The sequence below is a fragment of the Musa acuminata genome, chromosome BXJ3-4 (assembly GCF_036884655.1).
Source record: "Musa acuminata AAA Group cultivar baxijiao chromosome BXJ3-4, Cavendish_Baxijiao_AAA, whole genome shotgun sequence".
Classification (NCBI taxonomy): Eukaryota; Viridiplantae; Streptophyta; class Magnoliopsida; order Zingiberales; family Musaceae; genus Musa; species Musa acuminata.
This window is the reverse complement of record NC_088352.1, coordinates 35880765-36110009: the sequence shown is the minus strand read 5'-3', so window position 1 is coordinate 36110009 and position 229245 is coordinate 35880765. Positions and strand designations below refer to the sequence as shown.

The following is a 229245-nucleotide window of genomic DNA, read 5'->3' as shown; positions in this document are numbered from 1 at the left end:
AATGTCTTGTGAGTTGATTAATTATGAATTAATGTATACAATAATTATTATATGAAAGTTATTTTGTTCGATCTTGCATTCTTATAAGAAAATTAATATGATTATAATATTATATTATCCATGGCTTTTCGTTAGGTCAGGAGCGATACCCCATATTCATTTTATTTTTATTTGGACGAAGAACATATGTTATTAAAAAAGATTCTTAGTTTAGATAACAAATTATCATAATTTTTAAAAAATAATATAAAAATTAGTTTTATGATTATAAGATAATTATTATATTTTTTTAATATATTTTTGATAATTTTTTGATAATTAATTATCTAAATTAATTTTTTTGAATAACATATATAATCAAATCATTTCAGTAAAAATTGGAGGGTACTCTCATCCAAATTAAAAAAAACCCCGAAAACCAATATAGAGGATACCATTCGATAAAAACTCAATAATAATTTTTTATTAAAATATCAAAAAAGAAAATGTTGAGTACAGCATGTGGAAATCTTCTGCTCCCCAAAAAAAAAAATAGTGCAATGATTGCATACATATTTCTTTCTCTACAAAGGAACATAAAATTCATTACTTTCACATCTATGGACAATTCTCAAATATCTTTAGTAAATTAAAGAAGGCGAAACAATTCTAGCAACTAAGGATGAGTGAAACAATATGTTCAGAAGACATATTCCAGCCATCACCGATCAACAATCGATCGGACACTCAGCACTTCATTCACATTAAAAACAATAAGATAGGCCAATGGGATAGGGAAGCATTATCAATCGAAAGATCATTCCAAACATGAGCAGCTTTATCATTCTCTATAAATTTTCTAAGCCCCAGTTTAACGCTATCCATCATGCTGTTAATATGTCTACAAGTTTTAGAAGGATTGTTGAATCTAAAGTTATACCATGGTTAAAATCACCACCATATTTAGTGATTAATATTTGAACTCAAGGTATCTTATCTTCTCCTCCTTGAACAATGGAAGGGTTATCTCTTTTAGCATTAATAGAGGAGTTGGTGATATATAAGTCTCTAATTTTAAGACCCCCCACTTCCTTGGGACTAGAAACCTTATCTCAACTTATCAGATAAGATTTGCTCTTATGATGTCAAAATAATTCTCCTTTATTATGGCCTTTAAGGATTTTACAAGGCTTTTTGTGACACTAAGATTACACTCTACACTTTCCATAGGGATAGTCTTCTACCATCTAGTTGGGGAAAGCCATCCTTCTTTTGATTATATAAAAAAAAATAAATTCCGGTGGGTTAGAAGAATATATGGGCCACTACATTCTATAACATAATTTATAAACTATTATCTAAGATGATTGCTAATCTCCTTCCTAATATCATTAGTATAGACTTTAATGGAGTTTGTCTAATCTCCTTTTTAGTTATTTGATTAATGAATCCACTTTTAATTAGTTTGGGTCTTGTAGATATTAGACAAGACGGTCCAACAAATATTTCAACTTGCTTAAAGATTTAAAAGATTATAATAAAATTCATCATTTTAACTTATGTGTAAAAACTATTATATTTTTTGATTAGGGCCAATGAAAAGTTGTGTATTAGTGTGGTTAAAATTCTTGACCTCTTCTCCCATATCACTACTCTTAACATCAACAACACTAAATCTAATATTTTCTTTCCTTCTAATTATGACCTTACTATTTAGAGTGATCGATCAAATATCTAGCTACTTATTTAGTTCATAATACATTTCTTATGAGATTCCCTCGATAAGTTCACAAGTTAGTTCAAAAGCCTCTATCGTAAATAAAAAATATAGATCATTATTATTATTAATGTTATTCCTATACATGCCCTTCTGAATTTTATTATATTGAAACAAAGTTATCAAACAAATTAGTAGTGTTGCCAGATAATTTTTTAGGAAATTGTACATATTAAAATTAAATTTAGAATAATAAAAAATGCTAAAGAGAGAATCTAGTTAATGTCATTGACTGCCTCTAAATGTATATATATCAAACAATGTTTTATGTGAACATTTAAAACAATGTTATACATATATATATGCGAGGAAGCTGTCAAACTCACTTTCTTTGAGCTTTTTGACTGAAGGATTTATAGGACAACATCCCAAAGTAGTCCACCCAAAGAGGAGCCTGCTCCGAGTGCCTTAGCATTGTTCAACTCCAAGTAGTCTACTTAAATCTTTTGACTCTCCACCAATACACTCAAGAGCATCATTCCTCTCTTCAACCAAAAGCTTCAATCCCGTTGACCAAACCATTCAGAGTCTTCCTTCACTCAACACCCATCCACCATGGTAACTTTCACACCATCGATTCCTTCACCCATAAACCGTAGTCCTCAGCCAAGAAGTTGACGCCTGCCCACTTGGTCTTCATCTGAACCCCATTCTTGTCACCCCGTCGCCACCAAACTTGGGTGGGAAGTGACACACTTTCAAGAGGAGAGAGAGAGAGAGAGAGAGAAGGAAGCAATTGGTGCTGTGGCTTTTAGAAAGAGGGAGAGGTATATACAACTCTACTGCCTTCAAATGATTGACAAATGAAGGGTCAACATGGATTAGATAAACCCCTCCTAAGATTGCCGGTAATTAAGTAAACAAGCTTCCCGTTTTGTGCTTTAGCTTTTGATCCAACTTGGAGACTCTCGCGTGCTTATTGCTCAAATCATCCTTTGTCTCATCCGCCTCCTCCAAAAGAAGCGGCCCCATCTTGCCCACCATCTCAGCACCTCACTGACCTCTCAACCTTTGACTAAACGACAAAAGGCCACCACTAAGTGAGATAATGGCTTCACTAATCTTTTTGGTTATTTCAGTGTTCACGAAAGAGGTCGAGTTTTCTGTAATTGTCGCAGCCATGGCATTGCTATCACTAACTTCATTATTGTGCCCTTACGTGCATGTAGGCCCATCTCATCTCCCTCATCATAGTGACATGGCGTCGTTCAAAAGTTATGCATCAATAATACCGATTAATATGATCTGTAGATATATGAGCACCTGACAATGACATCAAGTTGAGTTGGGAATAATGGCGTCCGAGTCTCAGTATTCTTTTCTTCCTTGTGCAATGCCTTTTGTGTTACCTAATTAAAGTTATGCCGATCTTATTCTAAACTAATATGATTATGAGAGATATCCCTGCATGCATGCCTTTTACTTTTGAGAATTTTTATAGCACACTTACGTATTTTGTTCATCCTGCGTGTAGGTATCATAGAGAAAAGAACCTCGCGAGTGCAATCCGAAAGGGAATTCTGGTGGAAATAGATGTCATATGGATTGAGGGTTAGGGTGGGGAACCACCATGAACACAATTGCACCACCTTAGGCAATCATACAAGATTAAAATTAGCACATAGATAAGCTAGAAAAATGCGGCCTTGCTAAACAAATGTGATTTCCTGTTTTTCCCATTACGGCCATGCATGGGGCATTATTGTGACATAATGTCATGTTGAACATATGTTAGCTCCTTCTTTAGAAGACCGACTAGGCTCGACGATTTGATCGCCATGTTCGTGAGAGGTTTAAGAAGAAAGATGGATGAAGCATGCGTGTTTCTCTCCAAGTTGACATAAATCAGCTAATGTGACGCTTATGTGCCCCCCATTCATGGCGATATTAGTAAGCAAAGCATGGAGTACTGCACTAATCTTCCACTAAACCTTCATCTCATAGCTTTAGGGTACTTGAATGACTACATGCTAGAACAAGAACTATACGTAGCTCTTGTTTCTCTTGATGCTATGCTTTCTTGCTAAGGAGATTGGGACTGAAATGCTTCACTATAGTTAAGGATGGTCATATCGGCTGCTACGTAGAGCTACTGAGAAATATGTATCGGTCCTTTTTCTCTTCGAGTTCTCTCAGCTCTCTCTCTCTCTCTTTCTTTTAAGGAAACCATTTGCATCATCACGACCCAAAGAATCAAGTCCTGGAGACCGATCTCTGGTCCAAAAATGACCAATTAGCTACATTGTTCCTCTCCCTTCCTAAACACATGAGACAATTAATCTTAATCCGCCCAACGTCGAATGAAGAATTTCTATCCTCAAGAACACTAATTCTGCACTCTTTTCTTTCAATTTATTTTGTACACCAAAGGATCCCTTTTTTTTTAATCTTTACCACTTCATCTCTATTCTATTCACACTCATCTCTCTTTGCGTACATATCCTGCAAGAATTATTGGAAAAAAGCAACAAGGAGACCATCAATTGCATCCTTTGAATTCTAAAACTCCACCAACGCCACCAGCACCGAGCTTGTCCTTGCTGCTTTTGCCTTTATTTTGTACGCTTTAATGTTCATATGCCTCCTCAGTATCAGCAGCTGGTAACTCGAACACTCGGAGCTTAGGCAACTGAAACATTCATGTACATGTCTGATGCCATCATGCATATATGTACATACGCATATACGGTCGAGAGTCATTGTGGATCAGATACAGAACATCAAGAAAGAGGGAGTCAGAATTGTTTGACGAGAGAATATTCTCTCTTTTTGCCCAAGCATCATCTTTCACTTGCGTAGGCTATAAGAACTTGTCTAGGAGGACCACGAGAATGTGGTTATCAGAACTAGAGCTGAGGAAATCGATCTTTCGCTGTCAACAGTGAAAAGGTTACAAGTACTTGGGAAGATTGTAGCCATAATTGTAATACGACCAACAGGTGATTAGTCCAAATAGGAATTCCTCGAGTCCATAGCATTTCCAAATTCTTCTCTCGGGTCAGACAACCATAAGCACCGGCTTTTGTTTCTTCTCCACCGTCTCCATTGGACTCCAATCATGGCTATAAAGAAAGGATAAATAGCTGCAATTTAGGCTGCGTGAAGAAATGCTTTCTCTTTCTCTTTGCCTGCAAGCAGAGAAGCCCTTACACCGCCCTCCTTCATTGGCCCCTTCTCCGCCATAATAATTGCACGCAACCTCAGTGGAAAGAACACAAGGATAGGCATACTTGTTTGCCCCCCAATAGATCTTCCCTTTTCACTCGCCATTCGAATGCATACGTCAGTGTCCACGGGCTGATGTCACGCCAACGGCTGGCTATGTTCTCCTTTATATCCCCTCCTCTTCCCGGCCACTTGAGCCAAACAAGCCTCCACATGCACGCGTGCCATGGCGGAAGAAGCCTTCGAGACCTCGGTTGCTAGCTCCTCCTCTGTGTCAGCCAACAGCTGGTGGGAGATCCCCGCCAACTCCGTCGCCACTCGGAGCAGCGTCAGCCAATGGCCAAGGCCGAGCCTCCGCTCCGCTTCGTCGTGTGACGAGGATAACATCTCCGTCTGCAACACCACTTCCTTCACCGACGTGTCCCCCCACTCGGGCCTCAGCATGAATTCCTCCTCCGTCGGCCTCTCAGGCGAGCCAGTGGAGAACCACCATTTGTGGAACCAGGTTCTATTGTAAGTGTTTATGGCTAGTAGCCGTCTCCATGATTGAGCTTAGTGGGCTAGAATCTGCCTACTAATAGAAAGAAAATATAGTAGGGGAAGATATAGATATTAGTTGGTGCGTGTGGTGCAGAAAGATTAAGATTCTTGTCTCAAGAGCGGATCCTATTCTTTAAGACGCACTTTAAATTGATCCCCTATTCCTTTTTCATCATTTAAATCAACGTTTCCTTCCACCTTCCTTTAACGCACATCAAATCAGTGCCTTAGTTTATTCGCAGATCTAAACAGTTCGATCATTCATGCACTCTATGGATCCCTCGTTGTTGTTCTTTGATAGGTAACAGAAGCAATTGTGTTTCAGGATGAGTAACTGAGAGCTAAACTTGGAAATTGGATGTTTCAGAAATGTCGGGAGCGGCGGAGACATGCGCGGCAACCACGACGACGACGACGGCGAGAACCTGCTTGAAGTGATGACCTCCAAAGGCTTCACGCCGGACGAGATGTTTGAACCTGCTTGTGACTACCTCAAGAAATTGGACGGCAGCTGGGAATTCGAGAACCCACTGTCGCTGAACAGCCTCAAGAAGCAATTGGGCAACTACACCGGAAGCACAATGGTCCAGGTTGCAGGAGTGACCAAGGACATATCGGAAATGGTTAGCAACCGGTCTATTGCGCCTCCGAACCCGCAGCTCGATCGCCATGTTGCGCCATCAGCCTGCGGTTTCCCTATCACCCCACCGATGGCTCAGTATTCCACATCAAATGTCGCTCATGCCAACCATGAGATTCTTCATTCCCCATCGTATCCCGACGGTGATATGGCAAGGGGAAGAAGTACAGGTCATATGTCATATTACGATCGCATTATCAAAGCAGAGAGCCACCACCAAGACATGGGAGCTGCTGCAACTTCTTTCCTACGCAATGGCGTTGGCTACCACCAGGTTTCGGCCGTGGGACTCGACAACAAGTTCTGTGCAGCAGGGACGAGTGAGCTTCCTTGGACAAGCACGAGAAGTTTGTCGGACCTCATCTCCTTTAGTGGCTGTCTAAACAAGCTACCGGTGGATGTACTACGACCCTCAAGGCCTTATTTGAAGGGCTCGGATTCATCTGATACCAGGAAGCATGGACATGATAGTTCCTCTGTAAGCTACACTAAAACTTCTTTTCCTGACTGACATATAGAAATGAGCCCAAACATTATTCCTTTTATTGTCTTGTAGACTAGAGGGAATGGGATGGTCTCTGGAGCAAGTGAAGGTAAGAAGAAACGATCCGAGGAGAGTTCAGAGACTGTGTCGAAGAAGTCCAAGCATGAGAACTCAGCCGCTTCATCTCTCAAGGTAAAGCGATGGAACGAAAACTTGGTGCATCTTAAAGTTTGTTTGATGGAGTGATTAGGGCAGCAAATCAGCTGAAAGCAAGTAATGCATGGAATATTCTAAATCCAAAGAACAGATCTAACGCAGAATATATTGTTCTTGGGAACCAGTTGCAGGCACCGAAGGTCAGGTTGGCAGATAAAATCACTGCACTGCAACAACTTGTGTCACCTTTCGGGAAGGTAAAACTCACATGTATAAACACATTTACGCAGACACTCACACCATACCACATGAATTCATCCTCTGCCCATTCTTCCATGGCAGACTGACACAGCATCAGTGCTACTCGAGACGATTAACTGCATCAGAGTTCTTCAAGAGCAAGTACAGGTAAGCTTCTACGAAGTACATAATCACTGCAAATGATGATTGTGTTCTGTAATGACCAGAATTTAATGTTCTTAAACGACTGTTGCCCAACTCTTAGAATCATCAGCACCATTGTGGGTTAATTCAGCATGTTTTACGCATAAATCTTATGGGGTCTCTTGATGTGTTCATGCAGTTGCTGAGTGACCCATTTATGAAGTCAAGTGCTAGCAAGGTATTCGCATCACTTAAATCTTACGGCAGAATTAAGAAAAAATTAACAGTGGCATGATTCTTATTGATTCATCTCAGGATCACAGTTCTTGGGGAGAGATGGAGAGGAAGGAGAAAGCAGAGGCGAAGCTTGACTTGAGGAGCAAAGGACTCTGCTTGGTTCCTATTTCTTGCATTCCTCAAGTCCACCGAGAAAATTGCGGACCGGACTACTGGATGCCAACGTTTCGAGCCTGTCTCTACAGATGACCACTAAATCTTCTCTGCTTCTGATGCATCATCATTTCTTGCACCGCCTAAGCCCTGCTTTCAGACAGCTATATATAGAAGAAAATATTTGCCTGTAGAGCACTAACTGTGTTGATAAGATATTGTCAAGTTCAAAGTGATGCACATTAGATTGTCTGCCATCTGCAGTCTGGATTGTAAATTTGGGCTTTTTCCTGATGCAAATATAGCTCACACTTATGTGACTCAAAATATATCAAAAGGAAGATTTTCTCGGCTCATATATGTTTACATTTCTACAACTTATTTGAAAACCACACAAAGAAACCTAACCACAGAGAGAGATCACAGTGAGTGGACAATTCCACCTGTTTTTGTCAGGAAGTACTTATACAATTTGAAAAAGGCCATGCGACTGATCAGCGAGAATTGATTGATAACATTGTGTTTTGTTATTATTTTACGCAGTGTAGAACACATCATTCAGTTCCTCACAAAGCAGAAACTGCGGCATTACTCCCTTCAAAATCTGCTGCGAGTACTCCCATCACCTGGAAACTGATGCTGAAGGCCCCTTCGTAGTGCATGAAGCTTTTCCTGCAAACGAGGGGAAGTGCCAAGCACACCGGTTTCTGAAATAGAACTTCCGGGCCAATTCCCTCTAATAATTGTGGCCCTTCTGCTCCTCTGAACTTGAGGAAGGGAACACAGTTCGTGAAGGTGATTCCTGGAAGAGAAAACATTCTTAAATTTGCTATTACATGTCGTTCTTAATTATCTCCTTGCCTTCTTCCATGAGCTCATCTTCTTATTTCTTTTCATGAAAATTGAAGTCAGCATATCAACTTTCCTGTATTCTCTTCGTAATAACGAAAGGTACGTATCGTAACATTGTTAGATCTAATTTTATTTGATTTCAATTCTAGAATAATTTTTTTTTTCACAGTACAGATAACATGATTATAGATTTTATGCTAATAGTTGCTTCAAGTCAACACAGAGAACATGAGAACCAGCATTTGAGTGAAGTATTTGTATGAAACCACACAACGCCAACACTCAGACTTAGGTATTTCATCAAGTCCTACGCAAATTGGAGGATCAAGATCTTATTCCTACGCAAATTTAAAGTCGAAACTTATATTGATTTTGGACGTTGTGTCAAGGATATATCGATGATAATCGGATTCTTGCAACAAGCCGAGCCATGGCTTCCCGTCGGCGCATGGTTGTATCCGTGCATCCATTTGGTCGGCGGCGTGTGGTGGTGGCATGAAGCCAAGGTCACGGTCAAGTAACCTTGCTTGGGGAAAATAGAGAGAAGGATGTTGAAAGAAATAAACAAAAAAAAAGGAAGAAGAAGAGGAACCCGTGAGAGGAAGAGACGAAGAAACGTAAGAAGAAAAAGTATGTGAACAGTAAAAGCAGAGTAGAGATAAAGAAGAGGAGGAAAGAAAAAAAGAAGGGAGGCCTGAGAAGAAAGAAAAAGGAAAGAAGACAGAAAGAGGAAATTAATAGGGATCGGTAGAGAAAGAGAAAGAGAGAAGGAAGTTAGAGAAAACAAAGGGTCTATGGTGATGGAAGTGAACAGTAAGGAGAAAGGGAAGAGAAAGAATATATTTATATACAAAAAGATTGATCATCGTAGCAAGCCAAGCCAAGACTTGCGTTGGTGGTCAAGAGGAGACGAGATTATGATGTTGCAACCTTGCAGCGTAGGTGGCGTGCGGGAAAGTGCCAACCATGGCATGAGGAAGATGGGGTCAGCAGATTGAGCCAAAAACACAAAAACAAGGTTGCTGTCACTCAGCCACAGATTGAGGGCGACGAAGGGAAGGAGAAAAAAAAGAAAAAAAAGAAAAGTTGAAGCAACGGAAAGAAAAGTGAAAGAGGAAGAAGAACAAGAAAGAGTGATTATAAATAAATAAATAAAGACCAGAGTCGAAATATAATGGAAAAAATAAATTAAAATATGCATCCATGATATATTAGATTTTAAGATTTTATATGTGATTTTAATATATATTTCTTATATGCTTTAGAAAAAGATAAAGAATTTTTTGTATCATGATGTCAGTCTTAATAGTGCAAGATTAAGTATTCCAATGATTCTGTCTCACTTATTTTCGAAATAATGATACATGTGTTAGCCACTTTTTGTGGTTTTGATTGATTTATGAAATATTTTATTATTCAAAAAGCATTGAATGATGATGATGATGATGACCGATGCCATAATCTATCTTTAAAAAAAAATACATCTATCAGTTTGGAACCCATTTCTCGTCGCTCCTTATGGCCGTTCAAATAATAATCGCTTTCAACACTTCACGCTTTGATTATGGAGGAGAGTTACTCTGTCATTCGCAGGAACCCTTCCACGTATGATTAGTTTGCCAGCTGACGTGGTGGCAGTTGAAAGTTTTGGGTTCTATGCACAATATATAACCCGCAACAGCGGAGAGCGACAGCATACCACTCTGCGGATCCGCTGCATCCCTTGATGTATAACACTCCCTGTGGCAGCACGATGATTGCGGAACATTATTGGTTCCCTTCTTTTTATGCCCACATGGCGTGTCGACGGGGTCCACCCTGTCTGCGATGGAGAGCGTCTTCTAGTTGAAAAGAAGATGAATCCTGTCGGATAGAGACAGTCGAGTGACGATCTGCTTACCTGGCTGGACTTAATACATCGCTCGCGAAGCAGGCGACAGGTAATTAGTCAAATGCCGAAGCAACCGACCCCCTCCTTCTCTGTCCTCTCGCAGGTTCGTCTTCCATTCTCCATCCAAGTCTATCAGAGTCGGCAGAGACTTTCCTCGACTCAATCGGAATCTTCGTTATCCTGGAACGGAAACCATGGCGACGATCGGTAGCAATAGCATCAACGCCAAGCTCGTGAGTCGACTCTCCTATTTCCCCTTAATCTATATCCTTTTCTCCGATCGAAAACCCGGATCTTTTTCCAACCCTAGGTCTTGTTGGGCGACATGGGCGCCGGGAAGTCCAGCCTCGTTCTTCGTTTCGTCAAGGGCCAGTTCCTCGAATTCCAGGTCCTCGTTGCTCCGAATTTGCCCTTTTTGCTTTTATTGTTTCCTCTTCTTCGAAGTTGATTTGGTTTTTTGAACGATTCGGGGTTGAAAGTTAGGCCGTTGTTATTGGACCGATTGCAGGAGTCCACGATCGGAGCGGCCTTTTTCTCGCAGACACTGGCGGTGAGCGACGCCACAGTGAAGCTTGAGATTTGGGACACGGCCGGGCAGGAGAGGTACCACAGCCTGGCGCCGATGTATTACAGAGGAGCAGCTGCTGCGATTATTGTGTATGATATCTCCAGAATGGTGTGTTCCGTCTTAATCCCAGTTTCATCCAGTGGCAAACTTTTATCTCATTGTGTCAGGGGACTTGGATGGTTAAAAATCTTATTTCATCCTTTACTTTCTGTTTCCTTCCTGGTTTTCTTGACTTCAATTTCTCTCTTTTGAGTTTAGGAATCATTTGAGAAGGCTAAGAAATGGGTGCAAGAGCTACAAAAACAAGGTCATTTAGAGCTGGAACAGGTTGATCTTTGCTAGTTGATTGACTGATGATGTTCATGCTAATGTGGATACTGTACTGTAGGTTCTCCCAATCTGGTGACTGCTCTTGCGGGAAATAAATGTGACTTGGATGATAAAAGAGAGGTCCCAACTGAGGCAAGTTTGTTGCCGAGCTTAACAATTTCTTATTAAGTTGCATATGTGGACCTCATTGCGAGGATCCCTCCCTTCTTTGAATGTTGCTTGGCGGCTATCGACAGACCATTTATGATTTATATGTTGCATTGTTTGCTGAAACTATAATTTTATGTTTAAAGTAGTTGTGATTAAACAGTGTGCTTACTTCATTGCCTGATAAATAGACCTTTTGCACTTAGGTTTTTAAAGAAATCTGTGGCACCAAAGTTATAGCAGTTCTTTTTTTTACTCTCAAGCTTCACTTAGTTTACTTGTCAATTTTCTTTAACTTCTGTATCATTCTTATGGTGATTTTCAGATTGTTAAGATTAACAGGGTTGCTTGTTTTCGGTGAATAGAAAGAGATTGAATTCAAAGCTGTCATTTTATTTTAATTTTAACTGGGATCAAAATAGTGTACTTATTGGACTTGTATGTTATAACCAGAACAAGCTGTGATATATATACCAACTATTTGAGATTAGCTAGATTGACAGGTTTCCCTCATTTGTTGACCAATAGCAACTACCCCTAATTGTTTAAAAATGCAAACATTTATTGTTTGTTGTTTCCTAGAAAAGATGTTTCATGTTAGCACTTTAGCCAGAACTGCAAGACGTGTCACATGTCCAAAGGTGCATTGCCCCAACCCGACCATCCCTGACCCTATGGTTATGGACCATGCCATTCAATTGTGACTAAAAGCTGCAGAATAGAGCAGATCTTCCATAAAAATTCTAGACATCCATCTCAGCATTGTTTACCTGTAGTGGTGCTACTAATACTTCAATTTTTTCTATTAACTGTACAATGATTAAAAGAGCCCTATTTTAATCAAGAAGCCAGTGTGATTTGTTGATTATGGGATGCACAGTAGCACATGTGGAAAAAAAAAAAACCTGAATCAATTCGTTGGCAACATTAGAGAGGCTGCATCTTAATTTACATATAGTTTAGATTATGTGTAGCAGACGCAGGAGCTAAGATTTCAGATTCATTGCGTCTCCTAATAGTTTTCTTCCTGACTTTGATTCACTTGCACCAAAAGTCCTCTATGTGAAGTAGAAAGTGATAATATTAAGGGATTTTGCGAGTGTTCTGACCTTTGAGGTGGATGCTACCACCTGCTGTTCCAACTAAAGGCCTTTTCCAGAAAACTTCACTCAATGTAACATTGCAAATTTTTTGAGATTATAACATGCAGACACTTAACTTATTTCATCAGTATAATATATGGAATAAGCAAACCATTGTGACATGCCACCCGCCTTTTCCCGTTAAATGGACAGTATTATTATTAGCATGCTCTTCAGTAGCTGAAGTTTCCTACTATTCATATCTGTTGATTAGATTCTGGTATTCAACCATTTGCAGAGATAAACATCCTCTTAATTGATGCTTTCTTATCTTACGTAAACTTTAATTTGTACGTGGCTGTCCATTCTTTAGTTTTTTCATGGGCTTGTAGTTTGGTGATGAATGTTTTTCTTTTAAAATATATTTTTTTGCAAAAGAAATGCAAAACAGTCTTTTAGTCTTTTCATCGCAGGAAGCACGGACATATGCCGAAGAGAATGGACTTTTATTCATGGAAACCTCTGCTAAAACTGCCATAAATGTGAATGACATATTCTATGAAATAGGTATGATCCTTTATATTTGTTCATGTTAACTCATAGAAAGACAAGCTTATTAGCTCTAATTTATGGAGTAGTTGCCATGTTCTGAGGTGGGAATACAAATCTGATGCTTATACATGATATGTTCTCATATTCAAATTTCATTTACATAATAAATATCCTTGTATTTAGATCATTGCTTAATCTGATTAGATATTGATTCCTATTCTGGAACTGCATTTTCTTAACTATATAACCTACAGTTGTTCTGAAGTGTGTAACAGTTGCACACATCAGATCAATGCAGGATCGCCTGCTTCTATAAATTTTCTATATGATGATTAATATCAATGATTGTTTCATATTTCATTCAATATAATGATTTGATCTTTTTCACCTTTCCTGACTTATTTGTTGGTAAAGTTTCTGATAAAGCAAGATCATTGAATTTTCAACAAAAAGGTTATAGTCTCCGGTGCTTGAAGTCTTATAAGCAAAATCAGTTTGATGTCAGGGCTAGTACCTATAAATCCTTTGCTAAAATATCTTGAAATAATGTTCCTGATGAACATGACATAAAGAACTGCCCACTGAATTCTGGTCAGATGAAAGATCTGCCATCAGATTGAGTTTTTACTTTTTTTCCCGGTTGATAATATCTTTATGAACTATTTTATGTTGTGTTTTCACCGATGAAGGTAGCACCTTTCTTTTGTAGCATTTTCTTGAAACTCACATGTTGTTTGGCAGCGAGACCGTCTTAGCAAATTACTATGGTCATGTACCTTCTTTTATATGGTCATTATCGATTAGATAGGTTGGTGATACAGTTGTCTGGTTTGTATTCAGTTTAAGAATGCTTTTGAAGTTTCCAACTCCCTGTAGTAAAAATAAAATGGTGACTTTTTTATGCAACAGCAAAAAGATTACCACGGGCTCAACCTGCTCAGCAGCCAGCAGGGATGGTTCTTGCAGATAGGCCAACTCAAAGATCACAGACATCAGCCTGCTGCTCTTAGGTGAGCGGACAAGTTTATATGATTTTGTTATTGTGATTTAAGCCGTGGTCTCCCTTATAAAGGCGAGGAAAAGCTGACAGTTTTGTATATGTCTGCTACATTATTCAGTGATCTTTCAAAAACAATACTCTAGAGTAACTACAACCCGAAAAAATAAAATGCATTTTGCTATATGTTTCATAGTCCAAATGCCCAAATATAACACCAGTGGCATTTTATCAGGTTCAACTGCTGTCTGTGATTAGAATATGAAAAGGTGCTAGTTTCAACCACATGAATTCACGGTCAATTGATTGTAATCACAATTGCAGGATCAAGTCCAACAGAGGAAACTAATCGAAGAGAATTCGGTCTCTGAAGGTGCAACGAGAGATGGTAGTTGTGAACCAGTGGAGATAGATAAAAGGTACAAGTGCTCTGTTTCATCTTCCCCCCTCCTATTCGACCTCCTGTTTCTGGACCCTGTAAATTTGCCTTGTGTTCTTTCCATCAGACTCATGTTAAACATGATACTTGGTGTAATTAGAATTGTATGAAGAATATTAATAAATCTGTACTGGAACCTATTGCCTTCTCGTATCCACATGCGGATCAACAACCCACCACTCATTACATGAGTATTAGGATTTTTGGATTTTTAAGTCATATTTGGATTCTTACAAAGTTGGGAATTCAACAAAATCCATTGAGCCGATCCAATGTCACATCCCCGCACCACAAGATCCTTTGATGAGTTGCTTGGAACCCTCAACGATCAATTTTGCCACCGAACTACTCTAATCCTCCATGTTAGGCACGAGGCTTGTCTAGTTTGCAGTAGACGACTCCTCCATCTTCTTTCTTTGACCCTATTCCCTTGGCCCAAGTCACCTCCCTCGCCACCAACTCATCTAGCACCTCAGTATGATCCTTCCCTTTCACTTCGACGTTTTGCACCAAGAAGCTTCTACAAGCCTAGAGAAGCCTATGCAATTCCCTGAGGAGATCCTCTTGCCCCTTGGAGGCGAACGATAAGGCCACATTTTAGATTGAGGAGATTGTTATTGTTGTCATCGTGGTTGTCATTTGTTCAAAGAGGTGGTGGAGATGCGGAGAGAGAGAGAGAGAGAGAGAGAGGAAATAGTACGAATGGTCAAGTTTGATGACGACCTCGTCACGGGTGAGGGGCTACTAGACGAGGATATCATCATGAGAATGACCAAGTTTGTCGCCCTAACGAAGATATATGAGGGAGAAGTCTTCAACGCTAAGCTCAAGGCTACTGTGATAATTGATGAGGTGAAGGATAGTTTTGGGGAGGGTCTCCTTAATAAGAGATGATATGTTGAAATTTTAACTTCCGTATCATCCTCATATAGAGTTTTAATTTGGGTAAAACTCAATGAGGACAAAGATCTTCCTGTATTAATCATTTTGTCCTTAACTATGACATCAATTTGGCACATGATGTGTAAAGTTAAAGAAATAAATGGTGTGATTAAAAATAAAATAAATTATAATAATTTTAAAACAGTGAAGATCCAAATGTAAGTTTTAAAAATCTAAAAATGGATACTATAAGAGACGGAAAATTATATAATTAACTTGGGAAATCAGGACCATTAAAGAAATATCTTATGTATCTCTTATCTCGGAGGTAAGTAGATACTCAAGCAATTGGAAGACAACAAGGATGTGTCGTCAATTATTTCCACCCTTGTGAGATCCGTTGAAACGACACTTATTCACGTGGATTTCTCGTGTTCACGACGCACTTAAGCGAATTGGGCAGCTCAGTGTTTTGGTGCGTAAAAGAATGGCCACTCACGCTTTGTCGGTAACCTGAAAGGGCAGCCCTGATAACAACGGGGTCGTTGTCACTGACAAAAGAAAGAAAGAAGACGAAGCATCTTTAAATGCCTTGATGACAAGGCAAGCACCGATTTCAAGGTGCTGTCTTTATTAGGCACAATCGTATTGTTCATTAGATTTCCGATTCTGAAGCATATTCCCTTGCACCTAGAAAAGATTCCAAATATACTAGAATCTTGTCATCAGTGTACTCCAACTTAGTTCTTCTTTGCTTTTGTTGCTATATGATGTTCTCTAGGAACTGAGATGTCTGTTTTCTTCCCGACAACTTTTCTCATGGGTTGTTTTACACTGGAGAAGTTTCCTTGGGATTACAGTACGAACAGATGAGTTGTGAGTTCATCCTTTACCATCTTCTTTCTTACGACAGATTCTGATGTTTACCAGACCAGCCTCTTGGTCGAGGTTGTGGAAGATGGTGGTTTTGTATCAGCAACAGACGACATCTATTTCAGCTCCTTCGACAAGCTTTGTGCAATGCAACGTCAAGAGCCACTTCGAGGGGAAAAGGTGGCGAGTGTGGTTCGAACGACCTGAAAGAAACGTATGGGACGGAGAAAAGACAGCATAAGGTGGCGATATCTATGCCTTCTGTCCGTTGCTTCATGACGCAGCTCTTTCGAGTGCCTTTTAAAAGGCGTCTTGTCAGCAGCAGCAGAAGCATCATCATCATCATCATCATCCATGGACGAGTTCCAAGAACTGGTAGTCCAGTCCGGTGAGCGTGAACCCGAAGCCCGTTCGGCTCCGAGGTTGGAGCTCACCGTGGAGGAGGCCATCGAAGAGCACGTGGGGTCCCTGGGCTTCGCTCAACTGGTGCACGTCTTCCTCGTCTCCCTCGCATGGATGTTCGACGCACAGAACACACTGATCACCATATTCAGCGACGCCCAACCTGCTTGGAGATGCACATCTTCTTCTTCTTCTTCTTCTTCTTCTTCTTCGTGCTCTTCGTCGAGCTCCTCGGACGGTATGTGCGGCCTCGATCGTTGTGCCTGGGAGTGGGTCGGAGGGAACAAAACCTCCATCATAGCAGAATGGGGCCTCGTGTGCGATCGAAGGTTCAGAGCTGGGATTCCTGCATCCTTCTTCTTCCTCGGTTCACTCTTTGGTATGCCTTGTTATCAGATTACTATGGCCAAGCAATGCATAAACGCTAGATCAAGCAGGGGATCAGCTTCCTATGAACGGAGCACATAAGACTCGTTAAGCTTCATCCCTTGTGTTCAATCTATTATTGCTGCAAGAACCATTTTTGAGAGAGAATAACACTGTAGGACTAGTCCTCTATGTTATTTACAGATAAAAGTAACAATGTTATAGCCTTTTATTGTCTATTATAATGGCTTTTGTGTAAAGGGAACAACCTCCTTTATTGATTTTTGTCACTGTTCATCAAGATCGAGCAATACATCTCTACATCTTTTAGTGACAGCCACTCGTATGAAGATTCAGAATCAGTATAACAATAATGCATGTTAATCCTTGATGTGTATTTGAGGCTTGGAACCATGAAACATGTCCTTCTTGACATGGACTCTTGCTTGTGGCTTTGTAGGATCAGCAGTTCATGGCCGACTCGCTGACTCCTACCTCGGCCGCAAGAAGACGGTCTTCCTTTCGTGCCTCTTGACCTCCATCACTGCCTTCCTAACCTCCCTCGCCCCAAACATCTGGGTGTACGCGCTCCTGCGCTTCTCTAATGGCTTTGCTCGCTCCGGGATCGGTATCTGTTGCCTCGTCCTCGCCACCGAGACCGTGGGAAGGAAGTGGAGGGGTCAAGTCGGCCAGTACGGCTTCTTCTTCTTCACCATCGGCTTCCTATCGCTTCCGCTCGTCGCGTACCCGGCGAGGACCTCATGGAGGACCATTTACAAGGTCATCTCCCTTCTACCCCTCGTTTACTCCATCTTAATTATCCCCTTCGTCTCAGAGTCTCCAAGATGGCTCGCGGTCAAAGGAAGAACCGGAGAAGCGCTCGATGTCTTGACCAAGTTTGCCAAACTCAATGGGAATAAGCTACCTGGGAACTTAGCGATCTCCAATCCCATTGACACTAACGCCGGTAGCGCCACCAAACCTGAGAGTTTATGGTCATCAAGATGGGCGACACGAAGGATAGCCACGATCATGGTCACCGGCTTCGCCGTCGGGTTCGTCTACTACGGTTTTCAGCTCAACGTCGAAAATCTCAACTTCAATCTCTACTTCACCGTCGGCGTGAACGCGTTGATGGAGATCCCGGCGGTCTTTATAGGTAGCGTGTTCCTGAGCTTCGCGAACCGCCGCACCCTCTTCTCGTCCTCGGCGTTCGTGGCCGGCGTGTCGTGCATCCTCTGCATTCTGTTCACCAAGAAGCCGACGACGAGAGGAGGCAACTTCGCGCAGCTGAGCGCGGAGTCTGTTGGATTCATGGCCGCCTCGACGGTCTTCGACGTTTTGTACGTCTACTGCGTCGAGCTGTTCCCTGCCAACGTGAGAAACTTGGCCGTCTCCAAGCTTCGGCAGTCGCTGATGTTGGGTGCAGCGATAGCACCTCATCTGGTGTCTTTGGGGCGATTGAGCCCATGGATTTCCTTCCTCATATTCGGTGGACTCTCCATTTTCGGTGGGCTAACGACGATTTGGCTTCCGGAGACGAAGAATGCTCCAGTATGCGAGACCTTGGAGCAGCAGGAGAAACAGGAGAAGCTGAGCTCTGCACCTATCACAGAGATGGAGTTGTTGGATAGTAGCAACTGAGGGTGTCCGGAGCGATGTTTACGGTCCTGTTGTGATGATGGGGAGAAGGGGAAAACAGAGCTATGAACAAGCAGTCGTCCGCTGGCTGCATGGATACTCCGTATGAAGATAGATTGATTTTAATAGGACAATCAGTAACATAGTTAATCTTCGACAAACCTTCGCGATTCCAATCCACGAAAGGTAAACCCGGAAACTGCACCGATACCGGGGAAGATCGAACTGTTTCCTGCAAAGGTTGGAAATCAGGATGCCAAGGAATTATATGGATAGCTTCACCACCAATAGTCCAAGGGGCCTCTGTAAGAAATAATAAAGCATCGTCCTCAGATGGAAAAATGATTCATCTCCATATCTATAACAAGAGGAGGAGAAGAGGTTTTCCAAAACTTCACCGTGAAAGCTTTATCCAACTCAATAGGTGGCGATCGGCATAAGAACCGACCAACAAAGGTAAATTGGCATGGTTTACGCCATTCAATAGGTCTCACCTTATCAAAACACACGAAATCTTCCAAAATCGAGAATCCAAAAGAAAAGAACTAGGAACATGTTGGTCCAGCCGGCTTGGACTAATTGATTTGCGCATTGTGTTCAAATCTAACCACGGCGACACTGAGAAAAGGAACAACAGGGAGAAAAAGTTACAATTTTTAGGTTTTTGTTAGGTGATGTTAAATTTTTATCAGTTTTGATCCAAATATTACGTGAAAAATTCTTGTAATAAGTTATACAATCTTAACGGTATTGATATGCAGTTTATCTTCTCTAAGGTATTTTCCTGTTATACTCACTTGTAAGATTTAAATTTTTTCCTTGATGAAATCCATTTACGGTGATGATGATATATTATTATTGAGTCAAGAAATATATTCTTGATGTTATTATGATCATCTGATTATTCCTAGAAGATTTATTGTAAATATGTTATTATTATCAGAAGTTTGAAATTGACTATGGTCCCATGATTTTTTCTGCATTGGGTTTTTCATGTAAAAAATTTGGTGTCTCACTTTATGATTAATTCATTGTTCTATTATTTATGCTTCTCTGATTAATATTTACACTTGATAACAAGTTGGTATTTTGATAAAAAACTTATTTTGATAAGAAACTCATTTTGATATATAAAGAAGAAAAAAAATTATTTTACTATAATAGTTTTTCCCCTACAAAACAGAAGTCGAACAAGCAGAAGTTATATGACGAGAAAGAACCTTATGGAGCGAGGAATAATAACAACAAAAGCGTGATCACCAAGAATGATCGAAATCCTTATGGAGATAGGAATCTAGACCTTTGCATTAACGCTATATGTTGAAGTAGACACAAAGACAATCCTAATATATTCAGATAGAATTGATTCATAGGTAGTTTCTAGATAGTTCACATGTTCTAAATATGTTCTAAATAGTTATAGACATGTTTTATCTAAGTGACCTATACTTTATTTCTGGATATCGGAGGATGTTGAGTAAGCATTGATGTCTACTATGGAGTCCAGCCTGCACTATATAGCAGAGCACTTACCTATTAGGTTGGATAAAAAATAATCACTTGTGTCTCACTAGTAGAATGTTCAACAAGTAGTTATGCTTCAGTGACAAAACATTTAGCCTATGTTATTACTTAAGATACTTGTCTTTTTCCTATATTATTTTTTATTTTGATCAGGCTAGTGGCAAAGATTGCAAGTAATTACGATATTCTATAATTTTAGGTTAGGACCTTTTAATGGCTCAAGAGGACTTCTCCTAAATTTTTGCTATCATTCATATTTTTTTTAGAAATATCAAGAGGCTCAAGTGGTTTATGATTGTTAACTGGTCATATCTTGCAATCGAAAGGATTAAGGAAATGATTAAATACATCTAAGAAAGTGTCTCTCTAATAATATTTATCTATTTCCATCTCCACGTTCTTTCATAAATAATTTAAACAAGATATTGCAAAGAATACCAATTAAGTCTCATTCCTTACCATTGCTAGTATGATAAGTAATATTAATTGTTCTTTTATATTTCCTCGTCCTAGTAACTTCAAACTTATCATCTCCCTTGCATATTCAATTGCAAGCAGGTATTCAATTGATGAAATGTCTTATTCTCCTCAAGAATGTTGTTGATGTTGGGATAAAATAACTTATTAAGTCTGATCAATGAATCTCATTATATATGGATTATCTCGATTATCTTGATTCGAATCATCTCAAGTATCGTGATGATTAGCTTATGGCAAGTTTTCCAATATGACTGAATTGAAGCTTTCAAATATTATAAATCAAAAATAAAATGTACATTCCATTTTAACATGATAATCAAAATGGTACCTCTAAAGTAACATGTGGTGATCTACATGTATCGTGAATATGCACAAGAAAGAAAAAAGCGGATCGTTATGAGCAATAGATTAAGGACAAAGAGGAGATAAAAGAAGATTTATAATTTCTCAATAAGTTACATATCTACGTATTCGTGTTAAGTCCGTGAGATGTCATATCTTTTTATAGATGAGAGCATAGGGTTTAGGATAAATAATTAGAAGAGTCCCTCCCATTAATGTCATATCCTAAGGAATCTTATTATAATTAGAGTTCTTTTTTATTGATCGATAATCATAATCAAAATCTAATCATATATATAATACATCTTACATAATTAAATAGGACCATATAATCTAACACTTATTTCAATCACTCGTATCCCTTTCACCACATTAGTCCAATTAAGTCCTTGAGATGTTCTTGAGATGTCATATCTTTTTATAGATGAGAGCATAGGGTTTAGGATAAATAATTAGAAGAGTCCCTTCCATTAATGTCATATCCTAAGGAATCTTACTATAATTAGAGTTATTTTTTATTGATCGATAATCATAATCAAAATCCAATCATATATATAATACATCTTACCTAATTAAATAGGACCATATAATCTAATACTTATTCCAATCACTCGACAATATTTTAGAAGAGAGTCTATAATGAGGATGGGCGATAAAGATCTCATTATAGATACAACCTGAATCAATAGCCTTGTAAAGTTTAATATAATATATTTTTAAGAGTTTTATTTAGTTAATATTGAGTTTTGGATAGTTTGATTAGGATAGGATATAGAGTTTTAATAAATCAAACAAATATGAATATGATAAGATAAGATAATCTTATCTTACTTATATTAGGCATGTGATATCTAGCTTTTGTAGAGGTTTATAATACTAAATAACCCAAGACGATGATAAATAAGTCTAGTGTTTGAGTTCAAGATCTTTTTGAGAAGATCAGTATAGTTTTTTTTTAAAAAATAAAAATTCATCTTATTTTTAAAATTTTAGATCTTAGACTAATAGTATTCTATTATTATCATGCTAAAAAAGATTGTCCATCCTCCCTTAATCCACTTGGTATCAGTCATAATGGTCTGATATGTATTTTTAAGATCTCTTTGATAAAGTCGAGTTGGTATAAACTATTTTCAGTTGATCAAATTAATATTGGATGCAAATCAGTGCAGAGACTTGGATCATTCTTGAGATATTATTTAACTAATCATATATATATATATATATATATATATATATATATATATATATATATATATATATATACCTTTTCAAAATATATGAAAAAACATTGTATATGCACTATCATGATAACCAACCAAGCCATCATACTTTCATATAAAACAAGAAATTTTCAAATATACCCTCCAGTAATTTCAAATTGAAGGGAAACTCATGAAGTTTCATCAACTTTTAGAAGAGCATCAGTGATGTTTTGACTTTTGAAGGGGAACATTTGACCCCCAATGAAATTTTACCCCCCATCTTGAATAGTCAAAGGTATAAACTAAATAAACATTGAGCAATCTGTCAGTCAGCCTAATGCAATCCGAGTTCACAAAAGAATCCAGTTTCCTATTAACCTCATACAGGTCAATTTTTCAAAAAATGCACCATAAGCTTCCAATTTCCCATCTTGGGCTTCTCTAATTGAGTGCCCATATGGAAATAAGTAAAGGCTTCCTCTGTCGGCAGCACCATAACAGTCTTCCGTAGACATGTATGACGCAACAGCCAACCTTGTTTTCAGACCAATAGGTCTCCAACCATCTTGGCAAAGTCATCTTCATCCACCTCGTATTCATTATCTTTGCCTTCAGCTGCCTCCTCATAATTAACCACTTCATCTTCACCATCAAGTAATTCCTTAGCGATCCTACCCACTTCTTCCTCTTCATCAACCGTCGTACCCTTGGATGCTTCAGGGACATTCCCACCATCCTCGGCAGGATCCCAAACATGATCATCTGCACCTCCTTGATTATCTCCTTCCCCATTGCTTGAGATCGCACTCTTATCAGGTGCAGCCTCTCTTTTCCTCTGGAGAATGACACTCAATGGCAGTGGGCCTTCGAAAGAGAGGGAGGATCCATATTCCTGATGATCTGCAGTTTCGCTGGAACTTAATCTTTTCTCGTCGTAGGAGGTCTGAGAAGCTTTTGCACCTCTAAGCTCAGCAAGACTCTTTGGGCCTGGAAAATCTGAAGGGTAAGCAACATCTTTTCCCGCTGTCCGTCCACCAGATGTCCTCTTTGCACCGGAGCTTGAATCCGCATCCAACCTTGCGCAGCTTTCCTGATCGTTCATCAGCATGGCTGGCGATAATCTTCTTCTTTTCCTTTCTCTGTCTGTGTCTATCGCAGACGGCCAGCCAGTAGGTCGATCTGGTGAAGATTTGGTAGGCAGAGATATTATACTTTTGGATCTTCCCCTTCCGAGAGACTGGCGATCCCACTGTGAATGCTGAGCATGAGAACTATCATCATGAACATATCGATGACTGCCACGATCATCAGGATCGCTAACCCGTCCGGAATCTTTTGGTCTTCTTACTCTCGGTAACTGATGGCGGAGATCACAGGGATCCAACTCATCATTGCTCTCCTCCCTCGGCTTGCTTTTCGTCCGCATTGATGGTCCCTCCAAAAGCTTCTCATCCCGTCCGTGCAAGCCCCTGTGCTGATCTGTCTCCGATCTTGGAACTGGTTCATCAGCTAACTCATCATAGCTCTCCTCCCTCAATTTTCCTTTCTCGAGCATTGATCTGTCCAAAGTCCACTCGAAGGAGGTCTTTTGCTGTTCCCGCCCGTGTAAGCTCCCGTACATTTCAGACTCCCTGTTCTCAGTGTGCTGATCTTTCTCCCGTTGATGATCTGACTGGGGGTCATTACATTGATCTGGAAAATCCAAAGTCCTTCCACGTTGAAGCCATGCCGCAGCACACTCGTCTACATCTCGGAAGAAATCAGAATCCTCTATACGATCATGAGAAGACTCACCCTTGAGCTCTTTATCCTTCTTAAAATACTCAAGGGCCTCCTCCATGGACTGAAACCGACACTGGCCAGCTTTGACAGCACTTACACTAGGAGTGCTTTGCTGGTCCTTGTGAAGGTCTAATGGAGTACCAACTCCATGTCTGAAAGGACATTCATCACCTTTTAAGCATTTCCCCTTCATGAAAAAATAGCAGGGAGTAGTATTCCTGTTAATATTATTAGGAGGTGGACGATCTGCAACTTGAACTGCTGTTGACGATGAAGGTTCAGCAAGCACTGCCATGGCCCTGGGATTTCCAAACAGCGATTCAAGTGGCTACAAAAACAATAAAAAATAATAATATTAGGTCTCCAACTAAACATCCGTCAATAAACCAGAATTATATCAGATCACAACAAGCTGCGAGCCAAAGGTTATGATTATGTTAGTTCAAATGCTTGAATGAAAACATTGGCATACCATCCAGCGAGACATTCACAAGATTATTGCCACCATAAGATAATATAAGGAAAAAGTAATTTCCATCATCCGCCTATAGAAAGAACGACTGAAGTGCTCAAAATTTCTAATGCGATCAAACAAGAAGCTGTGATGACGCATGCAATTACGTGGACTGCTAAACGTGCATTCAGTAATTAACAAGCGACTCACTCGATGACGGAAAGTACACCTTGGATTCAAGCAGTTTCCCTTTAGCCAGTGCAAGCAATCCTTGGGGTTAAACCTGGCACCCTCGCTGTGACGATACTCACATTTACTTCCCTGTATAAGAAACAGCTTTAATAGATTGTTTAAAGATAATAAAAAATATTTGCGTAAAACAAAATTTGCAGACACCATAGATGTGCAAGTATAGCATGGCAATATATATATATATATATATATATATATATATATATGCAAAGTTGAAACAAATAATCGATGTAAGATTTAGATTGGCTTTATAAGCTAACCTTAGCTTAAGTATTTCGAGATAATGGTTTAGGCTAAAAGAAAAAAATAGTTATCCTATCAGGTCATCTATATTTAAAATAATATTTCAATAAAACCAAACTAGCAATGTTTTTTTAGACTCTTTTTGACACTAAAAAAACATCAAATTCTAAGGAAACTCATTCAACAATAATAGCATTTTACTAAGCTATTTTTTTCAACAAAAAAAAATTTATCCAAATATTTTCTAGGATTTTAAAGCAAGCAAGCAGTATTTAGTTAAAACCGAGTTACCACACTGAACTGTTTCTATTTGATTAATTTGGTTCATCTAGTTAAAACCGAGTTACCATACTGAACTGTTTCTATTTTATTAATTTGGTTCATCTCTTCGAGGGATTGGTTTGGTTTGATCAGTCTTTCTTTTTTCAAACTTCCTTGGTTTTGATGTGGTTCTGTGAAATGCAAGCCAGAAAACCAAACCAGAATTTTTCTTCTGAGCCAATATCATTAGTGGTTGAATGAGAATAATAATGTCTAGAATAAACTCAATTTGCATTCGGTGTTATCAATAAAATATATAATTCTAGGCCCCTTACAAGAACAGGCCTAGTGTTTGAATGAAAAAGGAAGCCCTAATCACTTGCCTCTTTTAGGAAGTTATTACTACTGGTGTGCAAACCGAACCAACCAAATTGCAAATTCAATTCAAGTTATCCAGTTTTTAACACGAATTGGTTTGGTTTGGTTCAGAAGATCAATACATTACAAATGAAAACTGAACTGAAATAAGTAAGAACAAGTTAAACAAATCTAATGCTCGGACTACTAAACAGTGGAAGGAGCATACCGATCAATTATCTTGTGAAACATGCAAAACATATAATTCAATATAACTGATCAAATAGAAGCTAGGAATTTTTGTTTTGGCAAGTTCAAGGAATAGAACAAGAAATGACAACAAAAGCAGAAATAATGAACAACTAGGCTTTCTTTTACCAAGAGGTGTATGTTGATGCATCTCATCATCATTAATTACAACTTCACACCCATTTGCAACTATTTACATCAAACATTTTTATAAGCATGGCATATGCATACATATAGTAATAGTTCATAATTGAGAATATAAAGCACATTTCAGTTCTATTCTTCAATCTAAAAGACAAAATGTAACAGACCAGAGGAACATAGCATGGCCGAAATCGCTTTACAGAAAGTTCATTTGCCTCTTGTGTCAATTGTGTTCTGATTCTTTTTACCAACCATTTGTGATTCAAGAAAAAAAAAGGTAAAAGTGAATTGATTTTTGAAATCCGGTTTAATTCTATCCACACTTGAACCCCTTTTATTTTCACATATCAGAAACCCTACAAATTGCATATTCATTAAGAAAAAATCAAAAGAGATTTTAGCGGAAGCCAAACAAATTCCGATAGAAGAAACATCTGAGAAGAAGATGCAAACCCTGAAGCACCAATCCCCAAACCCCCCCCCCCCCCCGCCCCCACCCCACACGCACATTAAAGAAAGAAACAAGAAAACAGGAAAAGGGGAAAAGCACCTTCGTGCACGTAGTCGGGGATGCGATGAAGTAGAAGCAATCAACGTTCCGTTTGAGGGCCTCCGCATTCGCCGCCAGCGGGCGGCTCGGTATCCGGCCACCGCGGGACGACATTGCCCCGCGGCCTTGCCTGGACCTACTCATCGGCCTCCGACCCATGAGGAACTAGGCGAGGAGAGATGGATCTTCTCTTCACGTGACAGTCTACTCCGCGATTTGATGATGGAGCTCAAGAGATGAAGCCGAAGGAGGACAGTGATCGATTCAAGAACAGGGTTACCACGAGCAAGTGAGAGGAAGAGATGGAAGAAGAAGAAGAAGAAGAAGCCGAAGCTGAGGGGGTTTTATATTGTTACGCAAACCGCGCGCCATTTATAGACGTCAACCCATGAAATCATTTTCAAGTAATTCATTTTGGTTTGTGCTTTTTGTTTTCAAAAATATGTTTGGTGTTATTAAGAAAAAAAATTAAAAGAAGATAGTAAGAAATTTATAATTTTCCCTTAATTTTCAGAATTATAATTTATATAAGAAAAGAAAAGAAAAACGGAATACCATTGGTGACTCCAATTTTAGTTAATTGTAAGATTACCATATATATATATATATATATATATAGATATATATATATATATATATATATATATATATATATATATATATATATATATATATATATATATATAAAGGTGAAAGCTTTTTTCTTTTAAATTAATTTAATAAAATTTATATTTAAAACTTTTTTCAAGAATAGTGGAAGTACTTCTGGAATATACAAATTAAAATAAAAATGTACCCATATATTTTCTTTCTTGATTAAGTTTATTTGTTCCTAAACACAATTTGAATATATATATATATATATATATATATTGCTATTGTCTTCCCGAACTTACTATTATGAATAACTGAAGCATCTAAAAAATCATTATAATGAACAGTAAAGCAATTATAATCATGGAAAGAACTGAGAATCTTTAATTTTAGTTGATATTGTGTATGAAATATATAAACAAAGAAAGATTACAAGATAGGATAATTAGATGATTTTTGTCAATAAAAATAAATATAAAATATATGTTCCAATCATGTCATGAGGGAGGAATTTGTGATTGGGAAAATCATAATTATATATTTTTTAACATAATTCATATAATTATGAGAATCATGACAAGATTATTTTTCTTTCTTCTTAACATTTACTTTCTTAATATTATCATTCCTAATGTAACCTAATAAGATAGTGCTTTCATCAAATACATTTACTAACTAGACAAAGATTTCATAAAAATATTTATAAGTTGGTCAAAAAGGAGACATAAGAGACTCATGATTTTAAAAAAGTCCATGGATGTTGTTGTTCTTGCAACCAGATTTCTATCTCCATTGATGGCTGAATGCATAGTTCTTTGGGAAAGGCTGAGAAGAGCTTAGTAGGAAGGGTTAAGTTTTGGTGGATCCGTACTTCAAAGGTCAGCAACTTTGACCTTTGATCTCTCAAACCTATCATTTCATACATATCTGACCATTTTGTTCCTTCCCAACTCGCAATGTTGTGGTTCATAGTGTGGCTAACTTTGGAAGAGTTCATAGTTCTAATTGCTACAGTGCCGTTGAGACTTCTTCTCTCCCTTCCTTCCTTGCTAAAGACAAATGATCAAAACATGGCTTCAGTGTATTAGTCTCTTAAGACAGAAATGGGATTGAAATCTGTTGAACACACCATCTGCCATCTGTTGACAGAACCATGTTCTATATTCTCCTAAACCTGTAGAGCTATCCAGAAAACCATTAAAACCTTTCCAAGCCTGATTCAAACTTTAGAGTAGTCCAAATACAATTAATGTGAATGCCAATCTGCACCAATTACAGAACAGAATAGAGTAGTACCATGAACAAGTGTACATTTTGGATTGAACTTTGGAATCTCTCTTGTTTGGAGGTGTCTCCAGTGATTTGGTGCCAATATGTGCACACAAACACCTATGTCAACTGATGCCACTTCAGATGTGTCTTGCTGGTTATGGATATTCCTTTTGCCCATCTAAACAAGTACTTAATATCTGGCTGGCAAGACACCAGTGACAAGATTCTTACTAAACGGAAACAAATACAGTAGACAGAAAAGGAAAGCAAATAATCATATATTATCGGGGCTAATGTAGAATTATTCTTATTCCTAATGATAAGAAATTCAAGTATGAAAAGAGTTCTTACGATATAATCTCATGTATCATATCTCTCTTGACAAAGGAGAACATAAAAAATAAATTTAAAAAATATTATTATAAATCAACCAAGGATGTTCGAAGTTATTATACGTCTATTCAAGGATATACGATCGATCATCATGGACATCGATAATTCATCATTTGTTTTCCTCAATGCAAGCATACGTGAAAAGAATTATCTATTTTGGATAAATCATGTATGATTTTATTCATTCAAATATATTTATTTTAAAAAATAAAAAATAAAGTTAATACGACAAGACGTAAAAAAGGATTCTTGTTTGAAAAAAATCTCAATCGGCCAGTGGACCCGTCATGAACTATGGGACATAATTGTGACAGGTGAACCGATGCCATAAAATGGTCACTTGAAGTCATAATAATCTAACTTCATAAGTAACAGTGAGAAGAATCCTTGGAATTTAACCAAAGGACACATTTTTATTTGACTGGTAATAGAATGTTATTATGTTACTTTGTATCAACACATCAGAATCCTTCTTCCTGAATTAATCATCTTATTAATTTTCAATTATCTTTAAGTGTCTCAAAGCTGCAGATTGGATGACAGAGGTATATATATCTTGGAATGAGAATGGCTTGAACGACAAAATAAGCTCTTCGTTGTGACGACACTGCACCTCCACTGTATGACAGACCAGAGAGGACAGGAAGATGTGACCTGCTTCCCCCGTGTCAGTAGAACTTTCAACAGTTCGATAACACCACCCAGAAGAGATTGCTGTGATGATATCCATGAAGAAGACATTCCAATCTTGGTTTCTTTAATGGGGTCGTTGCCTACTCATTCTCCATTCACATCATATTCTATAAAGATACGGGCAAATCTGTGAAGAGATATGGAACATGTATCAAGGGACACCAGACTGAGCATGAAGAAATAGACAATATGAGTCTCAACCAATGCTGCAAAGGCTTGCATGGTAGATCATATACTGGACATGACTTTGAGAAAACTGTGTAAGTTCTTTCCCACTAAATAAAAGCATGATAAGAAAGGCCATAAAGAATGATGATTTGATTTCAGTTAAAAGCGGCCACGATTTAATTGAACAGATGGCATGTTAATTATATCACTTTACAATGAAGGCAAAAAAAAAAAGGGGGAATTACCTGAGACTACAGCATCGTCGAGCCAAGAAAACTTCTTCTTGTCACACTAAACTTGGATTGTTCCTTCAAACTGAGGTGCACTAGGAGCACCAACTCCAGCAGGAAAATGAAGAAGGAATTCGACCTGTTCTTCTGATATACTCTGCTTGCTGAGCAGTTTTGGAAGCTTGCTGATTCCTTGTGACTTCGGCCGCAGCACGTTTATCTTCAGCCTTGTGTCTTACAGCTGCTAGCTGGTTCATTAACTTCTCATGTGCACAGGCCCTCATTCTTTCCACCTCTACCTGCAAATGATGGGCATCATCGTATCAGAAAACTTCAGTTGTGGGAAAAGAAAACCAGCAACAGCATGAAAGCAAATTCGGTAAACATGCGTATTCCAAATTGAGCGAAGCCGGATTGTTGTTCTTTAGAATTATGCTTAATTTATCTTAACATAAATTCTAAGAGATGGAGGCAAAGTTGAAATTATGTGAGTACCAGGACACATCTGAAGTCGTAACAAATAGCAGTTGCACCACGAGAACCTCAATTAAGATTTACAGAAATATAAAAACATATCATCTGTAGAAACTATAGAATGTACCTCAATCTTCCTCATTTCAGCTTCAATCGTAGCTTTTTGATGATTTTCCCATGCTTGGATCTTGATCTCTTCTCGTTTAAACCTGGGAATTAATTTTCTTTTAGATAAAAATAGCAAGAGAGTAAACATAGAAATAAATACAAATGCTTAACGAGCTTTCTCGAGCAATTAAAGGAGGACAACTCTGAAGAGCAACACGAGTCTATTTGAACACAGACCAATTCTTAACCAGATTCCTTAAGCGATTAAAGAAGAACAACTCTAAGGAGTAACATGAGTTTATTTGCACAATACTACCTAGCAAGATACTTGGTCTTTTCTGCTTCTTCCCAGGCTGCTGCACGCACTTCGACGACACTTTTGTATGGCTGATCCTTCAACACAGTCACAGTTGAAATTGATGCATCAGTATCTTCTTCTTCCTTGCTGGCCCATGCAGCTATGTTTGTCTTGCCCAATTTTTGGCCTAGCACCATTATTTCCCTCCTAGTTTTCCTTTGTAGCTCCTTTTCGGACATCTCCTTATCGTTCAAATCGTCATGGCAGTCAACTGAGTCAGTCTGGGTTGAAACTGGAGCTCTTCTTTGTGGAGTTGCTGGCCGGGAAGAAGTTGGGCTGTAAAGTGGTGAAGTTGCTCCCGCGGGAGTTCCTGTACAAGAAGGCTCCTGACTTGCAATAGGAGTCATTTCTGTGCCCATATCTCTCATGGATACAGACCTAACAGTTGGTGCGGGTGTCACAAATGCAGTTGCACTCTGAATAGATGTGGATGAATCATGCCAACTAAGATTCACTGCAGAAAGTCACATATAACGATGACTCCATTGTCACATGTAGGCTGAATCATTGAATAAAATGACAACATAACATGGATGGAAAATCCAATAATTGCAAGACATGCATTTACAATCGCCTAAATTATACAAGACTATGCAAGTTTTCCTATCAAGGTAAAGATCTCTTTTGAATAAAAAAATGAAAACAATTTCATTTTTGAAAATTGCAACTTTAACTTGACCCGCTATCAAGAATGTGCCACTTGGGTTTATCACTCAGTATCTTGGATTCATTTTTTCTGTGTCACTATACGGGAAACATAGGATTTTGGATCCTGAAACAATTAGTTTGCACCACAACTACAAACAAGTTACATACGGAACTTGACTATGACAAGCAAAACACAAAAGAATAAGAAAATTAAAGCAGGTACTTTTTCAGAAGCTTTCTATTCTTTTACTGCATACATGAGTAGTGGTCAAACGTGCTAAGTTGCTGAGTATTCGTCAAGATGCAAGTTGACAATGATGCAGTACTCGATAATCCATTTGGTTTGAAAGACAGTTGACAGAAGATGCCCTCAGTCTACAATGATCACCTATTGATTCCATCTATCTAGTCCTCGAGATTCATCAAGGACGTCTTGTAAGAATGAAGATAGCATATGTTATTGAGTTTGCCAATTGCCAGCATTTGTTTTTCTATGTTTGCACTCTGTTAATCAGATAAACTGCAGTTTGATATGTATGATAGCAAAGAACCTGACCTACCAGCAGTTATCATGGCTACTGTGATTGTATGAAATCTTCTAAGCCAGGGCACGCTATAGGATGATTTGCAAGGTAACTCATTGATTATTCAACTAGAGATGGATAACCTTTATGGAAGCAAGAGTTCATGTGACGAAACATGGAAATTAGGGTCGAAAGCTGGCTCAAAAATAAGTTAACATGATTCATACTGTAACATTGTATAAATCTTGGATGGAATGCCATATCTGAAACTTCTATGACTTCATATGCTGCTAGGCACTAATTTCAATGCTGATGCTTACACATCTTATGATCTACATCAGAACAACACATAATAAGATATACCAGTTTCAGCTTTATTCTATTTTTTTTCCCTTGATTCCTTTTAGTGTTAAAACTTGAATCTTGGCATGTTTCTAACAGCTTAGAAGAATTATAAATATTAACTGAAGAAAAGAAAAAACAATCAATTAAATATAACAAAGAACATTTCATTTACTTTACCAATAACCAACAATCAAGATAGTATAAAGGTTCAAGACTTGAACTGGATCTGACATGAATACAGAAAAGAAAGGAAGAAATTGAAGAAATGACTCAATTTCCATTGGATATAAAAATTCACAAAAAAAAGTTAAATAGGATGATGGATTTCTGTAAATAAGGGTCACTTATATATCAGAATGTTGGGAAGATTAAAGTAAGAAGCTCAAAAAGGGAGTGCAGCTGAATCTGGATGCTGAAATGGATCAGTGGCATTTAGAAATAATCAAAAAGAAGCTTGCACCTACATTAAGTTACTGAAAACAATTAACAGCTCAGTTTACCTCTCCTTATGGAACTGTGCTACAATCTTTCTGTCAGACACATTCAAACGGTACTCATGAAGTGTTGACAAAGGCACTTTAGTGCAGAAATGCCAAGTTTGAGAACCATATTTTTTAAATAGCTCATGGATGGCACTGGAAGGGTGATCCTAAAGGTGGAAATGTTAGGACAACACCAAAGCCAAAATAAAAAACCAAAGCAGCAAAATTGTACATATCTTCACAAAGAACGGTGGTAAGGCTACAACATATTTCCATGATGTGGTAAAGTGTGATTTACAAGCGGTAAAAAGATATGAAACTATCCAGTATAAGTTACCGCTAATGTTTATCATGGGGCTAGCGAAGCAAAATTCTGAAATTTAATGAGCTTTGGAAGTAAGGAACAAGACAAGGTGGCAAGGTACAATGGTGGGTATAGGATTATTGGGTCAACAGTGATAAATATTTGTCCTAATGAACTCTGTTTAGATGTTCTATACTACAGCAATTAACTGTTTAATTCTGCCCTTAGAATGTTTGTTTGAAGTAGAGGATTACAAAAAGTAATGACTCAGCATTTCATGACATAATTTCCATATAATAGTTTCCAAGTGTGTGTATCATTATCTGATATTTCCATAGAATAGTTTACTAATGTACGTATCATTATCCGATAGCTATCACTACGGCACAAAAAAGTACTTTGGTTGATATGACTAAACCGATAATCACAAAGCAAGCAAACAAGGTACAAATAAGGTGTATGATCATTGGGCCAGCAATGATAGATAAATGTGCTAACAAACACTGTTCAGATGCTCAATTCTACAGTAATTCACTATTTAATCCTGTCCTTAAAATGCCTGTTCGAACTACATGATTACAAAAAGAAATGACTTAGCATTAGACTAATAATTTCCATAGTTCACAAATGTGTGTATCATTATCGGATAGCCATCACTGGGGAATAAAAGAGGTACTGTCGTTGGCGTTACTGAACCGAGAGTTACAAGGCGAGTAAACTATTTACTGAAACACCAAAAACTTGTTGTTCTTTGTTTCAATCTATGGCTGATCCTCCTAAGTTTTTCTCATTCTCCAAGCACACAATACCTGATTTGTTCATTGATAATTTGCAATTAAAAGCGATAGTGCATGCGTACCAGTAGGATAATGACTTGGCAACCAAATAGGAATGCAAATGTTTCGGATGATGGTATAGAATACGATGCAACAACATAACAATATGAGACTGAATCATAAAAGGATGGAGTAGACATGATAAAGAACCAGTCAGCAGCAGAGGTAAAAGCTAACCAATCATTTTTATGAAACAGAAGCTGTAGAATGGCAAGGAAGACGAGCAAAGACGACGAGAACAGATCGAAATTACCAGCAGAATCAACCACAGGATTCTCCACCACAACCGTAGGCTTCACCCCTAAATCCAAACGAAGATGAGGCTCTCCAACCCAATTCACGCTCTTAATCCCACTGATTTCCTTCTTCGCTTGGCTCCCGTCCACCCTCTTAGTGTCTGCTTCCTCTACGACATTCAAAACAACCTTCGCCGCAGCCTGTCGGCTGACGTATCCCGCCAAACCTCCCCTCCTCGCCTGCCCTCCACCGGCCTTACTCCCACCTCGGTTCGAGGTGGGGCTCGCAATCCACTTCTGTGCATCGTCCCATTTCGACGGTGCCGGCTTCGAGAACGGCGGCACGAACGCTGCTGCAGCCGTCAACCGGTGCGGCGGCGTTCGCTCCGCCTTCTGGAACTCGAAGCCAGACGACACATTCTCCGCTTCGAAAGAGTGCTCTTCTTGTGACTTAACCCTCGGAAACCCCATCGCGTGATCTCTCGATCTGTGGCCGCTCGCCATCTCCGACGAGGTGGAGCACTCTACATCCTTGCAGCTATCCGCCGCACTGGCCCCTGCAAGATTTCACCAAAGCATTCTATTAATCGAAGCGTAAAAATCTCGTCTTTGTTCAACCAATACAAGAAAGGAGAGATCTTTACTCCCGTCATCGAACTCAGAGGGTTCGGATCTCAAAGAAGTCTTCGATTCGAGCTCCTCCTCTTCCTTCCTCCTCTTCTCCACTCCAAGCAGCATCGCCCGCAACTTCTTAGGGGAGAATCCACCGCTCTGAACCGCAAAACACCAAATTTAAACCACAAATCCAACTAAAACCATAAGAAATCCCCATCCAAGCCCCCAAGAAGTGATCTTTACGGTAGACTCCATCTCTGGTCATTTCAAGCTCGAATGATTACAAGAAAAGGCAACGAATCGGAGCGGAAGCAACACGACGGGACGAAAAGTTCCGCAGCAAAATCGATGCGGCGGGGGACCCATGTAGCAGGTTTGGTTTGCGAGTCTCAGATAGCAGTCCTTGAGCTCAGGTTTGGGAGTCTCAGAGAGCAGTCCTTGAGCTCAGAGAGGAAAAGAGAGAAAGATAAGGCGAGTGATTAGAGATTACCCGAGGAGACAAAGGCTTGTGGATGCGTTCGTAGTCCATGGAATCAGAAATGTGGAGAGGCAGAAAAGGAAGGAAGTGTGTGTGCCACCACTGCGCGTTATAGATGTGATTCAGAACCAACTCACTATAAATAACTGGATGGGAATTGCCTTTGGGAGGGGACCAATACTCGGTCGTTGGAAGTTACTGCAACGGGTGTTGCTAAGGTTTGGGATCGAGAAGCTTTAGTACTGTCTCTTCTTTCTTGACCTCCAATGAATTCCCTCAAAATCATGTCTTGAGTATGGATTCCCATAAAAAAGAAGATTTTGGTACAAATGTAAGATAAATAGCTTGGGAAGAAATGATTCACTGCAGTAATTCTGCAGAGTTTATGCTGTCGTGTTCATCCCCTGAAGTCTCACAACACTACACGCAAAGAGAGCTCCCCTTCCTCGTGTGACGTCTGCAGAGAGACTGGTTTGCATGTACACGGCAACTACATCGGTGTTTGAAGTCTTGTCCTCCTTTTCCCAGCGTGACGCCTGGCGGACGTTGACTGGCACCGGGTCGAAGGAGAATAACTTCGCTCCTTCATGACGGCTTCCATACGCCAATTGAAGGCATCAAAAGCAGCGAGAGCGCAGGGGATTACGGAGGGACGATTCAGATGACAAGACCACACGCCAAACTCCCACCTTTTGGATCCAGAGATCTCGAAAACATTCTGGCCTGGGCATGGTCATCGCGTGGGACCTCACTTGTTCTTTGTTCAACCTTGCATCCCATGTCAGGGAAGAAAAAGGAGACTTGAATAGCTTTCGAGGCAATGCATCTTCTTCTTGTTCAGCATCTTGGACCGGGATGCGATTAATGAGAGAGGATGAACATTGGCTCTTCTCGGGGATGCATTGCATGCTCTGCGACCAAATTTCTAGTGTATTTAGCTGATTAACCTTCATGATCATTGAACTTTCAGGTGCAGCTGTGACTAAAGATCGTGAAGTATATTTTTTATTGGTTTTACTGAGAGATTGAGAACGGCAAAAGAAATTGAGAAAGACATGAGAAAAATAGCACTTTTGTCGTGCTTAATAAATGCTGAAGAAGAGTCCGAACAATCAAAAGAACAAAAACATGTCGGTATTGTCAAATTGCTGCTATTGCTACTTGCATTAGAAACTCGCAAATATATGTTTGATGGATCAGAGAGAACCTGAAAATTAGAAAAGAAAGGCAATAAATGATAGAAAACAAAGAAACAAAATTTCTCATTTCAATATATTCTAGGAATTCGGAAATCAGGTGAATTTTTAATCATAGTTATCATAATTCCTATCAAGTCTGAGGTTATTGGTGGAATTAGTAGGTCAATTGATTAGGATGGTATGTTTAATTAAAATATTTTAAAATGTAAAATAATTTAAAATCTAAAATCTAAAAAATAAAAAAAGGATGATTTCTCTATAAAAGACTCATATTTTGGGTATTTCTCAATTGATAATCCTATTTTATTTTATGAATAATAAGAATGAGGCTCTAAATAGAAAGATCCTTTTTTTTCTAACCCTAAACAGTACCCTTAATTGAAAAATGTCCAAACTATCTTTCAAAATTTTTTTTCATGTATTATAGTATTTTTAACATATTAAAATATTGTGACCACCGTAACAAAAACACTATAAAGTCTATTTAAAAATGCTGTAAATGAGTGGAATCAAAATACACTAGAAATAATTTGATATATCATAATAGGATTCAAATAAATATCTATAATAATTTAGAAATATAATCACCAAAATAGATATTAAAAATTAGATTGTTATAGTATTTTAAAAGGAGATTATAAAGCCTATTAGAAAATACTATAAATATCCAAATGAGTAACCTCAACCAAACCCTTATGTTTTTTTAATAGTGTTTATGGTATTTTTAGTATCTTAATAAAAATATGATAAATAATATTGAAAAACATTATAAACAACTAGTCAAAAGGAAACACTGTAACTGTTAAAACTAATAAAGAAATAGATAGAAAATTTTGGTGGAAATTTTTTTCAATGATATTTTATGTTTTTTTTATATTGATTGAGAAATATCTAAAATATATATTTTTAAAATCCAATAAAAAAAAATTGGATGATTATAAATATAAAGGAAAAAAGAATAACTAGAAAGAGTGGTTGGTGGTCATGTTCCTTAGAAGATAAAAAGTACTTCACATGACAACAAGACATTGTTGAAACATGAAGCAGCCACCACTGAGCGATCTTGATTCCATCTCCTCGGTGAGGAAGACACAGCCACTGGAAGAGGACAAAGAGCCGACGCACGTGGTTGGTCAAATCGGGAGGGCTCCGCCTCCGCCGTCCGGCCGCTTGCTTTCATGTGCTCCGGACACTGTTCACGGGGACTCCGACGGCCATGTCTGCCTTCTCTCCCTGCAGCTGCTGTGTGCAGGACGCATGCATACGCCACTCGCTCAGTCCTGTGACCTCTGCTTCCGAGAAGGTAGATGTTGCAGTGCAAACACATTTTTGAGAACTAAACGTGTGGAAGTACTGAACGGAGGGTGGAGGTAGAGAGTTGGCGATGCCTCACCAACTTGTCCTCCAACCTACCAAGAACATGCCAAGAATTATTGATCGAGTATCCAGGCTTGAACATGGTGGATTCGCATGCACCCTACCGAACTGGTAGTGTGGATTGTGACCGAGAGCTCGTCGTGGTGCCACTTGATCACCACTTTGTTTGACTCCAGAAGGACTCGATGCTCTTCCAGCTTCCTGCAAGGTATTATTACGAGCTGCTTTCTTGGATGTTTGACCATTAGCTTCTCCACAATAGGCTGAAGAGGGATCCCGACGTGAAGAATCTCCCCATATCCGCATGTGCTCCATAGTAATCACTCTGAGGCTGAACATAGTCTATATTTGTCCGTGAACTGACAGGAAGAAGAAGAAATTTATTTGATCTAATAATAGAGGGAATTGTAAGGAAGAAGGAAATGGAACTGAGCCAGCGTAGATGATGGCAGCTCTGAATCTGCTATGAGATTTATCATTGAAGATTTCTCCTTCTTTTTAATGCAGTGGTTTTGGCAGGAGATAATGATAGTAAATCATCTGAAAATTATAAATCATAAATTATTGATTATATAACTTTGTTAAGTCAAAGCTATTGTTTTCTAGATTTCATTAAATCCTTATAAATTTATTTAATCTTGATATGAGACCAAATCGAGGTGTCGTCACATATAGTTTTCATTCATAAAGCAGCTATATGCTAAAAGCAGCCATGTTCTCCTTCAACACATGTGCCTTTGCTAGCTTCTGTTCATAAGTTTTGACAAACACAACATACAAACCAGAGTTCTTAACTTGCCTATGTACACAAGATTGAGCTCCGTAATATCCTTATTTGTAATATCCTTTCTCATCGTAATTATAGTAAATAATAATTTTTTTTTTGATCTTGACTTGCTTCTACTTACGTGTGAACCGCTTTCGACTTTGACCTTTCTTTATTCTTTAAGACAAGTACTTATAAATCAATATGAGATATTGTTGAATTTTTTTCTCTTCAACTTCTTATTCAACAAGTTAATTATTTGAATTATGATAAAATTATTGAGGAAAACCATTAATGTCTCTCAACTTTTTGGTAATGAACTAAAAAATAATAATACTTGCAACTCATACATTTTCATAGAGGATAATTAGTTCGTGATACTCTGTATTTTATTTAAATGGTTAGCAATAAAAGTATCATCTTTATATTTCAAGATCATAAGTTTTCTAATCAAGAAAGACTTGTTACTGATCATTTTTCTCTCGTAGAGATCTTTCAACTTTTTTCAAAGAGAATGCTAAATTTTTAATAGAAACATAATGAAAGATATTGTTATTGAACCACTATCGAATAAACCAAACTATTTGTTTGTCTAACTTCTTCCACTCATCATCTATCATAGGATATCTCATGTATACTTCAAGAGCACATTTTAGTGCTCAACAACAAACAATCCGACATAAGACTATATGAGGCTGAAAGCACCAAGTTGATATGTTTTCACAACCATTTCTAAGTTATCACTAGACAAGTTAATGCTAAATGATGATATAAGGTTAAAACTAAGTGGATCAATGAGAAAAACCATGAACCTTATTACTTAGTATCATAAGCAAAACTACATCCACCACTTTAAGGTGAGTAGCGTTATCATAAAACTATTACTAAGTTCGATCATAATCTTTAGTTGGATGATAACTCTTGCACCCTACTCTTGTATGGCATTCTTATAGTGGGATTCAGAGTCATAAGGCTTTTAATCGGATCAAATATTTATCTTATGAGAAAATTTAAATTTTCAATATTTCTCTTGGTAAGAGAGTTCAAGGCTGAATAAATTCATCGTTTAGTTTTATAAATATTATTGAAATATCGTGAAAGATTCTCTAATATAGTCTCTTAGTTTCATAATTCTATAGTCCTTCACTAAGATCAGATAAATACTCTCTTTATTTTCATTCTTAAGATCGGGCATATCTCCATTTGTAATATTAATTATCGTATTCTTATCAAAATCCTTACCCATATGATCAAACATTTCTTAAATAAGCTAATCTCCTTTGAGCAGTTGACTTTTGTTAAGGATCATACTATCTACGATAATATTTTAGTTGCTTAAAAATTAACCCATTCCCATAACATTCTAGGTACTAAAAAAATTAGCCCATTCCCTCTTTGGTTCTAATGGAATTTTTTTTTTTCTTATATCGATTAAAATCGACTTTGAAAAGGTCTAACCATCTATCATGAAAAGCAACCTTGGTGGCCTTCAACTTTCCTCCTAAATTTATTGCTTTTATTATGGAATGTGTCTTATCCTCCTCTTTTGCTTGATGCATCAATCATCTTATCTTATTTTAAAGGTCAAAATGAGTATTAGACAAAAGAATCCCCTCTCTCTTAACCTATATATTTTGGTTGTTTAACTTCTTTCTCACTTGCTAAATCATGCTATTGATTCTGATAACCTTATCTCTTTTCATTTAAAATACAAATTCAAGTTAACTCACTTAATGTAAGTTGATGATATCTCTTATGTTTTAGGGCTAACTATTGTTAGGGTTTTCTAACATTACGAGGTCTTAACCAATAAAAAAAATTCACTTTTATAAATCTAAAATTTATTTTTTCAAACTTACCATTAAAGAAAGCAAAGTTGAGATTTATGTCTTTTTTAATTTTAGAGAAGTAAGGTATCCTTTCAAATATTTGGGGACTATGATTTCCCTCCAGAGAATGCCTCAAGAGCCTTTTGATTATTTCAATGGCCAAATCTCTAACAAATTAAATATATGGAATAGAGCTCATCTTTCCTTCCCATGTAGGTGTAGGCAGAATCACTAGCTAAATATTTTTATTTTGTGAATGCCTAAGTCTATCATGAAGAGTATTGAAAGTGCTATTAGGAATTTTCTTTGGCATAAATATGATTCTACAAATGGAATTCACTTAGATTTCTTAGAAAACTATTGCTAAATCTAAATCTGATGGGGATCTAGGCATTTATAACCTCAACATTACTAAGATTACTGATGATGAAACCACTTGATATGTGTTTATATTTTAATTTGTGTTTTAAGTAATGCAGGATGCTTCGATCATGATGAGACAATTAAAACAGGAAAAATCATGTTGTGCTGGAGAAACATGTCAGAAGATTGTACGTCGGGTCGGTGGACCGATCGACGTATCGACAGAAGGTTTCGGGCCGTGGACTCGAGCATTGGGCCAAGAAGAGCGGGTATTGTGCCAAGGATATCGGAGTTGCGGAGTCAACTGGCCGATTGGGCAATAGGCCGCAGGAGAGGACGATGCGCCGAAGAATCGGACGAAGCGTCGATGGACCAATGACATGCCGAACAACTTAGTTAATTGCTTAGGATTAATTGTCTCGATCGAAGTTTTATTTTAACTGTGCAGGATTAACTACGATGAAAGTAAGACATGCAACAGGAGTTGCGCCGGAGTCAGGACTATGATCACGTTGGGAGTTCGAGAGCTTGACGGAAGTCCGGATGGTCGTTGGAGGTTCTGCGGGAACAAATCCGAGAAGTCCAGGAGCTTGCCAAAAGAAGCTCGTCAGAACTCGCCAAGTGGATCATCGCAAGTCCAGGAGTTTGCCAGAAGTCCGTAGGAGCATCGTCGGAGGACCGTTGGATGTTCGCCGGAAGCTCGTCGGAAGAAGCAATTGACGCACCGGAGCAAGCTGTAGTAAAAGTCTTAAGAATTGTCGTAGTTAGCACGATGATTAAGTTAGAATTGGGAGGTGATCCCATTGACTTAATCTAGGGGCAATTGGGCCCTTGAAAGAACCAAATTGGGCCGAATGGATCAACCTATTCGGACCCAGATCTCTCGCCCAGAGGTGGCACCGCCTGGGTCGGCGGTGGCACCGCCCAGGGCTCAGTCTCCGAGTTCTGGCTGGGCGGTGCAACCGCCTCTGACAGCGGTGCAACCGCCCATGACAAGCGGTGGCATCGCCCAGAGGCTCAGCCTTCGAGCTCTGCCAGGCGGTGCAACCGCCCCTGACAAGCGGTGGCACCGCCCAGAGGCTCAATCTCCGAGCTCTGCCATGCGGTGCAACCGCCAGACCCCGGAATTATAGGAGATGATAGATTTGAGCTCCAAATTCAAACTGGTTTGGAGCCTATAAATATCCCTCCAATCCCTGGGTAAAAGATACAAGCATAGAGAGATTAAAAGAGAGAAAACACTACTGCAATCTCTAGAATTTCCCTCCTCTAGCTTAAGTGTTAAAATTCTGTTTAAGAGAGGAGAGTGAGTGCTTGTAAGGGTTGTCTCCTAAACCCAGTAAAAGGAGAAGAGGGGTGTAAGAAGGAAGATCGGTAGTGGTTGCCGGTGGCCTCGACAGAAGAGGAATCAGAGGAGTGGATGTAGGTCACGATTGACCGAACCACTGTAAACTCCTGTCTTCTTTGGTTTGCATTTACTTTGAGCTGATTATCCTTACTGCAAACCTCCTTCATAGCTTACTGCCTTCTGCGCTTTTACGATTGCGTTTCCAAGCTCAGTATTTTCTGAATCGGTGTTTAGACGTAAATCGCTTTTCTCGTACGAACATCGTATTTCAGTTTGCGCTTACATTTCGATTTCCATCATAACTGCAAACTGACTTTATAGATTTGTTTTAACTGCTTCTTACCTGATCTCAAGTTAAAGTAATTTACGAATCGACTTTTCTACCAAAATTGCTATTGTCATACGAACGCAGTTTTAAACGTTGAAAGTTTTCCACCGCACTAATTCTAACATTTACTAGTGAAGCCCATGAGTTCTTTATGTTGCTAGTCTGACTAATATTATTATCTTGTTATTTTTGGGATGTAGTTGGTCTTGTAAACTTTTTATTAACTCCATAAATATCATGGGTTCTGGTTTCTCTCCTATAATTAAAAATAATAATGATTAATGGATTTATAATCTATCTATTTATAGGGAGAGGTGTACCATTCCGGATACTAAGATAGAATGAAGGCCGGATAAGAATTGATGCTTCGATCCTAAGCTACGGTTCAGCTCGCTGGACAACAGTGGTTTCCTGTTCATGAACCTCTCTCTTCATTGGGCCTATTTATGTGCATTGGAAGTTCATAGCTTGTTCTTCTATCCCTTCTTTAATAGCCAAACATTAAACTGACTTGCATCTATGTTAGTGTAAACAACCTTGAGCCATGGCCTCGGGGCCGACGCGGCTCGGCTCGGTTCGGGTCCGGGTGATGTGGGATCTTCACGGGATGGCTTTGGGTCCGCCGAGGTGGTGGAGTGCAGTGTCGTTGTCTCCTCTGAGCATGAACTCGTCTTCGCGTTTGACGGGGATCGCCAGCCTTCTACCTGCATAAAGGTCAGGTTGGTATTCTTGGCTCGACCCCTCCGACGATCAAGTTAGTTGAGGCGAAGGAGGATTTCGGACGAAGAATTCCTTTTTCTTGTCCCCCTTCTCCGTTCGGAATGCGGGGGTATTTATAAGGCAACTTACTGTGTCCTGACGTGACTGTTTGCAGGGGGCAGGCTGGTAGCGTCTGACATTGGTGTTGGCGTGGCGTGAAGAACCGAGCCTGAGCAAGGCATTATTGCTCCTCGGTCGACGCTCCGGTCTGCGTTGACCTGGTGCTGTGAGGCGTCATTTGAGACGACTGACGTCATATGTGTCTTATCGCAGTTATTACCCTCATCATATTCCCCCCCCCCCGGAAAGAAGCTATGCGTCGATTTTTGTCTTGGGAGTCCGATGCATGGCTCCAGCACTGAGAGACTGTCCGAAATGTTGGCGTTTAATCGGTCTGTTATCAGGGGTGCGGATATCGTGGAGGTTCGTAGCAAAAAAAAGGCGGTTGCATGTTTGGTGACATGTCTCGGGAGCAAGAAGCCGAGGAGCATGACGCAGGCGGGCTGGCCGCGCAGGTGTGGTCTCGGGCATCGTGCGGCCGAGTAGCACGACGCAGGCGGGCAAACCGCGCAGGTGTGTCTCGGGAGCAGGAAGTCGAGGAGTATGACGCAGGCGGGCTGGCCGCGCAGGTGTGTCTCGGGAGCAGGAAGCCGAGGAGTACAACGCAAGCGGGCTGGCCGCGCAGGTGTGTCTCGGGCATCGTGCGGCCGAGTAGCACGACGCAGGCGGGCAAACCGCATAGGTGTGTCTCGGGCACCGTGACGGGGGGCCGCTCCACGAGGGACCATAAGAGTTTTGAGGGGCGCAAGCCTATCATAAACACCTGCATCAACAGGGAGGGGTGAGCGTCCGGTAATTCCCGGATTCTTGTCACAAAACGATTCGTATAAAGGGAGAGAGGTTCGTCCTCCCTCTGGTTGAGCCCGAGGAGTAGCACCACGGAAGGCCTCAGCCGTGCATAGGCCACGAAATGGAGCTCAAAGTCTTCGATGAGCTGATCGAATGAAGCGATTGTTCCGGTCTTCAAGCCGCCATACCACGCGTGGACGGGTCCTCTCAGGGTGGTAGGGAACACTCTGCACATCAGGGCATCCGAGGTTCCGTAAAGCGCCATCTGGGTGCGAAAGGCAGCAACATGGTCGGCCGGGTCGGTGGAACCGTCGTAAGCGTCCAGGGTGGGGAGTCAAAAGTTTGGGGGAACCACATGGTCCAGTATCTCAGGCGTGAACGGGGGTCCCTGACGCATGTCCTCCCCAAACTCCCCTCTTGCCCTGCGGACCTCCTTCTGCACATCGTCGAGCCGTTGATTGACGAAGCGCAGCTGGGCTCACAGGGAATTTGTGGAATCCGAAGATAATGCTTCAGGTTCGAGGTGGCCCCTTGGGTCAACCGTTGCCCGGCCCCCAGGTGTGGGTAACAGGACCCGAGGTGAAGCAGGGAGCTCCGTAGACGGTGTGGGAGCCTGAATGGGTGGCTCCTATCGACGCAACGGTTGGACAACCGAGGGGCGTGGTGGACGGGAAACAAGGAGAATAATGGACTGCACCATGTTGGTTAGAATTCGGACTTGATGGGTGAGGTCATGGAAGGCCTCGGATGACATGGGCGATGGGGCAGTAGGGGCGCCGTCAGGAGGCGACAGGCCCGGATCATTGAATATCTGCCAATAGCGTTCTTAGATCATGGCGGGGCCTTCGTCATGGGGTTCTCCACGTGGGGGGAGTTCCCCCAAATCTCCGATCGGTTGTGATCCCCCAACCACGGGCTCGTCAAAGCCTCCCTGGTGATCCCTTGACATTCCGGGCCCTCATTCTAGCGCCAAAATGTTAGTGTAAACAACCTTGAGTCGTGGCCTCGGGGCCGACGTGGCTCGGTTCGGGTCTGGGTGACGTGGGATCTTCACGGGATGGCTTTGGGTCTGCCGAGGTGGTGGAGTGCGGTGTCGTTGTCTCCTCTGAGCATGAACTCGTCTTCGCGTTTGACGGGGACCGCCGGCCTTCTACCTGCATAATGGTCGGGTCGGTGTTCTCGACCCGACCCCTCCGACGATCAAGTTAGTTGAGGCGAAGGGGGATTTCGGATGAAGAATTCCTTTTTCTTGTCCCCCTTCTCCGTTCGGAATGCAGGGGTATTTATAAGGCAGCTTACTGTGTCCTGACGTGCCCGTTTGCAGGGGGCAGGCTGGTAACGTCTGACATTGGTGTTGGCGTGGCGTGAAGAACGGAGCCTGAGCAGGGCATTATTGCTCCTCGGTCGGCGCTCCGGTCTGCGTTGACCTGGTGCTGTGAGACGTCATTTGAAACGATTGACGTCATATGTGTCTTATCGCAGTTATTACCCTCGTCAATCTATAAATAAAATTAGCCTTTTTTAAGCTTGACTTTGGTAACCTGCATGGTTGAAATTATTCTACGGCAAAGGAATGTTTTGGATCATTTTCCTGCATGCAAGCCCTCGATGAATCAATCGTAAAGCAACCACAATGGAGATGATGATGCTATCACTCTTGTGCTAAGATCATAAAAGAGAAGGAATATTTGGCATTTTGCCCCGACATTTAATGATCCTTTATTTCTATAAACAAAAATGGAGAGATGTGCATAGCTCGTCTCTCAAGTTGCAGCAGCTATATCGAGTCTCGATTCGAGCACATATAAGTGTAACTAGGAAGAGAAAAGCTATACGTACCTCCTACCTGATCATTGTATGCAGGGAAAAGCTTCCTTCTTCAGATTAGCACAGCTTTCGAGTCTGAAGCCAATCCTCCTGATCTCAAAAAGAGAGATGAGTGACTTGCCTTCGTTTTGGCAAATGGTGTCAATCTGTGCCGATGTTATCGAGCCATGAAACTAGCTGTTTCGACGGCGGTCTGGACCTAGGAGAGTCGCTCAGGCAAAGACCAGCAATCTGAAGCACCTTCATCAGCTGCAGGCTAAGCATTCTATCGAATACGTGTGGGTCAAAAACCTCGGCCTCCCTCTTCTCCTTCTTCATCTGAAGCACCCACGAGATCAGCTCCCTCTCTCCCTTTGGTTTGCACATATCCACTGGCCTCTTCCCGGTGAGCAGCTCCAGCAGAACAACCCCAAAGCTGTAGACATCGCCCTTGAAAGTAGCGACCGAGGACTGGCCGTACTCGGGAGGAATGTAGCCTAGTGTCCCAACCAAGTCGGTCGTGACATGGGTGTCGGAGGGCAAGATGAGCCTCGCAAGCCCGAAATCAGCCAGATGAGCTTCGAAGTTGTCGTCGAGCAGGATGTTGCTGGACTTGATGTCGCGGTGGAGTATGTGCGGGTCGCATGATTGGTGCAGGTATGCCAATCCCCTTGCTGCTCCTTGAGCTATCCGAAGCCTCTTCTCCCAGTCCAGTATCGATCCCCCGTCGGGTTTCTCATGCAGCCAGAAATCCAAGCTCCCATTTTGCATGTAGGAGTAGATCAGAAGCCTGTCGCTGCCGATCTTGCAGTATCCTTGAAGCAGCACAAGGTTTCTGTGCTGAGCTCGGGAGAGCGTTTCTATCTCGGCCTGGAACTCCCTCTCCATCTGGAAGTAGTCGCCGGAAAGCCGCTTGATCGCCACCTTTCTCTCATCTGGTAGAGTTGCCTTGTACACCAGGCCGAAACCTCCACACCCGATGATATTGGATTGGTCGAAGTGGTTGGTGGATTTCAAGATGTCGCCGATGGTTAGCTCACTGCTGTTCATGTTCCGAAACAGAAGCACCAATCTCGACCCCGCCGCTTCCGGATCCCCGTTCGAATCCGCCGCCACCCTCAAGCTGTCTTCCTGTCGACCATGGCGAGTCCTCGACACGAGAAAGTAAGCGAAAGCGACAAGGAACGACGTGCCGAGTCCAATGCCGGAGGCCAGTCCTATGATCACACCTCTGTTCCTTCGCCTTCGGCTAACACTCCGTGCAGAAACTCCATGTCCTCCCGCATCACATGGATTCAAGTGAAAGCCACAGAGACCGGGATTCCCCTCGAAATCAGAGCTCGAGAAGGTCGAGAACTGCCCTCCGACAGGGATCGGGCCGGACAAATTATTGTAGGCCACCCTGAAACTTGACAGAAAGTTGAGCTTGTTGAGCGAGGAAGGAATGCTTCCGGTGAGATCATTGCGCGACAAATCCAGAGTCTCCAAGCTCGCCATCCCCGACAACTCCTCCGGAATCGTCCCTGATAGCCTGTTCCTACTGAGATCGAAAGCAAGTAGCCTTTTGAGGTTCCCGAACCCGGGCAAGATTGGCCCAAAAAGCCTGTTCTGACACAGGATCAAAGATGGTGGGAAGCTGCTGACTTGATTGTACTGCAATCCCTTCCCGCTAATGTTCTTCCTGACGAAGAAAGGGAAGTCCTCTGTTGGAGGTCCAGGCTGCGAGGCGCTGCCAGAGATCAGGCCCTTCATCTGCGCCAAGCTATCGGGAATCTCTCCACCCAGCGAATTGTTCGACAGGTCCAGATAGAAAAGATGATCAAGATGTCCTATCCATGCAGGAATGATCCCTTCCAAATGATTCCATGACAAGTCCAGCACATTGAGCTTGGTGAAACCAGACAACCATGGTGGTATCGATCCGGAAAGGCCGCAGTTTGCGATAGCAAGAAGCTGGATGTTGGGAAACCCCCGAATCCCATCCATGGGAATCCTCTCGCTGTCCTGGAAGTTCCTGGTGAGTACCAAACCGGTGAGGCTTTGGATTTCCTGCAGGATCGTCAATGCGGAAGATATGTTGGACAAGCTGTTGTTGGAGAGTGAGAGGTAGGATAGCGAAGTGAGCTTCTTGAAGCTGACTGGAATTTCGCCGACGAGATTGTTCCTGGCGAGATTCAAAGTCTTTAGCTCCACACAATCAGAAAGATCAGAAGGAACAGAGCCGGCGAACAGATTCGAGCCGAGATCGAGTGAGCCGAGATGATTCATGGCCGTGCAATTCAGAGTGATCTCACCGATCAGCGAATTGTTCTTCAGGTTGAGCGTTCTAAGTGGCGACAAGTTCGACAGGGAGTAAGGAAGATGACCACTGAAACTGTTTGACTGAAGAGAGAAATACTCGAGCTTTCTCAATCTACTGAAGATGTTGGGGATCCTTCCTGAGAACCAATTGAACGAGAGGTCCAGTAGCTCAAGGTTAGAGAGATTACCTATTCTCGAGCTCAGTGAACCAGAGAGCTGGTTCTCCTGTAAGTGTAACCTCCTCAAAAATGGCAGCTCGAACAAATCTTCCGGCAAAGTCCCAGACACAGCATTGATATCAATGGAGAGCTCTTCAAGGGAAGCACAGTTACCGAAGCCGAGAGGAAATTCACCAGAGAAAAAGTTCATGGAGAACCGAAGGACTTGGATTCCAGCTGAAGAATTGCAGATGGTAGTGTCAATGGTGCCAGAGAACTCATTGAAGCTGATATCGAACACCACCATCTTCGTCAACCCAGCAAGATTCGGATGAGCGCCACCGAAAGCATTGTAAGAGACGTTGAAGAACTCGATCGAGGGAAGGTGCAAGTCCGCCGGAATCGATCCGGAAATCTTGTTCACGCTGAGATCAAGGCGCTTCAATCGGCTGAGGTTAAACAGCCCTGATGGAACAGTGCCATGAAGAACATTAGAAGAGAGGTTAAGCCATGAGAGGTGATCCAACTCTGCCAAGGAATCAGACAGGGATCCCTTCAGGCTCTTGTTCTGGAGATCCAACCCAATCACCCTCCGTCCCGAGTCGAAGGAATCCCCGCAAGAAACGCCGTCCCAGCTGCAGCAATCGGAAGAAGAGGCATCGATGCTCCAACCTATCGCCTCTGATTTCAGACCCCTGTAGAAGCCCCGCAGGGCATTCAGGTCGCCGGAGTTGCAGCTCTGGTTCTGGGAATTGGTGAGCTCAGCTCGGAATAAGATGAAGAAGCACAAAAGCACTAATCTTTGCATCAAAACACAGACAAACTCGTCTCCTCCCCTCCTCATAACAGCTGATGGCTAGAGCCAGAGCTTGTCAAAGCAAGAATCCTGCCATAAAAGCAAGAGTAGTAGACATCCAGCAGAAGAAGAACAGAAAACATCAAGAGATTGGTGAAGGAGACACTGTTATCCTTGAAGCAACGCTTAGGACTTTTAGCCAGGCTCAGACACTTTTACCAATTGACATCCACAAAACTCCACCATCCATCTTACTTCATCTCAATCTGGGAAGCACAGAGCAGACAACAGAAGATAGAGAGAGAAAGAGGGATGGTTGGTTTTGACTCCTCCTCTATCATCTATTCAACCCTTTGGCTGTCCTTCCACCAGCTTTCCATTTTTCCACCATATTTAATACTTCCGATCGAAATGTTCAACCCTTCCACTTGGTCCAAAATTGGCGCGAGTGGGCAACCATAAAGGTAAAGAACGTTAAGCCGTGGAGACGGGCACTTGGCGGTGACCGCCGAGCGGCGAGATGGTTGCCATAAAAGGTCAACGGTCAAAGGGTCGGTGGCCCGACACGTGCGGCGCGGCCTTTTTTCTTTTTTCTTTGGCGGCTCGCCTAATTCCCGACTTGCAACGACGGCGGTGACCGACCGCACAGCTCAACGCCCACTGTTTCGATTCGCCTTTATCCATCCACCCCTTTTAGTTATCATGTTCCTACGCGAAGCTGACAACGGAGTGGGACGGAGTACGGGTTCTCTGCGCTGGGAGAGTTGACTATTAGGATGGTCCGGAGGAACATGTTATGACCCCGTCGATGCGTACTGGTTCGTTTGGTGGTTTTGACTTTGCTTTTCCTACAGTGGGTGTCGGTCATATTGCTAATTTGATGATAACCTAAGTTCTAATCATTAAATTCATCTTAAGATTAAATTCGTCTACCTCACTTTTTAAAGACACACGTGCTCTATTAGTTTTCTATGTAATAGTCTTATATAAACTGTAAAGTTTGACTTCAGTTATATACCAAACATCAAATCTACCCACCAAAAAACAACAACTGAATTCGGTACAAAACCGGTCTTGTATTGTTCGTATGGATGTAAATTTACGCAATCAATGTGATGACGACGACATGATGGACCAGTGTTTGTAAGTGGACCCATTATTTGGATTTTATTTTTGGGGAAAAACATCACAATTATCTTTGTTGGGAGAGTACTTAAGAAGGTTAAGGATTAGATTAAGAAGAGATTAGAGATAAAGGTGTGTGTGCTCAATAGGTTACGAGGCATCTTAGTTAGTTTCCTTTTCGTTTCTTTTGTTTGTTAGCAAAGGGATAAAAGGAGGATTATTCTTTTAATTCATCACTCAAATGGATCGATCAACATCGAATTAATTTAATTCTCTTGCGTGAACACATCTCTTTGATGTCGCAATCTATTGCTTGAAATGTACACTACGTAAATTAGCAACATGTATATATGCATGCAGAGGAAGTAGGAAGTGTGTACATTTCTTCGTCTATGGCGATAGGTGGGTAGGTTAACGTTGAAGGAAACCTATGTCTTTGATCTAATCCTCTTCCTAATCATTCACATTGCCTCAACTAATCCATCGTATTATATTAGGATCAGTAAACTCGACAAGTGTGCCGGTTTGATGATACTACCAATAAATTAATATGGGTCACTAGAAATTTTATGTTCTATATGAGGTGGTAAGTGTGTATCCTCCAAATAAATATTTTTTTTATAAGACAATATATATATATATATATATATATGTGTGTAAAATCTCTCTCCTTAAAATTATGTGTAATAATTGAATCATGGTAATATTATAAATTAGATGAACTATTGGTCATATTATAATTTAGATTACCTTTTTTATGCATAGGCTGATGTAATTTGGATTGACATTGTGAGTAGGCATTTTATTTTAAGTTGAATTCTTGGTTTCAAGATGAATTTTTTATTTCATTTATAAATTAGTCTGGATTTAATTAGTGTCAATAAATTTAATTAATATATTTTTTTATGTATTTTATACAAGTAATTTTTCACAGTAATGTATGAGTATTAAGTTGAAGTGTAATCCACATAATCATTCCATAAATTTTGTTGCTTAGTTGAGAAAGGTTGAATGTAACTGTTGCACTTCATTATTCCATCCAAAGAAGCTGAGGGATCAGCAGATGATACAAAACTCCCACCTCATTTTGACCATCTCTCTAATTCTCTCTCTAATCGTCTTTTCTGAATGGAAAGAAGTCATGATCCTGAAAGGGGAAGGCCAATGAAATGGACTCGCATTGCTTTGAAGCAAAGCAAGATATTCCCCCAAATCAAACCAAATCTCTTTCTTCTGCCATGACTTTTAGGATGTTTCTGGCTCTAGTCAAAGGGAGGAGGAACCTGCAGTGCAGTCATCGGCAAAAGCTTTGCTTGCAAGTTGACAGTGGTCACTGTTCTCGGACAGGAACCGATATCAAACACATGGGGAGAAAAAGGATGGAAGAGAAGGACAGCCTCTTTGCATAGCCATTGATAGAATCATGTGGGGAGGGTTCTGTGTTCGTCACTGCTTTCAGTGTTATCTGATGCATGGCAAAGGCCTTCTTTCCACTCTGTAATCGGTGATGAACTTGAGGCAAACACTGCATGGAGCACCAACAAGTAGTCTGATTGATCATTAATGGTGACCAGAGGGCAGAATGGCATGTGGTGGTGGTGGTGGTGGAGGATGGACTGCGTGCTGCTGAGACCTGCGATCACTACCACATTGAAAAGGTTTGAGGATATGATTAACAAAACTAGTTGGGTTCCCATAGGATCAATTGCCAAAGAACATTTTGGTGGCACTTGATGAGTGTCAACTGATGGAGATAGTTTATATTATCATGCTCTGGTGAGGTACACCTGGAGAGAAGTTGCCTCAAGGAGGGTAATTTAAAAGGCTTTGAAGCTTCATCTCGTGGATGCTTTGATTTGCTTTCCTATGGGCAGACCTGAAAAGCTCAGTTTCTCCAATGGTGAAGCGCAGGTCTTATCCTGCTAGTGGATTCCATGCTTTGTCTGAGTGGAAGCTGTCATGTCTTGTTGGGATAGATTAGTATGGCCATGGAAGTCTATTGGCTGAGGCAAGGCAATGGCTGATCAGGGAAATCATTGTTTGTATATGTCCATGGAAGTTCATTGGCTGAGCCAAGGCAATGGCTGGTCAGGGAAATCATTGCTCGTAGTGTTTGGATGGCCAATGGATTTGAGTGCTGTGAACTGTGCCATGCAGTGGGAAGGTCATGGAGTAGCACTCAGATGTGTATGTCTGCCATTTCCTGAGATTAGCTGTGATGTTGAGTCAGATGTGTAGGTCATGGAGTAGCACTCAGATCAGTTGATAGCAAATTCCAGCACTTTGTTGACTCCTCAATGAGTGTCAGATGTCCAACGGACCTCCTGCTGAGCTCATGCTGTGAGATAAAAGTTCATGATTTGTCAGAGAAAGAGAGAGAGAGAAAGTACAGGTAGATGTTCTGAAAGTAGGATTCAGGTGACTCAGAAATAGAAGAAAAGCTTCTTCCCAGAGAAACAAACCCTCAGAAAAGGAAGGAAAGCTCATGCATCAGCATCACTACTTCCTTCTTAAACTCACAATGGATCTCTATCACAAAACATTTATCATTCAGACTTCAAGACTTCAGTAAAACATAACACTGTCATATCCGGTAGAGAACAATAACAAATATCCAGTAGCATTTGCAACTCAAGCAAAAGAAACAAATATATCTTGCCCACTGTTACTATCTGGATTGTTGATCACAATGTTCATGTTGATGAGAACAACAACAGCACAAAGTAATCAGAAGGGCCAGAATGTTCTCTGTGAATACAGGTGTATATTAATACAAATATACAGTTAGCTGCAAGTACTACAAAGGCATTAAACAGACTAGATCTTGGCACATACTATGAATGTGGAACGCATTTTTGGAAAAGTAAGGATGAAAATCTATCCTTGACAAATTTTAGGAAAACAATACCATGATAATTTCCATTGTGTTGCTTGGATCATACACATCATATGTCTATAGGTCTAATGTGCATCTTCGGCCCATCACTAAAACCTACGAAAGAAATCCTGCTCTCACATTTGTCACGAGAAACTTCTAAACAGGATGTTTGATGTAATGCTTATATATATCCGTGTCTTTTTGTATGTTCATGCTCTGCACAACATGTAGAGGGACGATCGAATGCTTAATAGTCTCATTTTAGTTAGGTTGATGGTCGCTTTAAGCTTGTAAATAAAGATTGTATCATGTGGATACGTGTAAGAGATTTTCGATTTATAGTGGATCATTTTACCCTTTGTTGTGCAACTGTTCAGAGCTTGTAATGTCTGCTTATAATTTACATTGTTTATGAATTATTTTCGAAAATGTTTGCTTGTGGATCCTGAATGAGATGTTTTCTCTAACTCGTTCTCTCTTTTGTGGGTCCTAAGGGACATGAGAGGCTTCGGGGAGACTGACCTTTGCGAACGGATACGCAAGGGTGCCGCACGACTTAGACAAAACCAGCTAAGTCCATGACACACTGTCAGAACTTCTAATTTTAAACATCACAAACATGGAATTTTTATAGACATAAACCATTCTCAAGATAATCCTGCATGTCAAAGGATGTCATATAGTAGCTTATGATCATAAATCATCTAAATCAGTACCATTCCCAATCCAATAGATAACCTGGAAATATTCGAACAGCAAAGCCTATCTACATTGGACTGCCAATTATATATGGCAAGCAAAAAAACCAGCTAGATTAACTCACAGATATGTTCCATGTTATCAATCATTTCAAGCACACTGCCTTGAGGAAAAGAAAGATGTCCAACGGATCAAAGCCTTAAAGCAAGATAATACTCTCACTGACTTGCCAACATTTCACAGCAGTGAATTGGCACAGCATCTAGACCAAATTCGCTATGCAGGTACTCATTATCACTAATTGCTCATATGCACAGAAATGGTATCTTTCATGTGAAAGATATTCTGCCTCCTGGTCCAGATATTCATTCAACACCTAATATAAAGTCTGGCCTTCGATGTGTCAACTGTGATCATCTGGACAGAACACCAATGGGTAAGCTAGCTGTCAACTAAAGCTTTGTCGCCAATATATTGCAAGCGTGAAATATATAAGAATCATTGTCCCCATGCTAGACCTGTGAACGACAGGCAAACATTAGCAATCTTTCACCATCTCTCAGAAAAATGTATGGCTTAGGAGTCAACAATTGATACACCAGTTCATACATTACATAATCTAATGTTTTAAAGTGTCAGCCTTTAGAGATGCTCTTTAGCGTTATCAATTGATACACTTTCACCATCTCTCAGAAAAATGTATGGCTTAGGAGTCAACAATTGATACACCAGTTCATATATTACACAATCTAATGTTTTAAAGTGTCAGCCTCTAGAGGTACCCTTTAGTGTTATCAATTGATACACTAAAGATACAATCTGATGTTTTAGAATGTATGAATTAGGAGTCAACAATTGATACAGCATATAATACACAATCTAATGTTTTAAACTTTGATCCATATGAAAACTAATTCGGGGTTGTCAGCAGCTTTATCATGGAAATGTATAAAAAACCAGTTTTCTATACAGATGGTTCTGTTATCTTGAAAAGCAGCCAAACAAGTATCACAAAACTGTGTTTAGTGTTCTGTGCACCTATTTTGATGAAGCCTAATCACCATACAAGTCCATGAATAATGGCAGGTGTTAACTTGGACCACATTAGTTGAAGACAGCTTTAGCAACATGGACCAAGGGATGACTTAGATGAGTGTTCTCAAGGGACACTGAGGGAACAACTAATCCCTTACAAAAGTAAATTAATATAAGTTGTCTATGTGAAGAAAAAGAAGCCACATTTTATTCATAAGGCAAACATCTGGAACTAGATTATTATTACCAAAATTGTACAATGATAAAGGTGTAATTATATCTAAAACAATACCAAACTATTGAACTGAGAGATACATTCAGTAAGACACGAAGGATTGTATGTGTTCATCCAGTATATTGAGAGCCTAGAAGCCTCGTGGAACCTTGTTTTTGTCTGATCAAAGTCAATCATGAGGTTTGGAATCAAGACGACTTCCCCATTGGGCACTATCTATGTTCAAAATCCTAGAAATAAAGATTATATATTTTGAAACTTTATATAATATACATCAACTAGGCAAAATAATTAAGCAAAATCTGAACAACAAGAAACATATATTGAATTGATTACTAATACAAAAAATAAAACATGATGGACCTTACAAACACCTATCAAGATTTAGATCAAGATCAATTGTTTGGATCATTAAGTTGACATGGCCTAAATCACTTTTTGATCCAAAATTCTCTCTTACATCATTCATTTGTGTTCGTTTGATTATTGCAAAAATGTCCCCCAAAACCTTCTCATCAAATAAATTTTGCTTTCTAAAATTTTTCGACATCAAAGTTCATGCAAAGAGCACTGATCCTGATTTTTGGAGTCCTGGCAACAGAAGACAATGCACTATTCTAGCATCAATTGCCTTGGGCAAAGAAAATATGTATCCATGTTCATCTTCAGATGAAACACATTCTGTCCATATGTGCAGCATGAATAATCTTAGTAAAGAAGAAACCCCTGTTAGGTTGGTTTGCAATTGTCTGAGTGACAGCCAGCCTATCTGCTTTCATGAATCAGAAAATTAGCAGTGTTATGGCCCAAAAGTCAGGACCACTGTGTGTGAGTCGGATGAAATTTCATACTTATTATTCCTCGTCTCATTTAATAAAGTTGCAGCAATAAGGACCATCATAAGTGAGGTGCTTCTTGTACTGAAGGCTGCCAGGTACAAGGCCTGTCCTATATGTTTATTGCCCTATTATACAAACATCTCAGTTACCCTTAAATTAGCCAAAATCATTTTCATTTGTGACATTTCTGCATTATCAGATGCTGGAGTGGTGCAAGGCATATGAATGATGGATGGAGCTGTATCTATGACAATAATTTAACAAGAGAGGCTTAAATTTTGGCCGTTGAAATTAACTCTATATATCTCTTTCCAGTTTCCAGAAGTGATCTATTTTGTGAAGGATGGAAAATGGAACAAAATTTGTGAATTACACTGGGATTTAGCTGCAGTTTGTTCAGTTACAGTGGTTCATCTAGATATAACCACGTGGCTAGAAAAGTCAAACTACTTATACAAGACATATAAACTCCATAGAGTTAGCAAGTTTTGTTTGCTGCATTGTACAAAGTTTGAAATCACTCATCATGTCGAGAGAGCATGGATTGAATAGTCGAGATAAAGGCCGATGATACTTACAAAGATGCCAAAAGGAGAAGGATTCTCCTGGGGTTGATGGCTGTCAAATGATTGAACTTCCTAAGCCTTCCATCTCCAGCATCTGAAATAGAAGCATTCGCTGAAGTAGGTACAATTATAAGAGTTTTATTTGGCACTGAGGACTGCTTAAACTGCTCCAGATGATAGCACACCACTGCAGTGGAGGAAACAGAGAGTTTCACTTTTTAAGATCTAGTTATTGCGGCATGAAGTTGATCATTACTTTTAGAATGAGCCACACCAGCAAATTTGAGATCAAAAGGTACAGAAAACACCACAGAATCATTTTTAGCAGATAAGGACAACAAACTTATACATTACATATGTTATGAATGTTACCAGGAATCATGCGATTTGATGCTTCTTGCAGAAAAGCCAGCAAGGTTTCTTTTGAGAAATATTGGAAAGGATAAAATCTAACATCACATGCAGTGGAATGTTTTCAAGTACTAACTTGCTGCAACTTCTCGTCTTTTGCATCTTTTTATGAAATATAATATGCAGAGACAAAGCTAAAGCATGAACCAACTCACTTTTCATGCTAATTGCATGTGCCCGGTCTCCTGATCTAAATGTTCTAAATGGTGGGTTTCAGCGGTCCACACACTCCATACCTTTAGTAACCTTTTTGGTTGTCTCATCTGCATCTTGCTCCTCACCATTCCGCCTCTCCATACGGGATGATCCTTTACGAGATAAAGCTTTCTGTTATAGAGAAAAAAAAAAACAAAAACCATATGAAATTCCTTAAACGAACAACAATTGAGTACCGATGTGTAGAAATGGGATGTTATGAGGCAGTTCCAAAACCAATCCATGATAATTGCATTAGGCCTTACGACTACTTACAGTCATCTTTGGGCTTCCAGAGCACTTGTCAGATGACTGTGTGAGGCTCTCAATATCTAATACTATGTTTCCTGCTCTATCCATGGAGGTAACTTCACCCTGCGACAAATTACATTGAAAAGCAATTGTAAGAAAGTACTAAAAGATACTGCAACGTGAGAAGATGAAACATTATGCATACTCACATTATCCTGTGTCCCTGGATAAATGGGCCATATATGAAAAGAATATATACATTTTGTGCAGAAAATCCAAACAATTGTTAAGAATGAACACCTACAATGAACAGGTAGTCGATTTATGATGCCATATTGGAAAGTTGATGCTTCATAAATTCTATGATACTACAAGAGGAACAGAATGTAAACTTTATGTACACTTATGTTGACATTGGTTTGCAGTATAGACTATTCCTCTCCTAAATTGCACAGGTCATTACAAAATTATCGCAGTTCTTTGAGAGTGACATCTCAACATTTTCCAAGAAGGGTTCCTCTCATAATTATGTTATACTTTAGCCATACAATGCACCTAGAGACTGCTCTATGACACAGAACTTGTGACAGCTTGCTTGCTAATCCTCTAGTTATCGGCACAAGTCACAAAATTTTATATGCATTCCCGTTAGATCTTCACCAAGAACTATTAATTTCCAGATGAGATTATCACTAGAACCAGGCAAACAAAGTGCCTCATTTCCTTTTCAGAATGAAAAATGGTTGAAACATAAGGATCAAAAGATGAAAATTTCAACCTGCATTACTATCCCCTCCATTTCAGATGCTATCGATTACCCCCCACAGGAACAGCCAACACCAACTCACACTGCAGAGCCTGCTTCATCAAAAGGTTCACAGCAATCATCCAAAACTTGAAGATAAATTATCAGAAAGGAATCGTTACATTAAATTCTAATGCGCTGCAACGAACAGAACTATTGCCTAACAATTAATCTACTTTTATGAATCATTGGAACGACACTCCGAAAATGCACTACTGATCAGTTGGATAAAAACTCGAATGCATCAGAACTAAAATTTAAAGCATTCGATGCATCTAAATGTCTAGAAAATTCTGGGTAAAGACACTTAAAAGAGAAAGGATACCTGGGATGAAGATATTATTACTAATGCAAGCTATTGTGTTTATTCATGCGAGCACTGCAAATCTCCGGCCTGCAAAACCCCAAATTTGGCTTCACAACCCTGAAGAATCAACCCTTTTACTGCAAGACAATTACTCGAAGCTCTCTTTCTTTGATCCTTTAAAGAAGAAATTTATATTCAAGTAAAAGAATTAAACAGACAAGACGATCAAAAGACTTCCTTTTCTCTAACAACTCTCCTCTAACAAAAAGATCAACGTAGTTATTTAGTGGAACCTTATAATGCCCTTCCAATGGAAGCACAGATTCTAAAGAAACAAGGAACAAGAAATCGGAAGATGATACAAGAGATCAAAAACCTTTTTTTTTTCCTCCCCTGACAGCAACATTATACACAAGAATCACACAAGGAAAGGTTCGAACCGAGAGGCAAGGCAGAAGATGAGAAGTAGCCGTTGGAAAGAGACGGCTCTCTCCCCTTTAATTTGGGTGTGACCGAGTAACAAATGCGAGATGACTTCTCTCTTGTTGGCATCAAAAGCCTCCGTTCCTCCTCAGGAAAAGAGTCAGATGTGTCAGGCGTGATCAGATGAACAGAGCAACAGCTATATGTCAGTGCGCTCTCTCTCTCTCTCTCTCTCTCTCCTTTTTTTTGTGCACTCATCATATATAATAAGAATGATGAAGAGTAGAGGGGCACCGCACTGCTTGTCTCCAACAGGAGTCATACTCAAATGCTGGTGGTGCCATGAAAGTGGAGGGGAAGATTTACTGAAGTTAAAAAGATGATAAAGACTAAACAAATCACACGAAGAAGTAATGCATGAAAAGAACAGGGAAGGCAAAGGACAATAATAAAAAGAAAGAGTATTCACCTTCACCAACCAACAACAGCAAATTGTTCATTAGTATAAGTAATATATTCACTTTGACACCTCTAATTTCTGTCATGATCTGGTAAATAGAAATATGAAGATCTGAATTGGTTGTTTGTAAGATCAGAAACCTTAGAATTTGAAAGCTTATTAGGGAAAGGAATGGTGATTAAGAGGACAAAATTGAATTGACTTCAAAAGAAACAGTAAACTGAACTGATTTGAAATGAGTTGTTTATTTATTCAATCAAGAGTATTATTGCTTGGATTGTTTTCAAATCTTGTCTTTTTATGTACACTGACTGAATAATTAGAAACCTCATCATTTTTGGTACTTCATAATAAGAACACATGTGATAGTACGCAATTTTATTCCCAATGCTACTGAATTGTCATAACTTTTCCAAATTGCTTTTGACTCGTTAGGGTCAAATTCTAATCCACCATGGTAACTTCTAATAAAAGAATTACGCTGCATAAAAAGAGAAATTTTTTTGTACAGCTGATGCTCTGGTGCTACAAAATCATGCTCCCGTGACTAATTACTTATAAGGCCTCACAAGATTAGACTAATTGATGACTCTCTAGCCGTTTGGCTAAATTACTACTACAGAATGAAGGCATTAAGTCCGCTTTACCGATAGATCCTCCGACGACGAAAGGCGAATTGGATGGCGGAAGTGGAAGACGACGACAACAATAGCAGATAAAATAATTACTTTTAGATGACGACCGACACCCGACACGTCATCCGACAAAAGCTACCGTAGCGGCGTCACCTATATCACGGTCGTCTTGATTCCGTCACTCTCCGGTGACGTTTAAGACGACTCGGGACGTTATAGTTCTACAGCGGAAAAGGGGGGTGGGAAAAGTTCAAAGGTGGAGTAGGTTCCCGAGGAAGGTGACGGGACCGCTGAGTGTTCACGTGTCCACCGTATGATGGGGCCCCGTGTCGCCGGCCAAAAGAGAAGCGACCGGACGGTCCAGCTTCGGCGGGACCCGCTGCGTCAGATCTGCGCCAAGAGTTGTGGGGCCCATCGGACCAGGGAGTGGCCATAGGAGCAAAGGGTTGGTTGGAGCCGTCTGATCTCCATCCGACGGGGTGTCGTGCTCGCAGGGGCGATTCCGCGGCGACATGTGGGGAGTACGGTGGTGTGATCTTCCGGCATGCCGTGTCAGTGATGAGCTGATGAAAGATGCGAGCAGCGGTCGGTTCGACGTACTCCGTAGAGGGGATGCCAATTCTGTGGGCGAGACTTCCCTCGACGGACAAGACCTGATGGCGTGGAGGAGAGGGCTCGTTGGAGCCATCCGATCTCCATCTGATGAGTAGTAGTGGAAGATATGGATCGTGATCAGTCGAGGGACCCTGGTTCTGGTAAACGAAACGAAAGGGATAAGAGATGGGGACTCAAAAGGGCGAGAGAGAAGGACGACCCTGACGCTTGTGGGCTTGCTTTGGCTTGGCCTCCCTTCCGTCGACTCCACGAGGAGAGTTGCTCATGGAAACCTCGGGCATTTAAGCATTCTAGAAGATGAGATTCTAGTACAGAACTATCAGCGGTCAATGAGTAGTGATATGTTCTGTTTTTGAACATGCATTTCGCCATCACCATGAGAAGTGAAAAAGCTTTGATGATCTCACTAATCCCCACAGAATGATCAATCAAATATCATCCAGCAATCAAGGAAAGCCAAAATATAGACCATTACATTGATACAAGTTGATGAAGACCTGTCCCAACATTACTGTGTTTTCTAAGCAAACTGCAAATCTTCATACAACTCGTTACCTCGGCTGAGAACATCGCAAGCATGCAAAAGGAACAAAGATTACGACCTCTGACAAGAGTCTTCCTAGTTAGAATAGGCTGGAGGAGTTGACTTATGGTACTATCACCAAATCACAACTGATAAGTAACGATGATCAAGAAAACTGAGAGAAAAAGACTAGAGTTGCCCTCGAGTATTGCGATTATGAAGCTTGTTTTTCCTCTGCAGCCTCTTCAAATGTCTCTCCAGGCACCAGCTCTGGGACATCATCATCATCTTCTTCACCCGTAGCAGCAGAAGCAGCTGGTGCTTGTTTCTGGAACTGTTCTGCAAGCTTCCTCAAGTTCTCTAAATTATCGGGGCCTAAGCAAAGTAATGATTGAGTAAATAGTGGCTCACAAATATAAATTTGCTAGAAATTCATTCTGTTCAAAAGCTACTCTTCTTAGATATACAACAATGAAGTGGGCATCTTGCTGTAGCAAGTGACCCAATGAGACATCTTGCATCTAAAATGCTAAGAAGGTCATACGTAACAGCTACAAATAAATATCCTCAAATAGAAATATGGCAGGAAAGAGCAAGAAACAGTATTTGTTTCGATATGATCTATTTAGAATGCTGATGCTAGTCATTTACATGAGGCATCTCAAAAATTTACAAGTACAATCCAAAGAAGTTTGTAACCAGTAACACATTATGCTGAAGAAAACATCTTTCGTGTGCAACTACTGGTATTTCTACTAGAAAGCACTTATCACATTTTCATAAATACATCATATCATCAAATAGCACATACCTAGTTGGTTGATGATTGCAGGTAGCAAATCTTGAAGTTCTGTCACCAAGAAAACCACAAAGATAAGTTGCATTCATGCAGAAACTTTCAGATACAGAAAATAATGGAGAAGATATACACATATTACAAATTTGAATGAAAAGGTATGTTTTAAACCGTGAATATTTGTGCATCTCTGTAACCTACATGGTTGCCTTGTTTAAGCACCAATGTGAATTACTAGCTACTCTGAACAAGATCACTGCAAACAGAGAACCGAAGTACTACCAAATCTTTCTTTTTGACATTTTATCCTCAATTTAGAAGATGTATTATCCTATCCTAGTACAATAATGAGATACAAGTAGGACAAACAACTGTACTTTTAGTCTGGGGAGAACCGCTGACCACCCATGTATTGGCTGCAATTGAAGCTTGCACTGAATAAGAAACAAAATAAGTTGGATATCAGATGAGATCTTTACCACATGATATACAAGAGACATTTTCTCAAGCAATGTGAATTTTTATTTACCTTTTGGATTAGGAAACTGGATGACAATGTCATCTTTAAAAATATTGACTTCTTCTATAGCAGGGATAGTGTTCACCCCAATTCTTTTCAGAGTGCTTTGAAGCCTTTTGTCATCTGTAGTTGGGGTCTTGTGAACTGCCTTCTTCTTCCTAGTTTATATTTACGAAGTAAACATGATTGATAACATACCCAGAAATTAGCGTTCGAGGTAGCCAATGATCAGGAAATGGCCCTACAACAGAAATGCTTCTTACAACTAGATGGCCAAGCACTCACAAAAAAAGATGCATAATCACCCATCATGAAGTTTATCATTGGAGCAGATGTTTGACCAAGTCTATGGGAGCACTGGTTGCTTTAAAATTACAAAGAAAATGCTTCCATTACATGAAAATTTAGAAGACTAGGAAGTTTAGAAAATCCCTATTTAGCACTTCATATGTTGCCCTTCAACGCTGACTATTTAGGTACTAAAGCAGTTGCATCAGTGCAATTCGTATGATTGTGATCATACTATCATAGTGCCCAAGTAGGGTGACCAGAGCTGATATACAAACATGTAAGCTAGAATTTAGAAACAGATCACTTAGGTGAAATAAAGTTAGGTGGTGGTTATTCAAGAAAGATCACTTAGGTGAAGTAAAGTTCATAATCTAACCAACAACCGAAGGAAATCAAGGATAGCAGAACTACCACATAAGTTTTTGGAATATCATAGGCTTAGTAAAACAAACTGAACATAACAAGCCTATCAAAGAACCTGCGCATACTGCCTTTTCCACCAGTGCGGACTGCACCTGCCATCTTCATGAGTTTTTCTCGGTTCATCTGCATGATGGACAGTATGTCAAAAAATTCACTATAAAATGTCAAAGAAGAAAGCAATATAAAATGCCACTTAACTTTTTAAAACAATCAAAAGGAACTAATGACACAACAGGGTCGGTTTAGAGCAGTAGGATCACTAGGAGTATAGGCCTAAAATCGATATCATTACTGTAGATACCTTTATAGCATTTGTCCATATAAGGAGATCTACAAATATAGAATATCAATCAACAACAACCAGACAATCAAGTGCAAAAAATGTAAATAAACCTGCTAACTGATTTGTGATGAAATGATGTAGGTATTTATTTTTTACACGATTCTAAAACAAGCTTACAGTGATCAACAATAAGAATTCATGAATTTTGACTACTCTACACCAAGGTGCACGCATCTTAACATCCAAGGCAGGCATGCATGCACGAATAAGTTTTCCTCAATCCTTAATGACCTGAATTCACGCATCAGGAAGTTGGATAAGTCTAAGCTCAATAAAGATTTGGGGCTTTAAACTCAATGGTTAGAGTCTCAGAGATCATCCTACAACCACACCAAAGAAGAATTCCTCTTCTTCATCTCCTCCGCAAGCTTACAACACTAAACAGCGATTACTTCAGACTGACGGCCAATCTACGAATAAATTGCTGTAAACTCTTGAGATAAAAAAATGAAGGCTACCGTATAACCCTCTCAAAGGAGAAAAAGTTGATGCAAGATCAAATATTTGATGCATTACCATCGCGTCATGCAACATACTTTATGTCATAGCACCAATTGGCGAGTAATAAAGCCCCAATTTAGATCGATTGAACAAAAAAAGGATAAAGGGCATATAAAGATCTTGCTACAAGATTGATGTAGACGCATTCACCTGACGCCCAGAGAGAGAGAGAAAGGGAGGACTTACGATGGGGAAGACGAAGAGGGCGAAACTACGAGACGGTGCGATGAGAAGCGGCTGCGGAAGGGCAGGGAGGAAGAAAGAGGAATTGAGAATGAGGGTTCGATTTGAGTGTAATGGTTTCGGACGGATAAGGATATAGCGCGTAGGGTTGGATGGAAGAGAGCTCGAGTCAAGAGGCATAAATTTTACGTCCGCATCCGTACCACTTACTGATAAACCCCATTTCGTTACCTGTCTTTTATTTGGAGGAATTAGTGGGCCAATTCGCGACCCATTTGTGAGTCCACACTGAAGCCCAGGTCTAATCCAGGGTATAAAAGATGGGTATCATGGCACCTCTTCCGTCCAAAAAAATCCGACTTTGAATAAAGTGATACCTTCCGATCAAGCTAAACGCGTGACTTTCCTACCTTTCTTCTGATTGGAAACCACACCGCCCCAGACATTTACCATGAGTGGAGCCACGATCACGTCCAATCGAGAGACGGGTAATGATTCGAGTAAATTTACAGAGGAAGGAACAGAAATTCTTGGGTCGGACTTTGATGAAGCCGACCCGGTTCCGGACAAAGTCGCTGCTGGACCAGACTAAAATCACATGGGTTCGAGCCAAATGCTAATTCGTTCGAATCTTGAGTCCTCATTGCGTGGACCCAAAATGACATGCTCCCAACGTAATCGCATTCAAATCTTCTATGTTTTTGTATGCATACATAAACTCCAAATAAATAAATAAAAACTTGCATGTAAATCATTGTAGCTAATCTCGATTAGTTATTGAAAATTTATTTCTTATTAGCTTTTTAAAAAAATTAAACACATTAAGGTATTTTAGATATTCTACTATTATATATATATATATATATATATACATATACATATACATATATACAAATATATATATATACATATATATACACATTATATATACACATATATATATATATATATATATAATAGAGAGAGAGAGAATCATACCAATTTAGTTTCCTGCATGGCATAAAAGAGACCACACCAAATGGTTCTGCAATTACACCACACGCACACACACACGACAACCACAGTTTGAAGATTGTTTGTTTGAACTGTCAAAAGTTATCTTCCTAAGAAGAATACAGTATCAAGAAAAATAACACCACCTACGCATAACTATGTTATTTTCGAAATAATCCTCAGCTGAAGTCTATGCAAGGAAGGAGGTTATCTTTGACGCCCAAGAACTGCAAGCTTTGACTACCTCGTGCTTTAAGATCCAGACTATGACCTTTGAAGGGTGCAGAAGTCAAGCAAGCTAAAGTCTTCACCACCTCCATTCATATTCACAAGACCAAAAAGAAACCGTGTAAATAAACAGATCAGATCTCCACAATGAAGCAGCATGTCAACCTCGTCTTTGCTCTTCCTTTCGGTGACTGCCACCAAGCGCATGAACCTTGATAAAGATAACAAAAAATACCAAGATTATAGTCGAACATAGAAATTTATAATATAATTTTGGGTCGATAGCCTCAAATTATAATATAAGAAAGTTATTAGCATCTAATCATGATTACACAAAGCTCAATGCAGATGAACTTCCAAGCGATTAAGCTTCACAAACAGCTGTGTCATAAATTTCTGATGTGCTGAAGTAACAATAAGCAACTTGCATAAGATTCTTATCATAATAGGCAAATTTCAAAAGAAGACCTTTTTATGGACATCAGATTAAAAGTAAAGACAGATATCGAGCCTAAAGAGTCTTATCATTCTTCAGTAATCACAGACAGAAGGCAACTTCTGTCAGAAAATGAATACTGTAGTTGCGCCAAAATAATCTATCCTGTGCAACAGAGTAGGCTTAAAAGAAGAGATTTAAGTTTCAGTGCATGCTTAGTAACACATTACTTTTCATGTTGGTTGACTTTCCAATCAAAGGGTTGGAAGGCTCAGCATGGATTTATATGATAAATGGTTCGATATGAATACTGTTGACAAACCAATTGTATAAGGGTTGGGGTTATTTAAATATTCCTTTGATCAGAGGATAAAAAAAAGGACCAACTCCACAAGACTAGACCAAATTCCTTGCTGCAAAAGCAATTGACATCAGAAGATAAGGGACACATAAGAAGAAACTTACCTTACATACGCAGTCAGACCACATAGGTCTTTATAAAATATGGCCAAATGACTGCATTTGCATATGCAGCTGTTTTTTAAACTACACTATTCATATATTTATGACTTTAATATGGTTTCAGAAAACATTTAGCAAGAAAAATGAAGATTACCAGATTGACAAGGACAAACAAGAGTTGGAAAAGATCTTCACCGATTGACATGCATAATGGAGGCATCCGACTCATAACGCTTGATGCACCACTGAAGCTGTTCATTAAGAAAATCCTTCCTTATAAGCTAGTATAAGATACCCATGTGTATTATCAGATAAATAATGCTGATTCAATAATTTAAATATAAAAACCTTTAAAAATACCTATTTAGAATGGTAACTATGTTCTTTCTTACATAATATAATAGATTGACATTATCTTCTACCTGCAAAGGATCAAAGGGACTTAAAAGTCAGATGCATACCAATCACAGGACAGAGATATAAGCTGAAGTTGACAGACTCGCATGTTTTGAAGATATCAGAAGTACCATCAAACAATTAAGTGCAAATATCAAAAATATGAAATTAGAATAACAATGAATTGGTAAATTAGAATCTAGTGGAATTTCAATGGGGTAATCTTGAAGATTTTGTACACATGAAGGTGTCAAGTTAAACAGCATGAACATTGTTTTGTTTGCATCAAATCCTAGTTTTGACTATGCGCTAACAAGTTGGTATAACATGCAAGAAAGTAGCTATAGTTGAGGTATCTCTGCACATATAATTGAAGATTTTGAAGTATGTTATAAACTCGGTATAATATACGGACAAGACCTGTACAAAAATAGGAAAACATACAATTTCATAAGTATAGGAAACATAAGAATTACTTCCTACAATTCTATAATGCCCAATTCACAATTAGGCTAATATATATAACCTAAATATATACATGCATGCGACCATCATCAAAGCCGTCAGCAGTTGTTTATGTGCATTAAAGATCCAGTACATTAAAAGAAACTGTATTCCTTATTATGTTATATTGTACTTCAGTGACCAAATACTACCACATCTGTTTTAGGTTCTAGATCCAAATATTGAGAGATGTATCACCAAGTAGTTGACAGGTAGCGGGTTTCTGGTTTTTCACAAAAACAGGAATAGATGTAAAAGTCAATTTTACCTTATTGGACAAATAGGTTTGCAGAAAAGTTGATGCCGATAAGATACATGAAAAACTTATATTGACCTGAAGGATTAGTCTTTCTGTGCATAACTTTGAAATATAGTTGAAAGTCTTGAGACATCTTTTAAGAACCAGATCAAAGAAAAACAGTGTCACTTAATAGGCTATAGGAGAAAAATCATTCAGCTTATTTTTCTTCTGGAAACAAGTACTAGAGATTTTCTTAAGCATTAAACACAAACAAAATGGTAAATTATGCAGGGAAGGAGGAAAAGAATAATATAGAGTGAAATTCACTACCAACCTTATTCATTTCAAAGTTAGCCATAATCAGGTTGAGAAGTTTAACATTCTCGGCTAGGCAACGCTGAGTTTCACTTTCTGTTGGATAGGCTGTTGAGAAACATATATTAAAAGATCAGAAAAAAAAGATAAAAATCAACACAGAAGAAATTAGAATACACTTCCTTGACATCTTAAATTTATCTGATGATGCATCTTAACAAATTAGATAATGCACAAAGTACAAATAATATATGCACAATTTCAACTAACATGTTAAGAGTTTCCCACTTGGAGAACTACAAGTATAATTTGCTTGACTACCTATTAGAATCACATTTTAGAAAAATAACTTAGTCATCATTTCTTGATAATAACATAATTGTAATGTTTGTAACAAAACAAACTTCTGCGTAGCAGATTGCAGGTATGATCAACAGCTTGTAAATTCTTTAGTCAAGAATTTGCACAAAATTCACACAATTATGTTGGTATAAAACTCTCATCTATAATTAAATTATTTATCTTCACATTGGATCTGTCAAAGGTTTGTTCTGCCCTTCATCTACCTAATGCAACCATCCCTTCTCCAGGCCTGAGCATGGGTAACAAACAGAATTAACAATATCATGCACAGCCAGACTGTTTGCTAGGTCTTATTGTTGTTGTTATTGCTTTTGTTGTTGAATTTGGTCTATGGTATTGCAGCCATGTTCACAAGTCATAAAAAGTTACTAAATGCCTTAAATTAAAACATTGAGAAAGTCATCTTTCTTTATCAAGATATGTTCTATTTCTTGTCAAAAGATCCAAAAAAAATGCAGAAATTACACAGATTTTCCTAATGGAGCAAAAAGAGAAGCCAATTTAATATAATCTTTTATCTCAAAAAATAACAGCTAAAACCATTTCCACAACAGCATTGGAGAAGAATTTTGTGCCAATATAATGACCATTTGAATCCTTGTAAATGTAACAAAATTTTGATAAGTTATCAATATGCCTTTATATGTGGGTTTTAGACAAAAAGAGTGCATCCACTTACTTTGTTGATGCTATGAAATATACCTATACACACACATATATGCATCCAGTTACTGTAGTCACTAGTGTTAAAACCATAGTAGTAAGGTTCCTATAAGAATAAGTCTACATCAAGAATCAACATTAAATCCTTATCTTTTTAAATTCGTAATGGATAGAGAAACTTTCTAATCATATGCAGGATAGACCTCATTAATATATTTTATTGGTCAATGATATAATTTTAATTGATGAAAATTTAAATGGAATTTATTTTAAACTTAAATTATGGAAAAAAAATCTTTGAAACTAAAGCTTTTAAATTAATGAGTAAGATTGAATCCATGAGATGAAATTTAAATAATATCAGGAGTAGAACCGAGTATTTGTTAAGTTGAATAGAAAAAAAAAGTTCCAATAAGTTTTAAGTTCTTCTGATTAATTACTTAACAAGATGGAGAGAATTTGACACTATGACAACAATGTACTATTCCTTTCAATAACAACTAGGTGATTTCATCGGTAAGATGGGGGAAGTGGTAGTAGTTTTCATATCTTCTGTTAAAACATCCAAGTAAGCTAGGAGGAGCATAATTTTGGAATTTTATGCTAAAAGATGGCAACTACTAGGAAAACAATGGACTGATCCCCCTTTCCTTAAGGACCCAATATCAATTACCTCTAAAATGATATTTAAGTCAATATTGTTTTCCTTTTAAGCAAACATGTACACACATCAAAATTCCATGCATTGTCTGGAGCCGCTTTCTAAACTCAAAGAGAGATTTAACTTTAGCAAAAGCTCTCATAATAAACTGGTATGAGCCTCCAACTTCACACCATTGTGATTCAACATTCAACCTTGATTGTACAAACAATCCAAAGTTATAAAATCAGCTGAAGACAAACTTAGAAACTACAACTATAATAGTGGCAAAATGCATGGTGATTCTTTAAAATTGCTCACATAGGACAAATATTTCAAAACAAAAGCAATGACAAGGAAAACAAAAAGTTATCATGCAAAACTAGATGCTAAAAAGATAAAGTAACAAGATCTTCATAAGTGTGAGCAATAGAAATATGTCTAAAGCAAAACTGTTGTAGAATCTTAAAATCTCAGAGGCACAGAAATCCTGTGATATGATATTAGTATAAAAGAACACAGAATCTAACATAAATCAATTTCCATTCAGGTCATAATGGAACCACACACACACACTCCACAGCAAGATGGAAACTTGTAACACTAGTTAAAGTGCATCATTAAAACATTAATAGGATGATGATCACTGGATTTGACATATAATGTCTATTTCTAGTATTTCATTATTTAAGAGAAACACAAAGGAAGAGATGCATTCAATCTCAAAATTATAAATATCAACAGAAAGTGCCATCGGTTGAACAAATACAAGAACCCAACAACCTTCACATGAAACTTGATTACCATGGTGCACATCAAGCATTGTCGGAGCATTGTGAGTTACATTGTCTGGTTGAACATAATTCATACTTGACACTGAAGAAGAATTCACCATCTTTTCCTGAAGAAAACCCCATATCAACATCTTAGATTCATTTGCATTAAAACATGATAAAATTCATTGGAGATAACAAAAACTATTACTCCATCGTAAAAGAACACCAGTAACTTATTCGTTTTCACCGAGATTTTTTGTTTATTGGTTCTATCAAAAAGGAGTTCAACAAATGAGACTAATCTTGAAAAATGAAATTAATGCAGTCCACATATGATGCTAATCAGTAGCCTCTAGTACAAAAAGATGAAGGTGACTATTATATTGTCACTCAAATGCAATATTTGAGATCTTGATCTGGTGTCGGTTGGTTAACAACCAGATTGGTACTATAATGGCATTGATTGATGTATAGACACTTGGCACAGTCAGTGCCATCCAATTACCAACTGAACCAAGGAAAAAAATGGAAGAGCAGGATGCAGGGGAGGCTAGGATTGGTGGACAAGGAAGAGGGGCAATGGAGAAAGAGGCAAAGGGCAAGGAGGTGATGGAAGAGGAAGACGAGAAGGCAGAGGCTGAGGATTGTTGGGCAGTCCCGCCTATGAATTAAGTGGTGGGATCCATGGGGGTTAATTAAAAACTCTAATCCTAATCTTATATGAGTTAGATGGGAGAAACCAAAAAGGTGACCGTCAGAGGGAAGGAAAGAGCTTTCCTCCAAGGAGAAAAAAATTTCGACTATTGGTTAGTGAAATTCATTCCGATTATCATAATTTTCTGATATGTTGACCTAGACACTATACTCTCTAAATTGATCGGTGTAGATCTTTAAGATTTTTTCTTCTACTTAGTTTTTCTCCTTGGTTTCTTAAAACTCATCTGAGTATCTAATTTTCATATGATATTGATGCCCTCCAGTTAATTTAGAGAGAGTGACATTGTAATCCCCTTATTTTACAGTGGAATATTGATCTAGTTTGCCCGTGGTTTTTTTCCTTCATGTTGAAAGGTTTTTCCACGTAAATCTTATCTCGAGATTTGCTTAGTATTCTATCACTAATTTGATTGGCCTACACTATTAGATTATTTACAATATATTTGATTTTAAATTATATCTTGTTTGATTCACATAAAGAGGAAAAAAAAGATTATGGCGTTTGTCACTTCCGTAGATTCAAGACTCCATATCCAATCTTTTCTCAACAAGGAAGATGAGAAAGCACTAATGTGGAGAGGTGGAGGAGGCAGCAACGATGCAAATAGGAGGAAGTGGAGAAAGAGATGGAAGAGAAGGAGACAAGCTTATATGAAAAGAGAGAAAGAAAAAATTGGGAAAAAAAAAGTTAAAGGAAAGATAGTTGTCAAAAAAAAAAAAGACTTCACAGTTTTATTGTTGTTGTCATCATTATCGTCATTGGAACTTTCTAAATTTTAGGTGTTCAGAGACTCTATGTGCGGAATAACTAATAAAGATTTCTGTACTGCCCACCATGTACCTATTCTGTGCAGTTGGACTTCCCAAAAGAAAATAATATTTCTGAATGTTTCTGGTTTAGAGATGACTTAGCTACATCTTATTATTCTAGTGTTTGATAACTTATGTATTACATTTTCTAACTATTTTGCCTTAGGTCTTAACTGAACCAAGTTTGTCAAACATGATTACACGCTGAACTAGTTTTTTCAGAAACCTTGTACATTCTGCCTTAGGGTCCTCCTCGCAATAAACCATTTACTGAAATAGATAACAGCTGACTTCTTCAGCTTGAGATGACAACTAAACCGGAAGCCTCCATCTGTGGTATGCAGCATGTTTTACACTCGACTTAACAATTTCCCATTGTTTTTCCTTAGTCCTTGCCAACAGCATGTGTCAGCATGGTATGGAATGCCCCATGCCAATGAGGGGGCATGAAAAGAAAAATTCTTGTCTAAAATACTAACTTTAGTGAATAACTTGTTTCATCAAAAAGTTATTACAAGACACTTTTAGTAGTAAGTTGTACCACATCTTGCTTGCTCATCAGGGTGACTGGCACTAGCATGTTTCTGATGTGAGCCCAAAAGATGGGCACAACAAAATTGGTATACGATAGCGCAGAATTTCTTTGTAAGAATAATGGTCGATGACACACTCTGAATTAAAATGCCTATACCACAAAAAAATAATATAATATAATATTGAACTGTCCCACCCTCTACCAAAAAACTAAAAAATAAAAAATAATACCACCTGATATTGGATCATATGATCTGATACAGGTCCTTATTCAGACCAGCGGATAGAAGTCAATACATGTACTGGAATCCACAATTAAATGTGACTTTGCATACGACCACCGTAGAAAGCTTCAATAAGTGGCATAAAGATGAATTATTTTGCACTTTAACTTCTAAATAATTTTATGATTTCATATCACATCAGATATACCTCTCCCTCTTATGTTCAAATGAAAGCTACAGATAAACAAATTATGCATCTCAAAAAGCATTTTCTCATAACAACTGCTTTTGAGCAACACAGATACCTTATACAAGACAGATATGAATTGAAAGTTACACCTAAAACAACCTTGAATTCCCTTTCAGTTATTCTTAACTAATTATTTCTTTTATGAAGAAAAAATACCATAAATTTAACTAAGATATGTGTATGATCTCACTTTTACATAGTTTTAGGAAAAAAGATATCGGAACAACTGGCTACTCAAATTCATTCATGAATTTGCATCACCAAAGGTAGTAAAAAAACATCTACATATCTTTGAGAAGTCCTTTGAAAATGCAAAATTTTATTTTCATGAACAATTAAATGGGAAACTAAGATAGTAAAATCAACAAGCACCGTGAGCAAAAGATGGACTAAACATCATGTAATGACCATTCATTAAAAATATCCAGATTCCAGAAATGTACAGGATCCTTAACATATACAGGTAAACTGCGACGACTCACAGGCATCATCCAGTGGCACCTCAATGCAATGTCCCTTGCTGTCTTGTTGGGCAGCATACCTGCTATATTGATGTACTTCGTTAAGCTAGGCTTATCAGCATATCTGGACATTTGATATTAACCAATATGTCAGGAAAAAAGAGTATTAAATTAGAAAACAGTCATGATACAAGTTAAATGTCCGAGGACAGAAACACTAGCATGCTAGCAAGACAAAAGTAACAGAAATACAACATTCCATTATTTCACTTCTTGTAACATGAACCATTATTAAAGTCTCACAGAACAGCCAAGTTTGAGTCAAATATCAAATTCAAACAAGCATCAAGCATCATAAATTTGAATAGACAAGTCACCACAAACTAGAATTTCAGTAATATATAATCATATCATATAAATTAAATAATAAGAGAAGGTACAATTGTTCAAACAAGAGTCCATACTGAGCCAAGGAACTAGATTCAATTCTATATTAAAATAAAATCAAGAACAATTACAGAGTGACCGAAAGAATCCAGCTGCATCACACACTTCCAGCCTAAAGACATATATTGTAAAGAATAGATTTCTCTTTAGTTGTAGAGAGCAGGAATTACTCCGAGAGTATATACATCCCAAAAAGGTGAACTGTCAGGCGAGAAAAGAAATATATGTTCACTTTATATAATTAATTAGAACTCAGGAAGAACGTAAATACTCTTCGAGACCACGCCTCAACACAAGCACTTCATCGTTAGACCAATTAACAGCCGAGGTAAATCATAGAGTGCGGGAATTAATACTCCAACTAAGAGAGTATATACATTCAGAAAAGGTGAACTATAAGGCGAGAAAAGAAATATATGTTCATTTTAAATGATTAATCAAATTAGAACAACAAGCTTACTCTTCAAGACCCCGCCTCAACACAAGCACTTCATCGTTAGACCAATTAACAGCCGAGGTTGAAGCACTCTCGGGTGGGGATTCATGGTTAAGAATGGCATTTCCTGAAGAATTACCCGACTGCGGCGTCACCGGGGAGGTATTATTTAGAGTTCCGGCGTTCGCAGGCAAGAACATCCCTGCCATACTGCTACCAGAACTGCACATTCCTCGCCCCGACGTCATCCCCATTGCTCTGTTGACGGTGCCCGGTAAGCAAACTGCATCTCGATTGCCAAAAGATTGCGGAAAGCCTCCTCCATACTCGAAGTTCGTGTTATCATCTGCCTCCATCATCAAACCACCAAATCGCAGGCAACAATTTACCAATATAAATCAAGAAACCAAATGTCCAAGAAAGAAGCAGCCTATATAAAGGCGAGAGAAAGAAGCCGGCGGAGATCTCCGTCGAGTTCGATTCTTCCAACGCCTCCCGATGTTTCAAGAACAACCGACCCCTCGAACCCTAATCAAGAAGAACAACACCAAAGATTCGTCCCAAGAAAACTCACTTTCGTTTCAGAAGATTGAACAATAAATCAAATACCGACAAAGTAATGATTTTGAGACATGGAGTATTTCAAGTAATATTCCTATTCCTATTTCATGACCTTTATTTATTTAGGTATGCCATATAGATAAGAAGATATGAGACATGGAGTATATCAAGTAAGATAAGATTTCTGGGAATCACAGCACTCTAACATTATCTTAATCCAAGTATGAATCAATATACTTGGATTTCACGGCGTCAACAAGATAGAAAGATAAGGGTGTCTCTTCCAAACTCATCTTACCCAATCTGATCAATCGATTAGGATGAATCTCCCTAATATATGTTTCAAAAGATACAAGTCTACCAAAAAATTAATATTTCTTGAAATTAACAGCTAATCGACACATTCTTTTAGTTACGAAGAATGTTGTTATTTGTCTTTGGAATGAAATAAATATTAAATAGTAAACAGTATTTGACTCAAGCAATCATATATTTGTCATTTTGCTTGGTGGAAAATAAATAAAAATAATATATATTCACATATTTTAACAGAAGTATTTTTTTTCTTGTTCTTCTTCTTCACATCGACTTATGCATTTGTCACTGCAGATATCTAAGAATTGTTGCAGGCCTCTGTCTTATTGACCTCCTCGGGCTCCGTCGGGTTCAAAAGAACGGTGCCCTTCGAGGTGTTCCTTTCCGTCGTTGTCGACGAAACGAGGCGGGGACCTGACGACTCTCGTTCTCCGTGCTCTCGTCGGGCGGCGTGGCGGACGAGACGCACGGGTCTTGATTGCTAGAGGCGCATACGAGCGGCAGCCTTCGAGGGGATCCATTCCTTCTGGACGGACTAAGCGACGCGGGGATCCGACGACTCTCCTCCTCCTTGCTCTCGTCAGGCGGCCCGGCGGGCGAGACGCACGGCTCTTGATGGCTAGAAGCGGGGATCGGGCGACTCTCGTTCTCCATGTCCTCGTTGGACGGCCCGGCGGCCGAGACACAAGGCTCTTGATTCCCTGAGGCGCCGCGCTCCGCCTTCCCAAGCTTCGGCTTCTTGGCCCGGTTCCTGTGGACGCTCCTGTCTCTGGTGCAGAACGGGCAGGTGAAGACGGCGTCCAGCTTGGGCTGCACCTTCCTGGCCCTCTTCGACGGCGTCTTGTTATGGCTGCAGAATGGGCAGGTGACGGCGGCGACCATTCCTGGCTGCACCAGCTTCGCTTCGTTCGCTGTTCCCTTCCCCATTCCGCCCTGCCGGTGCACATATTTATAGGGCTCGGGCACGTGTTCCAGTTTCCATTTATGCACCCGATGTGGCCAAGAATCAATCCGGAAGACTGGAAGATGCTGATGCATCGATCTCAAAGTGGGTCAAGGCCGTGGCAATCTTCCATTTGGGGCACCCTATCTCGATCACTAGGTGGCAAGAACTGCTATATAGCGTAACCCATCTTCGATCCAAAACAGATCAAGAAATGGTAAGAAACAGGGGGAAGGCGAGAACTTGTTGACCTTCTCCCATCGGCGGTGTACTGGTCGACGGGGAGGCGGTGGACGGCGGCGGTGTAGCTCCTGCCGCAGACCCTGCACTGCTCCTCCCTCGGAAATGTGGGGGTGTGATTTGGAGCTGTGAGACGTTCGAGAAAGGAGACATCAATCAGTTCGATCCGTGTTTTTCTTTTTTAAATCTAGTATAGATTTCGTTTTAAGGCTCGTAAGATATCGATCGTTCAATTAAGTTTGATGATGGTTTCTCTATTCTTGAAATAAAATATTAGTTTTTTAATTATCTATTTAATATTTTTAAGCCCGATAAATTTATTTTGTGAATGATATTTCAATTTTTTTTTATTTTTTGTTGATACCTCGGGATTTTTTTGTCATAATTTTATTTTTATCTTAAAACACATACTAGTTAACTCGCTTAAATCTTATTTATTCTTTTTATATTAAACTAAATATTGAATGAAACAAATTAAGAATAAAAAAATTAAGAATAAACTATAAAAAGTAAAGACTCATTTATATTCATATCTAATATTTTAAATTTTGTAACCTTATCAATCATATTAAAGATGTGATCCTAAATACTTAGTGTTATCGTATTAATCCATAGTCAATTTTTTATTAATGTTTCAACTAATGACTTATCAATAGATTTAAATTTATCTTTTATAGCTTTCAAATATTGATATGCACTAGTTGCATATAGTAATAAAGTATTATTATTTTTATAAACATTAGAATGATTCTATCATATTTTTCTAATCATTCATTTTATTAATTTATTTCATAGTGTTTTTGAGTCAAGTCTATGTATTTTTCAATAAACAATACTAGGTTAAGATCTAATACACTTAGTATAAACTACATATTACATAATTTGAACCAAAGAGTATAGGACACTAGAAGAATAAGAATGTATAGAAAAAAGTATTCTTGTAAAATAATATTAATACTTTAATTCTTTAAAATATGATGAATTATTGATATCATTCATATTTTATCTTTAGGTGAAATATTAATATATTTAGTGTTCACTAAAAATTATTTATAGAAGACTAATACTATCATTGTGAAGTAGTGTTATCATATTTGGATATATAATGTTAAATTATAATGATGTTCAAAATAGTATCATCTTATCTTATCACATAATTATTTGAAGTATATTCTCCTTTGAAATTATCCTAATTATGTATGTTATTATGAATATTATTTTTTTTTAATATTATTTAGAATTAAAATTTTAATATAATTTTATATATTAGTCTAGACTTTTGATTGTTATAAGATTAATATAATAATATAAAACATAGTTTAAAATATCTTATAATTAATAAAAATATTTATTATAATTTATATCACATAAGTCTATCATCGGATGTCACTTTGGCAACTATCAATTACATAAAACTTAAAAATATAAATTATAAAAAATATTCATTAATTTTTATTAATCTAATCTATATAGAAATAATTTAATAAAGCATGTCAAATTGGTCAATTTTATAGTAGAGGACATAAGTCAAAAATATTAAATTTTTAAAAGATAAAATTATAATTTTATTAAGATGTATATTAAAATATTAAAAATCTTTGATTTTAGGAGAACAAGAGTCTCTTTTTAATGGGTTAAAAAAACTCTAATCTCCTTTCCTCCTCCTTAGTGTTGTCGTTGCAACTACAGCCACTCGATCATCGCATATGGGCTAGTGAATGTCGATGTCGACCTAGAGCAACACCACTATCGTGACACCCAACAACTTAGCAGGCAACACCCAATGGAACCCAAAGAGCCCCTCATCCGTTGCTTGTGTTGCCATCCATGTGACGTTTGTCCATTGATCAATGTCTAGCTATGCCACCCAATATAACAACGAGCCAATTACTAGCCTATGCATTATCATTGGAAGCGACACTTAGACCTTCATGTAATGCCACCTGGATCATAACGTCCCTTGGAGCCCATTGACACTAAACCATAAATCACGATTACCACTTAGTAACCTATAAACCTTTAACATTGTCACCCTCGTCTGCCACATATGCAACTCCACTTGTGACTAAGTCATACCACCATAGCCCATGTACAAGACCTCTCTTTTCTACCGCAATGTTGAATGACCACTACACATCATAGCATTGCCACATGCAATAATGACACCACCAAAGGCAACGACTACCCACAGTGGCAACAGCCACACGCGGTGTAATTGCTTCTCTTAACAATAGTCATTGCATGAGTTCTACCACTTGCGAGTTCTTCTACCACTACCTATAGCAATAGTTGATTGTGGTATCATCAACGTTTGCACAACCGTTGTTCACGATAGGACTAGCTACCCATGGTAGAAAAGGCGAAGAACCTTACATCGCCAACGACAAGACGAGCAAGTAGAAAAGCAAATTGATAACACAAAATGGATGGTTCAACCATCGTACATTCAAAATTGGATAACACTTTTTTTGCAAGTAAATTGCTAATAAACATATCTAAATACAAAATAGATCTAATATACTTTTATGATATAAGATATTTGATTTAAAAATAACTTGTTTTTCAAAATACCTTATGTGAAATAAATAAATTTAATGTCATTGAAAATACCTTTATTCAAAATAACAAACTTTCGTATTAATTATAAGCATAAAATTATAATCATGCTACTATACGAAATAAATTTAATATTAGAATCTGAAATCAAATATCTATAGATTAAAAATTAGACATGCATATATTTTGATGTCATTTAGAATATCTTTGTAATTCATATAATGCAGTTTATAGTTTGATCTATAAGTAACAATATAAATTTGTAAGTTAAACTAGATTCTCATTTTATTCTCTTATTATCTTTCATAAGTTTACTATAAACAATTAAATAGGAAGTAGACGGAGATGAGAATAGATTTCTAATTTCATATATGTTGCATTATCATATGTGTATAAAATACCTAGAAGATCCTGTTTATTTATAAGCAAAAATAGAAGGTCTAGAGTAAGTAATTAAGGATCCCTCCCATTAAGGTAATCTCGTACTAAATCCTATAGACCTCCTTTTTATTGACTTATAATCATAATTAAAATTTAATAAGATATATAATACATCTTATTTAATTAAATAATGTCACATAATCTAACATCTTGCATTGATAATTACTTTATTAATGTCACATAATCTAACATCTTGCCCTACCTATGTTGTTGTCCATGAAATGTTCAATTATACTTATGTCTCTTTTTTTAATTAAATATTTATTGAAAAAATCAATGATTTAAATAAGTGCTTTCATTAATTATTAGTTAAAAAAATATCAAAATCCATCTGAATGTCTATGATGATAAATAGGTTTGGACTTTTTTTTCCAAGTGATAACACTTTTGTTGGGAGTCTGTATTAGTTTAGAAAGGAGAAGGCGTACTCAAAAGATTATAATTGGTTTGACTTTAAAGTTAATACGAGGTCTTGGTATATTATCTCAAATCATAATTTTTTAGAAATTACTCTTTTGCCTACTTAAATCTATCTCAAGGTTAATGCATTCCTAGTTGAATTGCTATCCTAAGTGTAAAATAGATGTTAATTCATTCAAAGACATTTCTTTCGAATCTAAATAAGCCTTTAAAATTTTGAAAGATGATTTTTTGTGAAATTATAAGCTTCAATTGTGTAATGAATAGATGATGCGAGTCTAATTAAAATTAGATAAAAAGTAACTTTGGCATATCAGAAGTGTCATTATTCTTTATGATTTATCTAGATTAATAGACATCATTTAAGATCAATAGAAATATCATTATTAATACTGTATGGTTTTTCTTTTTACCTGCTAATAGGTTAAGATCTTTTTTTGAAACATTTGGAGGTCTTTTTATAATGAGCTTGAGTAATTGATAAATTGAATTAAGGAGTTATTAATAAATTGAGTAATTGAGACATTTATATGTAATTATCAATCATTACTCAATTGTGAAGACATGCAGCAAATTATCAAATGTTATAATTATAGCGTGATGGCCCATGCTGATATTAAGGATTCTCAACTAATGTGAAGGGATAAATGGACATCCTTACTAGGGTTGAGAATTTGTTGGGTCCTTAAGGGTGACATGCTGTTGGATTGCCCGTATGTCATTTCTCTTTTTTTATAATTTGACCCATTATGTTTTGATATATAGTAAGTTTGGACATAATGTTATGTTTAACGAATAATCTAGTTATGTCATTTATTATGAATATGTTTGATTGTTAAACCTCCTACTCAACCTCCTATGCTTAATTGTTAGACTTAATTGTATAATTATTGAGGGATGCTTTATGATCAGATTCAATTATATTATTATTAAACGATGCTTACCGGACTCAATTGTATCATTGTTGAATGATGCTTTGTGGTTGGACGTGGTTACATTATTATCAAGAGACTTCATGGTAGAATTCGATCATATCATCATTTAATGATACTTCATGATCGAACTCAATCACATTATTATCGAGGAATCGAGGGATGTTTTATGGTCTAATTCGATTGCATGATTATTATTGAACGATGTTTTATGGTCAGACTTAATCGTATTATTATTATGTGATACTTCATGGCTATATTTGGCCATCGGAGATGTCTTATGACGAGACTCAATCACATCATTTTTAGGGAATCCATTCTATCGGATTCAACCACATCATCATTGAATGATGTTTTATAGTTGAACTTGAATATATCATTATCAAGATACTTCATAATTGGATTCGATCACATCCGTATTAAATTATACTTTTAGACTAGATTCAATTATATATATCATTATCAAGGAATACTTCATTTAGTTATCTTGTTGTTAAATGATGTATTATGATTGGATTTAGTCATATCATTATTGGGAGGTGCTTCCCGATCATATTCAATCGTATCATCGTTGAATGTTTTGACTATCCAATAGGTCAAAGAATCAAATTAAACCTAGATCCAATATCCAAGCTTATCATAAGGTATTAAGAAAATGAGCTATTCAATAAATGAACCTATAAAATTTGCGTCAGTGACAACTCCAGCTCTTCTTCTTCTTCTGGGAAGTAACCAGAAGATGGTGCTTCTTGGGATGCTTCTATCGAAAAAGTCTTAATTCGACTATAATACTAAGAACAATTTTTTGTAGGGTGACTAGGACATCTACTCTTGCCATGTGAAGTGTGCTAGTTGGGATCGGAGAATTCCGGATAGAAATATATAATGTTATTAGTTTGATCAAATGATATACAATATTTTTATATAAAATTTGAGTAATCTTCAAATAATAGTGAGAAATTAATCTACAAGATGATTACATAGAATTATCTATCATTATTTAGCCATGAAAGAATATATTATTTAGCCATGAAAGAATACATGTAGCACATAATTACAATATAAGGCTAGAATATTTTTATAAAGGCTAATTAGATATCGAATCCATAAAATAATATGTCATTAAACTACAAATATATCCTTCTTCCTTATTATATCTCAATTTTGATTTTACAAATTTTGATTGGTCCTTAATAATATGTCATTAAAATAATAGGATGCTCCATTTGTGACATCCTCCACGTGGAATCCTGAGCAATTCTGGAATGTCTTTAATGTATTTTTAATGTACATGTTTAATTAAATAATTTTCTCTTATAAAAATCAACAACCATTGCATCAAGCTTCCTAAATCACGATGATAAAATCCAACGTCTATAAACAAGTAATGTTGGTCTTTCACTTCAATTTTCTCTTTGGTGCCATGTCCACTGTCAGTGCTTAGATCCTACATTATGCACCTACGGAGGATCATGTCACCATCAAACCCTCAACCATAATCCTCGATATACCACACTTAATTCTTGCTCACACATAGCAAGAATATCGTATATCTTCTAAATATATGTTGTGAAGATTTTTCTTGGATCAACCTCTTGTTCTAATCTTTCATTCGTCTTCTTTCCCCTAAAGATAGAATTAGAAACTATATGAAACTGTCAATTTGATTAAATCGATACATGAAATCTTATATTATATTCCTAAAAAATAACGATCTCCTTTTTAGAGACACCACAAGTAGTGGGTTCATGCAGATTCATCCTTTTCCACTGGCTCATCTTCTGCTTTCAACATAATTAGTATCACACACACTTCTTGACATAATATATAAATATAAATACAAATACATATACATACTTCCTAAAAACCAGCTGAAATAGCTTCATAAGAAAACATAGATACATTTTGATCTTTGTCATGTTCTTTGTTGGACACAATTGTAGTTGATTTGTCATGCATTTAAGTAGCAATCATCAGATTTTACAGCAACCTATAGATCAATCTAGTATCTCGAAGATCTACCAGCAACATCAACACCCAACACCTATAGGAGTACAGAATTTTGTGTTCTATTTGAAACGGAGTAAGACAGAGATATAGAAGAAGGAAGAACAAGTTCTTCCATTCCCAGATTGAGCCTCGAGAAATCAGAAACAAATTATATTACCACAATTTCTTCTTCTTCTTCTTCTTCTTCTTCTTCTTCTTCTTCTACTTCAGACCAACTTATGTACGTTGCCACTAGAGAAGTACAACCAAAGAAATGTAAGTAATGCATGATCCGCCAAAAGAATCAATGCAGGCCTTTGTCTCGCTGACCGCCTCGGTCTTTCTCGGGTGCACCAGTGGCCGGTTCATGCGAACGAAGCCCTTCGAGGGGTTCCTTTCCTTGGGTGCCGACGCAACGAAGGGAGGATCAGACGACTCTCGTTCTCCGTGCTGATCTCGTCGGGCGGCCTGGCGGACGAGACGCGCGGCTCTTGATTGCTACGATCGTATACGGGCGGCACCCTTCCTCGCATCCGAAAAAGCGAGTCGGGGAGCAGGCGAATCTCGTTCTCCTTAATCTCGTCAGACTGCCCGGGCAACGAGACGCACGGCTCTTGATCGCCGGAGGCGCCCTCCAGCGACGCCCTTCGAAGGGATTCTTTCACTCGGCGACTCTCGTTCTCCTTGATCTCGTCGTACGGCCTTGGGGAGGAGAGACACGGCTCATGACTGCCAGAGGCGCTGGTCTCCGCCTCCCCAAGCTTCGGCTTCTTGCTCCGGTTGTGGATGACGCTCTCGTCGCGGGCGCGGGCGCGGGCGCAGAACGGGCAGGTGAAGACGGCACTCTGCCTCGAATGCACCTTCCGACCCCTCTTCGACTGCGTCCCGTGACGGAGGCAGAACGGACAGGTGACGTCGGCGTCCATCTCGCGCTGCACCGGCTTCGCCTTACTCGCCGGCCTCTTCCCCATATCGCCCACTCCAGGTATTGCTCTGTATGCGGTGGCTGTGTGCACGCATATATAGGGGGTTTAGACGTGTGTTCGATTCCGATTGAGATTCCAGTTTCTATTTATAGCGCTAACAACCAATGCGGATGACCGGAGGATGGTGACGCGTTGATCTCAAAGTGCATCAACGCCATGGAAGTCGTCCATTTGGATCTGATCCGATACTTTCGAGAGGCTTATCTGATGCTCAAATATATGGGCCTGTATGTGTAGCGTTATCCATCTCCAATCTAAAACAAAGCAAGAACTGCTACGGAACAGGTCGTTGACCTCCTTGCATCGGTAGCGTGCGCCACCCGGCAGACTGGTTCGAGCCGACGCAGGTTGGTTGACTCACACTGTTCTTGGTCTGAGAGGCGTCCGGGGGTTGCGTTTTGTAGCAGCGAGTTAGTCGTTCAAGAAAGGAAACAGCAGTTCGATTCGGACTAGGTTTCAGATCCTGTGAAGATTTTGCTCGAAGGATCGGAAGATTCCAAGAAAAGATAGCATCTCGACCATCCAATGAATCTTGATGACGGCTTCTCCGTTCATGTCAGATCGAAGCCGTGGTGATAAACGATAATGGCATCAGTGTTCTTAGTAGTACAGCGCCATGCTGACGGATCAAGCGATGTAACTCTCTGTACCATGTAATGTGTTTAGAAGCCCGAAATGAAAAGATGGAGACATATACTTGAGAGCAAACATATGCATGGCAACAAGATTCATATACATTATGAGACGATGATGGGGTAAGTACGTGGGGGCAACCTTCACATGGCCATGTCTTCCAAGGAGAGCACAGATTTGTGCAAGCAAAGCAACTATTTTATGGACTGTTTCCTTGTGAAGGTGACGGGAATTGGAGTACCTTTCTGATTTGTGCAAGAACGAACACATGCGATAAGTAGAGCTGCATGCTTCACGTGGAAGCTTCGTAACGTTAAACACACAGCGAGGATGCTTGGCTTGGATTCGATTGATTGCAGCAACATTAACTGCAAGATGATATCAGAGAGAAGTTTTTTGTGTTGCAGAACATGCAAAGACTAAATGTGTTGTTCTTTAGCGAGAGGGTGAAGAAGACGGCAATAAAAGTGGGAAGGGGCAAGTCTGGACAACTAAGCATGGCATAAGATATCAGCCGAGGATCCAAAGAAGCCAACAGAGCAACACAGTGAGAGGATAGCGGCTGTTCTTTTTCTGTAGAAGATGGGGTATGGTTTGCTTCGCTGGACGAAATGATCCCTGTTCGAGGAACTGTTCCAGGAGAGCTCATGCAACTCTCTCTCTCTCTCTCTCTCTTGTGATTAAAGAAGCTGAAGGTGGGTTAATCTTCCACAAGTTTTTAGTGTGCTTCCCTCCCAAGGGGGGTTGATGATGATGATATATGATGAAAATAAGTATGATAAATTTGACTTCTGTCTCACATGTAGAGTAAGAAACTAATAATCTAGCTCATCATTGCAGCAAGGATGAGAGAGAGAGAGAGAGAGAGAGATTGTAGAAAAGTATGTACCGGAGATGCTTAAGCGACATGAGAGAACAGGCAAGCTGATGAAGGAACCAAAGAACAACTCCTTTTCTCATTCATGTGCGAGGGATACTTAGGGGCCCACGCGGGTCCCGCATTTCCTGAGCACCTGTGCATCGCCAGCTAGGACGGGCAGTGAATTTGAGATTGCTTAATGAATGGAGATCGAAGGAGCCCAATGCAATCATAAATGTTCATCATCATCAAAGACAAGAAATAAACTACGGAAAAGTCTTAATGCCAACATCAAATTAGTTCTATTGTTGTATATGGACACACACAGCATTTCGTTCTCGATCCAGCTTGGTTCATTATTTCCAAGCTAAGCTTGGAACATAAAAGTCTACTTCAGAGAAATGCCTCATCGAACCTGGAAGAACAACCAGCAGAGTTGCTGCTCCTCCTTGTCCTGAGATCATCCTAATATATTCATATATGGGTCCAACAGATCATCCCAAAAATCTTTGGGTGAGCCACTTGTCCTAAGGTTGTCGGAAACATAAATCTAATGCATCTTTTGGAAGTAATATTATTGTAGGAAATTGAGGATCTTAAATCTACAAGCAGTGTTTCGAGTTTGATCTATGAACAAGATTGATATCCTTTTGACTTGTATTGGTGATGAAGTGACAAGAAATAAAGGAGTGAGCGAGCATCAAAAGCTACTGCCATATCATCTACTTGTTCCTGTGGTTCTTGAGTAACAAACAATGACTGATGTGATCTATTTGATGGTACCTCAAATCTTGCTTGAATTGACATTAAGCATGAGTCACAAGATGACAGCAATGGACCATTCTTAGGTTTCTGTCACTCTCCCCTGTTGATGCTTGATAGTCAGTAGGCAACAATTATCAATGGCCACTCATGTCACGTACCTTTGATGCTATGATCTTATGAAATGGCAAATCCATACATCAAAAGGAGGAGGGTTGGGTCTATTGTGAAAGGAAAAGCAAAATTTTGATCAGGATTAAATTATTGGAAGAAGAAAAAGGAAATCAAGATCTGTTTCTTCTTTCTGAAGTTCAAACAAAATCAAGGAGGGTGTCCCTGGGAACAGCATCACATAGTTAACAAGAACATGGAGATGTTTTGCTGGTCGAAGCAGTGAGTACAGAGGACCACCACCTTCATTAAGATTCAGAATTCGATGTATTCTGTGGCCCAACACAAAAAGGTTCAGTAAAATTGATAGAAGAGAAGTTGTGGAAGACATAGATTGCTCTTTATGAACAGATCATATCAAGATGAGATGTTCATCATCTCTTCTCAGGAAAGGGAAGAGTGCCATTAGTCTATGGAAGTTGGTTTTGGAAGAAAGAAATTGGTGTTTTCACTACCTCTGATATAAGCTTAATTTCTCTGTCTCTGGTCTTGTTTCCCAAAATGTTTTTGTTTTCCATAGTGTTTTGATTAATTACTTCTATTTTGTTTGAGGAAAAAAAAATAACTGTGGGCTAATCATTTGATTTCCAAATTAATTCTCAATGAAAATGTCGAAGCAAAATAGGTTTCAATAGACTTTCTCCATTTTCTTCTATATTCATTCCACCAAGCCACTACAATAAAATTGGATGATGGTTCTGTTGAAAGAAGATTGACTCAAGATTTTAAGCATACAAAATATGAGGTTTATCCAAGGTTTAGGTGAACCTATTGGCAAGATATGGTTTTCTTGTAAGCCTAAAGAATGCTTGCTGAGGTGCTATGCAGCAAGTCTGTAGTTGTCATTACTGTTTTATGCATTGCTTTTATATTCTTCAAACACTAAAAAACACTTGTTGCAAGATCCTAAATCTTTTCTTGAGAGAGACACAATCAAATATAATTCCTGCAAGCATGGTTAGCTACCACAATGGATATACCACACCTTCCACTCCAAGAATTGTTTCTGAAATTGAAGAGCCAAATACAGAATCATCATTTTAAACAGCTGAAGTAAAACAGTATGACAGGAGGATCTACCAAATTTTGAGCATAGAAATGATGGTAACAGCACCGGAATATGAAACCACTGCATGCAATCAAAGAAGAAGAAGAAGAAGAAGGTTGGCACTTTCCAACTGTAAAAAGCTCTCAGATTCCTACCACACAAACCGTGGACATCCTCTAGGGTGGGTGGTGGCCAATCATCGTCACTAGGGCTGGGGACCCTGCCACAGTCCTACTCAGTACAGTACACTGCAAAAGATTTGGTTATCCATGTCACTCTTAAGTGATCTCGGTCAACAGTAACAGAAGGAATCAGAGACTCTCAATGGTGCACTTTCAAGTCTCATCATCACTCACAGTGGTGACAGCACTGCACCCACACATTGGTTATTAGAGGCAGCCAGCACACTCAAACAGTGCAGGTGGATGAGATCAAGGGAAAGAATGACTTGAGGGGGGGGAGGGGCTCTTCATTATTATTGCAGGATAAGGAGAGGAGGATGCCAAGAGGGGGAAAAAGAACCCAAAAAAAAAGGGTGTTGAGGTTAGGAAATATGAGGTGAAGAGTCTCACATGTATCCTTCTCTTGCTGGATTTGTGGCCCCATTGGATTCTGAACTATCTTCCCCCACAGCAGTCATATAAATGCAAATGCCCCCAACAGAAAGAGTGTCGTAAGATCTATCCTCATATCTCTTTCACTGACAAAGCTGTTTGGTTCTTGTCTTCCTTCTCCTGATCCATGTTTTACTGTGGACCTCTTTTAATTCCCTATTCTCATTGTTTGTAGGAGGCACAGAATTTAGTGTTCTCCTTTAATCATACCTCACAGCCACCTGATTGCATCTCGTTCCCTACTTAATAACCTTAATTTTGTGCCACTTCTTTTTCTCACTTCTCTCCAGTTATCCAGGTCATTTCTGTCTAGATATATACAAACTATCCTCTACCATAGTTCCCAGCTCAAGGTTGCTCTTTCTTTCTTGTGAGAGCTATCTTCATAAGAACCTGCAGTAGAATGCCTATGAAGAAGAAAGGCTGATGAGATGTTCTGCTCTGATGGATGTTTTCTTATTGCTATTCCAACTGCCAACCCAGCTTGGTGAAGTATATTGAGTCTCTTCTTCTCCGCTTGTTGCTTCCTTGACCCAATGAGAATATAGAAGTCATCATTTCAGTTGATTAGTTCTTCCTCTCCATGGAGTTGGCTCTGTTCTGCACCAAGGTCAATATCCTTATCCTCGTTCTGGCTCTCTGTTCTCCATGCAAGTTCATCCAGAGTCCCATGGACTTTGGCTCCTCGGACTTCCTCCACACCAGAAACACAGCAGCATCCTTGGACTTCGGGAGACTCGTCTTCAACTCTCCCTCTGCAGTCCTGAAGCCCCGATCCCCCAAGGACATCTCACTCCTCCTCACCTTCCTCTCTGCTTCCTCCTTCGGCGAAGTCACAGTTGCAGCGAGAGGAGCTGGACACTCCATCCATGGCCAAGCCCAAGCTCTTGATGGAATCGTCATCGAGATGGATTCTATCCCCTCTGACATATACATCCACAAAAAGGGAGATGATGAAGCCGGCTTCTCTCATGCCGATATCAGTGGTGGTGCTCTCTGGATCGAGCTTTTAGAGGAGAGCTTGAAGGTTGGGCTGGCTCCAAGGTCTTGGACCGATTACCTTTATCTCAGCATTGGTGGGACTCTCTCCCATGGTGGTGTCAGTGGCCAAACCTTCAAATATGGACCTCAGATCAGCAATGTCCTTCAACTAGATGTGGTAACAGGTAATTCGGATCGAAGAAAGCAACGGTTCTCTTTTTCTTCTCTTCTTCTGATGTGGTTGACTGACACGCTTGGATTCTAACAGGCAAGGGAGAACTGATGACATGCTCACCCACCAAAAACTCGGAGCTTTTCTATGCAGTTCTTGGCGGGTTAGGCCAGTTTGGCATCATAACAAGAGCAAGGATCCTTCTCCAAGATGCTCCACAGAAAGTAATTTAGAGAAGTTGTCAGTGTTCCCTTTTGCATGTCATCAACCAAGGTACTGATTCTGCTTTTGGAATATGGCTTCTTCTGTCACGACCAGGTGAGATGGGCCAGAGCCTTTTACGATGACTTCGACACCTTCACCAGAGACCAAGAGTTGCTGCTCTCCATGCCGGACTTGGTGGACTATCTCGAGGGGTTCATAGTTCCAAACCAGCTGTCCCTCCTCGGCACCTCCATTGCCTTCCCGGCTCACCTGGGCTTCGTGCCCGAGTTCCATAAGGTCTACTACTGCATCGAGTTTGCTGTCCATGACTTCCAAGCGAAAGGCACCAACGCAGAACAAGTCAGTGGAGCCCCGATACACCCACTGCCGTAATAATCCAAAGCAAGATTATATGAGCTCTTACCGGTGGTATTCCTGTTTCAGGTTGTGGAGAAGATAACGAAGCAGATGAGCCACATCCCATCCCTCATGTACAGTGTGGAGGTGTCCTACTTCGATTTCCTCAACAGGGTGAGGATAGAGGAGATGAGCCTGAGGAGTAGAGGACTCTGGGAAGTTCCCCACCCTTGGCTCAATATGTTTGTGCCCAGGTCTGGGATCAAGGACTTCAAAGACCTGTTGCTGGAGAACATCTCACCGGAAGAATTCGAGGGCCCTATCCTCGTCTACCCACTTTTAAGAGACAAGTAAGGAAAGAACTCCTTTTCTGATACCTGAAGCTTTGATTCGAACTGACACCGCTGTGCTAAGTTTAGGTGGGACGCCAACACATCAGCTGTGCTGCCCGATGCGCCGGCCGAGCAGGTGGTGTACATTGTGGGGGTGCTGCGGTCCGCCACTCCAGCCAGTTGCCCCGCTCGGTGCCTCGACGACATCCTCCGCCGCAACCGCCGCATAGTAGAGGCGGCCTCCGCCCCGCGAATCGGCGCAAAGCAGTACCTCCCACGCCACCCGTCCCCGCTCCATTGGCGTGATCACTTCGGGCGGCGGTGGAACCGGTTCGCGGCCCGCAAAAGCCTGTTCGACCCCCTCAGCCTCCTGGCTCCTGGCCAAGGCATCTTCACCAGAACACACGCTTCCACAGTATAGTATCAGATATCATCGGGACACAGTTTCAAATATGAATCGAGAGGAGGGGAGAAGAAGCATGCACTCTGTTCCATGATCCTCTGCTCTTTCCTTTTTCTTTCCAATATTAAATATGAAGATGTTGTTAGAACAATTAATTAAAATATTAAATATTTCTAAAATACCCAAATATATATATATATATATATATTAATCAAAGTGGATTCTAAAATAAAATAATTCAAAAGGGTATTATCATTGTTCTAAAGATCGAGATTGTGTATCCTTATGTATGTCATTATCAATTACACTCCTCAATTAATTGGGCCAGCCTATGGGCCAAATTTGTCTAACTTAAAACGGCCCATAATCCAAATCGAGTGAAGGTTCGGCCCGGTCCGGTCAGACCAACCTTGCCGTCAGAATGCCGCCACAAGACGAAAGAAACCAAACAAGTGAAAAAGGGTTATTGATAGGGCATTTATTATCCTTACCCATTTAGTATTACACGCCGACGTATCTGGCTTGTTATTGGAGAAGATAACGGGCTCCATCTGTAAAAGCATCACTTCTTCCGATAGATATGAAGGTGTGTCTACGGGTAACGCGTTGGGGCCGGAGATGAAAGTTTCGGATAAATAATGGAGTTGTCGTGGTCTCTCCGCTTTCGGTCGTTCAGGATTCCTCTGCCCTCGCGATGGCCTCCTCCTCCGTCGCCGCTCTCTTCCTTGGCGTCATCCTTGCCCTCCTCTGCGCCTCCTCCTACGCCCGTCCCGGCGGCCCCTTCCACCCTTGCAACACCCTCTCCATCACCTACACCTTCTCCTCCTCCTCCGCTGCCACCGCGGCCGTTCCACACCGCGCCTACCGATTCGTCTCCATCTACCGCATCATCACCCCGTTCTCCTCCTCCTCCTCCGCCAACGCCTTCGACGACCGCCGCCCGTTGCTCATCCGACGGCCCGGCTTGCCCCGCCGCGAGGTCGCGGAACCCGCCGCCCTCGGGTTCAGTTCGCTCCACGAGCGCGCCAAGGACATCCTCGTGGTCGTCGTCGGCCTTCTATTCGGCGTCGGCTGCGGCGCCCTCACCGCCGCCACCATGTACCTCGTCTGGTCCCTCGTCGCCAACCGCAACGAGGTCTACGGATCCGACGGAGAGGAGGGGGATTACGCCGTGGAGAGCCCCAAGAAGGCGGGATACGTCAAGATCCCATCGGCCGAACCTGCCCCGGCCATAGAAGGGTACGAGGGGAATTAGGGTTTAGTACAATGCAAGAATTGATTCCTGTAGTTCATACATTGCCTCGAGACTCACGTAATGGTTGCTTCTATGTAATGTTCCTTGGACTTGCTTTGGAAGCTGTGTATTGTCCTTCAATTCCTACCCTATGTTAAAACTAGTTTACTTCTTTCCTGTAATAAGAGATATAGGAGGTAGATTGTTGTGTTTATGCTTTGGAATTGTCGAGAATTTGCTTCTTTGATATATGAATTGGCTGCGATAGGAAGGAAACTTCCTTCGCTTGATGTCACTTCTTTAATGTACTGCTAATTAAATAATAAGGGAACTTTGACTGCCAAGAAATAATAATTGGTACACGGCAACTAAATAATGATGATTGTTGCAAAGAGAGCTCCTGTTCATGACTATCAATCACATAACATGATTCTATTTATGTGCATTTGTTTTCCGCAATTTTCCTGAATAATCATATGGTTTGCAGAAACCGAAGGATTAAAACACTTAAAGAAGGAAAAATGTGAAGAATGATATTGTTGTTCATAGCATCGGTTACCATCCGATCGTACATGAAATAGAATCTTAGAACAGTTCCTTTCTCCAATAAATATGAAACAGAAGACATAATACATCGACAGGGAATTGCAAACTTCAATCACCCAAGACAGGATTCACTTCTTATCAGAGTCCTATTTTGCTGCATGAATTCAAGTACATTTTGGTGAACCGAGGACCGGCTATTGGCGTACCACAGCCTCTCTCGCTGAGGTGCTGTGCTCCATCCTCGAACATACAATCGGATAACGACCAACAAGTAAACCATCTGGCAGCTCCAAAATGCTGGTAAAGGAATATGTTTCTGCATTGACTACAGTAGTAGGTACCAACCACAGATTAATTAAAAGAGCATAGATCAACTATTAACAGCAAAATGCCATAATATCAGGAATTATATGCACTATAAATTGAACAAAAGCTTTTCAACATGTCGTGCAAGTAACAGCTTTGCCAATAGATTTCTTGATTAAATTACCGCTTCCTGGACATCAAGAAATCTATATTTATTGCTTCACCTATAGGCAAATGTCGGAGCTATAAGCTGCAGGATCACACAGAGGATTCTGCTCATTTGATGATAGCAATTTGATAGCACAAGATTTTTTTTTTTTCTCCGTCAGTAGCTGTTTCAAGATTAAAGTTGTTTTAATATATCATAAAGCAACCAAAATATTGATAGGTACCAAAATGTTGTTGCACGTGACACAATATATGCAGAAATTTAAAAAGTCTCCCCCACTTCATTCTTGAGGTTATTTCCTGTTCTTATTTCTTAGTAACCTGATATGTTTAGTAGATAAGCAATGTTTGTTTACAAGTAGATGAAGAGTGAAAGTAAACATACCAAGATCAACTCTAGGGACAACAGCTGCTTGCATCACTAGCGACCAGCAAGCAATATAAAAAGTTCTTCATCGGTAATTGCTCCAAGCTCCATCGCTCTTTCTAAAGCAGTGAAGCCACCACCATCTTTAGCTGATGTGCTTGCACCCCTGAGAATCAACAAATTATTTTGAGTCTTGGAAAGATATTTAGATAGCAGAATCAAGTATAGTTGCAATCTGAGATGATGGTCAGGCTGTGGAACAATTTGGGAAGTGAGTATTTAACCTTCCAGGCAAATGAAAATTGCTTTTATTTTTTATGCATTAAGAGATCCGATGTCCAGAGCATGGAAAATCTTCAGAAAAGAAGAGATATAAACTGAAGCAACATAAGAAGCTAACTCATTGATAAAGGATAAGCATATTACTGCCACCTCAAAGTTTAATCTCCGAGTTGAAGAAGAATACCAAGCAGACCACTCTTGACAACAAAGAATTCTCTTTCACAAGTACAGAAATATTTGCAACGCTCAGTTCAAACTCAAGTTCAGTACATTTTCTGGCCTATTAATGATTCTCTGTACCTATGAGATGCATCACATTTTCTGTTTGAACATACATTGTAAGTCTATTACACAAGTAACCAAGTATGTAGATGGATATACACCATAATGAGACTGGTCAGTTTGCTCGGAATACAGGCCCCTAACCATGGAATGGCCCTGACAATGCATGGGCTATTTGAACCTAGCATATTTTAATCCAAAAAATCATCATCAAGTGTAAATCATCAAGACAATTGATTAGATAGAAATTAGTTATACGAGAGTTTTCTGCATCATTTATATGTTTGCTTCTAAAAAAATTTAGCTGATCCTTAGTAATATTGTCAACAAACTCGAAAGAGGCACTAGGAGGCAATTTGACTATGAGCAGGGGAATTCAAGAACAAAACTTTTAAAATGTGATTAAAAATGCTGAGCATAGATATTCTGCAGATCATAGATTATTTGTTGAATATGTGAGTTAGCTGAGGAACAAAAAAACAAACATGATTTATTTAACTTGAAGAAAATAAACACCAAGAATTTGGCGAAGTTTATATAGAGAGTTATACTTGTAAATAAAACTCCATATGATTAGAGAACGTCCATATTCTTACCTTCTTATCAAATATTTAGCAAGAGAATTATTCTTTGTGCAAATACAATGATGGAGAGGGGTCCTCCCATGAAAATCCTGGAAATTAATGTCAGCACCAAACTGTAGCAGGAGCTCCAACATGACGGGATCACCAACATGACATGCTATATGCAATAGGGAACAACCATCCAAACAGCTCTCTGGTTCACCAGAATCCTTGATTTTCTGACATAATGCAGGATCAAATTGTTTCCTCTCTGTGGAACCATTATTTCTGTTCACGGGTGTCTCTGATATGTGATAAAGCTCACTATTCACCTCATCATATATGGTGTTAGGAAAGGCATCTGATGCCACAAAGAGACGATATGCTATTTGAACATTATTAGTTTTGATTGCTTCCCAAATGCGAACTGTAACGAGAGGAAGTTCAGACTGGCTTGTTTCTCTGACTATTAGAGATTTGCCCACATACTGCAAGACATGAAATAGGTAGCTAATGAGGAGGTTCAATAAATATGAGGATGCATAGGTATAATTAAAATGGCTGAGATAACACCATCTCATCATCCATAAGCTAGAAAATATGAAGTTGCACGCTAAAAGGAAATATCGATAATGTTTGTCTATACCATATTTGCTTTAAAGCTTTTTGTCTCAAGAAATTGCTTTTGCTGCTAAAAACTGAATCTTCCTATGATTTCAGTATTACTGACCCGCATATTCTTCATCTCGTTCAGAACAGCATTTTAAATGTTAAGAAAAAGTACTTTTAACAACTGAAAATACATTTTAATTAGTATCTACACAGACCACGTAATCTTAACATTTTCTAATGTTAACTTAAATGACCTTTTGCTACCCATTACAACAAATATTCTAGTGTCCAAGAATCCGGGTAGATTCACAAGGGAACTGTCAATTATGATCATCCTAGTGACTAATTATGCTTGCTGAGGGTATTAAACAATGCAATCCTAGTGCCTTTTTGTTATTAACACTTCCTGTAAAACTTAAAAATATTTGTATCATTCGCAACATCAAGAAGGTATTACACATTCACTTGCAATATAAACTCAATTCCAACGCTAATTTTTTTTTCATCAAACAAAGTTCATCACTTAACAGGAAAGACAAATAAATCAAGAATTTATCCATCATCTCTTACAAAAAGAGAATTTAGGCTTTTTTCTTTCTCTTCCAAACTGTACAATCACTTAATTTATCAAACTGCCATCACTTAAACAGTTATGCCTGCATCATTTCTTCAAATGCACTTAGTAATTCAAACTGAAATGTGGATCATATCAAAACTAAAATACGAAGATAATATATTAATATTCAACTGGAAAAGGCTTGAATTCCATAACTGATAGTAGATTCTCCATTTCTAGTCAGAATGATATATATTTCTCAGGATCTACCAGCTCATTCTTTCATGATTAAATTTTTTAACGATATGGTCCTTCTGTCTGGTGGTAATTTGAAACCAGTATTATTTCCCAAAAAAAAAAGTCATTGTGAGAAAGAAACATCTGTTCTTGATGAAAGAAGAAGCTATGATTCAGTATGTATAATTTACAGCATGTGCTAAACCAAAGTAGATATCTAGAACAGGTAACCTGTCCAGCCCTACTAAGCATTACAACCATTAAGGTACCTTGGAATGTATATATTTTTCTTTTCTTGAAATAGCATCTTTGGGAGTGGGCTTTTTGACAGATGGCCCATCAACATTTGGTACATCAATCCTGCATGAAAATTTCCAGAAGGTATTTGATGTAAGACCAGCTACACCGCATGGAGCACCATCAAAGAGTACTGAATGAAAATTGCTTTTTTACTTAAATAATTTAGGAAATCAGATAATGAGAAAATTGAAATAATTAGACAAATGTTTTTCAAAGAATTACAGATTCCAATTTTAGTAGCTTTGGCTCGGGAAAAATAACAGATGCGATTATTAGGTCTGGCAGCAGTACATCTCTTTTAAGAGGGGAGAGAGATGAGGATGATAAGGCTTGTATCTAACAATATTTTTGTTGGATGAAGTCAAAACTGGAAAAAGTAAACCATCTCTCGAGTTGGAAAACAATGATAATGGAATATTCACTAAATTAAATTATTGCCAAGGGAGATGGACAAGTTTTAAATCTGCAAGTCAAAACTCACTGATACAAGTTGTTCCTTGATTTCAATCTCTCTTTGTTAAAGAATCTGGATCCTAATTCGAAATATGAAGATTTGCTCTAAAAAAATGCACAAATCAGACAATCATCTGAAATTTATGTCATAATCAATTTAAGTTTGGAGTAACAAAATTGAACTGGACAAGCACAAGCATAAGCCTCTTAAGTATCAGAGTTATGTTCATCATATTTCAATAATGGCATCATTTCTTACCTTTGATCCTGAAAGAGAAGCAATTCCTCCCACACAGAATTACAATAAGCATTTCCAAGAGCACAAAATAAATCCACAACAGCTGGCTCCCACACCTTAACATCTAATGTCAGTGATCTCACCTACATGCAATATAAATATTATGTGACTTGTAATAGTTACATGAGCATTCTATCAACTAACACATCAATAATATCAAAACTTCACTCAGTTTTTCAGACACTAAATCAGAACATACTGTTGAAAAATAAGGCAGATTTTACCTCAGAAATATTTTTGTTATAGTATCTCGGTCATTACTCCTAAATCCTGAACTTTTAATGTTACCGTCTACTGAGGCAAAATCCACTAAAAGCTACAAAACATATGTAAGCACTACAGTTGGTATGATACAGCCAACCATCCAGAATCTCTACAGTTATTTTCTAGCTGATGTACAAGAGTAACAGTAAATACCAGGGTCTGCCATACCGAGCCGTACCGCCCGGTACGGGTGGTACGTACCGGTCTGACAGGATTTCGGTACGCGGACCGACTGTTATCGGTCCGAGGCACTGTAGCAATGTAGCAGTGCACTGTACTCGATACACCTGAGTGTACCACTCAGTATACTGTACCGTACCGATACCAAGCCCAGATCGAAATACCGGTACGGTACGGTATTGCGAACCTTGGTAAATACTATTGAATCTAAGGTAATTAAAAGTTCTTTTTGCTTTCAATAAGCATACTACTAATGATTTGTTATTGGCGGGAAAATAGTACTAGGAAATTAAAAGATCTTTCTCCAGAAAGAATCTACTACCTCAAGCAACAGTAATTTCTGGACTTCAACAACTTAACATATATGAGTTAACTGAAACTGAGATGTAAAGTTTTAAGGACATCAAACAAGTTTAGGGTTCTACACCTTCGAAATGTGAACACCAAGATTTCTGTGAACTCCAGAGCACTCTATGCACACAAGAATTCCCAGATTTAGAGATGCCCAATCAGGATCAGGAGCACCACATTCAGCACAAGCATCATTCCCAGGTATACTCCTGAGAATCTTCGAAATATTATCATATCCTTTTGTATTTGTGCTCTCCTCTAACAAATGAGCATCAACACCATTTGCATCAGCAAAGTTGTGACTATCCATGTCCAAGCCGCCAGATGAAAGCTATCATGTAAAGATCCCAAGAAAATTAATAAGTTTATTCCATAAGAGATGCAATTTCTTAAATTGGCTCAATAAGCAAATGTTCATGACCCATAAATTTATACACATCACTTTTTCATAAAAGGTTATTCAAGTATCATTTTATTACCAGGAGACAATAATAAATCATAACAAGGAAATCTCAAAACAATATATAGAACACACCTAACTCCTGTTATAGGCTGGTCTGACCTAATATTCTGGCAATTTCATGAAACTTAAAAAGAATTTTAGAAGCACCTGATTAGATAAAGTAGAATTTAGAAGTGATGTAATAACTCCTCTAATTTTTTCAACCCAGTCCATTCTATCCACTTCATTTTCAGCCTGTCATAAGTAAGAAGCAGTTAATAAGCACAGGAAAAAAAACAAGATAATGTTCTTTCCAGATAAAAAGCATTCCAGCTCATTTTCATCAGATGGACATTTGTGGGTACCTGCAACGTGAATGTCTTTGCAGGAGATATTATTCTGAAGCAGAACCTCAAATCTGTCTGCTCTGCATCTATCTTAATGGTTGAAGTTCGAAGATCAACAGTGTGAAAACCAATGTTCTCACCACCCTGAAATGAAGTACTTTGGTGTGAGAATCAAAATCTGCCAAAAACAATACTTCAGATGTACTAGTGATAGTTTCCTAGGTCTTTGCTTAGAAAATCAACTAGAAAGTACTTCAGGTGTCACCTGGACTCTATATGTTGGATATGTTGATGATTTTTCTATTTTTAGAGCCAAGATAAAGAGAAAATGATGGATGAAACTGAAAATGAAAAGATGCATGATTTTTACCAGTTGATACCCTGTTTTGAGAAACAGCCCACGAGAAAATGACAATGCACATGACAGAGTTATAAAACGTCCACAAGAATTATTAGGAACATACTAGCTGTGTGTCATACATATTAAGCAAACTTAAGGTCTACTGCTTTAGTGACCTCAGTTTCCAGGCTACTTCTGGATACATTTCTAATGATAACAGCATCTTATTATGCAATCCGATGCAGCTTAACTATATACCACTTGATTCATGGAGTGTCTCATCTAATAGAAGACCAAGAAATCGATTGCCTGAACTCACTGGCTTCAGCTCAAGTTGCCTTGGTCCTGATGTTACAAGCAAAATAATTAAAGGCAGTTGAATGTTACCAGTGCTGATCAGAGGATACTTGAACCAAGCTCTTACTCACTTTAGATGGAAACACAAGCACAAAGGAAGAATAGTCACATGGAAATCTGTTGAAATCGTGAGATGGGAATTGTCAAACAACTGGTTACTGAGTCTTCCTGAGCATCTTTAATGGATCATCCTACTACAGAAGAGCACACTTTTCAAAACGTTGTTTCTGGAAAGCCCAATCACCAATCTTATAGTTGGTTAGTTTGATTCACCAATCTTAAAGCAGAATAATGCATCATGGTCAGATACAGATGTGGTCCATTGAACAGCAACTGAGCAACTCTGGGAATTGGGATATGTTAAGTGGTCACGGCCAGTAGTCTATGCATTATCCACATTCCTCAAGAACCAAGTCAAGATCAGATAGATTGTGCTTTATGATACCCTGATATGGCTTCCTAACACCAAAAATGTTTGATGGATGACAAATGATGGATATGTAAAGTAAAGTGCTACCTCTTGAAAGAATGAGCAAGTGTTAGAAATAAAATGAAAAAGCATGATGAAGTAACATCCCAGGTTACTGCTTTCCATAGATTTAACAAAGCATGCACTAGGTAACATAAATTAAACAAATTGTCATACCGGCTGTTTACTCCACTTATCTCTGTAGTAGTACAAAGTCCCATGGCTATCAAGTACAAAAAATCTCCGCTTCCAATCTCCTCTCAAATTTGAAGATCGCTTAAGGAGATAACCTTGCTTAATTATTTGAACCTGAAGGGGATGCATAAGGCACCAGTTACAAGTTGATGGGCACAAAGGTCTGTGTCACGAAAAAAATAATTTAAAACAGAATAGTAAATGAGAAGAAAATCTGTTTAAAATCTTAAAGTGTTGTTCAAGACATACTAGACATTTGAGTGTTGTTCACGTCATTCAGGACATACTAGACCCAAGCTTTCGTAAAAATTACAAAACCAACCCTCAATTCACCAAAAATGAGTACCTCTCCATTAGCAGTAGATTGCATCAACGCTTCTATATTTTTGTATGAATTGAGACCAATTACATTAATACCATCACCACTTGTTGTGGCCTGCATATTGCTGGAGGACCTTAAATTTGCAAGTTCGCTTTGGGTTCTGAACTCCTGGATTCTCTTTTCAAGTTTGTCTTGCTCAACATTAATCATTTCTTTTGACTGTTGAGTGTATGTCAAAACCTGGCCTCTCAAACCACAAGCTCAAGTTACAAAGAATGAGTCAAGCAACCACATGCAAGGAATGTATGAAACCTGAATGCTACCTGGTGAATAAATGGTTCCATCTGGCTCAGTAACTCATATCCCTGAAAGAGACGAGAGAACTGATAAAAATCATGTTCAACTTGAATCGAACTATGGATAATACAAAGAAGATGAATGCGAACAGGGAATATCCACCCACCTGCTTAAAGTATCTCATATTGGCATCCATTACTGCACTTATAGATTCTAGGAATTCAAACTTTTTCTTTGCTTCAATATTTGCAAGAGCATTAACCTGAGATTCTTAAAAAACCACGTAAGCAAGTTGGGAAAAGAAATAACTAACTGATTTACATTAGTATCAGGAGAAAAGAAAAAATTATAATACATACTAGATTAAACCGACATCTTTCAAAAGCTGACTTTGAGTTCTGCAAATTCTGTCAAGAAGAAGGGAAAAAAAGGTGTCAGTAAATTTCATCTTGGAGTCATATATCCAGAACCACATTCGTATAGGAAACTTGCCTCTTCTAATTCAGCAACTATGTCTACTCGTGTGCCCTTTTTTAATGACATAAATTTCTCACGTGCCTAACACAAACCACATGACATCCTTAAAGGTTATAGTTAAAAGACCAAATTTGTACTTAAATGAAAATGATGAGAACAAGGACATGGAATTAATATAGAAGTTACACAAGTTTCAAGAATAAGCAAGTAAAACATGGTCAAGTGAAAGAATGGGTGAGAACACAAACCTGATCATACCCTGCTGTAGCTTTGTCAAATCGCCTGCGACAGTCCTACATTCCATGATTAGCCATCAGAGAACGTCTAATATTTTCATTAATGTGTTTCCTCTGAAACAATAATAATATGCAAGCTATGCCTTCCCTATGCCCATACGATCATTGGTCAATGTGTGTTAAAATTATGTGTTTCTGTCTAATATGATGCAACAGATTTTCTATAAACCATAATGTTCTCTTTCTATGTATGACAAACAGATTTCTTGCAAACCATAAAATGTTATCTAGGAAAAAAATGAATCAAGGCTTATTCCCATATGCTGACCTGTTATGCTTATGGTGCTTAGGCTTATTCCCATTATGTTTTGGTTCTTGGCACATTATGTTATTACAAATTTTTGGTGCCAAGAACCCAACTGCATGAAGTACAAGTTGGGGGCAGGCATACATATTTTTTAATCCATTTGGCCACGTATCACAATCAAAGAAGAATTACCTTTACATTTTGCAGATCCACATTCATGAATTGCATCAGACGGTTACTCAGCATATGTTCTACCTGTTTGCAAGAGAAACAAAATTATTCGGATTGCCTGCATATTCACAAAAAAGGATCTCATGATTCAGATATACAGCCAAACATGTCCAATCGGAGACAACTTAGGAAGTTCAATCCACAAAAGTTCCCTTCATTTACCTAGGTCAATCAAACAAACTGCATGCACTCAATAGAAGGCACTGAACATAAAATACTCTTTTTTAGCGATCATCACACTGATATTTAAGCAACCAAAACAAAAAAGAAGAATGATTGATGTAGTATGCCCTTTAACAGTAATCTTTTGACAACATGCACAAGAAAATACAAAACAATTTCCAGCTCAATGAAACAGTTATTTCAAAAAAGAAAATCAAATGTAGCATATAACTGGTGATAAAACTCAGTGCTTGAGCTGCCTGCAATAATAAGTATGGTAAGGGTTCAAAGCCATTATTCCAAAATATATAACATAATTTAGAAGCCAACAATAAGGCCATGCGTTCACTGATCAACTTGGAAAAGAACTGATGTCATAACTCATGACAGTATAATTTGGGACATGGAACAAACTCCACATAAATTGAGGGTACATCGAGTCTTTTCACTGTTAACAGGGGTAATCCAAATTAGTTAATAGAAAGAATTAACTGTTATTTAACTAAAGACAAGAAATCTTAAAATAATGAATGTTTATTAGTTCTGCTGATTACCAATGTATTACGACTTTAAAGTTGAACAAAATAGCCTTCAAAGCTATTGTAAGTAGTAGTTTGAAGCTGGAGCCATATAGATGAATGAGAAACAAGAAAAACTGTACAAAGACAATTACCTGAGAGCGAAGAAGCTCTTTATAACTCCCAAGTTCCCTAAATGCAGTAGTGAATTTTGACATTACAGGTCCTACCAGAAAAGGCATACTAGCGTGAGTGAACATGACATTATAACAGGGACTACAAGCTACAGTTCAGAATCAAAGCATATAATATCACATCAAGTAAAAGAAGCAGTATTTAGCAGAATTAGTCATCAGGTAATGTTGTCATTCTGTTCTCTATAAGGGATTTTGTTGTTAATGTTGTTTACATTGTATTATTTTCCCTTTCTTTTCCTTTTCCATTGGCTAAGAACATCATGAGGAGCAGATTTCCTTATTCCACTTTTGGTATCTTGGCTTATCTTCTAGCAGCCTAAATTTCCAGAACAGTCAATGACTTAATTTCTTCCTTATTACATATCTTGATAGTTATCTATATGTATCCCAAGTAACTGAAAAACCAGCTTCTTGTTGTTGCAACTTAATATTAATTTTGCTTTTATATTTAATTTTGAGCGAGTTCCATAAATTCAATGGCCTACCTACAACTAAAAAGCCTATGAGTATGCTTGCCAACTGTTGATCATAACTTTTTTTCCGTTTATTGATTAGGACAACATTAAATACATAAGATAGCCAAACTGCCAAATCATAACAAGGTAAAACATACAGGATAATCATTGTGAAGTTAATAACCAAGGAAACACAATACATAGGTCAACATAAAGTTAGACATCTTGAATGAAGCATAGCTAAACAACCTCCTATGGCTACACTAACAGGATCATCTTGTCCAGCCCCAAATGCTTCCAATGAGTCTGCAAAGGAAAGGTCACCATAATAGGCTTCACCAAGTGATACCCTGTAGATAAAGATTAATTCATTTGGCAAGATCAGTGTCTGCAAAGAGAGTTGATATTACATATAAAATACTATATCAAAATTTTAATAAATTCACTATATGCACAGAGCATACTCACATAAATCTCTTACATCCTTTGTGAAACTTGTGACATCGATCTTTTAATTCATCAGTCGTTTGCTCCAATGAATAAATCTTAAGATTAACAAGAAGAAATAAATCTTCAGTTTACATAGATAGTATACTCCAAAATCATCCCAAAATTCCAACAAGAAAGACAGAACTACTATCAATAAACTAATGCAATTTCAACTACATTGCAAGAAAGCCAAAAAGGTGTTTTCGTGTGTACAAATGCACCAACCCCCTTCTTATATTCTCGTGTCAGAAGTTGAGACAACAAGGGCAACACAATGATTTGAAAACCTCATAAAGGTCACTACAGAAGCCAAAGGTCTTGAAAGGGACTCAACAACATCAGCAAATAACTTCTAAGAAATATATTAATGAAATATAGTATGATTAAATAAGCATAAAAATTATAATTTGAGTACACAGATATCCAAAAGTATAATAACATAATAAAATTAAAAATGAAAAAACTAAAACAGTATAAAATAAAAATTATTTAAAAAACAATATAAACAAACTAGTATTATATATGAATAGCATTAAAAAAATTAGTTTTAACAAATTATTTACAAAAAACGGGCTAGTGCACCAGGTAGGCATAGTGTGTGCAATCATGACCCTGCAAGCAAGAAGAGTGTTTTTGTAAGTACTCGGCCAACAGAGGAGCAATCCTACCATAAGCTAAACCTTAGTTCTTTTCATTCCTCAGAGGCAAGAGTCTTTTCATTGTGAAGAAAATTTCTTCCTAGTTTCTTTCTTGGATATACAAAAACGAAATCTCTGCAAGTTTTAGAATGTTCTAGCACCACAAGCAGTCCACAGTATATTGTTCATGTTAGACGTATCCTGCAATGTATTATGAGGAGACCCCATCGTTGATTATAAGCAAATATCGATATACAAACACAACTTTCTTTCCATCACAAGGCTAACCCCAGGTTCCGGATCCTAAATCAATGCCCTCTTCCAATTGGGTCTCACAGCAGCAGAGCAAACCTTATAGGAATCAGCCGTAATGTTATGACCCTTGATGGAAATTGTCTATAAGGGTTCTCCCAAGTACCTACATCAAATTTCCAAAATTACGGATAATTTTATCTGTAAAATGAACCGGATCGCACTCTCCTGGGCCCAAGCTCAGATCTTTCTATCTCAGATTGGCTACAGACCTCCATGAACCAGATCAAGATCTCCCAAACTGAATTCAAGAAAAAACATAGCAGAAAGCGAGGTATCATTTGGGGGAACAGAAAGGATTCAAGAAAAAACACCTGCTTTCTGAACATTGGGGAGTCTTCCAACGTCACGAAGGCCGTCATCGCTGCCTTTCTCCCTCCGATTGGAATGCTTGGGGGAACACCTCTCTCAAATCAGAAGAGACCTCCGAGGGTTGGTAAATGGTGACGGGTGTATCAGCCACATCGTCCCAGTTAGGGCCCGAGCACTGTTGTATTCATCGGTAATTTATTCGGCAGCTCATATCTACCCTCAAAAATGTTCATGAATAGCATATTTACCCTTACGACTGTTAACCATTTCCATGTGGTTGCTGTAGTACTCTTAATAATATTATTGTTAATTATAAGATTTTTTAAAGACTATAAGCATCCAATAATGTTTTGAATAAAAATCAAACAATGATTAAATTATGGGTGAATTCTCAAGAAAAAAAAATTAATTTTTTTTTTTTTTCCGTAGAGTATCCCAAGTTTAAAAAAATTTCGCAGAGTATTTTTTTTTCATAAATTATCATTTTCTCCCTATCGATCACCACCCTCCATCACCCCTTCATCCCGTTGATCATCCCTCTTCATCTCGTGATTGATTACCCTACGCCTGGCAATCTTGATATGATCAACTATGATCAACTATGATCAACTTTAAAAAAATCATAGGAATTAATTGCATATTATCTTTTATAACTAACTACTTTTAATATTTCGATTCCTATAATTTTAAAAGTTATATTGAGATTTCTATATTTACGAAAATAAAATATTATGATCCATAAAAAAGATTAAAGTGATAATTTTATATGCTTAAAAATAAAAAAAAATTAAAATATTTTATTTTTATAAATATAAAAATCGAAATATTAAAAATAACTAAATACGAAAATAACCTATAATTAGTCCGAATCATACACAATTATTCCATTGATGAAACAGCATCCAACAAATTTATTGATTTTATTCATATAACTGAACTACAAATTCACAATAGTAAGTTTTGTTTGTGCCTCGAGAAGATGGCGCCAATTGCTTCCTTGAATTCCTGATGTAGTAGGAGTGTATCGATTTATGAACACCCTCGCAGACGACACCGTAGGCTCTTCAACGCGGCAGTACGGGTTCCCATCGCGGCGTGAAATGCTCCGTTAACGCCGTCCGTCAAACCGTCCAAACCCACCGTCAACTCCTCCGTCGTTATCTCAACCGCCTCGACTGCCATCCCCAATCCCTCCGTTTCGTCGTCGATCACGCCCGCCAACCTCCTCACCGCCGCCTCCACCGCCTCCAGCTCGCCGGGTAGGGCCACTCGTAGCCGCCCAGACACCGCCGCCGCCACCTCGTTGAAGGCCTCCGCCCACGGCCACTCGCCGGAGACCCGTATCTCGCCCAACAGCGCCTTGCCCTCTCCGCCGCCGAGCACCGCCACCACGGCCGCCATCACCAGGCGCGACAATGACTCCACCGCGTACGTCACCCTCCGCACGGCCGACGCGCCGCCGCGCGGCGGCTCATCCGGCGCCATTCTCCGGATCAGCTCCCCGGCCGACCGCCTAATCTCGCCGCTCGGCGTGCTCTCCCACTCCGCGATCGCCCTGCGCGCCCGCCGTAGGGCGTTCTCGTCACCGTCAACCTCATCAGGGCGAAGGATGCGGAGCGCGACGCGTAGGGGGAGGAGCCGGTGCTCCAATTGCGCGATCTCGGCGGAGGCAGCGTTGCAGGCGTCGAGGAAGGAAACTCCGGCGTCGAGGTGGGCAGTCAGTGCATCGGAATCGACGCCACCGGGGAGGGAACGGTCGGAGACGAGGGCAGCGGTGGCGGCGAGAGTGAGGGCGAGGATGCGGACGGCGCGGTGGAGCCAACGCAGGGGGACTCCCGGGGAGTCTCCGGGTATCGGGAGGAGGGAGCGAAGGCAGAGGGGAAGGGCTTCCTCCAATGAGCGAGTGGCCGACGAGGCCGAGGGCTTCAGTGACGACGGCTTCGATGGGAAGAGCGACTCATAACGCCTAATTAAAGAAAACATATCGTATACAGCTTAGGCTATCTTATTCTTGTTCGGGATAAGGGATGGCATGCTGTGGGGTTTATAGGAGGAGGCCGAGGCAAAACGATGGGTGGACGCGGATTGCTTTATTGACGATACGAGCCTCTGGGACTCATCAGTACCACGTCGTCGCCACCTCGACTTTGAATGGTTCGTATTGACGAGGCAGACTAGAATGGCAAAACTTCGTAATTTTGAAGACAAAGGAGGAGAGAATGGGAAGAAGAAGGCGGGGGGGTGAATACGTACCCAGGACGACGTCGGATATCAGGATGGATATCTTGTTCGCTGGTGAAGAGTCTACGCTGAGTCCACTGGATAATGAGGTTACCGCTGTCATACAATAATGAAATCTCGAGTCCGGAACCGGGTCAACCCGTTCCCACTCGGACGAGCGATTTCCACTGACTGTCGGGGCGTACCAGACCGAATTAAAGAATCGATCCGTCGGGTGTAGGTTTGACGCCGCTGCCCAACTTCGAACGGGTTCATCACCCGTTCGCCAGCGAAAACAATGCAGAAATCACGTTTCACCTGGCTGTCTCGATCGAATCATACGATTTGTATAAGAAGGCTTAAAACGCGTCTCTAAGATGTGTTTGACACCTAATCCTTAAGTACTCGACCAAGTATGCGTTACGTTTTCTTTCTTTATTCGATACAATTGCTACTGATGAAACGGTATCACTGGTTCTTCGCGCCACCACACAGCATCTCTGATGACGCACAGCGATGACTTTGTTTGCTTGCCATTGCAGGTCTTCGCAGGTAATGCAACACATGGCGAAGCGGTCAACCAGATCTCGGGTTGTCCGAGACACTGGCAACAGAGTGGCTGAACGAACCAAAACTACGTGGTAGTTAATCCGCAAGCTCTCCGTCGACTTGGACCAGCGGGGGAGTTAGTAGATTCTTCGATGGATGAACACGGAAGAGAGAGTTGACTTGAGCGACTGGGCACAGCTCAAGTCATCGCAGAAATTTTGGTCGTCAAGGTTCTCTGCCAACGCAAATCCGAATCTTAAGGTAACGATCTCGATCTATTCGTTCCTTCGATGGGCCGACAAATTATCTAGTCCACTGGGCTGGGCTTATGAAACTCCTAAAGGATCCAAACATGGCTTCCATTAAGTCCGGATCAGAACCCTAAACCCGTCTTCCGTCACGTTGTAGAATGGGCGATCTCTCCGCCGCGCGTCGCCACCTCTCCCTCCTCGGCTGCCTCCCCCGCCGCCTCTCCACCACCGCTCCTGCAACTCGCACCGGGATCTCAGCCGCCGTCGCCAAGTCCCGCCTCCGGAAGGAGTTCGACCCCGATCGGGCTGTCACCATCCTATCTTCCGTTGCCGACTCCACCTCCTCGACCTCCGCCCGCTACGCCCTCGAGCTCACCGTCCGCCGCCTCGCCCGATCCCGTCGATTCTCTGACGTTGAGGCCCTCCTCGAGTACCGCATGTCCGCTGCCGCCGGCCTCACCGAGCACTACGTCGCCACTGTCATCCTCTCGTATGGCACCGCCGGCATGCTCGACCACGCGCTGCGCACCTTCGACGAGGTCCCCGTCCTTATCTCCGCCCCCCATTCCCTTGTCTCCTTCAACGCTTTCCTCTCCGCCTGCATCCGGGCCAAGAAGCCCAACCGCGTTCCAGGCTTATTCGCTGAGCTCTCTGAGAAGCACGCCATCACGCCCGATGTTGTCTCCTACGGCGTCCTCGTCAATGCTCTTTGCCTGACCGGCAAGACCGACAAAGCCATCGAGACCTTGAAAGAGATGGTGACTGTAAAGCATCTGGAGCCGACCACCGTGATCTACACCACGCTCCTCGATTCCCTTTACAAGAAAGGGAAGTCGGATGAGGCTGAGGCGCTGTGGAAGGAGATGGTTGGGAATGGGTGTGCGCCCGATCTTACAGCTTACAATGTGAGGGTTATGCATCGGGCTGGACAGGGAAAGCCGGAGGATGTTCTTGAGCTGATCGGGGAGATCGAAGCTGCGGGAATTAAGCCTGATACGATCACCTACACTTATCTTCTCACATGTCATTGCAATGCGGGCCAGTTTGAAGAGGCCAAAGCGGTATATAGAGGACTCAGGGAGAAGGGTTGCCGTCCGAACGCAACGATGTTTAAGATTTTTCTGTCTCGATTGTGTGAGAATGGGGATGTCGACACGGGGCTGGAGGTGTTCGAGGATAGCTTGAAGTCGAATAAGGTTCCAGGTTTTCGCACAATGAAGCTTCTAGTGGAGGGATTGGTAAAGGGAACGAAGCTGGAAGAGGCAAAGGCAGTGGTTGATAAGGTGAAGAAGCGGTTCCCTGAGAATCTAGTTGGTGGGTGGAACAAGGTGGAGAAGGAGCTTGGTTTGAGTGCAGATGAGCAAGTATGGGACCAACTTGAGGTCTTCTGAAGTTGTATATATGTTCTTGCTATGCAGATGGCACCAAGGAGATTGGGTTGATGATGGGTTTCAGATAGAATTAGCTACTGAAGTTTGGATCGCTAGAACGAACAAGAAACTGATGAAAGAGGTGCGGAATTTTGTTGATGAACTTACCACCACACAAGGCGAGGCTGTCTCTAACGAGGGCTGAATTGTCGATGTTTTTGCAGGTCAACTTAGTTCAGTGGAATAATATGATCGGAATACTGTTGGATACTTGTCGATTCTCTTTTGGTCATCATCATCATCATTATTATTATTATTTGTTCTTTTTTGATATTTGCTAAATAGATACGAAGTATCTATTTATTGGTGATGGAAATGAAACACTCGATTATATCAAGTATATGACCTTAATAATACATCACTCAACTCTCCCATGCATAATACAAAACAAAGAAAAATCTAATATAAAGAAACATACCGTCTTCCGCTACTACTGCTTTAGACAACGTTTATTAGTATGATCCATGAAAACCTTGGGGGTTCCTCGTCGCTACTTCTCTTCTCAGGGGTCACATTTCGTCCCTTCTGCAGAGTGTGACCTTCAATCCATACTTCATGTACATGGTCAGTGCCATCTTGGGCGCCACCGGGTGGCCCTCTGCAACCCTCACGTGGTAGCGGCGGAGGATGGAAGCTGCCACAAACTTCATCTGGTAGTACGCGAAGTCCTTCCCCAGGCACAGCCTCGGACCGCCGTTGAAGGCCGTGAACTTGTACGCGGACTCGCTCATGAAGCGGCCGTCCTTTAGCCACCTCTCTGGTTTGTAGTCCCTGCAGTCCTTCCCCCATATGCTTTCCATCCTTCCCATGGAGAAGATGGCGTACACGACCTTGGTTCCCTTCTTCAGTGCCGTGCCGTCTGGGAACACTTCGTCCTCCACAACCTGAGGGATCGCAATCGAATCATGAGGCGAGAGAAGAAACCGAAGAGCCAAATTGATCTGCATTTCGTACCTCCTTGTGGTCCACTGGCACCGAAGGATACAGTCTGAGAGCTTCTGACAGCGCCGCTTGCAGATACTCCATCGTCTTCACCTCCTCTGGCCTGAACACTAGCTCTTCGCCCTCTGCTCCCTCGCCGTCATTTCTTGATCCTCTTTCCTTCACTATCGTGTTGATTTCCCCAAGAATCTTCTCCTCTACTTCCGGGTGTTTGTCGAGAAGATAGAAGAACCAGGCCAACGCCACCGACGAGGTGTCGCGGCCGGCGAGTATGAAGTTGACGCAGACGTCTCTCAGAAACTTGTCGGAGAAGCCTTTCCCGTCCTCGTCTTTGAGCCTAGTGAACACGGTCAGGAGGTCGGTTCTCGCCGTACTGTTCTTGTCGCCGGACTCCAACGATAGCTCCTTCTTCCTTGTTCTTATGACGTCGTAGGCGAACTCGTCGACCCGCTTCAGCGACCGCCTGAGCCATCTCTCGCTCCCGAGGTCGAGGTAGCGCAGTGCTTTCCAGATGGCGGTGGGCGTGATGAAGCGTATGATGGTGGCCTCCGTCGCGTCCTCGAAGGCTTTGGCGAACGGAATCTCCGGCTGGCCCGGACGGAGGCAGCCCGGGTCGATTCCGAAGGCGATCATGCACACGTTGTCGAACGTGAGCCTCAGGAGCACGTCCTGGAGGTCGATCTGCGCGCGGCCGTCGTGGGCTGCCTCGAGCACCGGGAGCAGCCTCGAGTGGACGAGCTCGACGAGGGACCGGGCGGTCATGGCCCGGAACTCGCCGGAGTGGAACTCCAGGCTCGCCGTCTTGCGCTGCTTTCGCCAGGTCTCGTCGTCGGCGCTGAAGATGCCGTCGCCGAGGAAGTCGCGCACGGTGCCGCGGAAGTACTCGCCCTTGGGGAAGATGGAGAACTTGGTCTTGAGGAGGTGCTCGAGGTTGCGGGGGTCGGCCGTCACCACGCAGTGGAGGTTGGTGAACCACGGGCCACGGAAAGTGAACGTGCCCCCCTGCCGCTCGAGCACGCCGGTGACCCACTCGTACATGTCGTTGCGGATGCCAAGGAGCAGAGACGGGAGCATGCCGACCACCGGCCACACCGCGAGGCCCTGACGCTTCCCTTGCCTGAGTGAGTGAATGGTTATGAAGATGGACACAGCCAGAAACAGCTCAAAAGTTTGGATCTCCGGCAACAGCGAGAAGAAGCCACTGATACCAGAGGAAGCACTTTGGCTGTCCGACATGGTGGTATCGTTCAAGGAGTTCATTGTGTCCACCTGCTTAGAAAAGAGAGAGAGAGAGAGAGAGAGAGAGAGAGAAACAACAACTGATGTTGAAGTGTTAGAGAGCGGCCATTAATATAGAACTTTTGCATGGTGGGGGAAGATTTCTTACAGAATCTGTCTCATTTTGATGTAACGAGCTGTTTGATTTGGTGAGCAGAAAGTGCCAAACATGCGGAGCTTTGGCAGTCTCATGTTAAGCAGATTTATGCTTGGGTTTGGTTAGTACATGATGCAAGGGAAGCTGGAAAGGTCTCAAGTGTGGAGGATGGAGGTAGGTGAGGGTGGTCGGAGAGATGAGACTGATGTGGAGGGTGGAAATTAGGTGCGACTTAAGGATGCACGGTGGCCAAACACACCTGCCTTGGCTGCCTTCTTCTCTTGTTTCTGTCACAGGAGTGACACTGGCTGCTCTACTGAGAAAGAAAGCTTCAGGAATGATTCGAACAAAGTCGATCATCCTGCGCTACTGGATAATTACTTGGATGATTAAGCAACCATGTATACTATCTTCTTCTCAACATGTAGATCGTCACTTTATTCACCTAAAGCATCCATTAGCCATGATTAGAAGAATATGCAATCCATTGTCACTTGTTTTGAGTCATTATTGTTCTTTTCTTTTGGTTGATGGTTGGAGAATCAACATCAAGGTCAAAAAGTAGGGCTTTCTTGTATGTTTCAGCAATTGAACTGCCATGTGAAGAGAACCCAGGAAAAGCTTTTGAGGAATGGAAGCAACATATTGTGTTTTATCACAGATAGAGACCATTTCCTTTTTGTTTTAATGAAGAACCCATGCGGAGAAGCTTATGAAATCTTTGGAGTTAGGTGGAGATGATAACGAACATGAGAATTAGCTCCACTTCCTTTTGTGCGCCAAATCAATGATAGCACCCAAAATAGTTGAGGTGGGGGTTGGAAGATGATTTGACAGTTAAAAGTTATTTTGAGGATTAAAAGAATAATTTAGAAATTTGCATGGCATCGACTTCCTATTTTTAGTTTAATTTCAATTCGGAGCTATTGTTATCGATTCCTTATGGATTCCATGCATCGTATTTCACAAAGTGTAAGTTTGTATTCGAGTTTTGGGTTTTGTTGCACCAGCTTATTCTACGTATTGACTTTAATAACCCAAACACAGCCAACTTCCGTAACCATTTGGACTAAATCCGACTAATGAAACTTCTTAATTAATGGGAGAGAATGATGTGTAAGTCCAACTAATTTGTTACCATATTTGTGGTGTCATAACGTTAACTATAATTTTATTTTATAAAAAAGTCATTTCATATTGCATCTAATTCCTCGCAAAAAAACAACTTTAAAATATAAATTTAACATGTATGTTATTTAGAATTAAGATCCATTTTAATCGTTATGGTTTTGGTCATAGATCTCTTAAGTTATTATAGTTTTCTCGTATTTAAAAGAATCCCCACATTTTTTAAAACTTGACAGATAAGCTCCTCGTGTCAAGTCCGAGTTAACAAATATCAGACTCTATTTACGTGGTATGTTGACTCATAATAAACCATTAATATAATGACACGTGTAATTTAAGTTTTAAAAAAACTAAGACCTTCATCAATGGCGAGACGAGGCATCGTCGTAGAAGCGACTACTAATAACAACATCGAGTCGCTATTGCCTAGCAGGGCATCGCATGTACGTAACCTCTCTTACGCTGACGATGAGTTTGAGAGCTTTCGATCATGCCTCAGGTAGATGTGCATCAACCAGTCCAATGCTAGGTACATAATGGTATTCTTGTCCCTCTTCCTCCTCCTGAGCATCTTCGTCCCTATCGCCTCTCCCTCCGTTCTCTCTTACAATCCCACTCGATGTGCCTACAATGTGGTGGACCACCTCTCCCTCATCTTTGCCTTCGACCTCTCTTACCTTTATCCGTAACTACGACCTCCGTCGCATTCTCTTTCTCGACAAGATAGACCATAACTTTTTTTTTAAACTAAAATTACATATATCATTATATTAATAACTTTTTTTTAAACTCTCTTTCTACTTGACGGAAGAAACTTATATGTTATATTTTTTAAAATGTACGGACTATTTTAGACATGAGTAAATCATAATGGTTTAAATGATCCACGATCAAAACTAAAGGGGCTAAAATGAACTTTAAATATTTTTTAAACTTAAATTATATATATTATTATATAAAATAATTTATCATGAGTTAGCATATCACGTAACTAAATTTCTAATATCTATTAACTTATACTTCATATAAGGAACTTATATGCTATATTTTTATAAATATATAAATTATTTTAAATAGGAATAAATTATACTAATTTAAGTGATTCATGATTTTTTTTTTATAGTAGGAGATGTCTTTTGATATTTTTCAGTCCTTTGTTGAGCGGATCGATTTGGGTGTCTCTTTCCATGCACTTTTCATATATTGGCATCAACTTTGCAGTTGTGCTGCTGTCTTCTGCGTGCCTTCCCCTCGTCGCGGGATCTTCCATCAATTATGTATTGCTTCCTCCGGTCTTATCGCATGCAGCAAATAGAGTTCACTCGGTCTTCTTCGCTCTCCAACGTTCTCTTCGCTGCATTGCAACTTCATCGTTTTCTTTCTTCCTTTTCTTCTTCATCTTGTACCGCTCTTTTGCTCTCGCCGACACAGACGAAGTGGACTATAAAGCGTCGAAACAACAGCAGGCCGACCGGGTGGTCCGGCTCCCCGGCCAGCCCCTGTCAACTTCAGCCACTACGCCGGCTACGTGACCGTCAACGAGAGCCACGGTCGGGGGCTCTTCTACTGGTTCTTCGAGGCCACCCACGCCCCCAAGAAGAAGCCGCTTCTCCTTTGGCTTAATAGAGGTATGCCTTTGCTCTGTAATGGAGTTACAGAGTTCTGTATTCTGCTGGAATTCTTTCTGGTCGCAGGGCCTGGTTGTTCTTCCATTGGGTATGGAGCGGCAGAGGAGCTCGTACCTTTTCTGATACACAAGTCAACGAGCATTCATGACAAAGGCAAATGCTTCTTCTTCACTGACACTCATAAAATGGAACCTAAGAACATCAAGTCTTAATTGCGGAGGCCAATTTGCTATTTCTCGAGTCCCCATTTGGCGTGGGGTTTTCTTACACTAATACGACCTCTGATCTACGCAATGAAATGTTCAGATCAACTTCTTGTTGCTGTCTGCTTACTTCTTGTCCGATGCAACTGTTTGTAGCTGAGGACTCCTACATATTTCTTCTCAACTGGTTCAAGAGGTTCCCACAGTTCAAATCTCATGACTTCTACATCGCTGGAGAAAGCTACGCAGGTAATCGACATATGGTGGTGATAAGGGAGAGTCTTAGATTATGATATTATTATTGAATATTGGGGAGGACACTCATGTTATAAGGGAGAATACTTAGAAAGCGAGGAGTTTCTTATGACAATGAGAGGGTGGAGGGAGAGGAATTGATGAGAAGGGCGATGAGAGAGGCAAATTTTGGGACTTCTATATTATTATTATTATTATTATTATTTAAAAAATATATTATCTATTTTTGTCTGGCATTTGATATGTAAAAATAATTAAAATCCAATTAGAAATTGACACGTAGCTCTCCGGCGGTGACAAATTAACATCATCAGTCTCATCGTTTTCCTCTCTTTGCTACCTGGATTGTAACTGGAGGATTTAAAGTGGACCCCAAAGCGTTGGACTATCGGCGGCCCGAAAGGAAGTAATTGGTGGCGTCAATTAGCAAGAAAGCGAATGATACGTTTGGGAGATTGAATGGACGATCATAGCCATTAATTCGGACAAGATTGATATATCTGACGGCTGCGATTGTCTGGGAGCTTCGGTGGGCCCACGCTCTCCCTCATTTCCAGATGATTCTAAAGTTAAAAATATTATTATTTTATTTATATGCTGCTTTCTCCGCTCGTTTGGTTCTGTTTTCGCGCAGAGAGAGAGAGATAGAGGGCGAGCGAGAGAGATGTCGTACCTTTTGCCGCACCTGCACTCAGGGTGGGCGGTGGATCAGGCGATCCTGGCGGAGGAGGAGCGCCTGGTCGTCATCCGCTTCGGCCATGACTGGGACGAGACCTGCATGCAGGTAACCCCGTGTTTATTCTCCTCTTTCTTGATTCTCTTGATCTGGGTCCCTTTTATTTCTCGCTTCTGTTCTTGGTCGGAATCGGCCATCAATTAGGGTTTGCGTGCGAAATGGTATGACTCGTCCGTTATATTTCTGAAATCCACATGAAGTTACAATCTTTTCTTTTTCTGTTTTGGACTAACCCTAAGTAGCAGCATTCGTTTGCCGTTGTAGTAGTCTTTACCTGATTTCTATAATTGGTTGACTAAATGTCAGTCAAGAATGGTTCCCTGCTGATCTCCGCCATGCTTGGCAGTGTGGTTGGACATGCAACCGATTTGGGTCAGGGATTAGAGTTTGGACACATTCGATTGTACGGACTTCGATCAAACAAAGTTTCAGATTTGTACGTAGGGGGGTTTATGCTGATTTCAATTGGAATAGATTGGCGTTCACATATAATGAATGAGAATAAATAAGCATCTTTCTTATCATCTTGCTTGCATTATTCTCTTGTATCACAAGATGACTGTAAAATTATCCCTCTGCTTCATCAATATATTCATTGTATTATAAGAATTTATTCTTAATCCAGGTGAAATCCCATGGATTTTTAATCAGACTTCCGAAAAAATGTTCTAATTCCGATAATGAGAATAAATAATCATCTTTCTTATCATCTTGCTTGCATTATTCTCTTGTATCACAAGATGACTGTAAAATTATCCCTCTGCTTCATCAATATATTCATTGTATTATAAGAATTTATTCTTAATCCAGGTGAAATCTCATGGATTTTTAATCAGACTTCCGAAAAAATGTTCTAATTCCGATAATGAGAATAAATAATCATCTTTCTTATCATCTTGCTTACATTATTCTCTTGCATCACAAGATGACTGTAAAAGTATTCCTCTGCTTCATCAATATATTCATTGTATTATAAGAATTTATTCTTAATCCAGGTGAAAACCCATGGATTTTTAATCAGTCTTCCGAAAAAAGGGTCTTATTCCGAGATGAGTTTGGATTGCTACAGTTTGGAAGAGATTATCTTTAAGTTGGTGCCATATTCCACTCTAAGAGATTAATAGTGTGAGTTATTATTTATTCTTTAGTAGCTCAGTGATGTATAGTTGGTATCTTGATGTAAGTGAATAGTGAGGGTTCAGGTCAACTCGGTCGGGTTTATTGGATTGAAAACAGAGTATTGTTTCTGGGAATATATTAAAAGCATAAATCAGCAGCCATAGGATTTATGAGAGAACAGGCAAGAGAATACGAAAGTGAAGTTTAACTGGACAATCAGATGCCATTACTTCCTCCAATGTCAAAATTACTTAGAGAGTTCTATTTTCTGTAGGCATATAGCTCAAACTTGAAGTCCCAATAGACAAGTAACCATTATCTTTCTCTGTTTTGGGTTAGCTGGATTTTAGCTTGGTTTAATAAGGATGAATGACTTCTTTAAAAAAGAGAGAGAGGCAAACTGCTGAACTTTGTTGCTTAATTTGGCTTCTTCTTTGACTTGTGTACTATGAAAACAAATAAGAAAATAGTAGTCATTGAAGAAATCACATGATCTTTTTTTTTTTCACTTCATAATTATTTGTTATTTGAAATAGTAGCTGACTGAACTCCTACAATCGCATACCTACTCATAATCTAGCACGACTCAATTTTTAATCTAGTTGATTTTTTAATGGCATACCTGAAATCCATGACAAAGAACATGCTGGAACCATTTAAGGATAGAAAACAAAATTTATATGCCTGAACCTAGTTTATCCAATCAAAGGCTAAGCCATAAACCTAACACATCTGAGCTAACTGAATATTAATTTAAACTAAAATGTGCACTATATCAGTAGCTTCTATCATATCCAGCTTGGCCGGAGGCTGAGATGTGCCAGTTCAGTCAGTAATCCCAACTTCAAGGTCTGATGATAGAAGCCAACACAATATTTTAATTTTCTTGATCGGCAAATTGAAGAGGTTTTTTTATAGATCTTCTAATATGAGTTACTTGCAAAATTGTTGATGATTTCCTCTATATCTGAAAACCCCTAGAACAACATAAAGGAGTGTTCATGCATATGTTTCAGAGATATATAGGAATATCTGGTGACTTTATATATTAAAACATAAATATATGCTCAATTTATACTGAATATATTCAAAGTTAACTTATGAATGTTATGGTTAGATAGAGTGAGTTGATTAGGATTAGTGGTGTTAGGAAATGCAAACAGAAATAGTAAGTCTTTACTAGAAATAATAAAAATATATTTGAATACTCTAATTACATAGAGTGTGCATGTAGCTAACTCCAGATAATTAGAACCTAATGGCTTGCTTGCTTGTTCCTCAGTAGTGTATAATTGATTTCAGGGCATACACAACACTTTGACGGAAAGGGATTAATACAAAATTTTGAAAACTTGGCATGCATGTATCTGTGTCATATGTAGTCACCCAATGGAACTTAGGGTATCTGATATTTTTGTCTGCAGATGGATGAAGTGCTGGCTTCTGTTGCAGAAACCATAAAGAACTTTGCAGTGATCTACCTGGTTGATATCACGGAGGTGCCAGACTTCAATACCATGTACGAGCTGTATGATCCCTCGACCGTGATGTTCTTCTTCAGGAACAAGCATATCATGATCGATCTTGGGACAGGGAACAACAACAAGATTAATTGGGCCCTCAAGGATAAGCAGGAATTCATCGACATCGTGGAGACTGTGTACAGGGGTGCAAGGAAAGGCCGTGGTCTGGTGATTGCTCCAAAAGACTACTCCACCAAGTATCGCTACTGATGGATATATATTACTTCCTTGTAACTAAACATTGCATTAAGGTAATGTTGCAATGACGGTAATGTTGCAATGCTCATGTCTGGTCCTCGAAATTATTATGAATATTTATTCTGGTTCCAAAACTTGAGATGTTGGAGGATAATTTTTTAATGAATGCTGTATTGGAACTCATATTCAAGTTGTTCATTGAAAATATTCATTTGTGTGAAAAGATAAAACTGAAAGGAAGTTTTTAGATTGAATTATTATTTAATATGATATAATTTAATTCTGCTCAATTTGATTTAGACTAATTCAATATTTGATTTCTGAACATTCATATATTAAGAGAAATAAACTGAGAGCATAATCTCATATCTCTAAAAAAATTAAAAAAAATCAAATTACATCCACAAGTTATAAGTTTAAATTTATGTTCAATGAATATTTGATCAATTTGATTAAGTTTCATCAATATTCAATATTCAATATTCAATCTCTGAGAGTTCAAATATATTTCTGAGACCTTCTCAACTTTCATTTACAAGTTCATATTATTCTGAAGGAAAGAATGATATTCTATAGATTTCCCTTCTTGAGCAAATGTTTTTGAAGCAAAGAAGGTATAATATTCTATTGATTTCGTCCATCACTCGTAGTATAAGAAAGTGGAACACAATGGTGGTGGATGGTTGTCACGCCGCAGAGCCCGAAGCGTTCGCTCCAATTCCAACCAGGTGTGATGACAGCAATTCCCTGCGGTCTCCTCCTCTACTTGCTATAAATAAAGTATAAGCAAAGCAAAGAGAAAAGATGGTCACTGTGACGAGTCTTTTGGTGTTATCCTCATGATGGCGTACGAGTCGTGGTTGGTGGAGAGAGCGAAGGAGGAGCTGGAGATGCTGGAATCGCAGCATCCCACCCGCTTCCACCATCTCAAGCTCGATCTCAAATCGCTCATCTCCCAACCCAACTCCGGCGCTCAACTCTTCCCCCGTGCTGTCGATGATGACGCCTTCGGTCCTCCTCTGGCTTCTGCTGCTGTTCCCACACAAGGTATCTTATTCCCCTCTTTTCTCCATTCCGACCTGTTGTTCATACATCGTCAACCACATCGATTGTTCTTTCTCTGTTCTCTTTCCTCGCAGCGTCATCTACTCGAAAGAGGAAGACTGAGACCGAGCGGCGGAGCCTGCAACAGAAGAACAAGGCACAGAAGTCGTCATCAGCATCAAGACAAACCGGTGGTCGTGATGGGAGCCGGAAGAAGAGCGACAGCAGCGTCGAGGCAGCCATAAGGCGTGCTCAAGCTTGCCTCAGGAGGATTCAACAGGTTAAGCAAAGCTTGCTTTTTGCTAGCTAAGGCCAGTAAAGGTGACATGAAAGGCCAGCCGGGGTTGTTCTTTTACGATGTTTTGGAGTGTCAACACTCTTTGTAACGTTTTCCATGGTTGATGAAAGTATATATATATATATATATATATATATATATATATAAGGGTTAAACAACAATTATTTCAGCTTCACAATCCACATTGTTCGAAAGAAAGAAGACAATCAAATCAACCCGAATTGTTCACAGCTTGGCTGTGTGACAGTCTAAATGTGATTATATCTTCTACAAGAGCCTGAAGAGGGGAAACATACGTACCTTTGGCTTGACACCAATAGATGATAGATGATGATGTGTACTTTCTCAATCAGATAGCTCGCGAGGAATATTTTTCAGATTCAGACAGCACGAGTTGCTCTACACTGAAGAAAAACACATCATTAAGGCATATCAAGCAGAAAGCATAGAATTTGTGTATGGTAGATTGCAATGGAGCACTTCCAAATGGAGTAACAAGTGGCTTAAATGTTTCATCCTACTCAGAAAGACGATATATGATGAGATATTTTAATGAAAATGAGCTAAAAAGTAGCTTTTTCACTTCTCACATACAAAAATGGGATTGCATTTTCTAGTAATTCCAAGTGCCAAAACTATAAACGATTTCGCTAAATTTCAGGGCTCATACCAAGCAGAAGGGTTAGATGATATCTACATCACTTTTTCTTCCTTTTGCTTTCACGGAATTTGTCCTTGTTGAAGCCTCTTAAGTCATTGGTTGACACAGCAGTATTTTGTTTTTTCATACCTTTCCCTACCTCCATGACCAAACTTGGCTTCTCTGAATTCCCTTTTTCTTCCTACCCTTCTCATTGCCTACTTTCCTTTTGAACCCCCCAGTCCTGTCACCAGGAGCCACCCCGGTGCGCCTTTTGTTCGACCTCTCAAAGCCTTTTTCCTCGTCTAGTGGCAAATCCAGTTCCTCGTTGTTCCCTCTAGCAAATCCACTTTGCTGCCGTTGTTTCCTCCATTTTTTAACTGATTCAATGTCCTCTTTCTTGCGCTTAGCCCTCTCTTTAGTCTTCTGGGCCAATTTCTTCGCTTCCCTTGCTTTCTTCCTCTCGTCAGCTTCCTCTATCTTCTTCTTCTCTACTAAGAGCTTGCCTTTAACCTTCAACATGTGAGAATCACTCTTTACCATCTCCGCATAGTAGTCTGGAGGCCTAAGAAATGGAATCCCCACGGCCTGTAATTTTTCAAAGGCCTGCTGAGTGCCATCTAATGCTTGGGTATAAAATGCCAACTCTCATGCCAGGTCATCATTTACATCAATTTCTTGCTCCTGAGCATGATCAATGGTTAGCTTGTGAATCCATTCAACATTTTCCGGCCAAGTTATATCATCAAGCTTCTCAAGAAGAGCCTCCTTGTTGTAAACAGCATTCTTTGAAGGTTCACTCAGTGCCACTTCCCCAGGTTCAGATTCTGATCTGGACTCAGATTCCTCACCAACATTGTCATCCTCCAGCATTAATACATCTGGCAGAAGTTCTGCACCCCTGAGTGCAACCATTATGGACTGTCCATGAGAAACACAGTCAAACCATATAATTTTATAGTCTTATATATGAAACAATTTAGCTGCATTAGTTTCCAAGTTCTCAGCTTTTGAAACACAGGATGAAAATTAAGTTACTAACTGGAGAAAGAAGAAAAGACAACAAAACCAATCATTCAGTAATTGTCCACATAACAATAACAAGATAAGCAATCGAAACATGGAAAGATAATCGACAGTAAAAACTAAAGAAAAACAAAGATAAAGCAGATGGACTTGTATCTAAGTGACACATCTTGCCAAACCATCCTTTAAGAAGCACAAACTGAAGGTACAAATAGAGAGAATTAAAAGGAAGTGAAAAATCATAGGAGGAAAAACAAAGAGGGAAAATGGAGAAAACATTCTTGGGCACTAGCATTTCATGATGGATAGCATTAGATAAACATCTACCAGAAGTTAGAAAATGTACATACATTATAAACAGCAGCATGCAAAATATAGAAAATAAAATTAAAGCACCAATATGTTGATGCTCTAGTCATAATTCCCCTAAACACCGATAAATTTATTGAAACTTATTTCGAAAGCAGAACATATAAACCTAAAAATGGGTCATAAAGTTAACAATTAAGCTGTTGTGCAGAATGATATGAAACTGGAGTCATAGTCATTTCTCAAGCTTGTTGGACCGCAAAACATATTTTTCTGGACTTACATTAAACAAACAAAATTTAAAATTCTCCTATTCACTTTCGTATCTCCAACTCAAGTATCTTTACAATCTTTACTATCAAGTTAATAACCTAAACAAAATCGTCATTCGACGACATAAAAGATGTAATCAGAAAAGTGGCAAAAAAAGTGCAAAAATCTCAAAAACCTTCATTTCCATATATCCCCTAGTTAGTAGACAAGACACAATAATGTTTGACACTAAGTGAACAATCTAGGGTTCATCTAATCTAATAGAGTATAAAGGCCCATCCAAACCGGTGAGAAACTTGTCGCTGCTTTCTAGATATTTCGATTTTCATAGGCAGATGTAGCACAAATTGTTTTGTGGAAGCGAATATTGTTGAGGAAATGCCTAAAAAGGTGAGAGATAAGGCATATGCCGAAGGAGATCCAAAAGCAGGTATAGCCCTATATTATCAACAAGGTTAACATTCATCGTGTAGACTATTAGGAAAATAAGTGAGATGAAGATCAAACAAGCTGATAACGTCTAAAATCTGAAGAGCAGCATACCCAATCCAAACTCAAAAGAACAATGATACAACACGAAGCAAACACAAAATCTACCATCAAGAACTACGTGGGAAGGTAAACGACTTAGTGAAGATGCTGAAATAGAAGAAGAAAAGGGCGGAAGATTACCAGCAAGGCGTATACCTGGGCGTGATGGATCGGCGGTTTCCGCTGGGAGTGTCGCCGAACAAGAACGAAAGGGCCGTCTGGAACTATATAACGCTCGTCACAACGACCTTATAATGAAATAAGACCAATCTCGGATAAGTTATGTATGTATCGTTTTGATATATAGCAGTCTGCCGATATGCAATTGTCATGACCCGTTACAAGGACTCGTAATGGGCCAGCAACAGACACTCGGCCCATTTAGACTCCATGGGCCGTCTATAACTAGTGGATCATGAAAAATTATTTTACGTATATACACACACCCTTTCTTTATTTACTTTTTAAAAATTATAAAAAGAAAGGAAATAAAAGTTTGAGTTTATATTTAGTTTTGTGGATTAAATTTTATTATACCACCTATTTATTCTTAATTTTATCTTAATATTAAGAAAGTGCTTAGGTGAGTTTGCTCACCAGCAAATACATTTACATCAAGTATTGTCGGATATGTCGCCGTTGTGTCTGTCACTCACAGAAGATCCAATTTGCAGATAATAAATTCACGGAAACCAACTGCTTCAGTCGAACCAAAATACCACATCTCAAGAACACGTGAATCTGTTCGGTAGAGGATGAATCATGCTTCAGAATCTTAGCAACCAAAGGCGTAGTCCATGGTAGCACAAAATCATGACACCATAATTGGGAATTCATACATTCTTTTGTCAACACTGGTCATTTACCACCCCACAGAGTGACTTCTGCAGATATATCGTAAACTTGTTTCCATGTCTTGACTGTAACAGGTGAAATCAATTCAAAGAACCAGCAGAAAATTGAGAAACTCACCCGCTTTGGCTGGCTGCAGTGGCAAAAGGCTGGATTTATATCTGGATTCAAAACTTTGTTTTGCAAGGAATCTCGTCCAGAGCCAATCAATTTGTTTTGCGACTTCAATGACAGTTGAGCCTCGACTATTGGTTTAGATTGAAACCCAAGTGTAAGTAAATAAATAAGGAGAACATGTAGAGAAGAAACTTGTCGTAAAAAGTAAACACAACACAACACCAGAGAGTAGAAAAGTCAGTTTTGCTGATCAAATAACTACCGGAAAGAACAACCTATGTATTTGCCTATCTTGAGCAAAATACATTGCAAAATGAAGGTGCAGTTCTTAAAAAGTCCTGGTGACAAAAAGTGTTGAAACAATCTGAACTTATGTACTTGTGGATGCCTGCCTGAGTTTTGCTTGTAACAATAGACCAGCTTCATCTGCAATGTGTTTCTTCTTGGTAGTCATCTGCATATCAGGAAATGAGGGTTACGTGGTGGAGGGGATAGAAACATGCAACCGTATATGCACAACTTCCAAATTCTAAAAGGAAAAAAACTTGTAACAGAGAAAAGATGCTAGAGAGCTGAGGCTAATGACCTAAAAGGTACATGTGATGTAGGCCGACCACCAATAAAAATGTTGAACAGGAGAATGATACTTGCCGATGATGACATCATAAAAGATTCAACAAGAAAGTAGATCCACAAACAAAATATCATATCAATTGCATGAGGATCTTTGGACATGTAAGGTAACGTCAAATTGCAAAGTTATGTTGAACATAGAGGGGAAAAAAGAGTTCAACCCTAATATCGGCTTAACTAGGCTAATTTTGTATCTACAAGCCACTTATTTCACGCAAACACAACTTGTAGACAGCTTTATTTCAAACCTAAACCAATGAACACTACACGAAGGACAAAACATGTTTGGTTTGATTTGATTTCAGTCTAAATGGATTTGCTTTTGCCAAATTGAATCATGACCTTGACGATTCTAGTCAATTTTCAAGAAGCATATAGACAATAAAATTTTTTAGATAAGAACATACCTCCGTGAGTTCATCATGGTTTGATTTTAGTAAGGAAAGTTTTCGTTCACAATAGTCTTTGCCCTCAACCATGGTTTTCTGCTATGAATAAAGTGACACCAATTAGAAAGGCATCACAAGGAAGATCATGTAAAAATCCACAATATACAAAACAGACAATGTATGTAACAGTTCTTAGTTAAAATAGAAATATGGATGATGAGCAAGGCAGACTAGCAAAATATGTTTCATCAAGTGGTCTAGATCAGCCTAATGTACACAAAGATGGAATCATATGGAAGCTGGATGAGTTTTCTATCTTCAAAACCCTTTAGTGGTGATCCCTTCCTTAAACTCAAAAGTCATCTACTATGAATATTGACAGCTATATACACATTCCCTTTGTCATTGGAAACAAAGATCCCTTCACTAATATCACGCAACTTGCATCGGTGTGATATCATCAGAACATGAACATTAACAAAGCAATTAAACTATGATTACCTTATCAACTCCAGGAAGTAGAGCTAAGCGGTGTTAACAATGATAAAAGCTTCCATGCACCAGATGACGTTCCCTCTTCCCATCAATTGTAATTTCTGAAGTGATGTTCACTGAATAGAAGATTCAGCTTTAAAAAAGGTTTTCCTAAAATCCTTGGTGTGAATCAGATTTCTCGCTACATGTCCAATAATTTACTAAACTATTCTTTTCACAGAGTATATAGAAGTTAGGCTGCGTACATTGACCCTTCCCAGACCTCACATTGGCAGGAGCTTCATGAATATGTCATTTTTGTATATATGATGGATACTTCATGGACACTTCTTCAGTAGATTGTTGACACTTTGATGTTAATTTTTTTGATAAAGGATAAGATAGGCTTATGTTATGGATATATTGTTTGATGTTGTTTATATTCCATATCAGAATATGAATAATCAACTCTAAATGTTAATGTCATCTTACTTTGTCATTATGAGGGTTTGCTTCCTCATATTTTTTTGTTAAATTATTAGACCCAACTGCGTTCCTAATGATAGTCTATAATGAATGATATTTACTTGTAATCATTAATCAATATCCATAACTACATATTTGAGTGTTATACGTAAGTAACAATTTTATCATATAAAGCCAATGTATTTGAAATATTTCTAGTTATCATATTTATGGTATGCCATATGTTAGATCCTTAAGATCTCATGATTTGGCACACCAATCTACGTAATCAAACCATTCCACAAGCCCAAAATCTCTCCAATTCCACTTCTCAGTCTTTTTATTTTGCAATTTCCATGTCCATCAACAAGTCGAAGCAAATGATCCAACTAAATCCTTTCATGTCATGCTCTCTTATTAACCCTAGCTTCATCTCCCATTACAGAAACTGTCCACTGGTAGGTGTAAATGCCAATCGAAGTGTATTAAAGTGACATTGCATTTCAAATCATGATAATGCAGAGAGAGAAACAGGATCTTAAAACTTGGTAATCCAACAAATTCCGTATAGACTGTAGGACACAACCATTAGCTCACCCATTCAGATGTTGGGACTTAAACAAGAAAGAAAATGTTACTTCGCAAGTAGTAAAAATGGTTTCTTTGCATGCCAAATAGATAGGCAGAAGATGGGTTTCTTCAACACAATTCCATGGAATGCCGGTGTTTTCTTGATTGAGATCAAATTATTGTTCAGGTCTCCAACTCAAATAGGACGCAGAAAGGAACAAGCCTGAAGACTAACTATTTGATTATGCTTGTGTTTTAACTTTGTTTCAGGACCCTAGGCAACAACAAACAAATTTTTGGCAGAGGCATAGCAGTAGGATAAAAGGGCTTCCCAACAACCCAGTAGTGGCGCCAAAAAAATACAATCTTTACATAATAAAGAGCAAGAAAGCAGTTGAAAGATTGCATCTTTATCTATTAGCAGGAGAACAGGAAGAACCTCGATGAAGTATCCAGTCCCGACGTCGACAAGAACCTTCTCGGCATCATCGAGCTTACCAGGAACATAAAGAGACGCCGTGAGCGGGACCAGCAACTTCTTCCCTACGTTGCGAAAAGACGGGTCTCGCTTCAGAACGATATGGGAACGGAAACAAAGAGAGAAGGAATCATAGAGGCAGCGGTACCTCGAGGTCGAAGGGAGAGGTCGTGGAGGGCCGCGGCGGCATTCTCGAGGCGGGCGGCGGCAGTGCGGATCTTGGTGAGGCTGTCCTGGAGGAGATTGACCTCGAGATCGGACTGCTCTTTGAGGGATCTGAGCTGCTCCAGGCTCAGCTTCTCCATGTCGGAAGCCCTAATCGTGGTACCCGCCGCTGCGGCTCCCTTCGAGCCTCCGCTCGCCCGGGTCGAACGCTCTCAAGTATCGAGAGAGCATGCACAATCGAACGGTCCCAAATTAGGGATGTTATCGGGTCGGATCCGGCTTTGGCTCCATTACATTGTATAATGATAATTTTAAAACCATTCAGTTAAAAAATGATTTACTTTTATTTGAAAGGTATATTAAATACAAAAAAAAGAAAATTATATATAAATTTAATGTTTATTAAACTTAAAAAAATTTAAATGCGGTGAGCGTGGATCGAACACGCGACCTTCAGATCTTCAGTCTGACGCTCTCCCAACTGAGCTATCCCCGCAATGAAAATGTTTCTTGATATAATTTTATATAATGTAAGTGAGATAGGTGTCTTCAAATGAAAAGCTTACATTACACTCGAATCATTTACCCTACTGGGCCTGTACACTGCAATACTGCAGCTCCAGAAGGAGAAGAATAGGGGGGGGGAGGACTTCAGCAAGGCCAGTGTTGAAAGCAGCACAAGCAGTATCTGAGTAGGGCAGCCAGAGCTGCAATCCCAGTGAAACATCCGCAGAACACCCCCTCCCTCACAACGCCCGGCGGCGTCGGCACTCCGAACAGGGGGGAAGGCACCAGGTACTGCTGGTAAGAAGCGGGGGCGCCAGAATGAGCCGCCGACGTCAAGATGGACGTGAGGTCCAGCGGCGGCGCCACGCCAGGAGCTCGGAGCGCCTCGATCGCGCGAGCTGCGGGGTCGAGCTCCGCCCACGGCAGCGGAGCGGTGGGCTGCCTGGCCGAGCAAGAGCAGCGGTGGCCGGAGTGCGGGCCTTGCTGAGTCGCGTTGGCCGGCCGTCGTCTCTTCTTCAGCATGGACCAGATCTTAAGCTTCTTCAGAGATCTTATCATCTGTACAAGCTCTGGTGGGAGACTTGGAAAGAAATGGCTCGAGAACAGAAGATATAAAGACGATTCAAAGCTAGAAATGCTTCCCACATGGCGTTTTCAAAGCAAAGGGAACGTTGCATTGCAGACCGTTGGCTTTTGTCTCCCTCACATGGTCGGACACTGTGGCTTCTGACTTGGCCGTGAAAGGGAAATGAGGCTCACTGACCAAAGGCCACCGTTTGCCGTGTCATCATGTCACCTTTCATGTTCTATGAAGCAAGCAGAAACTTTTCGTAATCATTATATTTTCACTTGCATTCACTTTGTGCATTTTAACTAAAAGTTTTCTCTTTTAGCCAATGACACCCCGGTAATTAGATTTTTACTTAGGCATCCAATTTTTCTTAAAAAATAATAAATGGGCACAAAGGTAAATCATAAATTATATTGATTAAGCATAACCTTAGTGTACAAGGTGGTGACGAGATCTTCTCTTCGACTATTTATACATGATAATGATATTTTTCGATGGTGAGTTTTTCTCGACATCACGAGACATTCCTTTTCTCGATAATTTGTATTCGACAGCAACAACATTCCTTGACAATGAATTTTTCTTAAGTAACTATGTTCTCTTCCTTCGTAATGGCGGCTACATATCGTTCACAATGTGTATGATGACAGTAACTCTCGATGTTGCTTCCCTTCCTCGATGATATTGTTTTTCGATCTTTGATAACCTTTGACGGTAACGTCTTCTAAGATTTCCATTATCAATGATAATTTCTCCTCGACGATTTGCAAGTGAGCATCTCATCCGTTATGATTCATCAAAGGAGTCCAAGTTGAAATAATTTGATGTTTCGGTTGTTAATAGTTAGGATATGATGTTGATTATATTCTCCTATATATATATATATATATATATATATATATATATATATATATATATATATATATATATATATATATATATATATATATACTTTTCTAGTTATTTGTTCCTTATTAAATATGTAATGCTTAATTAATTTATAGTGAGTACCATTAAATTATACTAAGAAACTTACTTTATGATTTTGATTTCCTATAATGAAAATATTATTTTACTCTTGTCCTATTGATAATATTTCTTTTGTATATAAATAGAATAATTTTGTGTAGATCCCTTTGACTCCAAGGTGATAAAATAAATACAGATGAGAATTACAATATGTAAAATATTTGATTACTCAATGATATATAGTAAGCACTATTATGTTATTTGTAACTAATTAATTATATTTTTTTGCTGAATGTGAAGTCACTGATGCCTTTATCATCTCTCCTTCGCGGATCATCACCCATCACCTCATACACCCAATAATATAGAGTACATTGATTATTTTAGGATTTTTTTTCTGCACAAGTGGTAGGAGTATAGGTCATATGATCTTTGTCGCCTGGGTGGTGGTGTTATGTAAATGTGTTTAAGATGACTTCATTTGGTCATATAGCACATATTTTTAATATTTAGACATATCAATATTTTTTTTAGTATCATCGAATATTAGATGAAGGGCTACATTTTTATATCCAATGTCCTAACTTTAACCCCATCAATGTTACTTTGATTTTTTATGTTAATCAATATCAAAGCTATTGAAAAACCGAGCATCATATGCGAAAAAATAAAAGAAAATAAAATATCAAATTTCTCAAAGAAAAATATTATTATTATTGTTGAAGATTGATGCGTAAAACAAAATGTAAAACCGAAACTGCATGTATCGTATGAGATTTATTTTATAGGGAGATCACATATTCTTAAAAAATATTCGATTTGTACGAGTAGATGAAGGAGATTAACTGTCATCCTTTATAGTGATGATTCACATAAAAGATGCGACGAATATACTTCTCAAATCGTTACACGATTTTTCTCTCGACATGCATCACGTGATCGAGAAGGGATCGACCTTTTTTGTTGTCCACACACCCTAAACTAGGCTGTCGGTTGAGGAGGAAAGGGAGGGAGAAGAACAAGAGGTGACAACCAAAAACGGTCTACCCTATGCCCTTTTTTATTTCCTCATATTTCCAGAGGTCCTTATCTACTTAACTCTAATGGATCATACCTTATTGGGTACTGAATCTCCATCCAACTACCCAAGCATCTTAAATTAATGTATCTTTATCCAATAATCTCTTATTGCATCTTATTGGGTCTTATCTAGAAGATCTAATAATTTAGAGACTTGTTGAATATCCAATAAGATAGAGGCTTCAGTAGATATCTTATATTCGAACCTCTACTAATTGTAATACCTACCATATATGTATGACCCTCTAAGCTCAATGATAACGCTCACCCTATACATAGTGATTTCGACACTTATACATAATTATAATCTCTAACCAAAAGAAAAACAGAATCACACTACATATCCAAAAGTTATACATATATAAATGCTACGTGGGTCATCGTCTATATTTGCACTAGAATAGACTCCAACATGCTCACTTCTCTACCTAATCACTTAAATATGATACATAATATATTTACTTATAAAATACAATCTATAATAAATAATCACTCAATAAACATAAAATTTTATAGTTTTATTTAGGTGAGCATATATCATGTCATATATATATAATAATTAAAACTTTATAGTTCTATTTAGGTGAGCATATATCATGTCATATATACAATACTTCACCATTTAACAGTTAACACTACACCGTATAACTTTTTTTTATATTAAAATAAAAAAGGTAATTTTTTATATTAAAATAATTCAAAATACTTATATCTAACACCTCACACTTCATCTGATGATATGATTTGATGACGCAACGACGCATTTGTCGATACAACCGAGGGTTCAACGGAATAGTTTGGCAACAAGAACGACACCCATAGACGCTTTGACAATGCAGTGGCAAAGCATTCCACAAACGCTTCGCGAATGCAATGGTGATGTAGCCTTGCATGTTATGAATGCAACGAAGGATTAGCTAATACAGTTGAGGCTTCATCAATGCTGCTAAAAGAAAATTTGAGTTAACAATAATCTAAATGAGATCGGGCCGATTCAACAACAACAAAAAAAACATATAAATTACTTTTTAGAAAAACACCATAAGTAAAATGAATTAGGGGATCATCATCCACTAAAAACTGAATTAACAGAGACTTTTTCGATAAATTATCCATTCACTTTACCTTAGTGGACGCTGGTGATTTACATCTTTGGATTTTGACATAAAACAATAAATTAACATAGACATAACTACAGAAAAGAATTTAGCTGCTTTATGGAAGAACTTTTATGATGTACAATGTAGATAATTTTCACCAGTAGCTTTGCCAGCAGTTCACAATGATCATAACAAGAGAATATTACCAGCCCAAGCAGACATGTCTTGAAAAACTTGGATAAGCAACGTTGGTTCTTTAGGAGTAACATGGCTAAATTAAGATATAAGCAAATCTCTTTCTTGTCAAAATAGACCATGAGATCTCTTATGTGACCTTTTTCTGAATTTACCAGGAATCAGTGTCATGTACAAGCTGTAGCATTAAAATTCATGTTGTATGTTGACATCCTGGGGAAACATCTCACAAGCAACATGCGGTAACAAACTAGAATTACATGAAATGCAAAAGTCTTGAAAGGCAAAGAAGTTTGAGAGCATAACTAATTATATAAAGACCTCAAAGTCACCTTCTTGAACAAAAAGGACAGTTATAAGTAGATCATAACATTTATGCTGCCGTTGTGATAAATAGATCAAGACAGAGTCCAATATGGATTGATCATACACCTTAACTGGGATAAAAGATACAGATTCAAAGAGAAGACACACACCTTAACTGGAATAAAAGATAGACAAAATGGCCATATCAATATGGATTGATCAAATTATGGAAGTAAAGTTGTCATGAGTTCAGAGTTAAATTTTGAAGTTATCTAAATTTGACCTAATAGAAAAATGTGACTACTTGATCAGTATTCTAAGCAACATGGCAGTACTGGAAGAGTAACATAAAACCAAGGAAGACTAGTTCAATTTCTCTGCCTACAATTGATATAAAAGTATGCTTGTTTCATATCTACTCATGTGTTATAATGTACTTCGCCACTGTAAGTAATCCATACAAATCTGTTTAGTGAAAGAAGTCTTTGCAAATGTAGCCATCGATATACTGTTGGTTTTATGATGCAATGTTATTTGAGAGGAAATAACTGATGCTACCTCTACAGAATATCCACAACTGATAACAGGCTACAACATGTCATCCATCTATAAGCTGGAGTACAAGCATAGAAATGCCCATAAAAGCCGTGCAAAATAAAAAAAAGGAACACTATAAATGCCTCCAATATCCCTACAGGTTTTATATTGACTACAAGTGTTTATATTGGCATTTGAGATTCAGACAATACAGAAGTTCCAATTTTCATTCACTGAGTTCTTTCATGGAGATAATTGATGCAACATATAAAAGATGCTTAGGTTTACGACTCTTCTTCTGAGCCTCTTTGCCCATTAAAGACCTTTAGATTGCCACACTTCTATATAAAAATCGACTCTTTCAGGGAGATGACTGATGCAACTTATTTAAGGCTTCTTAAAGCCTCAAACTTTTCTTGGACAATGCATCTTCACCAGTGCATTACTTTTCTTTTGTAGGCATACTGTATCAATTTACTGTAATAAATGCCAATATTTAATCATCATATGATATATTGTGTCAAGCTTTTTATTTCACAACTTTCTAATCTTGACACTAACTTATCTATAAAGTTCCTAATGCTGTATTTATTTTCCAGCCATCTGATAACTTCTGTGAAGAGGGTGGTGTAGAGATAGAGAATAATGCAACATATCCAGTGGATGTTTCATACTGATTTAAACACACTTAAAGCCTAACATATCATAATATCTATTCCATATTGTCTACGAAGCATAGGCAATTGTCTTTACCAACAACTCATAACTATTAGAAAGAATTTATAAAGGAACTACAATAAACAGCAAAAGCCATTTAGTTACTTTGGGTGGAAATTTATTATAGATGATATTAAAACAACATGTAGACCACTGAACAATAAGAGCAGAGAACTTATTATATAGTTATGTTACAAAAGGTGATGTCTTTCTAATTTCTAGCACTTTTCCCAAAAGCTGACTGCTCTTTCATTTGCAATCATTTGCCAAATCCATATCAACCTGCCGATATTGTGAAAACTTTACCATAAGTTCACCTTACAAGTTGGGAGTCCTCACAGAAGTTTATAATTCACTGTAATGACATGTATCTTCCCCAAAGTTGGGTTGTGCAGAAGAAAATAGGAGATTCTCCATGCCAAGTCATGCATTCCCATTGGCAGTAAATCATTCAGTGTGCTGCATCAAAATGACAAGAACCGCAGTTAGTACCTGGGTGACCCAGAGAAGAAAAGGAGTTAGACCACAGGTACACGCAACCAGACTTTTAGGAGTTCATGGACTGTTGCTTCTGAGTAAGGTAGTTAACAGTCTCATAGTGCCAGGAAGGTGCAAAGTACCAAACATCTAATATAGCATGAATAGCAAGATGAGAAACATAATGGTTGCAGACAATGTTGACTTCAGTAATAATTAACATAATATAGTAATTAATTAAGTCGAATTGAATGGTAATATTACCTCACTGCTCGGTAAATTTTCTTATTCTTCCTCCACGGAAACAACAAGTTTACCTTCTGTAAATTCACAAGGTTGGATTCCTACACCTAGATGCCTCCTCAATTTTTTCACAACAAAAACCTCAGGTTCTTCACAAATAGTGACCACATTACCCTTGCGGCCAAGGCGTCCAGTCCGACCTGCCCTATGAGCATAATGAATAGAGTCTGTTGGCAAATCCAGATTGACCACGAGGTCACATTCAGGCACATCTAGTCCCCTAGCAGACAACTCATTCGTCACCAGAACTCTGAGTTCACCTTCCTTGAATTTCTTCAAAGTTGTTGCTCTAGCAAGCTTGCTAAGATCGCCGTGTAGTTCTTCCGCTTTGATGCCACGAGCCTCCAGCTTAAAAACAACATCCTTTAATGGCTTGGTATTGTTCATGAACACAATCACAGTTTGTGCGTCCAGTGCATGGACACATCTCCTTAAGGTGTCAACTTTGTGTTGTATTTTAGAAACACAATAGAAATGTTTCAAGGATGGGGGCAAGCTTTCAGTTGCCCCTTGAGTTACTGAGCTAGTGGTAGAAGTCATCTCGGAATCGGATGCTAAAACACCAGGACCTGGAGCAGGCAGTGAATCAAGAGGTACCACACTCTTGGCCCTGACAAGTAGAGGATCTCGTCCCCAGTTCCTAGCTGCCCGCACAACCGAAAATGGTATGGTTGCAGAAACCAAGATTGTCTGACGATCAGTTCGCCTAGCAAGCGGCCCCATTATTCCACTGGGTTTAGTTCCTGACCTTCTTCCCACATGCTCCAGAATTCTATGCATATCTTCACGGTAATTGAAAGACAACAGCTGGTCCACTTCATCCAAAACCAAAAACTGGCACCCATGAGTGTGTAGCTTCCCAGCTGCTGAAATCTCAGCGATACGGCCAGGCGTACCAACTACGATAATCGGCTTGTTCTTCTTTAGCGCCTCCTCCTGTCGTGACCGATTTGCGCCCCCAACAAGCTGTTGAACGAGCTTCTTATCCGCAGGACCAAGCAACCTCTCCACCTCCCTCACTATTTGCATGCCTAACTCCCTCGAGGGGGCAACGATAACAGCATCGATTCCCGGTTTCTGTTCAGGCGTCATTCCATCATCGGACACACTCTTCAACGGGCCTACTTCGGAGAGTATGGGGAGAAGGTAAGCCAATGTCTTGCCAGAGCCTGTGTACGACTGAACGACAACATCGTGCTTCTGCGCGATGGTAGGGATGGCAACGGACTGGACGTCGGTCGGAACGGTCAGGCCGGCCTCATTTAACCGATCGATCAGCCGCGGCGACAGGCCAAGCTCGGCGAACGACTTGGCCGAGAACAAAGACTCGTCAATCTGAAGCTTTGCCTTTCTGAGTTTGATCGGCTTGTCCCTCGCCGGAGAGACCTTCGTAGCGGCAGGTTTCAGCGTTCCAATATCAACAAAGCTTCGATCTTTCTTCCTTCCCGGCTCGATTTGAGGTTTGAAACCAAGGCTTGAGAGGGAGAGGGAAGAGTCCGGGGCTTCGGTGCGGTTCTTGGGGTGGGCCGCTTTATGGAACCCCGTGGTGCGGAGCGCAGATAGACACCTCAACGCAAAGCGGCCGCCGAGGAGGGAGCGAGAAGACGCCAATGCAAGCACGCCGCTGTGACTTTGCCCGATGATGAGCTCCATTTGAGCCCTCCAACAGAGGAGCAGATACAGAGCGAGGAAATGGTGGCAGCAGCTTCCCGCGTGTAGAGATTGGGGCGTTAGGGTTTTAGGATAAGAGAAACCTGTAGTTGGTTCCAAGGAGCGGCGGTGAGATGAGGCGAGATGACGTCAGCTTAAATGGGCCCAAACTGTTGAGAGAAACAGACAACTATGCTTTGCACTAAAGCCCAAATTTTTGACCCATTTTATCAAACATGTAGTGGGCCTCTTAGGATATATATTATCAAACATGTAGTGGGCCTCTTAGGAAATGATAAACAATCTTCTCACTTGCCTTTTCTTTTTTCTTAGTTGTTTATTAGAGACAAGTGATGAGGCCCATTAGAGGACAGATTAGATTATGGCATTTAATCTTCTTATAGATCCACATGAATCTCCTGCATCAACAAGTAAATAAATGTGTATGATGCTGGAATCATTGCATCCATCAGGAATGGAGCATTTGAGACATTTATTAGGTGGACCAGAGGGGAAACATGTGGACAAAATCATCAAAATCTTCATAGATTTTTTTTTTTCTAAAAAAAATATTTGATTTAAATATTTAATAGTCAATTTGATACTATATTTGACGGTTAATCAGAATTATTGCATCCATCAACGACGGACCATTTGAGACATATATTAGATATGAGTGGGGTAATATTTGAATAAAATCATCAAAATCTTCATAGATTTCTTTTATTTTTTTCTAAAATAAAAATATTAAATTTTAAAAATGATAGTTATAATTGAAAATAGCTTATTAGTAGCTGATCTATTGTGACTAGATTTGATAGGTAATCAAAGCTACCGAGAGTTTCGACACATGCCATCACGGTTTTATCACAAGGATCGACTATATCAAGGCTAATTACATATTATGCTATGTACTTAGACCTCTTTAGTATCCTGATGTTTAGACTTAAAAAATTATATTGAAATCCCTATAATTATAAAAGTAAAATATTTAACCTCATTTATCCAAACGTTATTGGTTTTACCGACGAAAAATACAGTAATAGCAAATGCATGAATAATATAAAAACAATGAGCAAAATGATAATTTCAACAGTGGTGGGTGGTAGGCTAATTATAAATTATCCTTTGGAGTTAGACTTCTTTAATATTTTGATTCCTATACTTAAAAAATTTATATTAAAATTTATATAGTTATAAAAATAAAATATTTAACCTCATTTACCATAATATCGTTAACTTTAATGACTAACACGTGCATTAAAAAATATATAGTTATAAAAATAAAATATTTAACCTCATTTATCCTAATGTCATTGGCTTTACCGATAGAAGATACAATACGTGATAGCATGTGCATGAATAATACAAAAATGATAGGCAAAAAAGTAATTTTAATAATGATAGTAGATGGTGACGCCGTATGAGACTATTGTGGTGGTGGTCTGCTAATCATAGGTGTCCTGCAAGCCAATCAAATGAGTGATGACACGTATGACATGATACACAATTTTTTTGTTTATTTATATTATTTGACGTTTTATCTCTTTATATTACTTGTTGCATGAATATATATTATAATGTTCGTGGATGTGTGCAATGGGAATTGGATCTTGATGAGATCATGATAATGAGATCGATTCGTCTTTAAACACAAAACCTAAATAATCCCGGTCATACGTTACTCGAAAGGGAGATCGAGACCACCGGACATACTAGTATACTATATACTCATCCATATGATGGAGGCAACTGGTCTCATAGCTGCTCGTGTAGGGACACTAGGGATACAGTGCATATGCTCATTAGAGAATAAGTTCACTAATTGATTCGCTTATTGAATGCTAGATGGTTGATGTTACCTTATTGTCATACAACGATTTCATAATCCCAATGGTGTATCTGGTCTTTAAACTTGAGGCACCAAGGATGTCATGTATGAGTACTCCACTTTTTGATACCAGACTTATATATTTGGAAGTTCCAAATATAACACAATCGGTCATCGAGAATGGTAGTCAACCTTACGAGATATATTAAGTATCGATAGAGGATCATTTGTTCTCGGTGTTATAGGAGGAATATCCTATATGTTCTTTCTCAGATAAATCCATAGCCATGGTCGTTCGGATTGAGAGAGAAATAGTTCTATGGGAGAATCCGATTAGAGTAAGACTTGGATAGAAACCATATGGGCCTGATAACACCATACTCGATATACGGTCTTTAGGATATTAGATGATGATGGACTATAAATACATAATAATCGAGGGTAAACAAGTCCAATGGATTGGATTCCTCTGTATTATTTAGGGACTACAACATAGTGGCATAGTACGTCTGCAATCGATAAGTCGAGTGAATTATTATGAAAATAATAATTTATTGAGTCAAAAAGAGTCATGATAGGTATGACTCATGACTAACTCGATATTGGGCCTAGAGGGTCACACATATATGGTAAGTGTTACGATGAGTAGATATTCGGATATGAGATATTCATTGAAGCCCCTATCATATTGGATATCTAATAAGCCTCTAAATTATTGGATCCTATGGATGAGATCTAATAAGAGCCAATAAGAGATTTTTGAGTAGAGACCCACTGATCTAAGAGGTTTGGGTAGTTGAATAAAGATCCGGTACCCAATATGATATGATTCATTAAGGTTAAGTTGACAAGGAGCTTTTATAAATAGGAGGAAACCGAAGGGCCATGAGCTAGGTTCTTTTTGGCTGCCTGCTCTTATTCTCCTATCTCCCTCTCCTTCTTATACTAGAGCCCCTATTTGGGACGTGTGGACAACAAGAAGGGGTAGCCCCTTCTTGATTGCATGGTGCATGCGAGGAAGAGATTTGGGTAGCGATTTGAGGAGTGTCTTTGCAGCCCCTGTCATGTGGATCACCGCTAAAGAGGAGGACAATTGACATCCTTTATCCTCTCCCATAGATTTATAGGTTTTCAGGGATAGACGTTCTCCCTAGATAACACATCTTTCTTGTATGCATAGTTGTTTGGTTTTGTAGGTTTTTGCATACTAATATTTGCACGACAATGAAACCTTATTTTTCTACAAGAATTCTGGGATTTTATTTTTTATTCTTTCGCTGCACATGTGATGTCGCCCCATATTTCCTAACATGATCAGTAACAACGACATGACAGTCAGTCTTGTCGATATCAATCTGAACATTGATTATGATAAGAAAGAGGAGTCAAAGTGATGATACATGTCCATCGACATTGGAGGAGGAAGAGAAGAGAGGTTAGGCATTTGCATCGACATCGCACCACTTTACCTCCTCTAGCATCACTCTACATCTGCATTTGCGCGAGAGGAGGAAGAGGAGGTAGGTGAGACATCTATATTAGTGACGACAATGAGGGAAGAGGCAAGTGAGGCAGAGTAGTGCGATGTCATTCATACATATGCTGTTGTGTGCTATATCTTCCATCGATAAAGCTCATGGCATTAGAGTAAATATGGTTAAATGTTTTACTTTTATAACTATAGAAATTTGAATGTAAATTTTTTAAGTCTAAATATCAAGACGCTAAAGAGGTCTAACAATATGAGATAATCTATATTAGCCTACTACCATCGTTGAAATTATTTTTTTGCATATTGTTTTTGTGTCATTTATATATATGTTGTCACGTGGTATATCTTCTGTTAGTAAAACCAATGACGTTAGGGTAAATAAGATTAAATATTTTATATTTATAGCCATAGAGATCTTAATATAATTTTTTTAAAATCTAGGGACTAAGATACCATGTCCAACTCCATACGATAATATGTAATTAGCTAGCTATGGCATAATGATAGTATCTAGGTTTACCTAGTCAACATGACAATCATGTGATATAGTCTATTCATGTCCAATCATTATGAGATATTCCTTATTGATACACCAGCTTAGCTTATGACTATTAAAAGAAAAACCTGCCATAGTATATGTATTCGCGTTTAAACACTCACAATTACATTCATCATTCGAACTCATTACGGGCATTCTCAAACATGATATAATTTGACATGATCCTTTAGCTCATGCTGATCTATCGTCATTAAGATAGGACGAGGAGGAATAATCAACTCAACCATCTCAAGAGGCATTTGGTTTTCGGACATAATAGCATTTGAAAACGGGTTAGGTCGATCAACTTTATCGTGTTGACACTAAGATGTTGCCGCTTTCTATTCGATGAAATGTTGCTTGCAGTTCCATAACTTGATGCTTCAAAGTAACTTGAGTTCTCGAGCGCAGCATGACTTCCTCACCCGCTGTATCATATCTCTGCTGATTGGATTGGATGTCGTCTTTATTACGAGCACATATATAAGAGAACAGTAATGGTGAAAAGCCAATGAGACGCATTTCCGACAACGAGTTAACAGAGAACCAACCTTCCATGGGCCAAACAAGGATCAGCTTGCCTTCTAAGGTTCTCAGGCAAGCAAACCACATGTTGTTGCCTGATCGCCATGATTTGGGGTGGCAAGTTGGCCACTCCACCTCGCTCTCCCCATCAGATGCGTTGTGCAGGTCGATACCCCCCCGGGTGTAGTGGCTTAGAGGGCTTCCCTTTTGGTGCTGTGGTGTCTGCTTCACGTACATGGGAAGGCAGTGATGCAGCACACCCTTGCATTATTGCCTCGTGGCATGGGGTCACTCATGCCGAGACCCTGTGTCAGCTTAGCCCACTTTTCCTCCTCCCCTCCCTTTTTCTTCTGAATCTTCTTCTTCTTCCTCCCACCTCCTTCCCTTTTCAATTATGCAACTCATATGCTCACACATGGATGGGGCAGCTTCTTGTGCTCCCTCCTCCACTGTTCCCTGCCCTGTCACTGTTTGCTTTTATTCCATCGAGTTCGAGAACCATTTCCATGTGTTACAGAAAAAGGCATGTGGCAAGCTGACGTATTTGACTATATTGTCTGATGCAGTCTTCTTCGTCAGGCCTGGACCTGGTCCAAAGTCTACTACGACCACAATACTTTTCTTGGTAGAACACAGCTAATGAACGTTATCACCACTTTAATCTGCCTCAACACCATGGTGCTTGCAGCGAGAGTCAAACTAAGCTGCCTGTCAGCTTTGCCTTGGCCTTTTGCCAGAGGTTTGGGTGAGATAGCAGAGTTCTCTCCTATCACATGACCTTCGAGTCTTTTTCCCATCCATGCATGCATGTGTGGCTCATGGCAAAACACACAAGCGTTAACTGTGTATAGCTGAATGCAAGCCATCTGCTCTTTATGCCACAGATTTAAGTGGTGAAGGCGTTCCGAGGATAGACTGTCTCATTCAAGGCTGTGGTAATAATTGCCGGGTTGTTGTGGAGAAGAGGGTTTCAGTGTCTCTAATTTATGTCAGCTTCAGTCCTCTTCTCCCACAAAAGGAGGAATAGAAAAAGTATGGGAATGACAAGAGCCTCCCTGTTCTTGAGAGACCTCAACTAACGAAAGAGCAAGACAACTCATTTGGACGTGGACACAACGGATTGAAGCAACTTACCCAACTGTGTTTAACCAGAAGAATAAACTCTTGATTTGATAGTTAAACTAAATCGAATGTGAGCTTGCGGAGAAATGGATGAATGGATCATAGATGCTGTCACTGACATCTGTCAGAACGCAAACACTCATTGCTCTGTGTGCTCTGGTGCAGGCAAAATGGCCTCTCACTGGGTACAAGGATTACAGAGGAGACTTAATATTAAAACCTGGAGGTTTGGAGGACCATACTACTACAAAAGATGCACTTCTTTTGAAAGATGCCATGGTTTTTTATGCTTCTTGTTTGATTGGGTATGTGTTCTATGTCATACAGACAACAATATCATGTTTCTTCTACATTCTTTCACATGAGAATGAATCAGTATAGTCCAAGCTCAAATGATGTGTGTGATTAGGTGAAATCTCAATATTAAAATCCTTGCCTTTGAATCGTAGGAAGGTGAATACTCGATGTATAATCTACAGGTATGCGCGCATTTTAAAGCCTACTATCTAATCGGTGCTTGCTTAAATGACAAACGATGGGATGGGTATTTGGCAAGCATTAAAAGTCATTTTCTCACCCAAAAAGAGGACGAAGCGGTGACGGAATCCGCTCCAAACGCGACGGCAACAGCGGACAATTCAAACGGTGGCAAAGCCTTCAGCAGGGCCACTTTTGCCGGCTTTCCATCAGAAAAGGCGGCAGCAGAGCCGTCCGATTCGAATCCAACGTCTGTCATTTAAAACGGGCCCGTGACGTTAGCCCGTCAGCTTCCTCTCTTCCCTCGCTTGCCTTCTTTAGTCAAAGATGCGCTTTTGCCATATCCCTCGGATTACCCCTTTTATGCCCTTCTCATTAAAGGAATAACATGATCGTTCCTGCTTTATGCTTTGGGATATTGGAGATAAGTAGGGGTAGATCCGTCAATGTAGAGTAGCCGTTTAACTCCGTCACATGCTCTCCAAGGGTTTTGTGGTCGGAGGCCGCGTTCGTCCGTTCCCATTGAGAGATCTCCATAAAAGTGAGCTTTTTTGGCAACAATTTAAACAATTATTATATCCACCGAACCAATTTTTCCCATATTTTATGTGGAAAAAGAAAAGAGAGACGGCGACAGCCATATGAATTTTATATGGTGGTTAAAAAATAATAGAAGAAGCAAACGATTCTGGTCTCACAGCGGAGGAAGAAAAGACCGCTTCTTCCCCCACCTCGACTTCCCCCTCTCTCTTTCCATCCGTTTGATCTCATCCAGTTCTTTTGTCATTGTTGTCTTGAAGACCACCGAGATCTTGCAAATTGCTCCTTTTTCCCTTTTTTTTGCTTGGATTCTTGTCAAAAAGTTCATTTTTTGGTTGTTTCTTGGATTGTTTGTTCCTGGACGACGTTTTAGACTGAGGTATCGTCCGAGCTTGTTTGATTTGGATCTCTGGCTTCCTTTTTCCCTTTTAGGTTTTCTTGATTTTTTTAGGGGTTAGGATATGATGGACTGTGGTGAAGATTAAGTATTTCTGCTGGGTGGAAGCTTTCAAGATTTGTTCTTGGGATCCCTAGATCAGGCTAAAGATGGCGTCTGTGAGAATGTCGTCGCCCAGAACGCGGGAGCCGAAGAAGACGACCCGGCCGGAGCGGCCGAAGGTGAAGCCCCGCACGCCGATCTCGCTGCAGTCCGTGAAATCGCTGCCGCACGATTTCAGGTTCACTAGCGGCTCGCCTTCAGCTTCCGAGGACAAGAAGGTCGACTCTGGTTCGAAACTTGCTGTCTTGAAAGAAAATGATGAGAAAGAGAAGGGTGCGGAGGATGCCACAGGGGAGGAGGATTCACCGTATAGCTCGAAGGCCAGTTCTCGTGAGGAGAGACCTCCGGAGGAAGCAACGGATGTTGAGGGGAACGATGATTCGCCGTACAGCTCTAAGACCAATTCTCGTGAGGAGAGACCTGACGAAGAGGAGAAAGGAGAAGTTATAATGTCCAAGTTATCGACTTCTAGAATGCCCCAGATATCGCCGTCGAGGTTTGAGTCTAACTGGGGAGATACCAGCTCTTATGTTGCAAAGAAGGTTGGTGTTATGCTTCTTTCTTTAGTTAATCATCTGTGATCATTGCATTCGATTCAGGATTATATATACACATTATGATTGTTGACCCTAGAATTGTTCTGCTTAAGAATAAAATGTCTGACTTTAGTCATTGTGGGTTATCATTTTTTTCCAACAATGTAACAAAGCACAGTGTAACTAATAACAGGTAGCTGGCACTTTTTTTTTTTGCTTAATTATCAGAATGTTAAGCCAAAAAAAATGTGAATGGATGGAAAGGACAACTGGAGTGATTTATGATTCTTTGTGTCTTACTTAGAACTCTGTGCTAGGATTCTCTAGTTCAAAAGTTTGAGCTATAGTTAGTTTGTAGTTGTGATGTTCCATATTTATATTGTTATCTTAAAACAGCGAATGTATACTGCATCAGGGTTTTGAATACCAATCCGTATTGACGTATTGAGCTATGCTTGGTATGGTACGTACCGGTATATACCGTCAGTATGTCATGGCATACCGATAGTACACCGTAAAACCTTAAAAATGCCTTTACCTACCAGGTCGGTATGCCTCAATAACGGTTGAAATTCGGGGCGATACTAGTCAGTACACCTCGGTACCGATCGGTACGTCTCGATACCAATTAAAACACTAGTACCGCTCGGTAGAGGACGGTCTTCATACCGGCATCTTCTCGGATTGGTACATACCGCCTGTACCGGGCGGTACACATCGAATTGAGAACCCTGTACTGCATAATTACTCTGTGTCTAATATTTGGTAGTTCTCTCTCTCTCTCTCTCTCTCTCTCTCTCTCGCTCTCCTCTTTTAGGATTTTCTTTCTTTAGATACAGGGATTTTTATGCCTTGGCCTTTTATGATTTGAAAAATCTCACATGACAGGCTTCTTAGGAATAATATTACTGCTTATGATTTTAAAGTTCCCTTGGCCTTTAGGGAACTTAATACATCTCTTATTTTCTCAACTATGCTATGACATAGAAGTTGCTGGGATAATTTGCATCAAAATTATGTTACTTGATAAAAAAAATAAAGCTCCCATTTTGCATTTCAAATAGATCCTTGCATAAGCATGTCCTCTGCCTTTGGTATCATAGACCAGAACATCTTATGACAGTGGCAAGTGGGAAGTGGTTGCATCTCTCATACAACCATGCATAAGCAGTTAAGCACTTCCCTACAACCATATTCAGAATTTTTTTAGTTTGATGGATCAAAGGTGAGATCTTGACATTATGCTAATAATATTGTTTGTATGGTTTGGTTTCATTAACAACATCTATGATCCAACATGATTGTTGGTGTTGCAATTTTTGACTGTTAACATGGTTGTTAACGTTGATGTTTGATTGAGTGGTGTTCTAATGCTATTCTAATTCTACCATTACTGCCTTGAACCAATTAAAATTTTCACTGTCATGAAGTTTTCAGTTGGTTGTTTCAGCAGCTTAAATAAACATATGCTACACTTTACATGATGTAACAACTGGTCTGTTTATATTGGATACGTAGAATATCTCATTATGCCCATCCAACAATTTCTTTATAATTTTAGTTGAAGTTAATTAGAAATGTTTTACATGCATATTTGGACATTTTTTTAGATCAATGCTCTATGCAATATTGCTGTCTTAGTTTCTTAGATGGTCACCACCACTAAGTAAATGAAGCTGGCGGCTGATATCTCTGTTTTGGAATACCTGGAATGCATCATAATAGACATATCTGCTAAATACATTGATGCTGCCTCTCTAACTTCTATAATATTTGTTAGTATGACATGATCAACATGTCATCTATTGATTCAAATACCCACAAGTTCAAGTGTATTCTTTCAGAAACATCAAGCTTGGTGTCAACTTTCTAATGGTGACTGGGCACTAGGGACCATATTATCATCTTCTGGATCAGAGTCTGTCATATCACTTCCTCATGGTGGAGTAAGTCTTTCAAATTCCATATCAGGAAAAATAAATTGTTCAAGCTTCTAGGTGTAATGCTCTATTATTTGTTCTGGATACTTGAATCAGGCAACTTCTTTATTTTCAGGTTATAAGTCTCAACACTGAAACATTGTTACCTTCCAACCCTGAAATACTTGATGGGGTTGATGATCTTATGCAACTTAGTTATTTAAATGAACCATCGGTCTTGTACAACCTGCAATTTAGATACTCCCGAGATATGATATACGTGAGTATTTACACTCAATTCTATCTGTCTCCATTAAGAAGCAAAGCTTTATTGGGTTTCAAATTACCTCAATCTATTTTATCGTACACTTTCATGTTAGACTAGAGCAGGACCAGTTTTGGTTGCCATCAACCCATTTAAAGAAGTCAATCTTTATGGGAATGAGTACATTGAAGCATATAAGCATAAATCTATGAACAGCCCACATGTTTATGTGATAGCTGATACTGCCATCCGTGAAATGATACGAGGTACTCCTATCATGGTTACGATTTTCTTTGATGTATAATTCAGTTATGTACATTATTATCTGATTCATGCTTTTATTACTTGAATTGCAGATGAAGTCAATCAGTCAATTATAATCAGGTTGGTATTTATTTAGTTAATTAGAGCCTGGTAGTCCTAATTTATTATTCTTTAGGGATTGTTATTCTTTCAATTTTGTTCCTCTTATGTTCCATTGCACTGATGCAACATAGAAACACATGTCTATCTCAGAGAGCGAAATATTAAACTTTGCACTCATTATGTATTAAGCTGAACTCAACTACAAATTAGGTCCGTAGTGCTGTGCTACCTTTTGTAGCATTAAGTAACAACCACTGGTTAAGAAATAAAAAATTCAAGATAAAGCAGTTAGTCATTTTACCTTTTGATTTTTCCTTCCCTGTTAAGTAGCAACCAGTTAAGAAATAAAAATTGCAACCCTAAACAGTTAGTTCTTTCTCGTTTTAATTTGTACAGCTTCCTTCTGATTGAATCTTCTGTTTAACTATCTGGAGGAACTTGGTATCATACATGACTTGGACATTTGTTTACCTAATTGAAGGAATATTTGGCTGTTGAAGGAATTTTTCTCTAGCTTTTCCTACCTAAGGTGTTTCCTTCTTTTTTTTGAAAGTGATGTTACATAAGAAGTTGCTAGAAGTATGCAGGTGTTTCATGCAATAAATATGAAGAATCTTCAACTTCAGTGCATCTAGCTAATTATTAGCTTATATATAAAGATTAAAAATCTTGACTTGCATTTTATATTTTGTTGTTTAATCTTGAACCTTTACATCTGTTATATTCTTTTTATGTGTATTTTTCTTCCCATAGTAACAAGGGTTTTGTATTCTGATGCTGGGTGGTAAAGGGAAATAGTGAAATTGAAGGATGAATAATGTTATATTGTAACAAATTTGTTTTGTATGTATTGCTTTCCATGAGAGTTTTTTAAAACCTTGTCTTATATTTGGGTCAAAATTACATCAACCTTGATCAATCCTGAGAGTAATATAGAATCTTGTTATCTTCTTTCTTCATCAAAATTACATCAACCTTGACATATTCTTTCTAATTTGTAAATAAGTTATGAGGCAGCACATATTCTTGGGAAATGAAATTGACTAATTCTGATCGGCTTGGTAGTGGTGAAAGCGGGGCTGGGAAAACTGAAACGGCAAAGATAGCTATGCAATATCTGGCTGCCCTTGGAGGAGGTAGCGGCATTGAATATGAAATTCTACAGACAAATCCAATTCTTGAAGCATTTGGGAATGCAAGAACATTACGGAATGATAATTCCAGTCGCTTTGTAAGTTAATTAGTTCTTTATAGGCTGCTGTTTTCCATTTAAAAGATTCTTTTTTAAATATTTTGTTGGGAAACTTCTATTGTAACATAATTGAAAAATATAATGATTTCTGGAATGCACAAATCTGATTTTCATATTGCTTATTTTGGTTATGAAATTTCTATGAAACTCTTTCTCATCCAATACGTTTCACAAAATCCTGGTTTGTTATTACAGGGCAAGCTGATTGAAATTCATTTCAGTGTGACTGGAAAAATATCTGGTGCTTCAATTCAAACATGTAAGTGCAGTGGTTTGCTGTGATCTGTTAAGTTCCATTAAGAGAATTTGTTCTTTGCTCCTCCACACCGGTCTTATTAGTTTCATTCTTTCTGTTTCTTTCTTCTATGAACGTGTCGGCAGTTTTACTTGAGAAGGTACGCGATCTGCCTGCTTGCCCCTTTCCTTGATTTTGTTTACTGTTCATTTCTGAATTGCCTTACTATTATGCAGTCAAGAGTTGTACAATGTGCAGTGGGTGAGCGATCGTATCATATATTTTATCATCTATGTGCTGGTGCTCCCCAATCTCTAAGAAGTATGCTACTTTGTCCAAAACTTTGCTTCTCATATCAGGAATCTTTTGTACTAGTAACATTATATTCTTACTTAATGTTATCTACAGGCAAGATGGTACATCTTTTAAAGTGCATAATACTAGATAGTCGTATAATAGTTAGCTATAATGTTGCCAGTCGTTTGGAAAAAAAAGGAGAATATTGCTATATATGATTGGAGCATTTATGGCATAGAGTTTTACAAAAGCAGTCATTTTGAGATCCTTGAATGCTTAGGTTTGTTTATATTATACACTGCAAGAAATATAATCAATACAATTACAGGTTTGGATTAGTGTGTCTCATGTTTAACTATTTGGCAGTCTGTGAAATGTCAAGGATCCTTCACCAACAAAAAATGAGAAGTGGTTGTATATACTATATACAACTTCATACTAAGAATCCTGAGCTTAAACACTCTGGGCCACGACGTTGAGGCTTATTTCATATAGGTATTAGCATTGTAGTTGATTTTGCTTGTGACAACTGAACTTATAGCAATTATTTGATTCTTCTATTAGAGCTGACAATGCCAAGATTGTCGAGGTTTCCCATACCTCATTGGATCCACAATTGGGGTTCCTTGTCCTATTACTTCTACTTCCTAGGTTGCTATGGCATGTAATCCAAGGTATCAGACAATGACCCATAACACATAATGTTATCCTAGATTGATTCGGTATATCTTGTACCTACACCCATACAGTGACCGTTGAAGGAACTGTGCTTTAGTTCTACATATTGTTGTGGTGGTTGAGCACTGGTATATAAGATTTCTCTTCTAGGACTTTGGTGTTAGTGTCTTTATTGTTGTAAATGAAATATTGGCAAGTAGGGTGGAGGTTTCATACATTTGACTGTTTTGTAGCCCTTGCACTAGGGTAAACCTTGTGCACTTTGCTGATCTATTTATATTAGAGTTGTGTACGCATATCGTCTATGTATGCAGACATCACAGCATGAGCTGTTATCCAAATATTTGTGTTTATTAATTTTATAATCTATAATTCTGCATTTGGTACTTCTCCACAAAACTTCTCTCAATTGTCTGTTGAAACACATTTCAGCATGTCTGAAAATAGAGGCCCTTGTATTGTCCATGAAAGTTCTTATGTCCACTAGTCATATAGATGCCAATTTGTGCTCATCTTCCAGTAAGTCAGCTTAACACAAAATTTTTGCTAATATTTTCTGCTATTTGTCGAGCCTCATTATTGACCCTTCATTAAATTATGTAATTAGATGAAAGGAAGAGATCATCTAACCCTATAAAATGATGATATCATACGCCCGATAAATTTCTTAAGTTATCTGTATAATCATTCATTGCTAAGTAATGTCTTCTGATGTTTCTGTAATTACTTATGGAATCTTCAATTTGCGTATTATACTGTGAGATTGGTCGCTTCTCATATAACATAGATTTTACATTTGACTATAATCTTTATAATCAACTTTCCTGCATATATATTGAATTGTGTTTTTAGTACTGAGTAATAGGTATCCTGAAACCTTTGATTCATTTTTCACAGTTGGCCTTTTTTTTTTAGATTGCATTATTTATGTATGCAGGGCATTTTGCTCAAATTTTATCTGCAGATACATTCTCATGCTATCATGTCTTGCTAATCTGTTGCATTTCTGTATTCAGCAAAATTGAATTTGAGGAAAGCAGATGAATATAAATATTTAAAACAGAGCAATTGCTATACTATTTCCAGCGTTGATGATGCTGAAAGGTTCCATGTTGTTAAGGTAAATCTTCCAATTGTTATAAAACTGACTTATGTGTAATCTTACAAGGAACAGAGCTTCTTTGGCTAACGAGCTCACATATTGTTACAGAAAGCTATGGATGTTGTTCATATCAGCAAAGAAGATCAAGAAAGTGTATTTGCTATGCTTGCTGCAGTTTTATGGTTGGGTAACATCTCTTTTACAGTGATTGACAATGAAAATCATGTTGAAGTCGTTGCAGATGAAGGTAAGCCTTTTAGATTTAATAAAATTAAATTAATTTATTTATTTTTTTTCTTGTTTTAGTTTTTGCTCGTTTTTTAAATTTTTAGTAGAAATGTTCCTTGTTATTCCTTTTTTCTTTATTTTCTTTCTGTTTTTTTATAATTTATAGGAAACTACCAACTTGTATCCTTTAACCTCTTTTGGTCCTTTTAATTATTTGCTACTTATAATTTGGCCATGACAGTTGCCATTTACTAATTTCGCTAACTTATAGTTTAGACATTCCCCATGCTTTCTTGTGTAATGCTGCATTGTAGTGATGGATTCTAGAGCATAGACACCACAACACATTACACATTGTTACCCATTATACACGAGGCCATTTTTAATGGATGATGCTTAATGAACTAATTGGGAGTTTAATGTATCTAGCTGACTTTTTTCCTTATATTGTGACTATTGTCTAAGATTTCATATATTTGGTCATGACACTACTAATGTTATTCTATTGCTATTTCTCTTCTTAGAATTAAGGAAAACTCTGACGTTATTTACTTTTTTTCTTCCAATCTTATTACCATGCTAATTAATTTGAGATATCATTAATGAGGAGTTATTGTTTTATTATGAAACTTTTTATATAAATTTACATTTTCTGAGATACAGGCAATCAGGCATAATGTGAATTTATTGCTATTTTATGCTTTCTTCTTCCTAAATTTGTTCTCTTTTCTGCAGCTTTTTCAACTCTTAATATCTAGTTATTTATCTACATAAGTATCAATCTAAGTAATATTTAGCAATAAATGGGTTCAGTAGTCTTCTGCAGAAACTTCAATTTTTCTTCTCGCACCATCTGTTGAAGCCTCTGATAAGTGTAATGTTAAGTTTTGTTACTTATGGTGTGACATTTTTCTTTCTTTTTTGATAACAATGAATGTTGATTTAGGTGCCCAAACGGTTGCTAAGCTCATCGGATGCACACTTTCTGGACTCAAGTTAGCCTTGTCAACACGGAAGATGAAGGTTGGAAATGATAACATTGTCCAGAAGCTTACGCTTTCGCAGGTTTGTTGTACTCCTCTCTTTGAAGTGACATTTTCAACTATGGGTGACTCATTTGCTTCTCTTTCTATTATGTAGGCAATTGATACAAGAGATGCACTGGCAAAATCATTATATGCTAGTCTGTTTGAATGGCTTGTAGAACAGATCAATAAATCACTTGGAATAGGAAAGCGTCGCACTGGCAGATCAATCAGTATTCTTGATATTTATGGTTTTGAATCCTTCGATGTAATGAACTTCTAACTTGTTGTACAGCTTCTGCTGACTGATTCAGCTGAACTCATAGTACATTATGTTCTTGCAGAAGAATAGTTTTGAACAATTTTGCATCAATTATGCTAATGAAAGATTGCAGCAGCATTTCAATCGCCATCTCTTCAAGCTGGAGCAAGAGGTATGTTTAATCAGATTGATAGATGATTTATTGTAGTGGAGTGTACACACAGAAGTAGGGTGTTATGTTTGATAACAGCTTGGCAGGTTAAGGCTGATACATTGACCTCAATTTTCCTGTTACAGTTGAAAAACTCCATCCGATTTTCATAATTGTTCATCTTTTGCCCAAAGCCACCAATACCTATATATGAACCGATGAAGATGCTGTAGTAATCCTGATTATTCTGATTTTTTTTCCTGTTAATCTAAGGAAAAAGATCTGGCATCATGTTTTTATTGCTTGCTTGCAAAAATCATTGATTTTAATTAGGATGAACTGAAACCATATAAGCTGAAGTAATTTTAAATAACTGAAAAATGTGAAAATTGCCAAATAAATGAAATTTCTGAAACCAAAATGCTTCTGATGGGCCAAGAACCATGCAATTAAAATCATTTTATTAAACACCACTTTACAGTGGATGCTCTGCTCATCCGCAATCTTAATTGCTTTGAGTGTCTTATATTTTCTAGTATAGTAATCCATTATGTGGTTCAGACTTGGTATGTTAGTAGTATCGTTGTCAAAGACCATTAGATCAAGCATTCCACGAAGGCTAATTCCTTTTATGCTACTAAAATCTTTTATCTTAAACCATTCAGTATGGTTTTTAGTTTTTACTACTATTTTATTTGTGGCTCCATGCCATGTTAAAGACCATATTTACAATTGCAAGTTGTTGAACAAAACTCTTGAAGACAATTCAGATGAGTAATATGCGATTGTGAGCATTTTGGAAACCTGATCATGTTGAGTAGAGAAACCTATTTTTGCACATGTTCTGGTTCTACATTCTTTTTGCCAGAATTCCATTTGTAATGTTTGTTATCTTTCCTGTATGATTAGAACTAGATTTAAACATGATCAAAACTAGCTTTTGAATATTAGTTTGTATTGTTAACATAATTATACATTGTTTAGATTTTCTATTTCGGCAACCTGATCAAAGTTCCTTGAACCTAAACTGAAGTGATTCATCTGGCTTAATTATGAGGATTTGTTGTCAACCTTTTAAATTATGAAATCCTTTTCCTTGTTATGCCTATCACTTAACCTGTATTATGTTGGAGTTCGAGTCAAATGCTATACCTTGAGAGGCAACTTTAGTGTATTCTCTACATATTTAACATGTAGGTGTCAATTTAATTATAGTTGAAGGCTGTCACTCTGCCACAGTCATCATGTGGCATTTCAGATGAAGCTGATGAACCACAAAGGATATTTTATTGTACTACCTTGCACGTTCTACATGAAGAGTTTGTTGAAATGCTTCAAACTTGGTAGTTCTCCTCTCCCACATACTCTGAGAGAAAAAAAAGTCGACTTCCTGAATTAAAGTAAGGTGACCTGCTGTCTTGGCATCCAGACTGGATCATGTCCAATATGATTCTTCTAAATGCATGATTTAAACAAAACTAATCTCCAATTAAACAATGATATATTATGAAAAATCTATGTTTTGTTTTTGCTTATGTGATATATGCTAGTATCATGTTTTGTAATAAGTTCATGTAAAGTGTTACCCCAGTAATATTTTAAATTTTTAGCTCGCTGATGCTGATGAAGCAGATAGAATGAAGCTGCAAGTGGCATAAGATGTTCATTATGTTATGCACATTCTGATTTGCGACTCATGTTATAGTTGGGCATCAATTTTAACCTAGTGCCAAGGCCTTTTTGCCACCTTACTGGCTCTGGACATGTCATTGGCAAATTCTGATCATACTACATGCCTGGCATAACAAGTTTTGCATTTTGAAATTTAATTTAAAATTTCTTATGTGTTCTATATTTCTTGAGTGCTTGCTTTGTTATTTTGTCAACTATTATTAATTTCATTGACAAATTTAATATTATTACCCCTTTTTTGCATTGGGTTTAAGGTTCTTGGTCCTTGTGTATGTCCATATTTTTATGATTTCTTTACCAGGAATATATTCAAGATGGCATAGACTGGGCAAAAGTGGACTTCGAGGATAATCAAGACTGCTTAAATCTTTTTGAGAAAGTATGTGTTATTTCTTGTCTTCCTTAATTCTCTCTATATATTTATTATTCTGTCACTACTAATAGATATCAAAGTAAGTTCCATTTCTGTTTGAACCTTCACTGTCTTTTTGTGAATTATGACAGTCGTAATATGGTCAAGGCAACCATGGAAGTAGAATTACTGTGGTAGCCTTCCTATTAAGAAGATTTTCTTTCATCATTTTTTAATTATTTTATAGATGAAATGGAGGTAAATTAATTATTAGAAAATGGAGGGTTCAAACTTTTCACCCACTTGCAGTAATCATAGATGTATGATAGGTAATTCATAAAGATTCAAGGGCTAAAGGGGTTTAGAGAACTGTTCTTCTATGCTGTTTCTGTATGCTTTCTGGCAGAGCAGGATATTTTAGTAGAAACAAGATACAAATGTGTCGAGTACAAACCAATCCTAGATTTTACATTTGACATGCAAATATAAAGAATGATGGAATCAAATTGGATATATCACATATTTGATGGGCTATTATTATGTAATTTAAAGATCTCAAATATAAAAAAACACCCTCTTTTTTAATCTGATTTTCACTTTATCATCATGTTTGTGATTGTATATCTTCATGCACTCTAGTTGTTTGATTATAATTTAGGTCATACTTGAGAATGCAATAGGCAAAGATATGAGGGGCTTTTATAATTTTATATAAAGAGCTTAAATATCAAAGAGAACCTCTTCATTGGTTTTGGTCGTAATTTGATCATTATTGTCTTTGCAATTTCTTATTGTAAGCAAATAGTTGATTGATTTTAACTACGAATGATCTTATCCTTGGGAATGCAGTACAGATCTTCAACATGACTTGAGATAAAAAAACAATTGTTCTCTGCGCTTCTATCTTATTAGTAACGATAAACAATATTTTGGTAGGACAGTGTCATAATTTGATATGCTTTAGAAGTATCCATCTCATTTGAATTTTATCTCTTGTGTGATTTTTGAAACATGATAATTATTAGTATTGCATTCTAAGTTTAAAAGGCCTATAATATATTTTGTCACATGTTCTATTAGTTGTCCTAAGGGTCATGTTAGAAATATTACGTTAGATATTGCATTCTAAGTTTAGAAGGCCTATAACATATTTTCACGTGTTCCATTTGTTGTCCCAAGGGTCATGTTAGAAATATCAAGTTAGATTATACAATCATGAGTCATGACAATATGTGACTGTGCTTGTTGCATCGGGAGTTCAACTATCTTTGCTTGCCATCTTTATTTCAAACACTTAATATGACCATTGAATATTTTTCATTTTAAGATAATTCTACTTGTTGCAGAAGCCACTCGGGTTGTTATCTCTTTTGGATGAGGAGTCCACTTTCCCAAATGGAACTGATCTTACATTTGCAAATAAACTTAAGCAACATCTTAATTCTAGTCCTTGCTTTAGAGGAGAGAGAGGCAAAGCCTTTACAGTACATCACTATGCAGGGGAGGTTGCTATTTAAACTTTATTTTTCTTTTTATTTGACATTCTTTGGTACTTTGTTCAAAACTTTCTGATGGTGCATAATTTATTTAGGTGGTCTATGACACAACTGGGTTTTTGGAGAAGAACAGGGATCTACTACACATGGATTCTATCCAGCTTCTTGCTTCTTGTACATGCCATCTTCCTCAAGCCTTTGCTTCCAAAATGCTTTTTCAATCCGAAAATGCAGCATCGAATCCGTATAGATCTGGTGGTGCAGATTCCCAAAAGTTAAGTGTTGCTTCGAAGTTTAAGGTAAAGATCTTATTCTTGAATACAAAATTTTCATGTTGTGCAGTGGTAGGAGATAGTTAACTATTTGGTTTTCTTTTGAAACAAAAGAACCAGCATAGCTAATAAAAGGTTATATGACAAACTCACTGGATCTGGCACTGACTATAGTAGTATGTGATGGCTAAAACTGTTTGCGACCTGTGTCACCACCTTATTATGGTCAAAAATCAGTTTCTCAGTCTTTTTATCTTAATCCATCAGTTGTTTATAAAATCCAGATTAAAGCAAAGAGCGCACGAACGGGAATAAGGTGTCCAGAGCTTGATTCCCTTCAAGGTGTTGTCCATATGGACAGTAGTGAATTGAGTAGGTGTTTGCCATATGGATAGTGTCTTCCACATTGACAATAAGAGAACATTATGTCTGACAAACATAAATAAGTAAAGGCAACATCTTCTGAAAACCTACCTAAGGCGCTTATTCAGCCACTCTCTATGTTGTCTATGAAGATAATCTCTTTGGCCAACCTTTTCTTTTAAATGAGATGAAATTATTGTTATTGCTTAGGTTGTTTGAAATTACTCTCCAAATAATATATCTGCTTATGATGTTTTTCTAGTTTCAAATTTTCTTACAATGGCAGATCTCAGACTGCAACTTTTTCATGTAGAAATAATAGTGAGGTTATATCATATCATCTGGGGCAATTTTTTATAATTTGGACTTGCATGTTAATTTGTTTGATGATTTGATCCCTCTCCAGAAATGATAGTTTTTTGGGGCCATTTTGATCCATTTTATTGCATTTTATGTTACATTAAAAATGATGTTGTACCTTCTTTTGCAATTAAATGCACTGTGAAGAGCCCTAATTTTTGCTGAAATTCATTTTGTTAATTATTTTGGTTTTCTAAACCAAATTTTTATCATTAAATTATTATCAGATTCTTATGCATTATGTGAGATGTGCTTTTAATTCTAACATAATGAGGACTGATATTTAAGATTATTTAGTTCTGGTACTGACCTTAAGGAACACTAACCTTGCCACTAAGATTTCAGGAACCAAGTTTGAATCCAAATCTTTCACAGGAGATCACAGTAACCTGCCACCTTGACTTGTAAACATGTTGTTAAAACAAAATTGTAGCTTGTTCATCATGTATCTTAATTTTTTAATTCTTCAACACATTAAGGATTCATAATCGGTCGAACAGTTTGTAAGACATGATCATTGCATCCTATTTAAAGCAGCATTACATGCCTAACTTGGGAAAATTTATAAACTTCTTGTCATCCAGTTCCAAAGCCAAAATTTCATGCCAAGGGTGCCAAAAGTTATCTTTCAAAATGTTTAAACTGGTAATACAAACTTGTAATCTATATTCTATACATCCAAATTTTTTATTTGTTTTTGAAAAAGTATCAATGGTAGACATCTTTCCTGTTGATAGTCAGGGATTTCAATGACCCTGTTGAATGATACTAAGTGATTGAGTCTAAATTGGACTTAATATATAAATAACAACTAGTTTATAGTATTATAATTTAACATAAAGGCCTAAAGTTTTTAATATGAAATGTGCTTCTGAAACTAATTGTAAGGTATAAAAAATAATATGTATAAATAATTATGAAAATATGTTTGTGAAAGAAGACTCATTCTAGGAAGATGAGGTGATAGTGAGGTTTATGATCCTGAGTTGAAGACACAAACACAAAGGTGTTGAGTTGGAGACAAAGTCAGGGACATTGGACATGTGATTCAGAAGTGCAACAGCATGAGACAAATTAAGGATTGAGTCTCTTGGCAAGGATATTTCACGTGGAATTGGAAGAGCTTTTTTTCTAGTGAATACAAAAGCCTTATCTTTTTATTGAAAAATTCTCTCTCATGATTTTTTTTTTAAATATTTTCTGACATGTTTTGTGTGTAATTTGACTGAAACAAGAAATTTCTTTATTTTTTTCTGTTCCAACTCTTCATGAAAAGAAGAGATCATGATTCTATGATCTTATACCTGAAACACAGCTCATCAGCTTGAGGAGTGAAGTTTAGTTCTTGTTTATCAACACTGATGGGGCCCACAGGTGGTGCAATGGTGACTAAAACTGCAAAAGGTTTATTGATATGCAAGTAGACGATGGTGCCTAAATAAGCATTGCACATGAGGTTGGGTCCATGACATGCAGGCCTCAGGGGTAGTGGAAGATCATTGACATTGTGGGTGGTCATGTGTTCCACCTTTCCCAATGAAGCTTCATCCTTGCTGTCAGTTTTGTTTTTGTTGGCTGATGCCTAAATAAGTGGATCTGATAAAGGCCATAATGTAGGTTTCCTACTTCAAAAAGAAACAACCAAGTCTCACACAATGTTACATCATATACCTTTTGATGGAGGAGCTCTTTCTTTGGCTTGCCAACTAAGAGTAGCCTGTTTGCCATCTTTTGATAATGGCATAGTTTCATGTTGATTTTGAGGGTGCTATTTCTAGGAAGACACTGGGATTTTTTTTTCTTTTCATTAATCTGGCATAGAAGCATACTATCTCAGGTGTTGGTTGAGTAGTGGTTCTAAGTTATGATTATGTTTTTGAGTCTTGTGCCTATAATTGTAAGTGGTCTTTCTCTAATGGCATGCTAATTGCTTCGTTTTGTGGCCCACTGACCCGATTTGGCACGTAGTGGTCAGGCATCATGGTTTGTGCATGCGACACGTGCTTTATGCATAGCTCCAGACAAGACATTTTTTGCAATTTTCTTTTAATTTTCCCCCATTTGTTGACATCTTTTCTAAAGTCCCTCTGAAGGCTTTATAATTGATGCAATATCTTTAAAATTCTATCTTCTGATATTGATGCAATATCTTTATAATTGATGCTAAGTTTTGTGATGGAGTTCGAATGTATTTTTGCACCCTTTTACCATAAACATTTTATATATGGCTTTTAATGAACATTCTTTTGCCTTCTGTTTTTATGGATGTATTTTAATTTTTTTCCTTTCAGATGGTTTTGTTTTACTCTACATTATTCTTCTTTTCTCTTTTTTGTTCAGGGGCAATTATTTCAACTGATGCAAAGACTTGGGAATACAACACCTCATTTCATACGCTGCATTAAACCAAACAACTCACAACTTCCTGAAACATATGAACAAGGACTTGTATTGCAGCAGCTTAGGTGCTGTGGAGTTCTAGAAGTGGTTCGTATATCAAGATCTGGTTATCCTACGAGAATGTCTCACCAAAAATTTGCTAGGAGGTAAAACGATATTTCATTTTCTGCATTTCATGTGCTGCATGATCCTTTTATTTATTTATTATTTTAACTTCTTAACTCTATCAGGTATGGTTTTCTTCTTCTTGAGAATGTTGCATCTCGAGATCCATTAAGTGTCTCAGTTGCAATACTTCAGCAGTTTAACATTCTTCCGGAGATGTATCAAGTGGGTTACACAAAATTGTTCTTTCGAACTGGACAGGTGAGACAAAAGCCTAATATTTATATCATGATTCGTCTTACTGATCCATTCTGGTGTACTGATCGGCCATCGGTATGGTATGTACCTAACCATACCAACGTATTAACACATGGTATGATAGGGCGTATCGACAAACTGATATGTATCGCCCATACCGGTCCCTTGTCAAACTGATATGTACTGTGTGTACCGATTGGTATGCTGCGGTATGGTGAACCTTGATTTATATGTATAGAGTTAAATGATGCAAATTGCTTGTTTCATTTTATCCTACTCAATGTTCCTTTATTCTGAACTGTTTTAAACATTTACTTTTGCTTTTCTATCGGGTTTGGCATGTTCCAAATTTTGTTCCTTCCCTTCTCTATTGTCTGTTTTCCATTCTAAACTTACTATGAACAAGTCAGTTTCATGCAATTTAACACCCTTCATATCAAATCCTGTAGGGAAGGAATAGAGGACATTTATAGTTAATGTTGATTAAAAGCAAAAAAAATGAAGCTTAACTTTTTTTGTCTACAGATTCTGTTCATTTCTTTTTGACTTTCTTGTTGTGGTATTGTGCATAGATTGGTGCACTTGAAGATACAAGAAATCGTACTCTCCATGGCATTTTAAGGGTTCAAAGCTGTTTTAGAGGCCATCAAGCTCGTCGTTATGTGAAAGAGCGTAAAAAAGGAATTGTTGCATTGCAATCATGTAATTTCTTCTCCCTTTTATTATAAGGAGCAATTGTTCTTGCAAGAAACTAGATTGTTATATTTAACTTGGTGAAGATATTTTTGATAGGGTTAACAAGCAATAAAATCTGACAATTACGTCTTTGTATCATCTTATAGTCATTCGGGGTGAGAAGACGAGACAGACATACGTAGTTTTGCTTCAGAGGCACAGAGCTGCAATTGTTTTACAGAGAAATATGAGATGTAGATCTGTTCGGAGAGACTTTGTCAGTGTCCGTAATGCTTCAATAGTAATCCAATCTGGTACATTTGTTCACATCTTGGGTTTGATTGGGAATTCTTGTTTCTGGAATATTCTATTGTGTACTGATCGTACATTTATTTAACAGTTATTCGTGGGTGGCTTGTTAGGAGGTGTTCTGGAAACATTGCTTTGCTCAATGCAACCGAGTATATTGGGGTAACAAAGGTAATTCACTGACACTTGTTTAATTCTGCTCCAACGTAACAATCTATACTGCATTTTTCTAATATTAAGCCCTTTCTTATACTCCAGTTGATTACTGGAATCAAATTTATCTGAAAGAATCCCTATCGACACTGTCGATTTAGATGGAGGTTTATTTAGATTATTAATAGTAGCACCAGTAGATTTGTCAACTGTAGGCCTCTGGTTTCCAAAGGGTTGGAATATAATACATGACTAGTTTTTTTTTTTCATAGAGAGTTTAAAGAAATGACCAATCTTGTCAACCATAAGAAATTAGTTCTGATCAGAAGTTGTGCATTTGGATCAACTTCTAAATTCCAGTTGTTTTGCCATTTGTGGAGGGCCACAGATATTTTGATGCATGAAATTATGACCTATTTGTCCAATTGCTGAGTCATGTTGTAACACAACCAAGGTTCGCAATACCGTACCGTACCGATATTTCGACCTGGGCTCGGTATGGTACGGTACGGTATACCGAGTGGTACACCCAGGTGTACCGAGCGGTACACTCAGGTGTGCCGAGTGCACTCGGACCAGTAACAGGCGGTCCACGTACCGACAATCTGTCAGACTGGTACGTACCGCCCGTACCGGGCGGTACAGCTCGGTACGGCAGACCCTGAACACAACACATATAAATTATTGCACACATTTTTGTTTCCTCATATATGATGTGCTTGACGCAGTTAAGGTATGACTGGGAGAATGTGGATCACATTGGTTCTCCACACAATCACCATGTGACCATAGAGGTGGTCTGAAGACCGGAACCTGCATGACTTGCAGTTATATGTTGCAATTCCATGTTGTGCTGCAGTATATTTTTTTTCATGTTTATTTAATTTTCATTTATGTCCTTTGAGGTTAAATATACAAGGACATGTTTGTTTCATGTTCATCCTCGACATTATATTTCTCAAGTACCTGTCAAGATGATACTTGAAAATTTTCATAAGCAACTCGATTTTTCTGTTGTTCTGTTTTGTTGTTCTGCTCTCTGAAGGTACATCTGTATATATTTTCAGGGTGGAGAATCAGAACAGGTTTCAGTGAAGGCCACTGTCCTTGCAGAATTACAAAGGAGGATCCTAAAAGCTGAGGCTGCTCTGAGAGATAAGGAAGAAGAAAATGACATACTCCACCAGAGACTCCAACAGTACGAGAGCCGATGGTCAGAGTACGAGCAGAAGATGAGGTCCATGGAGGAAGTGTGGCAGAAGCAAATGATGTCCTTGCAGTCTAGCCTCTCCGTCGCAAAGAAAAGCCTTGCTATCGATGATGTTGAACGGAGTTCTGATGCCTCGGTTGACCATAGCTGGGGCAGCGCAGAACACGTTAGGACCAAAGGGCGGGAGGAGAATGGAACGCCACGATTGGTTTCGCGAGTGCTTGACAGAGAAATGAGTGCTGGGCTGAGCGTTATCAGCCGTCTGGCAGAAGAATTCGACCAGCGGACGCAAGTGTTTGCTGATGATGCGAAGTTTCTGGTGGAGGTGAAGTCCGGTCAGTCAGACGCCAGCCTGAATCCTGACAAAGAGCTGAGGAGACTGAAGCAGAACTTTGAACTGTGGAAAAAGGACTTCAGCTCTCGGTTGCGTGAGACCAAGGTGATCATAAACAAGCTCGGCACCGACGATGCGGGTTCGGACAAGGGGAAGAGGAAATGGTGGGTGAGATTGAACAGTGCCAGGATAATTTGAATGGCGATAAAATTTATTATATTTGCTGTTCCATTGGCCTTTGTGATTTTTGTATTTATGTTGGAAGAAGAGAATTCTGTTGTGCATCCCTGCACAGTAACAAAGAGTCTGACGGGTAAAGAAGGTAATAGCGTCGAGGTACTTTGGTGGATCAGTTGTATATGGCCACAAAGCATCATGTTCATGTAGAGTCATATACATATGATGTGTCAACTGGTATCGAGCATCTGCTTTGTAGATTTTTCCACTTGAAAGATGATGTACTATCTCTCTCTCAACAATGCCTACTACTATCAATTCTTATGATATAGTAGTAGTTTTCTTCCTTCCATTTGGTGATGATATGCTAGAGAGGTGTCTACACAGACAAAGATCAGTTTATTTGTCTTGTGACATTATGGTTCAAATCACACACTCATCTAAAGATTATAATCAACAGCATGCAACATATTTCACAGCTTCAACCATAAAACCAAAAGTTAGTGTAAGAAAATTACGGCACATTGTGGCAATTGAAACAGATAATTTTGTGACAATAAATCATTGGGACCAAAAACAAAGCAGGTTGGACAACTTTTCCAAAACTCACAAGAAGATAATAGTCTTCAAGACCAATGGGTTTTATGAAAGAAAAGTGTCCAATCAAGAAACCAAACACACTGTACATGGATAAATTAAAACAAGCAAAAGATGATAGTCAAATCTTGGAAAGAAAGGATGTGATCATATCCAACATGTAGCTGTAATCAGTAAACCCTCAGATTTGAGCATAAGCTCAATAAACCAATCAAATAGGTTCCCATAAAGACAGCTGGTGGATCGGTGGTTCTCAGCAGACCAAATGAAGAGAACTGTGACCAGACTTCTTTGATCATAGCATTGTAGATGAGGATAAGCATGGATAGAAGCTGGCCAATCTAAGTTTCAGAACAATATAAGTGATCGAATTCAACTTAGTTGACCATTAAACCTTCAAAAGTCATGCACGAGCCATAAATTAAGCACAAAGTTACGTGCCTCTGGAAGCAACAGATGACTCGTTCTCCTCTTCATCTACTTTTATCTTGTGATGAAGGTTCTCACAGCCTTCTCTCTCTGCTCTTCGACCATGTCTTACATACGTCAATGGTGATTAGAGTGACAATTAAGTGTGGAAACACAAACGCTGTAATGGAAAAGAAGGATGATGATATTTGGATAAAGTAATGAGCTTCCACCTGGCTTAAAATCCACGTCTAATAAAGTCCTTGTTATAGATTACTTGGTGAGTACGACAAATACTTTTCTATCTACATCTAATTCAAAGCTGTGTTCTTCATCAACTTCCTGCAATTCGGCAATCTCTGATGGTGTCCAACTTGCATTTTGCTTTCTAGAACACAAAATGTTGTTTACAGAATCCTGGTTTCTTGTGAACTCTGCTCACCTTTAACACCTACTTAGCGTAGTATAAATACTGCCTGCATGGATCAGCTTCCTCTCATCTCTCCCGCCACCATCAGCCATGAAGCCGACTCGATTCGTCCTCTCTGCTATCTTCCTTGTCTTCTCCGCCCTCGCACTTCCGGCATCTGCGGACGAGCCGGTCCGTGACACGGATGGCAACGTGCTACAGCGCGGCGTGGATTACTACATCCGGCCCGCCGTCACTGACATCGGCGGCGGGCTAACCCTAGCCGGCCGGAATGGCTCCTGCCCTCGAAGTGTGGCCTTGGCGAGCTTGCCCGCCGACAACGGCCTGCCGCTGCAGTTCTCGCCCGAAGACGACGACGACGACACCGTGGAGTTATCGACGGACACGAACGTCATCTTCTCGGCGTTCACCACATGCGTGCAATCGACGGTGTGGAAGCTGGAGCTTGACGAGGGGGAGGGGCGGTACTACGTGGTGATCGGAGGAGTTGCCGGGAACCCGGGAAAAGAGACGCTGAGCAACTGGTTCAAGATAGAGAGCTACCAAGGAGTCTATAAGCTGGTGTTTTGCCCGACGGTGTGTGATTATTGCAAACCTGTGTGTGGATCTCTGGGTGTCTACGAACAAGGTGGAAGACAGTGGCTCGGTATCAGGGATGACACGCCATTCCCGTTCGAGTTCAAGAGGGCATGAGCTTCGGTACGTGAATACATCTACTATCATACATCTATATATCAATAAAGGAGGCATTGTCTTCGGTTAGGGCAACAGGTTGTGCTCGTTCGTTGATGGTGGAGGCTTGCATGCTTTGTTTGAGCCCCCGCGTGTGTGGGTATGGGTGTGGTGGATTGGCATTCTCAAACTCTTTGTGCCACACTCCCATGAATCACAGGTTACCCTCAAACATAGGAGAATGAATCTCTCTATCAACATGAGTGACTCTTTTCCTGCTGTGCAAAAATGATAATAAGTTATAGATTCTGTCTCATTAGGATATATATATTTCTATTATTATGATATTTAACTTTTTTTATAATGATGAAATTATTAAATAAAATTAAATTAGCTAATGGTGGGTTACCACCAGACTTTTTTTTACATGTATTCCTGACAAAATGAATTTTTATCCATTTTCCTTTTAGAGGTCTAATAGACAAAAAAAAAAAGTGTGGAAGAAAATAAAAAATAAACATGGGTTGAGTTGTGTCGAAGAGATAGATCTCGCGGAGAGTTAATTATATATTATCTCTAACTATCTTTAGCATCTCGGTCCATGTTCTTTTATAAATTATATTAAGATTTATATATCTATAAAAGTAAATTATTGAGATCCTTATATTGAGTTAGAAATATAAGAATTTTATTGAATCAACACGATTAATATAAGATCTTAATGTAATTTTTAAAAGTATAAGAACCGAGATATTAAGACGGTAATGGAAAGAGAAACGTGAGACGGGGTTACTGATGAATAGGGAGTAAAATGATTGAAATGAGGCTAAATATTTTATGGGTCCCACCCACCACGCAAATACTGCACGTGTAGGGAGCATACATGTCTCCCGCCGATGTGATGGTGTTCACCATCTCACATCAAATCAAAGGATGATTCAACCAATGTATCGAAGTTCGTTTTGTGCTTTAAAAAAAAAAAAATCAGTTCTTTGTTAATAAAATTAAGGTAACCAAGATATGAAATCAAAATAAAAATATTATTATGGACCCTGTCACATCTGATTAATGGAAAAATCTTATATTATGGTGGTATAAGATTCCCATATCATGTAGCTTTTTTAGGTTTCCTTGTTAATTTTATTATTTTACATATCATCAACTCTTTGGATCACACACACACACATATATATATATATATAATTATAATTTGAAAAATAAATTAATTTATTCAATCAGAGAATTATAATACTGGTGATGGAGAAGGAGAGTGAGATAGTAAGAATAAAGGCTCAGAGGCATCACAAGGAGCATTGTAACTATCCTTACCAGAGAAGTTTGAGAGAAATAATATCAAAATAAGAAAAACCCATAAAGAAAAGGGAGGAGAGTCTCTCTCTCTTCACAACTTTCCAAATGAAAACTTAATAATATTAATTTTTTATTATTATTCTTACGAGGACGAAAGTCAAACTAAAATTACTGTCTCATTTAGAAGATAAGATACCACACAACATAAACAAATGATTGATTATTTTATATATTCCTTCTCTTGTGATATAAAATATATGTGAAGATGCGTCTTTTTAATATTGTTGACTTATTTAGATTCTCAAAGTGCATGGATATATTATAATTTATTATAAATAAAAATAATAAAATAAAAAATGACACGTAGTTTCGATGCTTAAAAATTTATAAAAATACCAAAAAAACAAAATAGAAAATTAGTGACATATATATCCATAAGTATTTGATTCGAAGCTTACCTAAAAATTTCAAATCATTTTGAATAGTGTATTTATGCAATGCACTATTTTTATTAGTCCTCAAAATAGTGTATTAGCTATTAGGATTTTTTTTCCAAACTTTCTACATATATTCTTAACATATTTAGAAGCTCAAATAAAAAAAAAATATTGCATGGAAACACTATAATTTATTAGAATTACAAAAAAATAAAAAATAACAGATTGTTCAGATGCTAAAAAATCAAAAACAATCTCACAAAATTTCTAAAATAGAAAATCCGTGATATATGTCCCTAAGTACCCTATTCAATTTTTTTAAAAAAAATTGAGATAATTTTAAATAGTACATCTATGTGATGCACTATTTTTTTATTTTTCCTAAAAAAATTGCATCACCTATTTGAAAAAAAAAATCCTAGACCAAATTTTCTACATATATTATTGACCTATCTAAAAGCTCAAATTAAAAAAAAACATTATATGGATGCATTATAATTTGTTAGAAATATAAAAAAATCAGAAAATAAAAAATACACTATCTAGATGCTAAAAAAATATAAAATACTAAAAAATCAATAAAATAGAAAACTGGTGATATATGTCCAAAAATATTCTATTCAATACTTTTTCAAAACTTTCAGATCATTTTGAATAGTGCATCTATTTGATGTACTATTTTTTTATTTTCCTCAAAAATAGTGTATCACCTATTAGGATTTTTTTAGCAAATTTTCAACGTATATTGTTTATCTATTTAGAAGCTCAAATGTGAAAAAAAAATTATATACCTACATTATAATTTATTAAAAAAACAAAGGGAAAAATAAAGAAATGACACACTGTATGTTCAAAAATCCATAAAATTACTAAAATATTTCTAATATAGAAACAAGTGACATATGTCCATAAATATCCTATTTATTATTTTCCTAAAAAATAATGCATCACCTATTAAAAAAAATTTCTAATCCAAATTTTCTAGTATATTGTTGACCCATTTAGAAGCTTAAATGTAAAAAATATTGCATGAGTGCATTATAATTTATTAATAATACAAAAATTAGAGGAAAATAAAAAATAGCATATTGTTTATATGCTTAAAAGTCCACAAAAATATTAACCAAATTTTAAAAAGAGAAAACTAGTGACATATGTCCATAAGTGTTACACGTTTCCTAAAAATTTGATGACATTTTGAGCCGTCCATCTGTGGGATGCACTATTTTTTATTTTTTCTCAACAATAGTGAATCATCTATTAGGAAATTTATATATATATATATATATATATATATATATATATTGTTGACTTATTTAGAAGCTCAAATATGAAAAAAAAAATATATTGCATTGATGTATTATAATTTGTTTGAAATACAAAAGACAAGGAAAAAAAAAGACATAATATTCAGATGCTAAAGAATAGAAATATATATAAAAACATAAAACAAAAAAATCAGTGAATATAAATTCAGGGTTTTTCTGAAAAATTGATATCATTTTGAATAGTGAATCTATGCAATACATTATTTTTAAAATTTTCTCAATAATAATGCATCATATATTAGAAAATTTTTTGCATATATTATGGACCTCTTTAAAAGCTTAAATGTTAAAAAATATTAAACGGATAAATTTATAATTTATTGAGAAATAAAATAAATAAGGAAAATATAACATTATTTTGGATAAAAGTTTTACTTTTTAAAAAAAATCTCAAAAAATTGATAGTAAAATAACAAGTTGTTTTGCTCAAAATAGTAAACATTAATGCAACCTAGAATCTAACTTCATATCAATTTAGTAAATATTTTTATAAAAATCGAGACATACTTTAAAGATCACAAACAATATTGGTTGCTTTATAGTCTTGGAAATCTAGAAGTTGGAAATGTAAACCATAGAACCCTCCTTACGGTAGCTACCAAATAGAAACCCAAAGGATACGTCGATGGAACTCAATACTCATAGGTGTGATGGAACTCGACCTTAAATACAATAACATATGAAGTTGATGATACTTGGATATTATGAAGTATATTACGATAATGATCAACTGAAGATGAAAGATCTAACAATATAGGTCGGATCGATTGATAAATGTGAAACATAGATGTAAAATATATAGTAAAAAGTTAATTTAAGTTAAACTATTTTTTTTTATTTAGTTTAAATCTATATGAACCCAAACAGTTTTTTTTTTATTAATATTATTTTTTTAAAAATAAAAAGATACTGTTTGACTTTTCTTAGTTTGACTTTTCTTTACGAGACTAATTTTCTTTTATTTTTATTTTTATTTTTAAAAATAAAAAAGATACTATTTTTATTATTTTTATTAAAGATATTATTTTTTAAAAAATAAAAAAATAAAAAAGATATTATTTTCAAAAGTAAAAAAAAAAATATTATTTTTAAAAATAAAAATAAAAAGATACTTTACTTACTTTGACTTTTCTTTTCGAGACTAATTTTCTAACGCCTACAACATCATGTCAAATTATTTAGTCCTTGATTTTTGTGATGCAACGGCTGATTCAAGGGAGAGGGAGAGTGGTGGAATTTGCCTTGTGGATTCCCCCGTCTGACCGACGCCTTGTCGTCTTTTTCATCGTCCTGTTCCAAGCAAATGCTTCATGTCAAATCTTCTAGAAGAGAGCTTGTCATCTCGGACTTCCCGTGCACCCGTCACCCTCTAACATATATTTAACATTGTTTTAGTGCATTTGTGTCCATTTGTTTTGATCTCTTATTTTAAACTTCAAGTAGGACAGACGCAAATGGTATGAACACATCGAACAGTCTTAGATGCCATGGCACCATTAGTTTTATTAGTGATATCTTTATGAGTTCGATTTGATTCGAGATTGATTATAAGAAGATCTAAGAAGACAAGCCGATGAGTTTCCCACTATGAGTCTTACATGTCATGACTGGACTACATGCCATGGTATGTATGACACATTGAACAGCCCTACATGCCACGTGATGAGCTACGATGACATGACATACTCATGTCCTACATGCCATGCCGCCAAGGAGAAAAACTTGGAGTTGGTCTTCTCGTTCCAAGTGATTCGGTATCTGCTTGGAAAAGCTTCTCGGTGCACGCAGACTTTTCGAGCATCTGTATAATATTCTCCGTGGGGTTGATAGTGGGAATACTATAAGCACACTGGTGATTGTTACTATAGGGTCATACAGATACAGAGACTTTGGCGATCGAGTTGGGGAAAGCAAGCAGCGTCCATGGCGGATCAGAAGAGCAAGGGCGTCAAGCTGTACGGGACCTCGTTCAATGGCCACACCACCATGGTGGAATGCGCCCTCAAGCTGAAGGGCGTGGCGTACGAGTACGTGGAGGAGGACCGCAAGAACAAGAGCGAGGCGCTTCTCAAGCTCAACCCCGTGCACAAGCAGGTGCCGGTTCTTGTGGTGGATGGTAAGCCCATAGCTGAGTCGCAAATCATCCTGCAGCACATCGATGATGTGTGGAAGGACCCTCCCCATCTCCCGGAAGACCCTTACAAGCGAGCCAAGGTCCGATTTTGGGCAGATTTCGTCAGCAAAAAGGTTACTGCCCCCTCTTCCTCTTCCATGTCTGTTTTCTTAACCTAATCCCAGAACACTCTGCCTGTTCAAGCTCATGGAGTCTTAAGTGCAGGTTGTGCCAATTATGCATACCATCGTAACCTTGAAAGGCGATGAGCAGAAGACGGCAGCGGACGAGTTCGGAGGGTATCTGCAGACCATGGAGGACGGCATCCGAGAGGAGCTGTGGACTGGAGGTCCGTTCATCAACGGAGACAACCCCGGACTCCTCGACGTGGTGATGGGTTCGAGCTACACGTGGATCAAGTTTATCGAAGCTGTAGCGGGCGTGAAATTGGCGAAGAGGGAGAAGACGCCGCTCTTGTGCTCTTCCATGGAGGCCTTCGTGGAGTTTGATGCCGTGAAGGAGTTGATGACCCCACCTGAGGTGCTCCTACAGAGCAGGGGGAATCCCGGCGCGAAGACTACTGCAACATCTGACGATTGATCGCGTGGCTCGTACGCTCGTTTCATGTTTGTGTTTACGGTGAAACGTAAACTTGGTTTGCTTTAACTACGAGTTCTACAAAGAAAGTTTCCACCTGCTTCTGCGCAATATAAATAAATGGATTTGTCATTTAGTATTTTTCTTCTACCATTTTAATTATCTGCAAATTTTCAACTGCATGACTTCATATTAAATTGAGATATTCGAGCTGGTATTAAAAGGTTCACTGCCATTACTCTGCAATCAAGCTACGGTTCCTTATCCTTAATCCAAATCCAAGAGGGTCAGCGAATGTTGTAAGCTGATTCGATACGATTTACATACAAAGAGCATGCAGAGGCAGCACAATGATTCAATCAAAGGAGCTATAATGGCCTTCTGCCATCCTCCTGTTGCTCCTGCTGCAAACACACCGTCAGTAGCAGAGACAGCAACAGTAAAGCCAAATTTAGTTGCTAGCTGCAATTAGTAGCTTGCTGCAGCTGGAGCAGCATAGCAGACATGATCTATCAAGAAGAGTTCCAGGTCAAAGAGCAAAACATGAGGCGGAAGGCAAGAAGAGGTCCAAGTCAAAGAGAAAAAAATGAGGAGGAGGGCATGTCTGCTATCTACTATGCTTCCGAAGAAGATGCGGTGCGAGCAACTGGAACCGATTACAAGAAGCATTCATAAAGAGAAGCAGCTACATAGAACATAGCACCCATGGATCACTCTTCTGCTGCACCAAGCTCTGTTTTCCTTCCCTCCCAAAACCCAGCTACATAGAACAAGAAACAGTCCCTCAAAATGAAACCAACCTCCCCACCATCGTCACAGGAAAGCATTCCCCTGTACTCTACCCGAAAAGGACAGAGTAAGTGGAAGCTACAGAGAGAGGAAGCCGGAGCAGCCATCGTCGAAGTTGAGCGCATAGCTGAAGGGGTCGTAGTGGAAGCTGAAACGCTGCTTGCTCTCCCTTCCTTTGCCCAGCTGCCTCCTTATCTCCGCCCTGAGCTTCCAGTAGAGGCTCTTGAACCTCCTCTTTCGAGCACCCAGTACCGCTCCGGCCTCACCCAGAACTGCCACCACTCCGACGGCCACAGCCATCTTCACCGCCACCTCACAGAATGCCAACGGCGCAAGACCTTTTAACCCCGGGGAGGATGCAAGACAAGCCCGAGCCTGAGAGGAGTTGTCTTACTCTAAGCTACCCTACTCTAAGAAGAGAGAGGGGGCAGGTGAGACAGCGAGGCTTGTTGCGCAAGTGTCGAAGGTATAGGGAAAGTGAAGCTATAGAGGACAGAAGAGGACGGTGGAGACGCTGCTTTCTCTCTCTCCTTTGGCTCTGTTTCAGCCCTTGCTTTCGCAATGTTACCTTATGCAACAAAGCTTTGGAGCATCAGATGGGACAGAGCCAGACTCCATCCATTAACTGATGGATATATATGGATGGATGAGATGTTTTTGTTCCTTCGTTTGGAATGTGGTGGGAGATGGCAATATTGTCTTTGGTGCTATGTTTAATATCAACAATAATATTTTTCCAAATGGAAACCTGTTTACACCTTAAAGATCTACAGAAGAATTCGATTAAGTAGTTGTCGACAGCACCGGTGGAACGTTGATCCATAGGTCGCTGTGAGACAGGCTGAGGCCATGGGTCATGGGGATAGCAGCAGTAGCAGAGGTGCAAGTGGAATGTTGAGCCCCGCCACAGAGCAAGCTAATCTTGTCACAGCCTCGGAGCAATTGATCGAACAACTGGCGGAGGTTGCTGGGATCACCTTTTCGGGTTTTGCCCTGCCTCGGGGACCCAATATTCCCCACTTTTAATGCGGGCGTCGACAGAGATCCTGTCCCTCCTCGTCCTCCGAGCATGTGCTCACCCATTCAATTCCCAACTCTTCTTCTCTCTTTTACATTTCCATCGTTTGAGCCATTGGAAAGCCATGTTCGTGTCAAACTTACTTCTCTCGTCCTGTTGCTCAGCCTTTTTACCTTGGCGTACTGCTCAGTTCAATTTCGTCTCACCTCTCTCTCTCTCTCTCTCACTGTCTCCTCCCTTTTACTAATATGAACAATTATTAAGGGTCAGCTGATGGCGATTGCAAATGGAAGAGTTGTATCTCGTGGCCTGTTAAGTCAAAAGGCTCACATTGCTCTGTCAGAGAACAGCAGACTGGGATAAGCCTATATGTCGCGTCCCGCTCACACATCCCTACCCAGTTTCCATGGGCACCTCAGCGGTCCACCAAGTATCACCGTTCTGGGAATATTTTAGGCATAGGAACTGTGTGCGGGGCTCTATAAAGATGTTTCACGTCGAAGACTTCTTTTTCTTGTTTCCTTCAAATAAGAGTAAAAGCAGATTAGCTTCTGAGCCCAAAACATACTATTTTCTTTCGCATGTTTCCTCAACACCTCTTCTTGCGGTTAATTCCTTGAATTCCACTGTTTATATGATAAGATGGCTGGGATCCTTTTGAGTGGAGGTCTGAGAAAAAGATCATGGTGATGATTAGGTTATAAGAGTTTGGAGACCGTCACAAGCATTCTGATGGCCTGTGGACTGAACGGGACGAAGATGGGATAGGGATGTCAAAAAAAGCTGCAGAATTGTTGTTGTGTAGAATGACATGCAGTGCACCAGTTTGACCAGTAGTCAAATTTCGGCCAACTAAGCTCGGAAAGATGCCATCAGAGTTCCTTCGTACTTGCACCAATAACCACGGACATATTTTACGCGCAAGGATTACGCGCGTGACTGCTCCTCTATCGGGCCTCCGCACGTAAGCGGCACGCACAGGCAAACGCGTGGAAACAGTGTCTCCGTTTGGGGCCAAGAAAATTGCTGTGTGAGAGAGAAAAGGCAGCGGGTCGGATTCGGAGCACATTAAAAGAATCCGATCCGGGAATTGGATTTCAAGTTGTATGGGCCTCAGACTCGGCCCAAAGGCTTACCCTATTATGGCACGGTTATGTATATATGTATGATCTCAATCGATAATGTTTTAAGGTTGATACAACAAATATTTCCCACCAATCCAAGCCTGACATGTGGATTTTAAGTTAGACCGATCTTATTAATAGAATTAAATCTAAACACGAGATCACCCTCTTACATCGACTGTATACTAATTTAAGTATCGAAGGGATCTCGAGCACACTGATAGACTCTATGGAGAAGAAGAAGTTGCAAATTGTCAATTTGCAATTTCATCGTCAAATCGATTTGAACATATTAGATTAATAATTGAAAAATAAAATTAACACAGGTCATGTCACACAAATATCTTTAAATTTTTTATACATCATAATAAATTATTTATTGCATTTCATCATTTGACTGTAGAGGTCAAATGGATTGATCCTTTCGACGTCATCAGCCCTGACCTTGGTCCACTCTGTCGGCCATGACTAGTCATCAGATTGAGCATAAGTTCCGTGGCATTGCAGTCTCTTTTGGTGGCTGTTTGATATCATCATATCCATATGGTCCTTCATTTCCTAATCCATTATCCTTTTAGAATGAAAGAGAATACTCATGCAACTCAATGCTTGGTTGACTTAAATGCCTTCATGGATAAGGCTATACACTTCTTCTTGACTTCAGAATTATCTTATGCTGCTGACAAATCTTTCTTAACATCTTTGATCAGAAACAATGGCCCCATTCCTTCCTTATCAGACCACATCATCATGTGTTTTGCTTCTCCAGTAAATGTCAAGGTGGGCTGCCAATATATGTCCCATCTTTGGGTTATATAATATAAAATGTCATATTCCTGCATTCTGGATATGAACAGATCCGCTTGGAGTTCAAGCAAAGAAGGTAAAGAATGATGGAAACCTCTTTGTCAACCCAAAAAAAATATATCAAGTCCTATCTCAACTCAATGGCAAGAAGATATAGGCATTCTCATGGAAAACTGTTCAAGGGCACATAATAATATTCATGAAGTTCCAAGTATTCACATTTTCTTTTCTGGTCATTTCTCACCTTATTAAACAAATGATTCATTGGTGATTGCCCAACTTGTTTGTACTCACTGTTGTCTAATTAAAATCTTACATATTGTTACTGGAGCTGATGAGTAAGAGCGTAACCTGTTCTTTCTACAGCATGAGAGAGAAAGCTGACAGCAACAGTTGGCCCTATTCTTGCAAGATGCTTCTCAAAACCTGTGTCATGATCTCCATCTCAAACAAGTATGTCACGGGTCAAATTACTTATCCTGCTGGTAGTTGATGAAGGCTACGTTTGTAATAGAAATAGACAGAACCAAAAGCATTGGTCAACAGCAGATAGCTATGTTACTATTCTTTTCTGCTTTACCTGCTGTTAGGAATGGAGGAGGACAGTGGAATCACAGATTAATATATGCATGATGAGTCAGGCAAACCGTTTGATTTGGACTCATGTTCAAGCACTATGAGCTTTATTCGAAGGTGTTCATCTAGCAATCAATAACAATTATGATCTGAAGAGATGCGATACGCATCTGCAGCAAGCCATGCATGAGATAGCTAGACACGTAGCTGGAGAGTTCTTCTTTTCCTCAAGTCCTTTTCGCCACCACTGCAATGAATGCAGCCATATAAATCCATACAGATAAGATCGATGATCTTAACAAAGGAATAACCCAACCAGCAGACGAACCTTATCTCTTGAGAGAGGATCCATCTGCACAAGAAATCGATCGGTAGCCATGTGGCACACACCATATCGATCAACAGTCTTCCTACAACTGATTGCAGCTTTTCCTTAGGTCTGCTTGAACTTAAACACCTTTGTTACCGTAGTCCATATGCAACGAAAGAAGAGACAAATCAACCTTATCAACTACTACTGTCTGAAAACATGCTTTGTTCAGCTGAGCATTCAGTGAAAGCTCAGAGCAGGCATTTCCAGGTACAGCCATCGAAGCTCAAACTTAAAGCATTTAAGTAGACCTAAGCAACAAGGCTAATTCTAGATGCAATTAAATGCAGCAATCCCTTATACATCTCATCAACCCAACCAACGAAATAAATTGCAGGAATGGTAATGCGCAGCAACGTCAAACTCCTATTTAATCCTCTAATGGGTCGTCATCAGAAAGGCCAATCCTCTAAGCCGTTCACGTCCACGCAACTGTAACATTCACAGGCATAAACCCTAACATTAAGTTGCAATGGAATTTAGAGCAGCTAATGAAAATCGTCGGACGGCACCGTAGCCCCGACGCAATCTGTTTTTGTCACCCGCCATGAATGGCCCACTTCGTCGTTAGGCGTCCTCGAGGCCGGCACCAGCCCGCCCCGCGTCACCAGTCCGCCACCCCGTCGTGGCCCGAGGAGTCATACCCTGGGTGGGCATGGACTGCGAGCGTGAACGTCTTCGGACAGGAAGTGGGTTCGTTGGCGAACCAAGTCCTCCCACGTGTTCTCCGTGACGGTGCTGTCCGTACGATTGGTGCGCGAAGGGTGTTTGGTGTTCGGTCCGAGGAGGAGTGGCGCAACGCCGGCGGCAGAAGCGTGCAAGCAACGGCGTGAGGCTGCACGTAAAAGGACGCGGCCTTTTCTAAAGAACGGGAGTGCATGCGTGGAGGATTGGCACGAAGGTAGGTGGGTCCCACATTCGTCCGCCCATGGCCTTTCTTTTCTCTCTCTCTCTCTCTCTCTTGGAGTCATACATGCGGCTTTGGGATCAACACTCTATATAACAGTCCGTGTGTGGGCGTAGTTTCAAGTGAGTGGGTGGCTTTGGGTGGGAGAGGATGGCTAGACTTGGAGGTGAGGCAACGTTGACATCCCGCCTACTCTTCTTCTTCTTGCTATCGACGGCGGTGATGGGTGGCAGCAAAACGGTGGAGACAAGGAGAAGTGTGCTGGGGAATGGCCTCGGCAGAACTCCTCCCATGGGGTAGACATTCTCTTTGGAACTCCTTCAATTGTTTCTCCCAACCATGCAGTTTCGTTTCTTCTTCTTCTTCTTCTTCTTCTTCACAGGCTGCATGCAACCCTCGTTATCTATTCACCGTAAACTTTTTATCTTCTTTCTGTGTTCAGAATCCTTTTACGGATTTTCTTTGATCTATTCATCAGCCTTGATTATTATCTAATGTTTTTGCTGCATTTGTGATCGAAAGAAACATTTTTATTCTATAGTTTGATGTTTCAATCTTGTTTGAGCGAGAACTTTGCTCTACATCAAAGATATTCAATTATCTCGATACATATAATCGATGAAGATGATATTTATCTGAAAATGGAATCAGGTGGAACAGCTGGAACCATTTCCACTGCAACATCAACGAGCGGCTCATCAGAGAGACTGGTATAACTCTTCTCTTTTGTTTAATGAAGTTTTAGGCTGTGGTCATGGTGATATACCCACTCGACCTAATCCATGATGTGATGTAAAGTCACGCAATAATCCCGTTAAACATATATGCGTGGAAGCGAATCCCCCCATTTCTTCTGAGTCAACAAATGATCTTAAGGTCGTCCACGACTTTTGTCTGGACCCAACTCGTGTCAAAAACATTCCACGTTACCACGCATTAGAGAGAACAACTAATAGTAGACAAACGCCTTCAACACCTTTTTCTTCCTTGTGACCGACTGACTACCTAAGATAGAGAAAAGCGATGCAGTCTGTCATGACAACGATCATTTAGACACGTAGATAAAAGAATGAAAGGAAGCTTTCTTTCTTGACGAAGTATGACGTATCTTTTGCTGGTTTATGCAGCTGATGCATTGGTGCATACTGGACTTGCAGGGCTGGGTTATCGCTACGTTAACATAGGTCTCTCTTTCTCTCTCTATAGATACTTCTTCAGTAGTTGTAAGTTAATCTTCTTCTTCTTCTTCTTCTGGTTCACTGACAAGGTTTTTCTGGTTTTGCTGTGGATATTGGACCACCATCAGATGATTGCTGGGGAGAAGCCAATAGAGACTACCAGGTGAGAATGAAGTCCGATGTTGTCTCCTTTGCCATGGATTGTGTTGGCTATCATCATCTGTAGCTGGGGGTGTCTTCTCCCACTAAAGCACAAAACACCCATCTCGGTACCACTGGTTTGTCATCCCTGTTCTGCAGGACGCTTCCAAGTGCATCGAAACATTGTCATCTTGCGCTTCTTCTTCCCTCAGTTGTCCCAAGTGCTCAACCAATCTACTGCTTTCCAAATTCATCTTTAATAATTATTCTATTATATATATATATTTGATATAGAAAAGCATAAGATGTTAGGAAAAAGATCAAAAGTACACATTGGAAATATTATAATACTCCTTTTGTGTTCCACACTAATCGCTATTGCATTTGTGGTTAATCAGGGAAATTTAGTTGCTAAGCGATCAACATTTCCTTCCGGCATAAAGTCTCTTGCAGATTACGTGCATGCAAAAGGGCTGAAGCTTGGAATCTATAGTGATGCAGGGTATTAATTTTCAGATTACAGCATCATAACACATCAACAAAAGAATTTTGCTTGAATCATGTCATGATCCACGGCATCGGTATCAGTTCCACAGTTTGCATCCATCGTAAGTCTGGAGGTCGCTTGACTGTCACCATTGTCGTAAATTTCAGGTCACAGACATGCAGCAGAACTATGCCTGGGTCCCTCGGATATGAACAACATGATGCAGCGACGTTTGCCTCCTGGGTATGCATGCTTCTTTGGCTTGGATGTTTTAGCTGCTACTCTCTTCTTGTTATGTAGTCCATTCGCCGGTCATCTTGGTTTTGGTTTCAGGGGGTTGATTACTTGAAGTATGACAACTGCAACAACCCTGGTACTAGGCCAAGAGAAAGGTAGGTAGCTCCACGGTCAGATGTCAGAGATGATGTTGGTTCCATGTCAATTTAACATATACTTTAGTAGTTGGATATATTAGGAGTGATGCAAACTCTTGAACTGCTCCCTGAGTTGTCTTTGCTGCTCTGCCGACACAGGTATGCCAAGATGAGCTACGCTCTTCGGAATTCTGGAAGGAACATTTTCTTCTCCCTTTGCGAGTGGTAAGTCTGTGTTCTGATGATCCAAGAATCATCTTTGCATCAGGAAAATTGAGTATGTTGATAAGAAGAAAATAGGAACACTTGTCAACAGAGATTTTGACTTGTTTTCACTGGAAAAACTACATCACAGGGGTGTAGATAACCCAGCAACCTGGGCGAGCGGTATGGGCAACAGTTGGAGGACAACAGGCGACATCTACGATAGCTGGGGCAGGTTGGAATCTACGTTAGACTTCTCGGATCTCACTCGGAAACTGATGCATTTTACATCCTTTTAGCATGACATCGCGCGCCGATGAGAACAACAGATGGGCATCCTATGCCGGGCCTGGTGGTTGGAATGGTACTACTACTCTCTTCCCGAAACATTGCTGATTATTATGGGTCACTGCTTGAGCCTCTGCCTGAATCATGCAGATCCAGACATGCTGGAAGTAGGAAATGGTGGCATGTCAACGGAGGAGTATCGATCGCATTTTAGTATATGGGCATTGGTCAAGGTAAGATCCAAGCATTAATCTGCATCGACAGAGACACATGACCAAATCTCCTGCTGCAAACTCTTTTAGGCTCCTTTGTTGATTGGATGTGATGTGAGGACGATTAGCGGAGATGCACTGGAGATACTGAGCAACTCAGAGGTCATTGCAGTCAATCAAGGTGAGAGCTCAATGACCGCTATTCTGGTAGTGTGTGATTGTTCTGATTGGTTTCTGTCATCAGACTACCTTGGAGTTCAAGGGAAGAAGGTATTCGGAGGAGGCAGCGAAGAGGTCTGGTTCTTTCACTGCCTTAAGACATGACTGACGTTAATGGCTCTGCTCTCTTAGTTTAGCTCACACATTTGTTGTCTGCTTGTGTAGGTTTGGGCAGGTCGGTTGAGTGGAGGGAAGGTGGCTGTGGTCCTCTGGAACAGAGGAAGCTCGCGGGCGACGATCACAGCGAGATGGTCCGACATCGGCCTCTCGTCCTCCACCGTCGTCAGTGTTCGTGATCTTTGGGCGGTAAGTATCGGTGACAAGCTTCATTGCTTACTGTGCATGAACCGTTCGACCTAATTCCCTTCTTGCAGCGTGCGACCATCGGGTCTGTTCGAGGGCAGCTCGCTGCGACGGTGTCTCCTCATGCGTGCAAGATGTACGTTCTGACGCCGCGGTAGAGCCAAGGCTTGGGAGTAGTGCAGACGTGCGCAAGCCCAGTCTGCACCAGTATGCACTGCAACTATGTAGGATAATGATTCCACTAGTAATTGCATGAACAGGATTCTAAATACGAGATCTCTGCACAGAGACAATCCTCCTCCCCCTCCTCCTCCTCCTCCTCCTCCTTCTCCTCCTCCTCATCTTGAACTCTGTCCGTGAAGGCTAAAATAAGAGAAGATCATCGAGTTTCCTTGTTTACACGCACGCCGTTCTTTGTTGCCTCACTGAAAGCGATCAAAAGAGCAGACAAACGCGAGCAGTGGCAACAGTGCCCGTCCATCTCATGGTTGGAATCATTAGCAATTGGAGGTAGTGGGTTGAGGACCACCTTGGAGCCTCGCCATCACCTTGTGTTCGATCTTTTTCCTCGACAATAACGTATGACCAACTTTAGGTGTCTGTAAAACGAAAGGACGAGGAAAGCGTCGTTGGAGCCTCATTGCCACGATTGTCCTCGACTAAAGATCATGCCTTGCAGTGGCGAGCCAGTGCTACAAGTCTTCTCTTGCGGTCCACAAACTCATGCATGTTCTTAGCACAAGTCTCCGGTCCATTAATGGAGGTGGAATCTCGTCTTAGAGATCAAAACTCACCAACACAAACAAATAAACAACGTTTCCAGCACAGAATAGTATGGATTGGTGCCTTTGATCATGCCGTGTGAGTGTCGTTGAGACGTCGAGACATCAAAGCAGCTATTTGTTATGTGTTAACCAATTCTATGAAACCTTTGATCCCCACAGACAACTCATATAGCTTAAGCAAAATTATATGGAATGCCGAAGTCTCATTTGAAGTCAGTTGGTCAATCCCTTTGTCACACTAGACCTATGGATATGCCGTCAGTCGAGCCAATATGTAGGTTCATTCCTCTAACTATAGACATGAGGATACTTGATTTCGTCAAAAGACATTGGAACAGTTTGATGTCTTTATAAAGACTTGTTGAAGATGTCAACGAGAAGTTTTGCATCTATTTCAACGTGGATTTTAGATATTCCTGTTGAATGATGATCCTTAGTCCATCCAGAATTAATTGCCTTGGCCTCGCAATAGAGCACAAGATGATCAAACACATGAGACCATCCAGCAGCAATACATAATCCTATACGTATTTCTTGATTCCTACCGAGAGCTATCAGTGTTTAGTTTAGTTCAATCAGGGCTTGGCATCATCAAACAAATTATTATAAGGTGTGACTCAGTCAACCCACCAGATTGTTGAGAATACTTTGCCTGAATAGAGAGGGGGTTTGTCATACAACCAAACAATTTATTGAAAAAACAGATATATATATATATATATGAAAAGCTGCAAGATAGTGATTTCAGAAAGTTCAATATTGCTTTACACGCTGAAAGAGGTTTTGCCATTCAGATAGAGTTGAATGCAGGCAAGTGAACAACAACATTTAGAGATTTTTGAGGAACTTTTCGGTTTGCTAAGTTCCCTAAGCATTTGTTCTCTCAACCTGCATCCCAGTTTTTTAACCATAAGCATATAGAAACTACAGTGCTAACTACAAGAATTCCCTGTTTTGCTGCTTACTGGGGAAACTCATGCACATAGCTGAATTGGCTATAGCAAATGCATACATAACCACTAAATATAATCGACAACATTCTAGACACTTGGATGCTCCCTAAACAGAGCAGAAACCAAACAATTGAGCCAAACTCTCATAGGTTTACAATGACAAAAGCAGATGTTTCATCAAAATGATTATACAATTTCAAGAAACCAGAAAAGTTACATGTATTAACAATACAGTACAAAATAGATGGCCAAAGTCATCAATGGCATGTCATCACCTGTAAAAAAAATACATTATTAAGTGCAGAACCAACCAAATTGTCCCTCACAAAACAAAAACAAAACACAAAGTGCCTGATTCTTTATAAACCCTGAGCTGCATCGTTGGAGTCGTATCCCATCATAACCCAGTTTTTAACATCCAGCAACTAATGATTCATTCACAGCTGGAACCTTCATCAGAATCTTCAATATCCACTAAAAAAAACATATGGACAAAAACTTGTAACCTTTGATTTCTTCTATTTTACTCGCCTAGACTTCTGGTTCAAACTGCATCGTCAAACGTCAATGCAGTTCCAATTTACAAATAACTGCTCCCATAATTTCCTACCACCAATTGATGTATCAGCTGCTAATTTCTTCATGCTTTGTCAGATATGCCACGGTAGTTCACCATATAAATAGCTAGTATAGTAACTAAAGCACCAACCAACTGCAATGGTGAGAACGTTTCACCAAGGTATAGGTACCTGATGACAAATTTTGACATTGTTAGTTGAGAACATTATATATTTCTTAACAATCACGCAATTATTTGTAGACTAGTGTCTCCATGAAATGGTAACTACTTTAGTAGTCCGTCCATCAAGTCAGCTATGGTTTGAAGATCAAGAAGGCAAAATAAGATCATTGATTCAAGTGATATGCAAAGAGACATCATTTTCAAAAATGGAACTCTTACCCAAAAATTGAAGCAAACATTGGCGTTAAAAATGTGAGGGAGCTGAGCCTCGTCAAGCTACCTGCATATATATCAGCAGCAGATGCCCCACACATTTAGCCAAGACTAGAAATTATCTCCAATTACAGCTAGAATATATTTATCAAAGACTTTGATCTTGAAGCCTCAAGGCGCCTCATTTTGTTTGCTACTAAATAGAATTTTCAGAGGTAGCACCCAGAAAAAGAAGCCTATACAATTGTCCAACAACAAATCATAAATGAAGATAGAACAATCTAACCTCTGGTTGCATTGTAGAAAAATACACCATAGCTGATTGCACATCCAAATAAAGATGTGTAGCAAAGAGCTAGAATATCACTGGATGTAAGATCTACTAATCTCCCATTCATAGCAGGATCGTGATTGAGTACAGAAATAAACAAAAGCGGAAGCCCACCAATAACCATGTGCTGCAAAAAAACAAAGGATTAGCTTGGTTTGAATATCATTCAAAGCAACAAAAGACAAAATTTACATACTAGAAAGAATGATGCCAAAGTAACAAGACACAAAATCCAGTCAGCATTGAGGTTCAAACATAAGCCTTCTGAGGAAAAGGATAGAAAAGGTTCCCTAATGTGTTTAAGTTGTCCAAAACATATGCTGACATCATGAAATCTACAATGCGTTAAAAATTCAACTATGTCAGCCTACAATCAATGGTCACAATGTCCATTCACTACTTTCAAGTCTTCTTTATATGTTTCTCCCGCTCTGAAATCCTCAAATTTAAAATGAGTCGACCACTGTTGTTGCATTTAACTTTTGAGTAACGTAGATTGAGAAACAGGACATATTTCCAACATCATTCAGTAACTCTAGAAGAGTGACAAATTGCTTTAAAACAAATGATATTCAACAATGACTCTTTGGGCAAATGTCCTATCACTCGCCTTCTAGAATTTCCAGAAGTTCACAACTTAGTAACAATGCTCTTCTTACGACTTGCTGTAAATGAGGATGTAGTCGAGGTAGCTGATGACAAAATCTCCAATATAAGGGTGTAGCACATCGTCCATGAGTCGCATGAAGTTGACCAGCGCATTGCATAGGTCACCTTTCGGATGGAAGTCTTAGCGAAAATAATTTTCGCAGAAAAAACCAAACGTAAAACCGAAAGAAAACAGCCTCTATTGTTCGTAAAGTTAAAGTCCTAACTACGAGACTTAAAACAATGAAAATAGAAGTCTGAGAGAAAACTTATGGGTGCATGAAAATGCAGGTTGTTTTTGGACAACACGTAGGGGCTCTCAGCAGATTGTGGTCACTGTCGGTCTTCTGTCTTCTCTTTTGCTGCTGGAACCTCCTCCCGAGATTTAGACAGCAAACAGTAGGCGTTGAGGACTTCTCGTAGCAGTTAGATGAAGCTTTGGGTTGCTAAAACGTGCAGAAGAAAGCCTTCAACAAAGAGCCAGCCAGCCCTAGTTTTGCAGCCTTAGTGCAACGAGGAGAAGAGAGGGAAGAATTCTACACTGTTGCAACGAACTTCTTCCAGCCATAGCCTTCTTCCTCATGTTCCAGTAGCCCAAAGCTTCACTCCAAAGCTTCGTTTAGCTACTACAAGAAGTCCTCAACGCCTATTGCCTGTTGTCCAAACCTCAGGAGGAGGTTCCAACAACAAAGAGAAGAGGAGGCCGAAGATCAATAGCAACCACAACCTGCCAAGAGCACCGACATACTGTCCAAAAATAACATGCATTTTCATGCACCCATAAGCTTTCTTTCACGCTTCTATTTCCATTGTTTCAAGTTCCGTAGTTAGAACCTTAACTTTATGAATAATAGATATTGTTTTATTTTGATTTTACACTTGATTTTTTCTACGATAATTCTCTCATCAGTCAAAACTTCCATTTGAAAGGTGGTATCGAGTCGATAGATTATTGAACCCGAACACTATACAGATCACAAAACAAGCGATACATACCGGTCCAAGCATGGGCCAGTATATGGACCACCCCAGTTTCGGGCAGTTAGATCCAGTTCACTAAAAATAATAATAAAAATAATAATAAAAAAAGCGATGGGGCCCGTCCAACTCGACATTAAAAAAAAAATCTAAAATAGAAATTAGGGCTCGCAAATGTGAGCCCTTTTCTTGCGTCCAACCTTGCTACCAGTGTCACTGTTGTTGCTTTGCTATTGCCACCATGTTCCTACTTCTTCCCATGTACATCCCGCCTCTTCTCCACCGCTTTTTCCTTTTTCTTCTTCCTCCATTACTTCTTCCTCCTCTGTTCCTCCATCGCCCCCTCTTCTCCCTCATTTTCTTTCTTTCCAAAACATCGATACATACCGGTGTACCGACACATGGTACACTGGTACATATTGGTGTACTGACACATGACACATCGGTACTGACCAGTATGTACTAGTCTGGCAAATCACTGAAACAGGTCCGGTACCCGAAACAGTGATCCTTGAGTTTAACACCAACAAAGGCAGAAGAAAGCACGGAGATAATAGCATTAACCATCAAACAGGTATTGGCTATTCATAAATCATTGAGAAATAGCATATTATTGCCTAAACAAACTGCATTTTGATGACATTCCACATTCACATTCATCTTAGTGTGGCATACCCATCCAGTTGCCATGACAGGATCAGAATACTTGGACACCCAGCGGACCATGACGGTTCCTATTGCCATACTTTGAGCTGCAAGAAGCATCCACCATTCTCCACTGCCCCATATTGTTGAATTGCTTCCTTCAAATGAAAGTGCTGGAACCTGTATGATAGACTTCACTAATTGCTTAAATTCAAAGGAACAGTTAATTGCACTGATGAACTGTGATGTGAGCAATGTCCTTTAGACTTTCCTACTAGAGAAGTCTTAATTAAAATCAGCTGAAGAGTATGAATCACTAGAAAGAAAAAAAGAGAATACAGATTAACGTAAGCATAGCAATAATTTGGTAATGTTTCTCTAAAGAAGGTTATAATGAAGCTCGGGAAACAACAATAAGCCACTAGAACAAAAGAATACATAAAAATAGAAAATTAACATTTAAATATCGTGTTTACAATTAACTAGTGTCTACTAACATTACATGGTCTAAATAACCATAGATATTATTCAGCCAAGAAACTGGAAGTTCACCTCTAGATAATTATCAGCATAATCAACCACACTACAAGAAGACCATATCGATACAACCAGCTTTAACATAAACATAAATGCTAGCAAAGACTTTAAAATGGATAAAGAGACTCTCTTATTTTGATTTCAAAAAGAATACAAAAGAATTTACAGGAATGTTCAAGGCTCTAATTGAAAGTTCCACACAGTTCCAAGTTAAAATGATAGAAGAAAATCAGTCAGGTCCATGTCAATTCTATTTGAACCCAGTCTGACAGTACCAAAAGACTATTATGATAATAAGCTTTGTTCGAATAAGGGAAAGGCAGATGAAATCCATTGAAATCAAATTGTCTTCCCATAATACTGCTGGACAAAGCTGAATTAACTTCCAAAAATTTGTTCCAATAAGTCAATTAATGGCTTCAATCGAGCATTTTAAGGCAAATTCTCAAAGGCCATAGAAAATTTATCCAACTATTATAATTTAACCTCCAGGAGAAGAAGCCCAATAACACCAAGTATGAGCCCTGCAACTCCAATGGCACCAATTGATTCTCCAAATAAGATTGCAGCAAGTATGGCAACTGTTAAAGGTTGTGAATCGATTATAACCTGCAATTTATTTTAAAAGCTGAAGTCAACAGCCAAGATGAAAACAAAAAGCAAAAAAAGCATCGAATTACATTTTTAATTTATGGACAATTCTTTGTTCTAAACAATTACATTTTACATATTTGCTAGATATAACCAAAAATAGTTTCCAAGTATCATTTTCGAAGAAGCATACTCTTAATTTACATGATTACCATTTACATGGAACACAAGAGACAACTTAATAGAAGCTAACAGTCTTCTACCTTCTTCTTCTATAGAGAGAAAGAGGAAAAATGGAAGATTTATAATTATTCCCAGTTTAGAGATGGCTGCCACTTTGATCAACACCAGCCTCAAAAGTCAAACTCAAATCTAAAGTGCTACATACATTAAAATGCTTTTGTTGTAGATTCAGAATGCAAAACCTAGATACCAGAGAGTGAAAGAAGAGTTGACAAGCACTAATAGCATATGCAGCTATATTTTACTAAAATGTGTGATTTCTAACATTTATAACTTTCTTCTAGAAAATTAATACAAATCATAGCAAAATATCAAGCAACAGTACTAGAAACGAAGGCTCAGAGAACCCCTAAATCACAATAATAGAAGTGTTCCAATCTAACTATGAGCAAACACACAAAGATAACTAAGTGGTAAAATCAATTTCCAATGAAGACAACAAGAGGAGAATTGATGAACCAAAACCCATAGTGAAGTGGAAAAGAGATGGCCAAAGATATTAGTCATACACTGCCCAATCCAGCGGCTGTCTTTTGCAATCCTTCGGCAAGAAATCCCTGCCACCACATGGAAAAGGAGATTAGAAAATAACAACAACAAGACATACTCAGGCAGGCTAACAAATCGAATGTTGCTAAAGCTTAAGTCTTTTTTATTTTATTGTTAATCTTTTCATAAACCAGCAATGACGAGTCCGCGCACCTGAAAGCACGCAGCATCCACAACCCCAAACAAGAAGATGGACAGCCACGCCAGAGAACCCGCCGGCAGCTTCTTTCCCGTGGCCGCGGCAAAACCAATCAAGACCGCCCCAGCGGGGATCAGCCGGAACGCAGAGACGAAGAAAGGCCCCGTCTTGGGAATCACCCCCTTCATGGCCACCATGGACGTGCCCCAGAAGAAGAAGGGTGACACCAGAAGCGCCCAATCCAAAGCCTTCCCGAGCAACCCGGCGACGCGATCCCCCTCGTCGCCGCCTCGGGCGATCTCGAAGCTCAACGGGGGGTTCTTGGGCGGGGGCAGCAGCTGATCACCCTCATCAGCGCCGTCCACCGCGTAGCACTCAACGTCAGCGCCGGTGCCGACGCAGTCGACGGCGGCGGGATAGTCCACATCGGGGCGGGGCGGCATGGGGCTCTCCCTGGTGCTGCAGCGGGCGAGGGTTCTTGGGGTAGGAGTCCTAACCCTAACCCTGAGCTTGAGATGGGAGGAGGAAGAGGAGAAGGCCACATTGGGGTTTGGTGGGGAAGACAGAAGACCGAGATGGGGATGGAGAAGGAAGAACGCGGCCGCTGACATCGCACAGGAGATGGTTAATTTATTGCACGCGTGACTTTGAAACGAGATTTGAATTAGTTGTTGTTTGCGAACGGGAATTTGTCGTCTCGAGATGAGATGGATGATTAGGAAGCAGATGGAGAAGAATGGCTTCGAGTCGACTTCGCAGGGAGGAGAGACTACAGATGTCACGCTGATGGTGGTTATCCGTTCGAGTTCGACTGGTGCATGGTGGGTGTGAGATAGTTCATCATTAATAGATAATAATAATTAAATGAAACATAGTACCCACAACACATGGTTGAGATGTCACAACACATGGTTGAGATGGCCGAGTTGGTCTAAGGCGCCAGATTAAGGTTCTGGTCCGAAAGGGCGTGGGTTCAAATCCCACTCTCAACAGAGTTTTTTTTTTATCGATATTCTTTGCGCGTGGGTTCGAATAGACTTATTATTTAAAAGCTTTTTTAAATAACAAATCCAATTAAACCTTAACAAATCGACTTATTATTTTTAAAATATATATATAATTATATATTATTTCAGAAACCTGTTGTAAATTATCTTATGTTCATCGGAGTATAAAATGATACTAAACTCTGGATGTGAACAAATCTCATGTTCCTTGCAGACCTACACGATTAAAAGATACACTAAATTCTAACACAATATGGTACATTATCACTACTACACCGACCGACCGGACCAAACGGAAATCACACATCTGCGAGCAGCAAATTCTCTTCTCTAATCCCAAAAGATGAATCTTTGCTTCGTAGAGCTGCTATGTGGTCGCAGCAGCAGCAGCAGAAACTGGAAGCGAGCAAGACCGGCTACCAGTCTTTGCGCCGGCGCCGGCTGGGTGAAGCGGAGTACGGCGGTAACAGTCTCTCTTGTTCTCACTCGACCCGACCCAAGGCCTTCTAACTCGGGTTTCAGATTCTTGTGGCTGCTGCTGCCACTGGTATAGACCGCCGTAGCTTGACGAGCTCAGTCTGGCTTCCTGCTCCACCTCGTCGCCGTTGTTCGATCTCGAAGTCCAGCATTGGTCGGTGGAATCGACGGAATTAGGCTCCCACGGGGAAGCCCAGGGCTGACCGACGACGCTGTTGCTCCCTGCAGATTCCTGAGGCTCTACATCACCAACACCCAAGTCCGTCATTGTAACGTATCTATGGAGGCTTGGCTCCAAAAGATCGTCCTTTGCGACTATTTCCGTCTCCACGAACGGCGGTTCCGTTGCCAAACCTCTCCGTCCATGCCGCCCGTCGAGCGAGCCGTTGTTGTGGCTGAATCTGTCTCCGGCGTAGCTCCTGGTCTCGGAAGAGCCGGAGTTGAGATCGGCCACGGCTTCAACGATGGAGAAGGCCTTGGAGACGCAAGCGGGGACGGAAAAGGCTGTGTCGGGATGCGGGTTCTGGATGTCCTCGAGAAGCAAGGAAGCGTAGGGATTTGGATTGAGCAAGGCCTCTTGGTTCAGTCCGAGAGCATGGTCGAGGTCTCTGGATGATCTCCTGGAGGATCTGGTTCTTGCGATGGTCCTCGGATTCTGGACCTCCACCTTGGCTGATGCTTTCTCTGTCTCTTCTTCTGCTGCCGGTGCATCTCTCCCTCTGCAGCCCATGAGCTGCTCGCGGACGCAGTCGGTTACCGGATTGCTGCTCTTGACCGCGTTTGTTACCGCTTTCGCAGCTCCATTCTTCTGAAAACCTTTGCTCACTTGAGCACCATTTTCGCTTAATTTCTGCAACAGATGAAGCCAAGATTATGACTTGCAGAGTTCTGCTGCATCAAGATCCAAGAATAAAGAAGAAGAAAGCACAAAAATGGCTGCATGTTGCTCACCTGGGTTCGAGGTTGGCTCAGCTTCTGCATCCCTTCCTCCCCTCCTCTTATCTTCTTGTTGACGTTTTGGTTGGTTCTATTGAGGATGTTCTCATCGACTTCCTTCATTGGACTCCTTCGGTAAGGCGACTGCTCAGCCTTCCTCGATGAGCTCCGGCTGAGGGACTGCGGCTGGTTTGGTGGCGGAGCGCGGTAGGAAGCATTATCATTGGAGATCCGAGTAGTACTCGCCGGCGATCGCGGCTGAGGTGAAGCGCTCCTCACGGCTCCTGTCTCGCGGCCTCTCTTGTTAGGGGCAGCAGGGGAGACTCCCCTCCTCTTATCTCGCGCCGGGACAGCCACCATCTTCGCTGGCTGCCTCGATCTCTCGCTGGTGGCGACAGGCGAAGCCGGGACTTCCGTGCGCCTCCCGGGCGACCGGCTCACCCTCCGTCCTCCGCCGCCGCCGCCTCCCCTCTCCCTGCTCCCGGACCGCTCCCTGCCGGGAGTTCTCCGGTGAGGGGAGGGCCTCGACACGGGCTTCTCCTCCTCCTCCTCCTCCGCCTTCTTCTCACTGTCAAAATCATAGCTTCGCTTCGAGCCCGAGTACTTCCTGTGGCCACCCCCGTTCCCGTTCGAGGCATTCCCCGACGAACTGCGGCTGAGGCGACCGCACTGGATCAGAATAGCGTCCAATTCCTCCTTGGTGCAGCTCGAGCTCCCGACGACTGTAGTCGGCCTGAATTCCTCCACCACCGGTACCACCAAGACCGGGTCGGCGCCACAAGTCTCGACTTTTCTGTCGACCTTGTTCGTCGGCGTCACGGCTTTCTTGTCCTTCACCTTCTCATCAGCCGCAGCAGATTCAGCGGCACTCTTCCTCGCGTTCTGGATGATGACAACCGCTTGCTTCTGCACAGCGGCCGATTCTACCGCTGCTCCAGACGGCTTTTCCGCTTTCTTCTCATTTGGGGTTGCTTTGGATGCATGACTATTGCGAGAAGACGCCTTCTTCTTGCTGAAACAAAGACCCATTTGGGTTCCCAGAGAGAGAGAGAGAGAGAGAGAGAGAAGAAAGAGGAGGCGAAACTGCTGCTGTTTGCTGCTTGAAAGAAAGGGAGGAGATTTGAAATAGTGGAGAAAAAGGGAAGTATTTTAAGTATTGGGGTTGCTGCGTGGGGAAGGAAATGTAGCCGTTGCTAGTAATATTATGCGTATATAATTACGAAGATTCTCATCATTCTCTTTCTTCTGTGTGGGATTTGAATGGCGTAATTCCAAACCTTGCAACGGCTACCTGCACAACGGAATCCAATCCTCCCCCCCCATCTGCCATCTTCTGTCTCATTATTTTTACTGCTGTGACAATTATAGAATATATGTGATGTAATTAAATGTAAAAATATATATCTTTGAGCACAAAGGTACATACCATGTCTTTGATTATGCCAGCAGATATTGGACAGGATTCATCTTCCTTAGTGCATTATTCCTGCAGTAAATTTGGAACAAAGATGAACATTTATTGGTGCTCTACCTTCTCTAAATTGAACTTGATAAAAATGGATACAAGAAGGGTTGACAAAGGTGAATTGTACACATATCTTTAGGACAAAGGTGAAGGGATAGTAAACATACCTTTACGTCAAAAGAAGAGTGGAAGGAACTATGAAGACCACCATCCTGCGAAAAGAAAAGAGAAGCACTTTTCAAGTGGGATTCAAACAATCCACTGAGTCTCACCTTTGCCCACTTTACATGTGAATATGAGCTACTGTGCAGATCAATCACTTGGGTATATTACCTGCAAATCCACAGTATAAAGATGTAGATCCAGACATGTTACTTACAGTTACTGAGTATGAAGACAGCAGATGAACAAAATAAGTTTCTTTCTGTTAGTTTCTGAGATACACCAAAACTATTGCTTCCACAAATCCAACCAAAATAACATAAAACTCCTGAACAGTAATATGTCTTGAAGAAGACATCATTAGACTACGCAATAATGCATACTTGTACCAAGACACAATCCTATGCTGCTGCTCCAAGTGATGAGTTTAACTGATCAGCCTATTAAATACTCTCAGGATACGGCCGCATCCCCATGCAATTAATTGCATAACTTAGCTAACAACAGATACTCAAAACTCCAAGCTAGCAGACCAAATTAACATGATTGATATCACCATCATTCATCTTTTGACCTTAATCTAGGAAATCACAAACATATACCCATATTAGAAAAACAAGCAGTAAGAACTTCCCTATAGACTTTCTGTAAATAAGCAAATACAAAGCAATACAATATTCTTGTTACTTGTAAATAGAGATTGTGAGGTGCAGATCAGTTTAGTAGGGCATAGGGGCACCAAGTCATGGCATGAATGAACATCTGCCAATTTTGTTAGGGCATGAATGAACATCTCAAATACATCTAAAATGAAAAAAAAAAATGATAGGAAAAAGTGAACAATAATTTAGAGAAATTGGATCTTCAAGCCTCTAGATTCAGCACAGCAAAGAAAAAACTGGATATGTCTCACTAGCAAGCACTAAATTAAAAACAGTCATATAAATATTAAGAACCAAGAAGTTAACAAGAAAAGAGAATGGAGAAGAAAAATAAAGTATACAAACAATGTAGCACCAGTATAGGAAACCCAATGTTGATTTATTCCAAGAAACATTTTGTAAAGAACAAAATACATCAACAAAAAGGTTACATCGCCATTTATCACCACAAGCAAACACAAGGTGAGTTGGTTATCAAATCAACACATGTAAAACAGAACTATTACATACAGAAACGCTTCTGTTTGATGCAATTTCTAAGTTAAGATTCCAGACAATACCATGATGAAACAGGAACAAGAGATATCCCAAGGACATTTTGCATAATGCAATAGTGAATTCCTCTTTTTCCAAACAGCCTAACATAATTCTTCATGCAACACTTCAATAAGAATAAAAAGGGATCAGTACATAGGAAACAATGAAAAAGTAACCAGGTGTGTATGAAAAGAATAATTGATATGAAATCTGATGCATTCTGATTTTTTTTTTTTAAAAAGTCTTTAGGTTTAGTTATACATAGATCCAGTTAATTGGATTATGTATTGGTTTCAAGTGAGTTCTAGTATGGGCCTCCTTGAATCAAGCTGTGGTTAGTCATTGAGGGGTCTAATTACTCTTTTATATGGAATCCTCCATTTAGCTAGTTGAGTATCCTGTTTCTCATTTAATTTGGGTCCTGAAAGGAATTGCCTATTACAGAATCACAAAATTGTCATTTAAGCAGATTCAAACGGCCACAATGTTGTATAAAGACTGCTCTTTGGCCTCCTGTTCTCATCTTAAAATACCTCAAACAGACAAATATTCCCGAATAAGATAAAAGTTGCTTCTAAAATCTAAAATGGAAGCTGATCACTCTCTGTGGAAAGAGTCTTGAATGGACTAATTTTCAGAAAAAGACCTTTCAGATCATTTAAGGCAGAAACAAAAAGGCAGCATCCTGAATTGGATCGACCGACAGAAAGGACCACATGCTTACAGGATGCTGTCAACTAAAGAAAATAAGGTTTCTTTGTTCTTGGGAGGCCTTATATTCATCCCTTCTTCTTTTGAGTTTCTTCCTGCTTCTGCCTCAACAAGCCCGCTAACCATTCATACTTCTCATATTTCCTCTCCAATCTACTATAAAAGGCCTATTTGTTATCTCTTAATGTTATCATCATGCTGCTGCCCAGCCCAGATAATGGGAGCAGTAGTGCGGAACAAGTGGATAGTGCATACAAGACAGTTTACTTGAATAACTGACAAGCAAGCTATCTTCCTTTTCTTGAATATATCCATATGGAAGCTCTCTTAGACCTCTCCGTCAGATATTCCAATCATAAAAAGCAAATTCAATGATTGGTGATTGCAATCATGCTTCAATATGAGCCGTTTAGATTTTCCCATAGTTCATTCTTTGACTCATTTTAAACTCAAATCCTTGTCACATCTAGAGTCAGAATAAGATGTGAAAAATATCTAATATATGTGACCAATCGTGGTGATATATGCTCATTTAAATCAGTTATATTACTCTATGAAGATCATGATAAAGTACATTTAGTTCATAAGAGTCAAAGAAAAGTCACGTCACAAAGATTTGTCAAACTTTACCTTATCTCAGTTTTCACCCTGCCAGCAACTATCTATTTAGATGCAAGGTCTATACTCTATACTTTTCTTACCTGTTCTCATTCACTGATAGAGCCACAAAATAAGATACTTAGTTTGAAGTACTTTCTTTCGGACAAAACCTCGCAATTAACAACCTAAGAGGAAAATGGAGATTGGAATCCAGAGAAATGGAAGGACACATCACTAAGACAGCTCAATCTTGCAAATTAACCAACCAGACCAAATTTTGTGAACTTCCATGTAGAGTGGTGAAAGAAAAACTTACACTTTTATCGATGTCGAGAGAACAATGTCAAAGTCTATGCAAGTTACAGGATGGCATCACAATTAAACAAGGATAAGTCCAGTCCAAAAATCTTCAAGAAAATAACATCTCACAGTGTCGGTATATAACAAAACATAATGAGCAGAGAAAAAAGCAATCTGATTATCTTAACAGAATATGTAAATAATTTGTAACAAGCTAACAAATGATTTATACACAAAAGAAGCAGGAGTGTTTTTATGTCTTTCGTTAAAAGAAAACACACAACTTGCTGGAGAGAGAACTCAATGGAGATAGTTGCACTATCAATTTCCAACTATATTATAGGAGAACTTCATGATCCAATATCACACTGAGAGAACAATATCTCCAATGCCTTGACCCTTTAAAGAAGGGTGTTGAGGTTCTTGATGCACTTCCAAGCATTATTTACAGAACCTACGGTTTTAAGAATCTATCGAGACCAAATATCTTTCTAGAACTATAATTATACCAAGTGAAATAGTCCGGTTATAGGACAACCCCAATTATGTGCATCCAATGGATCACAAACAACAATTATCATTATTCATAATCTCAGCTGAAACAGAGAGAGGATATGCAAGCAGGAACTTACTCCCATGGCATCCTCAAAAGTCCCCCGTTCTACTTTTCCTCGTCCAAAATATTAATTTATAGTCCACATATTTTATGATATCAAGAGAAAACTAGAGAAAGAGCATTTGCCAATCCAATCTCGCTTGCCCAATTCTGAAATCTCCCATCTTTACATCAGATTGCACATCACCAGCTCAATCCGAGGACAAATACTCGAACTCATCCTCCCTGAGATGGGCGAAGAACTTGACAGGGCGGACCTGGCCTTCCACGTTGATCTCGAACTCGACCTTGAACGGGAGATTGGCGGAGATCCTCTTCCCTTTACAAACCCCAACATACTGCTTGATTACCCCTTCCGAGCCGTCCAGATCCAGGTCGGGAGCCTTCATCACATGGTAAACCTTCAGGGGCACCTTAACCCGGACCCTTTTCCCAACCATAGCCGCCGCCAACAGCTCCTCCTCTTCTATACCCGAGGAGAGGTCGGAAGAGAGGGCGACCTGGCACGAGACAACCCGCCTGGAGGCCAAGGCACGCACGGCGAGGACCACCGCGGGCCGGGAGGAGGCGCTAGCTGGTAGAGGACGAGGAGAGGTCGGGGCAGCGGAGGGAGGGGAACGACATAAGAGGAAAGAGGCGAGGGCGGCGGCGGATGCGGTGGAGGTGGTGGTGGCCGGTGTCGGCATTCCTCAGGCTCAGACCTCAAAAGATCTAATCCTCCCTTCGTATATCTAACTTCTCTTTGGGGCTTTTCGTCGAACAGTTAACAGGCAACCAAGTGGCGCGGTAGGTAAGGCGGGGATGATATGGGCGGCGCATGTACGGGGAAGTTCTCTTGCTTGCAGGTTTGGATATGCGAATGTGACGTTTGGAAGCCAAAGGATAAGACTGGGAGCTCTCCTTAAGGATGGGAAAGGATTACCATATTTTGTGCTCCAGAAACTTGGTCAAGTATTATGGTGGGTGAAGCAATTTTGGCAAACATGTGGTGGACATGTCAAGTCCCACAAAGATTTCTATAGATATTTTTCGACACTATTCGATGTCAATAAAGCAAGTATTTGGAATGCATACATGGCTGCAGATTAATACAATTGACACGAGCAGTACCTCAAGAAAGATACAAAACAAAATAACAGAGATGGCAGGTGATTGGTTATGCTGAGCCTCCTGGTTCAGTCATAGGAATCACAAAATAAAACAGAACTTAGTAACATGCAATACACAGGAAAAAAGCATAACCAGACATCATCTACCTCAATTTCTAGATGCACAGATGTGATATCACAAAAAAGAATAACATGGTAAAATTAGGATACCCTTGATATCTATCATCTCTTAAAATTATAATCTGAAAAGGCGAGAACAAGAGGATACATTCTTCAAATCCTCATGGTCTGTGATAGATAACTTGCTGAGGGGATAGGGAGATACAACCAGTTCTTATCAATATCCATTCAAAATGGTCATAATTGCAGGATTAGTATTTATTGAATATTCATAACGATTATAAATGGACAAAAAATAAAATTGCTCCCGAACATAAATAAATAGCTCATCAAGTGGTACATTGTTCGATAATGTACAAATTACTTAACAAACCAAATGAAGGTTGGCTACCAAAATCTTCTAATGCCGGCATCTCTAGGCGTCCGCTTTGTCCGGAAGAGATCCTATTCATGCTCGAGTACACGGGTCACAATACCAACAGCGATTGTAGTTCCTGAAGACCGTAGGAATACCCTTCCAAGGGCTCGACATTTCGAGAACTCCTCCACACATACTGCTCCATTCAATTTGACCTAAAAAGAGTACACATTAATTTGAACAGCTCAGTCATCAGATGTAAAAGAAAAATGTAGTACATTAAAAGATGTTTCATAACCAACAATAATCACAACATAAAACAGATAGGCAGATAGGCAGAGCATGATTTTACCTCTATGATAGCACTTTGTTTTGCTTTGAGGACGCGTGGTGTGGTTTTAGAGACCTTTCCAGTCTTCTGGTCCAGCAGTGCTACCATCTTCACCACTCTTCCAGCCTCTTTTGCATGATGTATATGAAATTCAACCTATATTTTCTCCTTTTCTTAAGAAGTGAAGCTAATTTATACATTTAACAAATTAAATGTAGATTTCCATGCCAAACCTGGGATCCAGTTAGAATTGGCGTCGTAATGTCCAAGACAAGGATCCTTAGCTCCAAATATGTAGCCACAGGCACTGCATAATCAGGGTGACAGAGCACCCCACCAGGCATAACATGACTGGACTGGATGCCTTGTAAGGTAACAGCTACATGGTCACCAGCTCTTGCCAAATTGCAGTTGATCGAGTCTCGCTCGATGGACCGTACCGTAGCTAATTCACCAAGTGGCATAACTAAAACCTGCAATAAGCCCAGCTCCCTACCATCAAAGACTACTCCTAAATACAAAAGTAAATGTATACTTGATTAATATCACAATCATGATGGCACAAGCAATGCCAGCCATGACCAGATAAACAGTGAGATGCATCAAGTAGATTTAATCCAATCAACAACCTCAAAAGAACATGCCTGCTTGAATGAAAACATACAAAACCTAGTCTAGAAGTTCTCCTAAGCAGTGCCACTCAAATGAAAAAGAACATTGACAAAGTCAAAAAGCAAATATGTCATCATATTTATAGTTCCAAGATAAATATGGTTCAAATTTTCTGGTATAAGGGCACCCAATTTTTGGCATGAATTTCAAGCATCCAAGTATCTCATGCTACAATGTAGACAAAGGCATTGCGGAAACTTGACTTAGGATATAGCCAAACAATCCATATCACACTTAAAGAATTAAAAAAGCATGTAAACACAAAGCTGTGTGACAATTTAGCACACAGTACTTATGGTAACTTTCCCTTAAAAAAAGGGGTACAGCTGTCGGTTCCTAAAGCTTAAAATAGCAAATAGAAATAGCTACTTCTGTAGACCACAGCTGATACAGGAATCTAATTACTATCTAGTGTAACAACTTAAGTTAATCTATGTAATTTTTTTTTCATATTCAGATCAGCTCCCCTCCAAGAGCGAACATCAGCATAACAAGATGAAAACACAACATATGAAAAGTAAGCATAGAGATATTCATCCTCAGTGCCTCCCGCCAATTTCCCAACACAAACCGATGGTGACATCGATGAAGTGGAATGTTCTTTCTCCAACTTTGTCCAACATTGGTCTCAAGAAATTAGTCTAAGTGGACGAGTATCCAGACTGCCACTTAATGCCTGATTTTGTTGGATTACCTTTAGAACTCTTTTTTAGATTGGAAGAGAAGGAAGAGAAGTGGCAGCAATGCATCAGCAGGCAGAGACTCAACAAGAAGAGGAGTTTTGAAGATGCAAGGTACATAATAAAATTCATCTACATGTTCTTTTCTTGTTTCCTTTGTTTTTCACCTTATTCTTCTCAATTTATCCTAGCAGCCAGCTGTGTCAGTAGCCGGTATACTGTTTATACCTACATACCAGCAGCTGAAAAGCAGTACAATCAGTATGACAGTTGAAGTCTTTGCATTAAACATCTATGTCCATTCTTATAACAAAATGACATGATGAGTAGTAAACTATTAGACTATGGGAAACTGCACTTCACAAGTAAAATTCTAATAATGGTTCTCATTCCATTAATTTTACTTAAGAATTTCATATTAGTAGCATGGTTGCAAGTCTTAATAAATTTTGATGATGAATAAGTTTAAAACAATACCTTTGAACCAATTCGAAGAGCTCCAGTCTCCAACTTTCCACAGGCTGCAACCTGTCCCATTGATGTCTTGATGACATCGCATATAGGAAGAATAAGTGGCTTTGAAAGATCCCTTAAAGGTGTCTCTAACGAATCTATTGCATCCAACAGACATAAACCATGATACCTGCAAAGTCCATTTTTTAATTACTGCAAATGCCAAACATCTGTGTATCCCATAGTAGAAAAAGCTTATATACACATAATGAAAAAGGCACATCACAAACCCCAACAAACAACAAAATGAACAAGAACTGCTCTTACCAGGAAGATAAGCGAACATCAGAAGTGGCTGTAACCAAATTTTGGTTTTCCACAACACTAAGAGGAATCCAAATGATTGATGAATCCTTAAATCCACAGGAATGAAGGAATGAACCAAGTTTCGATTTTATAAAATCATATCTTTCCTTTGAGTATCCCACAGCATCCATCTTATTTATAGCGACAATGATTTGCTCAACACCAAAACTTCTGACAAGTTGAGCATGCTCCTTTGTCTGCCCAATACCATGACCGTCCATACCTGCCTCAAAGGAGCCAATGGATGCATCAACAACAAGAATAGCTGCATCAGCTTGTGTAGCACCTGAGATCATATTTGGCACAAAATCTTTGTGGCCAGGAGAGTCAAGTAAAACAACACGAAACTTCTTGGAGTCAAAATAGGCAACAGCAACTGTCATAGTTATGCCCCTTTCTCTCTCTTCAGAGCTTTCATCCATTGCCCATGCAAAAGCAAATGAACCTTTACCCTGCATGTATAATGCATTAGAAAACCTAATTGACCATGTAAATTACATCAATATGTATCAAAAATTTACCATCTAACCAGTTAAATGTCACTTCACCTGTCTGTTGCTAATTTTTTAAACAAAAAAAAAGCCAGCAGGCATGAAATATATATTTGACTAATCTAGAAGACCTTTCACAATTGCTCTACATGGTAAATGTACCTTTTCTTTAGCCTCTTTCTCATATTTGTGCATTTCTTTCTTCGATACTTTTCCCAAAAGATGTAGCAACCTCCCAGATAATGTTGATTTTCCAGAATCCACATGACCAACCTGGTAGATGTATTCAATAAATTCATAACTTAGAGTTTAGAATGGACATTGAACACAAAAATCAAAGAGACAAGTATTAGGCAACCCGGGTAGGAGATAGTTGGCTTACTATTGCAAGATTTAACTGCTTCAGAGTTCCTTGTTCTTTGTCCAGCAACATCCATTCCTCTGGTTTGTACTGAGGTTCTGAATTAACTTTGCTGCTATGAAAAGGATTTTTATCCAACTTCACCCGTGCAAGATTTCTGCTCAATGTTGTTGATGTATCCACATTTTCCCTGGAAGAACTGCTCTGACTACTCTCGCTTTCATCGAGACAACTGGTATTTGATAGTTTAGCAGATGACACAAGTATTTTATTATCTGGTGGATATAAAACTTTAACCTCCTTTCCCTTGTTGGATTTCGCCCTGCTGGATGCTGGCTTTACTATGTCAACTAGAATAATAGTATTAAGGGAACAACAGAAGTCACTAGTACAGTTGGGAATAGAAGTACAACCAAGTGGTTTATTTTCTGATATATGTTAAAGCCAGCAATAAAAGGAATTCAAGATTAAATTGCTAATGCAACATCAAATCAAAAATTCTAAATTGATATGCATGATCTGTAACCAAAGAAACCATACTGAACAGTCAAGGAAAAACTAGTCTTACCATATTACCTAAAGTATGGTCAAATGGAACCACAGTATCTAACTAAAATTTAAAAAATCAAAATAATTGCAGAGATCAGCCTCAAAAAGTATAAGAATTATCACGTACTAGTTTGTCAAGCATCATTAGACGTACAATGCAGGTTAATTCCACATGAAATAATTTTAAAATACCAAGAATTTACCGAGAACCTAAGAAGCACAGTCATAGACACGGGATACAAACATTACATGGACACAGTGACACGACATTTTTAAAAAAAAATAGGACATGAAAACGGCAAGGATACGTGTATTGTTATATATATATATACATATATATATATATATATATACATATATATATATATATACATATATATATATATATATATATAGTGTGTGTGTGTGTGTGTGTGTGATATTTGATTAATATATAGCATTTATACTTCAATTTTATAAATTCAGCAATGTAAACAAATAAATATCATCATACAAGTTAAAACAATTAAAATCATCTAAATTTAAGTATCCAAAATAAAGATTGAGTACATCAAGTAATATTTAACAATCTCCCGATATAATTGGTATGTGTTTCTTTGTGACGACCTTCATTTTTATTTTGCTAAGTATATGACCCTCACATGAGGGCCATGCGAGCGCAATGTCGCATGCAAGTGTCCGACCCATGTATCCATGTGTCCAACATGTGTCCGATCCATGTGTCCAACATGTGTCAATCAGAGACACGTCCATCAAAAGCACGTATCCATGCTTCTTAGCTGAGAATTTCTCAAATAGTTAAAGCACAAGAAAACAATTGCAATACCAAAAATGGTTTTATATTAACATCAAACAGTCTTGACGACTTAGTTCATTTGTAGCACCTTCTACATAATCATAGCTAATCTTCACCAAATCAGTTATGTATCACCACTAAATGTACATATAAAGGGAGGAAGCCAAATCCAAATACAGGTGCCTGGAAATGAAAAAAAAAAAAAAAAAGACTCTAGGAAGGAAAAAAATGGCATAACAGGCCTAGAATTACAGGAGGACTAAGTACTTTTTAGGCAAAATGACAAGACAATATTCATATAACCAACCCAAGGAGTCTGAATTAAGGATTTATGTACTGTATGCATAATGCTTCGGTGCTTTTCTTGGCAGGATTTCTCAAGCTTCTCAACAAATACCTTCAGGCAAAAAGAAGAATGAAAACAATAAAGCAAAAGCCATTTACAATTTAATAATCATCATATGCTTATTGCCACAAACAATATAAGATTGAAGTCCAGAACAAACATTAGGTTAACAATGCACTTAATCTGAGGCTCTAAGCAACCTACAGCAGAAAACATAGTAATGCGAACTTCATACAAGACAAAAATTGTTATAGATTACCTTTCTCATACAAACTGGCCTCTTTGTTCTGAAAGTCATCAGGCAGAATATTGCTTTTGGGTGTTAAAGTAGATAGTTGTGCATGGGACATGGCCATCACGGGTGCTCCTGAATCTCTGCTTGCACTGTGTACTGTACAAAAGATTATATTATGCAACTTTCCAACATAACAATACAATAACACAAATTCCATAAGGCACAGTGGAAGCCTAGTCATAGCAGTAACATACACATTGCATTCACATATTATCTCTGTAGCTGAAAAGCATCAAAATACCTTTTTCTTTGCCATAATTGGAAGCATAAACTTGAATAGCTCCACAAATGTCGCAACAAAACGAAGTCTCATCGTTATCATATGAGCAAATTGAGCATTGCCACATTCCTGGCTCGCTAGCAGTTTTATCAGGGTGAGATGTGATGTCTGCTCCAAGCAGAAAGACGTTAAGCCAAAAAACTAGGGGAATTGACTTTTGAAAGGATGGTTATTTGTTTATTGCAAAGATCATGGTAAAAAATAAAAATAACTAATGAAGAAAGGATAAACAAATCACTCTGGAAAAAGACACCAACTGGGGAAAAAGAAAAGTAGAGATGCCACTTACAATCTCCTTTCACATTATGATCATAGTCATAGCCATCTTCTTCTACTTCATGTTCATATTGATAATCATCATAGTCATTATAAGTATCATAGTCATCATCATAGTCAAGTCCATAATTAACTTTTCGAGGCATTTCCCTGAAATATAGATTTTTGGAAACCTGACTCAGTTTGGAAAGTCCAACTGGCATAAGCATGTTAACGAACATATTGAATGAGCAAAACAAGCAGCAGAAACTAAAGAAATCATTCATCATTTTCATTAAAGGTAAATCTCTCAGTATAGTAAGTGGGATGACAGTAATTTGACTTCCACTCTAAATATACCAGTTTAAAGATAGTGTCAATTGGCGAAAGTTGATACACAGTATTATGTTTGTTGTCATCAATAATAGATTGAAAACATACTAGAATGACAAGACCATAATATCTGTGGTACAACCATAGAAACCATCTTTCCGTATGTACATAATATAAGTTCGGGCATCATATTAATGGCAATTTTATGTGACACCCAAATTTAGTCCCTAATGGAATGTGAGAGGATAAATATGAGTGTATATATACATGGATCAATACTAATTAACTTAGTAATGGGCCATGTGTTTTCAGGCTCATCGAGTTAATGGGCCAATTCTTCCATCGAGTCGAGTCGTGACAATTGGTATTCTAGCAAACTCAATCCTTGTTTAGTGAAGAACTCAAGTAAGAAATGGTTACTCATAGATACGATTGAAGGTAAATTACAATGTGGAGGTGACCATTGGGTTAAGTCATAGGTGCAAGCCTCGTTGAGAATGGGAGAGATTATGACAACCCAATTTAGTACCTTATTATACATGAGAGGATGAATGTGATTATATATATTATTAAATGAACCTACTATTGACATAAGCAATATTTGTTGCCCTATTGAGATTTGATATGTGGATACCATCCTATCAGCAATAACAAAAAAACCCAGCTAATTTTGTCACATCATTGGAAATCCTAACAGAAAATACTCTCTAAGTCAAGGATGATTTAGAGAATATTTTCCTTACCACTCATGGTGAAGGATCCCAGACTGAAAATAGTGGCTCCACAAAGTACGAGGGGCTCTCTCTCTCTCCCCCCTCTCTCTTTGACATCAAGAATGGTCAAGTCAGCTATTTTGGTGATGTAGATAAATGGTCCGTGGTGAAATATTAAGAGGATCAATGGATCTGAGGTGAAATATAAAGAGGTAGAAAAGAAATGAGCATTCCAGAAGGGGGAAAAAAAAGTTCCATAACCAAAGATAACCAACTGCTCTAAAAGAAAAGGACAACTAAATCTTGAGTCCTCAAATTGAGAAACAGCTGTTAATCTTGATTCAAAATGAATGTTCCTGTCTTCCCCCCACAGAAAAAACAAGATCAATGAAACTCAAGACATCTTTCACCAGGAATGGCAATGATGAGTCAAACTTTGTCCTTAAATCACTAGTTCAACTTCGAATTCATCCTTGCCATGAAACAGATCTCCTTTCACACATTATCTCCAAATACCAACCCTTGCTTATAACTAAGTGGTTTTAGGACAAAGTTTTTCACTCTAAATATAGCAGTTTAGAGATAATGTGTGCATGTTGCATCGTAATTTTTCACCACAATCTTTCATCATAACGCCTAACAACAGGTGCATGTTGCATCACCTCTTAATCACATATTGACCGGTCACCAACATCTGAACCCATCATCAACGGCCAAACATGTCCTCGAAAATTCTTATACAGATTTGTGAGAAAAAGGACTGTCCCAAAGCTTATAAATCGTATCAAAATGAATGTTTCTGGCTTCCACTACAGAAAGAACAAGATCAATGAAACTCAAGACATCTTTCACTAGGAACGGCAATGGCGAATCAAACTTTGTCCTAAAATCACTAGTTCAACTTCGAATTCATCCTTACCACATGAAACAGATCTCCTTTGACACATTATCTCATAACACCAACCCTTGCTTAGAACTAACCTAGTTGCCAGAAAAGCAAATTCAAAAGTTCTTTTTTTCACCATAATTTTTCATCATAAGGCCTAACAACATGTGCATGTTGCATCACCTCTTAATCATATATTGATCGATCGTCAATATCTGAACCCATCGTCAACGTCCACGCATGTGCTCGAAAATTCTTATACAAATTTGTGAGCAAAAGGATTGCCCCAAAGCCTATAAATCGTATCACTTCGAAGGTAGAATTCACACAAATACGTCATCACTTGATTTCACTTGAAGCAGATTGTAAGAGAGTAAAACGCCAAATCCACATGTCCAAATGAAGCAACTCTAATATCAATAAGATGCAACACCAGGCAACAGAAAAAAAAGAACCTTATTTGGAGGAGAACAAAAACCACAAACAAGAAGCGATCGGATAATCCTTGGCAAATTTAAGTACACGAAGAAAAAATCAAAGTGAAACTAAGAAAAGGGAGGATGGAGTGAAGGAAAATCTTACCCGGGAGACGTGTCGGAAGCGGTGCCACTTCAAGAGTATAAATAGGTTTCTCGGGGGAAAAGACGCGATGGGGGCACTCTCGATGGGGCGCGGCGCCCAATCGCACGAGTCCCGCGGGTCTGCGGGGAAGGAAAATACGCGGGGACAGACGACGGTGATCGGCGGAGGCGGCGCCGCTGCGCGAGGACGGCGACGGGTGGTGGGAAAGGGGAGACGAGAGAAAGAGAGCCGCCGAGAAATAGGGGCACCGCATTCCCCATTATAGTGGGATGCGGGAGGGATGTTGCTTTGAGATGAGTGTTCTCGTGATCAAGAACAGATCGGCGGCATGTAATGACCTTTCTCGGGCCTCTTGTCTCGGGTCCAGCGCTAGCCCAACCGGTGGCAACAACGGTCGGATCCCGAGGCCGTAGCATCAACCCAATCCGACCCGTATTCGACCTACCGGCCCATGGGTTCAATGACCTGATCGAACCCATTTTGATGAAGTTAAGCCGATTCATTACGTTAAAATGCTGCTCGGATCCAGAAATCTTGACCCGTTTGACTAGTCAACTTGTGCTATTTGGACTCCGTTTGTTGTTGACCGAGTTTGACCATGCGGAACAGTATGAATTGAATCCCTCGGAAGAAGGATACCGACTGTCTTATATTTGAATGGTTTTAGACAAGTGGTCAGAACAAGAAAATAATTAAAATGTTAATTATATTTTAAATATAAAAATTTAACTAATAAGAATTTGGATATGGATACGATCAATTTTGATGGTCAATCATACATGATGGAATTGATTGGAAGATGAAGGGACCCTTTCTATTCTTCGGAATATGTGATCTAGGCAAGTTTAGTCAAGGATAGAAAATGATTGTATTCATACTTTATATTGTATATTGGGCGGTTTGATGTGCATTATCTGCATCATATTAATGTGATAATTTGATTTTGATGATCTTATGGGAAAAGCTTTTTTTATATTCTTTTGTCTCGAGTGTATACATCATAGGTATATTACTTAGTTATGATATATCAGGATCATTAATGCTTATTTCTTGGGTATATATATATATATATACACACACAAAATGATATTTTATCTAGTTATGAAGTATTGGATACTTTGATCATTTTTGTTATGCATTGATGGTTGGTAAGTATTTTTAAGAATTCTAATTATATTCGAATTAGTTAATAAAGTTCTAATTAAATTGAAACTTCTTAGTAAATTAAAGTGTAAATATATCTTAAATCTCAAAATTTGATGAGAGGGAGAGGTAATGCACTTTCAATGCTATGGTGATCTTTAGGGTTTCTAGAGAGAGTTAAAACAAAGTTCTTCGGATTTATATGAAAGATATACAAGTAGAGATATACTTTAGTGAAATAACTCAAGAGTCTTATAATTAATATTATATATTAAAATTTTAGATTTCTATATAGATATAGGTATAGATTTGTTGAACTATGTTAATTTTGCATCGATTTTTTTATATGTTATTTATTTGTTGATCTTGATAATTTTATCTTTTGGACTTCAATTTTTCTTCTCTCCCTCCTAAACAAAGTGGTATCAACGTGATTATTTGGGATAAGTTTAAAAAATATTATGGCTAAAAGTCTAACTAACAAATTATATTTGAAACGAAAGTTATATATGTTAGGAATAAAAAAAAGTGGAGACTTAGTAGAATATTTAAACATATTCAAAAGAATATTGGATTAATTGAAGAAAGGTGACGAAGAAAATAAAGCACTATTGCTTCTGTTGGGTCCAACCCATATGTGGGCTTAGACAAATTTGGACCATCAGCCCAAATCAAAGAAATCAAGACAGAAAGGGCAAAATTGAGTGAGCGTGCTGCGCGGCATGCAGAGAAAAGAGATGGAGAAATAGAGAGAGAAAGATTAGGTTTCTCAGTTTTCTGCTTGACGATCGGTGGCCAAACGTTGTCAGTTTCGGCCCAAATTTTATGTGGAGAATCCTTGCAGTAAACTCTACAATCCTAACGGTGTTGATCTACAGTTTACCCTCTCTAAGGTACTTTTTTACGATATCCACTCCGTGAGACCTAGAATTCTCTTTTGAGGAGATCCATCCTATGTGATGAAGATATGCTATTCTTGAGCCAAGATCTATGATTTTGATGTTATTCTGATCCTCTAGTTATTCTAGAGAAGACCTACTGTAAACCTGTTATCATTATTATTGATAGTGGAAGTTTGAGGTGGACTGCGGTCCCGTGGTTTTTCCCACATTAGGTTTTCCACGTTAAAAAGATTTGGTCTCACTGTGTGATTGATTTATTGCTCTATTGTTTATGTTGTACTGATTGATATTAGCATTTTGATATCAAGTTGGTATTTTGATGAGGAACCTATTTTGATACACAAAGAGGGAAAAGAATTATTCCGCATTAACATGTTTCTTCCCAACAGCTTCTTACATCGTTGTCTTTTTACTTATCCATCTTCGACATATTTTATCTTATGTCTCTCATCATGATGAGTTTCTTATTACATGAGTTAGATTTTCTTAACATATACATCTCGGACACATTTTGTATTATGTCACTCATCGTGACGAGTTTCTTATTACACGGGTTGGGTTTTCCTATCTTACACATCTCGGGCACATTTTGTCTTGTGCCTTATATCATGATAAGTTTCTTCTTATGTGAGTAGGATTTTTCTGACTCACGCACCTCATATTCATTTTGTCTTGTGTCTCCCATTATAATAAGTTTCTTCTTATGTAGATCAGTTTTCTCGATTTATATGCATTAGACACATTTTATCTTGTGTCTCCTACCGTGAAGAGTTTATTTCATGTGTTTTGTGGTGGTCTTCGTACATTGATCATTTTTGTACTTTCTTAGGTTGTATTCATATATGATCATTTTTGCGTTTTCCAATATGATCTTCATATATCAATTACTTTTGTACTTTTTAAAATATAATTTTATCTTTGATTTATAATATCACCGTTACATCATAGCCCTTCTTAACTATGGGATACCGGCTCCATCATTTATTAACAATTCCTTATGATCGATGATCTTCATGAGGAGGTGAAGGGGCTAAAGAGGAAAAGGGAAGACCTAGTGTTTATCGTTAAGGTAGAGGCTCAATGAGTCAAGCTAACAAGGTAATTAAAAGAGCTCTTTGAGCAAGTTGCGAGGTTTTATAAGGAGGCAATCTTTGTCTTGTCTTATGAATTATTTGTCTTTACTTAGTCGTCGAGTCTACTTACCTGATTTAGTCCTCTTTTTCTTGTTGTATCATTGGGCTTATTTACCCAATCAATCTCTACTTGATCAGTTAAGATGTCATTTTATATATAGAGTCCCTAACCGAATAGATAGTCTTTTAAGTAATAAAATTTTCTTTCCTCATCTTACAATACTTATACCCTGAAAATATTTTTTTTTACAACTAGCACCAAAAACATGATAGACTAAGGCTTGACATTCAGGGCATAGTCACCCCAACCTAACCCTAAAGGATGCTTCAAGGGTAGAATCTTTTTAAATTTGTTATTTGTCATATCCTTGCGAGCACCACCTTCTGTTGTCTTAAGATAAAATGTTTCGTCTCAAACGACTTTGATGATTTGATATAGCCCTTCATAGTTTAGCATTAGGTTATTGTAAAATCTAATTATGTCATTCTTCAGTTTTTCGATGCACTAGGTCTTATCTAATGGGTGCTTCAATCAGTAGCTCCACCAGCTCAGGATGTGCGATGAACTTAGCAAAGTCTTAGGGGTCCATAGATAGCGCCTTAAGTCGGGCCCTTTTCGGTAGGGAGACCATCGTGAAGTAACATTGGTGCAAGTATCTTGGGTTGCTTATAAACTCTCCAATATCAATCCTCATTTGAAACTTCATCATCATGTAGTAGGTTGATACTACCGCCCTCAATCTGTTTAGTGTGGGTCGGCATATGCTCACGTTGTATCCCGAGGGGATATCCACCATCATAAATTTAGTTAGTATTATTTTAAAATAAGCCTCATCTCTAAATGTGATGTATAGGTTCATAATCTCGATAGGCGAGATAGAATCTTAGTAAACCCCATTAGTGAAGAAGTCATAAGGAGAAGGTTGTTAATTGACAACCAAAGTTTTTGGAAAGTATCAAAATAGAGAATATCGGTAGAGCTACATATATTAATCATGACTCTCTTTACTCAAACGTTGATCATCTACACAGAAACTATTAATGCATCATCATGATTTGGGTTAAGATACTCCATCTTTTCCTCGAAGATTATATCTAGGTCATCCTTCGTCCTAGGATGCTTTTCAATAGTAGAATGAGCATAAGCCTTACAATCCAAAGAGTTGTCTCCCCTCAAGTCGGGTCCACCACTCCTACTTCAACCTCTTACATGACTCCTCACGCTTGTCTAAGACCATTGCCTCAGTGGTAATATATTGATTGACCATTTGAAATACCTTTGATATAATTATCGATAGTTTCTTTAATAACGATTGAGGTAAGAGAGCTTTAGCCCCATTGTGAAAATCTATATTATGAGTGACGAGTGGGCATCTAGCATGCCTCATATCTCACTTGTGAACCAAGTGAGAAAGTCTACTAATGTTTCTTCCTCCTATTACCTTATTCCAAAAAAGTGTTGCTATTAATAACCTCGGGCACATATTCTCGGGGAAGTGAAACTCGAATTCCCTTATGAGTTGGACAAAAGAACTGTTGGTAAGTGGTTTTAGGCCGACGTATCATTCTCGTGTTATGCCTCTTAATATGATCGGAAAGGTACAATATATTATGGTATCTAAAGTATCACACAATAATATTTGGGCATAGAAAGTTACAATGTGCTTCATCGGTTTGGCACTGCTATCGAATGCCTCAAACGATGAAAGACAAAAAAATTTTAGAATCAATTTTTTCTAGATTTTCTAAGTGAATGGATGATATAGCAGTAAAGGAGATCTCACGTTTAGGAAAGACTAAGGTTCGAGGCCAACTAATAACAAGGGTAGATCCAACTCCACTTACATTCATATAAATTTGAGAGGCTCGATTTTATTCATATAAATCTTAAGAAAAAAAATTATCAATTCGACATGATGAAACTAATGTGAACCTATCTATTTTTCGAGTATTATTGTATTAAAAAAATTATGTTATTCTTCGAAGGATGTGATCACATGAAAGATTGATCTTTTTAGATATCAATTGACTTACGACAATAAAAAGAAATAAGCATTCTTTTTAGATATCTTATATATATATAATATCAAAGTAGTCAGAGAGAGAAGAAGAAGAAGAAGAAGCATTCGATAGATAATTTATACATTCGTTCCATTTGGTGGGCTGCGCAATTGTTAACGTGATCTGTAGTGATATATATATATATATAAAAGAAAAAGAAAACATTAGGAAAGCGATGGTTAAGTTTGGTACCCAACTTTGCTTGGCATGGCCGTAAACAACAAAAGCATCAATCCTACGCAACCCCTTCACCCTTCCGCCGGTGCTCAGTCCACTTCACTACCCTTCACCGCACACCAACCAAACCCCTTCGCCTCCCACCGACGCCACCTTGAAGAAGAGGAGAAGAGAGAGGCAGAGGCAGAGACCTTATCTGCTCGCTTCTGTACCATGGCGTCCAAGCTGGTCCTCGCCCTCGTCTTCGTCTTCGACGTCATCGCCTTCGCCCTCGCAGTCGCCGCCGAGCAGCGCCGCAGCACGGTGAGACTGAGCCACGCCCGCCTTCCCCCCCCCGTCCATCTTGCTCGAATCTGATTTGGGATCGCAGGCAAAGGTGGTGACGGACTCGGAGAACACCTACAACTACTGCGTGTACGACTCCGACATCGCCACCGGCTACGGCGTCGGCGCCCTGCTCTTCCTCCTCCTCAGCCAGGCCGTCCTCATGGTCGTCAGCAAGTGCTTCTGCTTCGGCCGCTCCCTCGGCCCCGGCGGGCCCCGCGCCTGCGCCCTCCTCTTCTTCCTCCTCTCCTGGTACACACACACACACACACACACACCCCCACGTACGCACGCATCTCCGAGGAGCTCGGATTGACTGCTGCTGGTACTGCTGCAGGTTAACGTTTGTGATAGCGGAGGCGTGCTTGCTCGCGGGATCGGTGAGGAACGCGCACCACACCCGCTACCGGAACATGTTCTTCGACGGCAACCTGTCGTGCGAGACGGTGCGCAAGGGCGTCTTCGCCGCGGGCGCTGCCTTCGTCTTCTTCACTGCCATCCTCTCCGAGCTCTACTACGTGACCTACGCCAAGGCGGCCGGCGACTCCATCATCCCGTCGTACGGCGGCTCTGTCGGCATGAGCTCCTACCACTAGATCTCCTCCATTGACTTGGATTGCTTGTTTCTATTGGTTCTTGCAGGCTACATCGCAGTGTCTCTTTTTCCCTTTGCTCAAACTTGCTTGTATGATCTACTCCATGAATCTTAAGCACATTAGCACAGAGCATGGAAAAGGATTGGCTGAAGGGCAGGTAAAAAAGCAAGAGAATTGATGCTTGCCAAGCTTTACAACTTTATTAAATATTTTATGATAAATTTAAAAGTGAATAAATATTTTTATTAAATAAAATAAATGTATGACTCAAATATATAATAAATAAATAAATAAATATAAAAAAATTTAAAATAAATATATATAAATTTACTTTATAGAAAATATAAAATCATATTAATTTCTCACTAAATTATTTTGATAATCTTATAATTTTAGATAATATCATAAGATATTTTAAATTTTTAAAAATTATATTAGTATCTCGCAAATGTTTCGTGCTAATGCTAACCTAAATTAGTATCAAATATCGAAGCTAATACGATTCGAAAAAAAAATATCAAACACCGATTCATATTTGAAATGTGTATTGGATCTCAAATACATCTTAATTAAGTAATATAATTTTTTTTTATCGAAAAAAATAAAACAACCAGTAGCACTCTTTCATCGCTTCACTAAAGATCAACTTGAGACCCCTTTTGGGTCATTTAGAAGTTTGCTAAGTTTCATTCTTGAGCCTCCGACCTTCTAATTTGGATTCAACGCAACATATATGGAAGAAGAATAACAATGAGCTCTGAATCAGAAGAGACGAGCTTGTGGAAACCTTCTTCTTACCAAATCCATTCACAGTCGTTGTTTTAAGCTTGCTGCAGAACAATAAGTAAATTTGGCATGGTGAATAAAAGGTGCTAAAGAAGAAGCATCACAAGGTTGCACTGACAAGAAATAGGTTACGGTCGACATTGTCATCATGTTAATAATTCCGCGTGTTCATTTTCTTCGTAGAGGACCACTAATTGCATGCCTTCGTTTAGAATTTGCCTTTCTTCTTCAAACTAGAAGAGGTGGAAGAAGATTTGGGGTGTTTAGTATTTATCAGCAGTAATTTACTTTTCTTTTAATGTAACATCCCCCATTTTTGAAAATTTAGTAAAAGGTTTGTTTGTAAAAATAAGGAGTATTTAATGATTATTTTATATTAAATGATATTATATTAAAAGTTTATGGCTAGGGACCTAAGAGTAAATATTAGAAGTTTGATATAATTTATGAAAAATTCAGATTTAAGTAAAAAAAAAAAATATATATTGGACAAGTGTCACTAGCTATCCTAAGGGTGCCACTTATCTTTGCTCTAAAGATGACACCTAGCCCCTTTCATGCATGCATGACACCTTGCAACTTTTGTATTAGCCAAAACCTAAATAATTAGATGAAAGGTTAAAGAAAACAAACCTGAAGAGTTGCAGCCAACGTGAGTTTGAGAGAAGAAGAAGAAGAAGAAGAAGAAGAAGAGCTTGAGGTTTTTCATCAATTTTCTCACATTTGAGATTCAAATAATTTGAAGGCAAGTGTTCTAACCCAATCCTACAGTAACCTTAATCTCTGGTTTCATTTTTATTCTGTAAAATTTGAAAGATTTCAACTGAGAACCAGACCTTCTTTCGTTTTGATATAAAGTTATGAATCTGTAATTTTTCGGTGATCTGACCTCTATGCAATGTTTTGGTCATAACATTTTGTAATAAACTCCGATTTAGACAAAACCTGTTCCATTTGAAAGTAGACAAGAAAATCTTTATTTTGATATAAAGATCGAATGATTTGGAGTTTAAATGCCTACTAAGACTTCTGTTTAAATTAACCCTACAGATTCTGTAAAATAAGGACCGAAATTTCTGACCTCTTGTTGCTTAACTACTTATAACTTTCTGTTGTGAACTCAGATTCATACAAAGTATATTTTATTCGAAGCTTGACTCAAAATTCTTTCTGTATATACCTGATTTGAAATTTTTGGAGTACAATTGCTAACTGAAACACCTGCTTTCATCGACCCTATGGATTCAGTAAAACAGAGCTAATATTTTCAGATCCCTCGCTACGAAATTATCTGTAACTCCCGGTTGTAAATTCCATATCTTGTAAAACTTGATTTGCATAAAACTAGATTGACAAAGCTTTCTAATGACACCTATTTTGTATAAATTGGAGCATAATTGGTTGTCCAAATAGTTCATGCAATGTTCCTATCAACTTCTGCCAGAATCGAGCTTTGGTCAATTTCGGCTTTCCTTGTTACCTTCCTTTGGAATTCGATTTTGGCAAAAACTCTTACTTCAGTTAAGCTTTGCATTATTATCTTAAATTCCTGTATACTTTAGTCCTTTATTTATTTGTATATCTGCAGCTATCATCTAAAGTTCATGTTTGCATCGTAATTCGGCACATGCATCCCATTGTTCCGCATTTGCTTTTGAAATGTGCCTCTTCCAGTTTCATTTCGTTGGCCATTGTATTCACCTAACTTTCTTATTTCAATTGAGCTATATGTGATTTCTTGAAATCCTTGTATGCTCTTGCTTTTGCTTCCTTTCAAATCTGAATATACTTGTGAAAGATTATTGCTTACTTCGGATTGACTCGTAAAGGCACATGTACGCTTTGTTGTTCCGCGTGTGCTTCCGATATATGCTGCTTATTGTTAAAACTGCCCTCTTGTACTCTGGTGTGTGGGATTGTCTGGACCCTTGCCAGAAATGGTAAAGGATATGCGCTTGTTGCCCGCTATGTGGGATCCCGCTATGTGGGATATGCGCTTGTTGCCCGCTATGTGGGTATGACTTATGTTTGTTGGTCATTCAGAAATGGATGGACCATATTATGTTATGATCCCACTTCACCTTCTATGTGTTTGATATGATATCCAAAGCTTTGGCTATGTTTCTATGCATGCTTTGGATAAGAATGAAATGAATGCATCGTTATGTGACATTTGAGCTTCTATTCATGTTTTGTTCTTTGATATATTTCTGAAATGTTATAAGACTTTGTTATACCTTGAAAGCTACCATATGTCATCGTATGCTCCTTATGCCAATGATATGCTCCAATTATCTTTCCTCGATTGTATAAACAAAACGTACTTCGAACGAAATGACATCGTAATTCTGCATTCATGGTATCCAAAATGCTCCTTACGTCCTTGTTATGCCTTGAAATTACCATATGTCATCGATATGCTCCTTATGCCAATGATATGCTCCAATTATCTTTCCTCGATTGTATAAACAAAACGTGCTTCGAACGAAATGACATCGTAATTCTGCATTCATGGTATCCAAAATGCTCCTTACGTCCTTGTTATGCCTTGAAATTACCATATGTCATCGATATGCTCCTTATGCCAATGATATTCTCCAATTACCTTTCCTCGATTATATGAATAAAACGTGCTTCGAACGATATGATATTGTAATTCTACATTCAAACAAAACATGCTACTGTTTCATCTTGTATCTCTACTTTGTATTTTGATACCTCATTTGTTTGAAAACTGTCCTCTTTGCTATGGATATGTTAGTCATTTGCTGAGCTTTATATGCTCACCCCGTTGCTATATAAATTTTTCAGGATAGCTTATCGCTCACTAAAATGTGTAAATTGGGTTGAGGAAGTGGAAGACTAGAAGATTTTGGGGCAAATATTTTGTACTTGATAGGTTGATGTTGTATAAGTTCTTTTTGGGTGTAATGAAATATCAATGACAAATCTAGATTAATGTATCTTGTAAATATTTGAAAAGTACCTCTTACGTCAGGATTTTGGAAATGTTAAGTCTAAACGGTGTACTGATATAAACATGTAGTACATGTTGGTTTTGTAATTGCGTTAATTGTCGCGCTTATGGATTTATGATATAGTTATGGTTTAGTTAAGTTGCTTTTGGATTTTAAGAATCATCTAGTGACATGATGTATGATTATAAACTGCACAGGTTTTGTGAATTGTGGATTGTAGAGGTGAATGACTTGAATGTTTTTCTTAGTGACCTCAAATGTGTGATTGGATCCTGGATTGTTTGTTGAATTAAATATTATTAATCTTGAATTAGGTTCACACCTCCTGAACGAGAATTATATTCGGGGGGGGCGTGACATTTAATCCCCGAGTAACCTCTATAATTATTACTTTTCTTTTAATCTAACCGGAGGTTAGATTCAATAATAATAATAATAATAATAATAATAATAATAATAATAATAATAATAATAAAATCATAAGTTCTTATATTCATTTGTTATTAACCATAAAAAATTACATATTTAATTAATAATATTTATATTTTAATTTTTTATTAAAGTCCTTTTACGTCTTTCTTTATCTAATTTCATTAGAATTAATAAATATTTTAAGATTTCTAAAGATAGTATTCAAGAAGGGTAATAATTCATAATACGAAGAGTTAGAACAAAAAAAGAGTTTTCGGAAAGAAAAAAACTCAAAATTTAAAATTTAATTTTTTTTTTAAATATCATATCTATCTTTAAGTTTTGGTGTCATAGACTAAGATTTAAGGAATACTTTGGATATTCCTAAATTTTTAGTTAGTTAGTATAAATTCTTCCATATTTATATGAGAGTGTAACTCAAGAATCTTATAATTGATTTCACATGGTATATATATATATATATATATATATAATAACAACCATGCTGAACTTATATAGACAATTTGGTGTGTTGTATTTGTTGATATTTAATTTGTTTTTTTATCTTTCAATTCTTCTCTCTCTACAACATTGTTGTTCTTGTACTAGTAACTACAATCATTTCACTAATTCTAGCTAGCATATTCAAAGATTTTCTAAATATATGTTCATACAATCTTAAATAATTTCTCTGCTTTATCTCTTATTAAAATGATACCTACCACATCTATGTTTTACTAAGAAGATATACTATAAAATTAGTGATTGATGAATAAATGTGACATTTGACCCTACTCAAAAAAATAAAACTAATGTTGCAATTATTTTAGATATACTTTTTGGATTGGTAAATAAATGAGTTATGTTTCTAAGTAATCCAATAGGATTAATTATGTATATTGACGTTCGGATAAGATTATTCCTCTGTGATCTCCATGCTGGTTCGATTTATGAAAACAACATCCATTTCCTCTGTGCTACTCCTCCACTACAATTTTCTCATATTTCTTTCTACAACATTTGGAAATTATCACATTATGTGAAAAATAATAATACTAAGATCATTCTTAATTAACTTAACACTAATCAACTGCTTATTTTTTACACAGTATCTTCTTCTTACAAAAGTCAACTACAACGCAATCCTTGATGTCCCAATGCTTTAAGCATATCACAATTAGCAGCACTAACACGAATCAATCATAGTTTGACCAACAAGTTTGAACCAAGACAAGGACACGACTCCCACCACCCTTCCATTATGGTTGACTCTTGCATCAATTAACGTAATGATTGTTGACTTCAACCTCCAATTAGAGATGGTACATAACACTGTCCTTGGTAAGGTCATGGCTTACGGTAACTTACATTCTACTCTACGACTAATCTAAAGAGTTTCTTGGCGTTTCCTGAGGGCGACGAAGACAATAGAGAGTTTCCCATCAGTACACTGTGGCTAAACATGAGACGAAGGAAGCTTGAGAGGTTTGAATAAGTACATGGTGGTGGAGAGGGGGGAGAGACAAGCGTCGAGCAGCGATAAGGTAGAAGCTGATATTTATGTGATTTGGTAGCATATTAATATTGTTATTATAGTAATAATAATATGTGACATGACTTGAAGAAAACTCCAAGGATGATGAGGGCGGCCGGTGGATTACAACTCTGTAGTGCTTGACTTGTTCTCGGCGGCCACGGTGGAGTGCTGTTGTCTGCCGAAAGAGAAGGGGGTGGCTGATGTGGACTCCCCTACCGCAAAAGGGAGGAGAGTTTGGAGGATTAGTAGTAATATGCCGAAGGAAAATTATGTAGAGGAGAATTACATATATATATATATATATATATATATATTCCATAAATATAATTTAAAATTAAATATTGCATGAGATGGAGATTACCTTTTTCTTAATGTGAAATGTTGGGAAGGATGTCATATTGTTTATCATGTTTGATATAAAGTATTTATCTTATCATCTTCATTTCTGTGCAGATAAGCACAAAGGTCGTGTGAGCAGTGTAAAGCCATGGACGGTCGTGGAGCCGAAGCCAAGGCGGACATTGTTACCGTGATAGCGCCATTTTTGGAGAAGGGGAAAGGGACGAGGACGAGACGAAACAATGACTCGAAGAAACGTCAAGAGTCGTGATCTGGCGATATCTGCATGGGAGGGATCTCAAAGTCCACGCGTATGGACCATGGCTCGCGCACGACACACCTGGGCTTGGAGATTCGTTCTTGTAGTCAGATCCACAGGAACGTGAACATCGATGTCCACGTGTTCGACGTCGGATGGCCGATCGAGTCCAAGGGGCAACCTTGCTTCGTGGGGCCCGGCCCACCGACCTTTCCAGGGAGGCGCCAAAAATTCTTCTTAAAGCGCTCCGCGCACCGACCCCCTTCAGACCGTCACGACTCACGCAACGAATATCACACGACGCGTTGCTACACGCTTCGTCCCCTCTTTCCCCTCCTCCTCCTCCTCCCCTTATAAGTGCCATTGGGCACCCTTCGTATCAGATTCGACCATCCCATTGGCTCCCCCACCAAATCGCTCCTTCTTCCCGGCCGTCCGCTCCCCATCTCTCTCTCTCTCTAGGTAACTTTCGATTGAGTGTAGGCATTTTCCAGCTCCAGATTCCATCTGATTCCTTCGATTCTTTTAGCGTTCATCAAGAATCGAGCGGGCGGCCCGTCGGTTTTCGCTGCGGGACATGGAGGACTCGGAGAAGAAGGGGGGGAGCCGCGGAAGGAGGCAGAAGGGGAAGGTGCCGCGCGTGTTGCCTGAGAGCACGCCTCGAGGTCCGCCTCTGGTCGTTGAGGAGGCGGCTTCGGCGTCTCTTTGGCCGCTGAAGAAGATGACAAGCCCGGATCGGTTTCCTTGCTCTCCCTCGTGCTCCTCCAATTCGACCACCCCGGCTTCTTCGCCGCGCCCTCTCGCCTCCGCGACGCCCATCTTTCCCTTCGCTTGCGAGGATTCCCTGCCCGCACCACTTTTGCCTGCTTTGGGTGCCAGTCGATTTCCGCGGCAAGAGCAGAGCGAGCAGCAGATGATCTCTTTTGATCGAAGTCGTCGGCATCAAACTGGAGCTTGTCCACCTTCTCCGTCGTTTATGACCGAAGGAGCTGCCGCGATGGATCGGGAACAGCAGTTGCAGCAGCAGAGGTATCAGGAGCGGCTCCTGAAGCACTGGAGCGAGGCGCTCAACCTCAGCCCGCGAGGCAACCTGGCGATGATGAGTCACTTGGCGAGGCGGCGATCGTTGGCATCGCTGTACCCCGGAATCTTCCAGTCCTTCATGCTTCCCCCTCCGCCCGCGCCAGCGAAGCTGTACCGTGGCGTGAGGCAGCGGCACTGGGGCAAGTGGGTGGCGGAGATCCGCCTCCCGAAGAACCGCACCCGCCTCTGGCTCGGCACCTTCGACACCGCTGAAGCCGCGGCCCTCGCATACGACCGCGAGGCCTTCAAGCTCAGGGGCGAGAACGCTCGGCTCAACTTTCCCAACCTCTTCCTCGGCAAAGGCGGTGGCGGTGGTAGCAGGGATGGGGCCTCTTTCTCCTCCTCCTCATCCTCTGCTCCCGCCACTCCGGAAGAAGCCAAGCAACACCAGCAGGATGAGCCAAGGCAACCTTCTCAGTTGGAATCCCGATTCAACACTCCACCTGCTACTGCTGAGACCACAGTTGATGGTGACATGAGCAGCGTTGCAGACTCGCCATCGGGAATGCACGAGCCCGCAAACCTCGGAGCAATGGTGACCACGCCGCAGCCGACCGAGATGGTCTGGGGAGACGCCGACGAAGCGTGGTTCAGCACCTGGGGTCCGGGGAGCTCCGTGTGGGACGACGTTGACGGAGCTAATAGCCTCCTCCTCCAGTCCCGGCTCACCACCATCCCCGAATCCGACATGGATTACTCTGATCCTACAGCGTCAGCAACGACAACAGCATATCAGGATACTGACACCCCTGCCTCCCCTTCCTCTGCTCCTCCTCATCCTCCTTCCTGGTTTATGTGGAAGGAATGATCGTGGCCTCTCTCCCTCTGCTTCATCTGCACTGCCGCATGGCATGCGGTTAGAGATCTCGCACACACACACACACACACACACATAAGAAGCACAGTTGATTTAGTTAGGACAGTTCACCGGTTGCAGATTTTTATGGTTCAGCCTGTGAACATAGGAACCCTACATGATTCAGAACCGATGTCTCTCAGCAAGCAGTCTTGCATACTTCCTTTTCCTGCTACACTTGGCTGCATATTTTTTTTCAGGCCACACCAACAGCAGGTTTACCATCTTGGCTTCTCTTTTGCTTCTCTCTCTTTCGTGTCACACAGTATTTGATCTCATTGTCTAGCTTTAAGCACTTGCTGTAGTACATCTTTGGCCTTTCATCCACCATGTATGCAAACTATCTTATCTGTTCACGCGTATATTAATGGTCTAGTAGTACAATTAGTAATCAAATAATAACAAGTCTGAATCAAACTAGTTAGCATTAACATACCTTAGAGCCTTGAAATTTAAGAACTTGTTATATTGTGGATCAAATTTGGCACATGTAATTTGATTGTTTTCGATCTTTAGCAATGTGTTGTTCATCCTCTTTGAATATACGATTGTTTCCAATGGGTTTTGCCTTAAAGACAAGAGGAAGTTATGATGTTGAACTTTGTCAATCCACCAGTAAATGATACATAAGATTAGGTTTTCTTATTTGGGTAGCTCATTGCTGTCTCAAGATACTCAAAACAATAGATTGGAATGACCAAATTGAACTATCCTCTGGTGTTTCCCCTCTTATGCCGGCTTTACTACTTCCTCAAGGTGACTAGGGTACTTGGTAGATGAAGCCTACGCGATGTGGCAGCAATCTCTCTGGGCCTGTTTGTTTACTCACTCCAACCTCAGTTAGGGAAGGGGCCGGGAAAAGATGGGACAGATTGATCTCTGCCATTAATAGCTTGTTGAGTGCCTAACACCGTAGCATTTTCACCATCCATATTTATATTCTATACCATTATTTGACACTAATCAGGTTCATAATTGATGATTTTTAGTATTTAGATTATACTTCTTTCTAATTAGATTCAGCCTTCTTCGTCAGTTCAGTCAATAAATAGGTGGACCATTTTGTTAGCATGTCGTAAAGGGTTAAAAATAGTAGGATGTGATTAATGAATGCATAATTACTTTTAGAATAATAATATCAAGTAGCAATTAGTTAAAAATGTCTCCTTTCTACACCTTTTTGGGGATCCTACTTCACCAGACAATTAGGTCACATTCCCTGGAAATAAGGGTTGAGTATTTGTATACTAAGTCAAATGGGTACTTTGAAGCACACAGGCAGGCCGGTCTATATAGCTAGGCGAGAACACGACTTCAGTGCGGCTTTCCAAAACAAGAGAGGCAAACACACAAGTGGAATCAACCTAATTATTCTATATGAGATATAATCACAAGTCCCCAATTTTAATGACAATATCTAATTGCATTCTTCTAATTTCTCTCTTTGAACCTACATCTCAAGTTTGGTTAGACAGATTCGAAATGACATCAAAACAAGAGACTAGTATGCTTGTCCATCTGAGATCATAGTGATGGAAAGAATAGAAGATAAGAACAATTATTGTAGAAACTTTATTGAAGAAGAAGTGAAGAAGCGAAATTATAGCTTGAATACATTAACATATCCCTCTTCTATTTATAAGAGAGGATTTTCCTCAACAGATAGAGAGATTTCATTATATAATTGGGGGCTTCAACCAAGGCTTCGTGAGTAGGGCAAGAGCATATCGTGCTATTGTTGTTGTTGCAACTACGACGGCGATGACTGCAGTAGAAGAGAAAGCTGCAGTAATAGAAAAAGTTATAGCAATACTGTAGTAGAGGAATAAGCTACAGTAGAGGAGGAAGTTGCAGCAATGTTATAACAGAGGAGGAAGCTACAACAGAGGTACGGCAGAAGAGGAAGCTACAATAATACCATAATAGAGAAGAATGCCACAGTAAAAGAGGAAAGGTGGGATAGTGCTGATGAGCGTAGCACTTGAGACGCCACAGCGGAAGAGAACGGACGTTGGAGAAGATAGTTACCGTTCGCCGAGGAGGAAAGATTTATCGCATCGATGACCCGACGATGGAAAAATAGTAGTAGAAAGCTTTTACTCTAGGCAAGTGCCTTGGAGTCGAAACCTCTCTTCTCATGTGTCTTTGGGAATTCAAATTATTTGGAGTAATGCATGAGAGGGATGATAGGAAAAAAGATGGTCTCAACTAAGGCAACAGTAGAGGGATACGTACAATGACATCAACAGGAATAAGGGGACATGCACTAAATCATGGAAGCCAAGAAGGTGACGTGCCTGCTGTAGCAGCACCAACTCGCATCCCCATCCCATGCCGCCTAACACCGTGCAAAAGCATGCCAATAATGGCAAAACGAAAGCTACAACAATGGCGGAAGCCCCGGGGAAACGTCAAGGTCGGGAGACAGTGGCACGTGCAAAGATGACTCCCCACCATGGCAGATTCTCTCTCTCCCCTTCCCCTCCCCCTCCCATGTGCCCGACCCTCTTCCATTGTCTATCTCCCCCCTCAACTCGCTCCCCCATCATCCCCCCCACCACACCACTTCAACCCTCATTAATGGCAAGCTCCTCCTCCTCATCATCACCATCGTCTCTCTCCTTCTTCTTCTTCTATCAGTTTTCACATCATGCATGCATGATGATGGCTTGTTTCTCCGAGGACAGCATGCCTACGAGTGATTGCGACGTGGTTTTACGTTGATGGTAACTTCTTCGAAGTAAAGATCGATGAGTTCTGATCTCTAAGGTCCCCTACTCTGTGTGAGTCAGGCCCAACATTACTGCTGCAATGGGGTACACGAGGATTCAAATGGCAGGACCACTAAATGATCATTAGTCCAATATCGCAGAAAGAGATGCATACTTCCCGTGATTTTTCACCTACCTGTTTGCCATTTAACTGCTTGGATCACAAGCACACCTACAGAAAGAGAGAAGCTGAGAGTTCTTAATCCATCCTATACAAGTTTTGATTATCCATGCTGGTTGTTTAGGTGCCTTTTCAATCATTCATTGCAATTCACAGCTTTCAAAAGTGAGCTTAAGAGCAGGTGATCATGTGGGTGCACATGACAACATGGAAGCCAGCAGAAACCACCACTCACTTCCACTTCACAAGGAAGGAAGCTTCTCTTTCCAGTTATATCACCCCAGCCAGATCAATAGCATCCAAAGCTTTTGCACCTCTGCATCCAAGGTTTCCCTCTGGGCCGGCCATGTACTATGTATGTGTGTATGCCATCTTCCCCTTTATCTATTCCATGCATGATGGGAAAGACAACCACTGAAACCTCAATATGATCTGCTCTGGCTGCTGCTTCACCTGGAATGCACAAAGAAAAAGAAATCCAAAGTCAGAAGTTATTCCCTGATGAAATGAAAGGCATCACATGAAGGATCCAATATTTTAGTCATCCTGCAACATGCAAGTGTGACCGTGGAGCTTTCATGGGTTTTGGTCATTCTCCATCTTGGAAGAAAAGGAGAAGGGAAACCTGGGCCTTCTTACCTTCTCGTGACTCCCAACTGATGCCAGTGGTGAAGGTGGCCAACTGCACACGGTCCCCCATCATTTCTTGCGACCCTAATCTCTCCCTTTCCTCCATATGAACAGGCCGGACGCCGAGAGGACTAGTTGTTGTCGGAACCAAGAACTTGGATCCATAATTCTACCCCCTGAGCCACTGTGCTCGAGGAAGGGGACCAAAACCCCTAGCAAACACATCTCTTCACCCTAACGCCCTCCTTTGCTGCTCCTGCTTACATATTACTGGTATTCGCCAATTCGATGAGCGAGAAGAGCGTGCAGCATCAGAATGCGGCATGCAAATTTGCAAAAGAGAAGGCGGAACTTGGATCTTTCTTGCGACCACCGCTCAGACGAGGAAGGGAGGAAAGACCTACGAATGGGGGGAGGGGGTGGCTCCGCCATTAATAGTCTCAATCATCCGGTGGTGCTTGTACCTCGCCTGCTGTAGCTCACCACCATTGACAAAAGAAGCTTGTTTGATACCTTTCTTTGCAGCCTTTTTCTTCTCCGTTACCAGGATCCCTGTGTTGTAGGCACGTAGGCTTTTCGTCGACCACTCGCTTTAATCAAAGACACCACGCTAGCATGAATGCATGCAGTAATGTCTACGACCGACTACGTTTCCCTTCTCTCTTGTTTTGAGACCTTTCGCTACCGCATCATCCAACTCTCGCTGGGTCGTAGTGACGGATCCGATTAGGAAGATGCCCGATTCCCGACTTAACCCACGACTTGGATCGCGAGGATGTGACATTGGCTAAGCCGTGATTTAACTCGTTTCGCCAACGGCTCTCTTCTAGTTAATTAATAGACCTATCTAAACTAATTAATGTCATGAAGAAAATTGATCACACTAGAAGAGAATAATTCGTCTACACGAGGAATACAAATTATCTCAAAATCCACGTGATGTTCACGTGTCCCGTAGCACGAAATCAAAATTCACGTGTACACCACATAGAGCACATGTGAACGCCATGCAGATTTAGATACACCAAGGAATTTATGGTATATATCATTTCTACTGATGACTGTGATAGATAGCATGCAGAGTTTGGGAAATTATTATTATTATTATTATATTATATTATATTTAAATTCTAATAATGGCAAAATTGTGTTTTGTTTCAGTCTTGCAACGATGAAAGGTTGCGTAGCAAAAGGGCGGTCGAAGTCATCTACTTCTCGAGTGTACTGTACACTGCTGGCGTATACACTGTATACGTCTACGACGGCGACTCTCTCTCCCCAACGACAACAACAATTACAAACTACAGCAACAGCAACGACATCATGTCCCCTCGGTCTTCGCTCCCCCTTCTCTTCCCCCATCCCCTTCCGTTGTAGTATAAATCCCTCCTCGAACCGCTCTCCCCCCCGCTTCGCGTCCATTTCCCGATCCGAGTACTCGATATGACGATGAGCAGCAGCAATTCGCCGGGGGAAGAGGGAGACGAGGAGGAGTTCTTCGAGTCCTTGGATCGGATCCTCTCATCGTCCTGCTCCTCTACCTCCGCCTCTGCCTCTGCCTCCGCCTCCGCCTCCGACGACGAATCATCCGCCGTCGGGCGTCGCCGCCGCGCCCGCCTCCGCTTCCCCTCGCTGTCCTCCCTCGACGTCTGGTTCTCCGCGCCCGCCTCGGTCGAGGAGCGCCGCCGACGCCTCCTCCGTCACCTCGGCCTCGCCGGTGACCCCGCCGTCGCCAGCCCCAGGCGTGGCGGCGGTGCCTTCGGCTCGAGCGCGCATGCCGAAACGGGGAGATCCGTCTCCTGCGACGGCCTCTGCCCCCGCCCCAACCCCGTCCCCGTCTCCGCAGTGACCCGCTCGCGGTCCGATGGTTCCGCGGTTCCCGGTCACGTGAACGAATCTTTACCCCAGCAGCACCACCAAGGAACGATCCGTGCGCCGTTCTCGAGCAAGCCTGCTCTTGATTCGCGATTCCGGTCCTTGTCGACCGGTATTCTTGAGGTCTCCGAAGGCGATCGTCGGATCATCGGCGGAGACCTGTGCGATGACCCGCGTTGCTTGATCAAGAATCTCGACAACGGGAGTGAGTTCGTGGTGGAGTTTTACGAGGACGGAATGTGGAATACACTCAGTGAGGTCGGGACCGGGCGGCAGCTTACAATGGAGGAGTTCGATAGGTGCGTCGGCAGATGTCCCATTGTTCAAGAACTAATGAGGCGGCAGAATGTGGAGGAAACCACCAACAGCAGCGGCTCCGGCGGTGGCCCTTCTGGTGGGGCTGTTGCTGGCGGAGGATCCACCGGAGGGATCAGGTCTAAGAAGAGGGGAAGTTGGCTCAGGAGCATCAAGAATGTTGCAGGGACCATGGTGGCCGGAGGGCACAGCCACGACCGCAAGAGCAGCGACGAGAAGGATTCCTCGTCAGAGAAGGGAGGGAGGAGGTCGAGCTCGGCCACTGATGATAGCCTGGATGCTTCCCATGGCCTCCATCACGGCCTGGAGAGAATCAAAGTTCGGCAGTATGGGAAGTCCCAGAAGGAGCTCAGCGGTCTATGCATGTGCCAGGAGATTCAGGCTCATAATGGGTCCATCTGGAGCATCAAATTCAGTTTGGATGGGCAGTACTTGGCAAGCGCAGGAGAGGACTGTGTCATCCATGTGTGGAAGGTATCAGAGATTGAAACGAGGGGGGATTTGCTGAATGAGAAGGCTTCGCCAGAGAATGGTAGTCGCAGTTCATTTGTTCTGGCGATTGATAATGGTTAACTAGATCTCACATTGTCTTTGGCTTGTGCAGAGGGGAACCACTGGGAGAATAATAGAGCAAGGGTCCTGGGCAGTAGGAAATCTGTGTGTTCAGACCCTTTTATGGTACCAAAGTATGTATTTGCTCTTTCGGATAAACCTTTGCGCTCCTTCCAGGGACACCTAAAAGATGTCCTTGATCTCTCTTGGTCCAAATCTCAGGTACATCACCATTCTCTAACTTTCTTCTTGAAGATGAAATTAGTTATGTATCTGGACAATGGGTGATGCGGAATTTTGTTTTCCAGCATTTAAGACTCATGATAGAAATGAATAAGTAATGACTGCCGTCTTGCTTATGGATGTAAATAACCTGAAATTTATTGCCATGATCATCTTATACTTCTCATATGTGAATCTATAGCTCGAAGTCGATGAATAGAATCTTAAACCACTAATCTTGTTGTGGATATTGTCAGCTTTCTTGGTGTAAAATTTGGGTTGAACCTTGGAAGGTCTTCAAGGGAATTGAAAATCCAAAGTTCTTTAATTTTCAGAAATTGCGGGAGTCTGTTTTTTTTTTTTTTTCAAAATTTTCAGATGGGATCGGATTTGCAGGTGATATCCTGAATACATAATTTATGCTAGGGATAAGACGTAAGTGCCCATTTACATTAATAGGGTCCAGTGAATCACTAGATAGAGAACAGAGATGCAATCTGTTTCTTGTCTCTATGCAATATAACTTTTCCAGGAGCGGAGGACATGCTCAGCTATTGGTTACCAGAGTCGCTCATTCACCTTGAGCTGAGAAGTCAAAACTATCGCCCTTGGTCTACATTATCATATTTTAGCTCAAATATACATTTTGAGGTTTAATCTAATTATATGTTCATAATATAATATGGAGTATAATTAGTTTATTGAACCATGAGTCTATAATATAAATGAGATATTTACCTTTGTTATGGTATCTATTGTTCTGCTCTTTAGGAGGTAATTTTGTAAAATAATAAGTTGCCCAAATCTAATGGTTAATCTTGGTTATGAATAGTGTCAATGCATTTCCAGATATGAAATAATTTTATGATCTTTATCCTGTTGACTTACTAGAAGCTAAAATCATATATTCTTTATGGTACTTAACTTGTTGACTGACTAGAAACTAAATTATGTGATATCTGAAAATTATCATCACGTTATTTGATATTAATAAATGAACCTGCAGAGGTTTCTTATTCTGTGCTAGTAATTCTCACATCTTAATATGAATATTTTGTTAATTAGCTCATAGAACAATTTTAGCTGTGTTTTTTTTTCTCTTTGACCAATCCTAACATGATTCAGGGTAGGCCAGTCTAGAATCTGATCTCCCTCAGTAGGAATTTGGTGGTTTTAACAGAAACCATCTTAATTATCAATACAGATTAGTTGGTTGGTGGAACTGCCAATGAAACTTTGTGAGATATAAAATCCTCAAAGCAGTGCTAATTGAATCAAGTTTTCAGTAGAGTATAAGTTTGAAAGTTAAAAATATTTAAACAACTATTATGAAGCTTGATGAACATAGTGCCATTAGGATACCCATTCAGCTATCAAGATAATGATATTTAAATTCTATTCCACGATAATATGGTCAACATACCTGAAGACATTCCACCTCATAGAAGATATATAAAAATTGGACTTTTATAATTCAAATGACTCAAATTAATCGAGAAGATATTCTGATCTATATAGAAATGAGCATGTCTGTTGTAATACTATATATATTATCTGGGGTCCATTTTATACAATTTTGAGAAATTATTAGGCCTATTTTGTACAATTTAAAGAAAACTCAAACCTGTTAGATGTTCTATATTTTCATGGCATTTTTGTCATGACTGACTTGAACATTCAAAAATTGTGAGCTGAGCATGACACATTTTTGTCACTTGAAGAGCAGCTAAGCACATCAGTCTCTCAGTAACTTAAAGTCTGGGAAGAATGTCAAATGCACTTTGTCTTACATTTGTATGTAAATGATATTTCTCAGAACTTGAACTTTGACAATCAAGTCGCAATCAAGCAACTTTAGGATGGACTCAAGGGTTGCCTTATGTATTACTTATATCTCGGGATAAGCTAAATTAACCTTCTGAAATACTTTGGTTTGTCAATTCATGATGATTTGCTAATTAACTACTTTATTACTCTTGTCAGATATCATTGATGCAGTAAGTTTATTTTTCACACCAGATGTTTGTTAGTTTCAGAAATTCTGTAAGAAGTAGCTGCAACTCTTTAGATTTTCTTTTTTTCTATTAAGTGGTATTCAATTTCCTTGAGGAAGGTATTGAGATAATGGTGACTAAACATTATGAATTTTGTGACACTCACTTTGTTAAATGCTGCAACTGGTTTGACCATTTCAGTATCTGCTTTCATCTTCAATGGACAAAACAGTGCGACTCTGGCACATGTCAAATAATTCCTGTTTAAAAGTTTTCTCTCATAGTGACTATGGTAAGTTGAAATTTTGTTTCAGTGGTATCTTGTAACTTAATCTATTTTTTCTTATATTCACATCTCCCTTGTAGATTCTACTTCTGTTGTTATAATGCTTCTTAAATCTGGATTTGTGCAGTGACTTGTATCCAGTTCAACCCTATTGATGACAGGTATTTCATCAGTGGATCTCTTGATGATAAAGTTCGGATATGGAGTATTCCAGATCGTCAAGTTGTTGATTGGAATGATTTGCATGAAATGGTCACTGCCGTTTGTTATACCCCTGATGGCCAGGTTTTTGAACTGGACAATTAGCACCTTATCTTTTTTAGTTAAATATTTTATCCTTTTAAGTTTTAACTTTATTTTGAGACTTGTTTTTAGTAATGCTCTTACCTGTTGCATTTTGAAGGGTGCTCTAGTTGGTTCACACAGGGGGAATTGTTACCTGTATGAGACATCTGGTATGAAGCATCAAATACTCCAGTAATTTGTCTGGATCTATCTAAAATGAGTTGTTTGCTGTCTTCAATTTTATCAAAGCTTGTTTTGTCTCTATTGTTTTTTCCTTTCTCAGATAATAAGCTTCTTCAGAAAAGTCGTGTTGACCTGCAAAATAGAAAAAGGTCATCAAGGCACAAGAAAATAACTGGTTTTCAGGTACTACTTTATTAAAGTTCATTAAGATCTTGAGGTTCATATTAACGTTGAACTTTAGTATATGATATGGCTACATTTTCTGATTAGTTTCATTCAACAGTTTGCCCCTGGGAGTCCGTCAAAGGTGCTAATAACATCTGCAGATTCACGAATACGGGTTATTGATGGTGATGAACTAGTCCACAAATTTAAAGGTAGAATTATCTGTTCCGTGCTTAGTACAAGAATATTTTGAACCATTGCCTTGGTTAAGATTATAAAGGAGCCAGTCTTGATTTCACCAAGTAAGGTCATATAATTGTTGTACCCTCAAGTTCTGAGCAATTTCCAATTATGTCACTTTAGGTGCTAGGTTGTTGAATAAGCAGCTTAATAGAAAGAATACTTCCCTACAGATCACACTATTGGAGACACCCAAACCTTTTGCATGCCATCATTCTACTTATGGGTATCATTTAGCAAAATAATAATATTCTATCGGACTCCTCTTTAATGATTGAACATTCTCCTATGGTCATCATTTATTTGCAATTATTATTTTTTATATATTGATTTCCTTGTTATATTTAAAGCAAGTTTAAATTCTATAATAATCATAATATTAACTAGTGCTTTATAGTTTTGTTCCCATAAAACACAATGAGAAGTTTATGCAGATGGACCAAGTGCTATATTGTCCAGTCATTATAAAAGTCGGTTCTTCAGACTTTTTTTTTGGCATATTAAAGGAGTAAAACAGTTTGCTGCAATTGCTTTTATCAACTATCTTGATGAAGATAGACCTATTTTTAGGATAATGACTAGGGGACCAATTATTTTTCCATATCAATGAAGCAATTTTACCATGTGATTGACAAAGTATAACATTCCTTCCAGTTTAAACATGGAACTTGCTAAGAGCAGAGTTATACCAACCATTAGCTTATTAAATTACCAGTCCTGGATAGATGCAAATTTGTAGTTTTTCTTCCTGTATTTCCTTTATAGTCTGGGGATTTGTCATGTTCAACACATTCACAGTTGTTTTTCCTGCATTTCCTTTATAATCTTGGGATTTGTTATCTTCAACATACATTTGCTTGTCAGATATGCTTCTCAGTCTAGGTCAATCACCTTTACTACTACTAAAGTCGTAAGAAATTATGTAGACGAAACATACTCTTCTTTCAGGCACAATTAGTGGGATACTTATTGGAGTTGTTATATACCCTGTATGTTGGATAATGCTGTATGACTAGGTATTAACATTGTGAAAATGACAGAAAATAGTGCACAGGTCCATAAGGGTATATTTAGCTAAGAATGTTCTTGATTGCAGGACCTCTGGTGTGTTTAAATTTTGTGCATGATGTGTTGGATTAATTTATGTTTTTCAGTAACTGAAGAATGATGATAGTAAATCATCAGTTAGAAAGCATATTACACTTTTGTCCAGTGCTTTAGGGAAAGGTCATTTTTTTTGTTTGGTCACGTGAAATTACTTTACTCAGAATATAAATATTCATCGAAAAGAAAATAAAAAATATCTGAAATGCTAATTGCTATCTTATGACCACAGTCACAATGATGCCTATCATACATTGATGAGTTGTGTGTTGTTTTCAAATATATATGTTCACCTTTCTGGTCATAGATACAAACACATTGTTGCATTAAAAATTTTGAACGAAGAGGCCATGCGTCCGTCTTATTCTTTAGTTGACTTATATGATCCCACATTTCTTTTAAGCTTAAAATTAGTTCTACACCTCTTACTCTTTTTATTTACTTCCGATTACTATATATTTTTGCCAATAGAGCATTTTTATTGTTTTTCCAACTTATGCTAAATGGAGTGTTGCAATGAACATATTAATTCAGATATGGTATTATAAGCATGCAAAAGATTCTCCTCTTCAGGGTCTCAGATTGTGTTGCAACTTCAACTAAAGGCTGGAAATGCATCTTTTATGACTATTTATGGTCCAAGTGAATTAGTAGATTGTATTGCCTAGGTGACAAAAATGTAGATTTTTGGGAAATATTTTCGTTTTTATTTTCATGATACATAATTTTCATTTTTTTTTCAGTACATCTGTGCCACTTATACGTTGTTCGAGGAGGATATACATCTTTGTTCTTGTCCTTTTTTTAATCTTTAAATGTCAAAGGCTTTCCGTTGCAAACTTGGACTTAATTTATTTTATTCTTGTAGCTATTTTGAGGGCTGTGGAAGGCCTGTGATATTACGGAAGTAACTCAATCATTTTTCTGCAACTTCTTATGTAAGTTACACATTTTTGTTGCAGGGTTTCGCAACACAAGCAGTCAAATATCTGCGTGCTTGACTACCAATGGGAAGCATGTCATATGTGCTAGCGAGGACTCTCATGTCTATGTATGGAGACATGATGATTCTCAAACAAGCAGAAGAAATGGTGTTGGTGCCACCACCATCACACATTCTTATGAATATTTTCACTGCCAGGGTGTGACTGTGGCTGTTCCGTGGCCAAACACCAGTAGTATGAAGATGCTAAGAACTTGCTCCAGTAAACAGTGTGCGTTGAATATAGAATTTCAAGCCAATGCACCATTGGTGGCAGAGAACAACAAAACCCAACAGCAAAGTACCATTCACAATTCAAGTTTAAATCGACTTAGTGATAGAAATTCAGCCACTTGGCCTGAAGAGCTCATGACAGTCAATAAACAGAGCCCTGGATGCAATGGCGACTTCTGCAATGGAGGCATGGCAGCACAATGTAAGTCAGCCTGGGGATTGGTGATTGTGACTGCAGGTCAGGGTGGTGAAATTAGAACTTTTCAGAAGTTTTGGCTTGCCAAACCGAGTACAGTGACTTCTACTGCTTTGTGATGTTAGTATCCATCGCTTTGCAATCGAAGGTTGACGCTTTTACAGATTAGATCTGTGGGTATTTCAATGGGCATATGGTGAGACATATTAATTATATATATATATATATATATCATAGCATATCATTGCTCACCTTAAAGTAGCTTGATTGATTTGCAGAAGGGCCCATGCAATGACAAAATATCGACAGAAATTTCAAGTTTTCTTTGCCCAAATATACATCACATCTGCAGCCAGCCAATAGTGATCGTACAAAATGGTAACACGAAGTCTCTTCATGTTCATTTTATTTCTTTTTACTGTGTTGTAAGCTGTAAAGAAATTGCAAGATTGGAGAATTATTATGGTCTTTCGGATTTAAGTAAATTGTGGTTAACGTTATAGGTATAAACTTACTATTCTGAAACTCCTCCCATCCAATGCTGAAAGCATATATTATATCATCTCTGCTACGAGTATGTTGAAAGCATCATACGCAATCCTACAAGTGATATGACAGCTTAGACTAGTATCTATTTCTGGACACCAACCAGTTCGTAACTCCATGTCTGATCTGACGAGAACGAGCTAATAAAACTGTGATGAAACGATGCCAGTTGCAGTCGCAACAGCAGTGGTCGAAGCCGACCTGAGGAAGAATAATAATCTAAGGGAGATGTTGCTACTGTGATCTCCATCAAACAGCAAATAAAGCTGTTGCTATGATGGTTGAACTGTGTCAGTACTACTGATATTATTCGTTAAAAAGCAGTTCCGAAGGCAAATGCTCTTGGATCGGTTGTTCTTGCGACCTTGACTGACCGGACCGTTGCCAAGTGTCTCCCCTTGGATCCAATGCCTTCTACACGCCTTTCAGAGGGGTTGGGGCTGCGATCGATTGTAATTATTATAATAGCAAAACTTGGTGTTGGTGGAGTCGCACCTCCGGCACTTCGACGTCGGCTACTGCTACCTTTCTTTTCTACCACCT

The 229245-nt window shown here is 39.3% G+C and overlaps 30 protein-coding genes, 2 long non-coding RNA genes, 2 other non-coding genes and 1 pseudogene across 53 annotated transcripts; 16 read left to right on the top strand and 19 right to left on the bottom strand.

Annotated features, from left to right (window-relative positions):
• Positions 1-4972: 4972 nt before the first annotated feature.
• Positions 4973-7857, top strand: LOC135634879 (transcription factor bHLH110-like). Its single transcript, XM_065145583.1, has 7 exons — positions 4973-5434; positions 5829-6579; positions 6658-6777; positions 6927-6998; positions 7084-7149; positions 7325-7363; positions 7441-7857. Exons 1-7 carry the CDS (start codon positions 5148-5150, stop codon positions 7609-7611), a joined length of 1506 nt encoding a protein of 501 aa, XP_065001655.1. The 5' UTR covers positions 4973-5147; the 3' UTR covers positions 7612-7857.
• Positions 7858-10306: 2449 nt separating this feature from the next.
• On the top strand, positions 10307-14526 carry LOC135635419 (ras-related protein Rab5-like). 2 transcript variants are annotated; one of them, XM_065146460.1, is made up of 8 exons: positions 10307-10491; positions 10569-10646; positions 10767-10934; positions 11085-11133; positions 11215-11288; positions 12859-12952; positions 13847-13947; positions 14170-14526. In XM_065146460.1, the coding sequence occupies exons 1-7, from the start codon at positions 10453-10455 to the stop codon at positions 13945-13947; spliced, it is 603 nt and encodes a 200-aa protein (XP_065002532.1). In that variant the 5' UTR covers positions 10307-10452; the 3' UTR covers positions 14170-14526. The 2 variants fall into 2 exon arrangements, with proteins under 2 accessions (XP_065002532.1, XP_065002531.1); XM_065146459.1 differs by having other exon boundaries at positions 10308-10491; positions 14259-14526.
• Positions 14527-16280: 1754 nt separating this feature from the next.
• On the top strand, positions 16281-19297 carry LOC135636088 (organic cation/carnitine transporter 1-like). Its single transcript, XM_065147638.1, has 2 exons — positions 16281-16909; positions 17357-19297. The coding sequence occupies exons 1-2, from the start codon at positions 16483-16485 to the stop codon at positions 18538-18540; spliced, it is 1611 nt and encodes a 536-aa protein (XP_065003710.1). The 5' UTR covers positions 16281-16482; the 3' UTR covers positions 18541-19297.
• A 3332-nt stretch (positions 19298-22629) lies between these two features.
• LOC135636412 (zinc finger CCCH domain-containing protein 32-like) lies at positions 22630-24165 on the bottom strand. The gene has a single exon (XM_065148099.1). It carries the CDS (start codon positions 24163-24165, stop codon positions 22630-22632), a length of 1536 nt encoding a protein of 511 aa, XP_065004171.1.
• A 4943-nt stretch (positions 24166-29108) lies between these two features.
• On the bottom strand, positions 29109-35291 carry LOC135637117 (uncharacterized). 3 transcript variants are annotated; one of them, XM_065149543.1, is made up of 7 exons: positions 35151-35291; positions 34690-34816; positions 34063-34602; positions 30629-31124; positions 30332-30413; positions 29746-30029; positions 29109-29459 (listed from the first exon to the last, which is right to left on the bottom strand). In XM_065149543.1, exons 1-6 carry the CDS (start codon positions 35187-35189, stop codon positions 29826-29828), a joined length of 1488 nt encoding a protein of 495 aa, XP_065005615.1. In that variant the 5' UTR covers positions 35190-35291; the 3' UTR covers positions 29109-29459; positions 29746-29825. The 3 variants fall into 3 exon arrangements, with proteins under 3 accessions (XP_065005615.1, XP_065005616.1, XP_065005617.1); XM_065149544.1 differs by lacking the exon at positions 35151-35291 and adding an exon at positions 34904-35144; XM_065149545.1 differs by lacking the exon at positions 35151-35291 and having other exon boundaries at positions 34063-34625; positions 34690-35144.
• A 10336-nt stretch (positions 35292-45627) lies between these two features.
• Positions 45628-49378, bottom strand: LOC103991107 (phytosulfokine receptor 1-like). Its single transcript, XM_009410501.3, has one exon. The coding sequence runs from the start codon at positions 49063-49065 to the stop codon at positions 45925-45927; it is 3141 nt and encodes a 1046-aa protein (XP_009408776.2). The 5' UTR covers positions 49066-49378; the 3' UTR covers positions 45628-45924.
• Positions 49379-52748: 3370 nt separating this feature from the next.
• Positions 52749-59086, bottom strand: LOC103990902 (uncharacterized). Of its 9 annotated transcripts, XM_065147618.1 has the most exons (8): positions 58805-59040; positions 58383-58451; positions 58031-58110; positions 57462-57552; positions 57277-57375; positions 57042-57132; positions 56407-56581; positions 53726-54237 (listed from the first exon to the last, which is right to left on the bottom strand). In XM_065147618.1, the coding sequence occupies exons 5-8, from the start codon at positions 57358-57360 to the stop codon at positions 54168-54170; spliced, it is 420 nt and encodes a 139-aa protein (XP_065003690.1). In that variant the 5' UTR covers positions 57361-57375; positions 57462-57552; positions 58031-58110; positions 58383-58451; positions 58805-59040; the 3' UTR covers positions 53726-54167. The 9 variants fall into 9 exon arrangements, with proteins under 9 accessions (XP_065003689.1, XP_065003690.1, XP_065003691.1 ...); XM_065147617.1 differs by lacking the exons at positions 53726-54237; positions 57462-57552 and adding an exon at positions 52749-52890 and having other exon boundaries at positions 58383-58538; positions 58805-59053; XM_065147619.1 differs by lacking the exon at positions 57462-57552 and having other exon boundaries at positions 56407-56488; positions 58383-58538; positions 58805-59086.
• A 1857-nt stretch (positions 59087-60943) lies between these two features.
• On the bottom strand, positions 60944-64267 carry LOC103990809 (basic transcription factor 3). The gene is made up of 6 exons (XM_009410117.3): positions 64081-64267; positions 63106-63173; positions 62346-62494; positions 62194-62250; positions 61832-61870; positions 60944-61395 (listed from the first exon to the last, which is right to left on the bottom strand). Exons 1-6 carry the CDS (start codon positions 64255-64257, stop codon positions 61235-61237), a joined length of 651 nt encoding a protein of 216 aa, XP_009408392.1. The 5' UTR covers positions 64258-64267; the 3' UTR covers positions 60944-61234.
• An 809-nt stretch (positions 64268-65076) lies between these two features.
• Positions 65077-74811, bottom strand: LOC135584408 (uncharacterized). 3 transcript variants are annotated; one of them, XM_065145355.1, is made up of 7 exons: positions 73998-74811; positions 73112-73214; positions 70102-70219; positions 67672-67760; positions 66557-66618; positions 66392-66447; positions 65077-65509 (listed from the first exon to the last, which is right to left on the bottom strand). In XM_065145355.1, exons 1-7 carry the CDS (start codon positions 74330-74332, stop codon positions 65433-65435), a joined length of 840 nt encoding a protein of 279 aa, XP_065001427.1. In that variant the 5' UTR covers positions 74333-74811; the 3' UTR covers positions 65077-65432. The 3 variants fall into 3 exon arrangements, with proteins under 3 accessions (XP_065001427.1, XP_065001425.1, XP_065001428.1); XM_065145353.1 differs by having other exon boundaries at positions 65081-65509; positions 66351-66447; XM_065145356.1 differs by having other exon boundaries at positions 65083-65509; positions 66351-66447; positions 70123-70219; positions 73998-74810.
• An 11941-nt stretch (positions 74812-86752) lies between these two features.
• LOC135637050 (uncharacterized) lies at positions 86753-89363 on the bottom strand. Its single transcript, XR_010496141.1, has 2 exons — positions 89225-89363; positions 86753-89129 (listed from the first exon to the last, which is right to left on the bottom strand). It is a non-coding gene; the product is annotated as an uncharacterized LOC135637050 (long non-coding RNA).
• On the top strand, positions 88027-90070 carry LOC135637047 (cytokinin dehydrogenase 3-like). The gene is made up of 5 exons (XM_065149395.1): positions 88027-88609; positions 88693-88820; positions 88915-89160; positions 89245-89507; positions 89577-90070. The coding sequence occupies exons 1-5, from the start codon at positions 88027-88029 to the stop codon at positions 89908-89910; spliced, it is 1554 nt and encodes a 517-aa protein (XP_065005467.1). The 3' UTR covers positions 89911-90070.
• Positions 90071-90539: 469 nt separating this feature from the next.
• On the top strand, positions 90540-91340 carry LOC135637049 (uncharacterized). The gene has a single exon (XM_065149396.1). It carries the CDS (start codon positions 90587-90589, stop codon positions 91145-91147), a length of 561 nt encoding a protein of 186 aa, XP_065005468.1. The 5' UTR covers positions 90540-90586; the 3' UTR covers positions 91148-91340.
• Positions 91341-91650: 310 nt separating this feature from the next.
• On the bottom strand, positions 91651-104154 carry LOC135637150 (ADP-ribosylation factor GTPase-activating protein AGD4-like). 2 transcript variants are annotated; one of them, XM_065149621.1, is made up of 20 exons: positions 103997-104154; positions 102712-102788; positions 102493-102593; positions 101747-101817; positions 100873-100935; positions 100386-100430; positions 100153-100218; positions 100020-100067; positions 99827-99922; positions 99687-99728; positions 99388-99603; positions 99024-99155; positions 97699-97824; positions 97502-97588; positions 96968-97222; positions 96058-96179; positions 95315-95405; positions 93674-94128; positions 92532-92679; positions 91651-91997 (listed from the first exon to the last, which is right to left on the bottom strand). In XM_065149621.1, exons 1-19 carry the CDS (start codon positions 104042-104044, stop codon positions 92568-92570), a joined length of 2253 nt encoding a protein of 750 aa, XP_065005693.1. In that variant the 5' UTR covers positions 104045-104154; the 3' UTR covers positions 91651-91997; positions 92532-92567. The 2 variants fall into 2 exon arrangements, with proteins under 2 accessions (XP_065005693.1, XP_065005694.1); XM_065149622.1 differs by lacking the exon at positions 91651-91997 and adding an exon at positions 92026-92310.
• A 741-nt stretch (positions 104155-104895) lies between these two features.
• Positions 104896-106031, bottom strand: LOC135637352 (uncharacterized). The gene has a single exon (XM_065150051.1). The coding sequence runs from the start codon at positions 105975-105977 to the stop codon at positions 105024-105026; it is 954 nt and encodes a 317-aa protein (XP_065006123.1). The 5' UTR covers positions 105978-106031; the 3' UTR covers positions 104896-105023.
• Positions 106032-107156: 1125 nt separating this feature from the next.
• LOC103990148 (pentatricopeptide repeat-containing protein At2g18520, mitochondrial-like) lies at positions 107157-108654 on the top strand. The gene has a single exon (XM_009409237.3). It carries the CDS (start codon positions 107173-107175, stop codon positions 108403-108405), a length of 1233 nt encoding a protein of 410 aa, XP_009407512.2. The 5' UTR covers positions 107157-107172; the 3' UTR covers positions 108406-108654.
• A 110-nt stretch (positions 108655-108764) lies between these two features.
• On the bottom strand, positions 108765-110710 carry LOC135635241 (cytochrome P450 86B1-like). The gene is made up of 2 exons (XM_065146195.1): positions 109399-110710; positions 108765-109328 (listed from the first exon to the last, which is right to left on the bottom strand). The coding sequence occupies exons 1-2, from the start codon at positions 110644-110646 to the stop codon at positions 108954-108956; spliced, it is 1623 nt and encodes a 540-aa protein (XP_065002267.1). The 5' UTR covers positions 110647-110710; the 3' UTR covers positions 108765-108953.
• A 3878-nt stretch (positions 110711-114588) lies between these two features.
• On the top strand, positions 114589-117734 carry LOC135636900 (thioredoxin-like protein YLS8). Its single transcript, XM_065149054.1, has 2 exons — positions 114589-114759; positions 117255-117734. Exons 1-2 carry the CDS (start codon positions 114640-114642, stop codon positions 117561-117563), a joined length of 429 nt encoding a protein of 142 aa, XP_065005126.1. The 5' UTR covers positions 114589-114639; the 3' UTR covers positions 117564-117734.
• A 292-nt stretch (positions 117735-118026) lies between these two features.
• On the bottom strand, positions 118027-122780 carry LOC103989908 (probable rRNA-processing protein EBP2 homolog; annotated as a pseudogene).
• Positions 118394-118905, top strand: LOC135636411 (uncharacterized). Its single transcript, XM_065148098.1, has 2 exons — positions 118394-118598; positions 118691-118905. The coding sequence occupies exons 1-2, from the start codon at positions 118394-118396 to the stop codon at positions 118903-118905; spliced, it is 420 nt and encodes a 139-aa protein (XP_065004170.1).
• Positions 122781-122870: 90 nt separating the features above from the next.
• On the bottom strand, positions 122871-126039 carry LOC135636901 (prefoldin subunit 5-like). Its single transcript, XM_065149055.1, has 4 exons — positions 125799-126039; positions 125612-125715; positions 123682-123759; positions 122871-123095 (listed from the first exon to the last, which is right to left on the bottom strand). Exons 1-4 carry the CDS (start codon positions 125953-125955, stop codon positions 123012-123014), a joined length of 423 nt encoding a protein of 140 aa, XP_065005127.1. The 5' UTR covers positions 125956-126039; the 3' UTR covers positions 122871-123011.
• A 199-nt stretch (positions 126040-126238) lies between these two features.
• Positions 126239-126311, bottom strand: TRNAF-GAA (transfer RNA phenylalanine (anticodon GAA)). Its single transcript has one exon. It is a non-coding gene; the product is annotated as a tRNA-Phe (tRNA).
• Positions 126312-131951: 5640 nt separating this feature from the next.
• LOC103989657 (DEAD-box ATP-dependent RNA helicase 47B) lies at positions 131952-134366 on the bottom strand. 2 transcript variants are annotated; one of them, XM_009408614.3, is made up of 2 exons: positions 132539-134365; positions 131952-132256 (listed from the first exon to the last, which is right to left on the bottom strand). In XM_009408614.3, exon 1 carries the CDS (start codon positions 134228-134230, stop codon positions 132560-132562), a length of 1671 nt encoding a protein of 556 aa, XP_009406889.2. In that variant the 5' UTR covers positions 134231-134365; the 3' UTR covers positions 131952-132256; positions 132539-132559. The 2 variants fall into 2 exon arrangements, with proteins under 2 accessions (XP_009406889.2, XP_009406964.2); XM_009408689.3 differs by lacking the exon at positions 131952-132256 and adding an exon at positions 132333-132424 and having other exon boundaries at positions 132539-134366.
• Positions 134367-138243: 3877 nt separating this feature from the next.
• LOC135635838 (uncharacterized) lies at positions 138244-138974 on the bottom strand. The gene is made up of 2 exons (XR_010495748.1): positions 138640-138974; positions 138244-138529 (listed from the first exon to the last, which is right to left on the bottom strand). It is a non-coding gene; the product is annotated as an uncharacterized LOC135635838 (long non-coding RNA).
• Positions 138975-140899: 1925 nt separating this feature from the next.
• Positions 140900-160075, top strand: LOC135635764 (myosin-1-like). 2 transcript variants are annotated; one of them, XM_065147068.1, is made up of 24 exons: positions 140900-141131; positions 141211-141793; positions 143632-143733; positions 143843-143986; positions 144087-144237; positions 144328-144355; positions 145403-145568; positions 145785-145848; positions 145971-145984; positions 146061-146145; positions 147816-147919; positions 148010-148148; positions 149076-149194; positions 149270-149422; positions 149499-149588; positions 151561-151638; positions 152958-153116; positions 153203-153406; positions 156443-156648; positions 156733-156868; positions 157438-157567; positions 157708-157854; positions 157941-158020; positions 159070-160075. In XM_065147068.1, exons 2-24 carry the CDS (start codon positions 141299-141301, stop codon positions 159742-159744), a joined length of 3669 nt encoding a protein of 1222 aa, XP_065003140.1. In that variant the 5' UTR covers positions 140900-141131; positions 141211-141298; the 3' UTR covers positions 159745-160075. The 2 variants fall into 2 exon arrangements, with proteins under 2 accessions (XP_065003140.1, XP_065003139.1); XM_065147067.1 differs by having other exon boundaries at positions 140900-141793.
• Positions 160076-161223: 1148 nt separating this feature from the next.
• Positions 161224-162109, top strand: LOC135636020 (miraculin-like). Its single transcript, XM_065147536.1, has one exon. The coding sequence runs from the start codon at positions 161249-161251 to the stop codon at positions 161849-161851; it is 603 nt and encodes a 200-aa protein (XP_065003608.1). The 5' UTR covers positions 161224-161248; the 3' UTR covers positions 161852-162109.
• A 4603-nt stretch (positions 162110-166712) lies between these two features.
• On the top strand, positions 166713-167755 carry LOC103968336 (glutathione transferase GST 23). Its single transcript, XM_009393017.3, has 2 exons — positions 166713-167153; positions 167245-167755. Exons 1-2 carry the CDS (start codon positions 166830-166832, stop codon positions 167617-167619), a joined length of 699 nt encoding a protein of 232 aa, XP_009391292.2. The 5' UTR covers positions 166713-166829; the 3' UTR covers positions 167620-167755.
• A 5571-nt stretch (positions 167756-173326) lies between these two features.
• LOC135636149 (alpha-galactosidase-like) lies at positions 173327-177012 on the top strand. The gene is made up of 15 exons (XM_065147749.1): positions 173327-173503; positions 173859-173917; positions 174335-174391; positions 174514-174548; positions 174925-175028; positions 175181-175256; positions 175347-175405; positions 175547-175612; positions 175743-175826; positions 175891-175955; positions 176030-176112; positions 176182-176272; positions 176336-176385; positions 176476-176616; positions 176685-177012. Exons 1-15 carry the CDS (start codon positions 173358-173360, stop codon positions 176769-176771), a joined length of 1203 nt encoding a protein of 400 aa, XP_065003821.1. The 5' UTR covers positions 173327-173357; the 3' UTR covers positions 176772-177012.
• A 1469-nt stretch (positions 177013-178481) lies between these two features.
• Positions 178482-184778, bottom strand: LOC135636148 (WAT1-related protein At3g02690, chloroplastic-like). Its single transcript, XM_065147747.1, has 7 exons — positions 183982-184778; positions 183789-183836; positions 182932-183054; positions 181939-182088; positions 179593-179764; positions 179313-179373; positions 178482-179100 (listed from the first exon to the last, which is right to left on the bottom strand). The coding sequence occupies exons 1-7, from the start codon at positions 184576-184578 to the stop codon at positions 178992-178994; spliced, it is 1260 nt and encodes a 419-aa protein (XP_065003819.1). The 5' UTR covers positions 184579-184778; the 3' UTR covers positions 178482-178991.
• A 100-nt stretch (positions 184779-184878) lies between these two features.
• Positions 184879-184959, top strand: TRNAL-AAG (transfer RNA leucine (anticodon AAG)). The gene has a single exon. It is a non-coding gene; the product is annotated as a tRNA-Leu (tRNA).
• A 175-nt stretch (positions 184960-185134) lies between these two features.
• On the bottom strand, positions 185135-191592 carry LOC135636875 (uncharacterized protein At1g65710-like). 3 transcript variants are annotated; one of them, XM_065148995.1, is made up of 5 exons: positions 191457-191592; positions 188020-188185; positions 187814-187873; positions 186403-187740; positions 185135-186301 (listed from the first exon to the last, which is right to left on the bottom strand). In XM_065148995.1, exons 4-5 carry the CDS (start codon positions 187414-187416, stop codon positions 185342-185344), a joined length of 1974 nt encoding a protein of 657 aa, XP_065005067.1. In that variant the 5' UTR covers positions 187417-187740; positions 187814-187873; positions 188020-188185; positions 191457-191592; the 3' UTR covers positions 185135-185341. The 3 variants fall into 3 exon arrangements, with proteins under 3 accessions (XP_065005067.1, XP_065005068.1, XP_065005066.1); XM_065148996.1 differs by having other exon boundaries at positions 186403-187737; XM_065148994.1 differs by having other exon boundaries at positions 186403-187873.
• Positions 191382-192411, bottom strand: LOC135636876 (ferredoxin-thioredoxin reductase, variable chain-like). The gene has a single exon (XM_065148997.1). The coding sequence runs from the start codon at positions 192124-192126 to the stop codon at positions 191632-191634; it is 495 nt and encodes a 164-aa protein (XP_065005069.1). The 5' UTR covers positions 192127-192411; the 3' UTR covers positions 191382-191631.
• A 407-nt stretch (positions 192412-192818) lies between these two features.
• On the bottom strand, positions 192819-201662 carry LOC135634608 (uncharacterized). 2 transcript variants are annotated; one of them, XM_065145025.1, is made up of 11 exons: positions 201417-201662; positions 198937-199073; positions 198609-198755; positions 198332-198463; positions 196403-196731; positions 196183-196293; positions 195491-195981; positions 195188-195353; positions 193592-193831; positions 193380-193514; positions 192819-193242 (listed from the first exon to the last, which is right to left on the bottom strand). In XM_065145025.1, exons 2-11 carry the CDS (start codon positions 199067-199069, stop codon positions 193114-193116), a joined length of 2013 nt encoding a protein of 670 aa, XP_065001097.1. In that variant the 5' UTR covers positions 199070-199073; positions 201417-201662; the 3' UTR covers positions 192819-193113. The 2 variants fall into 2 exon arrangements, with proteins under 2 accessions (XP_065001097.1, XP_065001098.1); XM_065145026.1 differs by having other exon boundaries at positions 196403-196713.
• A 5240-nt stretch (positions 201663-206902) lies between these two features.
• Positions 206903-207879, top strand: LOC103978093 (uncharacterized). Its single transcript, XM_009394159.3, has 3 exons — positions 206903-207135; positions 207203-207408; positions 207494-207879. The coding sequence occupies exons 1-3, from the start codon at positions 207046-207048 to the stop codon at positions 207750-207752; spliced, it is 555 nt and encodes a 184-aa protein (XP_009392434.1). The 5' UTR covers positions 206903-207045; the 3' UTR covers positions 207753-207879.
• A 6554-nt stretch (positions 207880-214433) lies between these two features.
• LOC103978960 (ethylene-responsive transcription factor ERF053) lies at positions 214434-216600 on the top strand. The gene is made up of 2 exons (XM_065149009.1): positions 214434-214524; positions 214592-216600. Exon 2 carries the CDS (start codon positions 214640-214642, stop codon positions 215951-215953), a length of 1314 nt encoding a protein of 437 aa, XP_065005081.1. The 5' UTR covers positions 214434-214524; positions 214592-214639; the 3' UTR covers positions 215954-216600.
• Positions 216601-220837: 4237 nt separating this feature from the next.
• On the top strand, positions 220838-228695 carry LOC135636882 (uncharacterized). The gene is made up of 8 exons (XM_065149008.1): positions 220838-222245; positions 222318-222487; positions 224683-224773; positions 224895-225052; positions 225171-225222; positions 225336-225418; positions 225519-225612; positions 227707-228695. Exons 1-8 carry the CDS (start codon positions 220967-220969, stop codon positions 228273-228275), a joined length of 2496 nt encoding a protein of 831 aa, XP_065005080.1. The 5' UTR covers positions 220838-220966; the 3' UTR covers positions 228276-228695.
• Positions 228696-229245: the final 550 nt, after the last annotated feature.

Excerpts from the sequence above, each read along its gene's own strand:
- LOC135634879 (XM_065145583.1), top strand. The coding sequence starts at position 5,148 with ATGGCGGAAGAAGCCTTCGAGACCTCGGTTGCTAGCTCCTCCTCTGTG. Across the intron at positions 5,435-5,828 it reads TTGTGGAACCAGGTTCTATT|AAATGTCGGGAGCGGCGGAG; the intron begins GTAAGTGTTTAT and ends TGGATGTTTCAG. Across the intron at positions 7,150-7,324 it reads TTCTTCAAGAGCAAGTACAG|TTGCTGAGTGACCCATTTAT; the intron begins GTAAGCTTCTAC and ends GTGTTCATGCAG.
- LOC135635419 (XM_065146460.1), top strand. The coding sequence starts at position 10,453 with ATGGCGACGATCGGTAGCAATAGCATCAACGCCAAGCTC. Across the intron at positions 10,647-10,766 it reads GCCAGTTCCTCGAATTCCAG|GAGTCCACGATCGGAGCGGC; the intron begins GTCCTCGTTGCT and ends GACCGATTGCAG. Across the intron at positions 11,289-12,858 it reads AAAGAGAGGTCCCAACTGAG|GAAGCACGGACATATGCCGA; the intron begins GCAAGTTTGTTG and ends TTTTCATCGCAG.
- LOC135636088 (XM_065147638.1), top strand. The coding sequence starts at position 16,483 with ATGGACGAGTTCCAAGAACTGGTAGTCCAGTCCGGTGAGCGTGAACCC. Across the intron at positions 16,910-17,356 it reads CTTCCTCGGTTCACTCTTTG|GATCAGCAGTTCATGGCCGA; the intron begins GTATGCCTTGTT and ends GTGGCTTTGTAG.
- LOC135636412 (XM_065148099.1), bottom strand. The coding sequence starts at position 24,165 with ATGGCAGTGCTTGCTGAACCTTCATCGTCAACAGCAGTTCAAGTTGCA.
- LOC135637117 (XM_065149543.1), bottom strand. The coding sequence starts at position 35,189 with ATGGACTACGAACGCATCCACAAGCCTTTGTCTCCTCGG. Across the intron at positions 34,603-34,689 it reads CTCTGAGTTCGATGACGGGA|GGGCCAGTGCGGCGGATAGC; the intron begins GTAAAGATCTCT and ends GAAATCTTGCAG. Across the intron at positions 31,125-34,062 it reads TCCTGTGGTTGATTCTGCTG|TGAATCTTAGTTGGCATGAT; the intron begins GTAATTTCGATC and ends GACTTTCTGCAG.
- LOC103991107 (XM_009410501.3), bottom strand. The coding sequence starts at position 49,065 with ATGAGGAGGGGAGGAGACGAGTTTGTCTGTGTTTTGATGCAAAGATTA.
- LOC103990902 (XM_018830415.2), bottom strand. The coding sequence starts at position 58,051 with ATGGAGGGGATAGTAATGCAG. Across the intron at positions 57,133-57,276 it reads CTGGAAGCCCAAAGATGACT|AAAGCTTTATCTCGTAAAGG; the intron begins GTAAGTAGTCGT and ends TCTCTATAACAG. Across the intron at positions 56,582-57,041 it reads AACCAAAAAGGTTACTAAAG|TGGTGTGCTATCATCTGGAG; the intron begins GTATGGAGTGTG and ends CCTCCACTGCAG.
- LOC103990809 (XM_009410117.3), bottom strand. The coding sequence starts at position 64,257 with ATGCCTCTTGACTCGAGCTCTCTTCCATCCAACCCTACGCGCTATATC. Across the intron at positions 62,495-63,105 it reads GGAAAAGGCAGTATGCGCAG|GAAGAAGAAGGCAGTTCACA; the intron begins GTTCTTTGATAG and ends AATATAAACTAG. Across the intron at positions 61,871-62,193 it reads CGGTTCTCCCCAGACTAAAA|AACTTCAAGATTTGCTACCT; the intron begins GTACAGTTGTTT and ends TCTTGGTGACAG.
- LOC135584408 (XM_065145353.1), bottom strand. The coding sequence starts at position 74,332 with ATGATGGAGGCAGATGATAACACGAACTTCGAGTATGGAGGAGGCTTT. Across the intron at positions 73,215-73,997 it reads TTGAGGCGGGGTCTTGAAGA|ATATGCTGATAAGCCTAGCT; the intron begins GTAAGCTTGTTG and ends TCAAATGTCCAG. Across the intron at positions 67,761-70,101 it reads TAATCAAGTTTCATGTGAAG|CCTATCCAACAGAAAGTGAA; the intron begins GTTGTTGGGTTC and ends GTTTCTCAACAG.
- LOC135637047 (XM_065149395.1), top strand. The coding sequence starts at position 88,027 with ATGGAGTTGGCTCTGTTCTGCACCAAGGTCAATATCCTTATCCTCGTT. Across the intron at positions 88,610-88,692 it reads TCAACTAGATGTGGTAACAG|GCAAGGGAGAACTGATGACA; the intron begins GTAATTCGGATC and ends GGATTCTAACAG. Across the intron at positions 89,508-89,576 it reads TACCCACTTTTAAGAGACAA|GTGGGACGCCAACACATCAG; the intron begins GTAAGGAAAGAA and ends TGCTAAGTTTAG.
- LOC135637049 (XM_065149396.1), top strand. The coding sequence starts at position 90,587 with ATGGCCTCCTCCTCCGTCGCCGCTCTCTTCCTTGGCGTCATCCTTGCC.
- LOC135637150 (XM_065149621.1), bottom strand. The coding sequence starts at position 104,044 with ATGACGGCCTTCGTGACGTTGGAAGACTCCCCAATGTTCAGAAAGCAG. Across the intron at positions 100,936-101,746 it reads AAGAGCTTCTTCGCTCTCAG|GTAGAACATATGCTGAGTAA; the intron begins GTAATTGTCTTT and ends TCTTGCAAACAG. Across the intron at positions 99,729-99,826 it reads ATATGAGATACTTTAAGCAG|GGATATGAGTTACTGAGCCA; the intron begins GTGGGTGGATAT and ends CGTCTCTTTCAG.
- LOC135637352 (XM_065150051.1), bottom strand. The coding sequence starts at position 105,977 with ATGTTTTCTTTAATTAGGCGTTATGAGTCGCTCTTCCCATCGAAGCCG.
- LOC103990148 (XM_009409237.3), top strand. The coding sequence starts at position 107,173 with ATGGGCGATCTCTCCGCCGCGCGTCGCCACCTCTCCCTCCTCGGCTGC.
- LOC135635241 (XM_065146195.1), bottom strand. The coding sequence starts at position 110,646 with ATGAACTCCTTGAACGATACCACCATGTCGGACAGCCAAAGTGCTTCC. Across the intron at positions 109,329-109,398 it reads TGCCAGTGGACCACAAGGAG|GTTGTGGAGGACGAAGTGTT; the intron begins GTACGAAATGCA and ends GCGATCCCTCAG.
- LOC135636900 (XM_065149054.1), top strand. The coding sequence starts at position 114,640 with ATGTCGTACCTTTTGCCGCACCTGCACTCAGGGTGGGCGGTGGATCAG. Across the intron at positions 114,760-117,254 it reads GGGACGAGACCTGCATGCAG|ATGGATGAAGTGCTGGCTTC; the intron begins GTAACCCCGTGT and ends TTTTGTCTGCAG.
- LOC135636411 (XM_065148098.1), top strand. The coding sequence starts at position 118,394 with ATGGCGTACGAGTCGTGGTTGGTGGAGAGAGCGAAGGAGGAGCTGGAG. Across the intron at positions 118,599-118,690 it reads TGCTGCTGTTCCCACACAAG|CGTCATCTACTCGAAAGAGG; the intron begins GTATCTTATTCC and ends CTTTCCTCGCAG.
- LOC135636901 (XM_065149055.1), bottom strand. The coding sequence starts at position 125,955 with ATGGAGAAGCTGAGCCTGGAGCAGCTCAGATCCCTCAAAGAGCAGTCC. Across the intron at positions 125,716-125,798 it reads CCTCTCCCTTCGACCTCGAG|GGAAGAAGTTGCTGGTCCCG; the intron begins GTACCGCTGCCT and ends TTCGCAACGTAG. Across the intron at positions 123,096-123,681 it reads ACCATGATGAACTCACGGAG|ATGACTACCAAGAAGAAACA; the intron begins GTATGTTCTTAT and ends CCTGATATGCAG.
- LOC103989657 (XM_009408689.3), bottom strand. The coding sequence starts at position 134,230 with ATGGAGCTCATCATCGGGCAAAGTCACAGCGGCGTGCTTGCATTGGCG.
- LOC135635764 (XM_065147068.1), top strand. The coding sequence starts at position 141,299 with ATGGCGTCTGTGAGAATGTCGTCGCCCAGAACGCGGGAGCCGAAGAAG. Across the intron at positions 146,146-147,815 it reads TGCTCCCCAATCTCTAAGAA|CAAAATTGAATTTGAGGAAA; the intron begins GTATGCTACTTT and ends TTCTGTATTCAG. Across the intron at positions 158,021-159,069 it reads AGTATATTGGGGTAACAAAG|GGTGGAGAATCAGAACAGGT; the intron begins GTAATTCACTGA and ends ATATATTTTCAG.
- LOC135636020 (XM_065147536.1), top strand. The coding sequence starts at position 161,249 with ATGAAGCCGACTCGATTCGTCCTCTCTGCTATCTTCCTTGTCTTCTCC.
- LOC103968336 (XM_009393017.3), top strand. The coding sequence starts at position 166,830 with ATGGCGGATCAGAAGAGCAAGGGCGTCAAGCTGTACGGGACCTCGTTC. Across the intron at positions 167,154-167,244 it reads CAGATTTCGTCAGCAAAAAG|GTTGTGCCAATTATGCATAC; the intron begins GTTACTGCCCCC and ends TCTTAAGTGCAG.
- LOC135636149 (XM_065147749.1), top strand. The coding sequence starts at position 173,358 with ATGGCTAGACTTGGAGGTGAGGCAACGTTGACATCCCGCCTACTCTTC. Across the intron at positions 175,257-175,346 it reads CAGCGACGTTTGCCTCCTGG|GGGGTTGATTACTTGAAGTA; the intron begins GTATGCATGCTT and ends TTTTGGTTTCAG. Across the intron at positions 175,956-176,029 it reads CGGGCCTGGTGGTTGGAATG|ATCCAGACATGCTGGAAGTA; the intron begins GTACTACTACTC and ends TGAATCATGCAG.
- LOC135636148 (XM_065147747.1), bottom strand. The coding sequence starts at position 184,578 with ATGTCAGCGGCCGCGTTCTTCCTTCTCCATCCCCATCTCGGTCTTCTG. Across the intron at positions 179,765-181,938 it reads CTGTCATGGCAACTGGATGG|CACATGGTTATTGGTGGGCT; the intron begins GTATGCCACACT and ends GTTTTTTTGCAG. Across the intron at positions 179,374-179,592 it reads TTTCTACAATGCAACCAGAG|GTAGCTTGACGAGGCTCAGC; the intron begins GTTAGATTGTTC and ends ATATATATGCAG.
- LOC135636875 (XM_065148994.1), bottom strand. The coding sequence starts at position 187,416 with ATGGGTCTTTGTTTCAGCAAGAAGAAGGCGTCTTCTCGCAATAGTCAT. Across the intron at positions 186,302-186,402 it reads TGAGCCAACCTCGAACCCAG|AAATTAAGCGAAAATGGTGC; the intron begins GTGAGCAACATG and ends CATCTGTTGCAG.
- LOC135636876 (XM_065148997.1), bottom strand. The coding sequence starts at position 192,126 with ATGCCGACACCGGCCACCACCACCTCCACCGCATCCGCCGCCGCCCTC.
- LOC135634608 (XM_065145025.1), bottom strand. The coding sequence starts at position 199,069 with ATGCCTCGAAAAGTTAATTATGGACTTGACTATGATGATGACTATGAT. Across the intron at positions 196,294-196,402 it reads AGCAGTTAAATCTTGCAATA|GTTGGTCATGTGGATTCTGG; the intron begins GTAAGCCAACTA and ends TACATCTACCAG. Across the intron at positions 195,354-195,490 it reads GATGTTCGCTTATCTTCCTG|GTATCATGGTTTATGTCTGT; the intron begins GTAAGAGCAGTT and ends TGGACTTTGCAG.
- LOC103978093 (XM_009394159.3), top strand. The coding sequence starts at position 207,046 with ATGGCGTCCAAGCTGGTCCTCGCCCTCGTCTTCGTCTTCGACGTCATC. Across the intron at positions 207,136-207,202 it reads CCGAGCAGCGCCGCAGCACG|GCAAAGGTGGTGACGGACTC; the intron begins GTGAGACTGAGC and ends TTGGGATCGCAG. Across the intron at positions 207,409-207,493 it reads CTCTTCTTCCTCCTCTCCTG|GTTAACGTTTGTGATAGCGG; the intron begins GTACACACACAC and ends GTACTGCTGCAG.
- LOC103978960 (XM_065149009.1), top strand. The coding sequence starts at position 214,640 with ATGGAGGACTCGGAGAAGAAGGGGGGGAGCCGCGGAAGGAGGCAGAAG.
- LOC135636882 (XM_065149008.1), top strand. The coding sequence starts at position 220,967 with ATGACGATGAGCAGCAGCAATTCGCCGGGGGAAGAGGGAGACGAGGAG. Across the intron at positions 222,488-224,682 it reads TCTCTTGGTCCAAATCTCAG|TATCTGCTTTCATCTTCAAT; the intron begins GTACATCACCAT and ends TGACCATTTCAG. Across the intron at positions 225,223-225,335 it reads TTACCTGTATGAGACATCTG|ATAATAAGCTTCTTCAGAAA; the intron begins GTATGAAGCATC and ends TTCCTTTCTCAG.